The sequence below is a fragment of the Sarcophilus harrisii genome, chromosome 3 (genome assembly GCF_902635505.1).
Source record: "Sarcophilus harrisii chromosome 3, mSarHar1.11, whole genome shotgun sequence".
Classification (NCBI taxonomy): Eukaryota; Metazoa; Chordata; class Mammalia; order Dasyuromorphia; family Dasyuridae; genus Sarcophilus; species Sarcophilus harrisii.
In genome coordinates, this window is record NC_045428.1 from 405,780,170 (window position 1) to 406,016,499 (window position 236,330).

A 236,330-nucleotide genomic window follows, 5' to 3' on the forward strand; every position below is an offset into this window, starting at 1 on the left:
GATAATCAATTAAGTAAATGAGAAAATAGAATGCTTGTAATTATGATAATCAAGCCATATGAAACCCACCCTCCCCATTCTAATACCCACACAACTTAAGCAATATATTAATTAAACCTTGGATAATTGTTACAATTAGAATCAGGCTTTTATAATTTTTTTTGAAAGTGTCTGAAAGGAAAAGGAAATATCTCTAAAATATATGTGACTGTCAGGTTTTTTTTTTTTTTTTAATACAATTCATCTTAATTTTTATGTTGTCTTTTCCCTGGCAACATAGAGATAACACTAGTATGCTTATCGATGCTATTCTTCAATCAAGGTATTTCCCCATTTCTTCATCAGGCATTCCTTTTTGAAGAAGTGCAAATGAAATTTTAAATAGATCATGTCATTTCCAAAAGGTAGTGAATGTAAGTATTTGGCTACACTGAGGAGATTTTTGTGCCTTGAATACTTTTGCCTAGTGTGAAAGTGGTTAGGATTCACAGTTCCATTTCCAATAAGAAATAAGGGCACCCAGCAATGACCCAGCAAGGGCAGGAACATAGCTCCCTTTTCTTAAATAGCTATCAACTCTCCACCCAGAAACAAAGGCACATGAACTTTCTTGACAATTATAAATGTCTATGCAAATATCTGATCACAATGTAGCATTATAAAGACTTCAGGTAAGAGAGAAATACGAGAAGGGTCAACTTCACTTGAAATGTGTCCATATTTAAACACCCCAAACTCTCTAAGCATTTTATTAACTCAATATTTTCTATGGAAAATAGAAAAAAATTATCTCCATTTCTAGCCGTGGAAAGGTACTGCAGTCATCAAGGCCAAAAAGGGCTTGGAAAAAAGATTCAGATTTTCTGTCTATCATAGACCAACATTTGGTTCACTAGACCAAATGCTCTTGAAGTCAATTTTCCCTGAATGCACTGAGGTCATATTGAAATTTTCAGGAGCAATGAACAATTTGGTGGCTTATTTTGGTTTCAGAGCTGTTACATATATTGAGATTGTTGTTTGGGGGAGGTCAATGGTGAATTGTAAAATGTCTGTTTATTTTAACACTGAAAATTGCTGGTATTTCATAGAAGAGAGTCAGAAAAGAAGCAGATAAAGTAAAAAATATGTTCTCCTTCTGTTTATTTTTCCCAATGGTTAAAAAATCAGCTTTTATGGAACAATAATCTTCCTCATGACAGATGGGCCTATACATTAGCATCGTGCTTTCCAGTCAATGGAGAGTTTACATTTCAAGAAGAAGGTGAAGAAACCAACTGTACACACACCTTCAGCTTCAATTTGTCTTTTTTTGTTTGTTTTTTGACATTAATACAAAAAATAGTATTCTGATTAGCAGCTCAACTAGCAACCCCACGTAAACCTAAATAATACTGTAAACCCAAAGAGTGCACTTTTACGGACACTTACTTCTGATGAAACAATATATACAATTTTGACAAATAAATACATAAATACATCCATTCATATATAATGATACACCTAAATGTCAATTTTTATTAACAAGCTTCTCTAATAAATTGCTTCTTTCATTCACAAGTTGCTTTTTGCTTATAAAAACCATTTCCCCCTTTACAGCAGAAATTAGAGTTAATTCCCCCACTGAAATCACATATTATGAAAGATAGAAAATCAATCCCAGGTGCTTTGGGTTAAATATTCCACTGTCCTTTGATAGGAAAAGTTTTATTGAAAAAGTCTTCCCCTCACCCCTCTGCAAAGGGGTATTTCCCTTCATCCCCACCCCCCCACCCCCATAACATATCCATCCAATAGGCTAGAGTGGTTGAAATTCCATCCAAAGTAAACAGGAGCTTCCTCCGATTTTTGACTTCAGTGATTTCTACAGCTCCAGTGTTATATTCAAATTGGCATTTGCCGTGTTATAGGAAAAGAATAGAAAACCTTGCAACTTTTTATCTAAAGAAAACTGAAAGGCTCATTTGAAAAAGGAACATTAAGAATGCAGACAATGAGCTGGGATACATCATCCTGTGCAAAAGCAACACTGTAGATGGGAGGTATGAGAAGCAGGTTATCAGACAAAAACTGACTGCATGACCCTGTGGAGGCTGCTACCTGCGATTATGTTTTAAATCTGAGGAAAGGGTTGGGATAGGAATAAGAATAGGGGTGGGGAAAGAATGGCATAGGAGATAGGGATAGGATAGGGAGAGGGGTTGGATCTATGATTGTATTGGTGGAGGGAACTCCTTGGTGAAGAAAGTCTATTACTAAGGCAGGTCAGAACTTTGACTGAAACTAAGAGTCTCAGTTTTGGCTTAGTCACTGAGAGGTGACTTACCATACAGCCAGTATATGCTAAAAACTAGCCTGAAACCCTTGTGTAACTGATTATGAAGCCAGCTTTCTATCCATTGCTCTTTAAAACAAAAAAAAGATAAAAAAATCTTTCTAAGGGCTGCCCAAGTGATTGGAGTCTTGATATGGCCAGTATTAGAAAATTAACAGAAGTAGGAAGTTAGAGGCTTTCCTTGATCACCTAACATAAAAAAATTCAAACATTCAAAAATAGAGGGCAAACATGCTTTAATTAAGGCTACAGAACCACGGGACAAAGCAAGTTGCTCAAACAAGCCCCATGCAGAGCGAAATGCTACCCAGTAGGCAGGCTCCCACCTCTATATGTACAGTTGAAGAGAGATGATTCCTTAAAAATATATACACATGGTCTTTGATGGATATTTACATGTTTGTCCTCTGTGCATTATAGACCTTTTTTTTAAAGTGAAGATTTAAAGAAGTTTCCAAAATAATAACAATCGCTGTTTTTGATTCTATTTTATGCTAGAAAGATCTATTCATAATATGTATATATTTATAAACATATAAGAAACATATATATATATATATATATATATATATATATATATATATATATATATATATGTCGTGCTCATAATGTGTAGTTCCTTGACCTTAAGAGTTGTTGGCTGGGCATTGGACAGATACAAGGCAAAATTATTTGAGCAAGGGCCCAATTCAACTGTTTAACAATTTAATAGATATTAAACACAAATATATGTTATATTTTAAATGACAGGAAGATATTACTGAGTTGAGAACTGGCAATAATTACTGGACAAAGAAGCTGACTGATCTTGTGGGGCCCAATTTCTCCCCAATTTTTCTAATGTTTTTATTGTATCATCCAAACTGAAATAAGCTATATGACTATACACATATTCACATGTATTGGTGGAGATAGACATACATACATGTGTGTATATAGATGCAATGCATGTATACACCTGTGTATGTACATATGCATATGTGTATATCTATATGTTAAGAGAAAGGGTGACTAATTAGATCCTAGGTGTTAATGTTTCTGGATGATGTGAGACTTAAAGAACTTCTAAGGGACTACTTTTTAAAGAATGAAACAATTCAACCAATCAAAATAGGAAAAACAAAAATAAAGTACTGTCTTCATATCACTGATCATAAGCAAAACTTCCCAAATGGATACTGCATAATCATCAATGTTTGGTTTGTCATTTATTTTACTGTGTTTATTCTTCTTTCTGGAAAGGTGAGTGGTAAAGTGAGTTAATTTTCCCTATTCTCAAATCCCAGAGAGACCTTAATTCAAATGATGGTGGAGATCTCAAGTTGCATATTTCTCTAAGCAACTCAGCTTATTCTAACATTCAAAAAGGCAGAAACTTTTGCCAAAAATATGCTGTCTACCCCCAACTTTTGGAAGAAACATTATCCTTTAGCACAGAGGGATAGTATTCAACACATGGAAATAATGATTCATTAAGTGATGCCAGAGGGAACACAGTTAAACTTCCCAAGGTGCTTTATGGACCCCTTTCTCAGTCTGCTAAAGAGGACCCATTTTCATAATAGTGTAATGAAAGACAAAAAATAAAATATGTATACTTTAACATATTTAACATGTATTGGGCTACCTGCCATCTGGGGGAGCGAGTGGGGGGAAGGAGGGGAAAATTGGAACAAAAGGTTTTGTAATTTTCAATGCTGAAAAACTACCCATGCATATATCTTGTAAATTAAAAGCTATAATAATAAAAAAACACCTTTTCAAAAAAAAAAAAAAGAAAGAAAAGAAAATATGTAGCAATACAAAGAAAACCAATTATATTGAAACAGTTACAAAACTTTTTTTTTAAAGTTCATGAATTCCATGTTAAGAACTCTTGATATAATTTAGACTAGAGAGAAGTAAATGTTTTAATGATTTATGTTCCATGAAGATCAATAGTCAAGATTAATTGTAATGAATTTTATGTCAATAAATGTGGTATATTACTGATGATAACTAGTAGTTTGCTTTTTTTGGAGAGGTGGTGGAAACTGGATCCATGATTTAAATCTGAATAAGAACTTCTCAATGTAGAAACTTTCTGCATCAACACAAATCAGACATTGTAGAGTTAAAATACTTGAAGCACTAAGAGAACAAGTGATTTACCCACAGTGTTAGAAGTGGGACAGGAATCCAGTCTTCCTAACTTCAAGACTAGCCCTCCAGACACCATACCTCCTCTGTTTCTCATTATTACTTCCTGGTTACTGGGATTATAGCAATAATAATAATAATATAACAATAATAATACTTTGCACATACATAGCACCTTTCAGCTGAGGAATTCAGGTACTTAGCAAACATGAATTAAAATTCACAGCATCTGGGAGGTAGGTTTTTTTTTTTTTTAATAATTATCATTTTGCAAATTAATAAACTGAGGCACACTGAGGTTTCCATCATTTGCTCCTTTGACACTATGAGTCTTGTGGCAGGCTTACCTACCCTCACTGCAAATCTCTTATACTTCTGCCCCTGAGAAGACCTCAGTGCTAATGCAATTACATGTAATACTGACATTCAATTGTACTAAAGTATGCATTACACTCATGGTGTGTACTAACCAGATTTGATGCCCATTCACCCTTTTCTTATTTATTAGCAGAGCCTCTTAGCTGATTCTTAGGCTCTAATTCTTTTCATACTTTCAGAATTTGCTATTTTTGCACTGTTATGTATTATTCTTCTTGGCCACATATCCCCTTTATTTCCTTCTTTGGAACCTGTGCCCACATGACCTACAAATTCCAATTGTACCACTCAGTGATTTTGCATACTGGGTAGAAGCAGGTAAAGTTACATTTGGCAATTTTCCTTGGAGGCACAATCTTATGTTTGTTCTGAAAGAACTAAGAATAAATCTTATATTTATTTTGTTAAATAGCATTCTATATATATTCCACCTGCTGCCCATCACATGTTTAATTCTTGGATGAACAATAAAATTGTTTCCTGAACTTATAGAACATCAGATTCTCAAGTTCAAATTCCCACACATCCAATTCCTGTCTTCCTGCCAATACTAAGTTATTTTTGGGAGTGGAATTGTATATATCACACATTTTACATGCTAATATATGGGAAAAAACAATGTAAATATCACATAAAAATACTTCCGGTCACTGTGTCTTGACTCTATTTCTAAATGGGTTTTTAAATAAACTTATTTTGTCTTTGAAGGGATGAAATGAAGGCATTTTGAGGTGATTTTTCTTCTCTCAAAACCAGATTCCCAACTCAGATACAGACTAGGTAGCTGGGTATTATTCAGCCAGTTTGTCCTTTTGGGTGCACAGATTTGGAAGCTGCTTCTTGAGTTAAACAGTAATGCCCTATGCCCTGAGGTTAGCATCTGGCACTTTAAACTTGTATAATATTTGTATAATGAGAATGTGACATTTGTAAACTGGTGATCAAAGAAAGGAATTAAGACATGAGGGGAGGTGGAGGGAAATTACTTTTTTGCAAACTCCTTCACAAGTCATTCCCCATAGTTGCAGGTGTAAACTCCTAGTTATTTAGGCTCTCAAGTTGAAAAGAAGAAAAAAAGGGAAGGAAGGAAAGAGGAAAGGAAAAAAAGGAAGGAAAAAAAGGAAATAAGAAGGAAGAAAAAAGAAAGAAAGAGAAAACAAAAGACATTTACATCTGTACAAATCTTAACACCGGAGATGTTTCTTGCTTGACATGTCATTCCAGATCCTGTGCATTTCTTCTGGTGTGATTTGATGCACAGTAATAACTCGGCGATATCTACACAAGCTATAGGCCATTTTCCAGTGATTAAAGCCACTGTTTTGGAAAGGGTGAATGCCCAATTTCCGAAGACATAGTCCCACATACACATCTTCCAGATGAAGCAGTCTTGTGTGGAGTGAGGTCTTGTAAATGAGTTCTGCCACATCGGCTGAAAAGATATAGCCAGTCCCTGAGCAGAACGGTGGGTAATTGCTATCTGGGTACAAATCTCTGGGCATGTACCACTTACTGCGGACATCCCGGATTGGTCCTCCATTGATGACATAGCCAGTGAAGTATCTCCTCCTTGGTTTGGTGTTGGGTTTTAGTAGTTTATAGATGAGATTATCCATGTTTACAAAAATGTCACTATCTGTTTTCATGACATACTTGGCTTTTGAGCAGAAAGTGGCAACCCATCTCATCCCCATTAAAGTTTTGAGGGTGAGGTTATGGTATGAGTCAATGAAGTCCTCCACGATGATGTCATGGAAAATTTGGCTTTCTTGTTCCACCATCTGATTTAGAACAGGATCCGCATTCTTCCCTAGGAGAAAGAGAGTGGCGATTTTGATCCCCTTAAAGTTGTTTTCATCTCCCCACGTCTCTCGGATAGCCTGCCGGGCGTCAAATTCCTTGTGTGTGGTACTAATGAGGATGACAAGAAAGGGGGTGCTTTTCTCACATTTCTTAGGCTCATTTATGAGAAACTCAAATGCATGTGGGTTTATAGGTCGAGTTCTTATATTACCAAAGGTAACGTTCTTCCTGGCCGCAGCAACATTAGTAAATGGCCGAGAGCCGGAGTAGGAAGAAGTAGGACGAGTTATACTTAGGTACCAAAGAGCACTAGCCCAGCACACAACTGTCAAAATATAGAGACATGAGACCTTTGAAGCCATTGTCTTTGCAGCTCTTCTATGCAGTATATTGAATAAATGGCCTTCTTACCATTAACATCTCTTTGTCCTGCAAAGGCAGCATATTACTTGAAAATCTTAAAGTTCGATAAATACAAGTTACTGTGAGATTGTTCATAGGTATCAGTAGCAGGCTTGTCACTCTACTTTCTTCCACCCTGTGATGATGGATTCCATGTCTTTATAAGTCGTCCTCTTAATTCTGCAAAATGCAAGAAAGCAAACTGTTTGTTAAGCTTGTTTACATGTTTTGATATTTCAATTCAGAATTATTAAGATATCAGGAAGATTTTATGGCTTATAAAGCTCTCCCATTTCATTAGAGGCACTGTGGTATGTATATAGGGCATGAGAAAGTTACTTGATCTCTACTTGCCTTGGTTTTCTCATCTGTACAAAGGGGATAGAAGGTGATAGCATCTATTTCCCAAAACTGTTGTAAGGAGCAAATCAAACAATAAATAGCCATGTTGTACAGTACAGTGCTAGATCTAGAGGCATAGACCTGAGTTCAAATACTGCCTCAGACACTATGAATAATAATAATGGGAATAATAATAGCACCTACTTCTTACAGTAGTTATACGGATTTTAAAAATAATATTTGTAAAGTACTTGGACCATGGTGGCTACTGTATAAATGTCAGGAAGGGTTCAAACATTGCTTCAGGCACATACGAGATCTGTGACACTGGTCATGTCACTTAATATTTTGAGCACTCTAGGCAATGCCAAGACTATAAGTTGATGAAAAAGTACCGACCTTTTGCACTGGTAAAAGGCATATAATTTTTCACATGAGAATTCTATAGGCAAACTATGTAGGGCTAGCCCTGGAGCCAGAAAGATTGCCTCAGAGTGAATGTAAATAGCAATTGTTGCCATTTTGGCCAGAAATCCTAAGGGTTTGGCCAGAAACTCTCCCAAGTTGATTCTCTTTTTTTTATTTTGTCTAGGTAAAATAGGCCATTTTTTTGCCTCAAATTTTACCTAGGCTAACTGCAGAATGGACATTGCTTCAGCCAAACTGAGACCTTTTCAACACCTCAGCTTAAAAAGTTAAGTTCTGCCACTACAATCCTGATTTATATCTTGCCCACTGGACCCAGATAGCACTAGAGGAGAAAATAAGGTGACTTTGCACAGTCCTCCCAAACTTAAATGCCATACACTTTTATATCATGATCATCATCTCCGTCTCGTCATAGTTTTCTTCTAGAAGGAAGAACAAACAACAACAACCAATGAAATTACAAATCCAATCCCTATTCTTTCTTCTCTTACCCTAATTAATCATTATTCTTGAAGGAAACAGATATGTTTATAGCTGGATGAGTAGGAAGAGACCTTAGAAGTCAACATCTTCATTTCAAAAAGGTCCACAGAAATATAATCAAAGGTGAACTGAAGCTAGCTGGTTTACAAAAGCTGTTAAATTTTCAGTGTGAGCATTTATACCAACCAAATGGTAAATGCTACGTATTCGATTTTTATCTTTTGTTTTGTTGATTGTCTAGGCTAAAGAATGTAATTGAGAAATGTTAATAATTTAGATTAAATTTGAAAGTGTGTCTTGTGTAGACTTTCTTGAGAGTCTATCATTAAATATTTAACAGTACATCCCTTAGATGTAGTAATCCCCATAAAGTCACAAAGATAGCAATGCAAATCCTGTCTCTTGACCCAACATTCTTTTCACTTCATCCTTCTGCCTCCTCATATTCAAATGACATTTATGTTTCAGTTTAATATTGTTTTTGTTGTTGTTGTGCTTTCAGATGAGTGATTAATCCATGTTCCAATTAGGAAGTATCAGAGATGAATTCAAACCCAGAAGTGGAAGACAAATTCTCTCACCTCCAAGTAGTCCAGTATTCTGTCCATACACAATTTGAGTCATTTAACTCTTTTTGTCTCAGTTTCCTTATCTGTAAAATGGGCCGGAGTAAGAAATGTCAAATCACTCCAGTCCTTTCATAAAAAACCCTGAAAGGAAGTCATAAAGAGAGGGACATAATTGAAAATGACTAAACAACACCAAAAGTAATACCTCCCAACACACCTCCCTTCTCTCTCAACAAAAAAAAAAAAATTTTTTTTTTTAGCATTTTCCCTTATATTATATGGAAATTCACCATTTGTCCACTGTTATCCATTGTTCCTATTTATTTTACTTTTCAAAATTTTATTAAAGCTTTTTATTTTCAAAATATGTGCATGGATAATTTTTCAACATTGACTTGCAAAACCTTGTTTTCTAAAATCCCCTCCTCCCCCCCTTCTCCCCTAGATGGCAACTAATCCAATATATGTTAAACATGTCAATACCTACTCTTGATTTCTAGCTCTCCCTCCCTCCCTCCCTCCTTTTCTTCCTCCCTCTCCCTCTCCCTCTTCCTTTCCCTTTTCCTCTCTCTCTCTCTCTCTCTCTCTCTCTCTCTCTCTCTCTCTCACACACACACACACACACACACACACACACACACACACACACTTTCTCACATTCCTGTTTGTTCTCTCATATGCTGAAACCATTCCCTAACCCCTCTGGCAGTTATTTCTGTTGCCAGTTCAGAGCTTCAGTGAGATATATCCAGGTGAAATTACACTAGTCCTTGCTAACTGTTTGCTTCCTTAGAACACATTTACCTATAAATACAATAAGATCCTAGAAAATGAGATTTTTGAATTTGGGGGACACTAATTCAAGGGGAAGCGATGAGTATTTCAATTAGCATTCAAATGAAAAAGTTAGCTTAGGAACTCCTGGTTCTTTCCTAGAACTCCAACTTCTAACATGTCATTTTTAAAGGTAGGCTAGGTTACAAAGTTCACTCATGTAAAAAATTGTCTCTGGCTTCCTTGTTAGAGCATACTGCAGTAGTCCTGGTAGTCAGAGATAGGAGATAATGGATGTGAATTTCAACATACTCAGCTTTAGAATAAACTATGCACTTCAATGTATGCATTGTATTGAAAGAATTTAACTGAGGTTATGGATGGAGACTCATGTTCCTAAGCACAATCATCATAATAAAATAAGAAGACAGGGATGAATAAAAGCAGAGTCAATAGACACCATGTTGTCTAAGCCAAGAGCGGAATGTGAATATATGAGCCATAGGAGGGAGGCCAGCAATAGCTCATTGTAGTTATGATTCTTCTTAAATGAACATTAGAATAGCTCCTAGCAGCATGACTCTGAATATAGCGAGGGCTCCAGCTGACCTGTAATAAACACTGTCCAAATCTAGGCCCTAGTATTGCCAAACTCCTGGTGGAAAAATTGGGGGGAAGCAGATTAAAAAGAATGTGGTTTGCTGTATTCTTTGAAATCTCCAAAGAGAAACAAAGGATGCATTGGAAATCTAAGGTTTGGAGACTCAATTCAAGATTCCATACTCTTATTTTAACAACATTCTTTCTGCTCCTACAGGATTGGAAAAAAATTCCATGAAGGATTCCAGAATCCCCCTCCCCCTCACTTCAATTCCATTCCAATTGTTCTCCTTTTTCCATACCATATATTGTAGGCTCACTTTCTCACCTATCCCTCTTCCTCACTTACTCACCTATCCCTATTCCCATTTGGAATCCATTAGCATCATTACCTGCTTATTTCCCAGCCATGTTTTCCTGGTCTCTGATCAATACAATAGTAACCTCTCGCAATTTCAAAAAGAAGGCTCTTATATGTAATCAAATAAGATATTTTGCTTTTCTTCACTAAAGGAATGGAAGGGGGTCCTCCTTAGATTTGGGCTGTGGGGTTATGGCCTCGCTCCTTTATCCTATTCCTTTTCTTTGTACCTAGACAGTTTTTTCTTTAAGTGTTTTTAGATTGTCTTTATAGAGCTGATATCTGGAAGAGAGGATCTTAGCTGCTATTCTGTTTTCTTCCTACCTATGTTTTGTTTGAGTGATGCTTACCCAAAGGAAAATGTATTTACAAAAACATTCTTTAACTGTTTGTATACTAGTTATACAGTCAGTGTGAATAATGAATCCCTGAAATGGTTGCATTATTCAAATTTGCTCTGCATGTTTCCATTGGGCAGCAAGCAATAATCATATTTTATATAATTGTAACTTCAAATAATTTGAATTTGAATGTATAAGACTAACACATTGGGGATTCATTATTTACAGGAATCCTGATTTAACTCACTTTACTAGTTTTCCAGTGCACAGCTCCAAGCTGGAGAGAGGGATTATATAGGGAGGGGGATAAAGATGCTATTCCTCAAAGTATTTTTCAGGAAAAGAAAACACGAATTTTTCTACCCTTCACAGAGACATGGAAATCCTGAGTTAGGGGAAGGAGAATCCAGATGTATAGAACTTATAGGAAAATTGGAGATGATTCTAGATACAGAGAAAGTTCTGCAATTAAAAAAGTTCAAAAATCTGTGATCTAGTAGAGTGCTATGATATTCATTCTTTATAAATTATAGAACTAAGAATTATCCCAGTACATCTCATCTGATCTGAATAGAGAAGTGCATACCATTTCTGCATTGATTCTGAACTCAATGTTATGCTTTCTAAATATTGTTTGAGATATTTGGTGTGATATTATTTATGACGTACACCATTAATTTAAGCATTGCTCATTCAGTGTATTCCCTTCAAAATAAATTAAAAGGCACCGGAGAAAATGCAAACCTGGAGTCAGGAAGATTCCTTTTCCTGAGTTCAAATCTGGCCTCAGATACTGATTCAGATACCACTCAAGTCACTTAATTCTATTTGCATCTTTCTTCACCTATAAAATGAGCTGGAAAATGAAATGGCAAACCACTTCAGTATCTTTGCCAAGAAAATACCAAAAATGGAGTCACAAAAATCTCACATGACTGACCAACAATAACAAAATAGCCTGTTCTTTGGAGAAGCAACATATGAGATTCCTAATCCTTTGAAATTAGGCCTTTAAGTTAGTCCTTTAATAAATGTTTAACAGAGAAACCTAGACTACTATCTGGATAAGGTGTGAATTCTCCAGGTAAAATGTGAACTCTACTGCCCAGGCCCCATTGCCCCATCTATGAGACCTTTGTTCTGACACTGAGTTCAGTTCAATTCAAAAAGTATTAATTAAATTCTTTGGGCAAAGTGCAAAGGAGGAGGATATAAAGTCTAAAAACAAAATCAGATCTTACTCTCAAGGAATTTATATTCTACTGTGAAAAATATTATTAAAAATACAAATAAATTGAGTATAATTTGGATCAATTATATTAATTATATATATATATATATATATATATATATATATATATATACACCAATTATATAAATTCCACTGATAACTAGTGGAAAGCAGTAAAACTTTCCTATATACTAGAAGCTTAGAGGAAACTGAGGAGTTTAAGCATGTCCTTATAAAGAAGATACTTCCTAAGAGGGAAAATTGTTTATATATGAGACTATTGGGAGGGGAAGGAGGGGGAAGGGACAGGGTCAGTGAGCTCCAGCTCAATTCTCAGATACTACCTAGATGTGTGACCATCACAACTTTCACTTGCCTCTGTTTTCTCATCTATAAAATGTGGGTAATAATAGCACCTACCACTTAGGGTTGTTGTAACAATTAGATAAAGTAATATTTGTAAAGCATTTGAAAAACCTTAGAATGATACATACATTCCAGTTGTTACTATCATCATCATAATCACTATTATTATTTTAGAAGACTTTCTTCTCACCTTTCTCAATACCTACTAAATCTAATCCTTCCCCTCTGTTATTTCCTGTTTAGTTTGTACATTGTTATTCCTCCTTTAGATTTTGAGCTCCTCTAGGGCTAGTGCCCCCTTTTGCTTTTTTTTTTTTTTTTTTTTTTTTGGTATTCTCAGCACTTAGTAAAGATCATGGCATATATAGGCCTCTAATAAATGTATAATGATTTATTGGATTTGACTAAGGCACTGCTGAACTGTTCCCACTCAGATCCAAGAAAGATGGTGCCATATTTTAACTCTCTTCTTCAATTCCTTAGTGTGGAGGCAGAAGATGTTTGCAAAGTTTCTCTCTCCTCTAAAGTTATCTTTATGATTTTTGTTTAGATGTTTGAATCCATTGTTTAAATGAAATCCCTGTTCTTCTGTTTCTGGTTGTAGGATTCATTATTGCTAAATGAAAGGTAAAGAATAAGGGGCATTGAATAACTTGTGCTATATAGATACAACAATAAAGCAGAGATTTGAATTTTGATCCAAAGTGCCAGATTTTCACCTGACTGGATTTTAGTCTACAGGAGAGAATGTCAGTCAATGAAACTGCAAAATAGAGAGAAACCATTGGACACAGACTGGAAGAGATTGAATGTATAAGAGGCAGCCTTTGGACAAATTCACTGCCTCATTATTCTCTTTGGAAACTGGTCCTAGAATAGGGAAGGAAGGTGAATGGAGTGTGTGGAGGACTTTGTTGTTGTTCCCTTCTGGACTCAGTTTGAGGTTTTTGTGGCAAAAATATGGAGTGGCTTGCCATTTACTTCTCCAACTCATTTTACAGAGGGGGAAACTGAGGCAAACAAAGTCAAGGGACTTGACCAGGGTCACACAGCTAGTAAGTGTCTGAGACCAGATTTGAACTCAGTAAGATAAGTCTTTCAGTTACCAGTAATGAATTCTACAACCAGAAACAGTCACCTAGCTATCCCTGATTGGTGGAGCAAGGTACTGGTAGAGCTGGAAGGAGAAGGTGGTGGGTCTAATAGGGTCTAACCTGTAGATAAAGTAATTAGTATTTATAAAGACTCTAGAAACTTTTATAAACTGAGGAGAGACAGGGAAAGTTCCAAAATAGTTTGAAGAAAGGGAGTTGAGGCAGTTTACTTCCTACTCAAGATAGTTAAGCTAAATTTTTTCCTGTTATAGAAGGTCTTGGTGTTCAGCAACAACAATGCAACAACAACAAACAAAAACAAAATTTAACCAACCAAACAAACATAAAACCTCAACCCAAAAGCCTATAGACAAGCTAAAGAGCACATGAAAACAGCTGAGCACTGGAGAAGATTCTGGCAGTTCCAGTACAATTCTCCCCAGGGCTCTTTTCCTTTACTATAATAATTGGTTTTTGTTTGTTGTTCATTTGTTTGCTTTTGTTTAAGGGAAAAATTAATGTATCAGTAGAATTGAGAGTTGTGCACACAACATTTGTCATTTGTCTAACACAATGGCAGACACTGATGACACATTAACTGTCATCCTTGAAATACTAACCCCTTCAAACAAAACATTCCATGAGATGCTAGAAAGATTCTTCCCTGGGGGCTTTATTATATTATTGGACTCCTTCTTTCTCCCTCGCCCTTTACACTCTCAATTCTTTCTTTGGTGTATTCAAGTATAAAACTAATTCCTTTACTTGCACAGCTGATTAGACCTATTTCCTACCAGCTCCTCTAAGACCATATTCCAGCAATTTAAACACCTTCTTCACACTCTCCCCATCAACCTTTAGTTTCTTCCTTTCTATTGGCTCCTTCCCATCCCTACATACATGGCCAGCTCTATTCCTAGTTATAATACCCTTACTTTGATGCTTTTATTCCCTCCAGTTATCATCTTTCCTTCCTCCCCCAATTTATTGCTAAATTTTTGCAAAAGTCAAGGATACATATTTCCACTTTCTTGACTATCCACTATTTGATTATCCCTTTCTAGGTTTCCATCCCTGTGATAACACACTTTTCATTCATTAGATTTTAGAACTAGATGTTGAAGACAGATGTCATTTAGTTCAATTTCCCAGGTAGCAAGTGCCAGAGGGGTCATTTGAACCCTAAGACACTGTTTAATATGTTGCACTTAAATACTTCCTTTAACAAACATCTACCATATGCTTCTGTTATGATGGAACTTAAGCGAGAGTCTGAAGAAGATACAAAGATAAAGTGAGCTATGACCATTCTTAGGAGCTTCTTAGAGGAGTTGATATGGACAAAAATCAGGGAGATACGTTTGTCTCATATCTCATATATTCCTCCCTCACATTTCCAGCACTGCTACTACAATAGTGCAGACCCTTATCACTCGTTTATTTTTATTTATTTTTGCTTTTTTTGTTGTAACAATACCAAATACAATTCTTTATATTCCTACTGAAAGAATCTTTTATACACAAATACTTCTGTTAGGCAAACATGAAAAACAGAGGTAAAATAAACAAGAATCTTTTTTTGTTTTATTATCACTTTTTTAAGGCAAACATGAAAAGCAAAGGCAATCAATATACAAGAATCTTTTTTTCATTTTATATCACTTAATTACCACTATAGAGTATTGTGTATACTCTATAGCATAATATCTATACCATATACAAGTAGATAGCATTGCAATAGTTTGCTGATTGATCTGTTTACCATAAATCTCTTCTTACTCCAGTCCATCCTCAACTTAGCTGTGAAAGTGATCTTCCTACAGTATAGATCTGACTTACTCTATTGACTAGGTCTCCCTCTTCACCTCTATGATCAAATATAAAATCCTTGAGCATTTAAAAGCCCTTTCTACTTCTTTCCCAATCTGTCTAGTCTTTTTACATCTCATATCCACAATATAATCTATATCCTACTATCAAAGACCTCCTTGCTGTTCTTCAAACAAGACACTCAAATCTTTGAACTTTGTTCACAGACTATTCCTTGTACAAGGAATGCTCTCTTTTCTTATTTCTGCCTCTTGACTTCCTTGGCTTCCTTCAAGTCTCAGCTAAAATCCTCCATTTTACCTAAAACCTTTCCCAATCATTCTTAGGCCCAAGACCTTCACTCTGTTGATAATTTCCAATTTATCCTAAATGAATTTTCTTTCACCTCGTTGTTTGCAGGTTTTATGCTCAATTAAATTGTGAGCTCCTCAAGAGTCAAGATTGTTTTTTTTCCTTTCTTTATTCTCATCATTTAGTACAATGCTGAGCACAAAGTAAGTATTTAGGATTAGAAGATCTTTGAGGAGACTTGCAAGGGATTTCAAAGGCCATCTAACCCAATGCTCTCATTTTACAGATGAGAAAATGGAGTTCTGGAAAGGTCAAATGATTTAACCAAGCTTACATAAGTGTACAGAATAATTAGAAGCCCAGAGCTAAGGATTCAACAGTTACTTGTGAGTAAGGAGTTAAAGGAAGTCTTCATAGAGGGTATAGTTTTTGACAGGATCCTCACAGGATGAGAGAAGTAGTCTTTCAAATATCAGAGATCATGAAGAGAGAACAGTGAGAATAAAAATAAAAAGGTGATGGATGTGTTCAGGAAATGGTTAAACAATCCAGATTGGCTGGAGAAAAGAATACATAGTAGAACAGTGTAAACTAAAGATGGAAAAGTAGTTTGAGGTCAGAAGTATGAGAGATTTAGTAGAATTGTATTCAGAAGACCAAATTTGAATTTCCCAGATTCAATTCAATTAAACAATAAACAATTAAATGGTCCCTTGAAGAGGTTTTACAAAAGAACATAGCCCATATTCTCCTATTTCTTAAATTTATGATAAAGAAGAGAAAAACTTTATAGTTTCTTACACAATTAAAACAATGATCAATCTATTCTATTTTTTCAGAAGAAAAACAACTTTCTTGAACAGAAAATCCTAGCAAATTAATTCCCTGTTATGCTTTTCCTCTGATTTGTTTCTGTCCTTCAAAGGAGTATTAGATAATCACAACTTCTCAAAGCATTAGTTAATAAATATTCATTAAATACCTATTATGGACTAGATTCTTTACTAAGTATTTTTTCTTTATATCAATCAGGTAACTAGCATTTATTAAGTCTCCTATGTGACAAATACCATGGTAAATCTGGGGATAAATAGAAAGGTAAATAACAATCTTTGTTCTCAAGGAGTCTTCCCTATTAAACTGAACTCTTTGAGTTCATTTTATCATTATGTATGATATATCACACAGGTGATATATAATATAGGATGAATTGAATTAAACATATCACAAATGTACATGTATGATATATGTATACAATGTATGTATGTGTGTGTAAAATCGGAGGTCACCTCAGAGGAAAGATACTAAGATTAAGGATGACAGGGAAATATTTCTTGTCAAAGTTAGGACTTGAAAGAAGGTAGTTTGCATTTTAGGAAGATCAAATTGATTTATGAGTGGAGGATAGAGTGAAGTAGAAAGAGACTTGAGACAGAAAAACTAATGAGAAAACTATTGCAATAGTCTAGACATAGTGATACAAGCCTTCACTAGAGTGATGGTCATGTCAGAGGAAAGAATGAAAACAAAAAGAGGAAGATGATAGGAAGGTAGAAACAAAAGAAATTGACAATTGATTGGATGTGGAAAGTAAGAGAGAGAAAGGAATCTAGCAGGCAAATTAGGCTTTGAGTCTGGGTGACAAGTGATTGGAAAGATGATGATACCCCTGACAGCAATAGAGAAGTTAGGAAGAGGAAGAGTTGGGAGGTAGAAGATAATGAGGGAAAGATAATGAGTTGGACACGCTGAATTTAAGACATCTACAAGTGATCCAGTTTGAGATATCTAATTGGAAGTTAGAGATGGGAGTGTAAAGATCAGAAGAGAAGTTAAGGATAGAAGTTGGAGAAACATCAGCATAGGGGCAATAATTGAATCCATTGGAACTGATGATTTCCAAGAAAAATATTATAGAAGGAGAAAAGAAGAGGTCTAAGGACAGAGTCTTAGGGAACATTCATGGTTACTGGATGTGGCCTGGATGATGGTCCAACAAATGACACTTAGCAATGATCTAATAGATAGAAGAAGAAAGTAAAGGGGATGATCAAAGGCTGCAAAGGAGTCAAGAAAAATGAGGACTGAGAAATGGCCATTACATTCAGCAATTAAGAGATAACTGGTAACTTTGGAAAGAGCAGTTTCCTTTGAATGTTGCAGTAGGAAGCTGAAATATAGAGAATTAAGGAGAGAGGGAGAGGAAGGGAAGTGGAAGCATCTATTTAATAAGGCCTTTTAAAAGAGTTTAATCACAAAATGTAGAGAATTAAGTGAGGATTTTTTGAGGATAAGAGATATGAATAGCAGTAGGGAAGCAACTAGCAGGCAAGGAGACACTGAAGATTAATGAGATAATAGTTGTGGTAAATGGGACAATCTGCTGGAGAAAATAGGATAGAATGGGATCAGTTGTATATTGCAAAGAGAAGGGCCACTTTTCATAGGACGCAGGGGTAAAAGAAGAGATAGTAGTAGAAGTTATCCATGTGAGGTAAAATGAGGAATGAGGAAAAAAAGAGAGCTTTCCATAAATGATTCAACATTTTCTGGGAAATATAAGGCAATGTTCTTAAGTGAAAGGGAGGGCATGAGATGAAAAGTTTTGGAAAACCTTTTGTGGTTAGGGCAATAGAGAATGTGTTAGGGAAGTGTAAAGGGATTACCTTGTCACAATGAGGGCCCAGTTGAGATTATGTAACATAAATTTATAATAAATCCACTATGATTTTCTCTAGTTTTGTTCACTAGAAAATAGATAGAAGAGACAAAGGTGGTGAGAGTAATTCAAGACTGAATTTGGAAGGGCATGATTTTCAATAGGATACAATAAGGAAGAGACTTAAGAGAAGAGAAAATGTAGAGCCAAATTGGTTCCCCAAGTGGTCAAGAGGAGGAAGAAAAAAGAAGGTAGCCAGTGCAAGAGTGATGGTCTGAGAAAAAAAAAAAGATGGAATGATAATAGATTATGATCAGAAAAAGAAATAGCAGAGTTCATGAACCTGAAAGTGGAAAACCTGTGGGTGATGACAAAGTTAGGAGTATTACCAACTCTGCATATTTGAGATAGGATGGAGTTGTAGGTCATGGGAAATGACCTATAGATAACAGCTACTAGAATCTTGACTGGGTGATAATTATGGATTGAATGCACCTCAGAGGAGGAGCGATATCACTGAATAATGGTGGCAGAGAGAGAGTTTTAAAGTGTACAGGGAGCAAGGAATAGTACAATTCCCCAACCTTGACCAGTGAAGTGGGGATATGAATGAAAGTGCAACCTGTGCTGGAAAGGGTCAGCAAATGCCATCAAGAGAGAACCAGATCTCAGTTAAGTGCAAGAAAATGCAGGAAATGAGAAAAGAAAAAAATTAAGATGACAGCATATTTGTTATTTATGGAGAAGGCATTCCAAAGAATGTATAAAATGGGGGTGATGATCTTGGTCAGTTTACCATCTTAGATAGTCCACGGAAAAACACTGTGAAGCAAACACAGGCAAAGTTTTGTAGGCAATGAGGTGTATTTAAAGATATTTGAGCAAGGAAATGATCATACCTATGCACTGGAGGATTAACTTAGTAGGATAAAGGGAGGAAAGAGAAACCAATTTAGTGACAAAGAGGTAGGACAAGAGACTAGTCCACATGAAAGGCCTCTATAATGATGACACTAGGAAGAATGTAAAGGAGAATACTGAGAGAGATTGAAGAGATGACGGCAGGGAAAGAAAAGACAGGAGTGAGAACTGTTGAATGTGGGACTAAGGAAGATACAGGGATCTCAGATCATTCTATATCATGACCTTGAATGAAAGGGAGAAGAGTGATGCAACTGACAGAAACAGACAAGTAGGGAGGAGAAGGAGATTTTAGGGGAAAGATAATGAGGTCTTTTTCACTTTTCAGAGAGTTAATGTGGTAGAACTTTCATTTCAAGAAGCTTATGGTTCTCATTGAAAAATATGTTTGATTGACTGCTGTTTTTAGTCATTTATGAAAGAAACTATAAAGTTTTCCTTTTCTTTGTCATAAAGTTAGGAAATAGGAGAGTATAGGTTGTGTTCTTTTGGTAAAACCTCTTCAAGTGGGCACTTAAATATTTATTGTTTTATTGAATTGAATTTCCTCCTCTGGAAGTCATACTGACTTCCTATTAGTCATGTTCAGGTAGATGACAACATGCCCTTGATTCCCTCTCCATTTTCTTTTTTTTTTTTTTTTTTTTTTTTTTTAAATTTTTTTTTATTTAATAGCCTTTTATTTAACAGGATATATACATAGGTAACTTTACAGCATTAACAATTGCCAAACCTCTTGTTCCAATTTTTCACCTCTTACCCCCCCACCCCCTCCCCTAAATGTCAGGATGACCAGTATATGTTAAAATATATTAAAATATAACTTAGATACACAATAAGTATACATGACCAAAACATTATTTTGCTGTACAAAAAGAATCAGACTCTGAATTATTGTACAATTAGCTTGTGAAGGAAATCAAAAATGCAGGTGTGCATAACTATAGGGATTGGGAATTCAATGTAATGGTTTTTAGTCATCTCCCAGAGTTCTTTTTCTGGGTATAGCTAGTTCAGTTCATTACTGCTCCATTAGAAATGATTTGGTTGATCTCGTTGCTGAGGATGGCCTGATCCATCAGAACTGGTCATCATCTAGTATTGTTGTAGAGGTATATAATGATCTCCTGGTCCTGCTCATTTCACTCAGCATCAGTTCGTGTAAGTCTCTCCAGGCCTTTCTGAAATCATCCTGTTGGTCATTTCTTACAGAACAGTAATATTCCATAATTTTCATATACCACAATTTATTCAGCCATTCTCCAACTGATGGACATCCATTCAGTTTCCAGTTTCTAGCCACTACAAAAAGGGCTGCCACAAACATTCGTGCACATACAGGTCCCTTTCCCTTCTTTATAATCTCTTTGGGATATAATCCCAGTAGTAACACTGCTGGATCAAAGGGTATGCACAGTTTGATAACTTTTTGAGCATAGATCCAAACTACTCTCCAAAATGGTTGGATTCGTTCACAACTCCACCAACAATGCATCAATGTCCCAGTTTTCCCGCATCCCCTCCAACAATCATCATTATTTTTTCCTGTCATCTTAGCCAATCTGACAGGTGTGTAGTGGTATCTTAGAGTTGTCTTAATTTGCATTTCTCTGATTAATAATGACTTGGAGCATCTTTTCATATGACTAGAAATAGTTTCAATTTCTTCATCTGAGAATTGTCTGTTCATATCCTTTGACCATTTTTCAATTGGAGAATGGCTTGATTTTTTATAAATTAGAGTTAATTCTCTATATATTTTGGAAATGAGGCCTTTATCAGAACCTTTGACTGTAAAAATATTTTCCCAGTTTATTGCTTCCCTTCTAATCTTGTCTGCATTAGTTTTGTTTGTACAAAAACTTTTCAGTTTGGTATAATCGAAATTTTCTATTTTGTGATCAGTAATGATCTCTAGTTCTGCTTTGGTCATAAAGACCTTCCCCTTCCACAGGTCTGAGAGGTAAACTATCCTATGTTCCTCTAATTTATTAATAATTTCATTCTTTATGCCTAGGTCATGAACCCATTTTGACCTTATCTTGGTGTACGGCGTTAAGTATGGATCAATGCCTAGTTTCTGCCATATTAGTTTCCAATTTTCCCAGCAATTTTTATCAAACAGTAAGTTCTTATCCCAAAAGCTGGGATCTTTGGGTTTGTCAAAGACTAGGTTGCTATATTTGTTGACTGTTTTATCCCTTGAACCTAATCTATTCCACTGATCAACTAATCTATTCCTTAGCCAATACCAAATAGTTTTGGTAACTGCTGCTCTATAATATAATTTTAGATCTGGTACAGCTAAGCCACCTTCATTTGATTTTTTTTTCATTAATTCCCTTGAAATTCTTGACCTTTTGTTTTTCCATATGAACTTTGTTGTTATTTTTTCTAGGTCATTAAAATAGTTTTTTGGGAGTCTGATTGGTATAGCGCTAAATAAATAGATTAGTTTAGGTAATATTGTCATCTTTATTATATTTGCTCGCCCTATCCAAGAGCATTTAATATTTTTCCAATTGGTTAGATCAGACTTAATTTGTGTGAAAAGTGGTCTGTAATTTTGCTCATAAAGTTTCTGATTTTCCCTTGGCAGATAGATTCCTAAATATTTTATATTATCAGTAGTTACTTTAAATGGAATTTCTCTTTGTAACTCTGACTGTTGGATTTTGTTAGTGATATATAAGAATGCTGATGACTTATGTGGGTTTATTTTATAACCAGCAACTTTGCTAAAGTTGTGGATTATTTCTAATAACTTTTTAGCAGAATCTCTGGGGTTCTCTAAGTATACCATCATGTCATCGGCAAAGAGTGATAATTTGGCTTCCTCATTGCCTATTCTTATTCCTTTAATCTCTTTCTCAGCTCTTATTGCTATAGCTAGCGTTTCTAATACAATATTAAATAGTAACGGTGATAGTGGGCAACCTTGTTTCACTCCAGATCTTATTGGGAATGGTTGCAGTTTGTCTCCATTACATATGATGCTTACTGATGGTTTTAAATAGATGCTGCTGATTATTTTAAGGAAAAGTCCATTTATTCCTATACTCTCAAGTGTTTTTAATAGGAATGGATGTTGGATTTTATCAAATGCTTTTTCTGCATCTATTGAGATGATCATATGGTTTTTGTTAATTTGGTTATTAACATGGCCAATTATATTGATAGTTTTCCTAATATTGAACCAGCCCTGCATTCCTGGTATAAATCCTACTTGATCATAGTGTATTATCTTGGAGATGATTTTCTGTAGTCTTTTTGCTAATATCTTATTTAAGATTTTAGCATCAATATTCATTAGGGAGATTGGTCTATAATTTTCTTTCTCTGTTTTCAGCCTACCTGGTTTAGGTATCAGTACCATGTCTGTGTCATAGAAGGAATTTGGTAGGACTCCTTCATTCCCTATTTTATCAAATAATTTATATAGCATTGGGGCCAATTGTTCTTTAAATGTTTGGTAAAATTCACATGTAAATCCATCTGGTCCTGGGGATTTTTTCTTAGGGAGTTGTTTAATTGCCTGTTCTATTTCTTTTTCTGAAATGGGACTATTCAAGCAATTTACTTCCTCCTCTGTTAGTCTGGGAAGTCTATATTTTTGGAGGTAGTCATCCATTTCACTTAGGTTATCAAATTTATTGGCATAAAGTTGAGCAAAATAACTCCTTATTATTTCTCTAATTTCCTCTTCATTGGTGGAAAGTTCTCCCTTTTCATTTTTAAGACTACTAATTTCATTTTCCTCCCTCCTTTTTCTAATCAGATTTACCAAAGGCTTATCTATTTTATTGGCTTTTTCATAGAACCAACTCTTAGTTTTATTAATTAGTTCAATAGTTTTTTTACTTTCAATATTTTTAATTTCTCCTTTTAATTTTAGAATTTCCAATTTAGTATTTGATTGGGGGTTTTTAATTTGGTCTTTTTTTAGTTTTTTTAGTTGCAAGCCCAATTCATTAATCTTTTCTTTCTCTGTTTTATTCAAGTAAGCCTCTAAGGATATAAAATTCCCTCTTATTACCGCTTTGGCTGCATCCCACAAATTTTGGTATGATGTCTCATCATTGTCATTATCTTGAGTGAAATTATTAATTGTATCTATAATTTGCTGCTTCACCCAATCATTCTTTAAGATGAGATTGTTTAGTTTCCAATTACTTTTTGGTCTATTTCCCCCTAACTTTTTGTTGAATGTAGTTTTTATTGCATCATGATCTGAAAAGAAAGCATTTACTATTTCTGCTTTCTTGCATTTAATTTTGAGGTCTTTATGTCCTAATATATGGTCAATTTTTGAATAGGTTCCATGAACTGCTGAGAAGAAAGTATATTCCCTTCTATCTCCATTCAATTTTCTCCAAAGATCCAATATACCTAAATTTTCTAATATTCTATTTACTTCTTTAATTTCTTTCTTATTTGTTTTCTGGTTTGATTTGTCTAATTCTGAGAGTGCAAGGTTGAGATCTCCTACTATTCCATTTTCTTTTGGATGAAAATTCTACATCTGGCACTTATCTAAAATGAATTGACTTACCGTGTAAAAACTTCATGCTTCCTAAAAAAGCCTTTGAAACTAATGCTTTTCATTTCAATAATTAGTTTTAGGATCAGAATAGGGACTGGGATAGGGAGCAGATTTGTGGTCACTTTGATAGGGAGAACTTTAGGTAAGAAGACTCTACCAATGTAGGTCAGCAACTTCTCAAAAACTTGTATAACCTAGGCATCTCTAGATGGTTCAAGTGATTTTTTTCCAGGATCACATAGCTAGTAAAAGTTAGATGCATAATTTGAACCCCTATCTTCTTGGCCCTGAAGCCAATTCTTTAGGAGATACTGCAGCCAAATTTGTAGTTTGGGGTCCTCTGAAAGTCTTCTTTTGCTCCCTTCAAAGCTTTTTAATTGGTGACCCAAAGGAAGAAACACGAAGTGAAATGATGTTTTTGCTAGGATTAAAAAATGGCCAAGAGACAGACTCTCATAAAGCTCAGATGTGATTTTATGAGGGAGCCTTTCTCTTGGCCATTTTTTGGCCAAATTGTAAGGCATTACAGGGATCATCTTCTCAAAAAATGAATTCTGTCTTCTATTGAATATGAACTCCTGGGGACAGTAACAGTTATTTACCACCATTTATTTCTTTGTTTTGGTTGAGTTCTTCTCCCAGTCCAATGCAGGGGAGGTTGTGGAAGAACTGTAGTGGTAACCAAGACATGAGGAGTTCTGAAAAGAAAAGCAATGGAGGATGAAACAAATTGGTTCTAAGGTAGATGAGGACAAAAGCTCCGGGTCACCTTGTCTGAACTGTATGTGTACATGTCCATATGTGCATGTGTGAGTTCATGTGGTGTGCATATATGTGTATGAAGGTAGAACTTCATCTTGCCCTCATCCCTTCTTCCATCCATCACTGCAATCTGTCCTGGATGAGGTGGATTGTAGATCCACCAAATTTCAGAATAGATAGGGAAACCTGTACCTGTCTTGTAGCTTATCACTCTATTATTTAATACATTTCACTTAAGCAATTATTAGTTTCTGGCAGATAATCCCCCCCAGAACATTGGAGACTGGGGAGCTTTTCTTACTGAATCTCTGGATTAGTTCTGGAAAGGAAGGGGACAATGTCACTAACTCAGTAATATTTTATTGTTGTTTAGTTGTTTTTTGGTCATGTTCAATTCATTATGACTCCTTGGCAAGGATATTGAAGTGGTTTGCCATTTCCTTCTTCATTCCATTTTACAGATAAAGAAACAGATGAGGTTCAGTGACTTAACTAGTATCACAGATAGTAAGTTTTTGAGGCTAGATTTGAACTCAGGAAGATGAGTCCTGACTCCAGGTCCCCTAATCTATTCACTGAGCCATTTAACTTTGCTCCTTGCAAGTAGTTAAAAGGGGAAATTATTATAATGATAACATTCCATATTTCTATAGTTCTATAACATATTACAAATGCTTTCCTTTCTACAACCATGAGGAAGATGTATAAATATTATAACTTCCATTTTACAGAACAAAAATCAGGCTTAAAGACTTTAAATGAGTTGTCCTGAGTAATGGTGTTAGTAAATGGCCCGGTTAAGTGTGAGAACTAGAATTCGTTGTTTGAAATAGTGTGGAATCACCCTCTTCTAAAACATACAGACAATTCAGCTGTAATTTAGACTTTAGTTGTCTGGGAATGTGGAGAGATTAAATGCTAAGCCGATGGTTATGTAGGATCCAGATGGCTCTGGGGGATAAAGTGAAACTGGAGACTTTGCATAGTCCTCCCTTGTAGAGAGCCAGAACTCTGGAGAAGTATACTTGAAACAAGGTGCAAACTCAGTAGAATTGATGAGCTAATGGTTCTCTAGTTCACAAATATACTTAGTACTTAATATGGTGATGTAATGGTTCTCTAGTTCACACATATTCAGTATACTATAATAATATGATTATAATAGGGTATTTAAATTGAGGGAAAAGTCAGACTTGGGGAGCCTGGTTGAGACTGTCAGACTGTCAGACTGCTGGAGGAAACTGGGTCAGCCTGAGATTGGGTCAGATTATTACAGACACAGACTGTATAAGAGACAATAAAGACTTTGGACTCTATTTGAAATATTTGTAACTGCTTTGTAAATTTTAAGCGTTATATAAATGTAAATTAGTATTATTATTATATCTTCCTCAGGATTATTGTGAGAAAAATGCTTTTTATCTATCAATCACTGCATCAATGTGAATTAATGTTATTATTACCAATAACAATTGTCTATATCTAAATGAAACTATGAGTTGGATGAAAGCTAAAGAAAAAGCTACAGATATGTCTGTAAATAACTTTATAAAATAGATGTGGTTAAAAAAAATTCAGGAAATGTTTTGCCTCTCAAAATTATTTTTCTCTGAATTGTTATAGGAGTGAAATCGAAGGGGCCTCCCCTTTTATCAGGGAAATGCACTAACTCCACGTAGGAGAACTGATAAATGAGTCCCAAAGGCCAGTATGTACTGTAGTTTCACAGAGCTGCATTAATTTAGCCTGTGGTTATCTTGATACTCAACTCCCTCTCCCCCTTCCTCCCCTGCACTTGTAATTGTGCTCTAAATAAGCACAGAGAAGAAGAAATAGAGTACTATTAACATCAGATAATGGCTATTATGAGAAGAATTTCATAGGCCATTATGCTACATACCTTGCTAACTTATTATCTCTTCAAATGATCCATTCTCAGAAAGGTTTGCTTTCCTTTTGTAGTTCCTCCCCTCATCCTTTCTTGGACTCTGGCTCTTGAAGCCTCAGAGCCCCTTGGAGGTATAAATAGATAAGTGCTTCTAGGAAATGTTCTGACTCTTCTGCCCCAGAAAGAAAGAAAACAGGGCCAAATTTATTCCTTTTTATTTAATTACTCAACCATTTATTCAAAGAGACCCTCAATTTAGCTTTCACAGCTGAAAGTCACTCAGCAAAAAGGGAGGTGAAGATGGTAACCCCAATGAGCCTATTCATCAGGACTTGGCAGCTACAGTCATTCCCTGCCCCCATTTGGAAAGAAATGACTTTATTCTGGGTCCTTTTGCTTTTTGATACCTTAAAGTTTATTCCAGGGATGTGCCTCAGCTTTGTCTGGCCCCTCCATCTGGAAAAAGGAGTCAAATTTGAAAAAAAAAAACTGTATTGTCAGTGTATCTTGGTTAGTTAGGGCTCTTGCTGTTCTCAGAGTCAGATTTGGTTCAACTGTGGATAATATGCTCTTCCAATTACAAGGCAAGATTATAGCTTTCAGCAAATTCATGGTTCCATTGCTTCTAGAATTTAGAGGCCTTTTTAACATCTTTACATTTCTTTTTTAGGGAAAAAATACAGAGAATGAGAATATCTCATTATATAAAATAAATGCTTGATTTCCTTTGTGGGGCTGAGTTTTGTGACATATATGTTTTTAAAGATGGGCAGAGCAATCATTTGCTTCATCATAAGAGCTTGGAAGCCTAGCAACACAATCAGGCCCCGTGTGGGGCTTCTCTACAGGGATGAGAAATGTGGGGATTCTTTTTATTAGAAATAGGGAAGAGGATGAGAGGAGAGACATCTTACTAATAAAAACAGCAGCTGGGAAAGTTTAAAAATGATGAGCTATGGGACTCAGGCAGGAGTTTTCATTTGGTCCATTTTCCCCCTCAGGCTGATATTAATGGGATATTTTTAGTTAGTGAAAAGATATTTAATATCTACAATTTACATAGGCTAAGGAGATATTTCCTTTAGGTAACTCATTTCAAGAGGTGAACTACACTTTCAACTTAAAGACATTGAGATGATGCGGAATTCAGGAAAATATGGTATGGAATTCTGTTTTTATTTTTTCATTTTTTCCATGCTGCTTTACACATAAATATTATTGGGATATCATTATTAAGGATTTTCATTATTCACTCAAGAGCCATGACCACTTTATATATAGACCTCCAAGGGAATTACTGTGCAGGCTGGTAATTTCATTTAAAGACAAATCTGGAGACAATCCCCTTGAAGGTGAGTTATGAGAAACACACAATTTAATATAGTATTAGATTGTGCAAATGCAAATTTTTAAAGAATTTAGTTCTTGAACATAAATAATTTAGTGCCCCAGATTGACTATAGTAATGAGAGACTTTCAGTTTGACTTTGCTGTTGTTCAGTCCTTACTGATACTTTGTGATCTCATTGACCACATTTAACATCCTAACCCTTTTTATTCCCCACACTCTCCCAAATCTGTTGAAGTTCTTGTTTATTGTTTCCATGATACTATCTAGCCTTCTCATCCTCAGCCTTCCCTTTTCCTTTTGCTTTCAGTCTTTCCCAACGTCAAGGTCTTTTCCAATGAGTTCCCTCCTCCTCATCATTTGACCAAAGTATTTAAGCTTCAGTATTTGACCTTCCAGTGACTAGCTGAAGTAATTTAAGTATTGGCTGTTTTGATTTCCTTGCTGCCTAAGGGAGTCTCAAAAGTCTTTTCTAGGTCAAGAATTTAAAATCATCAATATTGTGGTACTTAAATTTCATTATGGTTTAACTCCAGCAGTCATACATTGCTACTGGAAAAACCATAGCTTTGACTATATGGATCTTTATTGACAAGGTGATATCTCTGCTTTTTAGTACCGGCTGCCCAGATTTGCTACAGTTTTCCTTCAATATAGCATCCTTCAAATCCAACAGAATCATATCATGTTTCTAGGCTATTATAGTCACATGAATGTAATAGAGTGATTTATATATGAAAATGTGGATGATACAGCATTTTATAGTAGAAAGATCACTGCACTTGGAACCAGAAGATCTGGTTTCAAATCTTGCTTCTGATGCTTACTTGGACAAGTGATTTTTATCTCCATAGGATTAGTAAATTAATTAAATCTGCATTAATTAATTTAATTAATGTGAATTAATTAAATCTGTGAATTAATGGAGGTAGACTAGATGGACTCTGGGGTCCTTCTACCTCCAGAATTGCTTCATAGCTTTATTTTTTTTTGTAATTTTGTAAATTATTATATTAAAAACTAGGTAGTCATATGTGACTCCTCACTGAAGTTTCACTCTAATGTCTCATCATACATGGTGATGGCCATGGGTTTACAAACCCTGTAACAGTTAGTCACAAGCTCTAGAAAGTCTCACCCAATCTAAAAAGATTTTAAGTATAACCTAGCAATGGATTAGACATCACAAAGTCAAAGGAGCATCCTGGATATGTTTGGAGAAGCTTATTGTTAGAGGATCAGCCATTGGTACTAGATTTCCTTTAGTTTCAGCTGCTTGCCTAAGTCTTGGAAGAAGTTATAATCTACGTTGGTGAAAAAAGTTATTTATGAATAAATAAATCAATAAATCACTTAAGAGTATTATGTACCAAGCTTTCTGCCAGGGGCTGAGGCTAAAGAGACAAAAAAAAAGTTGTCCTTGTTCTCATGTAGAAGATAATATATATATATATATATAATTATTATATATATATATAATTACATATATAATATATACTATATAAATATATTATATATAGATTATCTATATATAGATCTATATATATTATCCCTAAATATATATATGTATATATATATTAAGGGATGTATAAGACACACAGAAAACAGATGCATGGTAACCTTGGAGGGGACAGCATGAGCAGCTGGAGAGATCAGGAAAGGATTCTTGTGGAAAGTAGCACTGGAGCTGAGTCTTGAATTGTGTCAGAAATTCCAAGAAGCTGAGCTGAGAAGGGCCAATATTCTGGGAAGAAGGGTGGGATGGGGCACAAGCAATCAGTATAAAGGCATGGAGACAGGAGATAGAATGTTGTGTCCTTTCTTCCTATCTCCCCCCCCCCCCCCCTTTCTTCCTTTTTGTCTTTCTTGCATAATTGGACTAAAGACTCCATGGAGGGGAGAAGGTTAGAAAGAAGATGGGGGCCAGGTTGCGAAAGGTTTCATATATCAAACAGATGAGTTTTTATTTGATCCTAGAGATAACAGGGAGCCACGGCAGTTGCTGAAGCCCTGAAGCATATGTTTAATTATTATTCATCCAGTTAGTGGATGTTTTTAGAAATCAGCACAACAGAAGTCATATGAACATATTTTCACCACAGATGACAGAGAAGAGTTAGGAGATGAGACAGTAACAACCTTGTTGAGCAGAATACTATTTTATTGGTGATCTTGATTATTGAAAGCTAGAACTGAGTGTATAAGTGTGTTAAGTTCGTATGCTAATAACTGCTCTATAATTAACTCTCTAATAATGTGATAGAACTACACCTTTCACTATCATTGATGGCTTCAACATACACTTGGGAAAACAGCTCAGAAGACTTGGCTTAGGGTTCTTTAGCCAAGTTGGCTTTGTCAGCTGCTGGTTTATATAGATTCATCATTGCAAGGCCTGAAAGCTTAGCAATCATCCTTTCTGTCCTCAATGTCTTTGCTTCACATCCCTTCCCCCTTCCTTCTTCATCTCTATGAATCCTATGCTACAATTAAGATTGTCACCCTTGATTCTTATCTTATGAGGGACAAGATCATTTGGTACAGCTTTCTCATTCCCTGATTTTTCATTTTCACTTCTTCCAGTTTCTAAAGCTACTTTTTCAGCCTCTCCTGCAGTGTTGAAGGAAAACAGTTTTTCCATCTTTTCTATGGCTTACTCCTTCAGCAGTGTTCTTAAACTAATTCCTCTCCACCCGCTGAGGGAGCTTGCTTTCAGACATATTTGGAGAGGCAGCCTGTTCTCCTGCCTAGGATGCTAGATTTGGAATCAGGAAGACCTGGATTTGAATTCCGCTTCAGTTTAAGCTAGTTATGCTACACTGGGCCTGTTTCCTCGTCCATAAAATGAAGTTGATAGTAATGACTTACTTCCTTGGATTGTCTAGAAGACCAAATTAGATAAAATATGGGCTTTGCAAAACTTAACCCCCATATAAATGCCACTTATTACTCTTATTTCCAATCTCTATCTTTTCATGGACTTCTCTTTTGTTTTTGAATAGACATAGGCTTCCCCTATTTTTTTTTTAAATAATGACTTCATTATTGGATCTGACTTGCACCCTGTCACCTCTTCCAAATATTGTTTTATTCTTTTACTTCCTTTCATAGCTAATATTCTCAGATAGACTGTATCCTTTTTCAGAATCTATTCAGCAAATGTCTTACTAGAAAACAAGTTCTTAAACAGGGGTTCATGAACTTAAAATTTTTTTATAATTACATTTTAGTAAAATTGGGGTTTCTTTGTAATCCTATGCATTTTATTTTATGCACTTAAAATAGATTTAACAGACTGCCAAAGGGGACTATGCCACAGTAAAGGTTAAGAACTCCTGCTCTAAGGTGGCATAATAATTTCAATGATGTTTAAGTTCTTTAGGTCAGGGACCTTACATTTGTTTCTCCCTTAGCCCTTAGTGCAGTGTACTGCACATAATATGTGCTCAGTAAATGAATGTGGAGTGAACAAATGTTTTCGACATTATAGTTTCCTTGATCTTAATGTCATGCTGATCTCTTTGACCTTGAACCATCCCTCTTGGCTTGTTTCCATGATACTGTTGTAGTTCTGGCTATTATTTCTGAATGCTTTTACATCAGTTCTGCCATTGGCTCCTTCCTTCTTCCTCCCTTCCTTCCTCCCTCTCTCCCTCCCTCCCTTCCTTCCTCCCTCTCTCCCTCCCTCCCTTCCTTCTTCCCTCCTTCCCTCCCTCCCTTCCTTCCTTTCTCTCTTCCCTCCCTCCCTTCCTTCCTCCCTCTTTCTCTTTCCCTCCCTCCCTTCCCTCCCTTCATTCCCTCCTTCCCTTACTCCCTCTCTCTCTCTCCTTCTCTCTTTTCCTTTCCTCCTTCCCTTCCTTCCTTCTCTCTCTCCCTCCCTTCCCTCCCTCCATCCTTTTCTTCCCTCCCCTCCCTCCCTCCCTGCCTTCCCTCCCTTCCCTCTCTCCTTTCCTTCCTCTCTTCCCTCCCTCCTTTCCTTCCTTCCCTCCCTCCCTCCCTGCCTTCCCTCTTTCTCTCCCTCCCTTCCCTCTCTCCCTCTCCTCTCTCCCTCTCTTCCCTCCCTCTCTTCCTTCCTTCCTTCTTCCCTTTCTCCTTTCCTTCCTTCCTTTCTTCCTTCCTTCCTTCTTCTACTTTGGAATTACTGTCATTTTATCACTTCTAGGATAGAACTTTGCTATTTTCTTGATTACATCAAAAATTATGTAACTGGAAGATTCCTATTTCTAAGGAATCTACTACATCTCTTACTATTTCCACCACTATTTCTTCTTTCAGTGTAGGAAGAAGCTGTGGTGAGATGAGAAAGATAAGTCTGTCTTGCTTCTGAGCTTTTTGTAGAAGGTATACTTAAGAACATTTTATTGATACCTTTGTTTTTATATCATAGTCATTTTTGGCAGAAAAAACCAATCCTTACTCATCACCTCAGATGGAACCTTGAAGGTTTGCTTCTTCTACAGAGAGTGTTTAGTTTTCCAACTTCGTCAGCTGAAAAGCATATACTTCAAATAACTATATCAAGGGTAAAGATCAGGTTTTACTAAGATAAAAATATTCTATGACTTATTTTTTCATATGCATAGTTGAGATTCTCACCTTTCTTGGCAATTTAAGATGTCAAGTTGTTGCTGAAAAATGTTAAGATATTGAAAAGTACCATTAAAAGGGTATTTTTCTTGGTCCATTAGGAATACCTTTCTATGAAATTCTGTGGCCCTTTTATGTTTCTAGGTCAGCATTTTTACAGTCATTTCCCAAATAAATCCGAGAAGATGGTAGAGGTGATTTTCTAGAAGATTTCAAGCTATTTGCTTTGCCTTGGCATGTCATTTAAGAGAATATGAGATATTCTGAAAGTTTAACTGAACTTCTGAAAGGTTTTAGACTACAACTGGAAACAGGTCAGTTGTGAAAGAATATAGTCTCTTTCCTGGAACATATCTAAGAGTGCAATGACAATGTCATGAGAAATCACGAACTAAAGAAAACCATTTGTTTTTCTTTGTCATGTTCTCTTCTGTTAAAAGTATAGTATGCTGTATAATCAGATAGAACAGTAAATCACATTATAAGCTATATTTAGTTACAAGAAGTGGATATTGTTTAATACAAATTGTTAATATTTATCCTTATTGAAATAAAACTATAGAGCTACAAAGAACTCTTTTTTGTTATTGTTTTAATTATTTTCTTATATTATTGGTGGACTTCTTAGTGTCAAAGATCATGTGATGTAGTGAAGAGGCATTGGAGTGGGATTAGGAAATTTAGATTATAGTTTAAGTTTTGACACTAAGCAGCTCTGGGACTTTAGACAAACTTCATCTTGGAATCTGTTGTTAAATGTTTAACAGCTGATACTCATAAAATGTATATATGATGTTTTTAATTTTAATCTGAATTAACATTTCAGCTATCATTTTCAGACAATGGAAGAATTGTCTTGATGTGTAGCATTTGCTAATATCTGTGATATGTGTTCCATGCTGAAAATTTAACAACCCTGTAAATTTTTTGTGAGTTGATTTGAGCTGGCTCCAACATATTACTGGCTTAGATTTTCTCGGTCTTAGTTTCCTTATCTGCAAAGAATATCATCTGAATTAATGTTTCAAATCATCCTAAAATTCTAGATTCTCATCCTTCCATCTCTATTCCATGGTCTAGTCCTCAATTTGGCAAGAAAATTGATTTAATCAGCTTGCACATGGGTGACCAAGTTCTGCATAACTGATTCATGCTAACTGCACTTACATGAGATTGACTAGGTAGACAGAATACTAATTTATTAATTTGTAATGGGATATAAATCTGCCTCTCAGATAAAATTACTTATCTTTCCTGGCCATGGTGCCTCTTCCCTAATATCAGGCTATTGAACCAATAGTCATAAGATTGTTTGGTGAGTGTAGAATTCTATAGCAAATGAATGTCTTTAAAGAATACTTTCATCATTTTTACATAAATGCACATGTATTACTTATATCTGATTGATTACTGTCTCAGAAGTGGGGGAGGAAAGGAAAGGAGAGGATATAATTTGGAACTCAAAATTTTAAAGAAAAATGTTAAAGAAAGAAAGAATACCTTCATCGATCCATGATATCAATTCATGATATCCCTCTAGAATATATATATGTGTATATATATATATATATATATATATATATATATATATATATATACTACCCAAATCAAAATAATCATATCCATTGGTGGAGGAAACCTTTTCCCTAGGAATGCTAGAAACTGAATGAAAAACTCCTGCTTTATAACTCTCCTTTTTCTACACTTCTGTAAGGTCCATTAGTCTGCTGTTGACCTTTGTCATTACAGAATAACCCTTATTCCTTTCAATACTCTTTTATAGTGTTATACTTCCAAGCTTAGCGATTTTTTTTGCTGGTTTCATTTAATGTTGATTACTTTTAGAAGCACCTTAATTGCATCAGCTGCTTCCACTTTTTTATTTTTTTGTAGATAGATTGTACTGGAGGAGAGTCAGAACAAAAGTTGACTGTACAAATAGGCATGTTTTAGCTAAATAGAAGAAAGGATTTTCTAGCAGGCATAACAGTTCAAAAATGGAATGGATTTTACTTAGTAAAATCTGATACTAGTGATCAAACAGAAGTCATATAACTTCTTGTCAGAGGTATTGTAGAAGAAGTATTGGGTAAGAAATTGATCTAGATGGCCTTTGGGGGTTTATTCCCACCTTTTTTTTGTTGTTGTTGTTGTTCAGTTGTTTCAGTTATGTCCAACTTTTTAGGGATCCATTTGGGGTTTTCTTTTTTTTTTTTTTTGGTGAAGCAATTGGGGTTAAGTGACTTAGCTAGGAAGTATTGTTTGAGGTGGGATTTGAACTCGGGTCCTCCTGACTCCAGGTCTTGTGCCATTTAGCTGTCCCTTGGGGTTTTCTTGGTAGATAAGCTGGTATGATTTGCTGTTTCCTTCTCTAGCTAGATGAGGAAACTGAGACAAGCAGGTTTAGGTGTCTTGTCCAGGGTCACACAGCTAGTCTGTGTCTGAGGCTGAATTTGAACTCAGGTTGTCCTGACTCTAAGCACTTAGGAAGTGGTAAATAGATACCTGGCTAGAGTCAAGAGGATCTGAGTTCAAATCTGCCCTTAGACACTCTAGCCAAGTCACTTAACCCTATTACAAAGAGTCACAAAGAGTCAGATATCATTGAACAATAACAGCAACTTTCTGATTTCAGGCCTAGGGTTCCACCTACTTTACTATCTGCCTGTCCTTAAGAAAGTTTACTCAAAACACTTACATTGTATATGAGCTGTTTGACTTTTATTATAGAATGGAATACTTGATGATTCTGTTTTTGGATTCTACTCCATCTTGTTTCTGAGACAGTAGTCTTTTTACCATTAATGGCCTGAAATCAGAATTTTAGCTTTGAGAGAGGGCAAAATATTATCCCAGGTTCTCTGCACCACTTTGAGACTCTACAATTTTGTCTTCTACAAACAGCTTGTTTCTGAGTTTCCCTTTAGTGCCATTTCTTTGCTGATCATCTCCAATTTATCTGGTATTTTTGTTTCTATGTAGCTGTTTGTCTGTTATTTCTCCCATTAGAGGATGAGTTCCTTAAGAACAGGGACTGGCTTTCTTGGTATCCCCAGCATTTAGCAAAGTGTGTGGCATATAGTAGGCATTTAATAAATGCTTATTGATTGACTGGTTTTCAAATAAGGAAAAAAGACTGAAATCTACAAATATTAGTTCTACTGATCTTGATTTTTTATTAGGTGTTGAAAACATTATTACAGGGATGCTTTATAGACATCTAGGAATAAATGTGGTTTTCACAAAAAGCCATCTCATGTTATCCTTGGAGACAACATTAAGAAATGTGAACTATATAGGATAATTAGGTGGATTCCAAACAGGTTGAATGGTTGAACATAAAGAGTAATAATCAATAGCCCAGTGTTAACTTTGGAGGCAAGTCTCTATAAAGTGCCTTAGTGTTTTGGGCTTTGCCCTGTGCTATTGAATTTTTTAAATCAATGACTTGGATAAAGGCATAGATGGCAAGGCTAGCAAATGTATAGATGGAAAAGTTTGGAGATATATTAACACACTGGAGGAGAGTCAGAACAAAAAAAGATAAGCTAGAGAGGTGTATTAGAGATAGATCCAGGATCTGTTATTTTATTAATAGGAGGAGGAAACTCTCTCTTCCAATGGAAGGTGATGCCATATTGTATAGAATGCTGTCCTGTAGTCAGGAAGACTCATCTTCCTGAGTTCAAATATGGCCTCAGGACTTACTAGCTGTATGATTCTGGGCAGGTCATTTAACACTCTTTACCTTAGTTTCCTCATCTATGAAATGAGTTGGAGAAAGAAATGGCAAACCACTCCAGTGTCTTTGTCAAGAAAATCTCGAATGGGGTCATGAAGAGTTAAGCATGACTAAAACAATTCCACACGTAATAGCTTATAGAGTTCTTACAGCACTGAGAGATTTAGTGTGGTTTCACATCATACTGTGACAGAAGCAGGACTAAAACTCAGGTCTTTCTGTTTTCAAGAACTGTTCTTTATACTCTATGACATCTTCAGAATGATGTTCATGTTCAGTCATTCAGCTGTGTCTTAGTCTTTGTGACCTCAGGCCCTTCTGTCCTCCACTGTTTCCTATTCAAGTTCATGTTCATTGCTTCCATAACACTGTCTATCCATCTCATCCTTTGCCATCTTTCTTCTTTTACTTTCAATCTTTCCTAACATTAGGGTATTTTCCAAGTTCTGTCTTCTCAGTATGTGGCCAAAATATTTAAACTTCCAGAAAAATAAAATGAATCTAATAAGATAAAATTTAATAGGGATAAAAATAAAAAGCTATTATTGAGAATTGTGTTTTTGAGAATTGTGTTCTATTCTGGATACTACATTTGACAAAGAAATTGATAAGTTGGAGGGGGACTAAGATGGTGGAAGGCTTTGAGATAATGTTATATGAAGAATTGTTAAAAGAACTGGGATGTTTATACTACATGAGGATCAATTCTGATGGAAGTGACTATCTTCGGCAATGAGAGGCTCCAATTCAGATCCAACTGATCAGTGATGAACAGAACCAGCTACACTCAGTGAAAGAACACTGAGAAATGAACGTGGACTGCTTGCATTTTTGTTTTTCTTCCCACGTTATTTTTACCTTTCTAAATCCGATTTTTTCTTGTGCAACAAGAGAACTGTATAACTACATACACATATATTGTATTTAAGTTATACTTTAACATGTTCAGCATGTATGAGACTGCCTACCATCTAGAGTAGGGGGTGGAGGGAAGGAAGGGAAAAGTTGGAGCAGAAGTGATTGATCAACAAGGTCAATGTTGAAAAATTACCCATGCATATGTACTGTCAATAAAAAGCTATTATAATAACAATAAAAAGAACTGGGATGTTTATTTTGCCTGGGAAAGAAAAGAATGAAGAGATATCTGATATCTGTCTTCAGGTATTTGTAGGGTTATGATGGATATTATTTACTGACCATAGTGCACGTCTTTATCCCTGATCTTCTGGTTGGTCTCTCTGCCTCAAGACTGTCCTTCTGAAATGACCTCTTATACATTTCCAGTCTTCTTACCCCTATTCCCTTTCACATTCTCGGTGATCCACTGACACTGGTCTTTTTGCCATTTTTTTCTTCCTGCCCCACACATCTGGATTGCTCTTCCTTTTCATCTCTGCCTCCCAGAAGTTTCCTGGTGTCCTTAAAACTTGTATTACTTCCCACCTCCTCCAAGAAGAGTCCCTCAGTCCTCCTTAATCTCTGTGCATCCCCTCTGAGGCTATCCCAGATTTATCCTGCATATACCTTGTTTGTGGAAAGTTGTTTGCATGCTGTCTTCCCTGCTAGATTACAGACTCCTTGAAAACCTGGGTTGTTGTTTTCATTCTATCATCAGCACTTCCCATCGTACTTGAATTAAGTAAGTGCTTAATAAATGCTTTATTGATTTATTTTCCCCATTCTTGTTCATCCTCTGCTCAGTTGCCAAAGAGATTTTTTTCTAAAGCACTGGTCTGACCATATCTCTTCACTGCTCAATAAATTTATTACCTACAGAATAAATAAAATCGTTTTTGGCCTTTAAACCCGTTCACAACCCTACCCCTTCCTGCCTTTCCAATCTCCTTATACTTTACTCTCTTCCATATTCACCATGAACTTGTAACATTATTATTCCTTGTTATTCCTGATACTTTATTCTTGATCTGACTGCCTTTTCACTGGTTATTCCCCATGACTTGAATGCTCCCCTTCTTTATCTCCATCTTCTGGCTTTCCTGATTTCCTTCTAAACTCAGCTAAATACCACATTTTGCAAGAGGTCTTTTCAAACATCTCTCTCCCCACCCCCCAACCATACCCAGTGTTCTCCTCTTAGAAAATCTCCCATTACAGTGTACATACTTGTTTGCAAGTATGTACATAAAAATGTGATCGTCCAAAGGTATTTGATCTTCTTGAGGTCAGGTATTATGTTTTGTCTTTATTTCCCATGTGTTTTACACAATTACTCTCTCATAATCTGCACTTAATAAATACTTGTTGACTATTGACTGAAATTCTTGGTCAGGTGTGGACTTGATGGCTTCTGAGTTCTCTTCTAACTCTAAAATTTTGTGATTAGAAGTTTCTAGCATATCCTGTACTGAAACAAAAGCCAACCTACCATATGTAGACAGAAATCTATACTGTTTGGGGTTTGGTTGATCTTTAAAAAATTGGATTTTGTTCTTTGAAACATTAACAGGGCAATGATAGACTTGAAAATCTTTAAGGTTTCACCAGCCCTGAAGTTAGGAGTACCTGAGTTCAAATCTGGCCTCAGACACTTAACATTTCTTAGCTGTGTGACCCTAGGCAAGTCACTTAACCCCAATTGCCTCAGCAAACAAACAAACAAAAAACTCTAAGGTTCTTCTATCTCCTGATCTCCTGATCCTATAAAATGCTATCTTTAATGATAATGAAACCAATAGAGATATGATTACTATTGCTATAATGAACTTTATTTTTTTCAGCATCTCATACCTCCCTGACCACATGCTCTCTATTTGTTTCTCCTTAAGACACTTGGAAAAATATTGTCTCTGATTTCAGAACTGAACTTATGTGACTTCAGTATAAATTATTTGTATATAATTAAGCATTTTTAGTAGCATAGATTATCCATACCTCTCCATTGGACCTTGCCCACTCATGGATGCATACACACATGCATGCATATACATAAACTCTCACTGGCTTAAAGAAAAATTCAGGAAATATAATGAAGAAAAAACATTTCTGATTTTTTTAACCATAAGATCTTTTTGCAAAAATTTCCAGAGGATATCAGTTGTCAAATCTTTGAATTATTCTTTCCTGAATGTCTCTGAAACCATTAAAAATTATCTATGTTGTGATAGGTCATTTGTGATTGCATCCATTTTGTTCTGTTATTGCTGTAACATGTTTAAATTGCATCTCTATGGAGTGATAAAGTGATGCAAATAATGCTCTTTACCTTGGGTTGCCATAGACACAACCATCACTTCCAATAACTACTATGCTTTGTTCTTTTGTGAAATCTCCTAACCAGATTCTTCACCTCACATCACATCTGTACTGGCTGTGATATTGTATAACCCTTGGAAAGTTTTTGGGAGGCACGATTTCACCCTCCAAAATTGCTCTTCTGAGAAAATATCTTTAGAGATTTTGTTAAGTAGGATCTAATATACTTGAAAATTCTTTAGAGAGACCATTTTGCTGCCAGATTCAAGAGGGTAAATTGCATCTTCAGGTAATAGGAATGATGTGAGGAATAACTAATTAACATCTCAAAAGCTCTCAAAATACAAAATGCTATATTCACAGTAATAATAAAGACGGGACTTCAGTAGTTCTTAGTCCAAATCCCTCCCCAACAGTTTGCTAGATTCTGAGGAAGAGAGGCACCAGCTCTTTCAGGATGCTAGAGGAAAGAGGTCTTAGAATATCCCAAGATCATAGATTTAGAGTGAGAAGGTGCTTTAAAGATCACCTAGTCCAACTATCTCACTTTAATAACAAGAAAGGAAACTGAGGCACAGAAAAAGAATTATCCAGGGTCCTCTATGTAGTTACTGGCAGAGATAGGATTTGAAGCCAAGTTCTTTTTCTAAATCCAGTGCTCTGTCTATTACATCACACTGATCAATAGTTGAGAATTAAAGTTAATAATAGGTGTTCCCCATTCAATTCAGAAGAGTATTGTAACAACAGTAATAACATAGTGGACAGAGTGTCAGACCTGAAGTCAGGAAGATCTGAGTTCAAATCTACCTCAGACACTACATGAGTGACCCTGGGCAAGACACTTCAGTTTCTTCAGTGGCAAAGTGGTGATAATAATAGCATTTACCTTCTAGGATTGTTATGAAAGTCCAATGAGATATTTGTAAAGTGTTTTGCAAACTTTAAAGTGCTACATAATGCTAGGTATCATCATCATTATTGTTATAAAAATAAAAGTATATGATATACTCAGGTAGTGTTACTGATGTGCAGCAGCCCCTTTGCATGTTAACTCCTCTGATCTGAAAAAATAAAGTACTTTTCAATTGGCATCATGGAAAGAATGCAGGGCTTGGAGTCAGAGATTACTTGTATAAACCACTGTCAGTGACCTTTGCTAGATTATGGTAAATAAGAAAAGTAGTAGTAGTAAAAGTAGTAGTAGTAGTAGTAGTAGTAGTAGTAGTAGTAGTAGTAGTAGTGGAAGTAGTAATAGTAGTAGTAGAAGTACAAGTAGCAATAGTAGTAGTAGTAGTAGTAGTAGTAGTAGTAGTAGTAGTAAAAGAAGAAATGGTAGTTTTAGTAGTGGTGGTGGCAATGATGATAATAATGATGATGATGATGATGATGATAATTGGCAGATAAGGCTTTAAGGTTTGCAAAGCATTTCACAAATGTTAACTCATTTTTTTTCCTTTATAATGACCCTGTGATTAGAGAAATGCAAATATCTTGCTTTTTAGAAAAGAGAGCAGTGGAACCAGTAAATTATTTAGCACAGGAAAAGGGACTCAAAAAGACAGGGGTCACATTACTTAGAGCTACTTCCTTGCTCAACTGTCTTCCAGAAATGTCAGATTTGCTTTTCACCAGCCAATGGGGGCATGATCTTTGGCCAGTCAATATCAAGCCACTTCTCATACATTATATCAAGGAGAATGTCATATGTTACAGAGTGGTACAAAATAAAAATTCTTCTTTGCACATGAAGACATTAAAACCTAATTGTCTCTGTTATCCTTTTTATGAACTAGATAAGTCGGAGATGGGGCAGGATAAACTGACTAAGACTTTTCAGAACAATACTTCTCCCTACCGATATTCGCTGGCCCCTTTCTCTAGTTAAATCTTTTCTGTCCTCAGCAAGTCAACTATTATTTTTTTAAAACAATTTATCCCAATCCCCAATTCTTGGTACATTTCTAATGACTTAGAGAAGTTTAAATTATTGTTTACTTGTTTCTCTCATGTCTGACTATTTGTGACCCCATTTGGGGCTTTTGTGGCAAAGATACTGGAGTGGTTTGTCATTTCCTTAACCAGGTCATCTTACAGATGAGAAAACTGAGGAAGACAGAGTGAAGTGACTTGTCCAGTCACACAGCTAATATGTGTCTGAGGTCTGATTTGAATTCAGCACTCTATTTACTGTGCCATCTAGCTATTACCAATCTCCTCTTGTACTGTTCTATGTAATTGCTGGCTCCCCTTTCCCTTTTCTGAAAAGTAAAAATTTGTTTTTTAATCCTGTGGCATCATCCTGTTTGCCACAATCAAAGATTATTGACAGTGGCTCATGCCATTAGTAGTAGTCTTCTGACTCCAGGTCCCCAAGTTCTATATTCTTTCCTCTGGTGATAAGGTAGGTTAGATGATAGGATAATTTAATCAGTTTGGAACTGGTTAAGTAATTGGACCTCAAAAGTAGTTATTAATGGATTAATATCAATTGAAAAATTGTTCACATTTACATCGAACTTACAAAAGCATTATCTCACTTAATCTTTTCAATAAACCTGCTAGGTAGGTGCCATTATCACTCCCCCCCCCCATTTTACTAATAAGGAAATTGAGGTTCAGGAAGTTTCAGTTACTTGCCACATATCTATTCTATTTTTGCATGGGGATTCATACCCATGCTGATGTACCAGGTTCAGTTCTTTATCTGCTATGCCACGTGATCACTGCAAATTATGGGACGATGTTCAAATGGAATCTCCCTGAAACAAATAATTTGAGGATCTTTGTTTGGCTCTTCACTACTAAATATTGTTCTCAATGTCTTTTAAAGATTTAACTGACATACATTTTAGCAAATGTTCAGATATTTAAAAGTTGAGGATAGCTAACAGTTTGGATGACAGTCAGGATTCAAAAAGATTTTAACAGATTACCAAATTGGAGTAATAGAGACAATGCTTCAATTAAAAAGAAATCAAGATCAGAAAAATAAAATGGGAAGATGCAGAAGACATCAATTCACTTGAAAAAGAATTGGATGTTTAAGGGGAGGGGGGATGCACAATGGAACACAATGTGGAAGGTAGAAAAAATGAATACAAACCTTAGTTGCATTAAATGAAGCTATCCTGGTATCCCTTTACCCATTTGTACCTACTGATGTTCTATATATTCCTCAAGTTCTACTTCAAATGCAATCCTCTCCATAAAGCCTTTCCTGATTTTCCTTAATGGAAAAATTAATGCCTTATCTGATCTCCAAACACTTAACTATCCTCTCACTTCTAATATTCTAAGTATATTGATCTTTATATATCTTATCTCCCCAACTTGATTATAAGGTCCTGTAGGGAAGGAACTTTACATATTTTTTCTTTCTACCATTCTTTCCCTCATTCTAAGCCAGGTCCAGCACATTTGTGTGTGTGTGTGTGTGTGGGGGGGGGAGGTTAGTCTAAGACCTGTGATTTCACTGGTGTAGGGAACTCTTCATATCTATTAAAAAAAAAAAAAAGATAGTCCCTGCCATACAGGATTGTTGTGAGAAAAGTACTTTGCAGAGGACTCTATACAAATGAATCACTATTATTATTATGATGATTATTTTAATCATAATACCAGTATTATTATCAGAAAGCCAATTCAGACAATAGGGAAAACCAAGTGGATTATTAATAACCTAGTGCATGTGTAGAAGAATTAAATAAATTATTGTGAGAGTCTCATTTTGCATTTATTATTAACATTTTTTTTGTTCTAGTACCTTCTTTTTTTTCTAAAGAAAGGAATAAGCCATATGATCACTGCAAATTATGGGAAGAAATTCAAAAGGAACCTCTCTGAAACAAATAACTCGAGGATCTTTTTTTTTTTTTTTTTTTGATTTTTCACTACTTAATTACATAAGGAGACAGTGGGAATAAACAGAACATTTTTGTTTGTATATTTACGTGGGTGTATGTATTGTGTGTTCAATCCTCGGGAGTCTAGCACAGTTTCCTTCCTTGACTGACCTTTCTTTGTTCCTAACAGTTTCCTTGATCTTTGGGGTCCGACACCCTCAACATTCTCAGAAACACTTGTGATATGGTTCGTTGGAACTATGACTGTTTAAACAGATGATAATGGCCTTGGTTATATAAAAGCTTGTCCTAGAAACACCACCTATTTCAATTACTGGTGTCATTGAGACAAAGCCTAACAATAATCTGATGGCTGGAGTCTCTGAAATCATACTTATACTGTGCTGCTGACATTCATAACATCTTGACCTGATTCATCAATCTGCCAGGATAATTTATGTCTCAACTACTGACAGGAACAGGGCAAGACTAAAGTTTGATTGCTTTAGTCTTGCCCTGTTCCTGTCAGTTCCTTCCTCAAGACATCTACCCTTTTTTATTTAGGAGCCTGCATCCTCATCATCTTATTAGAACTACTTGAGGACAGGGGATATTTCTTTCTTTGTCTTTATAACCTGTGGTCCCAACAAAGTTCTTGGCACATGGTAGGCACTGAATATATGCGTGTGTAACTGAATTGAATTGAATGAGAATTCTATCTTTCCCAAGCATTAATTTCATATGCCTCAAGGATAACTTGATTAATAAATTCAAATTTGACATTCTCTGTGGTCTTTTAGATACTATGAGTTTGCCAGTCACTGCTTTGTCTGCTAGGGATTGGGGCATTTCATCAAGAGGTCATTTTAAAAATCCTTTCAGGCATTTCTCTGCTTAAGTGGTTTAGTGCTAGAACCTTGCAGGCAAGTTTTCTGGAGTCTAAATGTACCTCTTTTCTAGGTTTCCTTTCTGACCCTTATCAGATAATGGATAATTTGATTGATTTATTTTTTGCCATAGGCTACGCAACTGTGAAGCAACCAAAAGTAAAAAGTCAGGTGAAAAAAAAGTGACACCAGAGCAGAATTGTCTTGGCTACCTCCAGGTAACTATAGATGTTGATTGAGCTTTGTCGATGTACTCACTGTTAGGTGAAATAGTCTTTTAATAGTTTTAGGTTTTATCTCCAGAATTTTGTCAAAATGTACCCAGGACAACCAATTACTAGTATTGTTGTAGCTGTACTGAGGTGGAAAGAATCTGCCCTATGTTTGGAAAGGAAATTTCTGGAGTATCCTCAGGGAAACAGAGCTCACTACCTCTTAAGGCAGTCCAATTCATGTAGCTAAGTTGGTCTTTTTTTAATGTAGAAAATTTCAACAGTTCCCTTCGGTTTGTGTGTAAACTTAGGATTCTTCCTCCTATCAGTAGCCTATGGTAGTTTTTTTGTTTTGTTTTGTTTTTTTGGCAGGATGGGGGGGGGGGCAACATGCTGCAGATCAGCTTTGGCTGCGACTCTGACTGGCATATTTATTTCAGAACCTAGAAACTCATATCAAAAAATGGATTACTGTTCTAAGTTCAGGTTTAGTGCCATCTGGAATTTGGAAAACACAATATCCATCTTTTCCCATAGAATTTGCCTATGGAGTATGATCTCTTGCAAAAAAGAGACAACAGAAAAAAATGCAATTTTGTTTGCTAAAGTTTAGAATGGGTGGCTGTGAAAGGTCCTGTTCTTCTATAGGGAAGGACATTGGAGCCAAGGAATGGAGATTTGAATTCCAGTTGTTAGTGTGTGTGTGTGTGTGTGTGTGTGTGTGTGTGATTTTGGTCAATTACATATCCCATCTCTGGACTTTAGTTTTCTCATCTTCAAAGCGAAAGTTTTACTTGGGTGGTCTCTAAAATACTTTCCATATCTAAAATCTCCCTGTGATCTTGTGATCTTATTCTCTCTTCTTGATTGAATTCCTTGGGCTTTTGGCACACCAAAAGACAGTGTAAGGATGCAAAGGAAGTGGAGGATGGTGATGGGGGTGAATATGATGAGCTAGGAAATGTCCTCATTTCATGGTTCTATGACACTCTTTCCTTTAGTGTCTAGGCATATACAGGTTTTACACCTATTAAATTATTTCCCTATTGAGGAAACAATAAAGAAGCAGTAGGGCATAAGCAGAAAAATTATAGATCTGGGCCACCAAAAAAAAAAAAAATGATACAATGCATTATGCTACACTCAAATTGAAATATGGAAACCTCCCTCCCTCCCTCCCTCCTTCCCTCTCTCCCTCCCTCCCTCTCTCCCTTCCTTCCTTCCTTCCTTCCTTCCTTCCTTCCTTCCTTCCTTCCTTCCTTCCTTCTTTCCTTCCTTCCTTCCTTCCTCCCTTCCTTCCTCCCTTCCTTTCTTCCTTTCTTCTTTCTTTCTTTCCTTCCTTCCTCCTTTTTTCTTTCTCCCCTCCCTCCTTCCCTCCCTTCCTTCCTCCCTTCCTTCCTCCCTTCCTCCCTTCCTCCCTTCCTTCATTTTTCTTCCTTTGAAATATTCATAGCAGTACAGGAATAATTGTCAACAGACTCATTCAGATTTCTTGTCTTGATCTGGCTTGTGCTTTTCTAATGGAAAACACATTTGCAGGGGATGTTAGAATAGAACAATAGCTTAGTAAGATTTCCTGGTTTGTTCCTCTCCCCTCCTGTTAAGGGTTATTGTTATTTGTTTATTCTTCATTTTTGAAGGGGAGCATAATGTCAGGGAGATGATGCCATGATATGTGAGTATGTTAGATTTAAGTAAGGGTTCAGGGAAAAAAATTTAATGAGGATCTTTTCTTCCTCATTAGACCTGTAATATAATTCTTTGAGATCTTTCTCTGAGGGCACAGGTACAAGTGTGTTAATGCCCTAAATCTCTGCCTTCTCAATAATTGAAGCATGGGAGAGCAACATATTTATGATCACAAAGGCCCAAGGAAATTTCCCAGGTTGAAGGCATAATATATTTATCAGCACTTTAAGAGTTGCAAAATGCTTTACATATGTTATTTTATCTGATTTTTTACAATAACTCTCTAAAGTAGATGCTATTATTATACTCACTTTTCAGATAAGGAAATTAAGGCTGAGAAAGGAATTTGCATCCTGTGTGGTATTGTTGCTCTCACCTACACAGCTCCTGGACATTATCCCACCAAATTGGGCTGTCTATTGCCTTCATGGGACTTTCCTGGGGTCAGAGGGCAAGAAGTCTGCTTTTCCCCTACCAATAAGATAACACAACCACACACTCCCAGAATGGACTGCCTCATATACTAATACCACAAGGGACACCTGGGATTAATAGAAGAAACAGTGGAAATGGTAGTATTCTTCAGCTTTGGGACACCCCTAAAATCACTATTTCTCCCTGAGCCCCTCAATTGAATTTGCCTCAAGGTCTAGAATTCATGATTACAGGTCTAGTGACAAATAGGACAGAAATAAATAATGGGCAAGGAAATTTGAAGTGGAACTTCTTAGCTCATTACATGCACACATATCTGTATGTATGGATACATGTATTTGCATATAAGCATATCAGTATATTCTGTTTATAGACCTTTTGAGGGTTTTAAAAGTATGGTCCTCTGTAGACAGAGAGACCTTATACATGAAAGATTTTATTATGACACACTTCTCTTTTATTGTCCTGACTCAGTTTCCCTAATTATCCTGACCCAGTCCTGCCTCAGTTTCTCTAAATGTTCTGCTTCAGTTTATAATTATCAGCTCAAAGCTCAGTCCTACAAAACCTCCCTTCCCTCTTTATCAGAATACTTGATAAGGATAAAAGATCTCATGTTTTAGAATGTCAGAATGGCTCTCCCCATCCCAAGCTATCAGAATGTCAGATACCGTCTTATCAATATATCTCCCCCCATTTCCGGTGGCTCACCCCACCCTGTCAGAATCCCGTTTCCACTCTCCGCACCCTGACTCCACCCCTGCCTCAGCCTACCCCCTAAGCCTGAGCCATGTGTATATATGTCATTGAGAATTCACATTGTTTGCTGGATTCTTGGAGATGATAGTCTCATTCAGCCCTGGGACCCAACCATGGATCCATTTGGCCCCAGTAAATCTCTCCCATTTAATAAATTATTAAATACTCTCTAATCTCTATCTTGCCTCAGTTTCTCCGCCATTATGATTTCAAAATGTTTACGAATAGAATGAGTGAAAAAAGTTTACTATTTTGTTTTACAGATGGAAAGTAGGTGTGTATAAGAGTGACAGAGAGAGAAAGAGACAGAGAGAGACAGAGACAGAGATAAAGACAGGAAGAGAGAGACAGAGAAAGACAGAGAGAGAGACAGAGACAGAGAGGAGAGAGGGAGAGAGAGAAGAGAGAGGGAGAGAGAGAGAGAGAGGGAGAGAGAGGGAAGGGAAGGGGGAGGGAAGGGAAGGGAGAGAAGGGAAAGGGTAAGGAAGGGAAGGGAGAGGGAGAGGGAGAAGGAGAAAGAGAATGTCAAATGAGCAAATGAGCAAGTGCAATCTGAGCTAAGACCCAGGTATCTAGGGATTGTTAGGACACATCTGGGAAAACAGAAAGCCCTTTTTTTCACACGGGGTTCATCCACATTAGAAATATGGCACCAGGGGCAGCTAGCTGATGCAGTGAAGAGAGCACCAGCCCTGAAGTCAGGAGGACCTGAGTTCAAATATGGCCTCAGAAACTTAACACTTCCTAGGTATGTGACCCTGGGCAAGTCACTTAACCCCAAATGCCTCAGGGGAAAAAAAAAAGAGATATGGCACCACTCTCTCCTCTCTCCTCAAACAAACTCTAAAATCAGAGTATCTAGAACTGGTTCACCCCATCATACAGGCCATCATAACATGTTACTATCCCTCTCTTCTTTCTTCACTATGTGTATCTCTGTTTATGTTTTGTATTTCTGTGTCTCTCTGTCTGTCTCTGACTCTTTTCTCTGACTTTTTTTAAAGTCAAGGCTCCATCCATCTGCAACATAAGTACTACATAAGTAATAGCTTACTATGCATATATTTATTCAGAAGGTTATTGTGTGTCTAAATCTTCATGAACCCAAAGGGAGCTTACCACTGCAGATATGATAAGTCTATAAAGATGCCATAACCATGATACCATTGCATCTGCCCTGGCTATCCTTGTGGAACTTTAGCTCTTCAGAACAAAGCCACAGCAAATTTTTGCATTGGGAATGATTGATATCTACTTAGGAATGAATGTTTATTTAATCATAGATTTTAACTCTGGGTAGTAACAACAACAACAACAACAACAACAATAATAATGACAACCTACCACACAGGAGAATTTCAAACTCAACTCCAAAAAATTAAGCTAACTTAATTAAAATTAATGCTGAGTGTCTCTACTAGGTCTGTATCTCAAAGAGATCATAAAAGAGGGAATAGGACACATATATGCAAAAACATTTGTGGCAGCTCTTTTTATAGTGGCAAGGAACTAGAAATTGAGTGGATGCCCAAGAGTTGGGGAATGGCTGAATAAATTACGATATATGAAGGCAATGGAATATTATTGTTCTATAAGAAATGATGAGTAGTCTGATTCCAGAAAAATCTGGAAAGAGATTAACATTAACTGATGCTGGGTGAAGTGAGCAAAACCAAGAGAACATTGCACACAATAACAATAAGATTATGTGATGATCAATTATGATAGACTTGGCTCTTTTCAACAATGAGGTGTCTCAAAGCAGTTCCAATAGACTTGGAAGGAGCCATCTGCATCCAGAAAGAGACTATAGAGACTGAATGTGAATCAAAGCATAGTATTTTGACCTTTTTTTGTTGTGGTTGTTTGTTTGCTTGATTTTTTCCCCTATGTTTAGAAGAATCGCACATTTTTAACCTATATTGGATTATTTGCTGTCTAGAGGAGGGGAGAAGGGGGAAAGGGAGGGGAAAAAACACAAGGTTTTATAAGAGTGAATGTTGAAGACTATCTTTGCATATTTTTTAAAAAATAAAAAGCTTTTATGTTGAAAACTATCTTTACATGTGTTTGGAAAAATAAAATTGTATTTAAAAAATAAAACCAATGTTGAACCATAAGATTTCAGAGTTAGAAGGTATGACATCTTAAGATGTCATTTAGTTTGGCCAATTGCTTCCAGGAACACTATTACATAAAAATGTTCAAATCTACAAGGGTGTTCTTCTGTTTTTTGTTTCAGAGTCTAATCACTTTTATAGTAAAGAATTTTTTTTAAAATAAAAAAATAATAATGATAACACAACATTTATATAGTGCTTACTATGTGCCAGGAACTATATTAAATGCTTTACAAATAACAAATTGCTTGATTCTCACAAAAGCCCTGTAAGGTAGGTGTTATTATTATCTCTAATTTTATTTACCGATAAGGGACTGAGGCAAACAGGGTTAAGTGGCTTACCCAGCTAGATAGAATCTGTGGCTGCATTTGAATGCAGGTCTTCTTGACTCTAAGCCCAATGCTCTATCCACTGAACCACCTACATCCCTCATAATAAGCCCAAAATCATCTTTTTTTTTTTTTTTTTTTCCAGCAGTTTAAGCTCATGTCCATTTAATTCGATGTTAAGATTAAAGCCAGTTAATAGCCTCCTTGCAAGGGTGTTTCATTTATGTGAGGACAGTTGGTAAAACAGGACTTTAACTTTTCTTTCTACAGATCAAATAATCCTCTGCACAATTAGACTTGCTGTGTGTGAGTAGTTCATAGGATCATGGACTTCGAATTGGAAGGGACCTAAACAATCAGTGAGTTCAGCTCCTAATTTTGTAAATGTGAAAACAGGCAGAGTATTATTAGGTTATAAAGCTGGTAACTTTTTGAGGTGGGATTTGAATTCAAGTCTTTCCCGATAACTTCATAATCTTTTATTATATCATATTGCCTCTCAGAACAATTGCTGGCATAATGAAATAGAAATACAGACCCCTAAAGTCACTGTCATTGTGGTATTGTGGGAAAGGGCTTGAGTTTTCAGACAGGAAGAGGTCTAAGTTCAAATTCTGGCTCTTTCACTTAGCAGTTTTGTAATATTTAGCATTCCACTTTGGGCTTCAAATTCCTCGCTCATTTCTATTTCAATTTCTTCCCATAGAAATGAGAGATGGGAATGAATTTAGATGATTTCAAATGTCCCTTACAACTCTAGTCTTCTCAGGTGCCTTTCAATTTGGAGGTAGAAGAGATTTACAGGAAGAAATGGGCTAATAAATTATTCTTTCTACAGCCATTTTGTTTGCACTCTTCAAAATGAAAACAGTTCAGTGACCTACCATATTTTATCCATAGTTTTATATCCTCTTTCTCTTTCTGTGTGTGTGTGTGTGTGTGTATGTGTGTGTGTATGAGAGAGAGAGAGAGAGAGAGAAAGAGAGAAAGAGAGAGAGAGAGAGAGAGAGAGAGAGAGAGAGAGAGAGAGAGAGAGAGAGAGAGAGAATCCTTGATCTTTTGCCCTTTGCTTTGGAAAAATTAATTTTCCAGCATGTGACACCAGGGTGCATGGGCTGTATGGGATACCCTGCTATCTGCCATGAAGTTCAACCTCTAAGCCATAGACTTGAAGGAAACTATATTTCTGGGATAACAGAGCCAGGAAGAGTAGAATGAGTTTATTTTAACTCTCCATGAACAACAACAGCAGGAGCAAATCCAGGGGCTGGCAGGGAGATGAAGCTAAGTGCCAAACTATCACTATAATTTGCATAATGTGTAATATAAGGTGTTGATTCATCTCCTATAAACAGGGGAGTCTGGCAAGGGGAGGAGGAATTGCAAATCAACCCTTCCCCAACTCTTAAGAAACTGATCACCCAGAGGATTGAGCTTTTCTACCCTGTTAGACTTTCTTCTTCTCTCTATTTAGCCAAATGACTAATAGTGATAGCCTTACTTCTGCTGTGGGTTTGTAATAGTGCCATATGCTGCCTCCTCCCTGCAAAAGAGTGAATGGATATCAGGGAGGCTGTTGATTTGTTCCTGTTTGTAAATGTAGATGCTGTAATGAAACCCTTCTCCACCCTTAAACTAGGTCTTTTCTTTTGTAGATTGGATAGTTAGACATTTGTTCATAAAACATTATGCTATTAGAATTGAATAGTTTTTTGTTAATGTGATTGTCAAGTAATTGATTTTCTAATAGGCTATTTACCAGAGCTTGGGTATCCGTCATTACAGATTGAGCTTTTAGAAATTGGACATATAGTGGTGTGAATGCATGTAATGGTTTTTGCAAATGAGGAATGAAGTCCCAGTCCTTCTATTTTAAGGAAAGTCCTAACCTTTTAGAATACTGCAGTGACAAGTGTCTCAAGTAGCAGGCAAAGTTAAAAAGGGGATCACTATCAACATTTGTTTCTGCCACAGTTTCAAAATATGCATCCATCCTTGGTGTCCAATTATTTCTTGACAATGGCAATATGCTGTGTGTCTTGAATTCTGTCTGGGATTGTGGGTAGAACTCTGGGTTCTGTTTACTGCTCTAGGTCTGTTTGACCATATGCAAGTAGCTAACAAGGCCTTAATTTCCATATCTGTAAAATGCCAGAGTGCTAATATACCACTGAAAACATATTCTGGAGTTATTGATTCCTTTATGTATTGTTGTTATTCAGTTGTTTCACTTCTTACTCTTCATGACCCTATTTTGGAGTTTTCTTGACAAAGATACTGGAGTGGTTTGCCATTTCTTTCTCCAGTTTAGTTTGTTTTACAGATGAGGAAACTGAGGCAAATTGGATTGAGTGACTTGTTCAGAATCATACAATTAATGTCTGAGGCTAGTTTCATCTTAGGAAGATGAGTTTTCCTGATTACAGACTTGGTACTCTATCCAGACTGTGCCACCTAACTTTCTTCCTTTGTGTATATTTCATATTAATAATCCATGACCATCAGAGATTAACTTCAGATAGAATGAATCCTGTTTCCTAATTTCAGAAGAGCTTCTATTAAAGAAGTCTTGAAAACTTGCCTTTTTACTGACATTCTCTCCCATTTATGTTTCCATAAATTCTTTTTCCTTACTCTATAAAGTTACTCTACTACAAGACTCAACTTTTTTTCATATCATCTTTTCTCTTCCAACTCTCTCATTTCAACTGCTTCCCTACTTTTCTTTTCTAATTTTTACCTTCCTAGTGGCTCAATTTTCTTACTCTCTTGTCTTGCTAACAAAACATTTAGTCCAAAATTTCTGGATTTAAAAATTGCACCTGAATATTTTAGAAAACGTTCAGAATACTGAATAAGTGGTTTTCAGTATTGTATGTGTTCCAAAAATGCAGATTTGAGGAGACAGTCAATGAATGCACAATTTAAAGTATAATTACATAGTAATTACTCAATTTTGCATGTGCACATGTAATAATACTCTTTATGGGTTACAGTCGACAGATGCCACAGCAGATGCACTTCAGCTAAAGGAGAATGTCCATTAGCTACATCAGCATTTGGGTTTATTATCTTCAACAGTGTATATTGTATAGCTCCTAAAAGGTATTACTAAACCACATATGATGAAAGATCCCAGGTCATCACTCAAACAAGGACAGGTGCACACTGATAAATGTCTATGTAACGTAGGTGGATTAACTTATGGAACCCAGTCTTTGGAGCATTTAAAAATATTATTTTCCTTTCCTTCCTCCTTTCAGGCTAAATAATTGCATGGAAACTTTAGGAGGGAATTGATTTCTAGTCATGTGTGAGTGACAACAAAAAGCTTTCTAACTGGCCACAAAGTTGGAAGGACAGATGTCCCAGGTATTGTTGAACCAGAACTAAGTGATTATAAAAAAGGGCAATTCACACCTTTTTCACTCTAATCCCCCTTAGTAACTGGGGGCAGGGAGGACTACTTGGGCTGGCCCCCAGAATGATGTGGCAGCTCTGACTTTCATCTAGTCATAGTATCTGTGAGCACATGGCTCCTTTCATTTCTTTGTGTTTATTCTTTCCTAGTCTTAGGCAAATGAATATATGAGTGTCCAGGAGACCAGGAGGAAATCCAGAAGGCCCATCAGAAATCTCCTCAGTGGTCACAGCTAATGGAGGAAGTAACAGTGGCCAGTAGAGTGTCACTGGCTAATGGCAGTGGAAGCAGATATAGAAAGATGTGGAAGGAAATTATCTGAGGACATTAGCATCTTAAAGAACATGATGAAATGGAGAAAATTACTGGCTATGGACTTTAAATAAGTACAGATATTCTCCAATTGATAAATGGAAAAAGGACTATTCATTAGAGAAATGCAAATTAAAATAACTCTGAGGTACTATGGTATCCTTTTTGGCTAAAATGAAAGGAAAAGAAAATGCTAAATGTTGAAGGGGATGTGGAAAAAATGGGACACTAATGCATCGTTAGTAGAGTTGTGAAATAGTAAAAAATTGGAAAGATGCCCATCAGCTGGGAATGGCTAAACAAGTTATGGTATATGAAGATAATGAAACATTATTGTTCTATAAAAATGATGAATAAGCTGATTTTAGAAAGGCCTAGAAAGATTTACATGAACTGATGCTGAGCAAAACAAGCAGAACTAGGAATACATTGTACACAATAATAGCAAAAATGCACGATGATAAATGTATTATGAAAGACTTGGGTCTTCTCAATGGTTCAGTGATCCAAAGAAATTCTAATAGACTTTGGACAGAAAATGCCATCTGCATCCAGAAAAAGAACTAGGAGATGATTGTAAATCAACATCTGTTATATTCACTTTTTTTAATTTTTAAAAAATCTCTCTCATGGTTTTTCCCTTTTGTTCTGATTATTCTTTTCCAACATGATTCATAGAGCAATGTGTATTAAAAAGAATTAAATTATTTAAAAAATTAAATTAGTGTAGATACTCAGAACCCAGCAGAGAGATATTACTAAAGGGAACTTTATGGTACTACACAAAGGGAGAAAAATACTTCTGGAGCCTGGAGAAGGCCATACATCTTCTCTAGATATGTGCTCACTACTTTATATTTGTGTCCATTTCCCTTCTGCATGAACTCTGAGTATATCTGGCAGAAAATCATACCTCCAAAGTTTTTTTGGGGGGAATTGTATATAACAACTATTCTTACTATTTTTCTTCAACAAATCTCTTTTATAAAAACCAATGAAATCAACTGGTTGATTATTAATGGGTACCACACTGGTCAGGGGTTTGGGAACAACAGTATTAAAATGATAGCTCTTAGAACCCTAACAAAGGATAAGATAACTTGTCCTTCAGGAGACAAACATAAATTGGGGGATTAGCCCAGAAAGAGTGCTTCAAATATGTTCAGAGGTTCCATTTTAAAGGATCCCAAAAAATCTTAATGATCCCGTGGGTACAAATGATGTGTACAGAGATACCTGTGAGTACAAATGATTGATCAACTCACTCATAAGCAATTAATAATGAAATTTTAGAACTTTTTAGACAATCTATTCATTTTACAATTGAGAAAGATGAAGTTCAGACATACTAAGTGAGTTGGTCAATGTTATATAACTAATAAATGAATGATAAAACCTAAAGTATAAGTGAGGTTTCTGGTAAAAGAGATTAATCTCTAATCTACTCCACTCCTTTTTAGTCTATTCTACTCTTCTCCATTAGATGCCACTCCTTTCTACTCTACTCTTTTTCAATTTACTCTTTTCTAATCCACTCCTCTCTTCTCTACTCCTCTCCACTTTCCCCCAACCAACTCCTTTTATTTTCACTGATCTCCACTGCACTTCAGTTTTCTCCACTTCACTCTTATTCTCTCCACTCTCTCCATCTAATCCCCTTCTATCCACTCCACTTTTTCTCCTTTGTTCTCCACTGTACTTCAACCCTTTCTACTTCTCTTTAATGTAATCCACTCTATTCTCCACTCTATCCTCTCCAATCATATCCAATTCACTCCAACGGGAAGTTACATAAACTATTGTGCTAGTTGATGTGGATATAAAGACCAGGTTGCATTCTCCTGTTTTGAATACATCATTCTAAAGAGACAAGTATGCTTCATGCTGCCTTCACAACTAGTGAATTCTGTCAAAGATTCCATCAGACTGATGCTTTGATTGAATGAACCGATTGCTCAGTTACTTAGTATAGTCAAAACAATTGATTGTGTACATGGACAAAATTAAAGATTTATATGTGTATGTATGTCTGTTTCTGTGCAATAATCTCACTTTTATAGGATACATTTTAAAATATCCATGGTTTCACATTAATTCTTTAAGATTTATGCAATGTTGAAAGTTATCGATCATATCCCTAGTCTTTTGATCCAAATCTATTTGTCTATACCATTCACCAATAGTTTAATACTTGGTAAGATACCTTGCTACACTGGAAAAGAACATTGATTTAGAGGACCCGGGTTCATATTCCAGCTCTGATACTGCCTATGTGACTTTTCTCTGAATTTCTCTGAAATTGTTTCTTCATGTCTAACTTAAAAATGGCGTTTGAGGTCTCTTTTAATTTATTGGCTATAGTCCTATGATCCTAATATTTATGATTTTATCACTGTGGACAGTCCTTCCACCAACATAGAAAGAGAAATACTCTATACTTCAAGAGATATTTTATGAATGCTCTGACCAAAAATAATTCACCACTTGATAGCCCACCTTCTAGAAGGTGATCAGCCCTTTGGCATGTAACATCTGTCCTCAGATATCAGATATATTGTCTGTCCCTGGGAATGTTTTGGAAGGTTTTTCAAACTGATGTGACTTGCCAAAGCTAATACTCTGCTCTCAAAACCTTTAAGATGTCAGGGCCATTTCCATGCTATAATGAGGAATCTTTGGAAGAGGGCTGGTCCATTTTGCATGTGCTGATTCGTCAGACTTTGTTTGGACTTTGCCTCTTCACTTGAAATAGCACTTCTGTAACCATCATTCTGATAAATGGGATCTTTTCCTGGGATTCTTTACTGACCAGATCTTTGATATCCATCTAGAGAAATATCCTAGTTTCTACTCAAGATCCAGGTAACAGAAACAAAATAAAGGAGAGCTTAGGTCATGACTATGTTGTCTGAGGGCATAGTTAGATTCCTAAGAGGAGTAACACTATTTGTTGGGAAGGCTATTAAATGTCCATTTTACTAATGTGATGTGACCTCTATCCATCATGTTTTTTTCCCCTGGGCATTTCATTTGTTTGGAGCAAGTTTCTCCAGAAGGACTGCATTCATTAACCCACAAGGCAGTTTAACACAAATTGGACATATGCTACTGTTGTCTGGTGGGTAACCTTTGCTTTTACCAATGATCTGAGAAGTCATTCTGTAGTGATTGAGAAAATAGTATCTGTGAGGGGAAAGTAACAACTGCTGAGAAATCTCATGTAGTCACCAACTTCTTATTAGACATTTCAATCTGGATGTGCTAGAAACATCTTAAACTTATCCAAAACTAACTCATCTTTCTCCACAAACTTCCTTTTTCTAGATTTCCCTATTTCTGTTCAAATGAATCATCATTTATGTATTCTACCATGTTTGTGACTTTAGCAAAACCCTTGATTCTTTATTTTCCTTCACATATCTAGCATGTGTCAAATTTTGTTTTTACTTTCACAAAATTTCTTTCATGTGCTCTTTTTTCTCTGCTTTAATAAGCAACCAACTTAGTTCACTTTTCACCTAGGTTGTAGAAATGGTCTTCTAATTAATTTCTTACATCAGGTCTCTCTCCATTCTAGTCCATTACTTTACACAGCTACTAAAGTGATTTTTCCTTAATTGCATATCTGACCATATCACTCTCCTACTCAATCAACTCAGTTGGCTCCCTATTACCTTCAGGATAAAGTATAAATGCCTCTGTTTGGCATTTAAAGTACTTTGCAATATGGCTCCAACATATCTTTCCAGCCTTATTGTACATTAATGTCTTTCCCACACTTTAGGATCCAGCCAAATTGGCTTATTTCTCACACAGGATTTTTCATCTTCATTTTCCACATTGGCCATCCGCCATAACTGGAAACTATTACCTCATCATAGAATCCTTTTCTTCCTTCAAGACAATTCAAGCACTCGCCTTCTACATGAAGCCTTTCTTGATTACCTCCCCCAAATATTAGTGCCCTCATCCTCTCCCTCCCCACTCCCGTGGTAAAGAAGAAAAAATGCTGAATCCAAAATCCGCTATGCCTGTGTTTAAACTCCATCTCTGATGCTGGTTACCACTGTGACCATGAGAAAGACACTGCTTTACCTCCCTCGTCTTCAATTTCCTCATGTGTAAAATATGGATGACTTCTAGATTCCTCTCAGTTCTAGATCTATGAGTTCTTCCTTTCTTCTCCCTTTTGCCCCTCTATCTCTATTTCTCTGCCTATCAAAATAAAATCAAGATAGTTTTAATACTTTTTGTGGATGGGTTTACTTATGCTTTTTTTTTCTGTTAATAAGCAATAAATAATAATCCCACCCATTGTTAGGAGAAGCTCAGGCACTAATGTGGAGATATAAAATAATTAAAGGGTATTCTGGATGTGAATTTTAATGTCATGGAAAACTCCATTTTCAATACTGTGCTAATTATAGGGTGAGGCTGAATAAATGGAAGCTATAACAATTAGCATAGCATGGCTCATTACAACCAGTTCTGAGTTAAGTCTCTTTTTGAATACATATAACTTTAGTATGAATGATGATCTATTATTATTAACAATGTGTATCATTCACAGATATCCTTAGAAATTTTTTGGATATGTTAAGACTTAAGAACTTCTATGACTCATCTGATGATTGAATTCTAACACTTTATTTCTCACTTTATCCCCTATAATCTGGTGATCCTAGCCTCCTGGGTGTTCTTCCCAGAAAATACTTCATTTGTAAACTCTGGGCATTTTCACTGCCCATTTCCCATGTTTGGAATACTCTCTCTCTCCCTTCAAGTCCCAGCTAAAACCTTTTCCTGGGAAACCTTTCCCTGCCCTTTAATGCTGGTACTTTCCCATTGTTGATTGTCTACAAGTTATTCTGTATATGTGTGTGTGTGTGTGTGTGTGTGTGTGTGTGTGTGTATATATATATATATATATATATATAAATAAAATACACACATACAGAGTTTTTCATGTTGCCTTCATGAGCTCTCTGAGATCTCATATAGGAGCTGAGTTTTGCCTTTTTTGGTATCTCTCACTCTTGACACAGCACCTGGAACATAGTAAGTGCTTTATAAAGGTTAGTTAACTGACTGATATAAGAGGCAGTCCTGACTTTCTTATTATGATCTTTCTGATCTCAATAAAAGCTCCTTAAAGCCCTAAAACTGGCTTCAAAAGGAATTTGCAATAAAGGCTCCAAGTTATAATAACTATGGATGTCTAAGGATTGTATGAGGGCTAAAGTCAAGAAAGTAGTAGCTTAGCAGTCAAATCTCCAGAGGGCTGATTCAGTCCTTTTCTCTTTCCAAGTAAGATAAAGTACATATTATGCACTTTGCTTTATGCTGAGGGTGTTATACTTTTTGGACCCTTTCCTCTTCCTACCCACCCTTCTTTTCTTCCAGTTGGATCATAAGTACCCAAACCCATCTGTTATCTCTTAGCATTAACCATTCTATGATATTTTCCATAAAAGTAAGGATGCCTGCCCCTTGCATTTATTATGAGAATTTTTGAAACCAATTTGAGCTCCTCAACCCCTGGGTTCAAATACTGCTTCATCAAAAGTCCCACATTGCTCTGGGCAAATCCCTCAATCTCTCTGGCTTCAATTTTATCATCTACAAAATGAAAAGATTGGAATAATTGAACTCTAAGTTTCCTTCCAAGACTAAATGTGACCTAAAAATGTGATTATGTGTGTCTCATTCAAATATAGTTATCTAGGCTGACTATCTATCCTAGATCCTAGCATTTCTGGGAATTTCCTTTGTATTTTGAAAGAGGGGCATCTGGATTTTTGGTTAACAGATATGGGCTAGGAAGGGATCTTAGAGGCTTTGGGCATTTTCCCTAGCTGTTCCTCATGCCTGGAATGTTCTCCCTCCTCTGTTCAGACTTCTGAGATACCAAATCTCACCTTCTATAGGAAGACTTCTATAGTGCCTCTTGAGCTCAATTCTTTCCCTCTGTTAATTATTTCCTGTTTATGTTGTATATAGTTTGCTTTGTAATTTTTGTCTGCATGTTATCTTTCCTGCTGGTTTGTAAGCTTGCAGGTAGGCACTGTCTTTTCCTTCCATTTGTTTCTGCAGCTTAGTGTAATGCTTGCATATAGTAGGCATTTAATAAATGCTTGATTAATATATAGAAAAAAGTGCTTTGGAATCATAAAGAAAGTTAGAAAGAAATGTTAATAAATAATGCAGATTATACTTCAATATATGTCTTTTTTTTTGGAGAGCCAATTCTTAAATAATTACCATCCAACTCTGTATTTAGGGCAAAGGAGAAGTTGACAGGGAAAGGGGGATTATGGAATCTTCAGTCTTCTTTTTATTGGTTTAAATCTCAGCATTTCTCATATTTGAAAATGGACTCCTTTATTTCTGAAGCTTTCAGTACCTAAAACAGCATTTTCAACTTAAATAAGAATGATCAAAGTATAGTAGCTTCTAGAAGAAGGTTATTTCATCAAGGATGGTTCACAAATCAATTAGATGTGGCCCTTTAGAAACCAAATCTAACTAGAAGTCCTTGACAAAGGAGGCTATTTTCCCCCTTTTCTTTTTAACTCCTTAGTATTTCATTCAAAGTAGTGATAAGAGAGGCTACACCCAAAATTAGACAAAAGTTTCATGGGCAACTGCCTATATAAATCAAGAAAAAAGTCAAATTCATTGAAATACCCAATTTTTCCTGTGCTTATTAAGCTGAAAAGACTTTGATTCCAAGGCCCAACATATACCTGCTGGGTCAACTTCCAAGAAGAGAGAGGATATTTTCTCTTCTCCTTTCTCCTTACCCCACCTGCTATTTTTCGGAAATAATGAATTTGAATGGTTTCTGATTCTAAGGAATGAGTCATTTTCACAATGGCAGATCATGCAAATTGACCACTGCAATCTGATCCTACCTTTTTTATGAAGCATGTCATGTCCTTTTTCTTCTCCTTTTTTGTGTTGTATACAAAATTCAGTTTTCATCTGCCTGAGGTTAAGAGTAACTCTGCAGAGAATTTACAGGAAATCACCAAGAGATGTTGTTCAGTACACAGGAGAATCCTAAGGAAGACAAAATAGAGAGAACTTTGAGAACAAATGAAATTATTAAGATGTGCAAAAGTCAGTACAGAATTCTGCTACTCAAAAAGAAATTGCTCAAAGGACATATATGTATGACTACAGATGAAAAAAATTGGACAAAAATAACCTAGGATCAGAATTAAAAAGGATTGTAGAGGCTATCTAGCTTAAACTATCCCATTCATCAGATTAATCTATTAAGTTCATGAAAGACATAAACATAGTGTTCGTTCATTCATTCATTTATTTATTCACCCATGTATCCATTAATTAATTAGCTTGTTTATTACTTATGGAGTATCAAGATAATCTTGATTCTCATGGTCAAGCCAACATTTTGCCTGTCATTCAGAAAATTCATTCAATAAATGTCTTTTAAGAACCTACTATGCAGGGGATCGTATTAGTTTCTATAGTGGATACAGAGATAAACAAAATACAATCTCTAACATCCTAGAGTTTACAGTCTAATATCCACTAAATTATCATTATTGGCATGAATTGGTAAGGTGCTTAGCTTGGAGTGGAACAAGAAAATAGTGAGGATATGGAATGGCCCCTAGTTATGAATAAATGGGATCCACTGGAATCCCCTTGCTGTTTCAATCTCAATTCTATTCATTTCAACAAACATTTATGGAGCACCTACTATGTGCCAGGAACTGTGTCACCTTCTTAGGGTCTGTTAGAATATATGATCCTTGAGGAGAGCAACTTTTGTTGTTGTTTTTGTGGCTTTCCTCTGTATACCCAACATTTAGCATAATGTCTGGCACATAGTACTTAATAAATGCTTGCTGGCTGACAAAACCAAAATATTCTCTGCTCTCAAGGTGCTTACATTCTTTGGAGTATGGTTGTGGGGGGCATTGATGAGCACCAAGGAAGGTAGGAAGGCCTACTATGCTTCTTGATGGGATGAAGTAGCATAATATAGAGTCTTCTCTTAGTCCACTTTGACAATTAAGCAAAAATAATGGTCAAATTTCATGTTTAAGTAGCATTTTTAGGCTTACAAAGCACAATCTCCACTCTATATGAAAGAGACTTTGTGAATTCAAATCCAGCTTCATTTACTGGCTATGTAACTTTGGGCAAGCTACTTAATTCTATTTGCTCCAGTCTACTTAAATGAGCTGGAGAAGGAAATGGCAAATAACTCCAATATCTTTGGCAAGAAAACCCTAAATGAGATCATAAAAAGTCAGACAAGATTGAACAATGTGCTGAAATCTCCTTGAGGGCAAGGACCATTTCCTTTTTGTATTTATATCTCCAGTGCTTGGCACATAGTCATCACTTAATTAAATACTTTTCATTAAGTAACTTGCCTATACGTATACAACTAGAAAATCTGAGAGTTGGTTCCATGCACGGGTCTCATGGACTTGAACTCCATTGCTCCCTTCTTGCTGCCATGCCATACTTCAACTACTAAATTAATTAGGTGTTGTTGCTTTCAGTAATAAAATTTACATGGTCCGTGGTCCTCTATGGAGATGCTGAATTATTTCCCTTCACTGGTAAAAGCAAAATTGTTGTTGTTCAGTCATATCTGACTTGTCATGACTCCATTTGGGTTTTCTTGGCAAAGATACTGGAATAGTTTGCTATTTCCTTCTCCAGATCATTTTACATGAGGAAACTGAGGCAAACAGGGTTAAGTAAATTGTCTAGGGTCACACAGAGAGTAAGGATCTGAGGGCACTAATCATTGTGCTATCTAGTTGTCTCATGAAAGCAAGTCCAATGAGTCTCAAAGCAAATTGTCAAACATGTTAGTAAGCTCAATAATTTCATGCCATTAGCTGTAAGTTCATCTCTAAGGCATATTATTTCTTTAGCTAGAAGTACATGGCTAGTCAATTTTCAGAATGTGCAAGACCTTCACCCCACTCCTCTCCATACTTTCTTCCCAAGGATTAATGTACTTAATAGATAATTTTCTAAATGTCAATGGATGAGTTTCTGTAGTGGCAATATTCAAAGAATTAAATAGGTTTCACAAGCTGACCTTGCAAATTCAGCCACTGAGGTTTTACTTTATAGCACATAAAAATATGACTTTCTCAGTCTTCTTGAATTTTAGATCCAAGATAAGAATTTTATGACCCTTTTATACTAAACATTTAAAGATCAACATAGAATGAAATAGTCACCAAACCCGGGCCAGAAAAATCCTTGGGAAAACAGCTGTGAGAAAATGATGCAGTAAACTCTCAGTAAGTGGGTTCTTTTTTTTAGGGGAGCTTAATAATAATAATAGCTGACATTTCTTTTTATTTTTTAAATAAACCTAAATCCACCTTCTCTCCCATATCATCTTATATGAATTGAAAAAAATAGAAAAACAAAGCCCCTATAACAAATATTTATAGTCAAACAAAACAAATCATCACAGTGACATGTCTAAAACACACAACACCACACAAACGTACATACAGAGTTAATCATTATGTTGAACAGAGTTAAGTCCTTCACAGATGTTTGTCTTTACTACATATTTTATATGTATAATGTATAAAATTTTATATATTATACATAATTATATATCATTATATATATGTATGTATATATATTCTATCACATTCAAATACTGTATTTTGTTTAGTCATTCCCCACTTGTTGGTTTCTATTTTTTGCCACTACAAATAAGAGCTAACATTTCACAAAATCACTGAATTTTAGATTTGAAAGGGACTTCTTTACCCATCTTTTCCAATTTTTATCAGAAAGGAATACTAGCTATAACAAAACTTCAGTCTTCTAATGAAGGGGAACTTACCACCTCCTAAGGTAGCCTATTCCTCTTTTGAGTAGCTCTAATTGTTTTTATTTGGAAGCAGATAGGTGCTCAGTGGATGGAGCATTGGGCCTGAAGATAGGAAGATCTGAGTTCAAATATGGCCTCATATACTGACTAGCCATGTGACCTTAAGGAAGTCACTTAACCTTGTTTGCCTCAGTTTCCTCATTTATAAAATGAGCTGGAGAAAGAAATGGCAACCCACTCCACTATCCTTACCAAGAAAATACCATAAACACTATCATAGTCTACAGGGTCAAGGGTTGGACTTGCTTGAACAACAATTGTTTTTCTTTATATAAAACCTTTTTGCTATTTCCATCCATTGATCTTGCTTCTATTCCCTTGGATCAAATAGCATAATTCCTTTTCCATATGACAAACCTTCAGATGCCCTAATATGGCTCTCATGTTTCCCTCTCCCCCATTCCCTCCTTAGTCTTCTGTTCTCCATACTAAACTCTCCTTATTTCTTTATCTGAACCTTGAATGACATAGACTCAAGTCCTTTCATTCCCCTCATTGCCCTCCTCAGCACGCTCTCCAGTATACCACTATTCTCCTTACACTGGGGTGCCTAAAATTCAGCACAGTGCTCTAGAATCAGTCTGATGAGGGCAGGAACTATCATTTATGTTTGGAAGCCAAAGATCTACATTTTTGGCCTTCCACATCACTCTGCTGAATCAAATTGAGCTTAAAGTCCATGAAAACCTTCAGATCTTTCCCAGATAAACCTCTCTCTAATTTTGCCTTCTCCCATCTTGTACTTGTGAAGTTGCCTTTTTTGAAACTTTATGTTTATCTTTTTGCATTTCATCTTATTAGATTCAGTTCAGTGTTCTTCCTAGCCTGTCGATCTTTTCAAATCCTGATTTTGTCATCCCGTGTGTTAGTTGTCCTTCTCAGCTTTGTGTCATCTGAAAATTTGATGGGCATGCTGTCTGTGCCTTTATCTAAGTCACTGAGAAGAATGTTAAATAGCACAGCACCAAACACAGATTCCTTGAGCTCTCCACTGGAGATTTTGAGTAAGTTGACATTGAAGCTTTAATGATTCCTCTGTCAGGACATTCAACCACTTCCAAATCCATCTCATTGAATTTTTATTGAATCCACATTTGTTCATTTCTCTCACAGAAAAAGTGGGATATATTTTATTAAATATTCTGCTGCCCTTGTTGTTCAATCATTTCAGTGATGTCTGACTATGACCCCATTTGAATTTTTTTTGACAAAGACACTGGAATATGTTGCATTTCCTTTCCTAGTTCACTTAACAAATGAAAACTGAGTCAAACAGGGTTACATAGCTAGTAAGTGTCTGAAGCTAAATTTGAACTCAGAAAGGTGAGTCTTATTGACTCTAGGTTCAGTGCTCTATTCATGGTTCCACCCAGGTGCCCGAAATATTCTGCTAAGCTCTAATAAACTAGATCTATTACATTCTTCTGATCTACAGGCTTAATAATAACTGTCAGAAAGGAAGCAGATAGAACCAGGATTGGCCTATTCTTGATGATGCTATGCTGGTTCTTTTCAATTCCTGCTCCCTTTTCTATCAGAAGAGCAAGAATGGGAACCCAAATGAGTTTGTCAGCATCCATAAAACTAAACAAGCAAACAATTAAACTTCTCTAGCTATCAAGCAGGATTATGACTGACTCTGTGACTCTTTCATCTTTCACCCATCCAACAAATAATTTACTGGATACCTACTACTACCCTAGATGCTATGAGGGATACAGAGATATTCTAGCTTTCAGAGGGCTTACAGTGTAATTGGAGAAACAGAATCTCTTGTTACTTAGGCAAGTGATTTAATTCCTTTGCAGAAAATACTGTGCCTAGAGGGGATTTTTCTTATTTTCCATGAAGCTGGAAACAGTCATGGGAAGAATCTAAGAGGAGATAGCTTCTCTTCCTCTTTTGTGAAAAGACAAAAATCTCCTTGCCTCTTGACATATGTCCAATGCTTTCTAATTCCAGTGCCTTCTTTCTCTTATTTATTTCCTATTTTTTCCTGTATATAGCTTGTTTGAAAAAATTTTCTTGCTGGTTGTTTCTCCCATTAGCTCATGGGCTCCTTGAGGTTAGGGACTTTTGTATCCTCAACACTTAACACTCAGCACATAGCATACAATAAATGCTTTATAAATATTTATTTATTTAATGTGGCAGTGTAGTAAATATAAGAAAAAGGGTGTGAAGATCTGAGTTCAGGTCCATCATTTTAACCATTATTCCTTGCTTTTCTTTGGGAGGTAGCTTGGTGAAGTAGTTTTGGAGTCAGTTGTTATTGTCTATTCAGTCATGTCCAACTCCTCATGATCCCATTTGGGGTTTTCTTGGCAAAGATACTTGGCCATTTTAGAGCCAAAGAAAATTTTTTTTAAAAAAAATATGTTATTTGGGATAATTAGCACATGCATCATTCTGTTTGTGCCCTTTATTGAGAGTTGAATGCCTAAGTTTTGTTTGCCTAGAGAATGAGTCTACCCTTAAAATTAGCCACCTACTCTCTCACATAAGTAATCATTTATGCCAGGCTTTGAAATTTCTGCTTAATTGTTCTACCATGTCAGTGGCAGAGGAGACATATATAAACTTCAGTGGAATGCATGGAGTTTACTGTCTATACCTAAGGAGTCAGTGAAAATAGAGATTTGCTTCATCATAATTTTCTAAGTTTTTCAATCTTGCCACTGACAGAATTTGTACTATGAAACCCTCATCCATTTAAATACTAGAATTTTATATGTGATTCACATTGGATCCTGGTTTTTGTGTGACTTGTCTAGAATTTGAGTCCCAGAAGGTGGAGTCAATTATAAAGCATTTCCAATTTGTCCATTTAACAAATTATAAGCTAAAAGTGGTGGTCCATTAGAAAATCAAATAGAAGTAATAGCTGACCTATAATTAGTTAATGAGTATTGGAGCAGGAACACAAGGCTCTTGGGGTTTTAGTATTTAGTAGTAATGACCCTTACTTTCCTAACCTTTTCAACTACTCTTCTTTCCCTTACCGTTCTTTCTCTGTGGAGAGATAGGAGGTCTGTGTAAATACATTGTGTTTTCTCCATTCATCTATTAAAGAAATATTTATAGAATGCTGACTGCTGCCTAGATGCTATGAGGGATAAAGAAAGTCTAATTAAGGAGTTTATATTCTATTTTTTTCTCTACATTTTGGTTGTAAGCCCTCTGAAGGCAAGAATCCTTCTTTGTATCCTTCTAACTGTACCAACTAGAACTGCAACACTAGGCTGCACAATGCATTCAGGAAATTATTTGGTAAATGGATGAATGAATAAATCAACTACCAGGGTACATTTACCCTGACCTGTTACCTTCACCATAAAGATGACAAAGCAAAAGAATTTTGAAGGTGAGGAAAAAGATCATTATTTCCATATGCCATCCCTCCAACAAAAAATATACCTAAAGTCAGTTATGATCACAAGTTTGGACTGTATAATAAAACACTTAAAATTAATCACTGTGGTTTAGTCAGACAAAGCATGTTTGGGAGTTCTGGCATAAAGTTTGTACTGCCTTTATGCATTTAATTTCTCTTTTGCCTTAAACTTACTTGTGGCCCATAGCTATACAGCACAGTGATAGAGCCCTGAGCTTTGAGTCTAGAATATCTGACCTCAAATCTGGCCTCCGATAATTAAAAGCTAAATAACTGGCCAAAAAACTTAACCTCTATCTCAATTTCCTCTACTGTATAATGGGGATAATCATAGCACCTTATTCCCATGGTAGTTGTAAACATCAAAAGTGATAATATTTGTAGAGTGCTTAGCGCAGCATCTGGTAAATAGTAAGCTCTATAGAAATGTTTATACCCTTTCCTATCCCCTCATTTAAAAATCCTCAAAGTCAGCCACTGTAACCCTTTGTGTCTCCTAAAATACTTACACTTGTTTATTACATAAGGTACATGTTTAATAAACACTTGTCAAATTGGAATGACCAAACAAAGTCATAAAACATGCATGGAGCCTGTTGGTATGACACTTTATCAGGCAGAAATGAATTTGGCTAACAACAACTAGCATTTATATATGTTTGAAGGTTTACAAAGCTCTTTTCCTATGTTTTCTCATTTGATTCCCACAACAGCCTTGTGATGTAGGTGCTATCATTCTTTCTTTTTTACACATGAACTTAAATAACTTGTTCAGGGTCATATAACTAGACTATGTCTGAGGCAGGATTTGTATTAAAAATCTTCCAAGTTCAGAGATCTGTCCATGGTACCGACCACATAAACGATCTCAGACAGGGCATTTCCATCTATTTTCAAAATCAGTTCCTAGGAGGAGAAAAGACAGTCAGCTTGCATAGCTCTGTAGGAATGATTAATATTAATAATTTATGGCTATTTACACATTTTATCTGTATAAATACATTTATATTTATACATATATTAATAAATTTATGTTGTACTGTCGGGGTCCCAAAATGCTTTATATATTTTGTCATTTGATCTCATCTGAGCTTTACAACATTCTTGTGGGGTACATGATCTTTATTAATCCATTTTTACTAAAAAGGAAACTAAAGCCCAGATCGCTTAAATGATTTGTTCAATCCAATGAGAATTCTGCTGAGAAAGGTTCACCAATCAAAGCTTGTCACTTCTCAAAACTCTTGGTTCTTTTGAGTCATTCATTCATTCTGTAAGAATGAACAGCAGGGAGCTGGGTGACCTGATCAACAGTACCACATTAACACAAAAAAATGCAACTCCTGCATCTCCTCTAGATCTCAGCAATGTGGCAATTACAAAAGCACTGCAAAAATGTCTATTTTAGGAATTAACAATCAACCCTGAATAGAGGAGAAAAACATCATTATTTTAGCACAAGGCAGCTAGAATTAGGAACCTTAGTAGGACGTATGTGGACCACTCTTGATTTTGAGTGATCGCTGACTCAGTGTTTACTATATCCATTCATAGTCTATCACAGAAATAGTCTTACTCTTGCCATTAGAAAGTTTTTCTTAGCAGTGCTTGCTACTAAGTGGAATCAGGGAAAGTTGAAGAAAATTGACTACCATTCTTCACTACCCTGCTGAGCTCATATAAAATCTGAAAGGGATTGTGGCCTGCTGTCAACTTGCCCACTGAGGAAGACAAAACCCCCATGAGAATGATTTAGTTTAAAGGTTCCATTCTGGAATAGTAATTAAGTGTATTTTTCTAAATGAAAAACCGTTCTTAAAATGACCAGGAAAATAGAAGCATTTTGAAGAGAATTAATTCTATTTGAACCACATACCTCTCCACATTTCAAAACTATCACATGGAACATCTGTTCCCCTAGTCTTTCCAAGCTCCCAATGCTTTTCTATCCCTGACCATCATTTCTGCATCTGTCCCACTTCTGCTGCCCAGTATCTAGGCATGTGTTTCATTTGTTTCACTGTCTGATTTCCCATTTTTGATTGTTAACGCTTTGAGAAGCTTGTAGTCTCTCTGAATTGGAGCAGTATCTGTCCCAGGTGTAGGTGTCCCAGGTGCTCACTCAGATGCACTTTAGTGCCTCTTAGAATATTTATACATGGTTATAGCATATGCAAGAGAACATGACCCCACATGATTTGAACACTGTGCTTTATTCAATACTATTATTGCCTAGATCAGAGTCCTCTGACTCTGTTTTCTAAGCAGTGTCTTCCCCCAGCCTTTGAATCTTGGATTCCACACCTCACAAATACATTGAATTGATTTTGGTGTGGATATTGATACATTCATTTATTAGCTAAGAAGTGACTCTTTTTTAGAGAAAGGACATGTTTTAGGTTCTGGTTTGTTTTGGTTAGTTTTTTGAGGTGGCACTCATGATCTTTTAGTTTAGATGGGGTGCAGTGGTTCTTTGTTAGGGAACATTGTTAGTTTTTTTCTTTTTACACTTTAAACATAGTTTCATCCAAATACTTTTATCTTCCTCTCTATGATTCTAGATTGAATGCCTGGGTCAAGAGAGGTCTCTCCCTAATCATTCCTAATCTGCATCTCTTTTTGTGCAAAGACCTGACCATATAATTGTCTTGTCCAAGAAGTTCAGTAGGTCCCTATTTCCCTTACTCCTTGACAGACTGGGCTCCAGTGCCATTTTCCATAAAAGGTCTTTCATACCTACCCCACCCATTCCCCCAATTATCTGTTTTGCCTTTTTCCTCACTTCCATTACTGTGTTTTTACTGTGAATATATTTTAATTTATTTACTTATTGATGAATATTGTTTCCTTTCTATGTAATCTGAGTTACTTGAGGTAAAGTATTATTTTGGTTTTGGCCTTGTGTTTCTGTCACCTAGTCCAATGGCACACGTTAGACACAGTAGATATTCATTGAATTTTATTGAATTCAAGGGAATTCAACTTTCTAGCCCTTCCTTTTGGACCCTTTGATTGCTACACACACACAAGCACATATTATTCTAAAAATAAATGATAGTTTACGATAATGAAATTGTGACAATGGAAAATAAATTAGAAAAATAATTAATTGCATATAGTGCTTTAAGGTTCACATAGTACCTTCACAGACATTATCTCATTTGAAAGAATTTTCAATGGCCATCTAGTCCAACTCATGTTGAATATGAATTTCTATACAATACATTCAATAAGTAGTTGTTCAGGCTTTGCTTGAAAACCTCTAATTCGTGAAACCTGCTACATTCTATGTCAACCCCATTCCACTTTTGTATAGTTTTAAATTGTTAGGAAATTTGCTTTCTCCTCCTCTACCCCTCTCCCAAATTCTGCTCATAGTATTTAGTACTCATCTCTGAGATGGAGAACAAATCAAATCTCTCTTTTATGTTACAGTCTTTCATTTCTTGAGCCTCACAACAACAATTATTATAAAATTCTTTTCTCTATTTTATAGATGATGACAAAGAGGCTCAGAGAGTTTGAGTGATCTATCCATGATCATGTCAGTATTCAAATGCCAGTCTTCCTGAAGCCAAATTCAAAGCATGATCTGCTCTGCTGTGCTGCTTCTTACCTATAAGGAGTATGTGTGTGTATGTATGTGTATTTATGTGTTTGTATTTTTGTGTATTAAATATATCTGCAGGATTTGCTTTCTATCCACCAATATATCTGTTCAGTTAAATCCAATTCAGCCATTTACCAACTATATGCAAGGCACAATTGAATAGGCAGACATAGATGTGATTTTAATATTCAGGAAAGCACAAAATGTTAGGGCTGGACGGAAACTGGAGATTTCTATCATCTTGGAGTCTGACCCCCTCATTAGAAAGATAAAGGCACTGAGAGGTGACTTGCACAAGTCTGTATAGTTAGTACTGTACTATCAGTACTGGATCAGTACTGGAACTCAAATTCTCAACATCCATCCATAATAGTTGTCAAACAAATGGTTATAGTTTAAAATGGATGACCTGGAGGGGAAATGTCACTAAGACCAGATGTCGGTGAGAATCATTATTTAACTTTCAGAGTTTGAGAGATAAAAAGGACCTTAGTGGCAATCTAAGTTATATAATTCTGAGGAGGAAATAGAGGTTCTCGGAAGGAAAGGGATGGCCCAAGATCACAGAGGTATTTAATGTCAAAGATAGGATTTGAGCCCAGGGCCTCCTATTCCAGATTCAGTGTTTCTTCTAGTATATTATGATCACTAATAATTGAATGAGAGACCCTTCAAGGGCTTTTTTTTAATTTTTATTTTTGAGGATCACACAATATGTATGCAGTCTTTGCAAACCTTAAAGTACCATATGAATACTTTTATTATGGAAATCTTTCTACAGCTTTTGTACAAAGTCAGACTGGATTCAGTGTTCCTTTCACTGTCCTAAACTACCTTATTTCAAAACTCTGCTCATTTAGTTCTTATGCCAATTATTCAATGCGAATGTTGGCAGATGAGAGATGAGAAATGAGAGAAAAACCAAATTGTACTATGTGTAAAACTGGGCTTCTCTAAATGTCTCTGTTAACATTATAGGGAATATCATGAGCAGAAGAGATGTAGAATCAGAGATATAGAAGAGGCCATTCCCCTGCTTTCCAGTTGAACTACACCTGAGGCATTTTAATCAAATAAAAATTCAGCTTACTTTTCTAAATTTCTATTTATCAATATCTTTGGAATTTTTAGAACAATCTTTCCGAAACTAATTTGGCCACTGAATACTTTTGAGTTTGATATATTATAACCCCAAAATTCTCTTGGGATGGGAATTGGGTAGTGAGTAAGTAGAATCTGGTCATTTGGTCATTCTGAATACCCTCAGGATAAAGATGGGTCAGAGAAATTTTGATACAGAACATAGGAAATTTAGGCTATTTTCAAAAAATAACAAAACCCTGAAGCACTTAATATGTTTCACTTTGTTTGTTTGTTTTTTGCTATGTAAATATTTTTAAATTTAATGTTTGTAAGGGGAAAACTTACCTGCATGGAAATTTTCTTACAGAATTCTTATTCACATCATGCAAAACAGTAAGGGTTCCTGGAATTCACTTTGTGGAGCACTGTCTTAGAAAATTGATGTAATGTCCAACTTTCATTATTTAGTCACAAGAATGTTTTTATTGACACACACAATTTTGACAAGAATAAATAAAAGTTATTCTCATCTGATTTTCATAGAACATAATTTTGTTTCCACAACAAATGTATTCCTTGAATTTTGGTGGTAAACTCTCCTTAAATTGTAATCCAAGAATGTTTCTGAAGTGATGGTGAAATCTAGACCCCAAAGTAAAAGATGCTTCAGGAAATTTATGCAAAAGATTTATATTAGGTGCATGTATACTCAGCTGGCAATCTTAAGCCATGCTCAGAATATCCTGTTGTAAATAATAAGAAAAGACATAGGATCACAGGATTTAGAAACTGAAGGAACCTAAGAGATTATTTGGTTTCTCTTCATCTAGAAAAACATCTAAGGAGATAAACTGTAAATGAACACATGCTATGTTCACTTCTTTTTTCTTTTTTTATTTTTAATCTCTCCCATGGTTTTTCCCTTTTGCTTTGATTTCTCTTTCTCAATATGATTCATAAAACAGTATCTATTCAAAATAAATAAACTTACTATACTTAAAAAGAGAGATTATTTGGTTTCTTATTTCACAGCTGAGACCTGGAGAGGTAAAGTGACTTGCTAAATGTCAGAGTAGTAACAGATTTACTGTTGAAAAGAGGTTCAGTGTTTAACATATATTGGATTACTTGCCATCTAGGGGAGGGAATGAGGGGAGTGGGAGACATTTGGAATACAAGGTTTTGCAAGGGTCAGTGTTGAAAAATTATACATGCATACACTTTGAAAATAAAAAGCTTTAATAAAAAAAAAGAAAAGACATGCAACAGTAGTTTTACTTTCACATTAAAACTATGGTACATGATACTGATAAGTAGAAAAATGGAGTGTTTTGTGATTCTACTGCTTCATTAAGTTCATGTTTGGTCTTAATGACAGCAGCCCTATTGATCATGTTGCTAACCATGAATGATGCCAATAACATGTATGAGCTGGTCAGGGGCATGCAATGAAGAGAGGACCCCTCTAATTTGGTACCTGCTCATCAGCTCTAACATTTACTCTTTATTGTCAGATAAATGAGTTCTTGATAAAGTGAAGATGATGCAAAGAATGGGTCCAGTCTGGGACTGGTACATAATTCTTCTGCAAAGTATAAAGCTGTTTGCTAGGTTTTTGTTGATTCTTATAGTCTTCAAAAACAATTCTATAAAATAACACATTTTCATGTAGACTGAATCACTTAAAAAGTTTATCAAGAGAATGAGGAATAGAATATAGCAATCATGAAAGTATTAGAACTTCTGTGTGTATGTGTGTATGTAGTGTATGAGTGTGTGCATGTGTGCATCTGAAAATGTACATCTTGTTCTACTCTTAAAATCTGTCACTTTTTTTCAAGAGATGAGAAGATTTCATCATCAGTCTTCTGAAGATATGATTGATAATTCCATTTATAAGATGGGTAATTTAAAAAATTATTTTCCTTTGTAGTATATTCTACAGATCCTGCTCACTTCATTCTAAATTAGTTCAGCTAAGTATTCTCAGGTTTTTCTGAATCTATCCCTTTCATTATTTTTTACAAGGTAATACTTTTTTATTCTATTCATATACCATAATTTAGTCAGTAATTTAATCAGTCAACAAACATTTATCAGGTGACTTTTATGTAATAGGCGCTGGTCTAGGCCCTGGAAATTTGAAGAAAAACAAAATATAGTAATTCTTCTTCAATATCAAAGAGCTTTCAGTCATTTTTTAATTGAATGGGAAATTCACTTCATTTCCAGTTTTTTACTACAGCAAAAATGGGCTTTATGAATATTTTTGTTCATATGTTCTTTTTTCCTGTGTTTGATCTTGGTGAGATACATAGACATGGTACTCTTCACACCATTTTGTTGTTATGGAATAAATCAGATCAAAATGTTGTTTTTTATGAATGAACTTTTCTACAAAGTGATTTTACCATCTGAAGATCAAGAATCAGAAAATTGAGATCAAGAATCAGAATATGAACTGGCAACAAAAAATATAGCAAATTTGATATGAGAGGACTTGTCAAATATCATATCTGCTACTAACTTCATTAGCTTTGTGACTTCTGGTAAATTACTTTCTCTATATAACTTGTGCTTTCCTTAATTCTAAAATGAGGGGGTTGGATTCAATCAGAGGTGTCTGTCAGACTCCAGACCTTGCCATATAATGCAACATAGATAATGTTAATATGTGCCTTTCTAAGTCATATAGTCTTCAGGGATTTGTTTCTATTTGACTCGACATTATTATTCTTGATATATGATCTGAAAGGTCCTTACAAGCTTCAGATTTTGTCACATTAAAGTTTTACTGTTGGCAACTTAATGACTAATGATAGTCCTGGAGACCATAAATTGTTACTGGGTTAAATTATGTGGCAAGATCAAGAGCAACTGGGCATCTGTATGCAAGGGTCATATGTCAGAAATGATCTTACAAGCTTTATGGAAGATTTGAGATTGGGATGAGATATTCTACTTGGAAAAATGCTCCAGGGGAGATAGTTTGCAATTTTTACTTCATTTTGCCTGAAAATATAAAAATGACAATTATCTCAGTCTACTTTCATCAATTTGATTTTTTAGGCTTCCTAGTTCTTTAGGGGGGTCCTGAAAGCTTGGGTTCCCCTACTCAGTATGCAGGGTTGTCACCTGGACTGTTGCTCTTCTTTATTGCATTAAGGGTCTCAGATGCTCAGGCAGTGTACTCTAACAAGGAGAACAAGGTCAGCAACTAGGGAAGGAAACCAAATATTCAAATGTCTTTGTATATGGGTTTTTTCTTTGATTTCTGTCCCACGACAAATCCCTATATTTTTTCTGAAATGAAACTATTTTACCCCTAGATAAGTCAGTCAATGACTTCAGCTAATGTGCATTGAATTTTCCAGAATTCTATTAAAAATATTGTTTGACAAGATAGATGTCTTCAGGTTTGTGTTTTATTTTTCTCGGGGGCAGAGCAGGAGGTAGAAGATTATTAGATACAACCTGGGGAACTAATATATTGCCTGAAGTTCAGAGAAAACAAAGTAATGGTAAAGAATAAACAGATTGCTGCCATGTTCAATTGCTGCCATTACACAAATATACATGCAGGCACACACACACACACACACACACACACACAAATCTGATATGGTACATATCATTGGACTTAGCAATGGTTTTAGCCCTAAAGATACTGTACCTCAAACAGCCCATCTGTTCCTTCTATTTAAACCCTCCTGTCCCAGACCCTAAGTACCAATCATTTCACCTTTCTCTCTCATCTAATCATAGTTTCTCTTACAATGAGAAAATGAAAATTGAGGAAAAGAGCCACAAATCAGGACCAGTGTGTATGTGTGTATTTCTGGCATTTTCCCCTGGAAAAATGGTAATAAATACAAAAGGTCCCATGAAATATACCTCCATTAAAGTAAAATACGGTTCCTCTTTGCTGGGCTAAATGCATGCTTTGGAACTGCATACTACTCAAGGGTATCTTGATACATGCGATGGAGCAAGAGTGCGAATGGGTCACTAAGAGTGTACTTTATAAGAACAAATGTATTCCTTGGGAGACTTTGGGATAAATGGACTGAATGCACTTTCGTTTATGAGGCCTTTGCTCATGAAGGCGATGAAGCTGGGAACTAAGTCATCGAGTTGCCAACAGCTCCAAAAGGCCCCCCCTACTCCCAGAGAAAGGTCAGACTGCTTGCTCTGCTTTTGCTGCTGGCTACTGGCTTGAGGAGACTTTATTAGCAACAGTGAGACAGTGGCAACAAAGCATTTATTTGTCTCCTGTTCTTATCTTTCAAATTGTAGATGTCCCTTAAATGCACAAAACACTCCAATCACCTGCAGTCAAACCTAAATTATTGTTGAAATCAATAGGCACTAATGTGTATTTTGAAATTTCTGATGACTCAGAAAGAACTCTTCAACCCTGGTGCCCACCAACAGCTCAGTATCTGTTTTTCTTTTTGAATAGAAACTTTAATCAAAAAGTCCTTATTGAGTTATGTATAAATGATTACAGTATTTGAAATCCAAAAACCCTGAAAAATCAGATGTTGCAATCAAAGCACAATTGAGCTATTCATGAGAGAAGATATAGTTACTTTGCATGGCACATCAATCACTAAATAGTTGGTGACCCACATAAAATGGGATCTGTTTACCACAATAGACATTTTATGGGCATCCATTTTAAGGGAATCTCTCAGTTTATGAAAAGCAATTATATTTTCTAATATTACAGAGGCTCAAAAGGTTTGTTAGGAATGTTCCATTTAGATGTAACTGTAGAAATCACTTTAATAATCCAATTATTAAAAGCTTCGGTTAATTCAACAAATATTTATTAAATGCCTACTCTATGCAAAAAAGAAAGGCATCATGTGGAGTAGATAACCTTAAAGTCAGAAAGTTTGGGGTTCAAGTTCTGTCTCTGATACCTATTGATTATATGACCTTGGAAAATTCACAGCTTCTTAGAATTGCAGCAGCTGTCATTCTTGTCCATGTTTGAAAGGAATAAATAGTCTAACACACTACACAAGTGCTCACATAGCTTTTTTTTTTGAAAAATCTTCAAGGAGTGATAATCTGTTCCCTCCCAAGACAGCCCATTCTACTAGGTTCTACTTTTTATGAAGGGTCCCCCCTTTTTAGTATTAAATCAGTTCTACTTATTAGAAAACTTTATTTATTATGAAATTTTCTCCTGATATTAAATCAAGAAAAAACCAAACCAAACCAAAAGCCAGTCTTTGCCTTTTTGCAATTTCTACCATTTGCTCCTAGTTCTTCCCTCTGGAGATAAACAGAAATAGTCCAATCTCTTTTCTGCATGACAGCCTCCAACTACTGGATGATAGCTATTATGTCCTCTCTGAATCTTCTCTTCTCTGAGCTAATTATCTCCAGTTCCTTCTTCATTCTTCAAATGTCATGGACTCAAGGTCCTTCACCTGGCCACCCTCTTCTGGACACTTTCCAATTTATCATGTCCTTTCATGTTAGCCAGGACTGAATACAATTTTACAGATATTGTCTATTCAGCTGTATTTGGACCTCTGTATTCTTGGAAGGAAAGCTTCTCTTAACGCAACCCAAAATATTTACAAGATTGAAAATTAGAGTTGAAATTGCTGATATGAATTAGTAGAAGTTTTCATATTGGGAGCTCCTACATGATGAAATTACAAGTCTGGATCTAGTCACTGCCTCCACACTTCTCACACAAAAAAGAAAAAAAAAACAAAGAAAAGAAAAAAGAAAAAACAACTGCTGTATGATAGGTAGAAAGAAGAATATAAAGTTTCTGCTTTCAAGGGGCATACAAAGCATGAAGAAAATAAGCATTTATTAAGCATCTTCCATGTCCATTTCTGCATAAATTCTCTTATGCCTGATCTGAACTCTCTTGTCACCTCCATCTATTAGAACCTTTAATTTTCTGAACTTCTCAGCTTAAACATGACCTTTTATAGGAAGGTTTTTTTTCCCTCTTTGTCCTCTTCCCCCTCTTATTCCTTCTCCTCCTTCTATTCTTCCTCTTCTTCTTTCTTCTCTTCTTCTTCCCTCTTGTCTCCCACAAAAAATAATATAAATAGTATTTATAGAGAGTTTTATGAACAATGAGAAGGCACAGTGAATAGAATGCTGATCCTGGAGTCAGGAAGATTTTTCTTCCTGGGCCTCAGTTTTCTTATTTGTAAAATGAGCTGGAGAAGAAAATGGCACACAACTCTAATATTTTTGCCAAGAAACCTTAAATGGAGTCACAAAGCTTTTACATATGTTATCTCATTTGCTCCTTGAAACAACTTCTTTTGGTAGATGCTATTGTTGTGTTCATTTTACAAAAAAAGAAATTGAGGCTTAGAAAGGTTAAGAGATTTGATCAATCATAAAACTGTCTGAAGCAGCATTTGAACCCAAATCTTCCTAAGTCCAGAACTCTCTAAGACACAACTTGGCTACAAAAAAAATGAATTAAAGCTGATACCCATCCCTGCTAATAGTGCCTCTCTCTGAAGGAGTTTGTATTTATTATACATTTATATATATATATATATATATATATATATATATATATATATACACATATTGTTTCCTCCCTAAGCCCCTTGAAGGCAGAAACTGCTTCATTTACACCCTCAAGTTTTCAACCTCTTTGCCATGTTTGTCACATAGTACTTGTTTAGTAGCTAAATGCTACTACAAGCTGCTATCTGGTATTTGCTAGAGATGTATAATGATGACATAATCTTTAATGCTATTAGAATGCAAAATTATAGCAAATTCCATTTGATTCTCATTAATGTGGTGATTTCATATAGAATGCTATTCTTTGTCAAATGTGTGATCATCAGGTACACTGGAACAAATAGAACATTTTACATTCTTTGTGGAATTCTACAGAGAACACAGCCCTGCTAATAGTTATAACTAGAAAATGGTTATAACAAGAAATTTATAAATGTTACTGTCAATGTTATGATTTCCCAAAAGATGAATGGTCAAAGGATTTGAAAAAAACATTTTCCAAAAGATGAAATGTAAGTAATCAGAATCTGTGCAGAATTCTTTAAATCATTAAAATAAGAAAAACAAAAGTTAAAAGAATTCTGAAACTTTATTGCATACCCAATAAATTAGTAAAGTTAATTTAAAACAGAATTAATCAATGTTGGGGTGGCTATGGAAAGACAGGCACACTAAACATATTATTAGTAGAGCTGAGATTAGTTTCACCATACTAGAAAATAATTTGGAATCATGTGAGAAAAGTTACTATTCCTATTCCTCTAAATATTCATTACTTCATTACTGGAAATATATGACAAAGTGGTAAAAAACATAAAGATTCCATATATTCCAAAATGTTCATCAGTGAACCTTTTGTGGTAGCTCTAAAAGAGTGGAAACAAAGGTAGTGCCCATTGATTGGAGAAGGGATGAACAAATAGCAGTATATAAATATAGTGAGATATTTTTGCCTGATAAGAAACACTGTATATAAGGAGTTTAGAGAAACATGAAAATAGTCCATAAAATGATTCAGAAACAAGATAACAATGTGCACAATGAATGAATGAATGTATCATTATGTGATAAATACTGTGCTCAACACTGAGCACAGTAAGTAGAATAGTGAGACCATCTCTCTCCTCTTAAAGAAGTCACATTCTAATATGGCAGACAATGCACATAATGGGCTTTACTATAGTGGGTAAGGGTATGGTCCTTAGGACAATGGCAAGATAGGTAGTATTTTATCTTCTTTAATGTCAAAAAATCTTTGACAAAAACATACTCTCTGTTAATGGAATGTTGCTTACACTGTCAGATGTACATACTATAATTTTTTTGTTTGAATTTCTTTTTGCTACGAGGGGAGGGTTCTAATAAGAGAATAATGGTACTGGAAGGTGACAGTGGTGTACAAAGGAAAAAAAATCATTGATAAAATGGAAAAATGTATTGATGACATGTCAATAAAAAGTTATTTCTCTCATTTTTCTCTTGGCCGATCCTTCAGAGCAGCAGGTAAGGCCAAAATACTGAGCTGTATTATCCACCTCCAAATGCTTTGCCCATGCTTTGATTTGCTTGCATCCAATTGCATTATTGCTCAAGAAAGTAGATTGAGAGGAGAGATAGAGATTTATTTGGTCATCTCATTCTGCAAGTTCCCCGGTGTATGCATATGAAGGCACTGCTTCACTTCAGCCTTTGGGTCTTTTAAGCTTAGACTATTTAACCAGGATAATGAGATCTCAGAACCTGACATCTGCAGCCTGGCTTGGGGCATATTGCCTTAGTCTAAGCAAAATGTGGTAGACTGTGGAATTGGAGTTGGAAGAGGCCTTTAAGCTTACTTAGCTTTTTTTATTATTTTTATTTTTTTTTGAGACCTAGATCCTTTTGGTGGTCTGGGGAAGCCTTATGGATCTCCTTCACAGAAAAATATTTTAAATGCAAGAAGCAAAATATATCAGAAAATCTTATACTGAAATAAGGCTATCAAAATTAAAAAAAAAAAATAACCCAAAATTGCAAAACTCTTCGAAGTCTGTAGATACCAGATTGAGAGCCTCTCATCTAGTTAAATCTCCTGTGTTTTATAAATGATGAAACTGAGTCTCAAAGAGGCAAAATGGTAGACACATTAAGAAATAGATTTGGGACTTGAACACAGTATATCTTCTGATCCAAACCCAGCCAATCTCGGGAGGCCAAAAGTTCCTTTTCCCTGGTGATTTTTAAGCAAAGGATGGATAAGCACTTATCAGTTTTGTTTTAGAGGAGCTTATTGTGAGTTATGAGCATGACTACATGGCTTCTGAAATCCCCTTCTGCCCTTGAGATTCTGGGAGCCATTTCTACTAAGTCATATAGTAAATAACAACAATAAAAGCAATAATCAAAATATTAGCTGACACATTTAGTGTTTTAAGGATTACAAAGCACTTTATTTGTTTTATCTTATTTGATATTCACAATAAGCATGTGAGATAGATGCTACAGATCTTGCTACCCTCTTTTTTTTTTTTTTTACAGTTGAGAATATGGAATTTCAGAGGTTAAACAACAATTACAAGGTAATTATTTACATAGTGGAGACAAAAACTTTAAGTGGTGGTTTTCATTTTAAAATAATAGTACTAAAAGTAGTAGTAGTAGTAGTAGTAGTAGTAGTAGTAGTAATAGTAGTAGTAGTAGTAGTAGTAGCAGTTTACATTTATATAATACTACATTTGATAGATTGTTATGATCTATATTCATGCACTAAATGAACAGGAAATACAAAACAAAACGTTGAAAGGGAGAAGCATGTATTTGGAACTCTTGGGAAAGTAAAGGAACCTAATGGTTGAATCTTTTTTTTTGGGGGAAAATTGGGGACATTTGGGTAGCATTACTGTCTATGTCAAGGAAACTAGGTAATAAGGTGAGGAAATAGGATAATCAAATACTTTGGCAGTTATAAAATAGAGTGATGAAGGCAATAGGGAATTCTAAGCCTCTGGTGATATTGAATAGATTGGTGGAAGAAATCTAAAGAATCCAGAAAAAAAAGCAAATAACAAAGGGTCTCTATTCAGTATTAAAGGAAAAGGTAGGAACTCACAGTTCTTGTGCCCAGCTGAGATTGTGCCATATTTATGTTTCTGGAATAGGCAATCAACAAGAATGTATATACACTATGGGTAAATCGGTGTCCCTCCTGGAGGACATTACAGGGATAGAGATTACCTTCTTTGCTTGTCCAGCTTAGCAACGAAGGTGAAACCTTATTCTGGAGAATAATAGGATAGATGCAAGAGAATATAAAAATTAAAAAGGAGGCTTACGGCAATAGAGGGGAATCCAAATCAGAGGGTTAAAGATTAGGAGGCTGAAAGAGTGAAGAATATGTTGTAAAGAAATAGAGGAATAAGAAATAATTCTAAGCAATTGAAAAATAGATAATACTTATGAAGTTCTCTCTAAGGAGGAAACATCTAGGATTTCTAAGGAAGAATAGCTGAAAGAACTGAACAAGGGGAATTCACAGATGCCACCAAGAGTGAGGGCATCTGTTCCTAGCCTCAGGAAGAAGATACCTGTTGTGATGGCAGTTGACTTCCCACTAGGAGCTATGGAAGCAGCCATATGTCAAACTGACATGTCTGATAAGGAGGCTTGGTATTTCCTTAGGCATGCTTTAGGAAGGGACAAGGAGTCTCCAGAGACTTGTCAAAGCCTACCAACTCTTGCTATACTTCCAGGAGGAACCTAGAAAGAGTTACTAGCATTATGAATTACACAGAATGACATGGAGCCTAGAAGGAACCTCCAGGACTACCTAATCTAACCTATTCCTAAATAAGGGAGCAACTTATCTAAAGTGGTCATAACAGGGTATCTTCTTAAGTAACTTCAGGAAAAAGGAACTCATTATTTCTACTGTCAGCCTGTTTCTAATTTGGTTATATTTCTAATTATTAGGAAGCTTTATCCCTCCCTCTTATATCAATCCTTAATTTGAAAGTTTTCACCCATCATTCTTGTTTCTGTTCTTAGGGTCCAAACAGCATAATCTCTTTTCCATTCAACATTCCCTGAATGCAACTGTCCTATCCCAAATCTCTCTTCTATTTTCCACACTAAGCATTTCTAATTTCTTCATATGATCCTTCCCCCCCCAGGCCACATCTTTTCTCTGAATCATATCCCATTTATCGATTTACTTCTTAACCTGTGTTTCAGAACTGAATATCTTGATTAAAGCACAGAAGAATTTTTATTTCCTTAACATTGGAAATAAAACATCTCTTAGAACAGCCTAAAATCATTCTTTCTAATTGTTCAGTTATCCCTCACTCTTCATGATGCAATTTAGAGTTTTCTTGGCAAATATTATTGGAGTGGTTTGCCATTTCCTTCTCCATCTCATTTTATGGATGGGGAAACTGATGCAAACAAGGTTAAGTGACTTGCCCATGTCATATAGCTAATCAGTGTGTGAGACCAGTTTGAACTCAGGAAGATTAATTTTTTTGACTTTAGGCCAGGTATTTTATCAACTGTACTACCTACTTTTATTCTACATCATACTGCTGACTCACCCTGAACTTAAAGCTCACTAAAATCTTCAAATCTGTTTCAGATAAATGACTAATTTTTCCTCTCCCATTTTTTGTTACCTGTAAAATCATCCTTTTTTCAAACTAATTTATTCCTTTTGCATTTCATCTTATTAGAGCCAGTCCAATGCTCCAGCCTGTCAAGTTCTTTTTTTGGATATTGACTTTGTCATCTAGCATATTAGCTTTTCCTCTTGATTTTTGCATCAATTGAAAATTTGATGGACTTACTTTTTATGCGTTTATCTATGTCTTTGCTAAAAGCTGTTTCTAGTGTTGCCCCCACTCATATGTTATAGTAATCATAACAACTAGTATTTATACAGTGTTTTGAGGTTTGCTGATTGCTTTATGTTATTTTTTTTTAATTCTCATCATGCATGGTGCTATTCTTCTTTACATTTTATAGTTAACTGAGGCAAACAAGAGACTAAGTGTCTTGCCCAGGGTCAACTAGCTAGTAAATGATACCAGATTTGCACTGAGGTATTCCTACTCCAGGTACTAGCACTTTGCTACCAGCTGTCTATTAGAGTATCAAACTTACACCTAAAAAGACCTGGGTTTGAATTTTGCCTTTGATACTTGGGGATTCTGGGAAAGTTATTTAACCTTTCAATATCTCAGCTAATTATCTGAGACTATATGTAGATCTGCATAGATAAAAGAAAATGGGAGAGTTAGACTCAATGGTCTCTAAAGACCCTTCCATTTCCAAATCCACAATCCTATAGACCCAACTCTGCCACTTAGTAACTCCACTCTTTGACAAATTGCTCAAAATTTCCTTGCCCTAGTTTCTTAATATATTTAATGGGCACAATAACGCCTCTCCTGCTTCACAGAATTATTGTGGAGACTAAACAACATCACAGAAAGTCCAAATTGGGACAAATTTCAGACATCATCTAGACCAAGCAGAACTCAAATCATGACTCCTATGTACACTATGCAATTATGCTAATACCTAGCCTTTTTCACAGCATATTAAGGTTTACAAAATGTCAAAGAAACACAGATTCTCCTAGCTGAAAAGACCCTCAGTTTAAGGTAGAACCGAACAAGAATTTTTCCAGTATTGTCTCAAATCTTTCAATGAAGGGGAAACAGGGGTGTGCGAGACATAGATGGTAAGAGACAGTCATTAAAGTTTCGGTGTGAACATTTCCACCCCAGAACCTGGCAACTGCTATAAATCAGGCTTGATTTGTTTTTCATCTGGATTTAAGAAAACAATGGAAAAAATTAAATAATGCAGATTAAACTAAAAAGTGAGTCATGATATTTTTTAGTCAGTTGTTAAATAAACATTAACTAGCAGGGGCAGCTAGATGGTGCAGTGGATAGAATACCAGCACAAATTTAGTCTCTCTTTTTTACATATAAGAATAGAGAAACCCAGAGAGGTAAAGAGAGGTACCTTGGGTCACACAGTTGGGTGGGTCCTGGGTGGCAGTTAGATGGTATTTCAAATAGAGTGCTGAGCATGGAATCATGGAGACCCATCTTCCTGAGTTTAAATGTAGCCTCAGTTACTTTCTGGCTGTGTGATTCTGGACAAGTCATCTAATCCTGGTTGCCTCAGTTTCCTCATCTGTAAAATGTGCTGGAGAAGGAAATGGCAAGCCACTTTATCTTTGCCAAGAAAACCTTAGTTGGGGTCATGAAAAATTGGACATGATTGAAAAACAGATGAACAACAAAATTTCCAAGCTCTGGAACCAGCATTCCATCTATACAGTCTCTTTTGGGACTCCTTTTAACTAACTATATTAGTGTCACATAGAAACTATTGCCTTTTTAAAAGTGGGTCCTCATAACAACATATATTGAGAATTATTTATAAAAGGCAATGAGTGGCAATCTCTTCATTTTTAAATCTTATATTTAGTGTCTGCCTTTCAAAACCATACATGTTTAGGGTCCCCTGGGCAAAGTTTTATTTTTGTCTGTTTCTGCATTGTTCATTATTCTGATACTGATAGATGACAGGTGTCAGTGAGACAAGGCAGGTTCTATGCTAGCCAATCCAGGGACTTGTACCAAATCATGCAGAAATAAATTAATTTTCTTATTCAGTAGAAAAACACCCCTTAATTAGGCAGAAAAGATGAGTCTGAACCAAACATTAGACTAGATTGCTTCATTAGTGAGAACAGGAGATGTGTATATACCATTAAGAAAACCTTGTTAGTTTTCAAATTTCTGTTAATGAATGGGGGCTGTGTCACATAATATTAAAACAGCACGCAAAAATAATTTGTGTTTTGGGTGGGAATACAGTGATTATTATTATTATTTGGTAGTAGAGTCAGCCATCTAAATATATGTGGCTGGACACTATATATAAATATTGTTTTATATATAATACATAAATAGTAATATACATATTTATATATATATATACATATATATAAATATATAAAAGTTTGTATTACTCAAACTTATGCCTAGTGATTGGTGGGAAAAGAGTTTACTAACAGTGTATTGCAGGGAAAAACCCCAACAACTCTGAGACATAAAAATTTGGTAAGATTATACAATGATATTTGATCTCAAACTTTGGTCAAACTTTTGTCAGTTCCCATAAGTACCAGTTTGCCTCTAATTCTCCCAATTCTCCAAACAAGTGTTTTTATATTTATTTGATGAAGTAAAAGCTTGGTTTCACATAAATTGGGGCAGTATTAAAATTTAAAAGAATATGATGTCTAAGACTGAGCTTGTATTCCTTCTATTAAGAATTCTTTCACTAAAGTCAGAAAGAATTTTGCATAGACATGTTTCATTTGTTAGATCATAATTGGTTTGGTCTTTAATATTTGCTTTGAAGTTTGGTCATTTCCCTTCCTATTTCTTCACCAGAGAACATGCTGTTCAGAGACTATACAATATGTAGCTTTCAACAAGCAATAGGTAAGAGGCACTAAATAGCATGAATAAATCTAGGAAAATCCAGTGACTGGATGGCAGGAGATGTGATTTCAAAATAATGAAAATCAGTTTTAATTGTATGGAGATTAATCATTGTTATGGGCAATTCAACTAACTACTGAAAATATGTGGACTTATTGTTTGGGTAATTTTTGAGTAAAAACTTCAGAGTTGAAATATTTCCCATGTTTCCCCCCCCCAAAAGTTCTGGAAATGACACTGTATTTCAAAGATGTCAGATTTAGAGGCTACTCTATCACTTGTGTCAAGGATTCTTGGACAGGGATATCAGAATGGCTTATGTTAATTTGGACAGTGGCAATTTCCTTCTATGTATATCCCATAAAAAGTAAATAGTTAAAGCATCCCAGACTGTAACCCAACTTTCTTATCAAGGAAATATCATCATTGCTAGCATGGATGGCTTTAGATTTATGGAAATTACTGGGCTGGAAGGACCTTGAAAGTTTGTATTCATTCAGGCAAGAACATAAGCAAGCCAGCCTGATTCCATCTTCCTTTCTAACTGTCTGGATAAGGGCAAAGGGACTGTTTTTTCAAAGGTCAGCAATGACCTTTTAATTACTAAATCCAATGATTTTCTTTTTTCAGTCCTGATACTCATTAACCTTTCTGTAGCTTTTTGGCACTGCTGGCCACCTGCTCTCTTTTGTATATATTCCCTCATCCTTTGGCTTTTACTATGCTGTTCTCTCCTCTTAATTATTTAGCTTATTTTCTTCTTTTACCTGTTTGACCATTTTCCAGTTTCTTTTTTTTTTTTCATCTTTTTGATTCGACTTTTTCTTCCACATCTTAAAAGTGTAGATATTCCCAGAGGGTTTCCCAAAGCTATCTTCTTTTCCCTCTATGTAAGTTTTCTTTCTTGAGGGTTTCATCATTTTTTTAAATAAGTTAAATTATTCTCATACAGATAACTCTCAAACATATGTTTTACTTTAATCTCTCTCTTCAATTTATTCTGTATCTCTGCCTTCTAGATCTCTCCACCTGAATCCCTTGTCATCACCTCAAAGTCAATATGTATTCACCTGAGTTTACCAGCTTTCCCTTTAAACTGGCTCTTGAAATTGGATAACATGGATAATTACAGGCAAACAGAACATATGCCCACATTGGCTATATCTAAAATGCATATCTTATTCTGAATAAGAAAAATAATCAGCATAATTAACGATAGTAATTCATTATTTCTTTTGCACAAGGTGAATAGTGTTTTTTTAAAAATCTTCTAGAATCATAATCACTTCCTTATTAGAATTCTTAAATGTTTCAATTTTTTCCTTTTATAATATTGATTTTATAGTGCAAATTATTCTTCTAGTTCTATTCACATCATTCTGTATCAGTTCATACAAGTCTTCATATCTCTTTGAAATCATCATATATTCCATTACATTTTGGTATCACAAGTGTGATCCAGATCCTCCTCCCCCACTTATTGCCATGCTTTGTGATGTAGTGATCCTAGTCTCCTTGCTGTTCCTTGAATATGACACTCTATCTTTCAACTCTGGGAATTTTTCTTTTTCCCCTTTTTCTTTTCTTTGTTACTTACTTACTTTCTTCCTTCCTTCCTCTCTCCCCCTCTCTCCCTTTCTTTTCCCTTTCCTTCGTTCATTCGTTCGTTCGTTCCTTCTTCTTTTTCTTTCTTTTGTAATTGGAGTTAAGTGACTTGCTCAAGATAACAAACTAAGTTTTAAATGTCTGAAGTCAGTTTTGAACTCAAGTCCTCCTGACCTCAGGGCCAGTACTCTATCCAGAATCTGGATATTTTTCATTGGCTACTTCCCATTCTCATAACTCTCTCCCTCCTCATCTATACTTCCTGACTTCTCTGACTTCCTTCAAGTCTTGGATAAAGTACCACTTTCTGCAAGTAGCCTTTCCCAGGCTTCCTTAATGCTAGAGTCTTCCTGCTGAGATTATCTCCAGTTTACCCTGCATAGATCATGTTTGTACAGTTATCATCCCTATTAGACCTGTGATCTTCTTGAAAGCAAAGACAGGTTTTTTTGCTTTTCTCTGAATCCTCACTGCCTGACACATAGCAGTTACTTAATAAATGCTTGTTGACTTACTGTTGACTGGCATTCATATATCATAATTTGTTCATCCATACTTCAATTGATGGGATCATTTTGTCTGATAGCTTTTTTGACCCATCACAGTCCACTTCATACTAACAGTTTCTTTGAGCTCATCCAGTATCTTTACCCAGTAGATGCAAGGTTCTTAAGGAATAGGACTGCATCATTTTATTTTTATATCACAAGTATAGAGTCCTGTACTTTGCACAAAAAATCATAATATATGGAGTTGAAAAGAATGGTAGAAATCTTCTTGATCAACATCTTAATTTTTGCACAAGAAGAAACTGAGACTCAGAGATGTTAAATAAATTGCACAAAATTGTATGGACAATAAGTGGGAAAGGCAGGATTTGAACTCAATTTACTTTATTCTAATCATTTTCCTCCTATTATAACAATCTTGTCTTCCTCACAGTAAGCACTTAATAATGTTTGTTGAATGAATGAATGATTTAATCTTCTGCCAAATGCAATTCATTATCTAAGAGTTTTTGCTTTTTTTAGAAATTGTGTTTCTTCAATTTCTCATTTTGGTGTGAAAGTCATTCTATACAATGCTAGTGAAATAGACACTATTTGCTAGGTCCTGCTAAGCTGGAAAGGCTTTAAGTATGGACCCAATGGTAGATAGCCTGGCTCAGAGCCAGCCTAGCTCTATGTGCAGTGACTTAACCTGAAAGGTGGTCACAGAGTGATGGGTTTTTAAAGAGGGGGATGGGGTAAGGGAATGGAGAGTACAATGGGGACTATACCCACTTATGAAAACCTTCCAGTTTTAAAATGTTTGGATGTATAAGAATAGCATAGACAAAGGCAGGCTCCTCTCAGCTTTCTGTTCCTAAGTAGAAATAATTCTTCTCATCTTTCTTCACAAATTTGGTCTTCATTTAATTTTTACATTTTTGAACTACACGAATCTGAGGAAAATGGAAAGATCAGTGATGTCACACCAAAAGATCAGGGCAAGGCACATCATTTATTGACAAGTCATATTTCCATTTATTAGATAAGAAAAACAGTTATACTACTGTATACTACATATAAGGTTCTTGGGAGGAAGGTGCTTTGTAAACTTTAAAGAGATATAGAAAAATGAGTTTGTTTGGGACTATGCCCATTTTCTCATTTCATTCTTAAAATATTTGATGCTTACAGCAACCCTACAAGGAAGATAATATTATTAATCCCATTTTACAGATGGAAAAACTGAGGTTTATAGAGTTTAAGTAATTTAAACCAGAATTTGAACTCAAGTCTTCCTGACTCCAAGTTCAGCACTTCTACCAATTATGTCCTGAGCTGTCTCCAGTCAGCTTTTCATGACCTTGGTTCCTCATTTCTTGAGTGAGAGATAGGACTAGATGACTCCTAGGATCCTTTTCATTTCTAAATCAACAGTTATTCAATGATCTCTAATTTCATTCCAGTTCTAAAAATCTGTTTTTATAGTTCTCTGGGAGAGTATAGTCTATAGGGTTTCAAAGGCATGTGAATTAAAATAATCTGAGAAGTGCTGCAGCTTCCTCAGATGAAAAAAAATCACATTTGTTATAAGTCCTGGAAATTTATCTAGAAATCTGCACTAATATCAATCAATCAATAAGAATTTATTAAGTGCTTACTATATTCCAGATACTATGCTGGGACCCTGGGGATGCAAAGAGGGAAAATTCAATAGTTAAGCCCTCTAGGTACTTCCATTCCACTAGAGGAGAATAAGACATACATATGTAAATATACATATGCAAAATATATAGAAAATAATTTCTAAAATTGGAAAATTGGCAGTGGTGGGGAGAAGAATTAATAACTGGGGTCATCTGGAAAGTCTTTAATGTAGAAAAAATATTTGAGCTGAGTTTTAAAGGAAACTGGATATTCACAGAGGTTGGGGAGGATGGGGGGCAGGAAAAAGAGACTACATTTAGGGCATAGGGAAAACTTCATGTTAAGGTACAGAGACAGGAGATGGAGTTTTTAAGGTATGTGGTCAGTTTGACTTGACCATACTATCAAGAAGAGAAATAATGTATAATAAAACTGGAAATGTAGAATAAGATAGGGTCAAGTTGTGGTATATGATTGTGATAGAATACCACTATATTATAAGAAATGATGAGTTCTTTAATCTTAGAAGAACATGGGTAAATCTGCATGAAATAATGAATAGAGAAATTAGCAGATCCAAGAAAATGCGGAATATAGTAACAAGTATTTTTAAAAGAATGACTTTGATTATTATATAATTTTGATTATTACAAATATCCAAATTAACTACAAAGGACATATAAAGGAAGATGCTATCTGTATCCAGAGAAATAATTGATAACTAGAAATGTAAGGCAGGAGGAAAGAAGGAAGGAAAAAAATTTTAAAAGACACAGCAAGTTGTACGTAATAAATTTGCAGTTTCAAAGGCAATCATATTGTTATCATTCTACTATGTCATGAAAATGTTGATTTTATTTGATGAATTTAAAATAAAATAAATAAAATAAAAACAAAAGTTTTGAAGAATTTTAAATGTCAGAGGAGTTTATATTTGATTTTAGTGGAAATAGGGAGCCACTGTTTTAATGTGATATGTGATATGTGATGTGATCTAATAGCACTTTAAGAATATAATTTTGGTAGTTGTATGAAGGATAGATTGAACCTGGGAGAGTTTTGAGGCAGGTAGACCAATCATGTAAACCAGGCCCTAAACTAAGATGGTGACTATGTGAATAAAGGTAAGGGGACCAATGGAAAAGATGAGAAATATTCTAATCTTCCTAACAGTAATTCATTAAGAATTCTCCTATAGAGCCCAATATTTTAACAGAAAGAACAATGGGACTTGAAGCTCCCAAAATTACTATTATTCTTTTTTATTCCAATTTATCATTTCTAGAATAAAAAGTAAGTAATTTATTTTTGCCTTCTTTGCTTATATATTTGTATTTGAGGAAATGGAGAAGCTGTGTTTATTTTTTGTTAGATACAAAGAAAATAGATCAAAAGGATATGAATTTATCATTCACTCATCCTAACCATAGTTGAAGAGAGTATACAGTTTGTCGTGTTAATAAACTCAAAATTTACAATAGGATAAATAAAGATTTGTTCAACAGATTACACTCTTCACAGGCAATAGGAATGAATGTCAGAAAAAAAGGACTATGTTCTTTTTTGGAATAGCTTGCAATGCAAGGTGGAGAAATGAAATGTTTATCTCATAAGGTTTCCTGGTCTCTTGGTCTGTGGTTCTTTCAAAGAGAGATTAACTTCTTAGTTAAATGGAGGTGACTATGAAAAAGGATCACTTTTCAAAATGCTGTCAAGGAGGATTGTGCCTGATATCTCTCAATATGTACCCAAAGAATTGGCATTTCTTTTCTTCAAATGCAACAATGAGTCAACAGAAGGAACTTCATTCCTTTGCTTTCTGAACTAAATCAGCCTGTTCCAGTGTGTATGTTCCTTTATTAAAAATATCAAATTCAACCAGACTTATTTGAATAAAACATAAATTCATTAGGTTCACTGCAAGGTTTCAGTTTATTCAGTGATAATGAAACTGAAAAATAATTGAACTCGACTGGTGTTAAACACAAGAGAACAAATCGATGCTTCAAGAAAAGCTAGAAATATTTATAGCAGGTTAGAAATGGATAACCAGGATATGAAAAGAGGAACCCGAATGGCTGAAAAGGCTAAGGTAGAAACAGGGATTTAAAAACTGAGAGCTAATTAATGGGTCTAGTGAGACCATCTTTCAAGTGCTAAACCACTGAAGCATGCAACTGTCAATTCTATATTTTAGGGAAATTTGATTTAAAAGATTGATTGGGCTAGTAGGACAACCAGGGTAAATGCTATCCTTAGCAAAATATATCAGTGGGAAACACCTCTCTTTCATAGCCAATAGTGTGAATTTCCTAAGCCAACCCCAAGGTGTCAGTGTGTTTAAAGCAAGGGATAAGAAACTCCTATTTTAGAGCAAAATACTCCCTGCTAAATGATAGCAAAATGTGAATAAGAAGTGAGAAATTTGACTAGTCACCCTGATCTTTTCCAAATATGTATTATCTGTCATGGATGCCAAATACAAGAGTGACTGATTTTTTTCTTCCTTGTAAAAATGATAGTGATGGAAATGATCCCTCCACTATTGCATAGAAGAGAGACCACTGGTTGTAGAGTCAGAGAATCTGAGTTCAAATCTTACTTTTGATGCCTATGATTTGTGTGACTTTGGGCAATTCATTTAAACTATCTGAGCCACAGTTTTTACATCTATTAAATAAGAGTTCGGATTATATGAGGCTTTTTCTCACTCAGGGAAAGAACCCTGGCTCTGAAGTCAGAGACCCTGAGTTCAAATTCCAACTCAGGTGCTTCTTCTAAGACCTTGTAGAAATTACTTAACTTCATCAGGCCTCAGTTTCCCCAACTGCAAATTGAAGAATTGGCTGCTAAAGGTTCTTCCAGACCTGTTTCTGCTTCTCACTCTGAATTATTATAGGTTATATTGTTTTGACTATTCATTTAGTAATTTCATTCAATACAATGTTGTGTTAAGTTCATAGATATAAAGTGGGAAAGACCTTGAAAGTCATATAGTTCAACCTCTCATTTTGTGTTTCAGTCTGATTCCTTGAGATTCCATTTGGTGTTTTCTTGGCAGAAATACTGGAGCGATTTGCCATTTCCTCCTCCAACTCATTTTACAGTTGAGGAAACTGAGGCAGAGTTAAGTGATTCAGATCTATTAAAAACCTTAGCTTAAAAAATTCAGGGTTTTCTCCTGAATACAGGGCCATCTCCATTTATCTTGATCTATATCTGGCCACTGGACCCAGATGACTCTGGAAGGGAAAGGGAGGCAGATGACCTTACACAACCCTCCCTCACTTAAATCCAACTTACTTGCATGTCATGGCATCTCCTTCCTGATGTCATGATTCTCTTTGAAAAGGAAGGACAAATAAGCTCTGGGTTTTAAGCACTGAGGACATAAGAATAAAAAAATGTGATAAGAAAACTAACACTCATGAAGCTTATATAAAATCTAAGAGAATGAAAAGTAAAAATCAAGAATAAAAAAATGGCAGAATGTCACTGAGGCTAAGGAGAGAGATAAAGTTCTATAAGAAAGTTTTAGGAGGAAGAGCTTATTTTAAGCTTCCATGTAGGAGGAGTCTGGGAAACCTTACTGAAGAAGGGAGGCTCTGACACAGAAGCTGGTTGAAGAGGGATCAAAGGATTTCTGTAGGTAGAGATTGTGAGGAGAGCTTTCTACACAGATTCATGGAGGAAGTTGAGAAAATGATCTTTCTAAAAAGGATATAAGCCTGGATACTTTGCTGAAATTTAGAGGAAAGAAGACTAGAAATAGCCTGTAATCAGACTGTGCAAGGTTTAAATGCCAGGCTAATATAGTCTTTTTAAATTTTCTCCGATAGGTGATTAGGGAGCCAGTAAAGTTTTTTTTTTTAATTAAAAAAAATTAGGGGAGTGATATGGTCAAATTTGTGTCATAGGAAGATTATTTTATCAGCTATGTTTAGGATAAAATGGAAAGAAGGAGAAACAGGAGTTAGGAGGCTTTTATAGTAAATCAAGATTAGTGTAATTAATGTTAGCTTACAGCTGGATGTTCTGGTAAGCCTGAAAATAGCTAGGTTAATTAGCCAATGGATAAACATTTATTAAATGCCTACTATATGCTAGGCACTATGCAAAGCACTGGGCTAAAAGTTTGGTACTTCAGTAATCAGCACAGAAGCTGCTGGTGGCTGGACCATTGTTCTGGGCTGGGAGTGCAAACACTACTGGACTTTTTTATAGGGGCTAGTTGATTTAATTGGGATAGCTCACTTTGGTGCTTGGTCTCATTGTCTGGGTTTCCAAAGGAAATCCTCCTTGGGGAGGACTTCTTTCTATGTTTCTTCTTCCTCATGTGCCTGCTATTTTGTGACAGAATTCAACACCTCTTGTACCTGGTAATGAGTCAGTGATCTGGTAAGGATTTCAAGTCTGTGCTAGAAAGGCCTTTCTTTAGACTCTGAGATTATTCAATGGTGTGTTTTGAGAACCTAGACAACCAGAGCCAGAACTGGTATATTGGCAGAATGAGAGTGAGAGAATTTAGGAATTGGTAGGACCTGGCAATTTATTTAGGGATGGGTATGACAGAAAAGGAAGAATTAAAGATGATTTTTGGTTTGGACTCTAGGGAAAATTGTGTTTTCATCAATAGAATTAGGAAAGTTGGGAGGAGGGGTGAATTGTTGTGATTTTGAGAAAGAAGATAAGTTTAATTATAGCCACATGGAGTTTAAAATACTAACAAGATATCCTATTTTTAGGAGGCAGAAATGCAGGACTACAAGATATTGGAGGGACAGACATTAATTATGAATAAATGAATGAATGAAAGAATAAGACATTTATTAAGCACTTAATGTGTGCAAAGCACTCAGCTATATACTGCAGATACACAGAGAAAAGCAAACCAGTCCTGTTTTTTATTTTCACAAGGAGCTCACATTCAAATGGTGGTCACAACACCATTGTTAAAAGTTTCAGCTGCAAGTTAAATGGAAAGGTCTCATGGTCTTTAGGGTGTAGTGGCAAGGTAGATGATAGTTTTTCTTCTTCAATAGCATTTCCATGAATAAAATCATGTCATTTTCTGGTGCTGAAGCATTTGACAGTGGTGAGGACTTTGATCTTCAATAGATGTGGCTTTAACACCTGCAGGAACAGATGCCAGGCTCCTTGTTCACAAGGGTTGCCTTCTTGGAAGATGGTGAAGGTGCCAGGCTGGCAGTTTTGCACCCCAATGCTCTTAGGTTCAGGGTCCTGGGCTGTCTGCATTTGGGTCTGAGAGGAGGTGGTTGTACGGCTTGGTCTCCTAGGCACATGCTATTGCCTCTCTTACCCCCAGGTGCCTCCTATCTCTCCCCCAGGTACCCTGCTGCTTCAGTGAGGCTGTCCAGTCTACCCTTTGGGATTAGGTTGGCAGTAATTGGTGGGAATCCTTTCTCTCTATGGGTTCCTTTCCTGGATAATTGCTATGAGGGCATGTATGTATGTGTGTATATATATATATATATATATATATATATATATATATATATGTATAATGTGAAATTATTTTCATAAAGATGATAATTGAAGCAATAGGGATGGATAAAGAAGAAGGTAGAGATCACTCAGTCAATAGACTAGCATTTATTACATGTTTATTATATACTTGTCAGATGCTAAATGTTTGAGATGCAAAGAATAGTAAAGATAGTCCTTGTCCTCAGGAAGCTTATATTCTAATCAGGGAGAAAAGCAAAGGAAGCTAGGGCCATATCTAAGGATACACATATTTAGGATTTTATCCCATTTTTTCAAGAAGTCTGAGTTATCACTTATATTGTCAGATTTTTTTTTCAGGCATTGCTTATGCTGAATTTGACTAAAGGCTTGTAGAGGACTTATACATGATTTATATTTATTTATTTGTCTGTGTTTTCAATAATATTTGGTCTGGTATTTTGTACAAAAGAGGTATTTCTTAAACAGTATTAGTATTTAGTAATTGATTCTGGAGAATTTGATACGTTGGACTCTTACAGAGATGTGTCAATGAAGATAAGAAAGGGTATCTGAAATCATCATTTCTTATAGAACAGCAATATTCCATCATAATCATATACTACAATTTGTTCAACCCTTCCTCAATTGATGGGCATCCTTGCAATTTCCAGTTTTTTTGTCATCACAAAGAGAGCAACTAAAGATGACAGGAAAAGATAATGAAGAATGTTGGAGGGGATGTGGGAAAATGGGGACACTGATACATTGTTGCTGGAATTGTGAACAGATCCAGCCATTCTGGAGAGCGATTTGTAACTATGCTCAAAAAGTTCTCAAAGTGTACATACCCTTTGATCCAGCAGTGTTACTACTGGGCTTCTATCTTAGAGAGATCTTAAGGAGGGAAAGGGACCCACCTGTGCAAAAATATTTGTGGCAGCCCTTTTTGTAGTGGCAAGAAACTGGAAACTGAGTGGATGCCCATCAATTAAAGATTGGCTGAATAAGTTATGGTATAATAATATTATGGAATATTATTGTTCTATAAGAAATGACCAGCAGGATAAATACAGAGAGGTCTGGAGAGACTTACATGAACTGATGCTGAGTGAAATGAGCAGAACCCGGAGATCATTGTATATGGCAACAGCAAGATTATACGAAGATCAATTCTGATGGACCTGGTTTTCTTCAACAATGAGATCATTCAAACCAGTTCCAATTGTTCAATGATGAAGGGAGACATCTACACCCAGATAGAGGACTGTGGGAACTGAGTGTGGTTCTCAACATAGCATTTCCACTCTTAAAAACAAAAAAGAGATGATTGTACATGGAATTATAAATTTGTTATATACAACTTACCATTCATTTTAAATATATTATAAGGTTATCATCTAAAAAACAAAGAGAGTAGCTATAAACATTTTAGAACATATAGGTTCTTTAAATTAAACATAGAATAAATAAATGTGAAAAAACAAAGGTCAGTGGATGTATAATTTTATTTGTAGAATTCATTTGAAAACTCAATAACAGTAATTTGTTGTATCTAAACTTTGTCTATAACTTTTCTATTAAGTTATAAATGGGCTGTGATCTGAGGTAGAGGAAAGAATTTCCACAGTGAGAATTCCCTAGGCTGATGAAACCACACAGCCTTTTTATAATTCACCTAATGCCTATATGAAAGGATGGTCTGATGATAAATGAGATGATACTGAAAATATATTATGTGCCAGATACTATACTAGCTAAGCTGATTCTACTGGAGAGATTGGAGTAATTTGTTCCCTTTTTTATAGGTACACTTATATTTTGCAAGTTGCAAAGATGCCATTTGACAAATTACCTGTCACTGAAATAAATATGATTCCAAATACAAATCATCCAAACAATTAATCCAGAGATTATGATTGAATGTCTATCATATTTCCAACACTGTCCTTTTTCTAACATTAGGACTGTGCTAAATGAGTAGAATATGCTTTGAACTCTTTTGGAAAAAAAAAAGGAAAATAAACCTAAGATACCATGATTTGAAGGCCACCAAACAGAAATTTCATTACATTTTAGGGGAACTAAAAAGGGGCAAAAACAGTCCCTGCAATTAATCAACTGCATTTGAGTGATTCATGTATATAGCTTTGTTTTAACAAGATATAAAAAGGACAAATTGGAGATATTTTTCTAAGGAAGGTAACCAGTATTAAGGAGGACACAGAAGGGCTTCTTAAATTTGTTGAGGTTTTAGTTGAAACTGAAGGAAACCAGACAAAGAAGGAGGCAGAGATGAGAGGGAGTAAATCCTAGGCATGGCAAACAAGAGGTAAAAATGCACAGGAGCTGTGAGATAGGAGTGTCTTGCTTGAGGAACCACAAGATTGCAGAATATGTGGAGAAGGATAAAATACAAGAACATTAGAAAGGGAAGCCAGGGCCAGGGCATGAAGGGCTTAAAAAGTGAACAAAGGATTTTTTACTTGATTCTGTAGGCAATTGGGAATCAATGGAGTTTAAAGAATGAGGGTACAGGAAGAAGGAATGGTCAAATCTGCATTTTAGAAATATCACTTTGATAGTTGATAGTCTTCACTCAAGATAAATTGGTATGGAAGGAGATTTGAATTACGAGATTAACCAGAAAGCTATTGCAATAGCCCAGAATTAAGGTCTTATACCAGGGTGGTAGCAGTATCAGAGGAAAGAAAAAAATGTATATATATGCTGTTATAAAAGTAGAAGCAATAGGACTTGGCAACAGATTGGATATGGGGAAGTAGGTTGTAAATGCACTATAATGGGGAAGAGTATGATCATTTCTAGAGAACCAGGAAGATGGTTTGGAGGTGGAGCAGTCCAGAGGGTGAGCAAATAAAGGAGTATGAGTAGCATGGCTGAACATGCTCATGCTAAGGAAGATTAGAATGGGAAAAGGGACCTAGTGGAATGGTTGGAGGGAAGGCAATCAGTATATAGTAGATATAGACTAAAAAAGAATATTTGGGGAGGGAAGTAAATAAAATGTTTGAGGTTTTTCATGATAAGTCATTTATCCAAGTAGAGAACAACCACAAATTGGAGAAATTCTACAGATGAGAATATATAAAAATTCATGAGAGCATGAGCTTTTTAGATGAGATGGGGATGAGACAGGTCTTTATTTTACTTAAGAGAAAATTTCTTGAAGTTTCTAAAGAGGCAAACATATCTATATTCCAAAGTTCATCTGGATTCAGTTCCCAAAAGAATCTAGAATCATGAATGTTTTCTCTGAAAGGAGGAATGAAAAAAATTTCAACTCTGATATATACTTACACTACTAAAAATTATTATATTAAGTAGCTACAAAAATATTGTATTTATATTATAGAACCATGAGAAATTATGTTAATTAGTCAGGAAAATGGTAACATGATATTTATATAATGTTTTTATATTAATTTATATTATAAAACTATTGTTATAGAAATATGAAAACTATTATATTAAGTTGCCAGGAAAATTCAGAGGCAAAGATTGAAGGCCACAACATTATTAAGACTAAAGTTTACTAAGTTCAATTCCTAGTACCAACTATAGAACTATGGCTATGTTGCCTCATTTCTCTGAATTCTAGTTTTCTTTGTGGTAAAAGGGAAGTGCTTGAATTTCTACATCACAAGGTTGTAATGTAATGTAATGTAAACTATTAGAAATGATTAATTAAACAATGTCAGCATATAACCCCATGGCATGCATTCTGTAATTTAGTTAAAGGTAAAATTAAATGAATAAATTATGACAAAGAAGACAAACAAGGAAAAACAATCTCAAAGCAGAAATTCCTTTCCCTTGTTTTTATGAGAATACTCCAACTCATTTATAGGGGTGAAGGCAGGAAACTGCTCCAGTTCTCCCAGTTTTCCTTGAAAACCATATGAAACAAAGCCTCCAAACAGAGTCTGATGGAATGAAATTAACTATCCAGCTCAAGATAGACTGAAAAAACTTCAAGAAACTTCATTCTCACTGGGGTGCAAAGGGTGTTCAGCCCAGCTTGAAGAGACTCTGGGAAAGTCAGTGAGAAAGTCTTAATCACAGCAAATCAGCAAATAACACTCTAAGTCCTGGCTTGGTAGAGGAAAGCCAGATCTGTGGGGTAACCTTCAGTCCTAGCTCAGAAGGCAAACTTTGAGAAACCAGGCTGTTTCCTGAAAAGAGCAGTCAGTTACCTCCTGAAAACACAAAGGGCTCTTGCCTCAAAGCCAAGGCTCAGAGGGGCACAGGAAGCTTGAAACAGCATCCCTTTTACTCAAGGAGCAGAGCTCAACCATAAAAGTAAAAAAAGAGGGGAAAATAGCAAAAGAAAATGAACAAGAAACAGAAAAGAACATTGACATAGAAAGCTATCGTGGTGACAGGGAAGACCAAAACACAATTCAGATGAGGACAAAATGTTCACAGAAGAAATTTCAAAGAGTAATATAATTGGTCTTAAGCCCAAACAAGCTTCTTGGAAGTGCCTATAAAAGACTTTAAAAAGCAAATAAGAGAGATAGAAGAAAAAATGAGAAAAGAAATGAGAAGTATGTATGATAGAATCAACAGCTTGGAAAAGGAAGGAAAAAACTAATGGAAGAAAACACCTCCTTAAAAAATACAATTGGTCAAATGCAAAAAAAAAAAAAAAAATTCCACTGAAGAAAACACCTTTTAAAGTAGAACTAACAAAATGGGAAAAAAGATACAAAGGCTAACTAAAGAAATTCACACATTAAAAACTAGAATGGGGCAAATGGAAGCTAATGACTCTATGAGACATGAAGATTCAGTCAAACAAACTAAAAAGAATGAAAAAATGGAAGAAAATGTGAAATTTCTCATTGGAATAACAGCTGACCTGGAAAACAGATCCAGAAGAGACAATTTAAAATTATTGGTCAATGAGAAGGCCATGATCAAAAAAAGAGCCTGAATAGCATTATTCAAGAGAATATTAAGGAAAACTTTCCCAATATTCTAGAAATAGAGGGGAAAGTACTCATTAAAAGAATTCCTCAATTAACTTTGGAAAGAGATTCCAATAAATGATTGGAGAGATTTATACTTTATGCTATAGGGGCATACTATATTGTGGAAAGCAAAAAACGTAAGGTTACAACCAAGAATTAACTACCCAGTGAGACTCAGCATCATCTTTCAGGGGAGGTAATGGTTATTCAGTGAAGTAAGAATCATTTCTTTCATTTCTATTGAAAAAAAGAACTAAAAAGAAAAAGGAAGGGCAGGATAGAAGGGATAGCAGAAACATTAGGAACAAAGGTAAGAGAAGAGGAGAAAGAGTAATAGAAGGTAAGATATGGGGTAGGTTAAAAACATTTCTAAGAGAAGGGTGGAGAGGTGACAGGTGATAAGGTGGTGGGTGGGGTGGGTAAAAACACTACTTAGGACAGGGTAGAAAGTGAGAATAAAAGTACATACAGGGGAGAAAACAGAATGGAGGGAAACACTGATTTGGTAATCATAACTGTGAATGTGAATGGGATGACCTCTCCCATAAAAAGCAAGCAAATAGCAGAGTGGATTAAAAAACTAAAATCCTACAACATATTTTTACAAGAAATATATTTGACACAGAAAGACACAGAGTAAAGGTAAAAAGGCTGGAAGAATTTATTATGCTTCAGCTGAAGTAAATAAAAAGCAGGGGTAGCAATTCTGATATCAGATAATGCAAGAGAAAAAACAAATCTTATTAAAAGAAATAAGGAAGGAAAATATATTTTGATAAAGGGTATCATAAACAATGAAGTAATAACAATACTAGATGTATATGCATCAAGGAAGAAATAGACAATAAAACTTTACTAGTGTGGGACCTCAATCTTCCCCTCTCAGAATCAGAGAAATCTAACCACAAAATAAACAAAAAAGAAACTAGGGAGATTAAGAGTCCTAGAAAACTTATGAAGACCTTTGGGGAAATTGAATAAAGACAGAAATGAATACACCTTTTTCTTGGCAGTACATGGCACCTATGCAAAAATTCACCATGTATTAGAGCATAAAAATCTCCAAATAAAATGCAGAAAGGCAGAAATAGTAAATACTTCCTTTTCAGACCAAATGCAATAAAGCTTATTGTGATGACTGCATTTAGCACTCAGCCAAAGTCAGGATAAGGGAAAATCCTTTATCTTTATTCTTTGTGGAGGTGAATGGGAATGGTGATACAAAGTGAGAGCAATCGCTATACCAATCCGGCCAACAGTGCCTCTGGCTCTCACTCTCCACCCACCAAATCTTCTACACAATCTCCTATACAACACATCAAACTTACACAGAGAGTGGGGCCATTCTTTCTCCAAGCATAAAAAAAAATCAATAAAATAGATAAATCTTTGGTTAATTTGATCAGAAAAGGAAAAAAAAAGATCACTAGCATCAAAAATGAAAAAGGTGCACTTACCACTAATGAAAAAGAAATTAAAGCAATAATTAGATGCTATTTTACCCAACTGTATGCCAGCAAGTCTGACAATCTAACCAAAAAGGATGAATAATTACAAAAATATAAATTGTTCAGATTAACAGAAGAGGAAATAAATTACTTAAATAATCTCATTTTAGAAAAAAGAAATTGAATAAGTCATTAATGATCTCCCTAAGAAAAATTTCCAGGGCCATTTGGACTCACAAGTGAATTGTACCAAATATTTAAAGAACAATTATTTCCAAAACTATGTGGAAAAATATAAAGAAGGAATCTTGCTAAATTCCTTTAATGACACAAATATGGTACTATTTGTGAAGAGCCAAAACAGAGAAAGAAAATTACAGATCAATCTCCCTAATGAATATTAATGCACAAATTTTAAATAAAATATTAGCAAAGAGATTACAGCAACTTATCAGTAGGATAATACACTATAACTGTATGTGATTTATAACAGGAATATAGAGCTGATTTGATATCAGGCATAATCAACCATATCAATTACAAAACCAACAGAAATCATATGATGATGATCTTAATAGATGCAAAAAAAGGTTTTGACAAAATACAGTACCCATTCTTATTAAAAACACTAGAAAACATGGGAATAAAGGGAGCTTTCCTTAAAATAATAAGCAATATCTATCTAAAACCCAACAGCAAACATTATTTTTAATGGAGAGAAGCTGGACATATTCCCAATAAGATCAAGGGTGAAACATGGATGCCCATTATCATCACTATTGTTCAACATTGTACTAAAATGTTGACTTTAGCAATAAGAAAAAAGTTAAAGGAATTAAAATAGGCAATGAGGAAATAAAACTATCACTCTTTGTAGATGATGTGAAGATATACTTACTGAATTCTAGAAAATCATCCAAAAAGCTACTAGAAATAATTAACAGCTTTAGCAAAGTTGCAGGATATAAAATAAATCTACAGAAATCATCAGTATTTCTATATATTGCTGACAAAGCTCATCAGCAAGAAATAGAAAGAGAAATTCCATTTAAAATCTCTATAGACAAAATAAAATATTTGTGGGTCTACCTGCCAAGACAAATCCTCAATTTTAATTAATTAATTAATTAATTAATTTTAATTTTTAAATCCTCAATTTTATGTCATATCTAAACAATTGGAAAAATATTAATTGCTCATGGGTAGACTGAGCTAATATACTAAGGATGACAATTCTGCCTAAATTGGTCTACTTGTTTAGTGCCATACTAATCAAACTCAAAAAAAAGTGTTATAGAAATAGAAAAATTAACAAAAAAAATTCATCTCACAGAACAAAAAGTCAAGAATATCAAGAGGGTTAAAGAAAAAAAAATACAAAGAATGGTGGTTTAGCAGTACCAAAACTAAAACTATATTATAAAGCGGCAGTCATCAGAACCATTTGGTACTGGCTAAGAAATAGAGAGGTGGAGCAATGGAATAAATTAGATACACACACAACACAATAAACTTGGCCTATAGTAATCTAGTATTTGATAAACTCCCAAACTCCAGCATCTGGAATAAGAACTCATTCTTTGACAAAAATTACTGGGAAAACTGGAAAAGAATATGTCACGAACTTGTCATAGATGTATATCTCACACATCATACCAAAATAAAGTTAAAATGGGTGCATGATTTGGCCATAAAGGATGATACCATAAATAAATTAGGAGAACAAGGGATAATTTATCTATCAGATCTTTGGAGAAGGAATGCATTTATGACCAAACAAGAATTAGAGAACATTATGAAAGGCAAAGTGTACAACTTTGATTACATTAAATTAAAAAGTTTTTGAACAAACAAAAACAGCAGAAACAAGATTAAATATAAAGTACAAATCTGGGAAAAAAAATCTTTACAACCAGTGCTTCTGACAAAGATGTCATTTCTAAAATATATAAAAAACAGCATCAAATTTATAAGAATACAAGACATTCTTCAATTGATAAATGGTCAAAGGATATGAACAGACAATTTTCAGATGACAAAACTAAAGTCATCTTTAGTCATATGAGAAAATGCTCTAAATCACCTTGATTAGAGAAATGCAAATTAAAACAACTCTGAGGTACCACCTCACACCCAAGTTTTCAGCAAAAATTTAACCAGGGAACAGAAGTGCAATAGAGAAGGCCTTTCATTAGTGAATCCTCTATGTGTTCTATGGCATCACAACCACCATCAGGGATAAATTGCTCACAGAACCCAATCTGAAGGCTTCTTCTGCCAGTATAAGAAGGAATGGTGAGGAAGTAATTATTTTGGGTTGCATCCAAGACTAGTATGCCATCTGAAAGTTGACTAACAAGGACTTATTCTGCTAATAATATTTGAATGAGCAGAAATTATGGGGATTGACACTGGGATAGGAGGAGATGTGTAGGAGGAACATTCCAAGGCAGGTGCATTTGTTTGGACTCTTAGTTTCTCTCATCTGGAATATTGCAATAACATTAATAATAAATGTATTAATAATAATAATAATTATTAAATGTATTAATAATAATTAATAATAATAATAATAATAATAAATAATAGGTATCTCTGTTTTAAATCTCTTTTCTCACCTCTATGAAAATGTCAAAGTGATTTTCCTAAAGTATAGGTCTGACCATTCCCTGTTTTCTTGCTTTTTCTCCCCTCCAGCTCAATAGAGTCTAATGGTTTCCCTATAAGAAAGCCTATATATAAACTCTTAAGTATTTAAAGCCTTTCATAACCTGACTCCTCACTATATTTCTATTCTTCTTAAATATTACTCCCCTCAATGCACTTTGTGATTCAGGTACATTAACCTCCTTGATGTAATTCATGATTTCCCATTTCCTGTCTCTGTACCTTTCCACTGTTTGTCTCTCCCTCCCTGACTTATAATTGTCTCCTTTCTCCACTGATTATTCCCTATAATTCTTCCTCCATCATCTTCACCTTTTTATTTCCCTGGACTTCCTTCAGGCTTAGCTAATCCTCCCCTACTCCATCATTTTTTACTTCTTCCCTTCTGAAATTATCTTTCATTTATTCTATATGGATGCTGCGTGAACCTCCTTATATTGATGTTAGGATAGAAATTAGAATGTGAAGTCTTTGAGGGCAGGGACTATTTTTTCCTTTTTTGTACACTCAGAGTTCAATAAGTGCTTAACAAATGCTTGTTTATTGACTGAATGGTTGCTCTATCCTGGAAGGCAATGTGGCCACTGGTAAACTTTGTCAGAGATGGAAGGCTTAGAACATTTGGTTCTACACTGTTTCTGAGTAATGAAAGTTATATTTCAATCTAAAAGAGCTGCTTGTAGTCAGAAATAATTGGCTGGCTCCCATAGGAACTTTCCTTTGTTTGGATTGGGTTGCCTGATGTAGCTTGAGACAGCCAGAGGACAGAGTGAGGGGAAATGTCCACTATAGCCCATTAACTATTAAACTCTACCTGGTTACCTAGCATCATGTGATTTGCCTCGCCTGCTTCATGCAGGTAATCTAACCATGATTTCTTTCATATTATTTCACATTAAAAATGGGAACTGTTGGAGAAGAGGAACTCTTACTTACTTATCTTTCTCCCCATTCTTTAGCAGAGTAATTGGCAATATTGCTAAATGAATGATTATTCATTCATCTCAATAATTGTCCATTGAGTATTTATTAATGTAAGGTAGAAAAGAAGTATGGCTTTGTTGATTAGGGAGCAGATCTCAGAGCTGGATAGACCCGGGATCAAGGATTGTGTCCCATTGTTGTTATTTAGTACTTCCAGTTGTGTCTACCTCTTCATGACCCTGCTGGGATTGTCTTCACTGAGGTACTAAAGTGGCTTGCCATTTTCTGCTCCAGCTCGTTTTAGAGATGAGAATACTGAGGCACAATTGGTCACACAATCAGTAAGAGTCTGAAGCCAGATTTGAACTCAGGAAGCAGATTCATCTTGGCTCGAGGCCCCACACTCCTTGCTATCAGTGTCACATGTGTCCTAACTGAACAGGTGTGCATAAAACCAGCCTGGGTCAAGTGTTTCAGCACACCATAAGGAAGCGGGTCTGTTGGCTTTCTCCCTGATACAGAAAGCATTTCCTGATAGAAAGAAGAAAGACCAATGGGAATGTTTCCCCAGGGGGTGCCAGTACAACTAGTTCAGGTTCATGTACACTAGTTTAGGTATCATCTCAAGACTGAGTGGGTGATCAATCACTCTTTATCCTTTTAATAGGATAACCTTTATCCTCTTAATAGGCTTGACAAGTCTTGAAGCCTTTAGCTGATGGGTGACTTGCTGATTTTCATCAGGGGAGGGTCAAAAGAGGGAATTCCATAGTTAAAAAATATGTAGATCTGGGACACACACACACACACACACACACACACACACACACACAAAAGGTACAAGGCATTGTGCTACAGTCTGATTGAAATATACAAACTTCCCTTCCTTCCTTCCTTCCTTCCTTCCTTCCTTCCTTCCTTCCTTCCTTCCTTCCTTCCTTCCTTCCTTCCTTCCTTTCTTCCTTTCTTTTCCTTCCTTCCTCCTTTTTTCTTTCTCCCCTCCCTCCTTCCCTCCCTTCCTTCCTACCTTCCTTCCTTCCTGCTTCCCTCTGTCTTTCTTTGTTTTTTCTCTCCTTCCTTCCTTCCTCCTTCCTTTCCTTCTTTTTTCTCCCTTCCTTCTTTACTTCCTCCTTCCTTTCTTCCTTCTTCCTTCATTTCTCCTTCCTTCTTTCCTTCCTTTCTCCCTCCTTCCTCCCTTCCTCCTCTTTCTTTGTTTCTTAATTATTTAACTTAGTTAAGTTAACTGCAAGGAAAAATTCAATTGTAGTGATTCATATTGATCTTTTTAGCTGACAAAAATGGATGGTCTGGCCAGACCCTAGTTGTGGCCAATGATTTCCTGACTTTTGCTGTTGACATGATAAGGCTGTCACAAAGAATATTCTCTAAGGTAGGATGGAACTGAGAAAATGTTTTCAGATGAATGGATCCTAAATTGAGAAGAGATAGATATGCAAATTCTTAGCTACAATTACTAAAGAAACGATGAAATAGCATGTCCTTGGTGTTTCATTTAGAAATATTCATTGTTTTTAAATGATGCATTGTACTTGGCTTGGTAGACCAAAGAATGAATGAGACGGTGGGATTACATTTATTTGTATCTGCTAATGGCCTTTCATTTAACTTGGTAAATTGCTAACTAGGCAAAGAGGAGCTTGCAAGAAAAGTGGGGTTTCCATGGCATTAACCTGGAAGTAACATCATAAAATCAATCCTGAGTGAGCATGGAAGGGATGTAGCCAACTCTGGAAGTAAGCATATGAATTCCTGAAGCTTTATTCTTTCAAGGTGAACTATGTGACAGGTCTGATCTCAGCAGTCTGTAGCACCAACAGCTCCAAAGCCTACCCAGATGTACAGAATAACCAGTGGGCCCGTCATTTGTTCCTCTCTTGATTTAATACCCCAGTAATTCAGAAAAGCTGACTAGGGAGAATTATTGGAAATGAGCAATGGAAATAGCTGTCATTGTAACACCTATGAATCAACAGTTCTTGCTGATTTGAACACTTTGGAACGTTTACTGCCTTGAAACCAGCACAGAAAACTGGAGAAGGAAATGGTGATATGAACTTTCTATAGTGAGGAGAGGTGCTTTCATAGTACTTTTACTGCAGTGCTTTTTGATCTGATGAACTTGGTTACTTGAAGCAGGACAGATATCATCAGAATGTGGAAGGAAGAAAGAAGGAAAGAAATACACATGAATTTATTAAACATTTTTTAAGTGCCAGGTACTGTGCTAAGTGTTAGTGGTACAAATATAAGCAAAAAATAAAAAGTCCCTGCACTCAAAGAGCTTACATTCACATGGCGGGAGGCCATCCACAAAAGGGAGCTGGAAAATGGGGAATGATAAGGGGCATGGTTTTGATGTAAATATTATTACCCAAGTGGAAAACATTTCCTGTCAGAGATGTACAGTACTATGGTCTGGATGGACCTAAATCATCAAGGAAATCCCCAAATGAAGAATTCTAGGAGCAACCGCTGTAGTTAGTGGATCAGTGAAGCATGACATTTCAGGCACAATGTGCCAATTAGTTCGATGATTTATTCTGGCGATAGGAAACAAAACACCTCTATTAACATGATATAGACTAGGGTGTCATGGGCCCCATCACTGCAAATCATGCCATTAATTTGTTCCTAGGCATTTAAATGACATTCTGAACTGTGTTATTTAGTACAGTAAACACCAACTTGTAGAATGAGACTGCTCAATTTCTAGAAAACTGTAGCTAAGAATTTACTAAAGTAGAGCTTCTGTAATCACCTTCTAAAGTCTAGGGAGGTTTAAGCAGTGACAAAGGTCCACACTGAGAAGTCACTGTTGGATATGTTCTGACATTTGAGACCTTACTTTTTCACCTCTGATGGCTATCTTCAAAATTACCTAGTCACAATCTGTTTCTCCAACATTATTCAGTGCCAGCCTACGAGCATGGAGTCTGGTGTAACTTTTTCTTCCCCCTTCAAAGTGTCTTGTAATCACAATTTGATTGTATTTTTACCTCTGACTCTGAGACCAATGTTTCTGGCTTTATTCTAGTAACTTGATACCCAGTCTTGCCTGTTCTGTGTGACCCTGGGCAAACCATTGTACTTTGTGGCTCAGTTTCCTTTTCTTGAAAATGAGGGAGTTGGATTCAGCAACCTCTAAGGCTCCTTTACCTCTAAATATATTTAGAATTTGACTGCACTATTCTTGATCTTGAACAGTTTTCTGACAACCTGACTAAACAGCTCAGAACATCCTGAGTTTCAGACCCTAATAAATTTAGTGCCTAATTTATATGATGTCATGCCACTCCTAAGTTTGCTATTCATAGAATGTCATACATTGCATAGACTTTCAGAGCTGGAAGGGCTTTAGAAATGTCATTAGTTAGTGCCTCCATTTTTACAAATGAAGCAACTGAGGCCTTGGGAGGTGATCTTTTACTCCAAGTTCTGATTATTTTAGGATTCATTTCATAATCACATCAGATACAGGGGCTAGACTCATTAGCTGTGAGATTTAATTGTGAAGACCTTAGTGGAAATTCCAGGGTATCGGCATAACCTTTTTATTTCAAGAAATGCTTCAGCTCAGGCCACTTTGTTTTGAAAAACATTCTTATTATCTGCTCCAAGGCCACCACCTGTGAGCTTTATCATGTTTTTAATGGAAGCATGTACTGAGTCAAGGATTTGATTCATGACATGAAGAGATTTTCAATTTTAATTTATGTTTCCAAAGTCATTCCTACTTTTTGAATTTGTGAATTCTTGCATGATAATGAGAAATTTCATTACTTCGCTGCTTTGCAAAACAATAACAGACCTGTGTATAAATGCCCTTGCATTTATAATGAGCAAATGGTGTTTGGTCTAGGTGAGCATCTTTCTTTGGAGGCCACCCTTGCTCTGTTAGCTACAAGAAACATATTATGCACTTTCTGAATATTCAGCTTAATTCACTTGATTCATTTTCTATTGGTATAATCACATTGAGGGCTAGTTCCATAGTGTCTGAAAAGATCAGAGATAGTGTGTTGTAGACAGAATTGGAAACAGGGTGGGGTAGTAGAAAAGTCACTGTCCCTGAAGTCAGAAAACCAAGGTTCAAATCCTGCTTCTGATAGTACCTGTGTCACCTTGGGCAAGCCACTCAACCACCCTGAGAGTTATGATCATGGTTCCTTCACTGAATTCTATTTTGCTTGATACTAAGATTTGGCATTTGAAATCCAGATAAGCCCAAGGTGTCTTATTTCTCTGACCTCTATTCTTGCTAGGAAAATTCAATTCTACTACTATTGTTATAGATGAACAGTAGTTCTTCTCCTTAAAATGTCCCTTTTATGGTGAGAAAATAACAATGAAATCCTACTTCATAGCCAACTTTGCATCAAGCAAATGTACCAAGAAAGGAATGACTTCACCTTTGACTGTGAGAGCCAGAAAAAGAATTCCCACTTTGTATGTGGAAGAATCACCGGGTGATTCGGAGTCAGGAGTTAGGGGGAGGTGGGAAAGGAGCCTCAGAAAAATGATAACTGTGAGGAAAACTCACCAAATTGGTTGTGATTGGTAGCCTGGTAGAAAGAAAGAATATTCTCTGGTGGGTCACAGATATTTGCCATACCTTTACGTGTAGTCAGTGCTTTTGAATAAAATGATTAAAAGTTCATGGATAAGTATATTCAATTAACAAGCATTTACTAAGGTCCTACTTTATGCCAAGGGCAGCCATGTGGATAGAGTGCCAGACCTGAAGACAGAAGACTTCAATTTCTGAGTTCAAATATAGCCTCAGACTAACTGTGTCCCTGGACAAGTCAAAACCTGGTTATCCCAGTTTAATTATTTGTAGAATGAGCTGGAGGAGGGAATGGAAAACCACTTCTGTTATCTTTACCAAGAAAACCCCAGATGAGTTCATGAAGAGTCTGACATGATTGAAAGAAGTGAATAACAACTAATAGTCCTGACTCCAGGAGCATATGGGGTCATGAAGAGTAAGACTCACCAAGAACTGAACAACAAAAAATCTTTGTTCTGGGTACTTTGAATACAAAGGAAAACATGAAATAGTTCTTACCTTCAAGGAATTTAGATTTAACTAAAGAAAAACATGTACATAAATTAAATTAGCATAATTTAAAATATAAATATAAGGGAAAATGGGACCAGGGTGCGGATGTGTGTAGGGATGGAGCAATTCTATAAAAGACCTTACTTAGAAGATGATATTGATGGGGTGCAGCTGCTAGGAGAAATATAATGGTAATCCTGAGACCCCTGGACCTTAACAATATTATTGTTCTAACAATCTGTTTGTCAATGATCCTAAAGTGTCCTGGCTTTAGGAATACTATAGTTTAGTCCAACAAACATTGCTGATAGCAGCATTTCTGAGACAAATAGTGAGATGCATATCTCTAAACCATAAAATTCAGTATTGAGGTACATACCAGACCACTCCTCAGTTTTACCTTTAAGCCATAAAATTAGCATATCAGTGACATGAAGAACAGCATCTCTTTGTCTTTTCCAATAAATTTATCTTCTAGCTTTTGTTTTTTTGCTAAATTCCTTTTGCTAAAATCCTTTTGGAATTTATCCTGCTTCATTTGGCATTATAAATATAATAAACTTTGCCCCTTGACTTGGAGATAAGTTCAAGCTTGCAAATTTTTTTGAGATACCTTGCAATACCATCTGGAGTCTCTTTTGAACCTCAACAATATTTAAATAGGAATTTGAAAGACATATTGAGGGACAGAAGCATTTTTTGCTTTTTTCTCTATCATCTCTTGCTTTCTCTCTCTAACCTTGTTTAGTATGGGAATCACATAATCACACAAAATAGGAGTGATAAATTTAAGAATCTTCTAGGTCATCTGCTTCATTCATTGTTTCTTTCATTTCCCCTCTTCAATGACATTATTAGCAGGCAAGATGTTTGATTGTGCATTTCCAAACTGCCATACATTAAATGTCCCACTAGATTTTATTCTCTATACACTTTGGAGAGATTACCTATGGTAAAATAAACCACACAGTCAGAATCTTGTGTACTGAACTTAATTCATTCATTAATTAAGGAAAAACTTAAGCTTTTCCTTTCTCTAATTTATTCTTATCATTCCTGACTGAGTGACAATAATTTCTTAATTCATACTTTTCTGGATTCAGGCAGATTGGTTCCCTAATCATTTCAGAGAGGTGAAAAAAATTCTTAGTATTGGATTATTTTTTACAGAGCACACACAACTTCTTGCTTTCTTCATGCTCCCAACGCGTGTAAATTAGCAGTTGGGTATGTTGGAGGTGAAAAATTCCATGGTTGCTTCTGGCTATGTGGTGACTCAGAACTGAAAGAACTTGATATTTTGACATGAGGAGGGAAGGGAAATAGTCTAAATAATCTATTGGTCCTTGCCCCAGCCTGTGACAGTGGGGTAGGGAAGAGTGTATAAAGTGTTGTGACACTTAAAATAAAAGACAACCGCCCATAAGTCTCTTTTTTGACCCTCTGGCTGGTATCATATAACTCAGAGACTTCTAGGAAGGAATAGGGAATGTGTGGTCCTTCATCTTAGTATGATGGCAACTAAAAGGAGGAATCTATTACTTGCTCTGTGATGACTATCCTTTTTTCTTTGTGCATTTGCTTTCTTAATTAGATGACCAAGTATCAGCTTTAAGGTGGACTTGTCTAAGCTTAGGGGGACATTATGAATATGGTAAGTCTGGAGGGCTTGGGTTGACTAAGTTAAGCTGACTGGCAGCAAGGGGAATTTATCATCAGAGAAGATGACTACTAAGAGGAGAAGTGATGAAAATTGTGGCCCGATTTTCTAGAAGACATATAATTTTGGGGGGTTGACATTGCAAAGGTGAGGTAAAATGTAAACTTCCTAATCATAGTCTTTTCTGCAAAATGTTCCAATTTCTCATGAGGTTTAAGTATCAGCTTCTAAGCAGATCAGAACAATAGTGTAAGTTACTAAATTAATTTTTAAAGTGGTATCTGTATATGTTTCTGAGAATCTAGTATTTCTTTAATGTGAAATAAATAATACTTGTCCTGTGCAACAGCAACAACATACCTGGTTTACATTTATTTTAAGTGTTCTTTATCCTTCACTTTGGAGAGAGCTAGACTTGAATCAACAGCTCAAGCCTTAAGCAATTTTTTTTTTCATGACCCTGGGGTTGGAGACTCGTCTAGATTGTGTGAGAAAAAGGAGCCAACTCTCCATAGTCTTTAGGGGACAAATTTTCAAAGGATTAAATCTGATCTGAACTAAGCATTGCTTTAGATTGCTCTAGAACAGAGATGTCTCTTGGGAAAGAGAGTGGATACTAATCCACAGTCTCTTTGGAACTAGCAGCGAGTCACAAATAATTAATATTTTATAGCATATTAAAGGTTGCAAAAGACTTAAATACCTCATTTCATTTGATCCTCAGAACAACCCCATAAAACATTGAAATGTTTTAATTGTTCTGACTCTTTGTGACCTCATTTGGATTTTCTTGGCAAAGATATTGGAGGGGCTTGACATTTCCCTCTCCAGTTTATTTTACAGATGAGGAAACAGTCAGAGTTAAGTGATTTGCCCAAGCTAATACAGCTAGTAAGTGTTTGAGGATGAATTTGAACTCATGAGGCCTGATTCCAAGCCCAGTACTCTATCCTCCAGGGCATCTTGGTGCCCATTTGAGGTATTATTAATCCTATTTTAAAGATTGTAGTGGACTGAGGCTTGAGTTGATGCACTGAGGTCCCAAGCACGTGAGGCTAAATAGTAATTGAACTATACTCTATTAATATACATGCTTGGATAAAGAATGGCCCCCGCCCACTCTCTGTGCAAGTCCTGATGTGTTGTATAGGAAATGACGATTTTGGTAGATGGAGGCAGTGAGAGACAGGAAGAGAGGCTGGGAGAAATTGGGGCCGGGTTCTATTCTGGTGGCTGCTGGTCTTGTGGCTTCTGGTCTAGCTAGCTTCTTGACCCAGCTGCACACATTACTATTGCCCATTCTCTTCCACCTCCGATCTTTCTTCATCTCCACTGAGAATAAAGATTGACGATTTTCCCCTAACCTGAATTCCTGGCTCTGGCTGATTTTAAAATACGTGGTCATCACAAAAAGATGATGACACTGATAAAAAGGCTACCTGACTTGTCCATAGTCTCATAGGTGGGAAGTGTTACATGAAGGATTTGAACTTCGGTTTTACTGACTCCAGACCCAGCATGGCACCATCACAATTTAGGATCTAGTATGCTGACAATGTTCTTGTGAAAAAGGACAACTACAATCTTCACTTAACCAATGGGAAAATGAAGGCACATCCATCATACATAATGCATTAATCAAATATCTTTGTTTAGCTTAGAAATAATGTTGTTTAGGAAGTGGATTGGTTTGGGGAAGACTAGGATGGCATTTTTATTATTTGAAAATATGGTTACCATCTTTTTTAGATTTTACCCAATATGGTGATTTGAGCAATCACTCAGATCACCGGAGCAATCTAAAACTTGACTGGCTGGCATTTGCTAGAGAGAGAGAGAGAGAGAATGAGAGAGAGAGAGAGAGAGAGAGAGAGAGAGAGAGAGAGAGCAGATAGAGTTTGAATTCTTGCTTCTATCCACTCCTACTAGGTTGTAGAATTCTCTGAACCAAAATTAGTATTACTGCTTAAAAATAAAAATAGGTTTGGGAATAAGTTTTTCTGTTCCTTTAAGTAAGATCTTATTTCCTTTCCCTCCTATTTACTGGGAGCTTTTATGGATGAAGATGAGATTCAGAGAATGAAAATGTGCCCCATTAAAAATGAACTTCCAGATAGATTTAGTGTTGACAGGAATAATAAGGTAGCATTTCATGTCAAAGTAGAGACAATAGACTGAAATTTGGCAATGGGAAGGAAGGATGCTGTTAAGAAGAAATTGCATTAGATTTACCACCAGCTGAATGGAAAAAAGGCAGTCTCTGTGTGGTTTAAGTTGGTCAAATGCTATATATGTTAATTTTCTTACATATTAAAAAAATAAATGCAACAGAACCCTAGTGGTTCAAAAATAAACAAATCCACATGGTCATATTTTATAGTCTACTTCTGGAAATGCTTCAGTGCTGAGGGCCATTTAATTTTCCAATTAGTGCTATAATAGGAATCTATACAAAGATTTTTTTCTTTCTTATGGCAATTTTCACTTAATTCCAACTTCTGGAGTTATCTTGGCTTCTCTTGAGTTCAGTAGCTGCTAATATGAAAAATTGGGCTCATTAGTTTAAGCCCATTGAAAGACTTATTATCTGGGCAGGTATCATATACATTGGGGGAAGCCATACTGTCTCTTTTCCTTAATTCTTGTGAATTCCTTAAAGGCAGAGAATGTTTGCTGATTGTTTGTTTTGATCTATAATTTCGCACATGTGGGAGTTCCTATTGTGGAAACTTCCAGTCATGTAGATCAGTCAGTCAGTTAATAAACATTTATTAAGGGCCTGCTATGTGGCAGGCACTATGCAAAAATAGGCAAAGAATAGTTCCTGCCCTCCAAGAGCTAACAATCTAATGGGGGAGACAATAAGCAAATGTTTGTACAAATAGATTATATATAATATATATGTATAAAATAAATATGAAATAATCAATAAATTAATAATAAAATAAATAGGAAATAATCTTTTAAACACAGAAGAAAGAATTTTAGTTGGGACTTAAAGTAAAGCAGGTAAACTAGGAAGCAGAGATGAAGAGAGGGAACCTTCCAGGATATACTAGAGTATTTTAAGGAAGACAAATTTACCAAATCAAATAGTACATAGCAAGAAATAAAGTATAAGAAGTTTGGAAAGTTGGGGGAAGGAAGACTGAGTTGTGAAGAGTTTTTTAAACTCCAAACAGATTTTGATTTTGGAGATGATAGTAAGCTACTGGAATTTCTTCACTATGGAGTATGACCTGTTCTTTAGGAAAATCATTTTGATGCATGAATGAAAGAAAGAATGGAGTGGAAAGAAACCTGAAGCAACCAGACTGACTATTAACTTAGTCTTAGATAGTTGCTTAGAAGACTGAGTAATTTAGTGACTTGTCCATGGTCCCACAGCTAATATTATGACAGAATTACCATTTGAAAAGTGTTCTTCTTGATTTCAAGACTGACTTCTATCTACTATATTATTTTGCCATTTGATATAGGAGGAATTATAAAAACTTTAGTTGGTCAGTGCTAACTCTTTAGTGGTTAAGTGAAACTATGCTCAGTATAGTACCTGACATATAGTAGGCACTTAATAAATGTTGTTTAATTGATTGAACTGATAATAGAAAATTGGTTGGATGGTTCATTTTTAATCTGAGTTTCTTAAAAAAAATTTTTTTTCAGGAAAGTAGCAGCCAAGTGATTTACATGCATAAATCTATACAGAGCTTTTTTGGATAAGTTAGGAAAGTCCTTCATGTAACCCTTCAGCATATATCCTGTTAGCAACTGTGAAGTGAACAACTGTCATCTTAACTCATTGCTGCCAATCAGATACTCCTAAAACAGCTCGAATGCCACAGAAATAAAGTCATTGTAGAGGAGTACCTTCACTGAAGTCTCAAGGACTGAAATTTCAGCTTCCTTTTTTATATTTGATCAATTCCATAGTTTCCAAGTGGCATTCCGAAGGTACTTTTAGACAGCTGTTCAGTTCTCTTAAAACACAGCAATCTTTTTTAAAAATGATGCATTTTTGAATCAATCATATCTCCTCACAGCTCATACAAAACAATGGGATCAAAGGACTGGGGATGTCTTTTGGTGGCTAGTGGTACTGGGAAAAAAGTATCTCTATTTAAAGTATTAGACAACCCTGTATCTCTGAAGAGCTGGTCATCTTAATCTATGCATTTTATCAACTATTGCTTTTCAAATGATCTGAGTAGTTCTTTCACAATAGAGAATATTTTATAACATACCTAACTAAAGCTGATTGTCCAAAGTCATATTGGTCCAACTCATATATTTCCTAAGTATTTGTCATTTTTGATCCAGCTACACATAGAATTCTGTATTTTACAAGGAATACCGTCAACTCTTGATTCATTGTTATGAGACATTATTGAGAGTATACTTGAAGTTGTAGAATGAAGATGAAAAATGAACTTCCATTCCCAAATATCTTCCAGCACTATCTGTGTTTTTTGACACAAGGGTGAGGAAGGAGAAGGCAGGTCTTGGCAGTAAGCATTCAAATAGGTTTTTCTTTTTTTTTTGACATTCACAATGACATTTTGATACAGATGAAATATCTTAGAGTGTTTTTAGGGTAAGTGATATTAAATTGAGAGGACTACATATGTGTTAAATCTTTTAACAGGGTTGCACAATGCTCTGAACAGATGGTTAGAGCACTCTGTCTCCCAGTGATTAGTCTGAAATTCCTAACAACAGTTGTGAGTTTGAACAGCATCGTGAGAACAATAAAATATGTGGCACTTTGATTCTTGCTGCTCTTTTTTTGATATGTTTTCCAAGTGATGTTGGATGCAAATTCGCCCCTGCTTTTCAGTAATTGTCATGACTTACTCCATGGACTTTCAAAATGACTTCAATCATCAAAATTCAGAGATTACCCTTAGAAAAATGTTTTGGTTTGAATTTCAGTAGACATTTGCAATGTAAAAGGTATGAATCCATTATTACTAGACATTAAAAACAAATGATTATTGATGAGTGTTAATTATATGAGAAAATTACAAAATTAATTTTAAACTTGAATGTAGTTTTACCTCTTATTAAATGAAAGGAAGCCCCAGAAAGAACAATGTACTTAGAATCAAGATACCTGGATTTAAACACTGACTTTGCTACTAATTGATTATGTGACCTTTGGAAAGCCACACTTTCTCTGAGTCTTAGCTTTCTAATATGTAAAACAGGGACCATAGTATTTGAGCTATCTATGTCACAGGGTACCCTGAAGAAAAGATGAAAGACAGTATGTACTAGGCAGAGAAAACTACCACCACTATTTTGACTATCACTTCTACTCAGATTGTGGTGGAGATAGCCTAGGACTCGAGCACAAGAGTTTCAGGAATATCTAGATCACCAAAATTGTTTTCACACCAATCTACATAGCTATCATTCAGGGGGAATATCCTTTGTTCCCACTGACCATCTGCTGTGATGAAAAGTAAGATTAAAAATCATGAGAAAAGCAGTACTACCTTCCTTCCCACCCCACCAAACACTAGCTTTACTTTGAGTTTCCTCCATCATTATCTATCATCCAGGGAATCAGCTCAGATGGAGGTGAGATCTGACCTCTGCTTCCAAAGATGCTGTCTTGCCTTTCTGTTTATGTCTCTAGTACTTCTCAGCACAGTCCTTCCTTTGTATAGTATGCAAAGTCAGATACTTGTACAGAATCAGACTGACACTATGAACTTTTAGATTTTGATTATGTAGTCAACCAGCCTGCAGGAAATCACCATCCAGAAAATACTCTTGAGCATGTACACTAATCCCATCTCTCTATATAATGTAATGGAGAAGTTGTTGCCTTAATACCAATTCCATCTCCTCAATTAAGACATATACCAATCAGGAGTGTCTTGCTCTTATATGAAAATATTTTATTTCTATCTATAAAAGCAGGGAGCAGTTTGAATTCAGGGACCAACCATACCCAAGTGCATACTGCCTTGGTATATCAGAGAAGGTCTTTTTACTTTTCTTTCTGAAATTGCTCCATTGACCAGGTAAGGCTTAAACTAAGATTTTGTTTAATAATTTGGAAAACTAGCTAGGAGCCACTCATGACTGTCACATAGGCTATCATTAGGTGAGTCTATCACCCTGTTCCATAGCCAGCACTATGATCTTTGTATGATCATGAGTTGGAGTGGATTCACCTAGTGGTCATGCAATCATGAAGTGATTGGAGAATTAAAATCCCCAAATTCAGGAAGGATAAGGAGAAATAGGTACCAAACTTCAAATTGATTCTTTTTCATTTGTACATGAATAAAAGAAGAAGCATCTGTGGAAATGACAGGACAGTGGTGAGTACTGGTCTTGTCCAATACTTGTTTGCCAAGAAACAGAAAGGCAAAGGGGTACCAGTAGTAGTAAGAAATCAGTATAGAGTAAACCTCTTACTAAAGATGTTAAAACTTGGGACAAGAGAAAATTACCATTTCAACTAGAAATGTCCATCAGGGATGAGATTTTGTATGTAGAAAATTGTGGAAAACAAATTTGGCCAGATGAATATGGGGCCTTTGATTGTTTTTAGCTATGCATGCTAAAAACTAGACTTGAAAATATAGAATCTAGGAAAAATGGATTATTGGGACTGTTGGTTAGAACTTTCAATCAAGACTATCTCTCATTATCATGCCTATACAATTTGAACTTTTCAGAACTAAAGACCATGACAATCTTAAAAGTAATTTTTTTTTTTTGTATATCAAATAATTTTGCTAGGAAATGATCAGAAAAGAAGGAACTTAAAAACAAGGAAGTAAAGATTTTGGTGTCCCATGAAAGGGGCAATACAGAAAAATCAAGGAAAGGGATTAAGGACCAGAAAGGGAGATTTAGAAAACAAAATGGGGGTGGGGTGGGCATGTTTTAAGGTAAAAAGGAGGGGAACTTTAAGGGAGTTTGTAGGAAAGTGTAAGTGGGAAGCTTTGGCAGAGAGTAGCATCCTCCAGATTAGCAGGAAATGCCTATAAAGATACAATTGCCACATGGACTACTACCCCCATCATGACTTCTGGGCTGTTCCACATGTGAGCTGAAGCCACCACCAATCAGTTTAAATTTATTTCGACTATGGAATTGTTTGAGGAAATCTGGCTTTAAATGTAAAAGATATCTAGTATTTGGCATTATAGAAATATGTTTTAGAAGCTACAAGAGTAAGTTTTGTTAAATGCATAATCACATCAAAATTACTCTATGGATTTGAATACAATCAATACAAAATGCCAAAAGTGATAAAATGAATGATTTTCTATGTAAGGTAATTCTGAAATGCATTCAAATGAATTAATGTTACTTGACTGACAATAAGTCATTTCCATATTTTAAATATATAGTATTATGTATTTAATTATGATAATAATATTGTGTTTCCTAAATTTTTCTTGTATTGCAAATATTAAGAAGTAGTCATTGAATCAGAAATGTTAATTTGGAAAATGATACCTAGAAAGTATTGAAATTATATCATTAGAAAAGTAATTTCTTTTAAAATCTGGATTATAAATTGAGCTGTTAAAGGAATGTAGTAAAAATGTTTGAGAACTGTTAAATGTTTAATTAACTATATTTTTCTTTAAAATAAACAATAATAATAACAACTTATTATTTGGGGAAAATATCAAAGACCACAAGTTGTACTTATCTGTAAAGTTATTAATGACTTTCTATTCATAAAATCTTATTGGCTCTTAATTTTGAGAAACTAGGACCACTCCCAAAGTGGGCAAGACTTACACTTTTGTTTATATTAAAATGAGTTTTATCTATGATTATTTGACCATCACTTATGAAAATTATGAAATTGTATGTGTTAATAAATAGAATATATTAATCTCTGAGGCAACTTAATAAGAATAGAGCATAGATTTAAAGATTTCATTTTTACTTTAGGGCTTAATAGGCAATATAGATTGAAAGCTGTCTGTAGTCAACATTTTCTGGGGTGTAGAGTGAATTATCATACATTCACTATATTGTGAATGTAGTTGTGAAACTACAGAATGTGAATATCCACACTTTAATAATGAAGAATAAATAGAATGTCCTTCTATTTTTTCATTGTTCAAAAAAATTCTAACTTTAAGCGTGATTTGAGGTAAAATCTCTTGGGACTGTAATTTGATATTATTCTGAAATTTATTTCAGTTATGATCATCTGAATTGTCATTAAGCCAAATTTCACCACTCATGAGAGTCCCATATGCTACTCAAATGGAGTGTGATCTGGGAATTGCACAGATGAATGTCCGTGGGGTTGGGAAAGTTGAGGGAGGGATGACCTTTCATAGACAAAGGCAGGATCCTCTTGACTCAGTTTCTTCATTTTGAGATTTTCATTCTGAACATAAAAATTTTCCCACTTGATTAATTGTGAGCCTTGGTATGACACCCTGTGACTAATGGGGAACTTTTCTGAATGATTAGTTATTAATTATGACTGTGACCTTGTATCACACAGATGTAAAATAATTTTCTCTATTATAGTTTATTCCAGGTCAGTATGTGTCTTTGTAAAAGATAGTTTTGATATTATCATGACCATATCCTTCCTTTTTCTTTTCACAACAAATTTCCATAATCAGAGTGAATGAATAATGGAAGTTTTGTTGTTGTAGTACCAAATCTATCAATTAATACTAAAACATCAGAAAAACATCAGAGTTACTATAATAGGATGCAAGTATGAAAGGTTTTTTATTATTGTTAGTCTAATTTTTTGGTCAATTCCATATTTTAAGCAATTAAGTAAATGGATTCTTATTCTTACCATTCCCTTGCTAATGGTTATATATTTTTCTATAAGTTTAGGTCCTTGAAGTATCTCATTCTTTCAAGAGAATATAAAGGCAAGATATAATCTTCAAAAGGAGATAGGATAAAGATGTGAAGTTTTTGAAAAATATATTTAATGCAGTAGCAAACTTTGAGAAACATGAACTAATTACTGAAAAACCACTTTGATTAGATTTTGTTACATTTTACTAAATCATATTGTCTTATCACTAGTAGGATTTAGCAATATTACCTAGATAATCTCTACAAGTGACCTGGAACCTCGAGATAGTTGAGAAAGTACCTCTACAAACCTGACTTCATCCATGCACAGAAGCTTAGATGTATAAGAGGTGCTAGCCAGAGTGCTAAAGACCATGGTTGCTGCCAAAGGATTTGACACTCCTAAAACTACAGCTAAATTGAATTTCTTTATTCACCTTATCATAATTCTGCTTGTTTTATTAATTCTCTCTGTTCCCTCTTCTGGAAGTTGCTTATTATTTCTGCTTGGACTGATACCAATTTGGGAATAGTGGCCCTTGTACTGCAAGTATTTTTCTGGTCAACAGTTTAACTCCTCATGGAATAAAACTAACAAAAGTGGGAGAGAAGGGAGGAAGTGGGCAGCCCTTTGAACATGGCAGATTGACTTTATTGAATTGGCAAAATCTATGGGCTACAGATGTGTTTTGTTGTGTAGAGAACATTTGACCCATTGGGTAGAGGCTGTTAACTAGTCATACTGCCACCAAGGTTGCTGAGCAGATAGCCTAGTCAACTCACTCTTATTGACCTATGTTAAGCTAAAAAGGTCCCTGATACCAATCAGGAGTCTCTGGCTGCTTATTTGTTTAGCCCTGGTAATTAGGACCTAATCCCTCACTTGCCATCTATTGCGTATTTGTTGTTTTTGCTTTATGCCCTTCTTTGCACCCTTGGGATTGTGAGAACAAGAGAGCTCAACACTTATGTGTATCTGATTCACCATGCCAGCCATGCTTTTAACTAGATTACCTGCTGAATCTATCTATATACCCCTTTGTCCTTGGGGGAAGGGATGCCCCGATGGGTGTGGGGGCAGACATTCAGCACTTGTGCGATTATGATTTTTCAATCAATAAAGTAGACTTAAATACAACACCAAATTGTATTGCCATGGGCTGGAAGAATGAGTCCTCCCACTCATTCACTTTAATTGGGAAAAGATCACTAACCTTTTTCAATTTTCACCCCACCTTGAGTTTATAACAAATTGCCTGGCCACTAGTTCTATATTATGAGCAAAATGGGACACAAGGTCAGGAAATGGGATGTAATTATACCCTATCTGGAAATGAAATGTGACAAGTCAGATAGAAAGCCCTGTGAGAATTTTCCTTAACTGGGGAGGCCTGGAACACATGAGAAGGTTTTTTAGGATAGCCTTACAGGGATTTTATTTCTAGTGTATTACTGGATATTACTGGCTCCTCTCAAATTGGATGGACAGATGTAGGTTGGGGTAGGTGCTTTTTGGCCTCCAGCTCACACTTAATCTGCCTTCTAGCATATAGTTGTGAAACAGAACTACAATCATCCCAGTTTCTTCCACACTTCTTTCTTTAGTGAGTAGGACTGAATGTGCCTTTTCCATACTGTTACCATGTATTAGACCATAATAGTGTTGAATAAAATGAACGTATTTTTGCAAGTGTTTGTTAATGAAACCATAGATCCAGAGGAAGCCCTAAATATTGTATTCCTGACTTCACAACATTCATATCCATACAGATTGAGTTTGGAGAGACTGAGTTGAGTTCCAGGAGGATGGGAAGGAACACTGATCCTTGTGGGAATGGTCAGTCTCTTGGTTTTCCAATCTCTCATGATTGAAGTATATGTTTATGAGTTTTCCACTGTGTATCTTCATAGGAATTGTGTTTTGATTGTATTTATAATGTCTCTCTTGGTACAAAAAAACTGATTTCCAAGCTGTCTGCCAAATTAAAAGCAACAGAGAACAGGATGATGCAGTTGAGGATAGAAGAGCAATATAAGTACAAGTGTGGTGCTGCACAATCAGTATGTTTGGCAACAAAGAGTGGCCTATGCAAAGTTAGCCACTGGTACAGTCAGTCTGAGTGATCTCACGACCTGTTGAGTGGTTGGACAATCAGCTTGCAGTGGATGGCTGTCCAGAAAATACCCTCAGGCATGTCCACTAATTTGATTTTTCTATGATACTGCAATGGAGAAGGAGCTGAAGCATCATGAATTCCTTTTTCTCATTGAAAATGTGTACCAATCAGGATTCTTCTTGCCCTTATATGGAAGTTATTTAGTCCTGTCTATAAAAGCAGGGCAGGCTTGGTGTGGTAAAGAAAATCCTTTTATCTTTCTTTCCTGAGTTTACCTCATTGACCAGGACAAGCCTGAACTAAGATTTCATTTAACAATTGCTTAATACTTTTCATTCATTTACTTTGTAAATGTATCTTCATTTGTTCATTCATTTTGTATGTATTTGTATCTTCATTCATTCAAATGAGATAGTGGGAAAAGATTATGGAAATTTTCAGAATTATTATAAGAAATAAATTTTTTTTGGAATTTATTAAATGTTTTCTTAAAATATTAACCAGCATAAAACATTTTCACTGGTCTGTCAATGAATTTGTACCTTTCTTCTGATTCAGATTACAAGATTCAGCCTTGACCAAATAAAACAAATGATCCTATTTCCCCAGACTGATTAGACATTTCTTTCTTTTCTGCACTTGGTGATTCAGCCAAACTGACTTTCTCTACATTCCTCCCACACCTCATTTCTCATCATTGTGCTTTTTCACTGGTTGTGCCATAAACCTGAAATGCACTTCTGCCTATATCTTAAAGAGTCCCTATCTTTCTATAAAACACAATTCAGTATCATGTTCTACATGAAATCTTTCCTGATTCTTCCCCTGCTAGTACCCTCCCTTCCAAAAAAGTCAGTACATATTGTTATTTATTCATCTTTTATTTATACTGTATACATTTATATATGCATTTATTGTCTGCTTCTTCAGAATGTAAGCTTTTAAGGAATGGGGATTATGTCATTCTTTGTACTGTTATCCCCAGTACTTATCTCAGTGATGATACATATTAGATGTTTAATACTTACTTCTTGATTGATTGATTTCAATTCAAAGAATGAGCTCAAGAGAGCTTTCCCCATACCATCTGTTTACATGAGATTCAAATCAACAAGCATTTGTTGTACAACAAGTACCTAGGATATGCCAGCTAAGTTGTACAGTGGTTAGAGTGCCAAGGCTGCTTAGGAAGACTACCCTCCCTGAGTTCAAATCTGTCTCAGATTCTTGCTAACTACATGACAATTCCGGGTGAGTGACATAACTGTTTGCCTCAGTTTTCTCGTATATAAAATGAGCTGGAGAAAAAAAATGGTAAACTACTCCAATACTTTGGCATTTTCTCTTTTGAAAATATTCTCTATTTATTTTGGTTTTCTTTGCCAAGAAAACCTTGAATGGGATCACAAAGAATTGGATCCAAATGAAAAATTATTGAACAACAATAATATTATAGGCACTGTGTTAAGTACTGAAATTAATTATGTATGACAAATGGATAGTAAAATTAAAAGAAAAATTTGGTATTTAGTCCTTTCCTATCACCCAAACCATTCAATGATTTCTACCATATTGCTGGTTTGGCCCCAGGGCTAATATGTCATTGCAACTGAAATAGTTTTCTTTAGTATACCCAATTTATTGGCCAAAGGCTTTAGGTTCTAGGCTGATATGTTTTTTTCTTTTTTTTATCCATCATTTACATTTGACTCATTGCTTTCTGACAGGTGTCAGAAAAGACAGAATACTTGTGACTAGTGATGGGCCTGAAAGCCTGAGCTGATGAGCCTTCCTGGATTCTTTAATTAGGTGCCAGTGGGTTATTCTTCTAGTGGAAGATTCCTTTTGGTACAGCAGAACAGGGTAAGGGGCTTCAAAATAGACAGTTTGCTCAAGCATTTCATTACCCTCTATTGAATTTCACACTGAACTTTACTCATGCTCACCAGCACAAATTTATGCTCTTCTAAGGCTTTTTTTTTTTTTGTTATTGTACAGTTATAAACTAAAAAGGGAACTTAAAAATTGCCTTGTTGTCAACCTAGAATTTACGCATACATCTCAATTCTTTCAATATCCTAACACAAACATTGGCAAGAATAGGTGGAGTAATTGGCAAGGGGGAGAAACTTCTCTATCTCTCCACTTTGAAGAACTAAAATCTGAAATTCTGCATAGGTTCCATGCTGAGAAATTAAAATCAGAAGATTTTAGAGCTTAGAAGAACTTTAGAAATCATATAATCCATACTTCTCTTTCAGAGGAAGATATCAGCCTGAGACCATTGAAGAGAATTACTCAGGTAGTAGTTGAGGAAGTAGTAGAGTGAATCGGAAGTAGTAGAGTGAATCATTTAACACCAAATTGTGTTTGTTTTTTTTTTTTTTTTTTTATCACTTCAGCCTCATTCTTGTATTATTGAAAGGGAAAAGGATGGAAGAATGTTGTTTTTCTACCATTTTGGAAAAGGACCAGTACCAGTGACATCACAGGATCATGTTTTGACTTACCCATGAATTGAATTTAAGTAAGGCAGAATTTCCCAGAATTGTCAACCCTTTTCCCCTTTTAGAATTATTTAAGTCCAGTAACAAGACAAAATGCAGCAAACCATCTCAGTGTCTCTGATGTCTGGTCAATCTCTAAGCACTCCAAAAACCCTGCTTCAGTTTTCTTCATGGCCATTCAAATAAACTGTCCTGGAGCTGCCCATTCAACTAGGGCAAAGAATTCACATGCTTCAGTAGACATTCCCCTAACTTACTGATGCGTTTAATTGTTTATTACCATTGATCATTTGTCTTGTCTGCTGAGATAGTTTATCAAATGTGGCTGCTACATATTCTACAGTTTCTTGGAGCCACATGTGGGAGTTGGATGACATACACCAAAGGTGGATGAGCTCTCATAACAGAGGTGCTATTTCTCTCTGAGCAGCCCAGTATAAAGATTACAGGCACAGTGAAGGGAGAAGAAGACTTAAAAGAAAGAAAAAAGGAGTCTGGAAAGAGAAAAATGGGAAAAAGTGGAGAGAAAAGAAGCTAAAAACAATGGAAAGGCAGAAAGGTGAATGGAAAACTAAGTTGAGCAAATGAGATGAACTAATATTATTCATAATCAATTGTGAAATGTCAAAATGAACCATCATCAGTGATTGTGTGGTTCAGTGTGATTTCTTTCTGTCTCTATTATAATATTGATATACACCATGAGAATATTGAGGACTTGTAGGTATTTGCCGTTTAGACTAGGACTTCTTAAACTTTTTCCACTCATGACCCCTTTACACCTAAGAAGTTTTTACATCACCTCGGGTATATAGGTACTATAAAATAAGTACACAAATAAAACATTTACTGATAATAAATCATAATTTCATGACTCTCACATTCAGTTACCATATGGTATCATGACCAACAGTTTAAGATGTTTGGTTTGGACCATCTAAAAAAACTCAAATTGATCCTATTAAGGAACTATGATAACTGATTGATATAAGGTTTATATGTCTATTTTTTAGGATTTGACCTTTCTTATCCTTGAAGGAAATTTTGCACTGATTTTCTGAGAGATCAAGATTTTCTATATCATCATCATCATCATCATCATCTTCTTCTCCTTTTTCTTCTTCTTCTTCTTCTACTCCTCCTATTCCTCTTTCTCTCGTTCTTTTTAGCAATCATAAGATTATAATATTCAAAACTGAAAGGGATTTTTAGAAATCACTTAATCTATCCCACCCTTATTTTAAAGATAAGAATTTTTTGACCTAAAAAATGAAATCACTTGTCTAATGGTAGAACTGAGATTCAAACCCATTCTACTCTTTTCACTCCTATTTTGTTACTCCTTTCACAATATTGTGTGTCCTCTTTGAAAACTTAAGGTCTGGGGTGGTGATATGATAGAAGATTGCATACTAAGTAGCAGATCCTTAGACTGCACACAAGACTCATTTATAATAGGCTTATAAATTATTCTCTGCTTGCTAGGTACCAAATACATTTGCCCTTGTTATTCTATGTTAATGTCAAACTTGGAGCTTGTCTACTTACCTGGTTGGCTTTTTCTCCCATGATCAATTTTCTCAAGCCCTGAATGAATCATTGTATCATGGGATTGAATCTCTTTTGAGTCCATGTAAAGTCAGTGATGAAACTGGCACTCAAAAGGCATTAAATAATGATGCTAATGGTTTCTTATCTTCCTTTCCCTCTCCATCAGGAAGTTAGAAGATTCTCTAGCTTTTGCTCTTGCTTAATAGATCATTATTTGACATTTTCCAGAAACCATATTCAGTGAATACAGAGTTAAGCAATAGTCATGAATTGAGGCTAACATCAAGACAGAGACTGAAGATGAATATGTGCATACAAAGGAAATATAGTGCAAATAGTATCAATTCTGAGTTTCTGGACAGTTGTATTAGGCATGAAAGGAAATCAGAGAGCTTCTTAATATCTTTCTCTCCCTCCCTCCCTCTCTTCCTCTCTCCCTTCCTTCCTCCCTCTTTCCCTCCCTCCCTCCCTCCCTTCCTTCCTTCCTTCCTTCCTTCCTTCCTTCCTTCCTTCCTTCCTTCTTTCCTTCCATCCTTCCTTCCTTTAATCTTTCCTTCCTTTATTCATGCTCATCAGCACAAATTTATGCTCTTCCAAGACTTTTTTTTTGTTATTGTACAGACATGGACTAAAAAGGGAACTTGAAAATTGGCTTGTTGTCAAATTGCATCTTTAAAATGATCAGATGGGACAATCTTGTTCTTTCTCTTTTCTAACAGGGTTCAGGGTGTGAGGAGTCTAATTATTCAAAGCACAATTCTAATAAACTAAACTGAGTGGGGGAAAGGGATTACTTTTCCCTTTTAAGCTCTATAGTTCCCCCAGAATGAGTTTAGGGTTCTGATCAATTTCATTTGTATTTTCCAGGTCTAAGTTCTTGGTGCAGTTTCTAGACCCAGAATCGAAGAGATGGTTAGAATTCAGATTCTAGGCATGATGACACTGCTTGCTCAGCAGAGAAACCCTGAGAGTCAGGGTACCAAGAATCAGTCCAACGGGACTTTGGACCTGGAACTTGATGGGACTAGGCTACAAAGAAACTGAGTTAAGGTGTAAATATAATTCTTTTCCCCTACCCAGAGAATGATGTGATTTTTGGAAGGATTATACTGCTTTTTGAGGTGGTCTTTGAAATAAATATTTCTTTGCAAAAGCTAATATGATTAAAACTTGAGCCAATATCAGAGAGAAAAGAGACTACCTAGCCAACTTATGGGTACCAGAGAACACTTGGGGATTAGTAAAATGTAATAGATGTGGCCTTCAGAAATTATCCAGGGGGCTAGGGTTGTGTCTGTTACACAAATGTTAATATTCCCAGTTCACAAACAAGGAGAGATGTGAGGTTTAGAAAGCTAAAACAGGTTGTCCAAGGATTGTTGGTTGTTCAGTTATGCCTGACTGTGACCTCATTTGGGGTTTTCTTGGCAAAGATACTAGAGTAATTCACCATTTCTTTATGCAGTTCATTTTACAGCTGAGAAAACTGAGGCAAACAGGCTCCAAGAGCACACATGTAATTACTATTTGAAATGAGATTTGAATCCAAGTTTCTGCTTACTCAAAGTCCAATATTCTTCCCCTTACTTCATCTTGTCTTATATCTCTTTCTAAAGTTTTTAATGAATCATTAGGAGCTGAGGCCTCCTTGACAAATGTAGAATAATCTGCCTGGAATCTAACCTCCAGCCTTTGGTTTCCATTCATATTTTGTTCTTGCTGTAATATTTCTATGGGAAAAAAGTAAACTTAGGTCTCTTTGGAACACTTGCTCTCAGGAGAGATATGAAAGGCTGGATTTTTATGAGATCATTTTTTTAAAAGGGGCATTAGAATGAGTTGATGTCTTATGAGCTAAGTTCTAGGAGTCTACCACAAAAAACAGACTGCAGAAAAATGTTAACCTCTCCAGGTTGAAAGAGAGGAAAGAGAGTGCTGAGAATGACAATCACAAAGAAAAGGGGCTGTTTAAGTTTTACATATTTTCATCTGTCTCCCTATCTAGAGGTGTGTGTGTGTGTGTGTGTGTGTATGTATACAAATGCTTAAATAATATAGAGAAAGTGGAATGCAATTTCATCCTCAGTAAATATTTTTCCTAATACTGATAAATACTAAAATTTCCGGGAATGACCATTACAGAAATGAATTTCCTGGTTTGCCTAGTTAGTTTAATTCAATATCAGATTCTTGGAGCAAATAGAAATCACCCTTTCAGTCATTGGATTATCACCAGTTTAACAACATGGTGGTTCCCCAAATAAATTAGCATACCTGGGGTGGTGAAAATGGTCCTGCAGGGTGAGACTTTTAAAATAATCTTTAATCTTATTTCAAGATGGTAAGTAATTCAAAGCATAGAGAGGGACTTACTTATCTTTGGATTGAGACATCAAGAACTCCAACTGATTGTCAACTTAACCTTTTTATTAGAAAGTTAAAACAGAGGCCAGATCAAAAAGCCTAATGTATCCTTCCTGCTCAAAACTGGTTCCCTTTATGTTATGAGATTTGTTCATATATAATTAATTCAACAGCTCCGTAAAACATATTGGAAACCTTAAAATGTGTGACCATTGTTATTATTATATTGTTTCTGTTCTTTGTTTGTTAGGAAGATCAGTGTCTTTTTTAGAACTCAGACTAAAACTATTTATAAGGAAAGTAAGGAGCCATTGTGGAGCAGTGAACACAGTGTTGGGTTTGAAACCAAAGGCTCTGAGTTCAAATAAAAGACTTTGCTACTCACCAGTATGACTATAGGCTAGTTAGGAAACTTCTTGGCTTTAGTTTCTGAAGGGGAAGGTAATTTTCTTCCTTCCTTCCTTCCTTCTTTCCTTCTTCCTTCCTTCCCTTCCTCCTTCCCTCCCTCCTTCCTTCCTTCCTCTCTTGCTCTCTCTCTCAATTTTTCTTCTTTTATTTTAAATTAATTTAGTTTTATTTATTTTTAATTTAATTAATTTTAATTGCTGAGGCAATTAGGGTTAAGTGACTTGCCCTGGGTCACACAGTTAGTAAGTGTTAAGTGTCTGAGGTCAAATTTGAATTCAGGTCCTTCTGACTTCAGGGCTGGTGGTCTATCTACTGTGTACCTAGCTGCCCTGAGAAAGTAATTTTCAAGGTCACTTTTGGCTCTAAATATGTTAGCCCAAGGTGGCATAATGACTAGAGAGCTGGTGCTGGATTCAGGAAGACCAGAATTCAGATCTGGACTCAAACACTTATTAGCAGTATGGCACTGGGTGAGTCACTTAACTGTTTGCCTCAGTTTCCTTATTTGTAAATGAGCTAGAGAAGGAAATGGCAAACCACTCTAATATCTTTGCCAATAAAACCCAAATTGGACCACAAATAATTATATGTGACTGAAAAATGACTGAACAACAACAACAACAAGGATTATGGAGTGAGATTCTTTCATCAAACATTTCACTTTTATTATATCAATATATTATTATTACTTTGTTTATATGTGTGATTTTCTCCATGTAGATAACTTTTGACATGGAAACTCCCCCTGTGATGTTGACAACTTTTTTCAACTTGAAGTCTTACTAAGTTATCTGGAGCTCTGGGAAGCTGTGACTTGCCTATGATAATCCTTGATGTTTGTCACTTTTCTACTTGTTTACAAAGATATTACAATGAAAATTCTGCCAAAGTTATTTGATAGGTTCTTCTGCTTTGAATGACTTGGAAGCAAAATGTCCCAGATATCAGAATTTCCCAGTTGATTTGTATTATAGCAACCTCTAATATGACTAACATTAGACACTTCAGGCATGCTCTTTCTAAGGGTTAATGGAATGTTTTCCTTTGGCTGGAAGAATTCTATATTAAAGGAATTAAGAAACATTTGGACAGCTCTATTAAAAGATAATTATCTCTTGACAGGTATCAATAAAGTTTAATCAGCAGAGCTGCAGATGTTGATTTGAGCTGGAAAAAAAGTACCTTACTTTATATATTATCTATTTGGAAGTACTAGAATATTTAGATGACTAATAAGGAAACATAAAAAAGGATGACCTTTAATCCTGTAATTGCACACTGAAATGCATATGCAACTAATCAAAAGATCTTGTTCTGCATATCTATAAGTCTCCAGGTACCTTACTGATTGATGGAGCTTCTGTAATTTTTTTCCCCACAACTATAAGCCATGGGTTAGGTAATCTATCAAAATAAAAAGCAAATGGCTTAAATACATAGAAAACAATTACAAACAAATCCTATACTGGACTACTTACCCAGAGTTTTTTTTTTTTTTTTTTTTTTTTTTTTTTGTGTGTGTGTGTGTGTGTGTGTAATTTCCATATTCTCTCTCTCTCTCTCTCTCTCTCTCTGTTTCTCTCTGTGTCTCTCTGTCTTTGTCTCTGTCTCTCTCTGTTTCTCTTTGTGTTTCTGTCTGTCTGTCTCTGTCTCTCAGTCTCAGTCTCTCTCTTCTTCTTCTCCTTCTCCTCCTTCTCCTCTCTCTTTCTGTCTCTATCTCTGTCTCTCTCTCTCTGTCTCTGTCTCTGTCTCTCTCTCTCTCTCTCTCTCTCTTTCTCTTTCTCTCTCTCTCTGTTTCTTTCTATGTATATATATATACCTCCATATTTCAGATAATATGGTGCTGACTTCATCAAGCTTTAGAACACTGCAGATATTCCTAAAGGGGTACTATCATCACTCAAAAGAATTTGTCCTAATTATCTACACAGGAAAAAAACAAGTGGATAAAGAATGATTCTTGCCTAGATTATGACATGCAGTTAGATGGATAACTATAGAACTCATCCATCAGTATAGATATCTTAGACAGACACTTAAAATGGACATTAGGTTGGTCCCAAAATTGTTCAGGAGGAAGACAGCAGTTTTAATTGCTTTTGGGAAATTGCAAATTTTTGACGATTCCAACCTTCTCCCTAAAGGAAAGGCCCATCTTTTCAATATCAGTATCCCACAAGTCTTGTACAATTATAGTCATGGAACACAAAAGTCTTTAAAGAACAGAAAAATGAGTATCATACTATTAATGTGTGGCCCATTATTAATGTGAATGGATTGCAGCACACTACAAACACCAAAGTATGAAGGAGAATTGGAGCAAAAGATGTCATCAAAGAGATATATGAACACACATATGGAGAAAACAAGATAATGGATGGATATCCTGGATGCTCTGCTGATATTGTAATAATGTTAAGAGTAAAAAAGGCCCACAGCATGTTGGTGGACTTGTCTCATTCTTCTCTCTTTTATCTTTTCCTCCAATGCTGAAATACAAGAATAGGGATGTGCTGGGAAGCACTGAATCTGGAGTGAAGTATTAAGCCTTTTCACCAGTTATGTGGCTTTGGCAAACTTATGGGAGAACATGGGCAAACAGGGGAAGTGAAGGGTAGACATGGATGATATCTGTAGGGAATACCCACCTTAATTTGAGGTACATATCCTAGGAGATGCAATGATGTACTTGAGTATGACATACAATGAGACTGGAATACAAACAGCTCATTGCATGGGTGATATGATTTGACTACTCTATTGTGTGTCTATAATGAACTGATTGATCCCTGCCATAGAACCTAGGATATTCATTATATCCTTTTTCACTTGCATATTTTTTGGTTTTGCTCCTTGCCATAATCTTTGATTATAGAAGTGTAGATTAATTTTGAAAGACAATGCTCAAAAGAAAGATAACTGGGACTTTTTTTAGGCAATTCCCAAACTGAATCTGTTTAAGATTATTCAGGAAGATTGATCCATAGTCTTAAATCTCGTCCAAACCTCTCAATTTACAAAAGAGGAAATAAACTTAGGGTTTAGTCTATGCTTCTGAGGTGACCATAATTTATAATTTTGTTCATCTGTGATAGTTGTCAGTCAAGGAACATTCATTTTCAACTTATTCAACAAAAGGGTGGGAGGGGAGAGAGCATGCTTACTGTCTTAATTAGCTATTGATGAACCCTTTCATTGGAAAAGTCCTCTTTGGTTCATTAATAGCAACATGGATTTAAACAGGATGTAGAATAGTTTACAAAAGCAACGATCTGATAAGCAAATCTTTTTACCAACCTATTCTTCCTTGACTGAGGTCAAAACAGTTTTAGGAAGATATATGGCCTCAATTAATTGGGTTGACCTTAACAATTTGAGAGTCTCAAAGATGTTCAACTATCCTTATTGTATCTGATATAAAGGAGGGGTATCAGAGTTATGTTCTTGGGCACCCATCTCTGACTAGTTTTCCAACATAGCACATTCCTTCTGACTTCTTCCTGTTTCCTACAGAGATTAGCAAATTACAGTAGATTGTAAGCTCCTTGTGGGCAGGACTGTCTTTTGCCTTTCTTTTTATGTCCAGTGCTTAGTACATACCTGGCACATAAGTGGGCTCTGAATAAATGTTACTTGATTGATTGCTAAGAGGGACCTCATTCTTCTGGGAACATAAAGGGCAGACCTTGAAGCTTTGATCTTTCGAATTTAAGTCTTGCCTTCCAATTCTTCCTCAGACACTTCCTAGCTGTTTGAACTTGGACAAGTCACTTGAATCATCTCAGATAACATTTCTTCATCTATAAAATGAGGATAATAATAGCACTTTCCTACAATTACCTGAGCTAGTCGTCAAGTGCTCTGTAAACTTTAAAGTGTTATGTAGTGCTAACTATTATTGTATCTGGACAGAAAAGGAAGTGGGATGGCTTGCTATGAGAGTCTACTAATGAATCAGAGCAGTTCATGCAGTGAATAAGGCAGATTCATAAAAGAATTGTACAAGATGGGAAGGTGGACCTCTCATGTTTCTCATTAATGAAGAGTATACACTTATCATAAAGTGAGTGATCTACATTGATCCTTCTAAGTATATCAAAAGTCAGAAAAAATCCTGGAAGTAGGTTAACTTTCTAAGAAAGATAAGATCTTAAATAATAATAAATTTAAATTTCTAAATTTAAAGTTAAAAATGAATATTATTTATAGGCATGTATCCAACAGCACCATGGGAAGTATCATAGTTCATTTTTTAAAATGAATACCAATCATCTCAGGTCTTGTGACTTCTCAAGTCCCATACAATTTTCAGTTTCCTTTAAATGAACTTAAAATGGAAGAATATTTTTAGGTGTCTGGGTGAAATTCTGAGATGGCAAGGAAAAATATTCTTTTTAGAAACTCATCAGAAGCAATACCCACTTTTCACATGTGCAATAACCTTTGTTTGTTCAGTTGTCATTTTTCAGCTTCTAACATTTTAATTTATGCTTCAGTATCTTTGAGAACAAATATACAACTGTCATGGAAATAATTGCATCTATTACCAAAGGAACTTGCACTTGCATCATTCTCTATTCCTGACCTATCAGGTAAAAGTCAAATAAGTTAACAAGTTTCACAGGAAAGCAACTTTATTAATAGAGTGGGAAAATCTTTCTTCTTGTCGACTGACCATGATAAATGTATTTCCTTTGAACAAAATCTATAATGAGATAATAAATTAATTCTAGTGTTTCTTCTTCTATAATACTTGTTGGTTAGTCATTTATTCAATCATGTCTAGCTCTGCCTGACCACTTCTGTTTTTTGTTTGTTTTTGTTTTTAGTAAAGATAGTGGAATGATCTGCCTTTTCCTTCTCCAGCTCCTTTTTATAGATGACATAATTGATGCAAATGGAATTAAATAACTTGCCCAGGGTCATATAGCTGGTAAGTGTTTGAGGCTGGATTTGAAAATACTTTTTGACTTTTATGAGGTTAAACCATTATTATTTTTTGAAATGGCTTTTTAGACATTATGATATATATGATTTGGACAATGGAGATGCTATTTATTAATCTGTGCCTTTTGTATGGAGCAAAATGGATTGTAGCAGCACGTAGCATGGTAGATGGAATGCCATTCTCAGTGTTAGGAAGCCATGGACTTAAAATCCTGACTCAGACATTGCCTAGCTGTGTGAATCTGGCTTAATTTGTGAATCTCATTTAGTCTGCTTCCTTCTCCATAAAATAGGGATAATACCAGTGATGCTTTGCTTATGAGCTTATTGTGAATATCAAATGAGATGTTGTATGCAAAGCATTTTGCAAACCTTAAAATGCAATATAAATATATGCAATAAATAAATAAATAAATGCAATATAAATATAAATTATCATTATCTCTGTTATTTAGGGGTGTGCTGATAAGTGAAAGAACATAGAAGGATGGCACACTTTTAGTTTTAATTTATATTGTTAATATTTTGTCTCATCACTTTTAAAAATTTATGCAACAATGAATTCGGCCCAAATTTGTAGCATTTGTTGATTTCTGAGATGTAAATGCTCACACAATTTTAATAATCAGCTCCCTGCAGTCAGTAAGAGTTGACTCTAGAATACCTGTGCTATTTTTTTCTTTTTTTTTTGATTTGCTATCTCACTTTTTTCATGGGATTAAGATAGAAACAGTTCTGGAATGAGTTTCTATCCTGCTAATATTCTATTATACTTAATGTTCTACAGACAATTGCATATAAATAAAAGAGAACTTTTTTTTTTTTTTTTTGTAGTTGAATAAACGTATAGCATACAAGCTTAAGCTCAGTAGGTTCATTGATAGCATGACTGGCATAATGCTAGCAGCAGAAAGTTGAGTTCTCACATGAATTTGATTTCTAATAATATTTATATTTTGAAAGGTTTTTTTTTGGCTAGGTATTTAGTAAATGCTAAGCTTTTATAGACTTTCATTATCATATTTAATAAAATAATATATATTTTACAGAAACTATGAATTGCCGAGTTTTTACTATTTTCTTTCATAATCTACTGTGATCATTAAATTAGAGGGTCTTAAAGATAATCCTTTATAATTTCTGGTGGTACTAAATTATCACCATAAATGTTTTCATTTTTACGAACAAATCTACATGTCATAGATATTTTTCTGAGTCTTCTCTGTAACTTGAATTTATGCAGATGTTGCCTGTTAAAAGTCTATTCTTAAGATTTTAGCAATTTTGAGGAATGCATCTGGAGATAAAACATTTTTGGTTATTTTAGACTAGCCTAATAGTATAAACATGTTCTCAGTCTTTATTAATTATTATTGTTGTTATTTATGTATTTTATGAGTATAAGAGTTATCAAAACTTGAAAAATTTCTATTTCTCCGTCATTCAGTCCTTCTGGAATAATAGTGATTAGGAGTGAAGAAGTCTTCTAGGCAAATTATCTAAACTTATTTAGTTTTTGCTAAGAGATATTTATTTAGTTTCTCCCTCCCCCAATGTCCGTGATATATTCTCTTATCAGTATATCTTATAGAAAAGGAGACTCAAGCTTGTAGAGCACATGTACCTAAGAAGTAACTCTAAAGCTGGAAATTCATTGCTGGAAATTCTTTGCTCCCTTTCAAGAAGTACTCATGAAATTCATCTTAGATATGGAGTAGCTATTTTTAAAGGCCCCAAACTACTACTATTGTTGTATTATATTTATTCTTGGTTCTGGATGAAGACACAATTACTGATTACTGATGTTCTGCGCTCCATGCTAGGATGCTAATGGAAAGTCCAACTCTTATGATCCTAAGAGCTTCCTCTGGTTAAGGCATACAGGGGTAAGAAAGAAGATGTCAAGGTGCTCTTTTACTTCACCCCCAAATTGGTTATTTTATATGTGACCCATAAGAAATGACCAAGTTGCCTCACCCAATAGTATATACATCCTCTGAAATGTCACTCCAATGGATTTCAAAAACTTTTATATTGGTAAATAATAATAATAATAACTAATGTTTATAAATAATGTTTGCAAAGTGCTTTAAATATAATATCTTATTTGAGGTGGGTGTTATCATTATCCCCATTTAATAGATGAGGAAAGTGAGACAAATAAAGGTTAAAGATGTTATCTAGGCTGGATTTGATCTCAGGTCTTCCTGGCTTCAAGTCCAGTTCTCTGTCTCATGTATCATCTAGCTCCCTCAAGGACTTTTCCTACTCAGTCTAAAGTCTATAATTTATTGATTGATTGATAGATCAAAGATTTCTAGGCCTTATTCATGTCTATTTCATGCCTGTTATTGATGGTTCTCCCCCTGCAAAGGAACAAAACTATGTCACTTTAAGTGAGGTAATGATTGATCACTCTACTTTAACAATATGAATAACTACCATTGATATAATGCTTTAATGTTTTCAGTCTTTATAGAAATCCTCATAATCTTCCCGTGAATTAGGAGCTTTTATTATCCCAATTTGATGAATGAGGCTGAGAAAGGTTCAAATGATTAATATTTGAGGGGAGATTAGCATTAACATCTAACTGACTTCAAATACAGCACTCTATATTTTTCCATGTTGCTTTTGGGACATTATTATCTTAAAAGTTTGGCCTGGTTTGACTTAGCAAGATCATCCAAAGATGGTACTGTATTCATAAGTGCCAGGAGAGAAGGTAACCTCAAGGAACTTTGTCTGAAAAATGCATTGGCAACTTCAATAATGCCAACACAGAGTTTATAAGGAGGACCTCAGTTTCAGCATCAAGGAAATTAGTTTATTCCTAGATTCTGTAGAGTATTAGCTCCATGACGGTAGATATTGTTTCATTTTGTCTTCAAATGCTCAGCATCCAATACCATGCTGGCACTTTGTAAGATTTTTTCATGATTGTCTAAGTGAATTAAACTCACTATCTAATGAAATAAATAAGACAAAATTATATTCCCCTAAATTTACTTAAAAAAATTAACAAGATAAATGAGATAATATTTGTAAGGAACTTAGAATGGAATAAGCACTTAATAATGATTAATTTTTTTCTCTGCATCACCCATCTGAAAAATATCGTAGCCAGTATCATATTATAGAACTTAAATCTTTATGACCCTATAAGTCACTCTTTGTACCTAAGAAAGACTTGGAAAAGCTGCCTTTATGAAAAAGCTCATTGGAATGTACATTGAACTAGATACCAGAATGCTTTGATGACTTTGGTTAAATTACATAAACTTTCTAGCCTTTAGTTTCTCCAGCTGAAAAATTTAGGGATTCTGACTATATTATTGTTAAAGTTCCTTCCAGTTTGAGTTTTCTGGGATGAAGTGTCATCTTAGAGATGTATCACCTGAGTTTCAACTTGGGCTTTAAAGAGTTTATAAACATAGGTTGACTAGTCAGTTTGAGTAATCATTCTATATTGTTGTAAAAGTGTATTTGATTCTCAGAGTAATGTTCATTTTTATTCAGAATGACATAAATTAATCAAATGAGAAAAGAATAATGGTGATTTGACCAATTGGTGAATTTGGGTTTAAGTAACTTGTGAACCATATTACTTAGAACTGAAATGTAATCAAGCCAGATTACCTGAGGGTACAAACAACAAATTTATTAGGTCTTGTTTCAATTTTTCCATTAGAAATATGTCATTTGCTCCAACCAACTCTGATCAAGAATACAGTAAAGGGGCTCTTACTTCCCTTAGCCCAGACGTTGTGTGACTTATAAATATGGGACAGCCCCAAGTGGGACATGAAAGTTCTCATTTATGATTTCAATCTGGGCTTCTGTTCCCCATCAGTATAATTCTATGACTGCCACTCTCACATGTGCAAACACATGAGTTCTACTACTAAAAGTATTGAGCTAAAACAATTATTTCATAATGAGAAGAGGAAACAGTTCAGCCTCTGGCATTCATCATTTTCTTAGCCTGCTGGTTTTCCAAGCTGCCACATTTATAGTTAAGTAAGCACACACACAGTTATAATAATTAAAATAGTGGTGTTAAATATTGCCCACTGACCTCAACTCTAGAATGTGAAGTGACCTCCTGCAGAATTCTAATACCCATTCTATTGTTAGCATAAAGACTGGTCCCTTGCAGATTCAATCACGGATGACATACAAAGACACAGAAGTCTGAGTGAGTAACAATTACATTGTCTAAAAGACAAACCCCATGACATGTATATTATTAACTTGCCTCAACTCAGCTTACACTATTAATTGTTTCCATGTTGATATCAATGTCTCACCATGTTCTCATTCACTCAATTAGGCTTTCAGTATGCTTAAAAATTTATTTGTTGAAAGTCATTACATATTTTCATATTCAAATGTTCTCATTAATCTAGGTTGAGCAAAAACCAACATGCTGAATCTTTATTTAGAACCATTGTTTGCTCTTTTATATTGTAGGTCTTTTACCTGACTTGGAATAAATAAACAAATATTCTTCTTAAAAATAGAATGCACCTGGGAATAGGATTATAAAACACAATGCTCTTTAGAGATATGCATATTTAATCTGTTATGTATAAAATTTAGCAAACTGTATGAAGAAAATGCTTCACTGAAACAATAATTTCCTCCCATCTTAATGAAAAAAGACACAGAAAAAAACCCTCAACCAAAAAACAACAAAATATTAATGCTCTTTGATTCCTCATTGTAGTGTAAATGTTTTTAAAGGATGCATCAGTAAAATTCAAACTTTGTTTGAAGACTTGTGTTGGGATCTCAGTGGTAGCATGTTGTCTAAGCACTGGTCTAGTTCCAAGAGGCACATTACTAGATTAGAAAATAGTTGATGATTTTTTTAGACACAGCAAAACTCTAAGATTGCCTCCTAAGGTAATAGGTCTTCTTTCAATTTAGAGTGGTCATGATTTTATTTACAGATTCTTGAAGTAGGAAGGAAAATGCTGCTATCTGATAGAGCCACTACATCGTAAACCCATGTAAAAATAATAATGAAGCAGGACCATTACATGGAGATTCTCCAACTGTATCTTTGGATCTTTCCTCACAGAGATTTATGCATATCCCTATGTAAAATTTCTCATTAGTTATGGGGCCAACTAATACCTAGACTTATCATACATTATTAATATTCCACCTTCCTTGCCCCTTCAGCTGTGACAGGAGACAAATAGAAACAAAATATTGTACTATTTTAGCTGAAAGAATAAAGGGAAAATAATTTTGAGGGAGAAATTAGGTTTTGCAGTCTAAGTGACCATGATTCCCAAACTTCCCAATAGAGTAATGGATCAAGGGACCTAAAATGACACAGTGATGATGTTTAGAATAAACTTGCATGGTATTTGGGATTCAGTCACCTGAATAAGCCATAGGTGTTTTGGGAATGTGAAAGAATCACTCTTGGCTGGTAAAAGCTGTGGTCATCTGTATAATAGGGTTTTGGATTGAATAGGGTTGGATTGAATAGAGTTTAGGATTGAATTTGGATTGAGTAGGTTTTTTGGATTGAAAGCAAACAGATTGAGTACAGCTGTTATATATTAAGAATACTATTCTATAATTAGGGGTCTGCTGGAAATTGTTTAACAATGGTCTTTCTGGGGGAAATGTACAAAAATTATAATACAACACATTTTAATTTTCATTATTAAGCCTTGCCCAGACATTAGGAAATCAATAAAACAAAACAATAAATCAAGCCTGAATCTCTAGTATTCATCCATTTCTGAGCAACCAATATTCACCCTAAAAATTTAACAATGCATCTCTGAGCTGGTTCTAGTACATTTCTGTTTACATAATTCTTTCTCATAGGACTTGAAGACTGTATCTTTTAGATTTAACATTCTTCAGACTTTTTCAAAACAGATTGCCCCCAAAATTTACTGTGTAAACAGTACTAACTTTCCATGTGAATGTTTTCTTGGCAAGCTTCTGTACTTAAGAAGTCTTATTCCTTGCTGGGAAGCTTAGGGTCCATTAATTTCAGGCTTTGGTAACAGATTTGGATAGGGCTGATACCATCCGTTTCATCTTATTTAATTTAATATTTTTTTCTTTTGTGACTGGTACTGAATCCCAAGTATCCCAAATCATTTGGCTTGATTTTTGTGGTCTATTTCATAGAATTGTCATGAGGACCAATTAAGAAAAAGGATGTGGAAGTATTTTAGCTAATTATAAAGTCTTATAAGGTACCAAGCACCAGAGGCATTTAAGGGACAATCTGATCAACACTGAACTTGTCTCCTCCTTCTTCAACTTCTGTTGACCATGGACTCCATTTTATCCACTTTTTTTGTACTGTCTTTTTCCTTTTGTACTGTGGCCCTGCAGGGTCAGAGGATAGTGAATGAATTAGTGATAAAGTATTTATTAAACTTAATAGCTATTGTGCTAAGTGCTGAGGATACAAACATAGGTAAGCAAGACAGCCCCTGTCCTTAAAAAGCTTACATTCTAATCTGGGAAGACAAGATATGAAGGGAATTTAGAAGGAGGGGTATGGAGGAATTATGCAAATAACTTAGAGGCCTATTTCTGGGCAAGATTAGGTGAAAATTCACGTGTAAGAAATAACTAAAGTAGATGACTAGATTGTAGGGATGGTAATTTGGAAATGACCAGCACAAGGAACAAAGTCTGTAGTCCCTCTCTAGTAATGGTTCTAGATGGTATGGTGGTTTCCATGTCTAACCTGCTCTTGGCTTAAAATATCCTGTTATTTTTAGAGTCCAATACATATATTTCTTTTTCTATTGTGACCTTCCTGAACTGAGGTTTTCCACCTTTTGATCTTTTTCAGACAAGAGAATCAAAAAAGGAAGGAAAAACCCTAGATGTTGAAAGAAAAAGTCAGGTTCTCTAATGTATACATTTTTTCAAAATGAGAATTTTGAGTTTTCCTTGTATTCATGTGAAAAAACCTACTTTAGCCATCCATTTGCTGTAGGCATTTTCTAAGCTCATATTATGGGTGCTGAGTTTGAAAAACATTAATTGTATTAAATTGATTAAACCTGCAATGAAGCTTAATAGCTATGAAACCAGGGTTCTCTTTGGAATACATATTAGGGCTACCTATGGAGATGTATGCATCAGGCTGAACAAATATCTTCCATTTGCCTATATGGCAGCTAAGCTTCAGCTTTATTAATCCTCTGGGCAGATAAGAGCAACAGTTTTAAAATAACAAGTCAAACAGAATTCTTTTTTGTGCTCTAATGCAAACTAAACTTTTTTTTCTATTTTTTTTTTTTTTTTAAGATTAGTTCTTACCAAAGAAAAGATTTTGCCTTTGGGATCATATCAGTTCAGTCACTACTTCCACCATAATGTTTCCACAAAATGTTCAAACTAAACACTTCTCTAACCTCAAAGAGTCTATTTGGTTGAGCGCATTCTTCAGAAAATAATCTTTCTATGTCTTTCCACATAAATGTGAAGGCCCTTAGTTCAATCAGCATCTAAATAAATCATTAAGCAGTAGAGTCTGATTTCTTACCTTTTCTCTTTTTGTTTTCTTTAATTTTTTCCACAAAATTTTCTCTGTGTTTATGGAGTTTTTTTATTTGTTTATTTTAAATTTTTTTTTGGTTGTTTCTTTTAATGTGCCTTTTAAAAGATCGTGAGACATGTATGTTGATCTGGGTAGAAGATTTAATGTTGTTCTCTAGTGGAAGAATAAAAAAATTCCTTTTTAGGAAAGTTCCATTAGTAGACTCTCAATCTACTCAATCACTCAATCAATGACTCAATCAAGCAAAGGGAAAGCTTTTTTTTTTTTTTTTGTTGTTGTTGTTGTTGTTAGTGTTTTTTTTTTTTTGTTTTGTTTTGTTTTGTTTTTGTGATTGTTTTTCCCCCAAAAGTAATTAGAATATTAAAGGGAATGCAAAAGCTGTGTCTTGTGCAGGACCCTATGCAAAGTTGGCATTCAGCAAATATTTGTGGAAGGAAGAAGGGAAGGGAAGGAGAGAGGACAGAGATAGTTCATTTGAAATGTAAACTCATATGTTCATAGCACTTTAGTAGTAGCAATAAAAACTGCTACATACATTCTTTTAAATCCGGAGATCACAGATTTAGAGTAAAAGGGACTTTAAAAGTCATCAAGTCCAACATCCTTATGTTGCATATGAGGAAACTGAGATACAGAAAAGCTAAATGACTTCTCCAGGATCACATATCTAGTTATCAAATATGGAATTTAAATGTAAATCTTTCTGACTGACTCCAGATCAAGTGCTATATTTACTAGATTAGGATTTCTGAAACTTTTTCTACCTACAACCCCTTTTCACCAAAATTGGGAAATTTTTTTGCAACCCCAGATATCTATGTATGCAGAATAGATATACAAATCAAACATTTATTGATAGATATGGCATACATATAATTTTGCCATTTATTGAAGATGAAAGTAAAGTTGCATACTGAGATGGATGTGCTTGTTTTTTTTTTACATAAAAAATTAAATAATGGTGGAATATTAAGATATTTTACTATTGCCAAATTTTTTGTGGTCCCCATATTCAGTTACATAACTCATGGTTTAAGAAGCTTTGCACAACACTACATATTTACTCTTTACAAAGGACAATAATAATGTTAATGTCAATAATAATAAAGATAATTAGTATTTATGTAGCACTTTAAGGTTTAAAAGTGCTATACAAATACTATCTCATTTTATCCTGACATATTTACAGAGTAGTGATCTCCTTTTCTTTTTGAGTATGACACCTTTTTTCCTAGAGTTTGGAGAAAATAAATATTCAGTCTGTAGGCAAGTGTAATGTAGGATAGTGGGAAAAATCTAGATCTAGGAGAACCAGATTCAAATGTCTGATCTGCTACTTATCTTGTAACCTACTCCTACTAGGTATATGACTACTTACTGGCTATGTGATATATAGTAAGTCATTTAATCTCGGTCTGCCTTAGTTTCCTCATCTATAAAATGGACTTGTGAAGATCTAAAGATCATATTTGTAAAATTCTTAATACAGTGCCTTGGCATATAGTAGGCACTCTATAAATGCTAGCTATTATTATTTTTATCATTTGTTAGTTGACTTTTCTAGGTTTCATTTTCCCTATCTGTAAAAACGAGGGGATTGAACTAGGTGACTTATCTTTTCTAGGTTTAAAACTATTAATATAATCTTAAACAAAATTTTCTTATGATTTAAAAGACAATTTGCTCTCCTGACCTAACTTTTGGTGAATAGGACTACCCAATGTCCAATCATAATCAGGTATAGATCTTCAGGTCAGGGTTCCTTTTAATAGGAGACAGAAGACTGTAAACTTCCATCAGTTCAATATCAACCTGTCTATTTTTCTGACACGTTGGCTCCAATTTTTCACCTTTTTGGTCCTGTCTCAATCAGCCCTTCCTTTTTCTCTAATAAATCTCCCTCTGTTTTGTATCCTTTGTTTTAGATGTTTGACCATATATCAACCAATTCTGATCTTGATTTTGAAACAAATCTTAGATCCATTGGAGATCTCACTCACAAAGTTTGGACTGGATGCGTCTGGAGAGCCCAAAAATCTACAGATGTTAGAGGAGGGTCAGGAGAGAAATGGATTTCTTATCTCTAGTTGCAGACAGTGAACTCCTCTTGCTTTGGAAAGGCTTGTGCTTGTCTGAACAAAGAGGCATTAGGATGCTTATGACACAGCATATGTTTTTCTTTTCCTGGTTAGTTAGAGATCTGTGAAGGGGTGGTCCATTGCCTCAGGTAACCTTAGCAGAGCCAATTTTAAGCACCAGTCCCCACACAAAGTGCGCAAATGATAAATGGAAAAAGGCTTTGAGCAAGAGTGTCACCAGTAAATATGGGGAGGATAGATGTAAGGGCAGAAAAAAAGGGACACTGATCCTATTGAATCAAAAATGCATCCTTCATAAGGACTCCTGGGCTACCTGTGATTTTATTCTTAACTTTGATAAATCTGTGTTTTTCATGTATACTGTTTCCACACAGAATGAGACTCACAATGATCTGATAATGGCTATAAAGACAGTTTTCTAAGGAGGAAAAGTGCTTTATATCAACACAGCATCATAATTTTAAAAAATATATCTTTTTTCTCCAGAAGGAAAACCTGTTATAGAAATTCAAAATGGGAGCTTGTTTTCTTGATAACAAAGAAGACATTGATACTAGACAAAAAAATTCACTGAAAGATAATGAATTCACAATGTTTCCTGCTATTTTAGACATTCTTATGCTGTGATTTCATTTTGCAGATTTTTTTCTCCCCCAAAAGAAGGTTTTTTTGAAGCAAAGGACTTCATGGCTTTATGGATAGATTTCTAGCCCTTGGGTTGGGAGACCTGCATTCAAATCCTGACTTGGAGATTTGGTTACTGTGACCAGAAACAAGCCACTTTATCTTTATAGTTTTAATTTTCTTATTGATATATAGATGTTACATATATATATATATATATATATATGAATTTAATATATGTATATATATATATATATACATAGGTATATATCTATGAGTATATCTATATCTGCTCATGGGATTGTTGTTAGGTTGTTATTACCTATTAGGTAATAGGTATATCACCTATTACTCACCTAATAACAGAAATATTGGAGGAGTATGCCATTTCTTTCTTCACTTTATTTTACAGATGAGGAAACTGAGGCAAATAAGATTACATGACTCACTCAGACTCACACAGATAGTGAGTGTCTAAACCCGAATTTGAATCCAGGTCTTCCTGACTCCAGGCTCAGTGCTCTATCCACTGCACCATCTAGCTACCTCTGATAATGTATGCAGCAAACTTTAAAGTACTATACAAAGGGCAGTAAATGACCTTGAACAAGTCAATTTTACCCCTCATTGTTCTAGGCAGTTCTCTTACACTCTACAATACAGAGAAGGTGATGTCTTCAGTAGTTCAGCTTTTTATCTGGAACTTTACCACAAGTCGTGTTCCTATCCCTTTAAATATTAGCTATTATTAGCTATATTCTTTGAAAGACTATGCTTCCCTGTATTTTTGGTGTTTGTCCCTTAGTAGACAGCTCTTATGACATTAAGTATGTCACCTAAACTCTCTTGGTCTATGTATCTTCATTTGTAAATGAGAAAACTGGATCTGATGACTTCTAGAACTTCTTTTTGCTCTAATCTATCAACCCATAATCCTGTGATTCAGGATCAAGAGGGCAGATGGTAAATTCAATGCTATATTACAAGTTTCTCATAATGCATAGAATCAATCATGCTATGGCCCAAATCTACTGGGTATTTTATTTAAAGATAATATCTATCATCCTCTAAGATGGAAAACTTAAAACTCAGTAGTGATCTTTGTTTTTCCCTCTTTTCAGCAAGCCAGAGTCCTTTTGCATCTCTTATTAACCTCAATTTGGAGCTAGAGTTGAGGGGAATTATTTGTGATTTCATCAGTGGGCGATACTCACTCCCATTGTAGAAATTCTCCACTGATGCAGATTTTCAACTCATCTGTAACACATTCTCAGTTTCCCAGGGCATCTGAGTTTAGTGACTTACCTATAGAGATGATCAGAATGTTCCAAAGTTAGGACTTGATCCAGTCTTCCCTAATCCAAGGTTAGACCTCTATCCATTGTTGCATTGTCTCTTTAACACCACATAATTTGTTAAGTAACTTGATATAACTAGGCTTTGCATTATAGGTAGTGACTAGGACAACAAGGGAAAGGAAGGAGGAATGGAAAAAAAAACACAAGTAGCAATGCCTGTTTCAGGAATCTATGGTTTGATAATTTTGTAACAAGAAATGTATCTTGTAAAATAGGATAATAGTTGTTTAGTCATTTTACTTGTGTCCAACTCTTCAAGATCCCACTTGGGGTTTTCATGGCAAAGATACTGTAGTGATTCGCCATTTCTTTCTCTAATTCTCTAATTCTTCATTTTACAAATGAAGAAATTAAGTAAACACAGGAAAGAGATTTGCTCAGGGATACACAGCTAGCAAATGTTTGGGATCAGATTTGAATGTAGGAAGGTGACTCTTCCTGACTCCAGGACTGGCGTTCTATCCACTGTTGTCCCTCAGAGGATAATAGACTGTCCTCTAAGAATAAAGGATTTCTGCAACATTTAAACAATTTTAGAAATTCAGGAATCCATTACTTCTCATAGCTACGAATGTGATGTTTTAGGGAATGCTTTTTTCAAAGGTCCATTTTTTGTCATTTTGGGATGCCTTGTTCTTTCTGAATTTGCTCATTCCTCAGCAGGCTTCTTTTAGTAGTTGGATATAATAGTTATGCTAGAAAATCTCCAACTATGGCCCACACATTATTCAACTTTTTCATGTCTCAAAACAACTCTTATCCCCATAATGAGGGTCTTTCTGTCACTTAGTGATATATAGAGTCTCATTTTCACTACAATTCTGGCCATGTTAACAATCGCCAATGTTGTTCTCCAAAGAACCGGGAGCTTTCTACTTTAATCAAATGCTTAACACATATATGTTTCCCAGTCTATAAAAATCACATAGGGAAAATGCATTATTGATGGTTGGTACTTCTATGTTTAATTTTTCATGTGAAATGAAACAAGTGTGACTGTATCCTTAAGTGAACCCTTAATACTACCTATAATGGGCATCTCGTTATGTGATAGAGGCTTTCAACTAATACCTTAGACTGAGACTTTAAAGATGGAATTCAGAATAACACCAGCAAAATAAACCCGACAACTCCATCATTTATTTTTCATACTATGCTTTCCCCAAGAGCGATTCAGCCAAAGTAAACAAATACTCATAATAGTGAAGGAACTTTAATAACACTCTAATAGGCCTGTTTGAACACAAAACCAATGCAAATCTATAGAAGCTATGTGGTCTCCCATTAACATAAAAAGGGAGAGATCCATTTGGGGAGATAACACAGTGAGAGAGTTGGCACTCTTAATTTCCTCTGTGTGCACAGAGGGTCCCAGCTCTGTATGTGTTAGGGTATAGTTGGGAAGGATATTCTGCTCTGAGTGCTTGCTGCCATGTTTCTCTCTTTTTATCACTTCCAGATGGAAAAGAGAAGAATAGTGGGCAAAGCAGCCCGAGTTTTATTCTGAAATGCAACCATAAGCTTCCCTGGAAAGGGAACTAAGTTTTCTCAGAGGATTCCAGCTCTTTCCTTCTCTGTTCCATGCAGGGCTCAGGGTAAGCACCCTTGGACATATGTGGCATATAGACTCTGTATGGATGGAATATGGAGCAAATCTCACCCTTTCAAAATGGCATTTCAGGACACAAAGGACATGGTGACAGCTCTCTCCTGTAGAGCTGGCTGGGCTGGGGGTGTGGATCAGGGAGGCAGAACACTGCTGATGTCTTTTCCAATTCTCCTCCCATTAGGAATTACATTTTTCAGTAATTGCCTGCAGTTCCCAAAGACAGTCTAACCCTTTTGCTTAATTTCATGTTTAATAAAGACTCTCTCTTAGTATATTTTGAGTGAATTCAGTACTCATTAAACTGAGGGACAAATAACAAGTGTATTACAGCCCTGCATAATAAAGAGATAACCTCAGAAAACTTCCCAATAGAGTGTCATTAGTGTTTACACCTCAATCCTTACCTACAGTTGAGGAGACTGAAAATACATCTTTAATTATCTGCTGGTTTAACAGCTGTGCACAGCTGGATATTCCTGGTATTGAACTTAGCACCTTGTAGGAGTTTAATAAATATCACATCAACTTAGATCAATCACAAGGGATCTTTGGTAGTGCAGAGTTCTGCACTAGGGCCATGGAGGGTCACCTTTATTTTTAGCTTATAATCTGACTTGTGTTAAGGCCAGGAGAGAAGAGGCCACTGCCTTCCTGAGTCTTCACTCCTATTCTCCTGATATGTGACCACAGAGCACATAAATAGTATGAGGATTTTGAAAGAAATGAAGAAATATTTGGGGACATAGTGTTCCCTAATACCACAAGGACAGTAAGAGGCACTATGGATCTGAAAAATACTCTCCTGCAGAAATAAGTATGTGTATATGAGTATAATAGACATCTACTATAATGCAATTTATTTGTATATCCATGGTTAGATTAGCCATCGGTCAAGTTTTACCATTTTTTCCCCCATCCTAATCACAAAACTATACTATATGTGGTAGAGCATAAATTAAAAACTAGGATGGACTTTGAAATAATCAATTTCCATATTTTACAAATGAGGGGAGTGAACATTGAGAAAATTAAGAGATTTGTGCTTTCATACATATAATAAATGGTAGATCTAGAATTCAAACTCAGTTCCTGTGACTGTGACTTCAATGTCCTTTCAACTACATTTCTTTGCCTTTAGATGTTCTAAACTTCCCCTTTGTTTTACTTGCTTTACAAAGGACTCTCTGTGGTACTTTTAAAAAGGTGTAGGATGAAATTGGGCATTTGGGTGTTATATTTGACAATCAAAATGGGAAACTGTTTCCTAAATCCCAGTTCTCCTTCCCTCACACTATCAGGGTGTCTTTCTATATTTCTTCACCTTTTTTAAGGTCTCCTTCCTTCACTGATGATGCTAGTCCTGTGATAACAACATTATGTAGGCAAAGACATACTTTTTCTGAAACTCATTCACAGGGAACAAGCAGCTGGCCATAGAACAGTGAAAAACCCTTCTCTCCCACAAAGTTGAATCACCCACTTTTTTATCTCAAGCCTGAAGCTGAGGGTTTCAAATTCCATTTAACCAAAAGCTACATGATCCATTTCTAGCCTGCTGAGTCCAACTTAATTAGAGATGAATATCATAATAAAACAGCATTGATTTCAGCATATTAGCAAAAAGTATTGGTTTTTTCTAATTAACATGATTCACCATCAATACTCAGTATTCATATACAATCTTCATGGGTTTGGAGACAAAAGAGGTTAGACAATGCTCTACTTTAAAATGACCCATGAGTACACATGGTGCATTCTGTTCCATTGGCACTCTCTGCCATCACTCCTGACAGAACCCTGTTACCATTGCCACTGGAGTCATTGGGATAAAGCTCAAGATTTAGAGAATGTGCAGGTTTTAAAAGCCAAGGCAGAGAGGCAGCTGTGAAAAGCAGGAAAAGCCTAGGAGAGTTGCCTCAGGCAGAGCTCATCCCTCTGAACCAATATGACTTCCTCCACACTGCTTGAAATGCTTTGCTTTCCTTTCATAGGTTAAGAATTTTGCCAAACTGGATGAAATTCCAACAGTGCCAGATTAATTTGGATCCATAAACACTCTTTTTAAAAAATTTAAATGTTATTCAAGGGTCAAGGTTCTAGTTTCACTCATTCCCAATTACTATGAATTAATTCAATCAGATGGCTCTCCTCCTAATTGGCAGCTGAGACCAATGCATTAAGGGAAAGTAACTCTTTATTGGGAGGGAGAGGTAGGTCATTCTGGAGCCTGAAGTGATTTGGCTTTCAGGATTGTATTTAGGGAATGGTGGCTGGATTCTGCCAGGGGGGAGTTAGAGATGGGGAAAGAAACAAAAAGGTTGGGAACTGATACAGAAAGGGAAACAGCTAACGATATACTTCACTTATTTCAAAATTGCCCTGCTCTGGAAAGAAGGAAAAATCTTTTCTTTCTCTCTCTTGTGACATATAAGACACTATTCCTAGAACCCAGAAAATTCCAGCTATTACCATGGTTACTAATTTTCTATATTGTATGTTAGTTTTTTTGTGAATCTACTGAGGGCCTAACCTTTTAGACCAGTATGTTCTTATGAGTTCTGAACAACTGGCTTGCAAACTGACTTTTGGAATACAATCCATTAGTTGGTCAGAAACTGCCTGTGTATACCACGGTTCATTGAATCTACCTCTACATATTACTCTACTTGTTGACTAGTTGCTTTGCAAGCTTAGAGATGCAATTAAGCAAAGAATACATAGATATTGTATGCTTTCCAAAACACAATGCCAAGTTTTTGGTTGGAATATGCAATACATAATTTAAAACATGAAGTGTTTAGAAATATTTAGTTATGTAAACAAGACAGTTAGATATAATGATGAACATACCAGATAAACAGTTTAGAATAAAGCATGTAAATGGGAATTTAAACCTAAGATACATGAGGGGATGCATAAACAGCACCTGCCTCCCCTGATGTTTCAATCACAAGCTTGACCTCAAGCAAAGTAGATGGCTGCTCTCTCCCTCCTACTTGTCTAACCATTTCTTCTCAGAGTCTTATGATGTATCTTCAACCAGGCCATGTCCAGTTAGCATCATCATCATTTCAAGATCTACTATTGGTCCTCTTCTCTTCCCTTTCTATAGTGGTTTCCTTAGTGATCTTATTAGCTTCTAGGATTCACTTATTTCTACTTAGATGATTTTTGGCTCTATTTATCCAGTCCTAATCTCTTTCATGACCTTCAATTTCACATTATTAAATATCTCAAAATGTATGGTCTGTAGACATCTAAAAAAGTACCCTAAAGTGAATTCAGTTGTCATCTTTATCCCTAAACTATTTTCTTTTTCAAACTTTCCTATTACTGTAGAATATACCACCATTCTCCCATTCATCCAGATTCATAACCTTGGTGTCATCCTCAACTCATTACCCACATATCCAAACTGTTATTAAATCTTGTTGAATTTCTTTTCATTATCTTCCTACCACCCACATGATCTCCACTCTGGTACAGGCTCTCAGCATTTCACACTTGAAAAATAGAAACAGTCTGTGCACCTACCTTTAGCATTTCCTCACCATTCAACTGCTGGAGTAATCTTCCTAATGCACAAGTCTGCTTCAGTGACTCCTTATTACTTCTAGAATCAAATATAAAATACTCTGTTAACCATTTAAAGTCTTACATAACTGTCCCCTTCCTGCTTCTCCATACTTTATTCCTTCTTTGCACACTCTGTGATTCACTGAGACTGGACTTCTCACTGTTCCTTACAAATAACATTCCATTTCCCAACTCCTCTACTTTTTGTGGTTGATCCTTTTGTCTAGAATGCTCTCTCTCTCCTCATCTCTGCCTCCTGGCTTTCCTGGCTTTCTTAGAACCCAATTCAAACACCATCGTCTGCAGGAGGTCCTTCCCACATCCTTCATCCTTCTTTTATCATTCTCTGTGACTTCCCTCTGAGATCAGCTTCTATTTAAATGGTACATAATTGTTTGCACATTATCTACCACCATTGTATTCCCAGGATTTGGTACAGACATGTAGTAAGTACTTAATAAATTCTTTTTAATGTATGGTGATGATAATAGCTAAAGAAGAAAGCTTTCAGAGTTGATTGCTAATCACATTATTATCTTCTATCACTGGACAATTAGGAAAAATGAGAGAGTTAATATAGGGTTAAAGATGGGCCAATGATATGCCAATTTCTAAAATAGATTGTGAGCTTGACTTAGATTTCTGACAAAATTCTAGAAGGCACGGAGAGGATTTTTTATGAATGTTTATAAAAGAAATCTATGATTACTAAGAACTAGGTAGGATTATTCACATGTGAGGCAAATATAACTTTCCTTTTTCATAAGATTAACTAGACAGTCCAATCAGAGGTATCTTAGAGAGATACAAAATGATCCCATTCGTCTTTGTTGACGCCAAAAGGCAAAAAGTTGGAGCAGTGGATGGAAGCTGTAAGGAAGTAGATTGAGGCTAGATAGATTCCTATCAAAAAGAACTGTTCAAAAGAAAAATAAATCCACTAGGGCAGGTTGTGAATTCTTCATTACTAAAAGATGAACCTGGGAGAACAATTTTGGAATTTAATATGGGAAGAATTCCTGCTTAAATATGGATTAGATTGGATAACTAGTTAAGTACGAGTCTTGGAAATACAATTTACCCTAAAGAAATATAATAGTGACTATTAGTAGAAAGTAGGATTAGATCAATTCTATATATATGTACAAGAAGAAGTAGAGGACAATCAGTGGAGTCACAATTGGTGGACTCAATGTGTGCTTCCTGGATTCTGTCTAAATTGAAAGGAAAAGAGGAATGAGGAGTTTGAGAAAAGGCTATGTTTTATTCTTCCTTTTTATTTGGCATCTCAATCAGAATTCTACTTTGATATAAGCTTTGATTTTCAGCTATTTTTAGCCTCTTATTTACTGTCTCCTTTCATGTCAGCATTCCCTGGGACCATATTCAAAAGGAGAGTACACTTTTAAAAAGCTTCATTTGGCATGATGAAAACTTTAATCACTTTTCAGTTGAATTTATATATAAAATCTATTCACTTCTAGGACTAAATATAAATCTGAATTCTGGGAAATTCTAAAATCAGGTTGGAGAAAATTAGGTACCTCATAACATGTATTAGATATATTTATCTTTAAACTTACTCTTAAAGATATAGCCTGTAATTTCATACCTGCATTTTCTAAATTTCATAGAATTTCAATAGTGGAAACTTTCTATTGCTATTAGATTGAATGGTTATTATGTAAGTTCACAAAAGACTTCACCTCCAAACAACTGGCATTAAAAACAAATCTTTTTTTTTTCACCAACCATAACAATACTTTATCGCCTTTCTTCTGAAGAAATGATTATACTCACAAATATCCCTGCATTTAGATAATAGCTGTGAGTCCTGGATCTGGCTTACAAGCTAGAGAAACTGAATGAAGGAGTTGTATGAGATGTGTTGGTTAGAATTTTTTTCTCCCTTTGGAAACTAGAAAGCCAACTTATCACCCAAAACCCCATGCAATTTCAGACTTTTAAAAAATGGTGAAATAATGCTAATACATGGGAGATTTGAAATAAGGCTATCATCTTCACTCTTATTCTAATTGGCATTCTTACATCTCTTTTCATTCCAGTTGATTTTCCATGTTGAAGGAATATACGCAAAACACAGGTCTTTCCATATTACTTCTAGTGATTCCCTATCATCTTTAGGATAACATATAACCTCATTTGTTTAAAGGAATTCCAGTTCACCTGTCTATGGCTATTACCTCTATTATATGGTTATTACCTCTTTTATTTCCTCTATTGTCTGAAATCCAAATAGTCCAGCTGTTCCTTATATCTGACAACCTATCCTGGGTCTTTACACAGGTTATCTATCCCACGTGCCTAGATGAAACTTCTTTCTTCTCTCATATTTTGGATTTACTTAATCCAAATCCAACAAGTTTCTGCAATAATTTGTTGAAGGCAGCAGCTATTTCTTTTCTAGCTTTTTTTTTTTTTTTTGCCTTTGTAATACCATTAAGTCTTTATAAATGCTCCTACTACTAACCTCTATATCTTTCTTTAAGTCCCAAAGAAAATCTGTGTTAACTGGAAGTCTTCCCCATCTCAATTCATGTACTTTCCCTCAGTTAATTATTTCCTATTTACCTCCTATATAGCTTGTTTGTCTGTATTTGTTTGCATGCTGTCTCCTCCATTAGGTTATAAGCTTCTTGAAAGCATTGACTTTATTTTCCTCTTTTTGCATCCCTATATTTAGCACAGTGCCTGGCATATAGTAAGGGCTTAATAAATGTTTTATGCTGATTGATATTAATTGAGTTATTACCTAAAGGAATCATTCCTTTAGATTTAGCCACTCACTGGCTCAGTAGTCATCAAATGTGATCCTTGCCCCCTGAGAAAACTAGTGATGAAGATTTTCTAGTACAATGATCTCAATTATCTGCTAGTGTTAGATCATATTTTTCTTATTAATTCTAAGTATGCTTGCTTAGTGACATGCAAATAGTAGAAGAAAATCCAAAGAAAGGCAAACACTGTGGCAATTATTTTAGTTGATGATAACAAAAAGGGCAATGATGATGTTAATAAAAATGTATAATGGTCAATGAGTAGATAATGGGAACAATGAGAAATTAAAAAAGAAAAGTGCAATACCTATCCACATTAATGAATTTCCCCTAAGGCTAAATGAACAATTCCTAGTTGTATGATGATTAAAAGACCATGATTTTCTTTCTGTAATGAATTTACTTTTCTCAATTTTCTAGCTGTTTCAAAGGTGCATAACTTATAAAATAGCTTTAGTTATTACATCTGGAGTTCCTCTTGCAATAACTTGCAAGATTCAAAGATTGTTTTCTACTTTCATTCTTGTTCCCACTGTTCTGCACATAGTAGGCACCCCATCAGACTGTTTTGGACAGTTTTGTAAAATAGAATCTGTCACGTAGGGTTAGCTGGATTCACTGCATTATCTTGATGTCATGACTTTCCAATGTGCCTTTCACTCAAAATTTGCTTTAATGTTTGGATTTATGCCAGGAGTTGAGAAGAACTGCTACCAGATATTCTTCAGTGAATGTCCCTTTACTACTCTCTAGGTTGCTGGAGGAAAGCATCACTGTACTCAAGCCTTAGTCCCAGCAACTGCTGTCTAACTTAGATTATTCCAGATGGTCATTTGTCTAGCACCTCTGCTTTATATTGGCCCTGTTATCACTAATTTAGGAGTGGAGATGTGCCAAAGGAAATCTCTCAGTATTTAAGCATTGTGTCATCTACAATACATTATTAAAAGTTTTATGATCTTTGACTAGTGTGTATTTGTATATACATAATATATACTGTATGTGTATTATATATATATATATATGTATTATAGTATCTATCATATTATATATGATTCCTATTATATTGATATGTATAACATTATACTAATATTAATATAATATAATGTCTACATAATTCTTATATATATTATATTACTATAGTTCATATATATATATCTGTGCATATATATCAGTAGAGCATAATATAGACATATATGAATTATATGAATATATTTCATGTATATTTGTATGCGTATATGTATATACCATATATACAATATATTATAATATATATTATATGAACACAGTTCACAGATATCTTTTCATATATACATTTTATACATGCAATATATATTACGTGTATGAAATAATATATATGAACAATTCCTCAACTTTTGGCATGAATTCAAACATTAAAGCAAATATGACAATATATTGTATGTTTGACATAATATAGACATGTTCTCACGTATGTATACATTCAGAAACATACTTTATGCATATTTGTGTTTATATACATCATATAAGTAACATATGATATATATATTCATATACAATATCATATAGGAAATATATGATGTATATATATATATATATATATATATAACACATACACATTAATATAACATAATATATACATTTTCATATATATTATATTAATAGCCCATGTATATCTGTGCATATACACATTTTATAAATATAATATGCTGTATACATAATATTTATACATTAAAATAATATATAATTACAAATTATGTACATATTAATATAGCTCATATAAATTTGTGTGTGTGTGTGTGTATATATATATATATATATATATATATATATATATATACTATTTCTCTCTAAACAAGTGTATGTATATGCAATACTACATAAATTCATAGAAGGCCACACAGAGCTGTAATTCCTTAGAATTGTTCTGCATGACCTTTTCTGATAAACTTTGTCTAGAGAAGCAGCTGATTGAGGAATTAAAGCAAAGCCAATATCCCTCCTAGATAGTAAAAGCCAGTACTTTGCTGGATAACAAACATAATATCTCCATCTAAGAGACTATAAGAAAACTACAGAAATAGCAGAGAAAGTCAACTGGTCTCCTAATGACTGTCAAGATAATATGCTATAAATTGCCTTCTTTAGATTAATAACAGGCATTATCCATTTACTTTTATTTTCAAGCCCTTCAAATTCTTGTCATAAAATGGAGAAATGTTTCATGAGTATTTAAATGTTCACATAAAGGTCAAAAGAATTCCTATTCTTATTTCATAAAGCATTCTGCATGACAATAACTGATCTTAACTTGAAATGTCTACTATGCATAAGGTTATTGCTACCATTCTTTGTTTTTACTTTCCCTCTTGAAAATGTTAAATTTCCAGGTTAAATTCTCTGTGCACCTTTTAAATTCCTTTTTTTTTTTTTTTTTTTAACAATAAAACAGACCCTTTTATGTGTCAAAAGAGGAAGACAATTTATGACTCTCTGCTGCTTAGAATCACACAGAACAATGTAGCACCAAAATGACAGACTTTGCATTTAATTTTCATGCAGAGATATAAATAATGCTTTGTCAAGAAAAGTTTAATTCTAGCTAAAACATAGTCTTTATTATAAAAGCAAATGATATTTATGACTGTTAATAATCTGATAAAACTTTTTATTTTGGCATCCAAAGAAGCTTTAGCATTGCTTACTGATATACCATCACAAGCAATTAGAGCCTGAAATTCCTAAAATTTCTCTAGTAATATGCCCCTAATGATCCCTGGGATGTTAATAGAGCTTTCGTTACCCCTTCATCTCACTGTTGCGATCTCAAATACCCTCTCTTACTGAGAGAAGAAGCTGACGCAGGTATACATGATCATTGCCACATATATTAAACTTTAAACACTTTTCATGGTAGAACCAAACAGCCTTTCATTTAAAATGATAGCACTCATGAAGGGAACAACCAAATATAGAATATACAAGTAACCCAAGTATACACAAGTCTGAAAAGACTGATAAAGAATTATTTTATAAGGAGGAAGAAGAGGGAGGATATTCTATCTGATTTTGATCACATCAAGAAGACCCAGAAATACCAAACCTGTCCCTTCACAGAATCATAAAACCACAAAATTATAGGATTTAGAATTAGAAGGGACCTTAGAAGTCAACTTCTCTGAATCCATCAGATGAAGAAACAGGTTTAAAGGATTTGCTCAAGGACATATAGAAACCAAGTAGCAGAGTAAGGATTCTCATCTAAGTCCTAAGATACTTGAATAAGACTGGTTAAAGTTTTAGCTTTCTCTTTCCAGTTTGACCACACTTGGATATATAATTTCAGATTGAGATTAAATCAACAGCATTTTCATATAATATTTTCCTCTCTAAAAAAAGAAAAAGATCTTACAAATACAGATTTATATAGATTTAGATCTAGTCTCTAAGAAGTCCTCTAGTCCAATGATGTCAAACTCATTGCTTAGAATCAATGAGTAGAATATGATCTGAACTAGAATAAAATATAATCAGGAAACATTTAACAAAATGAATAAAAATACAATAAAACATAATAATATGTTAATATGTGGTTTTCTAAGTCAACCTACAGTCCCTAGGAATCCATGTGTATGCTTTAGTGCCCAGCTTCTTAAACTGAAGTTCATGTCTCCATATGGCATCTCATAACTGAATGTGGGGGTTAAGAAATTATGATTTATTCTCAGGAAATGTTTGATTTGCATACCTATTTTATATGTCTATATGCCTGGGGTCACATAAAAATTTCTTGGCTGACAAGGGATTATGAATTGAAAAAGCTTAAGAAGCCCCAGTTTAGTGTTTCTACTTGCATTAAACAGCATCTCTCTAGTCTAATTTCCTCATTTTAAAAATAAGGAAACTGATGTTCAGAGGGGTGCATGGATAGAAAGTGGAAGAACAAAGATCTGAAACCAAATTCCCTCTTTCTAGGTCCGATCCACCTCTCTTTCCATTCTACCACACTGTTTTTTACTTGCTGTGCTAATAAAAAGTAAATATAAAAGGAAAAAAACCCCATACTTCTTTTTGCTATTGCTTTTCCAGATAGAAATAAAGTTTCCCCCAGAAGTCAAACTCCTATACATACCTCGAAAGGTTACTATACAGTAGCTGCATATCTAAAAGGTAACATGCATAATCACCATTTTTTAAATTCCCAAAGGAGTTATTTTCACTCCTTATTATGCCATCCTTATTTTTTGCTACTACATTGATTAAAATTTAGGAGTCATACTTGTCAGCTAGAGTCCCTTCTATTTCTTTTCTCAGCCACAAGGAGGTGTAAACACAAATGTGAAAGCTGAACAAGGAGATCATGACTCATTATCTGACAGCAAAGCTATTAAGCATAATCAAAGTCTCCGAGTGAACTCCAGTTACTTTTCAAGGCATTTTAAAGGAATTATTTTTGCTGTTAAAATAACGCCAAGTGTCACAATTCTGACATGCTGTTGTAGAAACTTGGTTTAAGACATGAAAATAGTTTTGAGGCTTCCCATGGCTAGAAGGTACTTACCTATTGGTATCAAGAGACATTGCATTTAATCTAAACCCATGGTCTCCCAAACTGCAATCAATAACTGATCAAAAAGATGATCCTTCAGAGCATTATTGTGAAGCACATAATCTGAAATTAGAGGATACTTATTGACAGTTACAATTTATAGTCCTTTAAATGGAAGAAAGATGTCTCTCATACACGTTAACGACAAAATCAATGTTTGTTGTCTCCAACAGAATACCAGAGTGATGATTTATTCTTATTAAGAAGTCTTTCACTTGGGCTCGAAGGTAACCTATTCTGTTCTATATTGAGCACTGAAAATACCATCACAGAGTAGGATTCCAGGACCTTGAGTGAAGGGAACAGATGGACAGAGAGAAAGAATGCTTAGGTGCAGAAGAACAGACAGGATAATATAAATACATTCAGTAGCCACGTTAACTGATAGGAGCTCATTTATTTTCCATTCAGCTAGCCGAGTACAAACATTAGTCCTACAAGGTCAGCTTTGCACATAGCTACTGGCTGTGAGGGAAGGTTATATTTAGAGCCAGAAGGAATCTTAGGGGTCATCATCTCTAAATTCCTTATTTTATAGATGAAGAAACTGAAGGTCACATAAAAAAACAAGTTAATTATGAGAGTGACTATAAAAGTTTTTGAAGCTGATATTGTTTTTGGTGGTCTCCAAAGATTTATCTTTGGTCCAGCTTCAGAGGGATGTATATAGTTTCATGAATCACTTAGCTTTTGCAGGATTCTTTGTACAATGGAGAGGGGGCCAACTCTGGAGTCAAATTATCTGGGTTAGTATCCTGCCTCCAATGTTCCTTCCTGTGTAACATTAGGGAAGACATTTCACTTCTATAGCCTGGTTTCCTTCTCATCAGAATAAGGGGATTGGACCAGATTGCTTCTAAGCTCTGTTGCTATTTTATATCCATGATCCTCTGTTTCTGGAACTCCGAAGGGAGCATCTGATATGTCAAAGCTCCCATTTATATAGCACTTGCCATTTACAAAACAGTTTCTTCTTTACTACAACCCCAGAAGATGGGGTTATCTCTATTGTGCAGATGAAGAAACAGAAGCTCCAAGTTAAAAGAACTTTCCTGTGTTTGCATGGCCACTAGAGACTCAAATGAGATCTTCTAACTTTCAAGTCCAGTGCTCTTTTCACTATCCCTTCCTGCCACTGAAACTTGCACTTGTACCCATTACATAGATCATAGAATTTGTTTTCCAAAGTATACGGAGTTCTCAAAGGGAGAAAATTTTAAGAGGTTTCCCAGAAAGGCTGGTCTTCTTTTTCATACACCACTAGACTCACTTCAATCTGGAAGCCCTTTAGTAATGGCAGCATTGGGAATTCCCTACTCTGTTTCCTATTTCTCTGCTGATCTGCTTAGGGAAATCACCCTGACCCATATGGGCTTCTCCCTTTGTTCTCACTTTCCATTCCAGAAAGACATAGCTAGTTGGTCATAGCCAAAGACCTTTGCATCTGTCAGTGCAGAGAATGAGTATCTGTATTGCCTTCCTATTCTAACTTGGTGAGTTATTTAAATTCCATGGTCATGGAATTTAAATGAGATCTTTAACTTATTTAATGTATTATTTCTAGATGATTTAAAAATATTGTAAATAAAACAAACCTCCAATCACTGCCATGAGGATTCTCCTGACCTTCCAATCCACCACTACTTTCCTAGTTTTAGTAGTCCGTTTATGGCTAGCTCTTTGACTAGTGCTCATTAAACTTCCAAGCTGGTTTGTCCTAGAAAAAAATATTCTATAACCTGGCTTTTTAATTATTGATAATAAAGTAGACCAATCATTTGAACCAATGATTTAAATACTGTGTGTATGTATATTTTTGCTTTTGCCAGTTATTGTATAATGACAAATACTGGGGGAAATTATGAAGCCAGAGCTTTCTTCCTCACCTTTGAGTGCCTTTCTTCCAACTCACAACTTTCCCCAGGTATTTTATGTTGCTTACTAGCTGCCCTGTTCTAAGGCTATCCTGGTGGGGCAATAATTGGGACCTCTATCTTTTCCTTCTATAAATTTATCCTATAAAATTTGTTTTCAAGAAGTGATTATCTGTGCAAAAGATCCACAGTGCTTATTCATACTAAGGTATTAATGACTGATATGAGATCAATGGTAACCAACTCAAGTGTATGCATAATTAATTGGAAATAATGCTTGAATTAAGAGGAATATACTGCTAATGGTAGTATAGAAGATTATAGTGACTGGCCATTGTGTGTCTGAAGGCAATCTTGGTTGAGATAAGTGTTCTAAAGTTCCTCAGATGATTTGACCTACAGGATGACTATTCTATGTATATATAGTTGTTTCCATTCACAACAATGCTAACCTACATTATCATGAAGAGTCTACCAATGTGGGGAGGGTAGCAAACAAAAGGAAATGAAAACAAAACTATGATTTAACATATCAAACTAACCAAATTCTTTCTTAACTTTCTATCTGTCAGGAAGGTATATTGTGAATAAAATAAATCAAGTATGTGTTATACAATAGAAATGGGTGAATTACAAGTCAGGGAATCTGAGTTCTAGTTTTGCCACAAAGAGCCATTATTATAGCTCTGACACAAATAATTCTTTGTTGAAGAACTAATCCTTGAAATTTGCATAAATTACTTTATCTCTCTTGGTCTCAGCTTTCTTCTCCATAAAATGAGATGATTGGACTAAATAGCTTCTAAGATCATTTTAGCTATAAAATTTAGAAAGTAACTTTATGTGATTTAAAAAAAAATTGTTTGTCATGTTTTCATAAGCATCTTGATGTAGAGAACAGATATTAAACTCCCCATTGTAGGATTCTATGTGTTATTCATCATTGTTATCTATTACAAAACCTAGCACAATGCCTTATACATAGCTTATATACTAAAAGAATGGAGTGAAATTACATATATTGAGTCATATTTTCCTGTGGCTATACATGTTAAAAATAGGAGATGCATTTCTAATATTAAAGACAATAGGCCTAACAAATTAGCCTTTAAATTTGAGGGAGGGGAGCAAAAATTTAAAATGCCTAAAATGAATATTTAGCACCCTACACATATTGAATTAACTTCCTGATTCTTTACTACTGACGGGGATTTTGTATAAAAAGAGGTTTTGTACTTGACAAACAGTTGAGTGATAGTTTTACATATGGAATAAAAATTATGTTTGATGAAATTCTTAACCAAAGGCATCAGGATACAACAGAAAGTTGGAGTGTTGAATCCTTTAAGATGAGAAAAAGGAAAGAACTCCTTACCTAAATACCTCTTAATAATCCAAGAGTTAAATTACACTCTTCTGGCTAAATATAGATAGGAATCCTGATATTATCCATTGCATCCTGTGTGATCATGGCCAAATTATTTTAATTTTCTGGGTCTCAATTTCCTCCTTTGTAAAATGAGTTTTAAGTCCTCTTCCAACAATAAATCTATGATCCTTGAATCCAGGGATTCATAACTTTTTTTTGTATCATGGATTCCTTTGGCAGTCTAGCCCACTTCTTAGGATAGTGCTTTTAAATGCATAAAATAATATGCATAGAATTGCAAAAGAAACAAATTATATTGAAATAGAGATATAACTTTCCCCCATCCAAATCAATTCGTAGATGCTTGGTCTAGAACTTCTGCCGTAATATAAATGTGAAACTAACAGTGAAAAGCTCTGTTGTAGAGTTGCGATCATCATTGATGGAGGAAATACCCACACATAGAAAATCATAGATCCTTGAAATAATAAAGAGACAGGAAAATGTAGCTTTGCAGTCACATAATTGTTAACGAAGTCAACAAGAACTGAATGTGCTCAGTGGTGAAAGAAAGAATTTATCTGTAGGAGTTTTTAATTCACAGACAATTTCAGTCTCTTCTGGAAGATAACCAATCACAGACAGATAAAACCCATTGTTGGCCTTTTGTTGGGGGCATGCATACTCTATTATATATTTGAGAAAAAGGCACTAAAGACCTTGGAAGATGATTTCCCGCATCAAATAAATCAATTCATGGTGATTGCAGCTGAACTTTATTACATTAACCTTTATATTTCTCTCCTTTATTTTGAAATGGAATAAAGATTTTTTTTCCCCCATCCATCTTTTAAAATGAGAAAAGGGAAGGGAACTCCTTACATAAATACTTCTTAGTAGCCCAAGAGTTAAATTATAGTCTTCTGGCTACATTCCCTCCCAGAGGAAATTCTTTCCAAGGTAAGGCAGCAGCTGTTTCAAGGCCCACAACAGCAAAGCACTTGGAGAAGTCTAGATTCACACACCTCCATTAGGGGAATTAAGCAGATGGGAATCTCATTCCCTGGAAAACTAGGGGACTCCAACTTTTCCCAATCCTTCCCTAATTGTCTGACCTTATTAAATTTTTGATGGAATTATTCTTGGTTTTCTGTGAATTCAAATAAAAGATTCATTTTTCCATAACCAAAGACTATTTGGTGACATGATTCATGAAGGCTCTTTGAAAATTTGCTAATTCTTTTCTTGGGCTGCACTATACATGGAAAAAATGATTTATTATATATTTAACTTTAAACAACAAAAACAGTTAAATCTACAACTATTTTTGCTTGAAAATACATTTCTGCATACAATATTCATGACAGCTTATTAGTCTTCTTTCCTTCATCTCTTTATGTAGCCAATGTGTATACCTTTCTGGCTCTGCTTTTTTTGTTCTTGTAGGTTCCAAACTTCTTTATATTCCCCATATTTATCACTGTAATGGCATTGTAGCATTCCATTAGATTCATATTCAATCAGATACCAATTTGATGTTTAATTATTTGCATTTCCCCTCTTTTGAAAATTTCAAATCATTATCTACCCTTTATTGTTGTTTTTGCCACCTTTACCTGATGGTGTCCAAAGCACTGTGCTTTGGATATAATATTTGTTAAGTACTTAATTCAGTGTTTGGTAGACAGAAAGTGCTTAACAGTTATTTGTTCCCTTTTCCCTTCCCCTTATATTAAAAAAAGCCATCGATGTGGTGGGGAGACTCATGTAAAAAAAAAAAAAAACTAAAATTACTGAAGTTAAGTTAAAACAAAATATAATAAAATATTTATATAATAACTATAAAATATAATAAAAATAAAGTTAGAATAAAAAGCTTTAATAAAGAAAAAAAAAGAAAAAATGACTGAAGTAAGTTTGATCCATTTGTATTTTACCGGAAAGGTTCTTCCTCTTCACTTTGTCTTTAAGATTAAACCCATCTTTTGAGAGTAAGTGCCCTTATACCTCCTTATACCTCCAATTCTCTTCTCCACTCTCTCCCAATCTATCCCTTGGAAGTACCCTTCTAAGATGATTTCCATCCACTTTATGCATCCTATGTGTACCTAGTTATTTACATGTTGTTTCCCCTAATAGAACATGAGCACCTTTTCTTAGAATATTCAGCACTTAGCACAATATCTGGAGCCACAAGTGCTTGATAAGGGCTTGTTTATTGATGGGGCAATCTTAATTATGATTTGGTATACAATGACTGAAAGTTTTTCTAGAAAGTGCTTTTCTTCCTATCCCTGCATCATTTTCTCTGTCTCTGTCTCTGTCTGTCTGTCTGTCTGTCTGTCTCTCTGTCTCTCTTTCTCTCTCTCTCTCTTTCTGTCTATCTGTCTGTCTCTCTCTGTCTAGACTTGTGATTTCATCAATATGAAAAACTTAGCTGAAAGATTCTCTTCATTAATGAAGATTTGACAGTCTTCAATAACTTCTGTTTTTGGACAGCTGAGTAATTAACCAAGAGTTTGAGAAACTTGCCTGTGGTTACAGAGCTAGAGTATGTCAGGCAGTACTTGAACCTAGATTTTCCTGACTCTAAGGCAGACCCTCTAGGCATTAAACTTTATATTCCTGGACATTATAACATTTATGATAATTTATATAAAATAATAATTTATTATGTTATATACAGAACATTATATAATCACATGTTAATATAATATTATGCAATAATATTTATGCTGATGTAAACATTGAACATTATTAAAATTCCTAATAATATTCTATATTATAATAATAGCATATTCTAATATATAATGTAATATATTATATATCACAAAATATAACATTTTATTATCACATATAAATATATTAATAATACTTGTCAATAACTTACAGTCATATTAAAGTCCCTTTCACATGTTTTATTTCATCTAATTTTCGCAAACTCCCTTTGACATAGAAAGAGTAAAAACTATTAACTGATTATATGTGATAATAACAATGATAAAAACAATTGAAGCTAATGTATATGTAACACTTTAAGATTTACAAAGTACTTTCCTCAAAATAAAACTGAGAATTGAGGTGTTATAAATTATATATACACATACACACATATATAAATTCTTATTCCCATTTTCTATATAATACTAACCATCATTTACATGACACTTGTTTTATATGTATCATGATAAATACTTTAGTCATTTTATAGTATTATCTCATTTGATCCTTATAACAACCTTAGAATATAAGTGTTGTTCTTGCCTCCATTTTACAGATAAGAAAACTAAAACAGCCAAAGATAAAGTAACTTGCTTAAGATCAAAGTGGGAGAATGACCCCAGTTCCCTAATTCCCAAGTCTGGTCTTCTTTTCATTAAATTATTTTACTTTCTTGGATATTCTTGAAATGAATTTGTAATATATCTACAAAGCATAAAAAAGCAATATCAATGTGACTATTCTGCTCTTAAAAAACTTTACACTAAAGTCTTTTGAAGACATTCATTACAGAGTTGCATTTAGGATAAGAAACTGGAAAAATTAATTGTGTAAAAGTTTGTTCTTAATTTCCTTGTCTCTGCTTCTTAATCCTCTCAGTCTCAAGTCAACCAATAATCAACATGTATTTATTGAAACCTACTAAGTACCAAGTATAATGTAAGTACTAGGGATATAAAAAAATCTTTGGTCTTATTCTAACAAAGAAGATAACCCATGCATATATAAGCATATATAAAATAAATATAGACAAAATAACTTCAAAATAGGTACAAGGTAGCTAAATATAAGGCAGTTATGTAGAAGATGGTATTTGAGGCATATCAGAAGGAAAATGAGTATCCTTTGAGCAGGGAATGACAGATGGCTAATGCAAGAACAACGAGGTGGAAGATGGGACAATACATCTGAATAATGTAGAATAAGGTTACAAAGAAAGATGAGAGCAAGAGTGGGAAGGATTTTAAAAGTCAAATAGCAGAGTTTATATATGATCCTAGCAGTCACAGGAAATCCCTAGAGTTTATTGAGTAGGGGAGAAACATACATGCTCAGATTTGTGCTTAGGAAAATCTCTTTGGCATCTGGGTAGAGGATGGAACCAATCAGAGGGAGACCATAGGCAGAAAGATCAATTAGGAAATCAACAAAAAAGTCTACACAAGATTTGATCTAGAGTGGTGGCTTTGTGAGTAGAGAAGAGTTCTTGGGGAGAGGGACTAGAACAGAAAAGATTGATTCTTGATAAGATGCATAGTGGGAGAGGGAGCCTGAGGAATAGAGGAGAGCCAGAAAACACCATGATTCTGCAAATCTGTGATAAATTTGAAAGAAAGTAAAAATGGTGGTGCTCTTGAAAAAAAGAGGGGCATTTTACAAGAGGCTCATAAGTGAAGGCTTTGTATTCAGTCCCTTATCTCTGCTTCTCAATAATCTTTCTGAAAGATTCATCAGAGGAGCTGCCTCTTGTTAAACACTTTCCCCAATGCCCTACATGGCACTCTCTTTCCTTTCATTTGACCTCCCTTTCCTGCCCTCTTCTTGAGATATGCATAGTATTGCCCATTAGAATGTTATTTTCATGATGGCAAGGACTATTTTATTTTCATTTTGACTCTTTGTGCTTAGGTTAATATGTAAGATATAAAAGACACTTATTAAACGTTAGTAGAATTAAATTGAATTTATGAGATATTCATTCAAATTCTCTCCTAAGAATAATGAAAGACCCAGAGGAACTCATTATAAGTTGATTTCACTGATAAACCAATCCCAGGGTGCAGACCCTAAGGACCACATACAGATTTTTGTGTACCAACAAGCCAATTAACTATGAACATTTCATTTTTTTTCATTCTAATAGGCAGCTCATTCCCATGAGTTGGACTTCAAGCATTATCTGTACTTCATAGATGAGAAAACAGAGGTCCTAAAATGCTATGAAACTTGCTTAAAAGATAAGATGTAAGATGTCTCACAGCCTAACAAAATTATTTTTAGAGAATGCCTTATTATATTTAATCCCTGTATAATGTGATGTGACTTTCAAAATGATGCTGACTCCTGAAGGAAGATTGTCTTACTTTAATTTCCAAGTTTTTCCTTACATGGCCTGGAAGTGATATTGGCACTGGATTTCTCAATTGTCCAAACCACTTCCAGATAATAGGCTATTAAACCAAAAGTCTTTTTAAACACAGCTCATAGGAAAAGGAGGATGACAGAAATAGATACAACTGGAAAAGAAAAATAGTAATTTGTTTGAAGTCTGAAAGTCACACAGGAAAACTTGCCATGCTTTTCAAGAAAAAATAAAATCAGATCTTAATGGACCAGAGCTGTTTTTGAATGCTACTAAATGAGATCAGAATCAACTTTCAGTTTTCCTACCATGTACAGAATTTCATCATCCCCCTTCTTTTCTAAGATATTAATTGCCTTTTTACTGAGGTGTCTTCAAGGTTTCATGGAAACATTTATTAACCTCTTCTCTGAGAAGTTCTTTAAGTTTTTAATCTCTGCCAGAAACATCTTAGATCTCCTTTCTCCTGCCCTTATCTCAGGAGCCAAAATGTAAGAATTACTATTTTTCAGGAAGAAGTTGGGAAAAATTTACCTAGCTTTCATAACAGCACAGTGACCAATAGAAAGAGATTTGCGAATCATTATAATTTTCTGCTTTTATTCACTTCCATAATGACTGTGATTCAAAGGCTACAGAAAATGATGATCACTAATACAAAATACATTAATAATTAATAATAGAGTACAGGAAATGCAATATGGATTGGAATTTGCTACCACAATATTGAAAAATGAGTGGAAATCTGGCCTTAAGTAGAGGCCTTCAGTTTCTATCTATAAAATATAATTGTTTTCATGTTTGGCATATATCTCTGTCTTGATTTTGTCTAGGAAACAAGCAACATGCTTTGTGTTTTGGGAAAGTTTCACATGCTACTCTAGAAGGATAGTTAGACAGTTGATCTTTGACATCTCTCAGGTCTCTGTCTCTGTATCTCTGTCTTTCTCTTGTTAAGTATTTTGATGTAATTCTCTCAGTAGAGATTTTGAACTATTTTGTATTTTTGCTTGGCAGACATCAGTGGTATTTTAAAATTGAAAGAAAAAAAAGACAAAAGGATCACGGTTGGGTGGTTCCTAATGAGTGCCTGTTCTTTTCAGTAGGAAAATCTCACTCTGTTGGTAAAAATTCAAGGTCAATTTAGGAATAATCAGACCTTGCAATGTTCTTTTGATGGCATTGTTGCAGGGGTTCTTTGATCTGTCTTAATTATCTTATGTTATTTTATTTTACCATTTACTTCCTTGGGGGACTGATTTTATCAGCTGCTACCTTCAAATAATTGCTTCGACTCAGGAAGAAACTCTCCTTCTCTGGAATTCAGGAATCATGTGTTTATTCATTCATTCATTCATTCACTTGATCACAAACATTTATTAAATACTTACAACATGCAAGACATTGGGCCAGAAACCGAGGAAATAAAATCAAAGATGCCATGAATTTTGGAGCTGGAAAAGACCTTTTAGGTCATTCAATTCAGTCTCTTTATTTTACAGATATGCAAACAGAATCCCAGAATGTCTTAGTGATTTGTTCAAATCAAACAAATTAATTAGAAGGCTAGAACCTGACATTCTTGTGTGTGTGTGTGTGTGTGTGTGTGTGTGTGTGTGTGATGGAGCCATTCGGAAGTCTGATGAAACCTAAGGACTCCTTTTTGAGATAATGTTTGTTACCTATATTAATAATGAAATGAGATGCTAAAATTCAGTTAGCAGTTACTGAAATTAAAGATGTATGTTTTCCCTATCTAATTCAATGACCTCCTGACATCTAACCATGGATTCTTATGGGACCCAGATTAGAAACTTGCATGCTAGACCATATTGTCTCTCATTATGCAATCCTAGTGATGCTTTATAATTGCCCTTCTTCCACCAATGATGAGAATAACAATCTTAGTTTTGTAAATATTTGTATATTTCTCAAAAACACGTCCATATACATATCTCCTTATTTCTTCAATACATTTTTGTTTAAATTTTGCTCCAATGACTTTGTTCCATATAAAGTATCTTATTGTCAGAATAATGTCTTCATTTTTGAAACACTTGAGTGGGTATTGATAGTAGAATCAGCAGGGAGCAGGTGGAGAGAACATCAGACTCAATGTCAAGAATATGGTTCTTTCATGTCAGACAATTACTTCCTTTGGGACCCCAGTGAAGTAATTTTACTACTATGAGATTTAGTTTCCTCATCTGAGGATATACTGAGAATAATAATAACATTTACCACATAGGGTGATTGTGAGAATCAAACAAGATGCTGTAAGTATCACTGTAAGCTATTGTATTATTCTTTTAATAATAGTAATAATGATAATCAACAGTTTTTATAGTATTTCAAGATTTGTAAAGTGCTTTACAAATCTTTTCTCATTTTATTCCCACAATCATTCTGGGAAGTAGGTACTATTATTAACCCCATTTTTAGATGGGGAAATTGAGGCACTGTGAAGTTAAGCTACCTGCTCAAGACACATACTTGGCAAAGTCTCTGTGGCCAGATTCTAACTCATCTTCCTGACTCCAGGTCTAGCATTCTATCCATTAAGCCATCTAGCTGCTAATGAGAATATGGATTTGTTTTCCTTGATTAGCTTTTCTCTTCATGTTGCTACGAGCACCTTGGTCTTCCATTTCATCCAAGACCATCTCCAATTGTCTTGATCTATATCTTGTCACTGGACCCAGATGGCTCTGGAAGGGAAAGAGAGGCAGATGACCTTGCACACCCCTCCCTCCCTCACCTCCCTGCTGTCATGACCCTCTTCAAGAATGAAGGACAAATAAGTTGTCACAACAGTCACAGAATTTTGGTTTTAAAAATTGCATTTGCTTCTGGATGGAGCTAGGAATTATTAGAGAAGCTTTGTAATTTTCTCCTTGAGGTTGTAGGTGCAAACACATACACATACACATACACAGAATATAACTTATCTATTCATAACACATACACACACATGACTCTCTCTCTCTCTCTCTCTCTCTCTCTCTCTCTCTCTCTCTCTCTCTCTCTCTCTCTCTCGCAAGTGAATTCATCTTGTCCACTCTCCTGGGGGAAGAATTCCCTAAGCTAATACTCCTTGACTAGAGAGATGGCAATGGTAGAGCTAGAATGACTTCCCCTCTTTTTGCCTATTACTCTCTAGAAGGATCTATTGAGATATGTAGCATTTCTAAGGGCAAGAGAAGTTCAAAGTCCAAACATTCTTCTAGAATTTTAAGTGCTAGAGTTAGTGAACTCCAAGGAAATATATTGAAAAGGTCTGATTTCCAGAATGCATTGATGAGTCCAGAGTCATAAAAGAGCAAAATTTGAAATAACTTGGGCTTTGTGGAAGGATCGTTTTTCACCTTTGTTGTGGACTCCTAAGCTGACCTAAGTGACTATGAAGCATGGTTTTGAAATTTGTAATTTCTTTCTTAATACTGAAAGTGGGAATTATTCTACTGGTCCAGATATCTTTTATATTTAATATTGCTTTCTCTTCCTTGGAGAAAGATAGAAGGAACACTGAACCACAGACTTTTATTTTTTTTTTAAATGTAAAATAATGTGTAAAAGCAGTTAGTTGATTTGAAAAAAGGGCTAAGAGGAGAAAATGGAGGATAGAGAAAAGATGGAAAAGGAAAAGAGGAAGAAAAGAAAATGTTGAAAGCATGAAGGAAATGATGAGAGAAGGAGTTGGGGATTTAAAATTAGAAAATCACAGAAAGAAATAAAAAAGGGGCAGCTAGTTGGGGTTTAACTTAACCCCAAATTGCCTCAGCAAAAAAAAAAAATATGGAGGCAGCTAGATATGGAAGTAGTGGATAAAGCACCAGCCCTGGAATCAGGAGGATCTCAGTTCAAATTCATCCTCAGACACTTAACATGTATGACTCTGGAAAAGTCACTTAACTCCAATTGCCTTATACACCAAAAAAGAAGAAATTAAAAAAATTTAAGAGCATCTTTCCTAAGACAAATGACAAATAACAAATCTAACAGAAGGAAGTCTGTCTAGTTTCCAGAAAGTCATTCTTTCTTCTCTTAATGTAAGTTAGTGGTGTCAAACTCAAACAGAACACTAGCCACTGAATTATATGTAAGGATCCCTATGCTATATATTGTCTTGGAAAACTCCATATTAACATTATTTCTGCTTTATAGTATTTTTTATTTTGTAAACTATTTCTCAATTACATTGTGATCTGGTTTGGTATATACTGAGAAGTATTTCTGGCATCTCTGATGTTACTGCTTTAGCAGGTCAGGTTCCCCAGATTTAAGTCTTGAGGGACATCTTTCCTTTGATGAAAAGGAGTATATATATATATATATATATATATATATATAGCTTTCATATATATAGTATATATATATGAATATAGTATATATATATAGAATATAGTATATATATATATATATATATAGCTATATATAGCTTTCATAATTTCTTCCCACTTCTTTGAAGTTCATATATAGGAACCTTTAGCATATTTCAGTTGAGTTTTAGAGGAAAGAGAATAGTGTTTTATGGAAAAAACTCAACATCTTTAACTGAAGTGGATTTGGGCTCAAAGATCTAAGAACAAATCATGGTTTTGCCACTTAGTAGGTGTGTGATTTTGAGCAAATCTCTTCTCTCCTGCTTTTAATGCCAGAAATAAGGAACTAAGAAAAATATCCTCAGACATCTTTCCAACTCTGAATAGAAAATCTTTTTCTTTCTTTCTTTCTTTTTCTTTCTTTTTTTTTTTTTAAATTGCAAGGCAATGAGAATAAGTGATTTGACCAGAGTCTCACAGCTAGCAATTAACAAGAGTCTGAGGCTGGATTTGAACTCTGGTCCTCTTGATACCATGCAACTGCTCTGACCCTTTAATTTCAAGCTAAGGCTTGCAAGTCTTTTTGATATTTCTCAGTCATTAGTCATATCAAAGGGCATGGAGGAAAATTGTTTTCTGCATACACACATCTACCTACTTACCTACCTACCTATCTATCAATCAATTTCTATTGATCTAGACCAGAGCGGGGGGGAACTATATACACACATGTACCTATCTATCATCTATCTATCTGTGCCTGTGTAGTGCCCCCAAAACTAACTCTAGCCTCATAGCACTTATCGAAAGACTTGAAATTACAGTAACTTCTTATTCTGTGTTAGTGGAAAGAGCAGTCAAAAAGAGTTGAAGATTATGAAATTGTTAGAGAGTAATTTGAAAGGCTGATGCTGTTTTTTTCTTTTGACCTGGGTAAACATTCCCTGTACCAACATATGCTTGTTTCCTTACTGAAATGCCCTAGGAGATGTCATTACAGACTCTCCCTAGAAAAACATTCCCTAATGTTGTTCAGGGGAACTCATACTCTGGAATCTATTTAGCAGCCAAGTATTTTATAGACCCATAAATACTATCTTAGATGTCAATAAACAAATTAGGAAAATTCCTGTTCTGTGCACAAGAGGCATCATGGTTGGATAGATGGCTGGTTGCTTTGGGATTCAGTATCCTGAGATGATCTTTCCCACAGTGCCACTGATTCACTATGTAACCTTGAACTTGGACTGTCTGTGTCTTACTTCCTTGGTCTTGAAAGCTGGATAAAATTTATTAGGTGTAGGCAATGAATGGCAAAATGCCTAATGATCTCATGTCAGCTCAGCTGGGATAGGGTTTTTATTTGGCTGGATTTAGCTCAGACTATCTTTGGAATGGCAGGATATTTCTAAACCCATAATAGCTCCCAGGATCTTACCCCTTGTCTTTAAAGACATACTAGGGCTTTACCCCTCAGTCAGCACAGAAACCTTGGAGGATTCTAATTGTAAACCACTGAGTTTTTTTAAATAGTGCTCTGACCTAAGCATGGGCAGCCCCACGTTGATGACTGAAGAATTTTATTTAAAAAAAAAACTGAAGAATTTTATTTAAATTTTTTAATTTAAAAATTATTTTATACAAACAAATAACAACAACTAAAGTTGTGCTGTTAAACATATTGTATAAATGAGAGTTAATGTGGAAAAAGGCAAATAAATGGTAGGGTGTGATGGGATATATCTTGTAAGCATGACCCTAGCTGAATGACTTTAGAAGAGTCACTACTATCTTGGTATGGGGGAAAGAGTTTTGGAGTGGGAAAGCCCCAGTGTGAATCCTGCTTTTAATATAACTGTGTGAGTTAGGGCACATAATTTCAGCTTTTTGGCTTGGTTTTATCATCTTCAAAATGAAGGGGATGGACTAAATGAACTCCAAGTTCCTTCTAGAACCAAGTCTATTATCCCCCTGTGTCTCACAAATACAAGAACTAGCAACATCACAAGGTGTCTTCAAGGAGCAAATAATAGATGTGGAAAATCTTTAAACCATATACAAAAATAATTTTATTCTTGCATTTTAAAGTGATAGGGAATATGAACAGACTTCCCTTTTTAGCATTCATTATATTTCAGAAATATGAACCAAATTATTTTGGATTCTTAATATATTGTTGTGTCTACCCTGTATTGACACAACTAGTCAAAATGTTTAAACATTTGCCCATATCCCTTTTGTTGTTTTTGTTTGTTTATATCTACTTAAAGATAAATAGTTGCCATAAGTGATTTCTTTTTACTCTTTACTGAATTGAATGACTTTTTGACAGACTTTACTAAAAAGACCATTTGTTCTGGCATTAAGCAGAGATGGTCTCAGCCTTATAACTGTTGTCATTTCACAAATCAGCAGCGGTTGTCATGCGACAGGCTACACTGCTTTTCTCTGCCACCATTACTATCAGGTTAAGAATTTCCTGGGGAAATGAAATCTTTGCCAATCACATTACTTGCCACTTAAATCTGTGACACTGTAGAAGTTAAACTTAACAGAAAAGACCTAGCAGGATGTAATTCTGACCATCTGTTGAAAGTTGAAATGTGATTGTCCAATTTTAGCTTTGCAATTCTGAAGAATTTTGATTTCTAATTATATCACTATTCTTCTGTAACTTTGTCTTTTTTATTACAGCAAACCTAACAGAGTAGATTTTACTGAAAATCTTAACATAATATTTTACAATATCATTAAAAATATGTCTTATGTGTAATCTACCTACAATTTCAATCTTTTTAATTCATTCTCATTTTTACTCTTTTGTCTGTGCTGACTGGGTTGGGGAGGAATTCACTTTATAAAATGTCTGCTTCAATTATGGTCATTTTGTACTTGTTTTTGTCATTATTGCATAAAGTTTTTCATTGTGCTTATGATTTTTCTTGCTGACTATTTTGGGTTCACATTGAACAGCACTTCATATCTGGGCATACCTTGCATTTAAAATTAAGTGATAGGTAGAGCCATAATGCAGTATGTTAACAGTTGAGCATAAACAAAGGAATTTCATCAATTTGTAGTGGTTTAAAAAGCAAAGTAAAAATTTCTTCATTCCAAGAAGGAATTAGATTATTGGAGGTGAGGTCGGAGAGGGAGTGGGGAAGAGGAGAAATTGAACCATTGGCATTGGATAGTAGATTTAAATATCATTAACACCTTCAATGAAAGATCCATAACTATGAGGATAATTTCAATGTGTGAGCTGTTTCACTGTTACCCCCACACTCTTGCTACTGCTCTTCCTTAATTCTTTATCACCATCTTAGGATGTCAACTAACCATTTTTTGTTTTTAGTATAGTCCTGCCACATGCAGTAGCAGAGATAAGATGGGAATTGGGGTACTGAGCTATTGCACCTGATAAGCCCAGACCATGGGCATAATTGTTTAGTTGATGAAACCTGTTTTTCTATATCCTTCCATCATCTTTCCCCCCCTCCCACAATTCAGTCATTCTCAGCTCCTAGTTCCCTTATGCTTCTCATTTATGGTTCAATAATTTTTAATGATCTCTTGCAATGTTTTCCATTTCTTCAGGTAGGTAACTAGAATTAATTTCATAGGTTATGAAGATAGAACTATAGGATGTAAAATATTATCCAGGGACAGAAGTCAATCCTAGGAAGATCCAGAATACACTGAAGAGAAAGAGAATAAGTATTTAGTCAACACCTACTGTGTGCTAAGCATTGTGAGAAATGCTTTATAAATATCTCATTTGATCCCAAGAGAGAAAAAGATACCAAAAGATAAATTGTTTAAAAGTGAAAATTTCTAATCATCTGAATCTCAGCTTCTGATCTTTGAAGGAGAAAATAATACTTGCCAACCTACAATCTTCTCAAGTTGCTTAAGGTGTTATAATGAAATACATGAGCATCATTTAAAAAATACTACAATAAAGGTCCACAAAAGCAAGAAAACAATTCATTGTATTTGGGAACATTCAGAATTGGAAGGTGTAGCAGACAATATTAATAACTAAGAGGGAATTAAATTTGGAATTAGCTAAAAAAATGAAATGAAATCCAACCTGGAAAAATTCAAACATATATATTTAGGGAAAAAGTACTTGGAAATTGACACAGAGAAACCTAGAGAGCAATACTGTTGGTGAGAGCCTCAGTGATGATAGCAGACAGGATAATAGATTTGAGCTTTCACACTATAATGCAGTGTCTGAAAAGGCCAATTCTATTTTGGGCTTCTATAAAGAGACAATGGGCTCTATTCTTCCCTTCAGGGTCAGAAGGATACAAGCCAAGCACCCTTCTGGGTAAAGAGGTGAGGACATAAACTCAGCATGTTCTTCCTTCCCCTGGTATTCTGTCTGCTAATGAGGCTAATGCTTAGCTGGAGAGAAAAGTTACTAGGAAGGTGTAGCAAACTCCTGCAGCTTTGAGGACCAACATAAAGATTGTCAAAGTTTTGCTACAGTTATTCTTCATTGAGCTTCTGTCATTGCCTCTGTACTGGATGCATTGGGTTTAGTTTTGGTACAACAGCAGAAGGAGATGTAGGAAAAACAGAGAGAAACAGGGAAAGAATGTTATAGAAATTATGTCCAGAATGATGAGCCTGATTGATGAAAACCAATTGGCTGGCAAGAAAAATGGGAGAAGAGATAAGTTTTTAAAATGTTTAAGAAAAAGCTTTAAAATGGAAAACATGTAATAGTGGAGGGAAAATGAATAGTATGGACTTACTTTCCTTTTACAAATGTGTGAGAAAGTGGAACAAAAAGTCCTTATTACTTTTTGGCATAGTCATCCATGCTAAAGTTTTTGGGGTTGAGCTATTTTCCTCTTACTCCTACACACTCACTATTGCTCTTCCTTAATTCTATATTTCCATCTGAGGATGTCATCACTTGATTTTTGTTTTTAGTCCTGCCACTTGCAGTAACAAAGATAAAACAGGAATTGGTATGCTGAGTATTACAACTGATAAATCCAGACCATGGGCATAATTGTTTAGTAGATTAAGGTTGTTTTTCTCCATCATCTTTTCTTTACTCTTATCACTCCCATCAATTCATTTGTTCCCAGATCCTAGTGCCTGCATGCTTCTTATTTATAGTTCAAGAATCTTTAAGGTAGTGCTCTATGACCTAATTTCATAGATTAATCCATGGCTAAGGTGCTAATAGTTGCTAATAAATTAATTCTATACCTATCCTGGAGGACATTTACAATATTAATTATACACTTCAAAGGAATACATATTAAGGGAATTTTTGGTACCACAATAAGACCGATAGGAAAGATATTTAACTTTTTACTTGTCATTTTTCAAATAAACCATGGAAGTAATTGGCTTAGCTACCCAGAGTTGGGCCAAGTCTTGTTTGCTGTTTTCTCACACAGATCAATAGAACTGGGGCATTATGGTACCTGAACCAGAAGCAGAATCAGGTAATTTGGATCTTCTCTGGGTTATGTTAAATATAGCCATTAGAATATGGACACAAGTTACAAGTTACAAGAAATATAAAATTATTATAGTTGATACTATAACAGGAACTAAATAGGGCTAACAAATAAGCTAAGTAAGTTGTGGATCAGGCAGGATGAGAAAGACTATCAGGCTGAAAAACAGGTCTGAAATAAGAACCATAGACAGTTCCAAAAGAGACTTGTTAAACTGAAACCATTGAAGGAAATGATGGTTGCCCCTCCTCCTCTCCAGGACACAAACTAAGTCCTTCAAAGATGACACTTTTTGCTGTCAAAGAGATAGGGACCTTTAAAACAATACTTATTCCTACTGTAAGAATGTGTTCTAATTCATCTTGAAGCCCTTCACTGTCATGTAGGATTTGGGTCCAATTCTAAACACCTCAATTCTCCCAATGGCTTGATCTGGGCTTGTCTCCTGAGGTCCTAGGGTTCTGGAAGATAAGATGTAACCTGGAACTTAGCAGCACCGTTCTTGGACATCTCACTAGTCTTTCAGTGATCATTGCTAGGTCTAACTCAACATATAATGAAAGTTCATCATAAGGAGGAACAATTAGATAAAATCAACAACAAAAGATTTAGTATAGTTATTAAGAAAACTTCATTGGTTTTGTTAAAAAAAAAAGAAACCAAGTAAACACTAGGCATCAATTAGAGTGAATTAGTGAATTCTGTGAAAGAGTTGCATTAAAATTTGAACCATATTCAGTTATCCCCTCCACACTGGAACTTTCCCTATTGCAGTTTTGATGTATCTTGGGCTCGTATAGGAAGTTAAGTAAAAAATTTTGGGAAGTTTTGTGGAAGTCACATTCAACATGAGAAGACATGACATGACACAGAGCCTATGACCAAATACTCAAGCCAAATTTTACAAGGAATTGTAAGCATCTCATAAAAGAAAAGAAAACAATCAGACTTCTTTTCTGGATGAAGGCAGGGCAAAATATTTTGAGGTTTTTCCAAATCAGGGATACTGCATTCCTAATCCCCATGATGTGGAAGAGATAACTATATTTCTATTGGGCTGGAACCTATTATCATATTTCACTTAATCATAACTTCACATAGTGTAAATTCAAATATAATCAATAAATAACTTCCTTGAGGAAATTTTTTAAGTTTCATTATTTAGTTTGCTAAATACAAAGGCAAAGATAACAACAACCCTCAATGACTAGTAGGAGTTTAGAAAGGAATCATTGTATTTTTAAACTTTGTTTGCAAAGCCAAATTAAAGAAGAGATACTTATAATCACAGAACAATATTAGTTATGTGTATTTATTTGAAAGAAAACATTTTAAGTTAAAGAATTTTTATTCTAAGTTCAATTTTAGTTCATTTAAATATATGTACTATTATTCATTGATGCCAAGGTTTTCTATCAGAAATTCTATTGAATGTACTTTAAAGAATAGATACTTTATATACTTTTCTATACTATCTTCTTATAGAGATTTATATAACCTATTACATTGTTACTAGATTAGCACTTCCTGAAAAATGTTACTCTAATATTTCAATATGAATTAGAGGTCAGCCTTTGTCTTGAAATCTATATCAATGGCAAATTTTTTGTCAACTTAGAAAGGACATGAGTATGGATCTGGTGACAGATTGTGTGTTCCTGTTGTCTGAAGAATAGTCTAATTACATGTGAAGAGGCTCCTATCAGCTTAGCCAGTACATGATGAATTGTTTGATCCACAAAATAGAGAAAAATACAAAATAGTTCCTGATATTATGAAGCTGCTTACCATTTCCATGCTGGCAGAGAGAAGTGAAAAAGGCTGAAAAATATTAAGAATATTATAGATTAAAAAGCATTCACAAACATTAATTTACCTGTTGATGCTCTGTATGTTTTTTTTGTTGTTTATTTTTTGCTAATTCATTGATAAATAATGGAAGGAATTGAATCAGAATGATAATAGATTTCTTGCTTTTAATAAAAAACAAAAGACATTAAGAAGCTTTTTCTAAATGGAGGTCAAAATTTCTCTTTATAAACCCAGGTCAATTTGAAATGTAAGAATATTAAATAAAATATAAATTGCCTAGATTAGCGGCAGAAGAAATAGAATAGAATAGACCTATTTTAGAAAAAGAAATTGAACAAGTTATAAATGAGTTACCTAAGGGAAAAAACCCACCAGGACCAGAAAAATTTGTAATATCATTTCATGAAACACTTCATTATCTTGCTTTGTACTGCTCACAATGAGCAGAGGCAAGGCCAATACTACAAAAATAATCTGGGAGTATGGGCCAATGTTTATAGTAGTATATAAAGAAATATAGAAATTATATGAAGAACTTGACAAGTTGTCTCAACTCAAATACAAATATAACTCTGATTTCATTGGGGATATAAATAAATAAATTGGGAACATAGAAATAAATTGGGAAATATACATGGATATATACATATACATATGTTTACATAAAGGTGGGGATTAAATTAGGAATAATCAATGGGAATGAAAGTAAATAAATATGTTGGAAATTTTGGTTTTGGAGTAAAAAATGAAAGAGACCAAAGAGTTACTGACAACTCAGAAATCTTATATCTGTGTATATGTGTGTATATATATATACATGTAAGTATATATATATATATATATATATATATACACACACACACACACACAAATATATATGTATGTATGTCTGTTAGTACACACATGCATAGAATGTGTATTCATTTGTGAGTGTCTATACCTCCATCAATATTGATATCAATGTCTATGTCTAAATATCTTAAACGCTTCATTCAAAAAGAGTCAAAATATCTTGGACCAAGTAACAATATAAAAAAAAAAAAGGGAAATTGATTATATATTAACATATAGGAAATGACTAGTTACTTATGTGGGAGTGCAATCATATAATTGTGTGCAATCAGATAATTAACAGAGCAAAGTGCAAACAATACCAAATTAGAAGAAAGGAGAGAGGTGAGAAGACACAATGCAATTATGGTAGGTGCAAATCATTTAAATAAGTAGTTAAAAATACTAAAAACTGGTAATGGATAAAAATTGCTATTTCTTAGGGAAGATTAATTGATGAAAAAAACCTCCCACAATGAGAAGGCCTAAAATTTTATCAGCCAGCAACACTTGACTATCTTGCTGAGGAGAAAGATGTGACAATCAAAGAAAACACTTCCTTAGAATACAACTTAATTTGGAATATAGCTAGAAGTATGAATAATGAATCCTGTGAAGTGGTCAAATGTATCTGAGTTTGCACTATCTGAACTTATAATTATGTAAAATATGGTAATTGGCTTCAGTCTAATGCAAATTCAAATGGTGTGACCATTTCAGGGGAATTCATACTAATTGGCATCTAACTGTACATTGTGGAGAAGGAGAAAAATGGAAGATTATTAGTAATAATGATAAAAATATTCAAAATAGTAGAAAGGCAGAAAGTGTGATATGACATCCAACTGGATCAGATGATTCTGAGAGCATCAAAGATAAAAATAAATAACAGAAATAAATGAACAAATAAGCAGATAATAAATAAATAAATAAAATGTGAAACAGGACATATCATTTCTGTAATGATCTATTTTCATCACCAATGAGAGTGCAATCGACCTATTTGGACCACAACACTTGAATATCCAGTGTGCTATAAGATATAGTAGAAATTTCACTCATGAAAATAAAAATGAGAACAATTTGGCCATTTGCTCAGATATAAAGATCAGTAAATTTATGCTGGAGTGCCAAAAGTTCAAAGACATTAAGAAAATGATTTTCAAGATAACTCACAAAGATCAGAAAATACTAAAAGAATGCAAAAGATCACAGAAACCATCAACATGCCTATTTTATTATCTAATATTTTTATTTCAATGGTATTGACAGATTTTGAGAATAGCCATGATGAAAAACATGTAACAACACATCATATGAAAGTGACACAATTGCCTTAAAGATGAAGAGAATACTAAATTCCAACCTGATCTTATCTAGCAAATAATTATCTGCTTTTAAAAGACATTGTTTTAAGCAATTGGGATAGAAAAACAATCTTTCTCCCTACAAACTCTTCCCTGCTCACAGTTTATCTTCTATTGGGATCCTGTTGTACTTTCTCTTTTTACTAATAAAACAATCATTTGGAAATAGAGTACAATGAAATCTTAAAACTCTCCCAACTAGCTATTTTCTTAAGATCATATATTATTGTTTCATTGATGTAACTAAAGAGGCCATTTTATTTGATTATTAAGCAAAGGATAAAAAAAAGATATCTACTTCCAGAAATTTTAGCCACTTTTATGAAATATACTTCTCTAGATTTTTGTCTCAGGTAAGCTTCCACCATCTGCAAAAAATCTTTCTTAATTTCTCTTAATCTTAATAGATCCTCACTGATACCACTCCCAAAAGATCATCTCTCTTGATTATTTATACATAAATGTGTGTATATTGTTTATCCTATCCCCCTTTAGAATGTGAGTTCCTTGAGAGAAAGGCACATTATTTTTTGGGGGGAGGGTGTTTCTTTGAATTCCAGAAATAATTTTGAGATATTCTGTTTCTTACAGTGCATGGCATAAAGTATATGTTTAATAAATGCTCGTTAACTGATTGGCAAGAGGTCTTCTCCATAGAAGGTGTATATAAAAGATTATTACCTTTTAAATGCTCCTGTGCACATGATATTATGCTTAGTCTAATAAGCCCCAAAGTATTATATCCTTATAAATGAGATTCTTGGACATTCAGAAGAAAGCAGTCAATCCTCCAACTATAGTCCAAAGGATATAAGTATATGTATTTATGTGTAACACACACACACACACACACACACACACACACAAATATGTATCCCTTGGTCCATAGACCATGGACTATGAAGATTATCAGGAAATCATCATATACGATAAAACCTTACTAAATATTACTGGTCTATTTTAATGATAATTTCTGGAATGATTTTTTTGATTCATTGGACAGTTGCACATTTCACCCTCTCCCCGCAACACTCAAACACTTTGATTTATGCTTAAATGGCCACATTTTAGCCTTTGCTATATTAGAGTTTAAATCATAATTCCATTTTTGATGTTATGAAGAACAAGTAGCAGTCATCACTGCAGTAATATAAGTAAGAAAGAACTTGAGTCATCATTAAAGGAACTATAAATAGCTAATTAAAAATGTTTGGGCACTTAGGAGCAATTTGGAGTTCTCTCCTTATCCAATATACCTAGACCAAATATTCAGGTAGTGGTTAAAGATAGGTCACAGATGCTGAAACCTTTTTCCTTTGGGTTATTGAAGTTCCTTGAATAGAATTGGACATTGGAGTCAGTCATAGTTTAAATAACTGATAATATATCCATATAACAACGAGAAAAGAAGGCAAGTAGTATTCTATCTATAATGAATTGTAAGGGTCCATTAACTTCAGAGTATCAGTAGGAGGAATTATCCACCATAAATGGAATTTGCTCTTACATTACAATATACTAATTGTGTACCCTACATGAAAGCATATGCTCATTATACAGAAAACCAAAGTAAACAACTAATAGCACAACAATTAACTTTTGAAAAGACTAATTAGGTTTCTCTTTACATAGAGCACTATTTTTTGCCATAAGCAATAGAAAACAATACATCTAATGGTAATTTCCTAGGACAATGTACTCATAATGAATGGACAGGATAGGCTTTATAATACACAATATTTGGGAGCCAAAAGCACTGTCCCCATGACCATGATTGCCCAGTTATGCTCACCCTCCAAAGTGTATCAGCCAAGAGTGAAGAAAATAATGTCATAAATATGTAAAATCTGCTTGCCTCATATCTGGAGAAAACTTTTGAAATAACATTCTTCCCTGACTCAGGAACTCAACACCCATTTATTTTACAGAAAACCAAAATCCTTACTTTGCCCATGAATTTCAGTTTCTTACCCTTTATTTCTATGAAGAGAAATTCCTTCTGTGGAATATGCAGATGTGGCATGAAATGTATTCATTCCTCAAGGTCCCTGAAATGATAATTTTGTCCCTATTTTTGCTCTTTGCCTCCCCCTGTACCCCTTTCCTGTTCCCTCAGTCTATTTCCCTTTCTTTAGTTTTGTGGTAGCTTCCTTCTATCCCAACCACCACATTGCTGTTGTTCTTAGCAATTCTGCCTCTCTTCAGCAAGGGGTGACTCAGGGGCTATGGGCAGACAACCAAGCTGCTCTGGGTACATAAAACAAATTGCCTGAAACCATGTATATTTGCTCTAGCACATAAACTAAATTGTCTGTAACACTGAATGTTTGCAACGATGAATACACCTCAATAGCAGACACTGTCTGAGAATAGGATCTGACTCGGAAAGTGAAACTTTAAACATCTAGAAGAAAAACTTAATGAAACAATAAGATGGAATCTTGTGGGCTCATCAGTAGCTTCTAGAAACAAATGACTCTCCTCCTTCTTTTCTCCCTTAGCTGAAACAATAAGCATTAAATTACAAAATATATTCTGAGGATGTATTAAACACAAGTCAGGCAGTTGCCAACTAGAAAAACCTATGTCATCAATTCAGACTGATCTCAGGAAGGAAAACAGAGTTCAAGAATGATAGCAAAGACTATAAAATATGTGGCAGGGGAATCTGTTCTTAGAAATGTAAAGAATATAGTCATGATTCAAGAATGTGACTGCAAAACTCAAGTCTATTTTAGCACTCTGGTCATATTTGTTGATTGAAAGAATGAATAAGGACCTTAGGTAGCCTTTCCATATAACTCTCCATCAGTTTGGGTGTGAGTTACTTAACATTGCTCCTTTTGCTCAGATCACCACAACAGGATAGGGCTGAGTTGCGTGGTGACAGTGATTGATTTCTTGATATGGATGTCTTAAATTGTGATTGTGCTTGCATCATACTTACATTTCTGGATTAAAAGAGAAAAAGTGCATATACTTTAGGTATGATATGGGAAAAAAAATTCAGATGACTGCTTTTTTTTGGCTTCCATTCAGATTTTAAGAAACATCTAAACATATGTAGATCAGACATGTAAAAACAAATGTGTAAATGAAATAACATCAGAGTTATAATGTTAGCAATAGTGCAAAGAAAGGGTGATTTATATTCAACATCTTAATAGAAGTGAGATTCATACTATGCTTGGCAGCAATTCAGAAGGTGGTAGGAACTTCTAGATATTTTGCTTATTACTATGTTGTTTCTATCTCAATAAAAGAATAACATATTGTACCTGGACTAAAGGGCCTTTTGTCATTATGAGTTTATTTCAGAGTTTTCTAGGTTATAACAGTGCTAATACTCATAAAATAATTTCACAATTTATGTGATTTAACATAAACCAACCTTCTTAAAGAGCTAGAAATTTATTATATGGCAATAAAAATTTAGTTTTCATTATTCTTTGATACCTCTCAAAAGAAACTACCCAGGATATTTTAATCTCAGCAGTTTCTAAACTAATACTTATATAAGTTATATCATAATAGTGTGACCACATACACAATATAATATGTATATACTTAAACATATATAATATGTGGTTCACATATATTATACATGCATATACACACAATGTTATTTGTTATTGCTATTGTTATATTGTAATATTTGTATAGACACATGTATGCAGGATATGTACACAATACACATATATGTATTTGCATATGAAAGAGTTCTCAAGGTGGAATGGTTGGATAAATATACTTAGATGCATATGATATAAATATGTTACATATATACATACTATATATTTACATATATGTAAATGTATTTGTAGATAAAATGTCTATAGACATGGACATATAGAGATATGTGGATATATATGTGGATATATATATATACATATCATTTCTCATTCAGATAAATGAGGAAGCTTTATTCCTATAAACTTTTTCTATAAATAATTCATTTTACTTTTATTTCAACAAAAATTTATTAAGCACAGTTTTTATCTATTTATTTAGATAGCTTAGGGACTCATTGGAGAGAGTATTAAACTTTGAGTTAAGAAAGTTTGAATTGAATGATGCCTCAATCAATTACTAGATATGTTGTGACACTGAGCAGATTATATTATCTTTTTTTTTTTCAGATTATATTATCTCATCTATAAAATGGGGATAATAGTAGGACTCATTTCTCAGGGTCCTTGTAAGACTCAAATGAGATAAGATATGTAAAACACCTTGAAAAACTTAAAGCATTTTTATGTAATGCTATTTAATTCTAAGACTTATTATTGCATGTAAGGCAACATATTAGTTATTAGAGATTCAATTATGACAATGACAAAGACCTGGTCTCCAAGAACTAACAGTCTAATGAGGGAAAGAGAGGCATATAGGTAGAGATGTGAATCAGAAAGGGAGACAGAGGAATGGGCAGAGATAAAAGAATAAAATCTTAAACATCAGAATCATAGGTAACCTAGGGAGGAGAAGACATTAATAAGCAGAGGGCTGTTCAGAAATACCACCTATTTTGAAAAGACCATAAAGGATAGGGATAGAAAAGAAACAAACAAACAAATAAAAACATTAAGTTTAGACACAGGGAGATTATTTGTGACTTTGAAAAGAGTTATTTCATTAGTGTGAGAAAGAAGAGAAGGTAGATTGCAAGGGGCTGAAGAATGGATTGTCACTGAGGAAATGGAAATATCCAGTACAGACTGGTTTTTTTTTTTTTTTTCTATATGTTCAAGAGTGAAGAGGAAATAGCTTGAAAGAATAGCATGTTGAATGAGGGACTTTTTAGGATTGGGTATTGTTTAAATATATATGTGTATAATAAAATTATTAATATATTGTATATAATAAAAATAAAAATACATATGTATATACATAATTTCCCCTCCAGTGACATGCTAAAACAATTTTAACTTTTTTGTAAAATTTGAGTTCTAAATTCTCTCTCTCTCTCTCTCTCTCTCTCTCTCCTCTTCTTTCCCTGACATGGTAAGCAATTAGATATAGGATATCATGTGCAATTATGTAAACTATTTCCATATTAGTCATTTTATATAAAAAGATTCAAATAAAAGAAAAAATGAAAAGAAGTAAAAATAGCAGAAGCAGAGGGGATGATAGGAATTATTCAGAAAACTAAGGACATATATATGTATATGTATATGTGTGTGTATATATATATATATATATATATATATATAATTTTTTTCTTACAATCAGAGGAGGAAAGAGCACACACACACACACATATACACACATACCCTATATAAATACATTTTATATATACTATAATATATAATGTGTATTCTTACATTCAATAAAAACATTAAACATACATATATTATATATAATATAAATAGCTATAGATACATATTCATATTATATATATTTATTTATATATACACTATGTGTATACCTAGACATATACACACATGTATATATATATATACATACATATACATATTCATACACATGCACATGTACATATATATATATATATACATGTAAATTGGAAACAGTTCTCTTAGGATGGAATGGTTTGATGAATATTATTTGAAGATGGCACATTTGGAACTGTTATTGTCCTCTTTGGACACAGTTCTAAGCATTCTTAGGAAAATTCTTTTTTTTTTCTTCCTTTTTTGTAAATAAGCTTTGGGAACTGAAAGAGGGAGATGACATTTTCTGAGGCAATCTGGTTTTAAGATTTTGAAAATGAGTACAAGAATTTCAGAGAGAATCATAAATGGTGTTAGTATTTAATGCGGGGAATCAAAAAATGGGAAATGGATGCTCAGTGGTATGCTTTGCTCTGTAAGTGGGCTGCTGCCATCTGTACCAGCTGTAGCCGTCATGTGGACTTGTATTCCAATTATTAATTATTACACAATGTTTTCACACAGTGATTTTCTGCCCAACATGATCACTGAAGTTCACTGCTTGATATTATATTATACTATTAATAATAGGAATTGCAGTAAACAACAGAGAAGAAATTTAGTCTAACCATAGCAATTTCTGTTATGTTGCCTTTTTACATAATGATCTCTCCACTTCCTGTCATCTGGGATGTGATCAATACTAATAGGCAAGATAACACATTTTGTCAAGATTTAAAATGATTATACACTTTCTACCAGTCTTGAGGACTCAATGAATAACAATCTCATCAGAACAGCTTGGGAGTGAAAGGCCTTAATTTCCCCCATCTGTAAAATAGACATATTATTCTTTCTGACTTATCTCCCTCATAGGATTTCCAGGAAGGATCAAGTGTAATAAATGAATACTTTTCAATGCAGTCCATTTTTCTCTTAGGGTATTCCTTAATTATCCCTACTTCTAAAGTCTCCTATTTTGCCCTTTCTCCCAGATGGTTATTACTTAACCTCAGCCAGTGTAAACTGTTAGCTTAATAATGGCTTAAAATGTATAACCAGCAGATGTCACTGCGAAGCAAGGTTTGGCTGTATAGGAGAAACAAGATGTAAACTAGAGACTTGTTCTTATGTTTTTCACTACCATCCTAGAAATTTTGTGGAGGTTAAATTCTTTCCAGAATATAACTCTTCCTTACTGGGTAGCCCATGAGTTGAGATCCAACTTTAGTCCATATTTTACCCTGCTCCTTGTTTGGAGAGAGAAGGGAGATTTCCTGAGGGTATTCCTGTTCAAAGTGACCTGACTACATTTAAAAAAAAAAAAAAGATTCATTTTAACATAGAGGTGAAATGGCCTTGCGTCATACAAATTGTCTTTGCTATTTAGGAGCTAATAAAAATATTAATGACATCATGAGCATAAAATTCTCTCAAAGTTGACTCATCCCTAGACAGAAAGCCTCTTCAAGCTTAGTCCTTTATGAAAATTAAAGTATTTACTGGTGTCCTCCACTGACCTTCCTTCTGCATGTAATTAAATTATATAAAGGCATCATCACCACTAGCCCCACCAGCATCAGCATCAGTATCAACACCACCAGAATTTATATGGCAACTATTATATTCTAAGAATTTTATAAATATTATCTCATTTGATTCTTATAACTATTCTAGAAGATAAATACATTTTACAATTGAGAAAACTGAGGCAAGAAGAAATTAAGTTATTTGCTTAAGGTCATGCAATTAGGAATTCTATGAGGCTGTATTTGAACTCATGTCTTCCTAATTTAAGGGCCAGTGGTTTATCTATTTACTATACTGCCTAGCTACATCAAAAAAAAAAAAAGTTATGATTGATCATAATTGCTTTATATGAAGCAAAAAATCAGGAAATAGAGAAAATATTTTTAAAATGCTTATTGGTGATAGGCACAAAAGGTTTTTTAGTTCTAAAAAATAGTATGGACTTTCTCTTTCCCCCTCATATCTCCATTGCTCAACCATTGTTGCTTTTTTTGTTTATTCTTTTTCCATCCACTATTAACTATTTTGACCTCAGTCTCTTTTAATGAACTTCATTTTTTCTTTTGCAGAGGCAATTGAGGTTAAGTGACTTGCCCAGAGTCACATAGGTAGGAAGTGTTACGTGACTGGGGCCAGATTTGAACTCAGGTCCTCCTGACTTTAGGGCTGGTGTTCTATCCACTGCACCACCTAGCTGCCCCCTTAGTCTCTTTTAAAATCAAAAAGTCAACATCCTTCTAGCCTCTCCACCTCATCACCCTTCCCAAAGTGTCAGAACTTAATTTTTACAATTCTTTCTTTCTTCTAGGGTTGAAAAAGAGCAAAGTCTCTCTGAAATTAACATTCTTAGAATTTTTAATTATGTTTCAAATCTTTTTTTTCCAGTCTTATAGAGCAAGATAGTCTCCCTAAGATAGAATCCCTATTTGGTAAATGGTACCATGGGATTTCAAGTGGGCAGCAGTCTTCTTCCTTAGTGTATAATTTCCTTGACTGCAAAGGATTCACAAAGGGCAGAATATGTATTTCATATATGTGTGTGTGGATAAAATACTTTATGTATGTGTATATATGTGTATATTTGTTTGTTACCGAATATGTACGTATGCATATATTTACATATATGCATATAATGCAGTAACCCTTCATCTCTGGATTATATGCATTTTAAAGGGGAAACTCTTGAACAATAGAACAAGATCTTCCTCTTCTTTCTTTCCTCTCCCAGCTCCCCTAATAACTCATCCAGTTTTCTATCTTTACACATACATATACACATGTATATATATATATATATATATATATACACACACACATTCACACACACAGTCTCCTTCTCCACTTGTCAGGACAGACTGAATAAATTAAAGTTTTAAAACTTGCATGACCTGAGCTTTAGAACTCTGGGTGATGGAAGCCCAATGTGAGAGCTCAGTTTACAGTTCCTCTGTATCCTAGACTGTGGGAGATTCCTGCAGTGAGGCAGTTGAGGGCGGTGTAGGGGCTGAAATATGTTGGCCAGCAGATTCTGGGGCAAAGGAATAAGTTAGCCTTTAATATTGTACAAAGAGTTCCACATTTGGGAGTCAGAAGCCCAGAGTGCAAGTCCTATCCCCACCCCCAATCATATTAGGCCAGTTGTATCTTCAGTGGATCTCTCAATCTATAAAATGAGACATTTGAATTAGAAGACGTCTAGAGCCTGTATACTCTAAAGTGCTCTGATTCTAGGGTCTTATATAAAATTTGAGTTTTCCCAGATCAACAGAGTAATCCACTTAGCTCTGGATTGAATTAGACTTGGCCAAAAAGCAGGACAACTGCAGACATACAAAAGAAGGGCATTTGCAAGCACTGCTTGAGCCAAGGTAGAAGATTTTCACAGGAAACAGTTGGGCTTTGATGCTTCCAGCTGTTACTAAAATGCCAGCAACCATTGAGAAGCTATAAGCTTGGAGCAATGCTAGCAGGCAGATGGATACTATTTGGGAGACAATATGGTATGATTTGGAATTAGAGGTCTTGGACTCATGTCCCAGAACTGGCATTTTCCAGGTGTGTAATTTTTGGCAAGTAACATAACCATTCTGTGCCTTAATTTCTTCATCTGTAAAATGGGAATTATAATAGTTATATTACCTAATTCATGGAGTTGGTAGGTGGAGAATGCTTTGTAAACTTTCAATCATTATACAAATGTAAGTTACTATTAAAACAATAGATTTAGAATTGTTCAGGGACTTTAGAGGTAATCTGGTCTAATAGTGTCATATTATAGAGGAGTAATCTGAGATCCAGGAAACTAGATGGTGCAATGGAGAGAGCACTGGGTCTGGAGTCAGGAAGATCTGAGTTCAAATTTATTCTCAGATACTTACTAGCGGTGTGAATCTGGCCAAGTCTCTTAACCCTTATTTGTTTCAGTTCCTCCCCTATAAAATGGCGACCCACTAGAGAAAGAAATGATGGAAACTCCATGAAGTCATATCTGAACTGCATAACAACAATCTAAGTCTCTGAGAGTATCAATGTTTTATTCAAGGTCATATAACCATAAGTGTTTGAACTAGAGTTCAAAGCTGAGGTCTCCTACTCTAGAGTCAGCATTCTTTTCTTTTTCTCTCCTTCCCCTTCACCCCCATCATCTTGTACCATTAGTTTAACTCCTCATCAAGCAATAATAGTATATAGTTTTTAGTTTTCTAAAACTATCTGGTAAAAACTGATTACTTGATTCAGGACATGTGAAGTTTCACTGTACATATAATCCCAGGCCAAAACCAGTAAATAAGCACAATTTTTTAGCATCCTCTCTTCTTCAGGACTTATTGAAAACAAGATTGACTGTAATTTTTTTTTAACATTGTTAATAGTTTGGGCTCAAAATTGGGAATCAACAAACAAATGCAAGGCATCCACATCCAGAAAGGAGAGTAATTGTTTTGTGTGAGGCTGCAAGTTTTAAGGGGAATAAGATTTGGAAGCCAGAGAGATTAAAAATAGACTGAACATCAGGAAAAAATCCTGTATGGGAGACCTATTAAACTATTGAATTATATTTCTAAGGAAATGGTGAAAGCTTCTTGCAAAATTTAGTTTGCTTATCTAGGATGAGTGAGGAAAGAATTGTTTAACATTTTGAGGTTGCATTAGCTGGTTTAGACCACCAGGGGAAAAAAAAGGCAAAACAAAACAACTTAACAAATAAGCAAACATCCATTTCTACTATTGATTTGAAAGCTGTAAGAGACCATAGAAATCATCTAATCTAATATCTTTATTTTATAGATAGCAAAGTGATGCCTAGAAAGTCAATCAATGAGGAATTTGCCAAATTCTAGGGATACAAAAAAAGGCAAAGCAGGGTTCCTATCCTTAAGATGCTCACATTTTATTTAACAGGAGATAAAAGATATGTACAGGACATATACAGATTTGAAGGGAGATAATCTTAGAGTGAATGTTCAATCATAGCTCAGGCTCATAGGACCTGGATTCAAAGCTGTAAATTAGAAACTATCTATCTCCCTAAATGTCTCCCCCTATCCCCATCATACTTTCTCAACCTTCCAGGTCTAGCTCACCTGCTACAACAGATGAAGAAAGATTTCCTTAGGACATGATATATGAGTTTGAAGGACTCTGGAGATTTCTGGGTACTTTTAAAAAATTTCAGTAAGGATCATGTCAGTTTTTATTTTTACTTATGGTTTGATATTTACAATGCACCACTAAATTTCTAAGACAGTCATGGGCAGCTTAAATGACCTCTGGTTTATCTTTCATGAAAATAACCTTTATCAAGATCATAGCTACCTTAATTTATATTGCTTTCATCCCAGCATCTCCTTTTGTAAACATTGTGGGAAGCAAGCCTTTCTCCTTTGTTTACAGGTCTCAGTTTCTCTGATCTGGTAGGCAACCTTAGGCAATTCCTTGAAATGAGTCATCCAGGGCTTAATGTTAAAAAAGAAACTTGACCCATGGGGTAGTTATGATGAATTATTCCTGAAGTCAGTTGGCAAAAATGAGGGGACTGCATAGTGGGGCAGAAAGACATGGTTTCAAATACTCACTGGCCCTACGAAAGTCACTTAACCTCTCAGTACCTTAGAGTTCTTGATATAAATAAAATCACAAGGCTAGTCCTTATCCCTGTTCTAACAGGTAAGAAATGATAATGATAATAGTTTAATACTTTGATTGTTCTGTAGTCTCATCCATGTAGAGGATAACAAATTATTATTATTATTTGTTATTAACAACTAATAATAGTTAGCAATTACATAGCACTTTAAGGTTTGCAAGATGCTGTTAATATGTTATCTCAAATGAGATATTCGTAAAGTGATTAGCACAGTGCCTGGCACATAGTATGCATTTAGTAAATGCTTGTTCCCTGCTCCCTTCCTTAGTAGATCTGATCTTCACAACAGCTTCATGAGGTGAGGAGCACTATTACCCCCATTTTACAGGTAAAGAAAGTGAAAATGAAAGAAGTTAAGAGTCCAGGGTCTTATAAACCATTAAGTATTCAAGACAGAATTTGATGTAGGTCTTCCTGATACCATCTAGCTGCTTGCATGACAGCTCCTCTAAGAGTACAGATCATACTGCATTCATATTTTTACTTGGAACTCTTGTCCATGTTTTTCCCATTATCCTCCATCCCTAGAAACATTCTGAAGGTGTGGGAGTGGAAAGAACGTTTTTCTAGATCTCTGAATATGGCATGAGCACTCAGGAGCACATAGGGTATCTGCTGATTGATAATATATTCATAGAGCATTTTCTAGTAGTTTTATTAAAGTAGAGTATTTCTTAAATGCTCTTTTCCCCCCAGATTCCAGTGTATCATTTCTCTCCACTCCTCACCCCCAATTTATAGTTACTTATTTTTCTTATTTCCCTTGTTTTTGGAAAGTCTTCTAGCCAATTCATCAGTTTTCTTTGGGTCAGTGGATGGGTGACAGTGATGAGTAGCTTGTTGGTGAATAAAAGATCTTTTTTTTTTTTTTTGCTCTCTGGAGAGATTTAATAATAGATCTCATCTAGATTTATTGATTCTTCTATCTTTTTTCCTTGGTTCTATTTCAATCCTATATTGCTTATTTAAGAAGACCAAAAAGTGGTTATAGAACTATCCCACTTGAGGTGTGTAGCTCTGGAACTTTTGTCTGATGTAATCCCAGTTAAGTTGAAATCTTTTTGTCTTTTTAAAATTAATGACATCTTTATATAAAATGAAATATATTTTATATTCATATGCAAAATGTGTACATATTTTTATATTTATATAGAACATATTTTATATATGAAATGTAAAAATATTATATTTATACTTTATCTTTATATTTCAATGATTTTATGAGATTCTTGAGTATTCGAGTGTCCTTCCCATCATGTTAGAAAATAGCATCATCTGCCTTACTTCTGCCAAACACAATTTTTTCAAAAGTGAAGAGATGACTTCTGGGTCCCCTCCAGCTATGAAAGAAGAGGGAATCTTTAAGGGTCATTTTTATACACTTCTTTCTTTTGCACTGTTCTAGTTCCAATTTGTATTTTCTCTGTGTTTCCTATAAGTAATTCCCTGTGTTTTCTCTGCACCTGAGTGTTTCTTAATTTCTCTCATTCTAAGGCCATCTGTTCTTATGCCCAGATCTCTTCATTCCTTAGCTTAGCTTCCCATAAGGAGTTCAGTAAAGATGTGACCTCTGTTTCTGGGCAAACAGACAGGTCCCTGTAGTGTCTCATATTAAAACAGCTTGCAGATGGGTAAGCTGTGATATCCTGAGATGGTAAGTGTTTTTCCTGGTACCATTCAATCAAATCCTCTTTTCCAGATTAATAGAAACTTGCAATTTTCCCTTAGCCCAAATGTTTAAAGAGAAAAACACATTTTACAATCTTGGTCCAATTCTGGGTCACCTCTTCTGGACTCAAGATTTCAGAAAATAGAATTTTTGATTCTCTGGGAAAGTTGTTCCTAAAGCAGTGTATTAGATTTAAAGCTTGAGGAGGCCTTCAATATTACCTACTCCAATATCCTCATTTCTAGATGAGGAAATTAAGGTAGAGGGAAGGAAGGAAAAAGCATTTATTAAACACTTACCAGGTGTCAGATACTGTGCTATGTGTTTTACAATATTATCTTATTTTATTCTCACAACAACTCTGTGAAGTGAGTGTTACTATTATACTCAATTTTACATTTGAGAAAACAGATAAACAGAGAACAAATGAACTGTCCAAAGTCACAGACAGGGTGTGACCAAGGAGCAATTTGAACTCAAATTTTCTTCCAGGTTCTACACCTAGTACTAGACCTTCCCCACCTGGATAGATAGGGTAGGAACCTTTCTCAAGGTCAAAGCAGTAGGGGAATAAGTCCAGAGCCTCTGACTCCAAATTCAGTGTTTTTGTTTGTTTGTTTTGTTTTGTTTTTTCATGCCACCAGACTCCTTATTGCCACTTCTCATAGAAATAAGCTAGGGAGTCTTCATGACATCATTGCCCTGGATGGTAGCTATAAACACAGTAATAACTTCAATTAATAATCTGTTGAATTAAGTTGAAAATTGCCCAAGTGAACAAGATAAGTGTATACCCCCAAAACATTTTATATTATTATCCTACTTGTTTAGAAGATCAAACTCAAACAGTTTGGAATTTTTTTCAATTCTTTGCAATTAAAGTTTAGGGTGGAATATTTCACATGTGCATTTAGGATGTCAGCTAGTCATTCAATAAGCATTATTAAATACTGAGTATTTATATAAGTATATAAATATATATATATATATATATATAAGTATATATAAGATATCAGTATATATATTTATATAAGTAAAATATAAGTATATAAGTAAAGATATAAGTAAAAAAGGATGCTTAACACATACAATAGGATATACACAGTGCTCTGCTTATTTCCAATGGACATCTTCCAGGTCAGTCCTGGGGATGATGGAGCTCCTGGATGCTGACCAATTTTCATTGACCATTTATGACTCAGTGTGGAAGGACATGGGTACTTTGGAGATGATGAAGCAATTGAATCACTAATAATATTATTGAACCACTAATTCATTGAATTTTGTAAAGGAAATAACCTGTCCTCAGTTATCTCTTCCCAGCTGCAGACCATGTTGAGTTTCTTTGAGATTATACCTGGAGAGATGGGGCATAGTTCTAGTATTTTTCCTGACAACCTGGAAGGGATGGTTACTGTTCCCCTTGGGGCTTCTGACTGCCCTTTTGTTCTTGATATTTCCTTTTTCAACTATAGGTGGCTGAACAAAGTTCCTAAAATAGGATGATCTTGGGATTAATCTTGAGAGGTTAGAGAAGCTGAGGTCCTTTAGTTTGAGTTGCCTAATAGCAGGGGGAGTTGTTGCATTGGTGAGGATACCCCCCACGAGAAAAAGGAGCTTAAACCCAGACCTGGCTGTTGAGAAAACATGTTACTAGAGGGAGAAGATTCAGGGCCAAAGTGCAATGTCAATCTTACATACTGCTTCACATTCTGAAGTTTGTCTGAATTTCTGAGAGAACATAACAGTAGTTATTGCATGTTGCTTACTTGAATATAATTATGTTTATCCCATAAACAACTTTTAAAATGGTGCGAAATTCCAGAATCAATTACTAATAGCATTTAAATGTTTTTGTTTTAGACAAGTCTTTGATTTTCTAAAAGTTTTCAAACAGAAATTGCATGTACCTTCTTTGACTAAGGAATACATATGTTATTTGTTTTCTCAGCATTTTTCCATACTGAATTATATAAAGTTATTGAATGTTACTTTCATAAATTATATAGTCCTACTCAAATCAAAATTTAGAAGATGTAATGCCTTTAAATGGGAATTTGCTTATTAAAATGTATAAAATATAAGGTAAACCAATGACAATTTCATCCTTATTATGCAATATTTATCCCGTTCTTTAGTACATGTGAACATCCATCTTGCAGTGTTCTCCCAGAATAGAAGGGAAAAATATTACTTCTTGTAGTAAAATATTTTCTCAGAAAATAATACAGCAAACAAGTGATGAGAGGCAGTGCAGTATAGCAGCTTCAGAAATAACCCTAGAGCTAGGCAAACCTGAGTTCTATTCTTGTCTCTAATACATACTTTCCTAGTGATACTGGCCAATATTTGTAACCTGTCTAATCAATTCTCTATGATTGTCATTTATAGAGTAATTCCCTTGTCAAAAAATTTTTCTCTCTCTGCTTTTGTCTATATTTTATTTATTTTACAAGCATGTTTTTCTCTCTCCCTTCCTTCCAGTTCTCCCCCATTGACCCAACTAGACCTTAAAAAAGAAAGATAGCAAATATGTATTTTTGGGTAAACAAATTATTACATTGGCTATATTTTAAAAAGGCACACACCCAAACAAACACACATACACACATACATGTTTCATTTTGCATTTTATGCATCGCCTCCTTAGTAGGAGGCAGGTAGATTGACTCATCTTCTCTCCTTCCAAGGAGTTCACAACACTAGGAAAATCAAATACCTAGTTACTATCACTAGTTAAAGACTATGGGGAAGGGAGATAACATATTTGGAAGCAAGTATATGACAATGTTTGATTACCAACCCTATTCTGCTTTTTCCATGGGGTGGCAATGACAAATTTTCTATTTTTTTTTTTAAGTTGAATGATGATATGGCAGATGGTGATCTCATGGGAGTCCTCAGAGGAAGCTGGGGAGGTGAGTGCCTGAAGAGAGCAGAGTGGCATTAAATAATTGCACTTGTTGGTTTTGTACAAAATACCAAAGTGCCACGGGTGTTCACTGTTTATAATGAATGAATATTGAAACAATTGCTTCAAAACTCAAATCTCAGAACAATCTGCCAGTTTATATACTCAATTTTAGTAATTGCAAATGGATAAGAAATTAAAACAGATGTTAACAGGTCCATAACTGATGCAATAGTAAAATGCCAGTACTATAATCAGGGCCTTGAAAGTGATTTTTGAATGTAATGATTCTTGCCAAGTAGCATTTTTTTCTTCAAAATTCCTGACAAGAAAACTTTCTACCAAATTTGGAAGCTTACCTGAATTTGAAACTGGGGAGGAGGAACGGGGAGTATATCAACATGTTAGCATACTGCATGGGTTTGCAATTATCAGAACCATAAGAACAGATTTAGATTGTATACTAATTAATTTTTGATCAAGGACATCTGCTTGAGTGAAAACAAAGGAATATGAAGATATAAGATCTTTAAAAAACAATAACAATTTTCCCAGTAAAATCAACAGCTCTTAGGAACAAAATAAGGTTCTTCACTTGAGTTATTTTTATCCATGAGAAAACATGTATTAGGTGCTAGGCAGATGTGCTTACAAAGAAATCTTTATGTCCACCCTTGCTATCTTTCTAGGAATCAGATAATTTTCTTAAAGTTGATAAATATCTATTATAAACAAGTGCTTCATCAATCATTTCTCTCTTCTCCAGTTTTAGGAGATGATGGCTCATCCAAATTTTAAAATTTCATCCTATGGAAATTAAAATGGAAATTTCAGCAGCAGAATCATTTTTAGATTTATTTGCTCTCCAGTGAGAGTATGATTAGTTCTGTTGCAAAGTTTACAGATTCTTCTTTTTACTAGCAGTAGTCAGTTTGTTGGTTCTTTCTTATCTCCATTAGGGTTATCTAAGGTTATTTAAATAACCCTGCCCAGATGCCTAGGAGACTGGAAGGATGATTGCAAAGAGAGACTGGTACTTTCTCCCAATGCCCTTAGACTTAAAGGAAAATGTGAAGGTAAGTAGGATACACATAGCTCAGGTGTTAGGGTGAGAATACGGGGAATAAAGTGCAATATGCCATCATGACCTTAGGTGGCCCTGTGGAGAGAGACCAGGTGAAAGGGACTCTTGTAACTCCTAAAGATGATCACTTACATGTGAGATTTGGGACCTGAGGTATAGATGTACAAAAGAATAAATGAAAGCACTCTTGTTTTAAGTACATTCTAAAGCTTTAAACTCACCTAGAGGATCTTTCTCTCCATTAAAGGACCAGTTGTTAGACTCCTGATTATTGGGAAAAGGAGGGGGCTTGCAGAATTACAGAATGAGAGAAGACAAAGAGAGAGAGAGAGAGAGGGGTAATATGATTAATGTCCACCTGTTGTAGATGGAGACAGAGAACAGTGACTTGATACAGTGAGTGTTCTGAGAAAGGCTAGAAAAGAATCAGTGCTCCATAGATGAGGAGCAGCAATATGGAGGAGTAAATGGCAATTGCTCCCTTGCCAAGGCAGTAATCTAAATCACTGAGACCTTAAACGTTTCTGAGAGAAAAGTGCTCACTGTGGGTTAAGTACAACTCCTTTCTGTTTTCATTAACTTTTAAATAATATTATGTAAATTGACTTTATACGCATGTTAATGGGAAGTTGGTGGCCACCTTTGGGAGTATCACATTGAAGTTTCGAGATCATCTGAGTGGGAGCAATGTATCAGAAAAGTTAAAAATTTTCTGGATACCTGAAGGAAATTCATGAGAGAGAAACTCTGATTCAAGGATTACATCTTTTTCACTTTAGAAATCAATTAAGAAATACACTTGTAGAAAGTCTAAATACAGATCTCTTACTTCAAAAGGAAAATTCCAAGTTTAGACCCATTTTTTGGGGGGATGTGGGGAGGTAGATGCGGTCAGTGTTGAGTATTTTTAACAGGCAGAATAATGGGAGGCTTCATAAGTAAATAGATAAAGCATTTATTAAGTGCTTATTATATGCCAGACACCAAGCTATGTTCTGGGAATATAAGTACAAAAAGAAAGACAGTTCCATAAAAAGCCTACACTCCAATGGATGATGATAATGCATAAAAGTGAACAGAAAAGCTCCTGTGTGTGTGCTAGGATGGAGGTGGGTAGGCAAAAGTTACATTTGGGGCAAGGTGGAAAAACAGTCTGTAGAATGAAGGGATGAACTGTGTTTAAAGTGAGTATGGTTGGCATGAATGCTTCTTCAAAGGATGGTATTGGAGCAACTGACCATTCAGAGAAGAAGGCTCTAGTGGGTGAAAAAGTTATACTATATAGTGAGATATAGACTAAGTAGAGCGGCATAAAATCAAGAAAGGAGCTTGAGAAATAGAATTCATTTATTCCACGCAATATATAGTAGAACAAAATCTCTCATAGAGGTTCAGGGAAAAAGAAGACATTTGGGTGAATCTAATTTTTTTGTTAATTCTGGATTTAAGCAAAAAAAAAAAAAAAGCTTCAAAACTATACAAAAATCTTTCTAAAATATATTGACTCATTTTCCTGCCTTACCATGTTCAGAATTGTAAGCATCCATCTCTTATGAATCCAGATCTCCAAGTATCTAAAGTGATTATCTTGCAGATGTTTCCTCATTGTTCAGTACTCTAGAAGCAGTTGTAGATGCAGATGTGGCACATATAGGAGCTTTAGCTGCCTCTTACTAAAGCTAGATTAAGCTCCAGGAATTATTTTTAAAAATAAGCTCTTGATAGCCAGTTTTTTTTTTTTTTTTGCTTTGTTTTTCATTTGCTTCTTTCACTTAAAAAGCAAACTAGAGAAAAATTCCAGAGAATTGAGTGTTCCAGAAAATTGAATGTTTAATTCAATTTGACATATTCTTATTAAGTGCCTACTACATAAAAGGTACTGTTAAAGATTTATTGTATATTGTTCTGCATGATAAAGAACAAGAGAGCAAATGATACAGTAAGTTATCAGTCTGACAGAAATTCCACCAAAGCTTGGTCATGCATATGGATGTGCACGCATCTATTTCTATCCAGGTGTGCTACAGATGTGTTCTTGAAAAATTGTGGGTAAATCAACTCTTTGTAAAACAGATCTTTAATGCAGAGGAGAAACACTGCAGTGCAGCTTTCTGTAAAGAGAAGAAACCTTATATAATATGAATAATAGTTGCCTAACATTTTGGGGGTTCAGACTATTGAATAAAACATTTTCTTAGAGTAGGATGAATCTGGATAATTTTATCAGTATTCTGTATCTGTCTTGATATTGCAGTAGGTAGTGTGGCAAGTAGAAAACTAGACTTAGGCTAGAATTATCTGGGTTCAAATCCAACCACTAACTCTAAGTGCTGAATGACTCTGAAAAAGTCATTAAACTTTTATGATTTCTTAGGGCTTATTTACTAAACCACAGATAAGCAGAGATTTGCATTGGTAAAAGCAGTTTCCATTGTGAGCCTCCCTTCAGGCTGATGAAATCACAGATAAAATATGTGTATATGCATGTGCATGCTTTTCTCTGTTTTATATAGACTGTGAAAAAAGTAATCAAAGTCCTTTCCTCTTGTGTCTCTTCCATAAGGAAGAAAGATAGCATGATGAAGGAAAGCAACAGATTTGAGATCAGAATACCTGGTCTAGCTGTGTGAAGTTGGCTGTGTCATGTCCCTTCTGTGGACTTCAAGTGAAATGGTTGGACAAATTGGTCTCTAATTCCATTTTCCAAGTTCATTTCGCAGATTGATAGATTAAACAGGTATTTGTGGATGAGTGAGCAAGATTTCAAGTTCAAAACAACCTGTTTTTAGAGATTTCTTAATCTGTAAGTTTTGCTTTACCAGTCTTAAATGGAACACAAACCAAAAGGTTCAAACTTGTTGAAAAACAAAGAGACCCTAACAAGAAACATATAACTCACTGACAAATTTATATTCTCAAAGCAAAGAAACAACTCCCTATAAAATTATGAGACCATTTAAACACTGCAGAAGTACCAAGAAACTGGGGAAAAAAAAGAATGTGTCATGACTAGGACTTTTAGCTATTTGAAGACTAAAAGAGAAATTTCTTTTTTTAAATTTAATAGCCTTTTATTTACAGGTTATATGTATGGGTAACTTTACAGCATTGACAATTGCCAAACCTCTTGTTTCAATTTTTCCCCTCTTCCCCCCCCCCCACCCAGATGGCAAAATGACCAGTAGATGTTAAATATATTAAAATATAAATTAGATACACAATAAGTATACATGACCAAACCATTATTTTGCTGTACAAAAAGAATCAGACTAAAAGAGAAAAATCTTAACCACTGGCCAATAAATATTAAGTATATTTCAATCATTTTTAACTTGGTTAAAATATCTGTCCCTAAGAGATTAAAAAACAAAAACAAAAACCTAATGGGATTTCTTTGGGAGCAAAAGTTTTAAAAAGTAAAACGAGTAGAATTAATGACATTACTCAGAGAGTCTTAGTGAATAGGAATCTCAGAGTAGCTCCATTCTATCTCAGAAGATAATGGAAACCGCCTCTACAACATCTCTGGCAAGTGGTCATCTAGACACTGATTGAAGACTTCTAGTGATATAGAACTCAGTCTATTCAGAAGCTGCTCTTGTTGCATTTGACTAGTTTGAATTGTTAAGATATTTTACCCTATCACTACTAGCAGAGAGATAGAGCCTTTCTACAGCCTAAACCTGCTTATCCCACCACTAGTTTTGCTCTCTGGCATCAAGAAGAAAATGCCTCTTTTCCCATAAGATATTCATTAAAATACTTGAACAAAATAATCCATTTCCCTCTCCCTCTTCTCCTCAATCCCTATCTTCCTCCAAACAAACAAACAAACAAAACTTTTATTTCCTGAGGCTGAACATTCCCAATTATTTAAACGAAGTTTCTTATGGGCTTTCACCATCCTGCTCATGTAGATATATTTTATTTCAACATAATATTGACCTTGACTGGACTGACTCAATAAGCAAATCTGACATTGAGAGAGGTTTGAGACACAGAACTTGGTCTGATGGAATTTTCTCTTGTCTCTGACTGTGCACATTCCTCAACTGATTCACCTGGAAGCTGACAGCCTAGTCCCCAAGGGAAATAGTTTCTAAGGACTGGCCAATTGCCCAGGCATGACTATGAACACGAGGGAAAACCTTCAGCTTTATATTAGTCTTTTCTGGAAGGGGAAGCCAAAATGGAGAGAAAGGTAGGAAATTTGGTTAAGGATATGCTGTGTTTCTGGTGACTAAAAAAATCTAAGAAGATTTTCTGATTGGTAAATATACATGCAGAGTTGTTCTGATGGGAAGAATGCACGTGTGGTGTGGGTGTGCGAATTTGAGACAATTCAACACAGAAATAACAATATTTGAAGCCATAGAAATGGATGACCACTCTGAGGGAGAAAAGATAAAGAAAAAAAAATAACTTAACACTGAATCTTGAAAACATCTAACCTTTGATTCAGAAACAATCAGGTCGAGTAACAGAAATAAAGGGAAAAAAAAATGAATGAGAGATAAAAGAAGGACCAGGTCATGTAAGTCAAAGATCAAGGGAGAAGGGGGCAGTCAACAATGTTGAACATGAGAGGGATATAAAGCTGTATTTGAAATGTTGAAACTTTCAAGGCATTATCAACAATTTAAGTTTAATAAAGGAAGAAGTCCAAACTTACCATTGGTATATCCCACCAGTTTGCCATAAGGTACACATGCTATTTTTTGATTGAATTAGATTTCACAGTGAGGGTTCCCTTTTCCTCTGCTTAGGTTTATGGCTTTTAAAAGATTCATGGTAGATTTAGTGTCCCAAACCAGATGGAAGTTTTTCTTCATGTGTGACTCTTCACGTGGTTGGGGAAAGTGCAAAGTTCTGTTGATTCCTCTTTCTATACAAATCTGTTCAAGCTCAGTACATTCTTTCATCAGGGGGCTTAAAATGAGCACAGGAGGTTGAGTCCTTTAAAATGTCAGGCTCCTTGCTCTCTATTTGGAGATAGTCACAGTTAGCAGCATCTGTGAAACATTCAGTGAAGTTTTTCCTTCGCTTATTTCTCCTGCTGACTTTTTAGTTGTTTAATTGTAGTTCTGCCTTTTTAAATAATGCCTCTTGATATTACGAAAATTACAAAACCATTTACCCATAAGCTCTATGGGGTTTTTTTTCCCCCAAGATCCCATGCATTCCAAAGTTTTAAACTTGTATTTGGTTTGCCAACAACTCAGTTTCCCTATTGAGACTCCCAGAGGATTCAATCATGCCTTCAGCCAAAGCCTTCTGCTCCTGTCACTTCCCTAAGGGTTATAATTTTACTTCTCATGCTGTCAGTTTGTACTTTCACAGACGTTACTACTTTTCTTGGCTCATCAAACTTACTGGAGATTGGATTGAATTAAATCTCTAGGGAACCTGCATGAATAGCTCATCTCAACATTTTCTTCAGGAGTATGCTCAGAAAAAAAGACCATGAAGAATTTTTACTATATGGAAAAAGCAATGCCTTGTTTATCAGATATGGAAATCATTACTTTGAAAGCTTGTAAGGCAAAGTAGTTATTGTTCTGGATTTATTTCATTGAAGCCTTACCAGGGTCCTAATGATTCTTTACAGATGTTTCCATCCTCTGCTTTTATATTAAAATAAACACATTGAAATCACTGTATTTTTTATGTTTCACCAATCCCAAAGCTTTAAAACATTGAACACTCATGATTTTGTCATTGAGTAGCTTTCTGAACAGGGAAATTTCTCCATCAAGCCAGATGGAAACTAATTTTTGTTTTTATGGCCCTAGAGGATAATTGGATATTACCTGATATGTAATAGTCAAATAATTTTTCAATTGAATTTCGCAAAAATTGGAACTATTGTAGATTTTAAAAATGTATATTTCATTAGTTTCATTTTCTTTTAAAATCTTAAACTTAATAATCAACAAATACAAACATTTCAACATACCAAGGACAATTCCTTCAAGTTTTATTGCTGTTGAACAACAAAGTATTATTTGATTTTTTTCCTTTTAGAAAAAGAGTTAAACCAAATGAAATTGTAGAATGTAACTATAAAAGATAGCTGTTTGCCATCATTATATATCTAGTTACTTTAATTGTTAGAGTACATGTTTTGTTAGAAGTTTTTTACACTAAAAAGTAGTGTATTTTTATACTTTTTAGGAAAAACTTTTTATCTCCAGTGAGTGTATATATATACATACATATATGTATGTATATATATACATATGTATACAGTCTGATTTAGAAGAGTCTATAGAATTCTAGGGATATATATATATATATATGAAGAGAGAGAGAGAGAGAGAGAGAGAGCGAGCATATTTTCATCCTGAAACAAAATATTTGAAAGACTTCACTATCTATAGAGGAATGAACAATGCATTTCATTGTTCAAAAAAGTTTGGCTTATCCACTAAGGAAAAAGCAATTAGATAGGAAGACATATTGTTCAAACTGTGACATGCAGTTGGATGGGTTAGTTCATCTTGGATCTCTTGCCGATGGGCTATGAACTGGAGCTAAGATTGAATAGAATGAAAAGAGTAGGTTGGTTTATATTTGAAAGAAATTGTACAGTGTTTTTCATGACCTCAGATTTCTGTCTGAAACAAAAGCAAATTTTAAAAATCACCCGTAATTCTTATAATAATGCTAAATAGATGTGAATCATAGAATGCTATTATAAAAGTAAAACTTGAAGGTTTTTGAAAGTGTAGTAGAAGTACATATGAGGCTTTGTACCACCCTCTATCTCACCTTCTTAGCTTAATGTCTTGGATGTATTGGTACTTAATTATCATTTGTTGAGTTGAATTTATTGAAAGTGTGTTTAAATAAGTTTCAGCATTCATTGATATGCATGTATAAGACCATCATAAAATCTCAATATATAGGTATATGACCAGAAAAGAGGTGAACTGATCCTGAAATGAAAATGAAGAATAAAGTTTTCTTATTTGCATCATTGGTTCCAAAGTAACACTAAGAGATTTTGAGGAAAATTCTTAGCATTTTGAGTGGACCCTTATGGAGAATTTATGGGAGGACATGAGTAAGAACTGCATGGGGAAAAAAGGTATAGATGGATTTTGGATTGCAGGAAACACACACAATAACAAAACCACATAATCATTAATGTATGGAAGAAAGTTCCAGATAAGACTCTTAGAAAGATGAGTCCTACTAGAGCAACTCAACCAACTCAACCCAAGAGATTCCTAAATGTGGTCAAGTTAATATTCAGAGAAATCATTGCCATATAATTTTGCTCTAACCAGGTTTTTCCCATCCTAAAAATCTATTGAATATCCTAGCAAACCTTTGCAGTAATATTTCTCACCTAGCTTCATTTTTATAACTGAAAGAATTATGGGATAAGAGAATCAGATGAGAGGGTTTTACTATCTAATGTCTGTTAATTATAGAGAATACTGAACACTTTATCATGTAAATCCAGGTTTCAGAGGATATTTGACTTTTAGATGCTCATAATTTAATGTGATATTAAACAGCAGGTACATTATTAATTTACACCCCCCTGGAACCAATTAGTACATAAGCTACACAATAAAGAGTAGAAATGTAATGTGGGACTAACTGCAAATACAATCAATATCATGTTTTGGTTGCAGTAAGCTCATTTAAAATGGTTCTTTTTGTAATTCTATTTCACGTATCACTAGTAATGAACTAGTTGCTATAAAAGCAGTTCATTTAAAAATTTTGATCATATTATTCTTTGGTACCACTCTATTGCCACTGATTCTAACGTGCAGGAAATAGAATTAAGACTTCCTGGTAAGAACTTTAATTTGCTTTCCATGTGTTTATCTTTTCTCATTCTACTTTCAATGTCAATGTGTTTTTGTTCATTTTTAGATAGCTTTGCATTGCAAAGGTCTTGGTTTGCATTCTTTTTATTTTTTCTTATCTTGAATTTCTCCCAATTTTAAAAATATTTAAAACATGTTCACGGACACATTTTCTCTTATGCTTCATGCCTCTCTACTTCTCTCTTCTACACTTGGTACTTAAAGAAAAACCCTAAGGAAAGGAACCATAACATATTTGCTCTAATACCCTAGCATGCCATGGGTGCCTTCTCAATATTAGGTTGCCATGGTTACCAAATCCTTCAGCAAATCTAATTTGAATATTTTCAGTGCTCATTAAAAATAGAGCCTAAATAAATTGGAATAACATAATAACTTTTACAAATATGTTGTATGGTTTCTCCCAAGTTCCCAGTGACTACTTTAAGATCACCAGGTCTCTGCTATAAATAACCTCCATCTTACTTTGGCCAGTGTAGCACTTTGGAATTTATAGGCAAGTGACCATTTACCAATCAACCTTGTTGAAACTTACAAGTATTCCAGAACTTTGGAATACATAGAGAATTTTGTATTAGCTGTGATCCAAGACACATAATAAATTTAAAAAGCAGTCTTGTCTTGGAAAGATACCTACTACGAAAGACACTTAAAGGCCACACTTACAACAAAAGTTCCCTTTTGTAGCTTAAGCAGAAAAAATTGACATGTTAAAAAAAATAATGCTTTGCATCATTTGAGGACATGATTTTACCAGATTGTAAGTAGGGAGGGTATGAGAGCAGCATCAGGCCTACTCACAATGATTGCAGTCAAGTTCTATGTAAACAGAGAGTTTTAATACTGAATTGGTAGATGTGTCTATTGGACATCCATTTTCCATAAGTATCATAGGATGAGGAGCAAATAGGATGTTTGCAATTGTCTAAAGAGGGACAATTTTACTCTTGGGTGATGGTCTCCACTTTAGTTCAATATAATTTAAAATTGGTTTGCTTATGATTAAATCTAATTTTCTTGGGTAATTGGGGTTAAATGATTTACCCAAAGTCACACAGCCAATAAGTGAGACCATATTTGAATTCAGGTCCTTTTGACTACAGAACCAGTACTCTATCCACTATACCACCTAGCTGCCCTGGTTAAACATTAATCTTAAAACAAACAATTTTCCTTTAAAAATGCAAAACTAATAGCAAAATAAAAAATGTATAGAGGGCAGCCTCTTGTTTTCTCTACTGATTGTGTGTTGATTTGGAAAGCAATAGGAAAGATGAAAGGGAGCTTGGTGGTTCAGAGGATAGGTACCAGTCCTAAAGCAGAAAGACTCAGCTTCGTTTTCAAATCTGGTCTCAGAGAGTTACTGGCTGTGTGATCCTGAACAAGTTACTTCACTGCATTTGTTTCAGTTTCCTCATCTGTAAGATCAATTATAGAAAAAATGACAAACCAATTCAATGGCTTTGCCAAGAAAAACCCAGATAGGTTCACAAAAGTCAAATGACAACAGGAAAGACAATTTGTTTGAACCTAGATTTTATTTTTATTAAACTTTTTCTTATTAATTTTATAGATGTTTCTATTGCAAAGTAATGTTGCTAGATTCATCTAATATCTAACGAGACATGAAGAGGAAGTGAATTCATTAGCTCCACTCAATTGCTAACATTGTGGATTTAAGTCCCAGAGCATTTAAAAAAATTAATTTGAGTCAATAAGACTTTTGCTTAGAAAAAAGCCACAAGATCGGGTCACAAATAGCTATAAATTTGTACGGCCCACAAATAATCCTAGACAAATGTATTGAAATATTAGAATGGAATATTGTGCATGTTTTTATTAAAGAAACTAATTTTGCACAAAGTAAAGCATTAAAAGGACTTTATTAGAAGTCAGTGTTCATAAATCCTAATGGGCTGTCTAATCTTCCTACTTCGAGTTATTCTCAAAAAGAACATTAAAAATAATGAAAAAGTTGATGGTGTTGAAGTCTAATAATCCTTCAATTCTGTTTTTCCAAGCTTGAAGTCTCACAGTCATGGCTTTTTGCAAATGATTCACATTCCCAGTTTGGTTTTTATCAAGGCAAACTAATAATAAATAAATTAGAAATGACCTTTTTACTTCAGGTGAAGCATGGACTAAAATATTTAGCAGGATCAAGGAAGCAAACAAGCAAGGAACATGTATTCTTTTTTTTTTTTTTGTATAAAAAATATTGATGGTCTTATTTTTTTTTTTTATTTAATAGCCTTTTATTTACAGGATATATACACGGGTAACTTTACAGCATTAACAATTGCCAAACCTCTTGTTCCAATTTTTCACCTCTTACCCCCCCCCCCACCCCCTTCCCTAGATGGCAGGATGACCAGTAGATGTTAAATATATTAAAATATAAATTAGATACACAATAAGTATACCTGACCAAAACGTTATTTTGCTGTAGAAAAAGAATCAGACTCTGAAATATTGTACAATTAGCTTGTGAAGGAAATCAAAAATGCAGGTGTGCATAAATATAGGGATTGGGAATTCAATGTAATGGTTTTTAGTCATCTCCCAGAGTTCTTTTTCTGGGCATAGCTAGTTCAGTTCATTACTGCTCCATTAGAAATGATTTGGTTGGGAACATGTATTCTTAATGGAATTCAAAGCTGTTTGGGAAGGTCTTCCTAGTTTTTAGCTCCTTGTTTGGGAGAGGGTACAGGGGATCATTAAAAAAGGTGCTATTCAAAAATAGTGATTGGGAAATTTCTACATCTATTCAACTAAGTATTTTCTAGCTCAAAACTGATTCTTAAAGGAGGGAGTAGATACACTAGTCACTTCTAATTACTCATCAATACTAGATCTACTATTCATGATTGGTTCAGCTTGGAAAAATAGAAAGAAGGTATAGCAAAAATGGTAGAACATTGGTTGACCTCTCATATCTAATTGAGGAAATCAATAAGATCATCCAATGCAATAATTTGGGCATTTTCTATTTGTCATTCATTCCGTGTTCTTAAGATTCTGCCACACATGTTCATCTACCAGGAATTTCCTATATTCCCTAAGTCTTTGCCTTATGTTTGTCCACTGATGTGAGTAACATATTACTACCACAATTAGAACGACACAAAATTACACTTTTATTTTCTTCCACCAGCCTGGCTTTGTTCATGGGGGGAAAATATATCTACTGTTTGACCAAGGCCATGCAGGTATATTCTACCTAATATACTTAATGAGAGATAGCTGATGGCTCAGTGCATGAAGACCTAGAATTGGGGTCAAGAAATCTGACTTCGAATCTGAACTCAGATACTTTCTAGTTGTGTAAAACCTTGGAAAACCATTTGACTATTATTTCTCAATTTTCTGATTAATAATAATATCTACTTTCCCATTTTTTTGTGAGGATCAAATGTGATGTTTATAAAGAACACTTGGTATAGTGTCTGGCACAGAACAGATTCTATACAAATAGTTTTTGTTGACCTATCTTCATACTGTTAGTTAATACTCCCCAAAAATATAAGTATACCTGAACTCGTGTAACTGCATTACAAGATGCAGTTAGTTCTATAGTAATAAGATTATAAATGAGAGGGACATTCCTAAGTGGCCATAATGTATACTATTATAACTTAAAAATTAGTTTTGATAGGAGATTGATACTATAATAGGAAATTGTGAGTGTGTTTTGTTGAGCTAAATAGGGCTACTTAAACCCACAATAGACACAATGCATTGGCTTGGCATTCCAAGTTAACTGAGTAAACTCTGAAGTTTGTGACCACTGGGCAACTTAATTTGGATGTTATACTACAGGACCAACTACAGAGAATAAATATGATCTGGTGAAAATGAGCCAATGGAAAACAGATGACTCAAAAAAGAAGACATGAGTGAGGCAACCTGATTGGAGAAGGAATAGTGTGAAAGTATTTATAGATAGTGAGCAAAGAAGTTAATGAATATGGTTAAATCTAAGAACTATGAGAAGAAAGACTGCCTTCCTTTTCTCTCCTCAGTAATCCCTAAAACTTTAGCAAGAGGTGATGGCTAAAAAAAAAATCATAAAACTATTTCTATCACTCATAGCTGGAAAGGTACAAGCCATCTCCTTTAGCAGAACAGAAAAAAAAAAAAAAAGATGTGAACTCTAGCAAAGCATGTAAACAGGATTATATATATATATATATATATATATATATATATATATATAGCCAAGATTCTTAAATTGGAATCCTATACCTATCATTATATAGATTTGGTCAAGATATTTACTCTCTAGGTTTCAGTTTTTTCATCTGAGAAATGGGGATAATTAGATCTGTATGCATTTGAGTTTCCATAACAACAATTCTTAATATGGAGTTGATTGGATTACTCCAATTGGATATCTTTCCCTTCAATCTACCCTTTCATCAAATCCTTATTTCTATTGAGGGTTCCATTAAGATGGGAGAGCTTAAGACCTGAGCTACTCAAATAATTGCCTCACCTGTTTACTTCACTTTGCCTTTGTTGATGTATTCTGAAAATCTAATGTTTCTTAGTCTTAGGGAATTTGGAAGAATCAGAGCTTCCTAAACATTTGAGAATGGAAGTAAGTCAGTACTGTGCCAATGTTAATCCCTTTTTTCCAGCACTCTCTTTTGTAATTCTTTCAGTAAACACTATAGCCATGCAATTTAAAGTAAAGGAGTTCAGTAGATACTTTGCCTGCCAATATTAATAAACTGTCAAATAGGGGCAATATAATTTCATTTTGGCTGTAAATGCATGGCAGTAGGGAATTTATGCCTCTGTAAATTAATAACCCTGAAAAAATTTTCACCTGTGAATTAAAAAGGAGCAAATTGTTTTTTTTTTTTAAGATCTACACATTTATAAGTCACCTATACAACAACCATACCAGAGTCTCATAAAAGTGATTTATTTTAAACAACCCAAGAAGAAGCAGTGGATAATGGGAAGAATGATTCAATATCAGCTACCTTTCAATTTGATCTCAAACCAGAAACCACTTCAAAAGTTTTAAGCTTATTAAGTAGGCAGTGAAATGAATTGGAAAAAAAAAAACTGGTTTGGGAGCTAGGAAAGCAGAATACCAGTTCTAAGTCCTTTACTCATTAGCTATGTGACCTTGAGCAAAACATTTAATCACTCTGAACTTCTATTTTCTTATAGTCAAATGAAGGGATTGACCAAGATCTATCTCTAAGGCTCCTTCATGTTCTAGAATTCCCTGATTTCACAAAATTGCTAGGACCATTTCTCATAATCTAATCAAATATATCTCTGTATGTATTAGAAAAATTCATGGTAGACAAAAGAGTGTGGACCTGGATAACTCATCACAACGTCTGGTATCAGTCCACTGATGGAGGGATTAATTGGATGTATTGTTACCTGAATATATTAATGCCATAGAACTTGGTAAATAACTATTCAAGATGATGTTGGCTTTGGCTGAAGCACAGAGAAAAATTAGCATTTTATGGAATGATTATAATCTCTTAAATTTCATGTAGTGCATACTTTGAACTCAAAAATGGGGAGACATCCCACTAGACTTTCTCCTCCCTCCTAATTCAATATAGGAGGTCAGTTGCCTAAGAAAGGGTATATTCTAATCTCTATCTTCTAGATAATTTGGTCTACTAATTGGGCTAGGAAATTAAAAAAACCTATATTGAGGTTAGATGTGAAATTATGCAAGATATTGTGCCCAATAATGGGAAACCCTTTGGGCATGACAGTCTGCTGAATTAACTGTAACAGATGTTTTCCCAGATGTTTTATTATTTAATCACAGCTACCAGTGTGGCTATGAAAATGTGATCTAGGGTCACCCCCAGTATTTGGGAGCAAGTACTACAAAAATACTCCTATGAAAATTGGACGTACTGCTCCTGAAGAAAGTGACAATGGTGACTATTGTTTGATCCCTTTTAAGAAAATGGGATTTTCAAAAGCTTCCAGGGTGCTTTGTAGTCTTAAGTTACTACAACATGGCTCCCATTTCCTTGATTTGTGAAGATCATAGAGCTGGAAGAAATCAGAGAGATCTACTAATTCTGATCCTCACATTTCTGAAAGGAGGAAAGGTGGCTAAGAAAATCGGTTATATGCTCAGTGTCACAGAGCTAGTGACAGAGGCACCACTAAAGCCCAGGATTATATTGTTGCAATTCCACTACTATGACTCTTCCATGAAACAAAGGCTGTAGTGTTTCCTTTTATATTTGAATAGGGAATAATGCTTGACTGTACAGCTATGTGAATATGAATATATGGATCATGAATAAAAATGGAATCATAGAATGGAAAAGGACATCAGAAATCATAGCTATCTCTCAAGATGTGTGAATCAGGAAATGGGGTAGCTAAGAAATGTCTAGGCTTCCCCTCTTTCTATTTGCATGAAAAAACCAGAGCTAACTTTCAAGAATTGTGATATGGCAACTTTTCTTATTTATTTGGAAATAAGCACCTTATTATAAGCTGATTTCAGAACTTAGGCATACAAAGAATGGAAAACTTGTACTATCTTTTGTAGGAAACTGGATGATAAAGGATCCTGACCAGAGGAAGTCATGTTAGCAGCCAGAAAAAAAAAGCCATAAGGAGCTTGTCATCCACTCCCCAATTGCTTAATGATTAAGGAAGAGATAGAGCATAGTGTAGTTGGTGTGGGGTCTCATTAAGATTTAGTCTAATTATCCATTCCACTTTTGGTTCCTTTGACCAAATACTTTCCCTAACTGCCTTTTAAGAAAAATCTGTCTCTCTACAATTTTCATCCATTACTCCAATTTGTCCCTCTAGGCCCTAGCAGAAAAGTCTTCTCCCCTCTTCTAAATGGAGAGGCAAAATAGCTCTCCTTGATGCTAAATATCCACATTTCCTTCAATTGATTCTTGAATGGCTGGTTATTCAATCCAACCAAGCTAAAAAGATTTTATTAAAGTTCTGTTATGTGAAAGGCACTAAGGCTGCAACACTAAGCCTGAAGACTTACATTCTATTTGGAGAGTGTGGCAGAAAAAAAACATATGCATTAACATTTAAAAATTAGAGTTTTTAACTAAGAGTTGAGGAGATTAGGAAGAGCTTCCTGGAAGAGAAACATGAAGCCAAAACTTGAAGGAAGCTGGACGTCTAAGGACTGGAGGTTAGGAAAGAGTGAATTCCAAGAGTGGAGATGACTTATGCACAGAAATATGGGAAAGTGTCAAATTTGACAAGGAACAAGTAAGGTAGTTTGACAGGAATGCAGATCCATGAAGGAGAAAGAAAGGCTGATAAAAGCCAGATTATGAACGGCTTTAAATGTTAAGCTAAGAAGTATGTGTTTCCACCTGGATGCAATACAGAACCATGGAGAGTTCTTTATGAGAGTAATATAGTTAGATTGGATAAACTATTTTGACAGCTGTGTGAAAGATAGACTGGAGAGGAGGAGAGACTGGAAACTAAGAGTATAATTTGGAAAGAGGTGGGGGTCAATGGATAGATATGAAGAATGTTAAATAGGTAGAGATGACAGGATTTGGCAATTTATTAGATATTGGAGGGTGGGAGAGGGGAGAATTTATGATTCTTAATAGAAATAGAAAAATCTGATGCAAGGGTAGCTGGGGATGTGGGGAACTCTCCTAATGGAGCTATTCAGGAGACAGTTGAAGAATAGAACTCAGGAGAGAAGATAAGACTAGATTTATAAATCTTGGAGTCATATGAATAAAAGTAATAATTTATTAGACTCAACTCATCATTCTTGGATATTCTTGTAAAAGATTTGAAAATCTTTGTTCACTCTCCCTTCTAGCTTTGTGGAATTTAAAAATTTGATATTTGAGCCCTAAATACTTTCTTGCATGTAACTGATAGTAATGTCAAACAAAATAGAGGACAGGTTTTGGAACCCTCTATTAGAGAATTTCTCCAGGTTGGTATCAATACATTAATAACTATTATTTGTAGTAGTGAGTGTAGACACCTCCCTCCCCCTCACTTCACTTATCCACTTAATTCCCAAGCCTTGTCAATTTTGCCTTCACAACAATTTTTAATCTTTCCATTCTGACCATGCACACAGTCACAACGTGAGTTTCTTCTCACCTTTTATCTGTACTGTTTCCTAATTGACTCGTTCCTTTCAAGTCTATTCTCTCTCAATGTATCCCTTGCACAGCTTCCAAGTGATATCACTAAAGCATGACTATATCAATTTGGTGAGCAGTAAACTCCAGTGCCTCCCTATTGCCTCTAGAATAACGCTTTTGTTGTTGTTGTTGTTGTTGGGCACTTAAAGCTCTTCACAACACTGGCTCTGGCCAATAAAATTATATGTTTACATATTGTTTTTCCACATAGTAGATAATGCACAAGCTCCTTTGGGGGTATGTGGGACTGTTTTCATTTTTGTCTTTGTATGTACATCACCTGGCATAGTGTCTAATACTTAATAGGTACTTAAAAATGTTTGGTTTTGGATTGACTGACTTGAGAATAATGTTTCTTTTCAGTTCCAAACTGTACCATCATCTAGGCCCCATCTTTTAATTATTTCCACAGGGCTACCATTTTCAAAAGTCTTGCTAAAATCCAGGGGTGCCCAGTCTATAGGAAATTTACCAAGCTAATTCTCTCTGAGAAAGAACTTGAAATTAGTTACCAGGTCTTAATTAGCTCATGCTAACTCAATGATAACTACTTCTATTTTTTTCCCTAATAATCTGTTCTTGAATTTTGCTTGGACTATAAGTTAAGGTAACCAGCATATGATTTGTGGATCCCAGTTTCTTCCTTATTTTTGAAAAACAAAATATTTTATCCACCCCTAATCCTCGGGCACCTGTTCCATTCTTCCAGTTTTTCAAAGACCACCAACAATCAAATGTTATCTTCAACCACAATCACTTGATAAGAAGTTCTCATATACAATTTATTCTTCTGAATCTTCAGAATAGGTAAGACCTGCTATTCATAATAGAATAAGAATATGAGAAATAGTTTAATTCCTATCCCAAAATTGCAACTTACTTCTGTGGCCTTGGTCAAATACATCACTTAACCTCCTGAGACTTCCATTTATTTAGAGAAAAAATGAATTAAAGTGACCTCCCTCCCTGGGCCATTTAGAGGGTTAATTGATGGACACCAGGAAAACATTTTGAATACATTAAGCACATAGATTAGATGGTAGGTAGAAGGGTATTTTCATTGTTATAACTTTTAAAAACTCTCAATGTTTAAAGCTTTGAAGAACTAGATTTTACAATTATTTGCTTTCAAAAATTTTCTCTTTGTATTCAAACTAGGTTTAGATGTGATTTGTATTTGTGAATGCATACAAGTCCACAGCCTCCCAAACAAAATATCCTAGCACTGTATCTCTGAATTTAGATACAAAACACATCCCTCATGTAAGCTATTTTCAATAACTTTTTGCTTATGAGCTTCCTGAATTGTATATTACAGGAATTCAGGTCCTGTTGTGGCCCAAGAAAAATAAGGCCAAACTTAAGTCACTGACATATAGCTTCAAAGCTGCTCTCTGCATCTTAAGCAGAAGTTTTACTTTCTACTGATATTTCATTCACAAAATATTTATGTAGAACTAATCCTCCATCAAAAGCGTGTGCTTGGAGTGAATTACTAGTGACAAAAAGAAAACAATTAGCATTTAGAAATGTCAGGCTGTAAGGTTTCACCCAAAGAGCAGGGCAATCACAATGTGAGTGATTTAGAAATTGTTAAGGTTTGTTAAGTAAGAAAGACTTGTATGTTTACATTAGTAATTAGAAAGCCTAATACTTAGCAATACATTCTATCAATTAAAGGTATAATTAAATAAAGTCTGTTACCTGCCAGGGATGAATGGAAAAGAAAATCTCTACCTATTTCTCATGATTGGGAGAAAATGCTATCATGGAGAGGAAACCAGAGTTCCAAACAGAAAGAAGTACCCCATAAAATGACACACACAACTCCCTCTAGGTTCTCTGTTTTCCCCACACCTACCCCTTTACTCCTATTGGCCCTCACTAAACTAGAAAAAAGTAAAGAAAAAAAAGTTTTTGGAGAGATAATTATTTCTCATCTTTCCAAAAGTCAGGAAGATATCTTGGGAAAAAGAATGTATGTTCCTAGGGGGCTTGAAATAAGACTAAAAAAATCTATAATGTATGAAGTCAGAATAAATGGAGAGAGATATCTCTTTTTTAAAAATTGGATTAAAATATATAAATACATATACTATTTAATAGCTCTATAGTGCTGGGATCACTTTATTGAATAAGAAGACAAAATTGATTTTGTGTAGGGATGGTAATGGATTTCATATTAGGATAGTTAACAAACTAGATGTCAATGAAGATTCAAAAAGATTTTGACAAGCTGAATCTAGTAAGATTATGTTTAATAGGGATCAATGTAAAGTCTTACATATGGGCTCAAAAAACCAACTCCATAAGTACAAACTAAGAGAAGCATTGTAAAAAAACAAACAAACAAACAAACCCAAAAGCCAAAACAAATAATTTTTATGAAAAAAATACATAGGGTTTTTAGTAGTCTACAAAATCAGCATGATTCTATGGTGTGACCAAGCAATCAACAGGGCTAATATGATCTTGAGGTACATTCAAGAAAGGGTAGTTTCCACAAATTAAAAAGTGATGATCCTGCTGTACTGTGCCTTGGTCAGACCACAGCTGAAGTATTATGTTCCATTCTGGGTACTCTATTTTTAGGAAGGACATTGAAAAGGTAAAGAATTTCTGTAACTCTTGAGAACTGTATCTGTTTCTAGGGCAGACAGAAGGAGGCATCATATGGATGGAGGGTATGGTTTTGAATGGACTCTGATATGATGATATCAAAGAAGAAGACATTAAGGAATGAAAAAAGGTCTTTACTGGAAGAAGAGGAAAATAGAGTTATAACAGGACAATTCAGATCACATGGAGAGGCACAAAGGATCTATTACAATTGCAGAAAGAAAGGAGGGGAATGAGCATTGTCTGAACCTTAATCTCATTATTGTTTCTAAGAGGGAATAACTTAATCATTCAGTTTGGTATATATATTTATCTAACCCTATAAAGAAGTAGGAAGAGAAAGAAGAAAGAAAAGGGAGGTGCTAGATACAAGGGAGGACAGAAAAACTAGGGAAAAAAGTTAAGAAAATGGGGTGGTTGTAATTGGAGATAAGGTAGTGGCTGGGGTGATTAAAAAATTACTAAGAACAGGGTGGAAAGAGAGAACAAAATATATATAGAGGGGCAAAAATAGGTTGGAGGGAAATACAGAGCTCTAATCATAACTGTGAATGTGAATGAGATACACTCCCATAAAATGAAAATAGAGTGGATTACAAAACAGAATTTTACAATATGTTGTTTACAAGAAACACATTTGACACAGAGAGACATATAGAGAGTAAAGGTAAAAAGCTGGAACAGAATTTATTATGCTTCAACTGAAGAAAAAAAATCAAGGGTAGTAATTCTGATCTCAGATAAAGCAAAAGTAACAATAGATCTAATTAAAAGAGATAAGGAAAGAAAGTATATGTTGATAAAAGGTACCATAAAAAATGAAGTAGTAAAGATATTAAATGCATATTCACCAAGTGATAGAGCAAACAAATTCATAGAGAATATATTAAGCCAGTTACTATACGAAAATAGCCAGCAAAGTTATATTAATGGGAGACTGCAAACTTCCTCTCTCAGAATCAGACAAATCTACCCTCAAAATAAACAATAAAGAAACTAGAAAGGTGAATAGAATCCTAGAAAATCTAGAATTGATAGCCCTTTGGAGAAAACTGAATAGAAGCAGAAATGAATATATCTTTTTTCACAGCAGTATTTGGCAGCTACACAAAAAATGACCATGTATTTGGGCACAAAAACCTCACAATCAAATGCAGAAGGGAAGACAGTATATAATTATATTTAATAAAGGTCCAGGGAGAGATAGACTAAAAACCATTTGGAAATTAAATAATCTAATTCTTAAAATATGAGTGGGTCAAACAACAAAGCACAGAAACAATCCATAATTTCAACCAACAGGATGACAACAATAAAACAACATGCTAAAAACCTATAGGATGCAGTCAAAGGAGTTCTTAAGTGAAATTTTATATCTCTAAATAGCTACATGAATAAAACAAAGAAAGAGATCAATGAATTAGGCATGCAACTAAAAAGCTAGAAAAAGAACAAAGTAATCCCCCCAAATTAAATATCAAATTAGAAATTCTGAAAGTCAAAGAAGAGATTAATAAAATAGAAACTAAGAAAACAATTGAAATAATTAATAAAACTAAGGGTTAGTTTTATGAACCCCAATAAAATAGATAAAGCTTTGATTAATTTGATTAGAAAAAGGAGAGAAAAAAAAACAAAATAAAAAATGAACAGTGAACTTACCACCAATGAAAAGAAATTAAGGCAATAATTGGGAGCTATTTTGTCCAATTGTATGGTAGCAAATCTGACAATCTAACTGAAATGGATAAATATTAGCAAAAATATAAATTGTTCAAATTAACAAAAGAGAAAATAAATTACTTAGTGCGATTTTAGAAAAAGAAATTGAACAAAATATTAATGAATTCCCTAAGAAAAATTCTCCAGGGCCAGATGGATTTACAAGCAAATTCTGCCACACAGATGATGGTGGATTAGCAGTACCAAACCTAAAGCTATATAGAGAGCAACAGTCATCAAAACTATTTGGTTTTGTTTAAGAAATGAGTGGTGGATCAGTTGAATAGATTAGATACACATGACACAACAATCAAGGCCTATAGCAATTTAGTATTTAATGAACCCTAAAACTTCAGCTTCTGGAATCAGAACTCATTATTTGACAAAAATTGCTGGGAAAACTGGAACATAATGTATCATAAACTTGGCATAGACTTACCTCTCACATCCCATTCAAAAATAAGGTCAAAATCAGTACATGATTTGGGCATAATGAGTCATACCATAAGCAAATTAGAAGAGCAAGGAACAATTTACCTATCTTTGGAGAAGGGAGGGATTTGTGACCAAAGAAGAACTAGAATATTATGAAAGACAAAATGGACAATTTTGATTACATTAAATTAAAAAGTTTTTGTACAAACAAAACTAACAGAAACAAGATTAAAAGTGAAGTACAAATCGGGGAAAAAATTTCTCTAGCCAGGGTTTCTGATAAAGGTCTCATTTCTAAAATATATAAAGAAGTGTGTCAAATTTAATAGAACACAAGTCATTTCCTAATTGATAAATGATCAAAGCATATGGACAGATAATTTTCAGATGACAAAATTAAAGCCATCTACAGACATATGAAAAAAATGTTCAAAATCTATTGATTAGAGAAATGCAAGTTAAAACAACTTTGAGGTTCTACCTCACACCTCTCAGATTGGCTAAGATTACAAGAAAAGATAATGATAAATGGTGGAGGGGATGTGGGAAAACTGGAATATTAATGCATTATTGGTGGAATTGAGAACTTATTCAACCATTCTGGAGAGTTATCTGGACCCACATGTGTACAAATGCATGTAGCAGCTCTTTTTGTGGTAGCAAAGAATTGGAAAATGAAGAGAGGCCTATCAATTGAGGAATGGCTGAATGATCTGTGGTATATGAAAGTAATGGAATATTATTGTTGTATAAAAAGTGATGAACAAGGCGATTTCAGAAAGGCTTGGGAAGATTTACATGACCAGACATTGAGCAAAATAAACAGAATTAGGAATTATTGTACACAATAATAGCAAGAATGTGCAATGATCAACTATAAAAGACTTGGTTCTTCACAATGTTTTAGTGATCCAAAGCAATCCCAATAAACTTTGGACAGAAAATGCCATCTGCAACCAGAAAAAGAACTATGGACATTGAATGTAAATCAACAACAATTGTTCACTTCTTTTTTTTTTTTTTTCTGTTTTTTTTTTCTCTTCCATGGTTTTTCCTTTTTGTTCAGATTTTTCTCTCCCAACATAATTCATAAAGCAACATCTATCAAAATAAATTTAATTAATTTAAAAAAGAAAAAGGTGAAGAGTTTCCAAAGGAAGGCAATCATAAAAGTGAAGGGTATTAAGTCCATGTTATCTAATAATCAGAGGAAGGGACTGAGGATGGAGAAAAGAAGCCTGGGGAGACAAGACAGGATGTGAAATGGAAATATGGAAGCTGCCTTCAAGTATTTGAAGGGTTGGGCATCTAGATGGTATAGTGGATAGAGACCATGTGGCCTGGAGTGAGGAGGACCAAAGCTCAAATTCAGCCTTTGGAATGGCAGCATCCAAATAAATTTAGTTCTCCTCTCTTTGACAATCTTCAAGAAAAGTCTTGGATGAGCATTTGTCCCATATGTCATAGTGGGGATTATTTTCACATATAATTTGGACTGTGTCCATTACAAGTTTAAAATTATGTGATTCCAGATTCATGAAATGATTATATGTTATATATTACGCCTAAAAATACAGTTGATTCAGGAAATAAATTAAAATTCACTAGTATAATTTGCTTTTGCTTTTCTTAAAAATATACCATACACTTCAGATTTTTAGGGAATCTAGATTCCCCTAGCCATAACTAGGCTTACAAAAAAGCAGCAAAATATTTGAACATGGTAGAAAGCCTCAACATTATAGAGAAATGGAGCAAGTTAAGATGTTTTCTAGACATAGCAGCTAAAGAATTTTGTTTCTCAGACAAAAAACCAAGACAAAACATGAGGGAAAAACCCCTCTAAAATTCATTGCATATAACTTTTTCAAGGAGGACTTTTGTATCAACATATTCATTTTTGGGGAGCTGTTTGACAACAGTTTAATTATTTCTGAGGTTTCAGTTTTTAACATGTTCAGAACCCTCTGAAAACTGAAGGTTTGTTCAGGTTGAGACAAATTTCACTGTCCAGACACACTTGTTTCTTGATACAATCTGATATTTAAAAAGAAAGTCCATTCCTCCATGCCTCTCCTGTTCCCTCATTTCCATCCCCAGGCTTCAGAAGATCCAGGAATCTGAAGCAGAGGAAAACCAGAGTTAGAGCAAGTGTCTTACAAATATTCCTTACTAGGTTGGAGAAGGTATATCCCTTCTCCAAATTCCTAGCCTTTATTCCAGAGACAAATTCTTAAAAATGTTCTGCATTCTGTAACATTTTAAAATGCTTTTTTTACAATAAATCTCAAGGTTGTTTTTTTATTGATGGTGTTTCAAAAACACTTATAGTTTTAACTAAGAAAATCTATCCTTTGAATAATTTTTAGAAGTCATTGTGAAAGTTGAGGTGGTGCAAAGTAAAGCCTGGGAAGCAATTTAGAAATACCTCAACTATTTTCTTAATAATTAAAAAAATGTTCTCTTAAAAGATATAAGGGAAAAAGTAACAAAAATGTCCTTAAAAATAAGCATTTCTATTTTAATTCAGTTTTCTTTCAAGCTTTCACATTGCTTGCCAAAATTTCCCATAAACCTTTGTTCAGCTCCTGAAGCAATATATTAGATGTATCATTTATGAAAGAAGAATATTTGACATCCTTTGACTAAGTTATATGCCTCCAATAATTTTTAAATAGAGGTTGAAACAATGGATAATTCCATATTGTGAAAGATCCTCCCTAATTTCACATGTAGAGTAGGACCAATGTTTCTGTATGCAACCAGAAAGATTGACTTTATTAGCCAATGTTCCAGTTTAATCAAATAAGTAATGCTTCAAATGGCATCGAGATTTATTTTTGTATTGAAAAAAGTCTTCTTGGGGCAGCATAAAATTATGACATGGTTCAAATGTGGCCCTTGGAACAATTTTCAGGTTACAATTACATCTATATTAGTTTTTTACTTTTATAAAATAGCCTACATGTATGTACTAAAGTACAATATATTTTCCTGGGATAATGAATTTTAGTAGTAAGAATAGTGAATCTGATCTTATGGATGATAGATAGATAGATAGATAGATGAATAAATTTATTGGTTTATTGATGGATAACTAAATGAATGGAGAGATGGGTAGATAGATGAGTAGATATATATGTGTATAATAAGTGGATTATAAAGAGAGGAAGAAAAGAAAAAAAGAAAGAACATTTATTAAATATTTACTATGTTTCAAGCACTGTTATCTAAAGCAATTGTCTATGTCACAGATTTTTGGCATTTATATCCTGTCTTGTTTTATGCTATACTTGATATATACTAGCCTTGTTTATCAAGCTAGATTGCAAGCTCATTGCATGCTGGGCTATGCCTTTTGCATCTTCAGTGACTGTTAGATTTAATTGAACATCCTCTTCCTGTGATCCACAGCTGAGCAAGCAGGCTTTCATAAGGTTTCAGAGGAAAACCCTTTGTAGATTTATCCCAATGGGAAATTCTATCTTCCCACTCTTTTGATAATTAATAGAAGGTGGGTTTTGTTCTCCAGTCCAATACAATAAGATTTATAATGTATATATTAGATCTAAGGTATTGTGCTGAGCTCTGGCAGCTACAAAATCAGAAATGAAAAAAAAAAATTCCCTGCTCTCAAGTAGTATATATTCTTTTGAGGATTAACTGGGGACATGGCAACACTCCCTGCTAATTTGTTTAAATCTTGGGGGAATCTTGAATCTTGCTTTTATCACTGGAATGTCTCCCATTCATTTATGCTCTGTCTGAATTAGTTTCCAAATGGTTAGGATCTTCCAATTACCTCTTACTCTGTTGATTCCGAATTATACTGATATTTAGCCTCTGACTTTGAAGAATAAATACCACTCACCAACTGCTGATGTCTGCTCTTTCATTACCATCTACCATAACCCTACTCTACATAATGTCTCACTCTGTAAATAAGAAAAAAACCCTTCCATTTTAGTCTTCTTCCTTTTTTGTTTTTCCATCTTCTGGAACTCACTGAGACCTAACTGCTCCTGGACAACACTACATCTTCCGCATTTTGTTTCAGTATTGGGTGTATATTGTCTTATTATACCACTCCAATCTTACTGGTCCCATTGAAGATTTGGAATTCTCCTATAAATTCTGTTCCAAACTCTCCCTTGATCATCATTATAGGGCAACTTCTACTTTTTTCTTGTTTAGTCATTTTTCAGTCATATTTGACTCTTTGAGACCCCATTTTTATGGAAAAGGTATTGGAGCAGTTTGCTATTTCATTCTCTAGTTCATTTTACAAATGATTAAACTGAGACAACCAGAGTAAAGTGACTTGCTCAGGGTGATATAGCTAGCAATTGTCTGAGGCTGGATTTGAATTCATGCTTAGTGCGTCTTGACTTCATCTTTAGTGCTCTATCCATTGTGCCACGTAGCTGTCCATGTTAATCTTTTCTCCACAACTTAATTGTTTCTCTAGGCCATATAGGTAGCAATTATTCCAAACTTTCTCCTTTTTCCTTAAGCTTCCTTAACCACACTTAAGTCCCTCACATTCTCTTTACAACTCAAGACCACAAATGGGCTGAAACTGAGTTGATACACGGAGGTCGGAGCACTTAAGGCTAATTACCAATTGGATAATACTCTATTAGCATATGTTTGGAGAAAGAATGGCCCTGCCCACTACTCTGTGCAAGTTTGATCTGTTGGTGTATAGAGAGAATTGGATGAAGGATTTAGAGGGTGGAGTAGGATGAGTGAGGTAGCTGGGAGCCAGAGAAGAAAGAGGAGATTCCTGTGTCCATGGTCTCTCCTCTGGGTTCCAAAAAGAATAAAGATTGCTTATCCTGACTCCAGCTAATTCTAAAGTATCCAGGGTGCTAATGCGGTCTTCACAACTATTCATCATGAGCTCCCTTATCTACCCTTCTCTTCATCGCCCATCCTTGTGGCCTTCCCACTAAATCCTCCTTTATTCCCGTCTCTGAGAGTTAGCCCATCTCTTTGGCCAGACTATTGCAACAGTTTCATAATTGATCTTCTTGCCTCAGGTTTCTACACATTTCAGTCAATTCTCTGCACAGTGTCAAAGAAGTTTTTCCTAAAGCAAAGATCTTACTATGTTACCTCACTACTCAATAAACTCAAGTTTCAAACACAATTTCCTTTAGTATCAAATGCAAACTCCTCTCTTTGGTATTTATAGTTCCTCACTATATCTGGCCTCTTTTTATCCTTCTGGGATTTTCACACATTATTCTCCTCTACAGACTCTATGGTCTAGTCTTACTGACCTCCTTATTATTCCTCATATATGATGCTGCATCTCTGAACATTCCTGTTTCTTTGCACTAGCTAGGTCTTATGATTAGATTGGTTTTGCTCATCTCTCTTTTTCAGAAATTCCAGATTATTTCAAGACCTCACTCAATAACTATCTTTAATTAGAAGTTTTTTTTCATCCCCCAGTTTCTTCCCTTCTAAAGTTACCTTAAAACTATTTAAAAGGTACCTTGTTTAAGTTCCTATATATGTATATGTTATACATTCAAATAGGCTCTTTCCTTGAGAGAAAGAGCTATTTTCACTTTCTCTTTGTATCTCTACTACCTAACACACTGCCTGGCAATTCAATCATAAGTATTTAGTAAATATATGATTAATTATACAGAGACAACTAGGTAGGATGGTGGGTAAAGTATTGGGATTGGAATCAGGAAACTTCATCTTCATGAGTTCAAAGCTGACCTCAGATCCTTAAGAGCTGTGTGACCCTGGGCAAGTCACTTAATCCTATTTGCCTCAGTTTTCCTCATTTGTAAAATGAATTTGAAAAGAAAATGGAAAATATTCTTGCCAAGAAAAACTAAAAGTGGGGGAACAAAGAGTCAGACTCATTGAAGTGTCTGAGCAACAACAATTGAACAAACCAATAGATTTACATGACATATTTGATAGTTCACTAATGACAAAAGAAATCAGGAAAGCATTTTATTAGCAGAGCTGAAGAAAGTTAGGATATTTATTAGAACTGCATGTGGGGATGGAATACACTCCATAAATGTGATCTGGGGATCTACACAAAGATTTGGTGGAAGGAAATACCAAATAAATGGAAGAATAAATAGGCAAGTTCAACTGGAAAGGGTGGATTGAGGAATGATAGGTAATAAATTTGGACAGTTAGAATGCAACTAGATTATGAAGGATTTTAAGTGTCAAGCTGGGAACTTTTAGTTTGTCCTACAGTCAACAAAGAGTCTTATGCCTCTTAAGGCTGAATGCTAGTAAATAAGATGGAAGATAAAAATTAAGCTGAATATTTCCCAGAAAGTGTTTATTTTGTCTTGTGCCTACAGTATTGAATGAGGAGATATGCACTTTAGGTTCTGTTTTTCACTGAATAGTATCATTTTCTCCATCCATAAAATGAGTCAACAAATAAGCTAATTTTTTCCTATATACTACTTTCTATTAGTTAGGCATTTGTGAAAATGACATTTTCTCCCCCAGGCTACAAAGGAAGCATCTATTAAATTCTATGTCAGCACTTGTAATTATATTAAATAGTATATATGTGCAAACAAATAAATTATATAAAATATAAAAATAAAAGTATATATATGCAAACAATAAAAGTTAGCTTACTTTATCAATATGGCAGCATAATGTAGTCAGTAAGTCAATAAACTTTTATTAAGTTCCTAATATGTGCCAGGCACACATATTAGGTCAGGACCTAGAAGCACTAGATTGACTGTTTGTAGAACACAGATGACATTTTCAATCTTACATTCAATGCATCTTAGTGAGAGAGACATGTCCTGACATTTTTGAGAATCTGACTCAGATGTGCACAGGAAATTTCTACCTTAGTGGCAATAGCTCAGAAACTACATAGACACCTGAGCAGATTTTTTTTTTCCTGCGGGATGCTGAAATTTTAATTTACAGAATGATCCTCAAGAGGTCTGAGATAGTTAATGTTCCTTCCAAAAGGGGCCTATTCTCTTCTTTTTCTTCTCTCTCCCTCCTCACTAAATCATGAGGTGAAAGGAACTAGGTCAACACCTATTACTGGTTACTTTAGACGTAACTATAGGGCTTGATGAGATGCGAAAAGCTATATATATCTTTGATTTTAGTTATTAAATTCCACCAATCTTTCTCATGCTGCATTTAAGGAATAAGAAAATGGATTTTTTTTCCTTTTCAGATTTGAATGAAAATTCTAACCACTTTGTTAAGCTTTTAATATATTTGGTTTTTCCTCCATCTCTATCACCCTTTGAAACCCAGCCTAGGTGCAGGCATCTGATACACAAAATCTTTCCAATTGCTGGTACCTCTTTCTTCTTGAAATTACTCTGTATATCTTACATACACATTTAGGTACATTTCCATCTTTTTTCCTATTAAAATATAAACTTCTTAGGGATAGCAATTACCTCATTTTTATTTTTGTTAAACAAACACTAAGACCAGTTCTTTCCTCTTTATAGTAGATGTTTAATATCTATATCTATATACACACATATATAAGATCAATCTATGTATATGTGTATATGCACAATATATTAGCTTAAGAATTTGGGAGAAGTGGATCATAAGTTTTATTAGTCTTAGTCTATTATTTTTCCTGTGGTTCTAATGGTGAATGAATATGTTACTTTGAAAAATAAAGATCCCTCTCATGATAAAAACAAAGAGCATAAGTATAGCTGTTTTTTCTTCATTTTGGCTAAATAAGAATTTGACATCATTACAGAAACAACAGAATAGACTGTGTCTAAAATAACAGTGACATTGATGAGATCTAGAGATGTGATGCAACAATCCAAGAAGTACTGTTATCCTGGCTCCCTCAGTTAATGCATCTAACACTTACTACATGGGGAACCACTGAATATGTACTAAAAGAACAGATTCTCACAGTTCATATTTGGAAAGATTGTTTTATCAGTCATTAATATGAAGTGGACACAGTCTCTGTTGGGCTAGATAAAGTGTCTGTGCCAAGATTTCTACAACATGGAAGTAATGAGCATTTGGCAATTATACAGAAGTACTGGCAGCTGAGAGCTGAAAATGGAATGTCTTGATCAGAGAATCTTCACATTATTTTCCTTTGCCATCTTGGGAAGGAGTAAGTTTGCCAAGATCTATAGAGTGTCACTTGACCTTTTCTATAAATGTACCTAAGTTCTTCCATGTTCCACTTGCCTGCTTCTTAAAGGTATGCCTTTTAAAATACAGGTCAGATTCCTGTTAGAGGATTCATCAGCATTCCTACTACCATAAAGTGAACAGCAGCACAGACATAATGGGAGGGCAAAGCAGCATCTAGAGACCACTTCCTGTAATAAATTTCAGTTTTTGCATCCTTATTATAATTTTGGAGCCATCATAAGAAGAGAGAATACTAAATACTTGAGTGTTAAAAATCCTCTTTTGGAAAATGATGCATAAACTTCAAATCCTACCTGCCAAGTAGAGTTAATATGTTTACAAAACTTAGTTGATTGATTAGTTGATTCTCTCTCTAGAGGATTGGTTTATTAATATGGGAGGATACAGTTCAATCAATATGCTAGTTTTTAAAAAATACTTATTAGGTATCTAAGGGGCACAGTGGATGACATTGAGGATATCAAATTAGGAAGATCTGAATGAAAATCCTGACTCAAATACTTTTTAGATTTTGTGATCCTGAGCAAGTCATTTTATCTCTTTCTGCCTCAGTTTTCTCATCTAAAATGTGAAGATAATAATAACAACGCCTGCTTTCCTGGCTGCTTGGGAGGACCAAATAAGACATACACTTTTAAAAAGGTACCTAAATGCTAGTTTCTATAATATCATCAGGAGAAGCTCCTGAGTATTAACAGAGACTTGTTAAAACTGTGAAAAGTATGCTCTTCTAATTCAGGTACCAGAAGAATAAGGGTAGTTTTATCTCTAAGGCTAGTAGGGATCAACCTTGACAGTTTTCCATTTCACAAGAGCCCCAAGCAGGCCACCTTCTTAAAAGAACTTCACAGTGAGATCCTTGCTAGCTAAAAGTATTAAAGCTAATAAACCTTCCTAATTGAAACATCTGGAACTAAAGGAAATAGTGTACTAAAACAATGGTTAAGGCCATATACCCCATAGGAGCTGTCTGGCTATACCAAAAGGCTAAGGCTAACAAGAGACAAGAAGCAGCATGTGTGAGATGAGTGCTTCAAGTTGCTAATAGCTAACATTTATCAAGCACTTTAACATTTGCAAAACCCTTTATATATATAAACTTGTTTGACAGACTATAGCTCCATTCACCATTCTTACTTTACAATCCATATTGACAAATACATATTTCTATATATTCATGTTATTTCCCTCCCTTTGAAATTAAACTCCCTAAATGGTCAAAGGATATAAACAGGGAAGTTTCAGATGAATAAATTAAAGCCATTTCTAGTCATATGAAAAAATGCTCTACATCATTTATGATTAGAGAAGTGCAAAGTAAGACAACTCTGATGTACCACTTTACATCTCTCAAATTGGCTAAGATAACAGGAAAAGATACTGATAAAATATTGGAAGGAATGGATGTGGGAAAGCTGTGATACTAATGCATTTTCAGTGGAGCTGTGAACTGATCCAGTCATTCTGGAGAGCAATTGGGAACTATGCCCAAAGGGCTATAAGACTATATATACCGTGTAATTCAGCAGTGTCCCTACCAAAGAAATCATAAAAAGGGAAAAGAATCCACATGTGCAAAAATGTTGGTAGCAGCTCTTTTTTGTAGTGTTATGAGTGAGATGGTGCAAATATTATTAGCTTCATTTTATAGATAAGAAAATTAACATTCAAAGATATATTTGTTTTCATCTGTGAATATTTATTGTAACCATAGTAAAGAACTACATTTTCTATAGTTCTGCATAGTATTTTTTCTTTTAGATTGTAAAAAGGCTATACATGCTAGGTTAACAAGTTTGCCTTTTTTTTTAATTATAATTTTTTTATTGACAGAACCCATGCCTGGGTAATTTTTTACAACATTATTCCTTGTACTCACTTCTGTTCTGACTTTTCCCCTCCCTCTCTCCACCCCCTCCCCCAGATGGCAAGCAGTCCTATACATGTTAAATATGTCACAGTATATTCTAGATACAATATATGTGTGCAGAATCGAACAGTTCTCTTGTTGCTCAGGGAGAATTGGATTCAGAATGTAAAAATAACCCGGGAAGAAAAACAAAAATGCAAACAGTTTACATTCATTTCCCAGTGTTCTTTCCTTGGGTGTAGCTGCTTCTTTCTATCACTGATCAATTGAAACTGAGTTAGATCTTCTCTTTGTCAAAGAAATCCACTTCCATCAGAATACAACCTCATACAGTATCATTGTTGAAGTATATAATGATCTCCTGGTTCTGCTCATTTCACTTAGCATCAGTTCATGTAAGTCTCTCCAAGACTCTCTGTATTCCTCCTGCTAGTCATTTCTTAGAACAATAATATTCCATGAAACATTCATATACCACAATTTACCCAACCATTCTCCAATTGATGGGCATCCATTCATTTTCCACTTTCTAGACACCACAAAAAGGGCTGCCACAAACATTTTGGCACATACAGGTGCCTTGCCCTACTTTAAGATCTCTTTGGGATATAAGCTCAGTAGTAGGTATCATATACCTACTGGATCAAAGGGTATGGACAGTTTAATAACTTTTTGGGCATAATTCCAGATTGCTCTCCAGAATGGTTAGATTCGTTCACAATTCCACCAACAATGCATCAATGTCACAGTTTTCCCGCATCCCCTCCAACATTCATCATTATTTTTTCCTGTCATTTTAGCCAATCTGACAGGTGTGTAGTGGTATCTCAGAGTTGTCTTAATTAGTTCTACATAGTATTAGTAGAAATGCTGTTTTGAAAGGCTTTGGTCAATTACTAATCAGTTAATAATTAAATATATATTAAACACTTATTATGTGCCAATCACTGACCTAAGTTCTAAAGATACAAAGAAAAGCAAATACATTGTGGCTGCCATCAGGGAGCTAATTTTCTAATAGAGGAGGCAATATGCAAACAATTATGTTCATTGGAAATTTGTGATATATGCAGTATAAGTAAATAGTAATCTCTGAGGAAAGGGAAAGGGAGGGAGTCACTAGGAAAGCCTCTTCTAGAAGGTAGAATTTGAACATAATCTTGAAGGAAGCCATACAAGCCTTTGACAGAAGAAACATTTTTAGTTCATATAATGCCTTTCTTTATCCCTAAGGTGAACAGAAAGGGAATAGGAATGGGAAGGAACGTTTTTCCAAAAATGCACTCTAAGTCATTTTCTCTTTCTATGGCCCCAAAGTTGCCTTTTCCTTCTGTAGCCACTCAGTTTCTGGACTGAAACAGTGGACCCAATGTGCAATATATCTCTTGTCTAAGTCTTTTCATTGCTTCTGAGCATCATTTTGATCAGTGTTTTCATCTTGCCAAAATAACCACCCTAAAACATGAGTGATGGGTACTACCAGAGGCACAAGGATGCCAGAATGGCTTACCAAGGAAAGAAGATATTAGCAAATTCATTTTCAAATTGATCATGGCCCTTAAAATTGTCTCTCTTACTGTACCAGTCGTTTCAATTCAGTAAGGTTGGCTGAGAGAAAGGAAGGAAAAGAGCTTGTGAATGGAATAAAACACTGTCTTCTTGAAAAAATATCAAAAAGCCTATTTTGGGGGTTTTAGACTCAAAACTGTTTGCCCAGAAGGTACTTGTTGAAAGGGATGAGGAGGAAGAAGTAATGAGAGAATAGGTACACAAGGCCAATAGAATCAATAAATAAGCCAAACTTCATGGCAGAAAGTTTAGGAAATCCTTTACCTAGGAGTGTAAGAAGGTCTGGTACTAGTGAGTTACCTTCCCTTCCCCTGATCCATCAAAGATGTACTAGTTCAGTTGGTTTCTCACTTTTAGGGGGAGTTTGTCTATAATCCATTCCTCCACTTCCTCAGCCCAAGGCTACTTCAGTTGTAACACTTAGGTTATGGATCACAATATACCAACACTATAGTGGTAGTCACTATTCATTAAATTGTGTTTTGGTTTCATACACCAGTGGAATATCCAAGATCAATAGGGGTTCCTCATATCAGGTACTTCAGCACCCTGCCTTAGCATTTCCTTGTGGATAGTCATGTCAGAATTAGAAGGTGAAAGTTGAAAAATATTCAGAAGTGATAAAAAACCCTAAAATTAGTTATTTCTCAGTAATTCCTTTATTCCTTTGTTTTTAATTACTTTCATTCTACTTGCTATTTTGTGACACTAGGTAAGTCATTTAGCCTGCTTATTTCAGTTTCCTCAACTTTAAAATGGGTATAACATTACTTATATCATAAGGTTGTTATGAGAGTCAAATGTATTAATATTTATAAACAGACACTTAAACATAGTGTCTATCACTATAGGTGCTATATAAAACTGCTTATTCCTTTCCTTTCCAATTATCATATTACTCTCCTATTCAAAAACTACCAGTAGCTAACTACTATCTATAGAGAAAAACATAAACCTCTCTGGTTTTTAAAACCCTCTACAATCTAGCATCAACTATCTTTCTAGGATTATTACACATGAACTCTATGTCCCAAACTTCTATTTGCTATTCCTCCTATATGGCATAGCAGGAAAGATCTAGAGTTTGAAATGATCTCAGAGACTGATGAGTTCCATGTTCTTTGTATTATAGAGAAATAAATGAGGTTGAGGGAGGCTATGTGAGTTACTCCCAATTACAAAGGCATCTGGCATCAGAGAAGGGATGCAAAATAGAGTCCTCCTCCTCCAGAACAAGAATCTCTACTTTCCTTCAAAATTCAGCTGAAATGCTTTCTTGTGCACTCAATTGTCTATCCTCTGAAAAATTACTTTGTATCTCATATTTTGTATTTATTCCAATATGTGCATTTTGTTCCCCCCGAAATAATTCATTTAAGCTTTTTGAGCCCAGAAGTGTTTCACATTTGCCTTTTTAACCCCAGAGCCTAGCACAGTATCTGGTACATTTCTTTGTTGTTCAGTCATTTCAGTCATGTCCAACTCTTCATGAGCCTATTTGGGATTTTCTTGCCAGAAATCCTTGAGTGGTTTGCCATTTACTTCTCCAATTCATTTTATAGATGAAGAAATTGAGGCAAACAGAATTAAGTGATTGTCCTGATCCAAATCCAGATTTGAACTCAGGAAGATGAGTCTTTCTGATTCTAGCTCCCGGACTCTATCCATTGAGCCAGCTAGCTGCTCTGCTTGGTACTTGGTAAAGTACCTAGTATTTACCAAGTACTTAATAAAAGTGTGAATTGGTTGATTGGGTGGTCTGTTTTGATTAAATATCCTTTTCAGATCAATTATTCTAAATTTTTCTTACTTCCCCTGAGCCCCATCTCTCAACATTTTTATTTGTACAAAATTAATAAATGGTCACAATTCCAGACTTTACTGATATGAAAAACTTTCTCACCTTTAAGCCTCTTCACGTCAATAACTCTACTTATAAAATGATTCTGTTATCTTTTTTGGTTCTTTTCTCCTTTTCAGAAATAATTCCAGTTCCATATTCATTCCTTGCTCAAATTTGAGTATCTTGTTTTTTGCATTATATGTATCCTCATCATCTTCTCATTCTCCATTTTTGTTTGGTCTTTCATCTATACTTTCAAACACAGTTCTCCCTCATGGTGAAAATTTTTTTATTTCATCTCATTACCTACTCTAATATTGTTCCATTTAAATATTTCCTTTCCTTGATAAATTTCTCAAGTCAAGTGCTTTATGCAAACTACTCCAACTTTCCAAAACCTTCATTCATTCCTAAGGCAATGTTTTGTAACTACATTTCCAATAATTTCTTTTACCTAATCCAAGGGTTATCCTTTTAAGTTTCAATTTGATTTTACTATAACTTTTAAAAAAAATTTGTTTGGGGAAAAACTAGGGAACATTTCATGAATTTGTGTATCATCCTTGCATAGAGACATGCTAATATTTTCTGTATCTTTCCAATTTTAGTATGTATGCTGCCAAAGTGAGCACTCATTCTGGCATTTGAATATTTCAGCTCCTCTTTCCTTATTGAAACTCTTTACATCCTTTTATTCTATGGCATTTCTCAATCCTGATTTTCTTTCCACTTCTCTGACTTCCTTAATTCTTTTTGCTCTGACCCTTTTCCCCACTTCTGCCCCTAACTGTAGGAATTCCCAATGAGGCTTTGCTCTATACTCTCTTCTTCCTACACCTTTTCCCCCCTCTTAAAATGGTTCTTTTCTATGGCTTGAACTCTCACCTTTATGTTGATGATTCCCCAAATTTGCAATTATAGCTTTTACTCTATTTGACCTATAAAAAGGTTTATCTTTACTTCATAATGTTTGCCTACTATCTACTAAGTAACTTAGAATAATAAACTTTGGAGTTAAAAGGTACTATAGAGTTTGTTTAGTATGCCCTCCTATCTCTTTCAAAAACCGGTATCAATGTCTTTTTTTACTTGCCTGTCTCCCCACTGGCTTCCCTGACTTCCTTCAAGATCTATTTAAAATACCATCTTCTACAGGAAGCCTTCCCCAGTCCTTTTTAATTCCAATGCCGTGAAATATTTCCTATTTAACTTGTATACAGCTGACTTTGTATATGTTTGTTTGCATGTTGTCTCCCCTATTTGAATATAAGCTCCATAAGGTAAGGGCTGTCTTTTACCTCTTTTTTATATCATCAGTACTTACCACAGCTCCTGGCACATAGGAAATACTTCAAGTTATTTGCTCTGACATTTTTTTCCCCTGAGGCAATTGGGGTGAAGTGACTTACCCAGGGTTACACAGCTAAGAAGAATTAAGTGTCTGAGGCCAGCTCAGGTCCTCCTGACTTCAGAGCTGGCACTCTATTCACTGTGCCACCTAGCTAGCCCTGCTTCAAGTTATTTGAATAAATGAATTGAGTAAATACCTTTTGTGACAGGGAGCTCACTAAAGTAGGCCTATTCTATTACTGGATAGCTCTAATTGTTAGATTTGTTTTATGTTAAGGAAAAAAATTTACTCAGAACATTTGTCTTAGACTACTTCTACCATCCAGAGCAGGCAATTCCTTCCCCTGGGGTGAGATACCTCAAGAAAATCAGATTATCTATTCAATAACCGTTTCCTAACCAGAAACCCAGGCGTGATGACCGCATATTTTAAAATCAGCTGGAGTCAGGAATTCAGGTTAGGGGAAAACCTTCAATCTTTATTCTCAGTAGAGATGAAGAAAGATTGAAGGTAGAAGGGAATCGGCAATAGCAATGTGTGCAGCTGAGTCAAGAAGCTAGCCAGATCAGAAGCTATGAGACCAGCAGCCACCAGAACAAAACCCAGCCAGCCGTCCTCCCAGCCTCTCTTCCTGCCCCTTTGCCTCCATCCACCAAAATTATCATTTCTTATACAACACATCAGGACTTGCACAGAGAGTGGGTGGGGGCCATTCTTTCTCCAAGCATATATATTAATAGAGTATAGTCCAATTATTATTTAGCTTCACGTGCTTGGGACCTCAGTGCATCAACTCAAGCCTCAGCCCATTACAACCAGGAGCCTAGAAGTCCAGGACATGTTCCTTCAATCAAGAATGGCATATGCACAAGTAAAATCTTTAGAGTAGTATATTCCAAACACAAAGATTCTAAAATTGGGGAGAATTAACTTTGCAAAGCCTCTATTAGTCTTTGTCAAGATGCTTGTTACAGAAAATCATCTCTTAGGGTAATGACTTTCCAGAATCATAGCATCTCAAAGATGGAAGGGACCCAAGAGGACATCTAGTCCAGCCTGTATTTGACCAAGATACCTTCTATAATAGCCCTGAAAAATGTCCATCTTTCATCTACCTGAAAAGTTCTAATGGTAGAGAACCTTCTTTTGGACAGCTCCAATTGTTTGAAAGTTTTTCTTCAGATAAAACACAAATGTGCCTCTCTTCAATTTCTACCCATAACTCCTAGTTCTATCCTATGGGACTGAGCAGAACAAGTTGAATTCTTCTTTCATAATCCAGTCCTCTAAATACTTGAATACAGTAATCACTTCCACTGACCAGTCTTCCCTTCTCCAGGATGAATTTCTCTAATCCTCTCTCTGTCCTCTTCTAGATATACTTCAATATGTATGCCAATGCCTTTTCTAAATTTGTGGATCCCAAGTTGAGCCCAGTATTCCAGATAGATTTGCTCAGGCCAGAGGATAGCAAAATTTCAATTTCCTGATTCTGAACACTATACTTTCCAGCATAGCCCATGACAGCATGGTAATTTATTCATTCATTAAAATGAGACACTATAGAGATAAAAAAGAAGACCTTTTGGAAAGATCTGCATAGATATTGTGTCACCCTGTTCTAAGTTCCTGGAGTGCCTAGATTGCCTCATTTAATATTTTTTTGTTTTTATTTTCAGGATTTACCAGTTAGCTCTTATTCCAATCTTCTGTTATCTGCAATTCTGCTAACTTGTCTCTGTGCCTCTATTTGAATACTGATATGTATTTTTAAAATGTTGAATGGTAGGACCAAGAACAGATCCCTGGGTGGGGGGGTACTCCATTCACTCTATAACTAATATTTTTAACCTGGGGTCTGTAAATTTCTTTCCTGGAACAAAAGAGTGAACAAATGAGTAGCAGCATTGAATACCCAGTCCTACTTTCTAATCTTCTTACCCCAATGATTTGGATGTAGTTCTTTCAGGATATCTAGAATTGAATAGCATTTAGGAACTGTTTGGATTTTTGTTATTCTTACCTGTTTCCAGGTAGGGTAACTTAGGTTTCCTAGATAGGGATGAAATAGCTAAACTGTGCATTTCTCTTGCTTGAGCCAAGTCTTTCTTGCAGTAGTCAGCATCTATCTCTCAAGCATCTTCAATCTCTTCATAACTGTTTGCTTTTGCAGATTTTTCTGTGAGTTTCCTTGATCCTTTTAGTTAATTTAACTAACGAATCACCTTTTTTCTGATTCGAACTGCTATGCTTCTTGAAAACATTGCCTATATCCAATGTTTTCTCTTTCAGTAGCAACCTTCTTCTAAATGTCTTTCAATATAATTTCCACACTTATTATTTTATCAAAGCTGGTCTTTAAATTCACCAGTGACAAATGAGAAAATGTCCTTCCTAACCTAAATGGAAAATTTGATGACTCTCTGAGTCATGATCTTCATCCTCATCCCTATAGTTTCTAATATTATCAACTACCTCTTCCTATAGGATGCAATCTCTGTCCTCAACTTCAAGGCATCACAGCTTTAATTTTTTCCTGTTTCTCTAATCATTTCTATTTTACTTCCTCCATATCATCACTATACAGATCTTTCCAAAAGGTCTGTGCTTGGCACACATCTTTTTAAAAACATCTCTTTAGTGTCTCTCCTTCAATGAATGAATAAATCAACATGCATTTATTAAATATTTGCTGTGTTCCACTAGGTAGTGTGTAGATACAAAGAAAAAGGAGTCCCTGTTCAAGGTAATTTAATGTTTGTGTATAGAAATGTCTAAACTCACAAATATTAATAGGTACACAAAAATGATGAGGTTAATTCACCCTTAAGTATTAAACAGAATAACTGCCTAACAACCTCTTTTTGTTCAGCATGTTGTTATGTAGAGTTGTAGGGAGAGTTTCACAATGTTGGCACAAAATAGTTTGTTTTTACTTGATTCTTTCAATATCAGACAGGTCAACAAAATGTACTTATGTGTTCACCTGATATATAGAAAAAAAACACTATTCAGTCTACTAACCAATGGAAATAACTCTCTCTCTCTCTCTCTCTCTCTCTCTCTCTCTCTCTCTCTCTTTCTGTCTCTTTCCCACTTCCATTGTCTCCCCATCTCTCTCTCTGTCTCTCTGTGTCTCTTTGTTAAAAGGCTCTTTTATTTATGAGAATTTATTTTTGAGAATTATTTTTTATTTATGGATAAAATGAAGAGGAAAAATTGGTACCAAGACCGGTAAATATGAAATAGACTGGGGAAAGCATATAGTTAGCAAGGAAAGGGGTTTTAACAATCAACAATGGAGAAGACAAGTTCCCTAGTGGAACTTACAATTAACCAGGAGAAAGGGACTTCATAGTGAAATGGCAGGCTAAATTTATAGAGGAGTTTAGTGGACTAGTCCCAACAGGGTTTAGCAAGGAAAGAGGATAACACTATTGATTGTTGGGTTAACCCTAAAAGGGA

At 34.9% G+C, this 236,330-nt stretch overlaps 1 protein-coding gene and 1 non-coding gene across 2 annotated transcripts; both read right to left on the minus strand.

Annotated features, from left to right (window-relative positions):
• Positions 1-5,601: 5,601 nt before the first annotated feature.
• Positions 5,602-151,595, minus strand: B3GALT1 (beta-1,3-galactosyltransferase 1). The gene is made up of 4 exons (XM_003763924.2): positions 150,955-151,595; positions 60,361-60,508; positions 8,893-9,021; positions 5,602-7,237 (listed from the first exon to the last, which is right to left on the minus strand). The coding sequence occupies exon 4, from the start codon at positions 7,015-7,017 to the stop codon at positions 6,037-6,039; it is 981 nt and encodes a 326-aa protein (XP_003763972.1). The 5' UTR covers positions 7,018-7,237; positions 8,893-9,021; positions 60,361-60,508; positions 150,955-151,595; the 3' UTR covers positions 5,602-6,036.
• Positions 151,596-232,040: 80,445 nt separating this feature from the next.
• LOC111720003 lies at positions 232,041-232,146 on the minus strand. The gene has a single exon (XR_002769896.1). It is a non-coding gene; the product is annotated as a U6 spliceosomal RNA (small nuclear RNA).
• Between the last annotated feature and the right edge of the window lie 4,184 nt (positions 232,147-236,330).

What these genes read in the sequence shown, in the direction of transcription:
- B3GALT1 (XM_003763924.2), bottom strand. Translation starts at nt 7,017, where the DNA reads ATGGCTTCAAAGGTCTCATGTCTCTATATTTTGACAGTTGTGTGCTGG.